Source organism: Patagioenas fasciata, chromosome 6 (assembly GCF_037038585.1).
Source record: "Patagioenas fasciata isolate bPatFas1 chromosome 6, bPatFas1.hap1, whole genome shotgun sequence".
Taxonomy (NCBI): domain Eukaryota; kingdom Metazoa; phylum Chordata; class Aves; order Columbiformes; family Columbidae; genus Patagioenas; species Patagioenas fasciata.
Genome location: NC_092525.1, coordinates 17,222,570 through 17,479,480, shown reverse-complemented (window position 1 = coordinate 17,479,480; position 256,911 = coordinate 17,222,570). Strand labels below are relative to the sequence as shown.

Genomic DNA, 256,911 nt, shown 5'->3' with positions numbered 1-256,911 from the left:
GTCACACCTGGAAGGCAGCAATGGGTTCACAGAAACAGCGTGGAACAGCGTGACTGCTCCTGGACCAGGGGTTAGTGGTTTTGTTTTGCTGCCATGGATGTTGTTGTCTGCAGTTGCTGTAAACTTATATAAAAAAATCCTTGCAATAAAATGGCTTAGGGAGAAAATTTGTCAATTATGAGGTCAGAAATTCCGTATTTAAGTACAAAATACATGAGGAACTTTGGAGATCTTTAGCACCTCCTAGCACCACAAGTGTTTCCCAGCACTATAATGTTACAGTTAATTAGTTTACACAATGTGCAGGATGAATTATGATGTGTTACAGCCTCGACAGAAAGCTCGTTTTTTACCAGTAGCACCAATAAGCAAACAGTCATGACCATCGATGGAAAATACATGGTGTCTTTTGTTCAGATTTGTAATAATGATTAAACACATGATTCACCTTAATGGGTGTCTTTCTTTGAAGTGCACAGAGATTAATTTTATGCCAAGCCTAAGCTTGCACGTTCGCTGTAAAATGTGCGGAACACAGAAGGAAGCGAATGTTAATGCATCAGAAATGATCTTTAACTTCAGTCATGTTTGAATGTTGGACGTTTATTGTCAGGCTAATGAGAGAGTCTGAGTGTTCTGTATCTATAACATATACGTCTCATTTTCAGGAGTGGGCAGCTATTACCTCTGTCAGTTGGCAGGCAGAGCACTTCGCTGCTGAGCTTTTGTATTGCCTGGCTGCTGTGCTGGGGATCCCTTCTGTACCCCTTGGACAGCAGGGCTGTAGCCCAAATCTTAGTCTTAATTCCTAATCTGTAGAGATGTTCATTATTTTCTGTGAGCAGTCAGTCTCTGGAAATTCTCTAAGATACCGTGGTCCAGCTGGTGGCTCGGCTCGCTGGGTGCTTTTTTTTCCTGTTTCTTCTGATCTGTCCCAAAAAAAGCCCAGCCAGACAGCCACTGCTTGCTTCTGACAAGCAATGCAGGTCCAAGCGAGCGTCCCCAGCAGCTTTTGGTTCTCTGGCTGCTTGGAGGTAATGAGATCTCAAAAAACCAGAGGTCTGGCTTCTAGAGCTGCACAAGTCAGTCCTTGCTCCAGACCTACCATCCTATTACCTCACAGGAGGAGCTTCCAGAGAAGTGTCAGTGTGGGACAGGGTGAATTTAAGCTGCAATCTTTTACGTTATTGTTATTTGTTGGGGGTCAAAGAAGTTGGTCTCTGCTTCTGGCTGTTGTGGGATAATCTGCATCTCGCAGGAGCACCTGGTGCCACTCACAGCTTGGCTTTTGCTGGTTTATGGGCCGGCAGACAGGATGGATCTTATGGAAAGTCCACTCACAGGGCAGTTACAGGCAACATTTTGTAAAGACTTGAGTTGTGTTATGGAGTGACTTATACAGGAGGTGATTTTTGGCATTTTTGCTTTTTGAGTAAACCAAGGAGAAAAAACCCAGGGAGAAAAGACTATGGAAACCTTTCTGTCACCTTATCTGTATTACAGGGAAGGCCATCTGTGTAGTAGCAGGATAGACTGTTCCTCTAATGAAGAGGGACTTCCAGAGGAAAGTTTAGAGCATTTGAAAGAGATTTCTGACCAATATGGTTTCAAAGAGAAATTTTAATGATTGAAAAACAATAAATGGTTTCTATTAATAGTACAAGAAGTCTTTCTTGCTGTTTACCAACTAAGTGGTATTGTTTAACTACTGTTAAATAGATAGAGCAGGACCAATTATATCATGTAAAGCATCAACCTGTAAAATAAAAAGAAAAAAAAGCTGTGTGGCACTGTAACTGCAATTAAAGAAAAGCAGTGATCCAAAATTCCTATTTACAAGCTGAGAGCAGAATTACTTTTGCACTGAGCATCCAGAACAGAGGCTAAGGTATTTTGCATCATGTTAGCTGATTCTTCCCTGAAATTCTGTTACTACTGCACTTCTTGGCAGGCCTGTTTGGGTTGCATTTGTAGCATCATACGTAGCAGCATGTAAACATATATCTTGTTTATAAAGGAGTTTAATTTTCAAGGTGATACACATGTGATAGCTGTACCTAGAAGATCACTTCTCTGTCTCTGAATTAATTCTCTCCAATTAGCGCTAGTTGTAGTACAGTCCCTCCTAAGCCTTGGACGTACCTAAGCCTAGGAAGACCTTGCTGTTATTGGAAAAAGGAGTGAAAGAAGTGGGTGGTGCTGGAAAGTGGGGTTCCCTCTGGCTGATGAGGGTCTGTGACTCAGTGACCAGTTAGGCCGCATGCCTGAAGTCTGTGAAATTAAGCACTGATATTAGAAGTTCTGCTCTGGTGACACACCCCGAAAATTATCCCTATGCTCTTGTTAACTGAAAAACTTATTATGCTCAGAGAACTTGGGCTGTGTTGTGGTAATTTGTAAGAAAAAAGGCCACAAATTTTATTTTGTAATTTTAACAACAATGGCCTCATTTCCAGTATTTAAGGGAAATATTTTTTTGCGTTGTGGTTTATGGCCCTTGGTAAATGAGAATGGTAATTGTCAGAATTTCTAAATGCAACACTGATAATTGTGAATTATTAATGATTAATACCCTAAGAATGAAGGTTAAATAAACATCAGCATTTTCGTTCTCTCCAAGTTTAGTGTTTTGTACCATGTAACTCAGAAGAGATATTAAAAGGTACCGATGCCACTTTACAAACTGGGAACCTGAGTCCAGTAAAGCTAAAGCTACTGGCTGTAAGTTGAAAGGCTGAAGGCAGCAGCACAGGGAGGGACCAGTGAGGTTTTGGTATAAATTGGCAGAGGTTTATGTAAAAGTGGGCAGAGGGGATTCACAGTTGAATTCAGTCAGCTCTTGCACTGCTGCTGATGCAGAGTCTGTGCAATGGGACAATTGAAAGGGAACCTGGTTGTAAGGCAACTCCACTTCTCACATGTGATCTAGGACAGAAGCCCTCGCTGACATAAATGGTGGCTTCTAAAGGAGTGAAGACAACACGGAGCCAAAGGGCTCGCGGGTTTGCTGACAACAGCAAAGCGAGACTATCTTGTTGATGGCCAGAAGAGGTCACGTCCTTCCTGCCTGCTCAGCATGTCAGGGCGTTCTGCAAATAGAGTCACCTGCAGGCTGTGTTTAGAGGAACCTCCACCTTCTTGTGCTTGCCCCAAGTGTCCCTCCTAAATCCAGCTGTGGAGAACCTCGGGTGAAGGCTCTGGAGAACAAATGTGATGGGAGCAGCTGAGGAACCTGGGGGGTTCAGCCTGGAGAACAGGAGCTGAGGGGACACCTTCTGATCTCTGAACTGCCTGAAAGGAGCTTGGAGCCAGGGCGGGTTGGGCTCTGCTCCCAAGGAACAAGTGCCAGGACCAGAGGAAATGGCCTCAGGTTGCGCCAGGGGAGGTTGAGGTTGGATGTTGGGAACAATTTCTTCCCCAAAGTGCTGTTGGGCATTGGAACAGGCTGCCCAGGGCAGTGGTGGAGTCACCATCCCTGGAGGGGTTGAACAGACGAGAGATGAGGTTCTCAGGGACATGGGGTAGAGGTGGACTTGGCAGTGTTGGGTTAACGGTTGGGCTCTATGATCTTAAAGGGCTTTTCCAACGTAAACGATTCTATGATTTGTGATCAAGTGACACCTCAAACTGAATGTTGACTTACCTGTTCCTGAAGTTTCTAGTGGTTTGGCATGCAGAAGAGCAGGAACCACCTCAGATTTTAATCTGGTTATGGAATTGTATCTAATTCCACCTATTTCAATATCTATTAGCCAGATCTTTAGCAGAAGCCCCTTTCTGAGGAATGAAGTACCAGACAAGCATGCAGGCCTTTGAGAACCGCCACATTTCCTGGTGGATCTTACCGCCTTACTGTTGGAAGCAGCCAGGTTTTGCAGCTCAAACACACTGACCTCTCCCTCGCTGTCTCCCACCAGGAGGCAGTCGGTGTTGGTAGCAAAGAGCACGGATGTGAACATCACTTGTGAGCCGGCAGGATGAGAGATCACGGGACTCAAGCTGCAACCCAGCAGAGGCAGGATTATTGATGACGTGGTTAAAACTGTATTTGCCTGGAGTGTAAATGTAGCAGTAATGCAGGCCTGATAAATGCTGCATGGTTTACTTTTTATGGCCTAGATTAACTCAAAACTAGGAAGTGAGGCAGTGTTGTTCTGGTCTCTATCAGAACAGAAATCCCAGCGGCTGTTAACTAAGGTATCCTGGTTGCCTAAAATCTGTCCTATTGCCTAATTTGGTGCTTAATATTTTTATTATACGAATAATTTGCAAGATTAGGTAGGCCTCCTACTCCACTGCTGGCTTCGTGCTGTCTTTAATACAAATAGTGCAGACCAGCATCACAAGGCCACAGATGAACTCAGTTGTGCATGAGATGTGCACCTGCTTTACAGCAGCAGGAAAACTGTGCGAGGTATCTGAACTTCTGACTATCTTATTTTTATAAAAGGACCAAAGTAGTTCAGTTTTGTTATTTTTTTCCTTTAAACTATGGCAGTGGCAGAATCTTATCATTTCTGCAGCAAAAAAAGCGCAGTTTTACCCTTATCAGTTCCATGAGTCATCCATCTCCTTGTCTTAAAATCACAATTCTCTGGAAACTACCCTCTGCTTTTACAGAATGAATATTTCAAAATGCAATATTTTCCATAACTAAGCAAGCAAATGGCATGGAGCTGTCATGAGTGATAACAGTTCTGACTAGGCAATAGTGTGTAGCCTTTGTGCCGTTAAGTTTCAGAATCTTCTTTGAGAAAAGTAATGACTTACGTGCTGACACTGAGATCCCAGACTTCTACTCTGCTTTCATTTGCTGCTGCAAATATGCAGGCTGACTTCGGAGACCACATAATGTCATGAACAAAAGCAGTGATGGAGCTGAGAGTTAAAATGGGCGCCTGGGAATCCTGGTGCCATAAATTAATGCTCCAGTCTGCGGAGCAGCTGAGGAATATGTCAGTGCTGAAGGGATTCCAGGCGACTTTGTACACAGGGCCCTGGGGAAGAAACAAAAAAGAACTTTGCTTTATTCAGAAACTGCGGGCTCACAGGGTGGTTTTTAATAGTGGTCTTTCATGGAAATCCCTTGCTGTTCTCTGACTTTAATAGCAAAACCAGCATTTTTTTATGTGTACCAATAAGAAATAAGGGCGCAGCAGATGTGATAAGACAGGAGAGATCTTGGGAATAATAAACCATTCAGCTGATTCTGTCCCTTCACAAGCTGTTAGGAGAAGCTGATGCTGAAAGGGCAGCTCCTTGGATGAAATGAAGACTATATAAGAAAAGAAGTTTAGGTTTCTTTTGTTGCAAATGTTTTGTTCAGTAATTATAAGCAAAGAAACCATGACATTTGTGAAGTTAGTTGAATGGTTTCTGCTGTCATTACTTCTATGTATCACTCACCTTATGGCCTCTGTATGTCTTTACAAACTGCTCATTAGATGAACAAGAACACTTGTGGATATGACCCTCGTCTGTTCCAGTAAGATAAAAATCAGTATCCTGAAAAAAAGGTAAAAGTAACCTAAGTGGGGTTAACCTGTTTGTCACTCATCCAGAAGTCTATAAAGGACTGGCTGAGTTTGGCAGTGACAGTTCTCTGAAGAACCTGGTTGCCAGGGTATTGTGTGTTGTATGTGCAGTGCCAGAATGGATCAGATTTGCTGCTCCTGTGCTCTGTCTGTGCAGAACACACACTGGGATTTTCGACTCCTGAAAATCCCAGACTTTCTGTGACCCACATGGACAAACATGTGAATTCTTCAAATGCTCTGAGGGTAACACATTCAGCTGGATAAAAAGGAGAAGCACAGCCAGCTCAGTCTGAGAATCAGGAGATGTTGAACAGTCAATTTCCCACTGATGTGACCCACACATGGGGGAAACCTGCCCTAGGATCTGACCCAAACCAAACGTGAGTAACGTGGCTGAAATGACAGAGCTGTTCATGCACAGGGATTACTTGCTTGGTTTACTATATCATCCACTGTTATTAGCTAAGAAGCAGTTTGTTTCAGAGCTAAATATGCTTTAAATAGCAGTGCCCAGTCCCAGGGAGTGCCAGGAAAGTTGCTCTAACTGAGGATCTCGCTCCTGCTGCACAGGTTCCCTGGATAATACTTCAGCCAGGATGGACTTTCCGACCTACCTTGGGATGGAAGTCAAAGCACATCCCAGCTGCCTGCTGAGATATCAGATCGCTACTTTTGCTTTCTTTCTCACTTGGTAATTTTTTCTTCTCGATTTTTGTTTGCTGTATTTTCATCAGATCTGTGCAAAGAGCGAGAGTTTTTTGTCAGACAGGTATGTGACAGTGCTATGAGTAACTTGTGCTTCTGTGGAATGCTCAACAGCTCTTAAATGTTTGGTGTGTGATAACTGGTATTAAAAGTGTCACCTGAAATAAAATGAAGCAATCGTGATTTCAGGTCTTATCCCTCTGCAGGGAAAATGCTTACCAGTGCAATCTAGTCTTTTCTGTAGAAACCACTCGGTTATTCGGCCATCTGCTGACATACAGATTAATCTCTCTCTTTTGCTGTCTTCTGTTTCACCACTGGCCTGTTCCACCCACCTCAGTTGCCATATAGGACCTGTATGTTTATTTAAAGACTGACTGGGACAAAAAACATGCTCATGATAAATCAATCATATATGAACAAAGACAAGATAATTACAAGATAATTTGGAAAATAATTAAACTTTCACTTTGTAATGAATGTCAGCTCTTCTGACAGAAATGTTTAGCTTTTCTTTAAAAAAAAAGGGGGGGGCAAAAAAAGAAGAAATCTACATATTGACTGTTTTCCCCAGGATTTTTTTTTTCAATCGAGCATACTTGATATTTAATTTCAGGGCATGGTTTAATGTACTGACATACCTTTCATTGATACCTGAATCGTGAAATCAATCTGCACCTTGGAGGAGCCTGCCTTAGATTTGGGGAGCTGCCCTCAAGGCAAATGTCTCCCTCATCATCCCTTCTCTCTCATGTTCTTCTTAATTCCTGCTTGTTCCTCACCTATGCTGATGTTCTTTCCTTTTTTGGCGAGTATAATGACTGAGAAAACACTAAAAGCTGCCACTGGTCTCCTGTAAGGATTTATTGTCCAGGGCAGGATTGTCCTAGGTAGTTAAAACATGGAGTATAAAATGATATTTGGTGGTAACTTGCTGCATTTCCTTAAAAAAATCAGGGCACAGTACTCATCTGTGTGACCTTTCCAACACGGAGAACTCGCTTTACATGCACAGCAGCAGCGCAGAGAGTTCCCTACCCCAAATAAGGACCAGTGGTGCTAAAGTAATGTGAGCATTTATCAGCAGAAATAAAGAAGAGATTGATGGCAGCATCTGAGGGTTTGACTGTACCGGTGTAAATAGGTGGGCGGGAAAAGTTCGGCTGGCCCTTCCAGGCATTTATGCATTACCGTAAATTTTTGTGTCTGCAATTTTGCTCCAGAGACTTCTAGGATTTGAGAGTATCGAGTGTTTCTGTAGGCTTTTCCAGTCAAAACTGGAAGATACTTACAAAAGTTGGAAATGAAAAAATTGTGCGACATCCCTGAGTATTCACAAGCCTTATCAAGAATGTTACTGTTCCCTCTCCTTCTCACCTGGGGATATTTTCAAATTTATTTGCTAAGACATGACCAAGGTGGAGGAGACAGGGAATTACAGCCTTACCTGCTGTCCATAATCGCAGCATCCTTACAACTCCGTACGTTGTAGATGACGACAGAACCATTGTACATTCCAACCGCTAAAAGATTTGGGCTTCTCAGAGAAAAATCCAAAGCAGTAACACCATGTTTACACTGGAAAATACGCTCTGGCCACTGACCAGTAGAGAAATACAAGAACGTTTTAAGTTAGTTTACTAATTTACCTCAGTCTTCTCAGCACTGGATACTAAATTTCCAGGCTCTGCTGGGAAATTCAAGTGCTGATAACCATCGTGACCACTTCTAGGCAGAAATTAGGTACTATATTCTAAATGGTTCAGTTTATTTCTTGCTGTAACTGATAAAATTAGGAAAAAATAAAGACTATGCAGAAATATGACACTGTAAAATAAGTTAGACGGGCTTACTCCAAACCAAATACCTAAACCTCAAATTCTCTAAGATTCAGCTGAGTACCATGTGGGGGGGTTGTTTGTTTGTTTGATTTTTGTTATTTTCAAAATGAACTTGGCATTTTGGTAAATTTCTCCAGTTGTTTTCTATCTTGTACTGTGAAAGTACCTTTCCAATTACAGAAACATAGCTGAAGATAAGATGCAATCTAATGTACTTCAGGGAATCTGTAAACCGCTAATTTCATGTCATTTCTCTGTGCAACCAAAGAACTGATCCAGCTCTGTTATAAGATTAAATCCTTAAAGTCACTGTGCCAAGCTCTTGAAATGGGAAATGGTAGAGTGGTAGTTTGCAAAAAAACTCCATTTCTATGTGCCTGCCAGACCTTAGTTTTTAATGTGAGGGCTGTGGTGACATCAGGGAATCACAGGAGTATTTGTTGTTGACATGATAAATACGCATCAAAGAAGTGACTCTGCGTGATTTAAATTAGTCTAATGCACAGTTTTGGGCAAGTGAAGTTTGTAGAACAAATAAAACTAAAGTTGTGTAATTTGATGGCACTTAGGTGATTTTTTTGACCATGTCACTTTGTAACTGAGATTTTTGTTTGTTTCTTTTTTAAATGGCTGCTTTAAAAAGGATCACTTTTCAGAGTTTTGGTTGTTGGGCATTGGAACAGGCTGCCCAGGGCAGTGGTGGAGTCACCATCCCTGGAGGGATTGAACAGACGGAGATGAGGTTCTCAGGGACATGGGGTAGTGCCAGGGGTGGGGTAATGATTGGACTTGATCACCTTAAAGCACTTTTCCAACTAGAGTAATTCTTATTCTGTTCCTTTGGGTCGAGATTCAAGCACTGGTTCTGCAGTCAGAATCAGTTTTCCAGAAATGTGTGATTTGGGGTAGCAAATTCAGCCTTACTGGCTAGGTCTTGCTTTTTGAAATGGAAAGAGGGAAGTCCATAAAGCAAAAATAGTATAGCAGAAAAATGCATTGAAGAAAAAAAAAAAACAACAAAAACAAGAAAACAAATTGGCTACTTGTTACCATGGGGTTCTTCAATGACCAACAGCAAACCAAGCCTTTCTTCTTTTTTTTGAAATCAAATGCTCCGTAACCAACAGCTAGAAGATCCTAAAAGCACAGATTAATAGATATATCTCAGTTACACTTGAATTTCAGCAGCACATTTCTAAAAGGCAACTTTCTATTAACAGTGAGTCTTGGTGCAAAGTCTGGAAAAATAGTTCTCCTGTCATATGCAAGTAGAATCACACACCAGAATTTCAGAATTTCTAGAATACTGAAAACTGGCTCAACTCAAAGTACATTTTTAGTCACTATCAGTTGTGTTTGCTATTCCCTCTCCCTGGCCATCATAAAAATGTCCTTTCCAGAGAGGAATATACATTGTTCTGTACCATATTTTAATGTGCAGTATTTAGTGGAATACATAATAATACTTATATTTTTCTCTCCCAGCATTGGCTGTGAAAGGAGCCTCAGTGACCACCTCAAACTTGGAGCTTTTAGGTCTCTACAGTGGGGTCCAATGAATTCTGTTCATTCCTTTCCATAAGCAGAAGTAAGGAACCACAGTAAAATTTTCGTTTTCGACAGCATTATTTTTTTTCCCTATACAAAACAATTCATACTAACACTTGAAAGTGTTTTCTTGCCCTATAATTCTTGGGCTGAAGTCTAGAAAACTGTCCAGCTGTAGAATATCTGGGATCTGGTGCACTAACATTATGAAATGGAAATGGTCTTTATTTTCTCTCTCTCTCTCTTTTTTATTATTTTTTTTTTACCTCTTGGGGCAATCTTACTGGTTTTATGTTTCGCATCCTGACCTGCTTTTTACTTTCCTCGCTGTCATTATTTTTGTTGTGGCCTTAAGAGAGGTCTGTTGGAAAAACCGAGCCTTACATTGCTCTGAAAGTGGAGATGTCGGAGTCGTTCTCGCCTCCACTGAAATGGAATTAAATACACTTGGGCCAGCTGCTCAGAAATCTGTGCCTGTTACTATGCATCTTATCCCCAAAGTTTGATGAGTGCTGCTTTCTTGGGAGATTACTGTCAGAAAGAAAGATGTGGTATCTAAACTGTCAGGAATAAACTCCATCGTGGTGATTAAGTTTAACAGTAGGGGTTTAAATTTCAATTTCCAACCTACCTGACTGTAGGGATGACTCCATCTCTTTGAGATCCCTCCCAGCAAAATACAGCAAAATCAGGCACTTTTTTAAACTAATTGCATATAGCGTTTTGTAACCAGCTCAGAAGCAGCGGTTTGTTAACTCACGGGGTTGACTTTGCTCCAGGCCATGCTGCTCACGCTGTGACCACGAGTCACGTCACAGAGATACGACCACAGATGCTCCAGGCTGGGAGGTACATGTTCTTCTGGGTTTTTTGTTAGGTCCAACAGAATTGATGCATCAATTAATGCCTCCCCCTGCTCTTCCTCATCCTTTTCTTCGTCAGGCGCTTCCTGTTGAGCTTCTTTCACGGCTGCTACTGCACCACTGGCATCTGATGTAATGTTGGAATCTAAAACGCACGCATATGGTGGAGTCTGAGTAGTAACATTTCACTTATCCAACTCCAATCATTCACATCAGAAGAAAAATTTGCCCTTTCAGCAAATATTTTACTGAAAAAAAAAGAAAAAGGTGAAGCTCTGAGGAATTAAGATACCCGAACTTCTACAACTGTGGCTACAATGTTCACAGGGCCATAGAAGGTGGCTGGATTGGGCTGTAGTGTGCCAGTTACACGCCAGGTGTTTGATGAATGGATTTAGCTACCCAGCAACAAGTTCTGAATTTATGTCCACCCCCAACCAAGAATGTTTCTGATCTCTAGTATTTAATTTTTTTTTTAAATGGGGATTTTTTTTTTCAAGTTAGATGGCAAATTTCAAAGAGCCACACTTACACATTGATGTTGTAACACCATAGCAAAGTTACTTGATGCTGTAATAAGTTGCTCATTACTGGGGAAAATTATGCATAGAGTATATTTTTAGACTGCATTTGATGAGTAGTTTTTTGTTTACTCACTCCTTTATTTTATGTAATGTGCAAATCAGAAACTGAGCTCAGATAACTGTAAATAAAATAAGAAACAAATAACTGCCATATTGTCAGAACAAAAGTCCAGCATTGTGCTCCAGCTGTAGCAGTTCTTGAAGAATGACGGAATATAACAAGTTAATTGCCTGAGAAACCGAAACTGTATGACACGGAGAGGTACCACACAGTAAAAACAGTGGGAATCTGCCTTTGTTTTTTGGTCCCTGTGTTAACTTGAAGCTCCTGTAAATGGTAAAATGTTACTTAGCACTTGGGTCCAGGTGATGCCTCCTACAGTCTGCAATAAGTGTACTTTATGTTAGACACTGAACATCGAAAACTTCTGGTTTAGGCTAAAACTTCCATTTACCATCAGTCTCCTTATAAAATAAATTTTTAAAAAATGTGAAAGACATTCCAATGCAAAATAAATGTTAGGAGAGTAGCAGAGTTAATCTGTATCTTAACTGTCAGGCAACAAGTTTGCCTGATATTTTGAGTAGGTCTCAGTTTGTGGTGCCAGCTCAGAACTCATGTATTCAGCTCTTCCAGCTAGGATGGTGGGGTGTCTGTCAAAGTGAGTGGAAAACTGCGGAGTCCATGCTGACATCTCATAAACTCTCCTTTCCTTTCTCTATTTTTAAATGACTTGTGGCCCATAAGGATGTTTAATGAAGGACATAACTCCATGACTTTAAATAGCATGGAAAACTTGCTGCAAACAGGAAACAAACCTAGAAGGATGGGAAACTGCCGATAAGCTGCAAGTTTGGGTTGAAAAATGTTCTCCATTAGAATCCTCTCCATGAAAAATAAGTCTCGCCGAAGGTTTTGGGATGTTAATACAGCTTCTGAATGGCATTCCTCCTCTTCGTGGCTTCTGGCAACAACAGCGATTTCTGAAATCGTCATAGAGGTTGTACTGCCTGACAACAGATGAGATAAAAACAGCTTTAGCATGATAATACTTTGCACATCAAAGTTCAGGGGATAAGAAGTCTCTTTCTAGACTTGCAATAAGCAGAGAAGAATCTATCGCAACCAAAAATACTTCCCCTATTGATTTTTTTCTTGCTTCAATTTTATTTTGTGTTGTTGCTCAAATACTCAGTATGATGAAATACTTATGGAATTTTTCACAATTGTTTTGCTACTAGCCTAAGTTAGTAACAGCAAACTTTGCCACTGACTAGTTATCTTTGTTTAAGATCATTTATGATGGCATTGTACAGAAAAGGTCTCAGTGCAGATTCTTTAGCAAACTGTCAAGTGCCAGACAGGAGACTAAGCATTTGCTTGAAAATGCATCAGAAATGTAAATGTGGAAAAATGTTACCTCCGTCAGAAGAGACAGACGTAGTCTGATGCTGCTCTTTGGTTGGATGAGATTTGCTGCTTTTCCCCGTTGTGGCTCTGCTACCTTCTGCTTTTGACGTAGGTTTTATTTCCAGTATGTTGAACGAATCGTACAAGTCCCAGGAAGTGACCACCACCCCTAGAAATGAGTTACGCTGTATTATACCAGTCTCGTTTTGGTGCATTATTATAAAGGGTACGTACAGCTGAGCAAAGATTTACTTTTCATACTATGCTTCCAAATTTTTGGCAGAGGGGCTTTGAAAGGGCCTGAGAGTCGGACGAGGCTGTAGCTGCAGTTGTGTGTTTGCAATGAGCCCTGCTGGTGCTCAAGGCACGCAAAAAAGGGGAAGATTATGTTTTCAAAACACATTAGTATCTATTTTTCTTCTCATTTTGGTATATATTTTTTTCCACTTGTTTTACATAGACTTATGAACACAAAGGAAAAATGCATGCAATAGCATTCCTCGTAGTTTTCTTTGGCCTCCTACACACACAAATGTGCATAGCAAGGCAAAGCTCAGCACGTGTATCTAAAATCTAGATATTCCTCTATAATTTTTTCAGAGCATTGAGGTTGAACATTTTGTATAATCACATCTATCCTGTGTGGCTGCCCAGATATTCTGCTTTCCCCAGGATTTTAAATCTCATAACAGAGGTTCTTTTCTTTGCATTATTGCAAACAGAAACCAGCAGCACTGAAAAGTTAAAGGGAAAAAAGGGAACTGTCTCCTCTTATGTTTCGAGTATTGAATGAAGTTCTGCCTCCTAATAAACCCAACAGCCAAGGGTACAGGGTAGTAAATGAGGGTCTGTTCTTATTAAATACTTTCTTATGCGATACTCTGAGAGTTCACCTTTATCTTCCATGATGATTTTGTCACATTGCACCTCCTTGTTCTTTGCAGCTCCGTTGATGGTTTGCATCGTTTTTTCTACAAAGCGATCATTACCAGGTCTATTTTTGCAAATGTCAGCATAAATCTTATTCCGCTCCCTTGAAAAAAAAAAGTACAGTGACTTTCTGAAAAACATTTGCATTCAATATCTCAGTATATTTAACCACAAGTTGAACAGGAGACGATGCTCCATGTCATAATTTATATAAGTTACAACTCCATGCCATAACTGCTTGGGTTTTTTTTGATTGCTAGATTTTATTTCATGCTACATATCATCTTTCAGCAGCTATTTCTGACCTTGTGATGCTGTTCCGAAACAGAAATGGCCTGTAGAGGTAGGCAAAAATCCCTACTCCAGCTACCTTTGAATTTGGTGGAATTCTAAGGAGTTCAGAAATACGTAGCTCTCATCACAGCGCATCCAAGAGACAAAAATGAAACTCTTAATAGTACATTTCTATTTCATCCAGCCCTCAGGTTCTGTAGGAACAGTCAGTGGGAAAAGAGAAACTTTTCCTATTATTTCAGTTTTAATATTCTAGCAGCAGACACAGATTACACCCATTTTCAGTCCACCACAGGTTGTTGTGCTTGGGAAGAGTCACTGTTCCTATGCAGTTGGCAATACGTGCTGTGCATACTAGCCGAGTCTGATTCATAGGATGCTCTTCCTCTTCCTTCTTCCCCAAAATCAGACCCGTGGGGGCTGGGATCCCACCATGAATTTGGTGTGTATACTAGCAGGAAAAACTGGCTTAGGTAAGTTGTTGGAGTTGCCAAGCACAGTACGCTGCAGCTCAGGCTTTGGGGCTTGCATCTACCAAAGCTGTGTGACAAGTGTGTCAGTCTGACATCCCTCACGGAGAGCACTTTGCTGCACTCTGTTCCTTTGAGCTTCTGAGAGTAAGCCAAAAAAATCTGTATTTTGGGTTAACTCCCTCCCACTGTTCATAGTAGTCCATGAAGGAGACTCAGCAGTGGAAACTGTGGGTGCAACTAAGGGGAGACACAATATTTTAATGGGCAAAGTCACTTGTGGTGGGGTGAGATTTCTTCTAGCCATAAGCTTCTAGGAAGCCAAAGCCTGCCTAGTTCGTTTAGATCTTTGTTACTAAGAAATTATGAGCTGCAAAGCTACACACAAGAATAATGCAGAGGTTTGCAATTTCTTAGAATTAAATCACGTAATTCATGTGTACCACACTCCTACATCTTCTCTTTCCCCCATCCCCCATGTGTTCTCCACCATCCCCTGCTTTTGCTAATCTGCCTCAATCTATCAGTGAAAGTTGATATGAATTTGATCAACTAAGTGGAGTTGTAAGGATTTTAGGCTGCCTTGTCAGAAGACTCAAGCCCAAATGGCTTTGAACAGAGGTGAAATGGCAAACTGTAGTAGTCAGATCGCTGACCCTGCGTGTGAGTAGCCTGTTCAGGGCTGTGCGATGAGCAGAAATGGGGCGTGTTGAGCTCTGTGCACACTGCCAATATACATACTGAACTCTTCCAGCATCTTCTGCTTCCACAGACACCATCACAGATGGCATATCAAATATCCAGAGAGTTTCTGTCTCTGTGAGGTAAATATCCACTCTCTTGTCTAAGTCTTCTTTTGTCAGTTCTTCTTTAATCTCCTCTGGCCTCACCTGCACATCTGAAAAATTAAATGAGCTTAACAAGTAAGACCTTTTCTGCTCTAAATTTAAAAGAAGGCTAATTAATTCTAGAACTATTTTAATGATCAGGAGCCACAACTAGTGAGGCACCGAGTTCCTCTGAAGCGCTGGGCGTCTCACGCCCACTGCCTGCAGTGTCCCACAGATCACTCCAAAGAACAGCTTGAATCTAAAATTATACCCTGTATGTTCTTTACCAGGTAAGTTCACAGCTGTGTCTTGTCGAGAGCCAGGTTCTACTATTTCATCCAGGATGCTCTCAGTCGTTGATGCATTTGATATCGTACTCCTGCTCCCGTATGTCCTGCAGCAACAAAGAAATCAGCAAAAATCCTGTGTGAGAGGCCAGATGTCAGTCAGCAAAGCACAACAGAAATATTATAGCAGTGGCGTTATCAGGATAAACCACCGAGGACTGTAACAGCACAGACAGGAATGCTGTAAAATAAGTCATAGAAGGCTCAGGAAAGAAAATAATGAAATGGTTTGAAAAGACTTAGAAAGAAAGAATTCCTCTGACGACATATCCTGAGGCATTAAATGGCTGATGGCAAAGCAGCTGTTGAGCTCTCAATTCGTCCTTAACATATAATAACATGGAGTGTTTGCTGCCTGCTGGGCGATAACACTCGCAGACAGCACTGCTCTCAACCAGAATTAGGTCCTCTGGTGCTTTGCATGTGCTGAAATGGCTTTGAAATGCACATGAAACTCATTTGAAGGGATTAGCTTGTTCAAAAAAAATAGGTAATGTTCATGGAGGAGGTAGCTGTGCTAACTAGAAGTAAAACTCAAACGTAGGTAGTGGGGTGGGGGGGGGGGTGTGAGTGGATTTTCTCTTCCTCAAAGGCAAAGTGTGAGCAATTGTAAATATACAAAAGGCATTTGAAAAAGGTAATTTTAAAGATTTGTATTTAAAACTAAAGTTAAAGAATTTTGGTTTGTCTTTTAAATGAAGAGTTCTTGTCTCCAAAAAGGATGCACTTGTTTTTCAGGAGATATTTTGTCTTTTTAATTCATTTTTTTGTGTATATTTACTCCTGGTTAATATCCCTACCTCTGAGATTACCCTTTATAATAGCCAGCCTGAGAAAAAAGACAAAAAGAGCAATCTCTTCTTCTCAGAAATCACAATGGCATTAATTTTCCAAAGAAAACAATAAATAATGCTTTTCTTTAACTTGGATTTTTTCCAGTGCTGACTTTACTAGTGTTTTAGTCCCTTTGACTAAATAAATCAGGTATCCTCTCCATACAATTTGAATGTGTATACACCACTGGATAAAGTGATGTGGCTCATTACTTTCATTTTAAACACAAACAGTTATTTATCATATTTTGCATGACTTAATTGAATTTGTCAGCCTGAAGATAAAACAGCTCAAGTCCATTGACTTTGTTTATTGCCTCTGTATGAAGGTTTGTAAATGAAAGGCAGTAACTAGTAAAACACGTAATTTAGCAGTTTTAACTCGTAAGTTTTTGTAGAAGGGCATTTTTTGAAATATATGCACATATGCCCACAAAGGTAACTTGCTTAAATTAATTTAAAAGAGGGGGTTCTTCTTATGTTAACAATATTTTGATATTTGAACTGAAAGAGTCAAGTTTTTTAAAAGGGTTGTCTGTACTGAATAAGTATCATTAAAACTGACAAAATGCTTTAAAAGAAATGTGTTAACTGTTCAGTGAAACCAGGGCATTTTTCTGTACTCACAGCTAAGCAGCTATAGATATACTCAATTTAAAAAAAAAAAACATGCGTGTGGAAGGCAGAGAGCATGTGAAGTAGCTAAAGGGAGTATTTACATTTCAGCAGTCGTTCTGACAGACTCAGTGACAACTACTGGCAAATTCCATTTATTCTGTTAGTTGCTATTCCTCAAATTTTAAATGACGAGCATGACAAGTGTCTGTATGTTTGGCAACACAATATAATTATTAGCCCTGCACAATTATCCCAGCCTCTCTGAAGAACAGGTACCCTGTGAGATGAGATTTCAGATGGACTCACCCTGAGAACGACCCCGAACTGGTATTCACTCCTGGTGCCTGATGCGTGGAAAAAGAAGAGAGAAAACCCAGTCCTGCGGGCCCAAGGTACAAGCTGAACGGCACGAGCTTGCTCTGCCTGCGGGCAGCAGCGCTTGGATCAGAATGGAAGAGCGGACGGGGTGTCACATCCTTTCCTTCGGCATCAAGAACCTGAAGAAGCATTTTGGTGACAGTAACAGCTTCACTGTGTTCCCGAAACAAGCAACAGTGATTTAATTTGCAACATTTAATCTCATCTGGAATACAAAGAAGACCCTGATCTAGGTGGGAACCTGACCCAACGACTTAGTCACCCCTGAGATACAGCAGGACAGGAGCTGAACCCTTTTAGGGTTCAGCCTGGAGAAGGTTGTCCCCTGGGCTTGGGACTTCTTTGGAACTCAGTTTGCAGAAATGGCTGCAAAATATCTGTTAAAACAATGTTCATCTCACTTTCGAACCCTCTTATCCTCCTTCATCAACCCTCATATGTTTTTCAAGTTACTTATTCTATAATGACCTCCTAGAGTGGCTTGACTGTAACCATTCCAACTGAATGAACAGGACAGCAAAAGCAATGAGATAAACAATTATCTGTATTTTTTTATTATACTGCTCAAAATACCTCATTGTAAGAAGGTATTCAGAAGGTCTTTAAATGACTCTCAGATTATGTTAGAGAAATCTGCTGTTTTTTACATAAAGACATACAAGTGTTACAGCCAACATATCTCACACAGGTTTGAAAGCATGCAGTTGGAGTGCTGTTACTCTAATTTTTTTTTATTATTATTATTCTTGCAGATTGTTTTTGAACACTGATCAGCTTCATTTCAGAATGAATTAAACTTTTGGATAATTTTCTTTCTCCACAGCCCTTCAACTTCAGAGATGCCTTTTCTTTCCTCCTCCTCTCCTATTTCCTTTCTGACAACTATTAACATCCCCAATAACTCACATTTAAAACACCTCAGTAATAAAGGGCTTCTCACCCGTATGGCACCCCTGTGACCCACGAGGGACGCCCTGTCCCCAGCTCTGCCATCCGAAGTCGTGGACTGGCTCCTGCAGCTTGCTGCTCTGTTAATGCAGTTGCCACTGAAGATACTTGTGCGTCTCAGGCTCACAGAACTTGCTTCTGATCCTTTCCTCAGCCTGAAATAGAATCATAGAATCATTTTGGTTGGAAGATACCCTCAAGATCATCGACTCCAGCTGTTCCCCCACCCCTGGCACTACCCCATGTCCCTGAGAACCTCATCTCCGTCTGTTCAACCCCTCCAGGGATGGTGGCTCCACCACTGCCCTGGGCAGCCTGTTCCAATGCCCAACAAGTTCTGTTTCAGTTGGCAAAATACAACAAACCACATACAAGCACAAAATTGATTTATCCCTTATCTTCCATGAATGGTTTAAGGGATTTAAACACTGCAAGATGATAATCCAGAAATAATCTCATTCCTTAAAAAAAAATCTCTGTTCAGGAGGCTTTTTTTCCGTGGTGGGCAGGGGTGGGGGCAACACCTGCAGTCAAATAAAACCCCGCAAGATACTTTACTGATACTTGGTTTTCTGGGGCTAAGCTCACACACGGGAACTGGTGTCACAATAAAGGGCTAAGAGATGCAGCCTGCGGGGCCGGTGGCAGCCAGGCTGTGGCCCAGGTCCATCGTGGGGGAGCTCTCCCGGCTGGCCTGCCCCGGCCCGCGGTGCCTGGAGCCGCCCGAGGGAAAAGCCCTTGCGGTGGACACAGGGCTGCCGGGAGCCCGGCACGGCCGCCACTCACGGGAGAGGCCGCCGGCCACCGGCGGGGCCCTGCATGGCGGCGATGCTCGGCCGGGGCAGCGCGTCTCTTGGTAACCATGGCAGCGCGCCCCAAGACGCGGCGCGGAGATTGGCTGGAAAGGACGGCGCCGCCGATAGGCCGGGCCGCGCTCTTCCCCCCGTCCGCCCGCCTGAGGAGGGACCCGGCGGGTCAGTGCCGGGCGAGGTTCCCCCGGCTCCGGGCCCCTCTCCGTGCCCGCCTCACCCCTTCGCCGCCCGCCCCCTGCCTAGCCCGGGACTCCTCCCCTGCCGCCAGGGCCGCAGCAGCTCCCGCTCCCCCTTTGTCACTGAAGCACAAAGGTCCTCGGCGGCCCGGGGAAACGGGAGCTCCCTCCGCCCCACCGTGCTGCTCGGTGGCGGGGATCGGGGCAGTTCTGGGCTTCTGAGGGGGAAGTGAGGGTTTGTTTCGTTTTTATTTTTCTCTCATTTGCTTGAGTCAGTAAAGTTGCATGCGTGGGTGCTTTCCTTTCAGCAGCGCCCCACCGTTCCTGAGGATTCCGTGGGGAAAACTGGTGGCCGAGGGGCAGCTCAGAGACCCGCAGGTTGTACGTGCCCCGGCACCGGGCCCGGCCCAGCCCCCGGGCAGGGGAGAGCAGCCGCAGGTTTTCCCCCAGAGAGGCTTTTCCAAAGTGTTGAACAGCCGATAGCGCCCTCGCTTTCTGAAGCGATCGCACCGCCCGGCTCAGGCGCTCTCCCCATTCACCGCGGGGCGGTGCGTGTCCCGGACACAGCCCAACCGGGGCAGGCGGGACACCCGGGCAGGGCTTGGGGGAAAACAGACAAGAATTAGGACCGGTTGCCTGGTTTTTATTTTACTTTTCTCCTCCTTTACGTAGGACCAACGTAGCGCTGTTGGTGTTATCCCACCCGAGTGGCACACGCAGCCGGAGCCCCGCTCAACAGCCGTTCCCCGAGAACCTCCCTGTGCGCTGCGCCGGCCGTGATACAGCTGCCGCGGTCCGCGTGAGTATGGCTGCCGGGTGGGGAGGGAGGGAGGGAAGGAGCGGCACCGACGCGTCAATGGCCGCGATCGCTCCCGGAGCCGTGAGGGGCCGGGGCCTCAGCGCTGACAGGGCCGGGGCGGGGCCTGCGCCTGAGTGACAGGCGAGGGGGTGGGGCCTGCGCCTGAGTGACAAGCGGGGGGGCGCGCTGCGCGCCGGGGCGGGGCGGCACGCGCCCAGCAGGCTTCCCGCGTCCGCGGGGAGCGCAGGGTGGGGGGGTGGAAAGAGCGGCCGGTGGCGGAGGAGCCGTGCGCGGTGACGTAGTGCGCAGCGTGCCCCCTCCCTCCGCCCGCCCCCTCCCGCCGCTCCCCGGCCCCCGCCGCGCAGACCGTGACCCGCCGGCGCCGCTTCCGCCGCCGCGGCGGCGATGTGACCCCCCTCCCCGCCCCTCCCCGACCCTCCCCGCGTCCCCCCGCGCCTCCCGCCGGCCTGGCCGCACAGCGAACATGGCGGAGGTGAGAGCGGCGCGGCGGGGCGGGGGCCGGCCCGGGAACTTGTTGCGCGGGGCCGCGGCCGGGCGGAGCGTCCCACAAGTTAGTTGTGGGGCCGGGGGGGCTCCGGGGTACCGCCCCGCGCCCGCAGCCCCGCCGCCCGCGCCCCTCCGGGGCCTATTGCCCCGGGACGGGGAGCCGCACCCCGGGGCGCCGGGCCCGGCTCGGCCGTGGGGCGCGGGCGGGCCGGGAGCTGCGAGCGGCGCCTCCCGCTCCAGGGCGGCATCGGGTGGGAGTCTGAGCCCCGAACGCGGGCCCGGGGGCCGGGGCTGGACCGCTCAGGGGGTGCTGGAGAGGAGCCCTGGCTGCTCAGGGGGCGGTGGGGCAGGGCCTGTGCCTTCCTTGGGACAGGGTTCGTCTTTGGGGGCGATGGGAGATGGGGGAGCATAATCCCCGTGAAGGGGAGCTGGATGTGCTCTCCAGCTCCCACAGGCTGTCTCTGTCCCACCCGGGCTTTGATCGGTGCACCGCTGCTGGGGCATAAAACACGTATTTGTTTTCTGTAAATAGCTTTATGTAGACGTTAAGGCAAAGGAGAATTGGGGGGAGAGCTGCTGAAAAAGGGAGAAAGACTCTTCAGGGGAGTCACAGGGAATGGGAAAAGGCTTATTGACCTTTTACGTGGAGACGGAGCAAGATACGTGCTTGATTGTTGAGGTGTGGACTTGTCCATCCCAATAGGAGCTGGAAGAGCAGCTCTTCTGCTGCTTAGGAGGCAAGTTAGGACAGATGTATAGATACTTCATTAAGTTTTCTTCAACTTATCGTAAGATTCCAATCTGTAGGTAATTTGCTGCTTGAACAGTGTTGACAAATGGATTGGAAATGCGTGTTTCAAAGGCGTTTCTTCCAGATAGACTTGGGGGGGGGGGCTGGAGGTATCTGGATTAGAATATTTTACAGATGAGGTTTCTTGTCTCTTCCCTTAAAATTCCTGAATGCGTGAGAATTTTTACTTAAATTTATTTTATCTTTCCCTCCAAAATGAAATCTGTAATGAAGCATTCTTCCTGTTATTGGTACGAAATGTACTAATCTAATTTTAGAAGTTAAAAGAATCTACCTGTCTGTTGTGTTGGTTTTTTTTTTTCTGTATCTTGAGTGGCACAGAATCACAGGTTTGATCCTTGAGTAATTTCTTGGCTGAAAAACTGTGGCTATTAAACTCTTGTCATCTGTACATTTGGGGAGACGTTGGGGCATCAGAGTGTTCAGGGTCTTTGTCTCAAGTTTCACCAATTGCTTGTGAGTTTTGTTAATTAAACGCAGCGTTATTGTGAAATATTCACGCCAGCTCTGTTCTGGGGGGAGCTGAAGTTCGCCATGTTGCTGAAGAGCCAGGGGCCGTGCGCTGAATTACTTCCTATTCTGTATTGTCACGTACTTATATTGATGGTACAGCAGGGAGAGCAGCTGAGAGTTGTAGGGGGTTCGTGCTGCTGAGAGCAATAAAAAGTCTGTGGGATTTGGAGGTCAGGCAGGTTTTGTTTTTCACTTTATGGACATTGTTCCAACATGTAAGGCTTTTATTACATGTTGGTCTTGATATTTTACTAAGAAAAGAAGAGTTGTGCTTTGTTTTTGGTTCCTCCCCACCTCAGCATTTTGCTTTTTTGAAGAAGGGCTAAGATGAATTCTTTGTCCTATTTTGGTCTCTTTATTTCAGGTTAAGAGGCAGGAGCAGCGTAAAGGGCTGTGCAAGCTTTGATCCACCTGTGGGCCGAGTTCAGCACTGGTGGCTTGGCCGACATTTGTTCACAGCCGCTGAATTGTGCAGACAACTGTTTCCACGGCTGCACTGTGTTCTGGATCAGGAGACAAGCAAAATTTAAAGAAATAATAATATTTTCTTTCAGAGATTTAAGCTCTCTTCCCCATCCCCTCCAGTGGAAAATCTTGTGCTGACTTTCAGGAAGGAATGCGCAGGAACTCATCCTTCACGTGTCCTAAAATGTTGCATTCTAGAGAATCAGCCAGGCTTTAATGATAGAAATATAAACCTCACAAAAAATAAACAATTTAAATATGAAACTTTTTTAATTTGTGAGGAAAGTGCCTGGTTAGTAAATAAATGGGTCCAGAAAGTGAAACTAAATTAACAAAAAAAATACTGTTTCACTTTTGTAGGAGCTTACCAGTTTGAACACAGAACAGACAAAAAAAAATATTTTAATATATATTAAACTGATTTTAGATTTGGGATTAATAACCCATGTTAGGATTCCATTTTACTTTGAAGCCTGGTCACGTGGCTGCTTTGAATCCTAATAATATTCCAACACATTAGGAGATCGTGCTACTCATAAATCAGAAAGAAAACGTCTCTAACTGAAGATGAGCTCAAGCTTTGTGAATATTACCATATCGTGCTTTAAGCTGCTTACTTAGTTTTGTGGTGAAGAGAATGCTGATATGTACATATTTTTTCCAAATACGAGTATTTTAATGCCTGTTGAGAAGAAAATATTTTTGACTGAAATGCTGGATTCATAGTTGCAAGAGCATTTTTTTTGTTTATTCAGCCATTACAGTATTTGGTAAGAATGTGGGAGTCAGATCTTCTGATTCCAAAAACCTGAAGAGCTGGGGTCAGACTTTGGTGTTGAAAAGATGGGTGGCTAGAAACCTGTGGTAGTTTCCAGAAGTGCTGAATTCCTGCTGTCGCTCCATTTTGTTCCACGATAGGAGGCACCAGTGAGGTTCCTACAGGCAGTTTCCAGGACACTAAACAAGCAGCACCAGTGGGGAAATGGTGAGCGCGGGGCAGCAGGACCAGGTACGGGAGGGTGGTGAATTCCTCCTGCCAACATTGTCAAGTTATGAGGTTCCTCCTTCCAAACTTGTCAAGCTACGAGGTTGACACAACTTCTTGACGTGTGCAGCTCTGAGCGTTTGCTGATGCTGGAAAACATGGTCCTGTTTCTCGCCCCTCAACTTTCTGACCCGCTGGAATGATAACTCAAGTTTTTCCTTCTGCAGAGTGAGTTTCTGGGGAGTTAAAAATTAGAACTGGTATCCCAGTGTGTCAGGCAAGGATGGGAAGCTGGAGCACGTGTGTCTGGGAGAGGAGCAGGAGCAATTCTGGGCTCAGAGGATGGTTAAACAGCCTGATTTCTTTGAGTGCACTTTAATGTTGTTTGGGTTTCTGAAAGCTTAGTTGCTTTTGAGCAGAAAATCAGTTTATTGATATTGTGTGGCAGTGCTTTAGTAAGTCGTCTTTAAATTAATAATGTCTGTTAAGATTTTCCTTCTTTCTGAATGTCATGCTGCTTTCAGTTGAAGAGTTTCAAACTTGGAGTGTAACTGAATTCTAGTTTTCATATGCAGCTTGGAACAACTTCAGGGCATAATGCGTAAGAAATATATGCTTTAATAACTGTTCCTAATAACCTTTTTGACATTCTTAATCTCTGTATTTTTATTAAGCTATGCAATTAGTTTAAGACAATATGCATAAATGTGTACTAACCTCCCCTGTAGGAAGCAGTTGTAAAGTTAACACGATTGCTGATGTGGTTGCAAATTGAGATGCTTGAACAGGGAGGGAGGATGGAGCTTTTGAGCAATGCCTGGATACAAAATAAGGTCAAAATAGATTAAATCAAGGTTTCCTGCTGACTGATCTAAATCATGATTAAAATTGATGGCTCACATCAATCCATTCTGTTGAGCAGTGGTTTTTTTTCCTTATTTGATCTTGGATTTAACGAATTGTCTTTTTTGTTTGTTTATTTCATTTTGGAGCAGGTTTTTGTAGAATAATTCACAGATGTATCTGTGAACTCAATGTGGATTTGGGAATTGAGTTTTCTCCCTCCTTTGGTGAGAGAGTAACCTCCAAAGTGGTTGGTTATCGTCACTGATTGTGTTCCCTCAGTTTTTCTGACAAGCTATTGAAAACAATGGTATTTAGAATTCTGCATTTGTAATCTTGGAAAATATGAGTGTGTTTTTCTGTTGTAATAGAAGAGTTTCATGGATTTTTTTTTTGTTTGTTTTTGATGGAATATTGGTGTTTGTGGACTTACTGCTTGGGACTTGGAGTTCTTTCTAGTACAGCGGATGGATTTTGGGTGGACAGTGGAACTGTTGAAAAATTCAGTTTCTTTTTGAGCCTTTTCCTGTCCAGAATCCCTAGTCTGTATTAATATTTCACTACTAATCCGTTTGTGTCACAAATTGAGCATAAGAATATTTTCTTTGTGATGCTTGGCATGTGACTGCATCTGGTTTCATCTGAAGTCCTATGGTGGGATATGATCACTCAGTTTCTACTTTCAATTTTTCTTAGGAAGACATTTCAGAATACTACAAGAAGTTGAGGCTGATGCTCTCCTTTGTAACAGAAATGAACAATGAATAGTTAGAAATGTCCAGTTGGAAGCTTGTGCTTTGGATAAGGCACAGATGGTGTTCTGTGCTTTGTAAGACTCCTTGAAAATGGAAGTTGTTGTTGTTTTAAGGTTTTGTGTTTGTTTGTGGCTTGTTGTTGTTAACCAAACCTGCAAAATCTCAAAACTACAGATGATGTGATAGTTTGGGGTGGCAGGGATGTCGGGATGTCTCTGGTCCAACGGCTCTGAGATCTAACCAGCTTGGTCTTGAAAACCTGCAAGGAAGGAGCCTGGGGAACCTGTTCCAATGCTTGGCCGTCCTCATGGGGGAAAACGTCGGCTTTAGAAACTCTGAAATGGAATCGGGACTAGGATGGGAATGGCCAAGTCAAGGGACGTTTGCTTAGATGTGCACATTTGAGATCTGCGAGTTGAAACATTGTGCTTGACCTTTGTGTTCTGAAAATACAATAATTTTCCCATTTAGCAACCAAACTGGGGAAAAAAAAAAGTAAACGTGCATATAAAGGCTTCCATTTCATGTACAAAAGGGCTTGGAGGTCACTGTAGTTTTGGCTATAACAGTGTTTACGTGTAAAACCGTTAAATGAGGGGCAGCAGTGTTATTATTATTTTTCTTCAATATGTTGCTGTTTTCTTCCCCAGGTGTGAAAAACAAAAAGCAAACCAACCAAACAAAACAGTACAAAACACTAAACCAGAACACCACCACCACGTGCCAAACCCCCTCCCCCCCCAAACCGTTCTCTGACATTTGGGTTGTTTTGCTGTATAACCCAGGGAGAGAGGGACAGGCTGGAACTCAAAGCTTTCCACTGGAATACCCGTTTATGACAAGGGACACGCGTTCCCTTGAGTAAAGGATGTTCTTCAACATTGTAACCGGCTGTTTTCTCCAGGCCATCGTGTAGCTTGGCTCACTGCAGTTTATTAAATGGCTGCCACAGTCACTTCCAAACTTCAACAACTCAGACGCGGGTCTTACAACATTTTTTTATTAGCTGCCACGCTGCTGTTCTCAATTGGAACTTCAGGGCTAGTGTCTGAACCATGTGTATTCAAAACTTCAGGGTTCACGCAGTCCTCATTATTCATGTAACTGTATATCTACATCTTGGGAATAAATGCGAGTTGTTACAAACAGAATGAGTATTATTGTGTGCAGATCTGTAATTTGCTTTTCAATAGTTTGCTTAGTGAAATGTAGCTTTAGTGATGTTGAAGCCGAATACATGTATAGTTGTGAGGTAATTACATGTCCCCTCTATGATGCTCATGCATCATTCTGTGTCATTACATAATACTTAACACTGCTACATTTATTTGGCAGTTAATATTAACATTTTCTGTGCCCCAAATGTTACTAAAGCAAGTCACTGCGACCCAGAAGTTAACTGGGGTATTTTCCTGTAGCAGTGTTGAAAAAGATGTGAGCATCTGCTTGATGAATTTGTCAGGGTTATTGCTATCAATATAGACCAAATTTAGTTTAAGTTTTTCACCATTTTATGTAACACTTGAAGAGCTATTAAAGATAACTGAGTAAACTTGAACAGAATGGATATTTGTCTTGTAGAGACTGCAGATACTGCTAATTTTTAGATGTTTTGTTATTGATTATATGATATTAAATAGCATGAAAGGTATTAACAATTAGGACTGTAGCTTTGTAGATAGAAGTGAAACTGCGTAGTGTCCTGCCAGGTCTGCTCAGGTGTTTCTTTGCAGGCTGTGAAAAGAGCAAACTCCAGTGCATTGCTTTCCCAGCTTTCACGTTTTGGAGTGTCACATTCCAGTCCAAGCAGCTCTGAAACGGTGGAATCAGACGCACGAGTCTCCTGCCAACCTGCAGAGTGGGCACTGCCTGGAGGGCTCAAAACCAGGCTGTGCGCAACCCATGTCTCCTGAAGGCTGTTTGCATTAAATACATTTGTCATGATGCCAATTTATTTTTACTTTTACCATTTAATTCCCATCACAACTTACACTAATGCATCCCAAAGTCCAGTGAGTTTTTGTAGTCATAACATGGTAGATCTGGGTATTCTTCCGTGTTTGCTGCGTTCATCACTTGGCAGTCCAAAGGTGTCTGGAGCAGTTCAGTTCCATTTATTCCCATATCCATACACCAGAGAATGTATTGGATATTATTTTTTTGGGCTTGGTTGTTGCTGCAAGTGTCAGTAACCTTCTGCAAATACCTACTCTGCATGTCTTTCCCAAGACTCCTAAAAATACTCATTAAATAAAACCAGTGGCAGATTCTTCTAGTGCCACCCAAACCTGATATTTTGTTGCTCGATGTCTTTTTGTTTTCCCTTTACCAGGAGGTTCATATTCTCCATATCTCTGAAGTGATATTTCCTTTAAATTGCTCATCTGGAGCATTAACAAATGTGCTCAATGGTGTCTCCATAGAGCAGGGCTCACTTGGTCACTTCAGTTTTCCCTGGTTGCCCATAAATTAAGGAGTTCATAAACGATTTTTCATTCTTTTGAACTCACAACAAATGTTCACTGCTATATTTTCTGATAGTGCTATGCATAGAACAGTTTGTGTGTGTCAACCCGTATATTGTAAGCATCCCATAGATTTTTCTCTGCTGGGCCTTGGGTACCATTATCTTTTTATAGGTAGCAGCTCTTGGTTCCCAATAGTGTCCTTGAGCCAAAAATGCTTTGTACTTCTCTGTGAATTGCTGCAGCAGAAAATGAAAAGCCACTGAAGAACAGGGTTGTCCTTTTTCACAGGAATTGCTGTTATATTGACACACCATAGCTTAGGACTTTAGATCCAGTGATACCAATGTAGATTTTTACTGCCAGGAAATTTTCGTAAGTGAATGCCCTCAAAGCCACCTGTTCTACCCTGGTTGGAGTCGTGATCACTTGGAGGCAAGGAAATAGGTTTCAGTAATCAAGAATTGCAGTAATTGTCTTGAGACAACTCTTTAATTATAGGATGCTCTTTCAGCTTATGTGTGATGCTAACAGGTTGTCACAGCAAGGGTTACTCCTCATCTCCTCCCACACATCCTTCTCCATGTGTTCAGCTTCAAACTTGTGCTCTGGGCTGTTTGCAAAGACCCAAGATGAAGTTCTTTGCTCACTGATAGGATAAAAGACCAGTGTTAGTTTCCTTTGAGGTGGCCTTGCTGAACCAGCACATGCTGGGCCTGGCCCAATTGACCGGAGCACATGGGGTCAGGCTGCTCCTTTGGGCAGCAGCTGGAGATGAGATGTAACATGACACTGCATCTAGCTAGGAATAGAAGGCAAAAAATGGTTGGCAGCGCATCACTTCCACCAGAAATGTGAAATGCATAGAGGATAATCTACGAACTAGGACAGACTAGGTAGGTGTGTTGGGTGAAGCTTAGAAGAAAGGAATAGAGATCCAGAGGCTGTTCTCCTAAAAGCTGCCTGTGCAGTCTGTGGCAAAGACTGAACTAGAACCTCTCGAGGGATGTTTGCACTCTGGGGGGTAGCCTGAAATGGACTGGACTGATGTTTCTGGAGGTGATTGGGTTTCTGCAGATTTTTCTGGTTGGGGTTTGTATTTTTTTCCTTCTATAGACTGCATGGTTGTATATTTTGGAGTTGTGTAAAAGTCATAGGGGTTGTTCTTTGCCACTTGTCGCAACCATTTCAGCTGGGCTGTTCAGTCAGTTTTCCATCCATGTAGAATAGTTTTGGTTGGAAGAGACCCCCAAGATCATCGAGTCCAACCATTACCCCACCCCTGGCACTGACCCATGTCCCTGAGAACCTCATCTCCAGGTCTGTTAACTCCTCCAGGGATGGTGACTCCACCACTGCCCTGGGCAACCTGTTCCAATGCCCGACAGCACTTTGGGAAAGAAATTGTTCCCAAGACTCAACCTCCCCTGGCGCAACTTGAGGCCATTTCCTGTCGTCCTGGCGCTTGTTCCTTGGGAGATCCGTGTTTGCCCAGGCTTACTTTTGATCACTTGGTGTGGGTGTTACGGAAGATGGCCTGGAAAGCCTTGCTGAAGTGAAGACAAGCAGCATCCCCTGTGCTCCCCTCGTCCACCACACCAGTCGTCTTATTGAGGAAAGCTCTTAGGCACAGGTATAATTTCTCTTTTGTAAGTCCATGCCCACTGCTTCCATCATGTTTGCTCTGCTACCTGCCCAGGAGTGGGGGTGAAACCATCTCTGTATCCTTGTTCTCTAAGATGCAAATTACACCTTTTCCATCCTGAAAACTTGTAAAGCATGATAGAAACTTCAAGTGGGACTGAACCAGCAGGCTCCAACATTTCTATATTTATATGTAAATCACATAAAAATCTGTACACGCACACGTATGTAGAGCCACGTGAGGTGTATATGAATCCGAAGGATGCTTCATGGCTGCAAGGCAAGGATTGGAGCAGACCCCGTTCTGCTTGTTGAGGATTTCAACGTGAGAAACCTGCTTTTCCAAACTGCTGTGGGAATTGGCTGTTCCCTTTTACCCAGGGCTCAGAAGCCCTACTCTACCTGATGGTGCTGTAAAGAAAGCAGAGTCTCAGCTATTCTTGCTTTCCTACAACTGGTCTCCTGCTTTGAGTCACAGTTACTTTTCCAGACACAAGCGCAATTACACCATGAGCCTCTTCTCACTGCCCATCCTGATTTAATCAGTTTTGGAGACATGACTCCTTGGCGCTTCTGTTATCCCCAGTTTATAAGCTCTTTTTTCTTCAGTCCTTTCCTTCCTGGGCTGGGGTGAAACAGATGCATTGGCGGGGGTGCTGGACCTGCCCCACGCGTGGGCCACTCAGAATTCCTTCCCTGGGGATTATCCCTGCAAAGGCGAGACCAGCACTACTGATCCATAAACACATCAGCTGTTTCCTGAGTGAGACCCATCCTGAAATGCCTCTTACAGCAAAAAATAACTGGCGAGGCAGGGGTTGATTATTTAGCCTTAACAGTTTTGTCAGTACTAGGTTAGAGAGAAACTGACCATGAGTAAGCACAGGTTTAGTCTTGGAAAAAGTTATTTTTTTGGCAGCAGGAGTGTTAGCTTGTGTAAAAGACTTCCAGTAACACTGTGGTTTAATGGTTAGGCAGAAAGAACAGTTTTAAGATGGCTTTTGCAGAATTTATAGTTTATTAAGTAACCTGTTCTGTCTCTCAGAATAGATTTATCCTCAGGGCTTTCTAGGACATAAGCTCAGCTCTGTCCCTAGGAAAGCTGTCATTGCTGGAATCATCTTTCCTCACAAGTCATAGGGATACTTCTTCCCTTCTTATCTCTACCAGCCCTGGTTGTACTTTCCTTTTTCCATCTCAGAGCAACTCGGTATTCAAGTCACTGGATTTTGGTGAGATCAGTTGTATGTTGTCACGATGAGTCATTATTGGAATGTTGCAGAGAGCTGGGTGCAAAATGGACTGGTACTTCAAAATATACCCATACTGCAAAATATGTGGTGGCCATCATCTGTATTTGCAATGCTCATTTATTTCATTTTTTTTTCTGAGAGAATTGCTAAAGCTTAGTCTTCATTTTAAAACTTTCAAAGATACTTAATAATACTTGTCTTTCACTTATTCTTCACTTGCTCTGAACACGCAGTATTTTCTGCCTTATTCGCATTGGCTGCCAGAAATAAACAGCGTTAGTTGGATTTCGCCCCTGTGATTGATGTGATGAGTATGCTGAGAATTCATTCATTCACACTAATACTGTGTATTACCTACTACAAATTACTCAGTTTATCAGACAAATAAAACACACCACCTAGAGATCAGGCATTGCTGATTTTGATACTCAGCTTGAGCTCAATATAACACCATACACTGGAATTTGTTAAGATATATTTGCAAAGAACAATTTTTAAACTGTAGTCGCTAGCATAACTTCCTGTGGCATTGTGCAACGTTTTGCAAAAATGGTTTTAGTGCTTACCCATTTGATGTGAGTTTCAATATCCTTAATTGTGCAGATATTTCTCTTGTTCTGCTTTGTTTTGTGCAGTACAGCCTTTTAGAGCTAATGCTGCCTGAAAAGCTGTTTCTTGCAAGTCAGTGGTGATAAAAAGTCTTCCTCACTTTGAAAATTCACTTTGTTAGGGCTGTTCCTGAAAATAGTTGAAACATCTGCTTGCATTTCCAAAACAAATGAGGTCTGCATGTCTGACATGCAAATTGCATCCCAAGAGGTTAAATACTGGTGAAATTATAAGCAAGGGAGAGCAGAATTTTATGAAAGAAGATACTTGTTCTGATTATACATGTAAGGTCACCAAATATGATAGGCCAAAGGATGCCTCTGTTACATAAAGATTGTGGAAGTCTCTTTTTTTTTTCTGTAATTCAAAAGATATATTAGTTGCGTAACCTGTGATCGTATTAATTTGTGTTATAAATGTACTTGAGAAGAAAGTCTGACTTGCAAAATAATTTGTGTTGGGTTTCTTTGTTTTATTTTCTCAACAGCTGGATTAGAGATTAAGATGAAATTATTTTTTCCTTTTGTTGTATGAGGAATCCTCGTTGTAATTCGTGCTTACCTTTTCAAAGTGGGTACCTTCATTTGAACAGAAACAGGGAATCTATATTGCATAGTGCACGGTTTCACATAGAAAGAATAATTTCTCTTGAACTGGCTTCCACTGCCAGTGTCATCTGGTTTATACCTTGGTTGCGGAAAAGGGGATTGAGTATGTGGAGTTAAATCAAAGCTGGATCTGTTCAGAACTAACCTGTCACTACTGTGAGTCTTCAGTTTTGTATCGGCGTAAGGGAAGAATGGGAAATGAGCAGATAGAGATGGAAAGAAAGTCGCATTGCCCCATCTGGCAATAGCACTGATTTCTGCCGTACTAAGCTGGTTTAGAATTATAATACTATTTTCAGAATGAGTTGCTTTGCTTTGTTTTATACCTTCATCAGCCCAATTATTGCAGTTCTTCCAATTATTCTTGCTGAAATAGTGCAGCAATATTGATATATAAATATATATATATATAAAGGAGAAAATGAATGCTATTTACCTCAAATGGCTTCAGCATGTTTCTGGTGCTTTATTTGTAACTATATTATTTGCAGTAACATGCTTTTATCAGATGAATTATTGAATTGCATTTGTACAGGTTCAACATCAAAAAAATAATCTCCTGTGTTTTCTTTTTCAGCCTTCTGTTGAGTCTTCAAGCCCAGGTAAATATTTTCAATATTTCCTAAACTTATGAGGCAAGAGGGCACCCTCTGAACATTTTTTTTGCTGGTCTCTTCCAGTTAGTTATCTAAGGATATAATTTGATGAGTACGTTGGTGGCAGTGTAAATTATTTATATCAGGGTGAGGGGGGGTGCGTTTGTTCGCTTTGGTACCACTGTACTTAGTGTTATTTATTTCCAAGGTTTCTGGCTCCCTGCTAGTGGAAAAGCTTTGCAGCAGTTACTGTAGCTGGACTGCCCCATCTTTTGAGCTCTTATTTCTGTAACACTTCAAATTACAAAATATATTCAAGACTTACAGTCAACCCCTCCCTCTTGCACCCTTAGTGTGTGTCCACTCTTCAAGCTGTGGAAAATTAAATTGTCCGTGGTGACAAGTGGAGAAATGTTAGCAAGGTTAGAATTAGAATTCAGGTATTACTGAATTACATAAAAATGCTGCATCTGCCAAACCATTCATCCATTCATTTATTTTTCATTGTCATAAAACATAACCAGACTTCTTTACAAAGAACGGTGAAACAACTGCATGGGGAAAAATAACTAAGGGTTCTGCATCATGAATAAAATCTGTGTAACTGTGAAGCTTCCTTTCCGTTTAAATTTTGGAAAAGTCATTAGACTGTCTTTGTAGTTGTGGCTTGCAAAGCGTCGAGGAAACAACTGCCCTGAGCTCCCAGTAGAGCTCTTGAGTCAGACAGGTTATGATTATTTAGGAATGAAGTCTTCAAAAACTGAGCATTTCACAAGCATTTAACTAGGGGCGCGATGTCCAGATAGGTATTAACAGTACTTTGAGAACTGTCTCTTTTTTTTCTGTGATCCCTTTTTCCCTGTCCTCTGAATTATGAGGTTGGCTTTCCCTAACATAACTGATTGAGGGATTTTGAAGTTATTTTAATTTCCCTGCATAACTTGAGTATTAAAATGTCACCAAAAAAACCAAACCAAAACAAAACAAAAAAACCCACCAAAACACCAAACTCTGTGAGGCCATGATCTAACTAAAAACATTCTTTAAAATGTTTTCCATCAGGAGGTTCAGCAACATCTGATGACCATGAATTTGATCCATCAGCTGATATGCTGGTGCATGACTTTGATGATGAACGGACATTAGAAGAGGAGGAAATGATGGAAGGAGAAACAAACTTCAGTTCTGAAATAGAGGATCTTAACAGGGTAGGTAGCCTTAAGTAGTCTTAAAACAACCACTGCCCACAGTCTCACACAAAACATACGCAGGTTTTTTCCCTTATATTCAGAATTAAAAAAAAAACCACAACACCTCTAAAACACTAATAGACAAATAATATAGATGGGGGAAAGGGGCTGAGCTAAATTTACAGTTCTCAAAATTGGGAAAGGGAAACTGGTACATAAGTACTTAATAATGTATGATGCTGTACTTGTTTAGTTTCTTTTTGCTGGTATAGGATTTGTATTTTAGAGCTAATATAAGTTAAAGTACGCTCTGACTAAACGTGTCTATTCCAGTGTTGTTATTTTCTAAAGCACTTGATTAGTGCATATAGATTTTGATTAAAAAATCCATAATTTTACATTTATTTTGCATTTTTATACACACATTTGTATAATCCTTTAGTGGAGCATGTAGAATATCTTCATTTTTAAGGTAGAGGGAACAGAGATGAAGATGAAATTATTGGCTCAAAGCAAAGAGTTGTCAGCAGAGCTGGGATCAGAACTCACAGTTACTGTTAATAGTGATAAATCTTAAAATGTGGATCTTCTGAAGTAATTGCATATAGGATTTGTTTGGCATTTTGAGGCTATGCTCTCACTTACATATTGTCTTAAATTACTTCTCAGGCAGGAATAATATTATTAAATTACAAACTAGGCCCATTATAAATGCAAAGTGATTTAGATACCGTCTGTGGCCTCATTGGCCAAAAAGGCTTCCAGAACAGGTCATTAATGATTCTCAGATGCATGTTTGATGTACAAATCCTATTTAATGTAAGTGATTATGCCGGTATGACTTCAAATTAATTCAGTGCATTTAAGCTACATTTTGATAATTTCTTTTTGGTAGTTTCAGGTCTGATATTAAATGGTAAACATAAAGATAAATAAATAGTTTGTGAATCTAAATATACTTCATCTAGATTAAATGAGAAATGGAGCTCCACGTGTATGTCATGTGGTTTTTAAGTTGAAAATATGTTCCCCCCCTCCATATTTTACAGAGTCAACATCTGGTTGTATAATTCTACCACCACATTACAACATTTCATTTCTCACTGTATTTCAGCCATCAGTTTATTCCCTCATACCTTGGTTGTCGGGGCTGCAAGTTATAATTTCTCCGTGTGTCAGCTCTTTTGTGATGGGGACGGTGAGCAATGGGGTAACGTAGACTCACATTGTGGTTGTGGATGATAGGCAAACTAAACCTCAGAGCTATCCTGTCTTTTTCTCTCCCCCAACATTTGCACCTATTATTTCAGATTTTCCCCAGGCTGAGAATGTGCCTGATTTACTAGTTCAGCTCCTTCGGGGACGAGATGATAGTCCGGTTTTACAGGAGCATTTTCAAACCTTAATGGTTTCACTCCAGACTGTCATAAAAATGACACCTTCCTCTGAGGGTAAGGATCTTTTCTCCTCACTGGTTAGAACTGGTGAATCTGTAGCGCGTTAGTCCTTGAGGTTGAGCAGCAGACTGTCCTTGATCGTACCCAGACAAGTAGTGGTGCGATTTTTGTATGTGGGCGCGTCTGTACCCAATGGGACCCAAGTCCTGGCTGAGCAGTGTCCTTTCTTCAGCAGCCAGAGACAGAGCCCAGGCAGCTTGTGCCTGGAGAACCACCCAGAAGGAGTTTGGAGCCAGGGGAGGTCGGGCTCTGCTCCTAAGGAACAAGCACCAGGACCAGATAAAATGGCCTCAGGTTGCACCAGGGGAGGATGAGGTTGGATCTAGGGAACAATTTCTTCCCCAAAGACCTGTCGGGCATTGGAACAGGCTGCCCAGGGCAGTGGTGGAGTCACCATCCCTGGAGGGGTTGAACAGACAGAGATGAGGTTCTTAGGGACATGGGGTAGTGCCAGGGGTGGGGTAATGGTTGGACTCGATGATCTTGAAGATCTTTTCCAACCAACATGATTCTGATTTCATGATCTCTGAGCGTCCTGAGCATCTACTGATGCTGCAGTTTTCCAAAACCCGGGAAACTCGGCAGCATAATTTTGGTAGCAGGACACTGCATTCACATTTGTCTTGGAAATAATAAATGACCAGGTCCCAGCAAGCTGCAGAAACTTGACGTGCGGCTGCTCCTAGCTAAGCTGAGTGTCCAGAGCATCCGCTGGAATGTGACGTGGAGGATTTGACATGTGTGTGGTGCCTCCCTGCATTACTTAAAGATTTTTAAGCTTTTGACTGCCTTTTTCCATTTGTTGTTCCATAGGATCACTTGGTTTCTCCTTTTGGGGACGCTCTTTTCAGGGAGGGCTCTTGGGTTTTCTTCAGGTTATGCACCAGCATCCTCTTGTCTTTAAAGGAGAAAACCACACACAGAAGCACACAGTATTTCTCCCAAATACTCTTCCAGCCTCTAGCAGGGTGCAGTTCAGGCACATATAGAAAAGATCTTCTCTCTTTGTCTGTAATGCCCGCCAGTCTTAATTTTCCTCCTCCCGTGGATTTGTCCGTTTTTATTTTTAACGTTTCTAAACCTGGCATCTGAGGCACGTGGCAGTGTTGTGCGGTTCATTTAGTGTGAGAAATGCATTTAGTTTTTCAGCTCTATTCCTTGTTCATTTCAGTGGTTGTCCCTCAGCTCTTCAATTACAAGAGTGTAAAGTCATTTGTATTTACCAACCCTGTGCTGCTTACCATATGGTTTTCTGTCATACCACTCCCCCTCACCTCTACTCCAGACTCCATTTCTTGTTATTAAACATCTTCCCTATAACAAATTTCTATGTCTTTGATAGGACTTGTTACTTTTTTAACCTTTCTTATTTTTGCAATATCCTGAACCAATAGAGAAATCATGATTTGTATTTTATCTTGGAGACCCTTAGGGCTTTTTTTGAGTTGTAACAGACTATTTGAAGTTAAGAGGCCCTACCTGAGAAAAATATTGTGAATACAATGCCACTTCCTTAAAAACTTTAAAAATCTGATGATTAGCCAAGATGTAAATTGCATACTAAGTAGAAATATTTAGAGCAGGCAGACACCTCCAAATAGGAAACGAAGGATTTGTTCTTGTCTGAGATTTTTTAAGTGCTCTCTGAAAGTTTCTGCTCTGAAAAATCTCATTAGGGATGCCGTGCCCTGCCCCTGAAGGCTGGAGACTGACCTATTAGTAGTCATAAAGTAAGTTATTTACAGACCTGGCAATTAATAATTTTTATTATTGATAAGAGCTTGGGAGCCACTAAATTTGAGAACCAACTGTGTCAGTTAAATGTCTCTTCAGCATGGACCAACATTCTAAATTTAAAAATTTTTAAATGTGCATATATTTTAGCAGATTTGCTTCCAAGCATGGGTGGTTTTGTAGACAATTAGCTAAAAATTAAAATGTATGTGAATCTGTAAGCATTACTGCTGTCTTTACCTGGATATCAGGTGATCCTGAATATAAGGTGATCCCTCACTCCCATCCAACCCCTCAGTTGTTGTTTTTTCCAGAAAGGGGAGAGACACAGAGGTGTGTTTTTGGTGTAATTTTTATTAAAACAAGGGTTGTAGAACTGGGTGGAAACGTCCCCGTAGCACATGTCCCCAGACAAAGATTAAACTCTGTGTTCAAACCAGATAATGCAAGTTCTGGTCCTTATTCTGCCGAATCCTTGGAGACACTGCAAAAATCACTGCCTTGCCCTAGGACAAATTTCACTCTGCACAAACTGTCCATATCTGTGGGAAGCACTTGCTGCTGACACACATTTTATCTCTTTTTTTCCACAAATATGTACAAAATACTATTTTTCAGGTAGTTTGGGGGCCGTAAAGGGAATACCAACGATAATTATTCCCCAAAGGAGCGTGTTCACTCTGTGTTCACTCTGTGTCCTGAGGGGTCTGATTGCAGTGCTTGTGTTTCCGTAAAATAGTAGTAGAGAAGTACCGAGGGAGGGATGGGGCATGCTGCCCTTTTAATGAGCGTATGGCTTATGGTGTTGGTATGTGAGGTCAGCTGTAAATATATAAAGGACCGGGAAATAAAGAGTTCCCTCGCATAAAAAACCACGCATTTTTCTTAGGAGCTGAAACTTCAAGTTTTGACTGTCTGTTCATTTTGGAGTGGCCGTTCTTAGTATCCGTGGTCATCATCTCTCTGGTTTTCCTGTCGTGTTTAAATGCACAATTTAAACTGTAGAGCAGATGTGAGATGTGAAATATTTTTGTTAAAATCTCAAACTTTGTTTGGATGTTTGTCAGGAAAGCAATATGCCGATCCAGGAGCTACTGAGCCGTTATGGCTACGATGGTACCATTCCACTCCAAGAAGATGATGATGATGAAGATGATGAAGAGGAAGAGGAGGAGGGAGAAGACGATGATGATGTTGATAATGATGACAACAGTGGCTGTAGTGGTGAAAACAAAGTAAGTGTCTGCGCTAATTTGAAACTGATTTTCATGCAGCTGTTCTGTGCTGGACAACCACTCGAGATGCCAGGCCATGGCAGAAGTAATTCATTATATAGTTGATTTCAGATGCTTTGTGTGCTGAACTCTAATGTTTATTCTTAATTACTCATCTGTATTTCATCTGTATCATTCCAAACTCTTGCTGAGGCAAATTACGGTGCATGTGCATGTATAGCATCATGTAATAAGGAATTGTAATTGTTCTTCAGAAATAGTCTTGGCTTCAAAACCAGAGTTTCAAATGCTGGGAGGCACATTTATAGATATGGCTGAATACTTGTTTCAAGATGAAAAACTGATCTACTGAAGCTGAACAGTGAAGTGTGGAATTGAATTAAATATCTCTCAGTATTGGAGATTGCTGCAAGTTTCCTAGCTTTGGCATTTTAAATTGTATTTGTTCAGCCTGGCCGCCCTGGTTGTACTTAAATTCTTAACTGAATCCAGTGCTTCAAAATACCTTTCCAAAATGTGTAGTTTTGAAATTAGTCTCTTTAAAATCTTGTTCTGTGTGCTCTTAAAATAAATTTTCTGATTTTAGAAGAGTTTTTTCTCCTTGCACATGTCATACATATTTGTAATAATCCCATCCTGCCCTGGGCACCACTGAAACTTCCCCATTACTGGTGGCATTCAGAGCTGCATCGTGAATTCCATTAAAATGTGAAATCCTTTGTATTGTCAGTAACAAAAAGCTTATGCACTAATGGAAATTGCATTACCTAATCTGGCTTTAAAAAGGATGCATTTTTGTTCTTTGATATCTTACCCATTTTCGAATCTCTGGAATGCAAGGCAGAGACAAGGAATGATAGATCTGATTCAGAAAATGAAGTTCTTAAGATGTACAAACTCCCTTGACAGATGCTGTAAGAGATGATTGCTATTTATATGGGTTGAATAGTTCAAAAAGAAGATGCGTAGCTATATACACCTGAAAAGGTTTGAGAAGCTGGAGAGAGGGAGAAGCTTACATAACATTAAGTATGCAAAATTGAGACAAAAGTTATTTATTTTGCTGTGCATGGTGGTATCCTCTTGTGTCTTAATGACATCCTGACCCAGCTTCCATCTTCCGTATTTGCTCAACCTCCTCTGTAGCTGATTTAAGATACTGCTCATCTTTTCTCTTCAACGGGTAAATCTCCGTGTCTGTGGGGGCTGTTGGCAGCCGGAGGAGCCGCCTCTGTCCCTGCCTGGGTCCCCAGCGCTGGGTGACGTCCTGCAGAACCACGCGCCTTCCTGCCCATCGCAGTAGCCCGTGGTTCAGCCTAATCGCAGACCTGGCACTGTGCTTGAGCTAAACGTATCTTTTCACCCATTTTACCCCAATTTTGGGGTGGTGGGGAGCGCTGGGAGCAGAGAGACCCAGCTCACCCTGTGTGCTGGTTTGCCTTGGGGTACGAGAGCTCCCAAACGCTTGTACGCTCTTAGCAGAGGCAGTAAAACACATCTGTGGGGGTGGAATGATTTTATAAATCATTCAGGCTTTCTCTGCAAGCGCTCTTCTTCCTACGGCTTATTTAGCTATACCGCACTTAGCTATTTTCTATTTTTAATCCGCTTTAAGCTGCACATGTGATATACTCTGCTGGGGAAGGTACATATTAACATGTGCTGTGCCTCATGCTTCTGTCTTAGACCCTCGAGTCATGAAACACAGAAAAAATATTGGTAACATGTACTGAAATAGAAAACACTAATATATTTTTTTAACCTTTATAATTTTAATTTTCTTTCATTTTAATAATGCCCACAATTGTTCCGGTTTATTTTCTAATAAAGAAACTAGTTCTAATTATTCATCTTTTAGTGACTTGATGTGCATACTCGAGTCTACTGATATGCTATTGCTGTGGGGTTGAACCATGTTGTTCACAGTAATTGTAATAGAAGGTACAATTTCTATGTGATTGAGGAAAGTATGGCCAGTAAATAATACCTCCCCTTTTTACTGAAAATTCACGCAGAAGGGTTTTAAAGACTGAAATAAAATTTTAAGTTAAATGAAATTAAATGAAAACCACAAGGATTTGCTTGACTAATTTAAAAAAAATGAGATGTGATATTTTATTGTGGTTCATATTTCTGATTTGTGTATTAGAGGTCGAGTGTTAAATTGATCTGCTTAAAATCCTAGTCAATAAACAATGTGTTCACACATTTGTTGTGGCTCAGTCTGGACAGGCCACAGTCCATACAGTCACTTCAAGTCAGATAAACGATATTTGCGTTTGATTTATTGACAAATTTGGAAAAAATATTGCCAAATAGTGTTTGTCACATACAAGAGAGAGCTGATTTCTTGCTTGTCTTTTTTATATTTAAGGAGGAGACCATAAAAGATTCGTCAGGCCAAGAAGACGAGACACAGTCATCTAATGACGACCCAGCACCATCTGTTGCTTCTCAAGATCCACAGGAGATAATTCGCCCTCGTCGATGTAAATATTTTGATACAAGTATGTACGGTTTAGTACTGAGCACAGTAATCTCAATATGATTGACTTTTAGTTAAGAACAGCTCTGTTTCTGAAATACGTATGTTGATACCTATAAACATTTGTCTGTTCTCATTAAAACACGGCTCTTGGTCATCATTCTGCTCAAAATAATAGGCAAGAGAAAGTCCTGGGTTTAGCTGAAGGCTAAATCTTCACCATGGATAAGGAGCTCTGTAGAAGGACAGTAGATAACCTCTATTCTTAAAAGAAGGGATTAAATTTGTGGAAAAATTTGAATTTCTACAGTTTGGAAAATGAGGCTGTCAGGCAGTGTAAACCCTTCCATGACTCTTCTCCGAGTGTTGTAACAATCCAGTTCGTGATGCTGCAAACTGGTTTGTGTGGATGTGCCCTTCAGAGACATTCTCTTGTAGTGGAGTCCAGGTGTGGTGAATGGCTGTTCAGGATGGTATGACCTTAGGGTTGGAGTTTCAGCTCCCAGTTTGCACTAAGGTCATAGGTACAAATACTGGCAAGAAGGAAACGCAGTGTTCCAGCTGGATAATCCCTGTACGGAACGTGATTACCGGGCCAGGGCCTGGGGACACCGCGTTGTGTGCTCGCTCAAAGAAGGTGAGAGTCCAAATGAAGGAAAAAATAAAAACTCAAATAGAAACAGAACCCCTTATTTCTTCAAAATCATTAATGTAGAAAACAAAAGCAATGAAATCTGAAAAAGGCCAATAGATTGTTAAGCCTGAAATAACAAAGGGGAAGATAACGATGGAGAAAATTCGCTTCAAGAATTCCACATGTGATACTGTTGCCAGCATTGTGGACTGATTATTTTCTCTTTTGTTTTCTTTAAAAATTAGGTTTGCATCCATTTGAGACTGTTGAGCTAGTGTTATGTAGCTGCACCTTTAGACAGCTCTCATTTCTGTGGCCATCTGATTTAATGGGTTGTGAACCTCAGTATCGATCTGTCCGCAGGGCCATTTGGACAACAGATATTTTACCTTTCTTTCATGGAAGTGACTGTCGCCAGTGTTTGAATTCCTCCTGTTCTGTGTTTTAACAAACAAAAGGTTTCTTACAATACCTTAAGCTTGATACTTACTAGCATTGTAAAAATGCCATTTTCTAACCTGTAGTTTATTTTAATCCAAAAATGCCAAGGAACCTCAGCACGTAGCTGTGCAGGGGATTGCAAATATCTTACAATGAACTCTGCTTTTTAAACGTAGCGTTAGTGTAATGCAAGCGTATTGTATTCAGTTTGGGGATTTTTACAATGTTCAGCTGTGTATAGAATGTAATTTCATGTACAAATAATTTTAGCACTGCTGTTATCACATGCTGTACATAAAGCAGATATTGCAGTTGCTTTCAGTACATTATGAAAGGCAACCAGCCTGTATATAAAGAGCTCAACATTTTTGTCAGTCCTTATCCAAAATAATCTATTTTTAATGCTGCTGTGCATCTCTGAGCAGTACATCCAAGCCTACTAAATCCCAGTAAGACTGAGAAAAGCGCATTTGCAGATTCCTCGCACCTTTTGCTGTAGTTTTACCTTAAATTCAGTGACAGCTGCTGCAAAAGAAAAAGAACAGTGAGCTGGGAGCTCCTGCAAATGGTGCTGGAACCCACATGTGGATGCTGAACATCCGCCTAAAAATACTTTTAGAAAGTAACTTTGTACTAAATTTGGATGTGAATCATCTCAACTGCTTTAAAGCTGGGTGAGGGAAAGTAAATATTAAACAAGTAGTATTAAAATTGATTTATTAATATATGTCTTAACTTCTCAGGACCTGTTGTGTATCTTAATCCACTCTAAATGCGAGCATTGGGTGGGTCATTTTTAAAATTGTCAACACTGAAATATTTAGTATTGTCCCTCAAACTGCCGTTGTGTGGTTCAGTGGGATGGTCCCCCCGTCACCCTTGATGTGATCCCCCATCACAGCTTATTTTGTGTAAATGTTTCAACAATTTCTTGCAGACAGTGAAATAGAAGAGGAATCTGAAGAGGATGAAGATTACATTCCCTCAGAAGACTGGAAAAAGGTAGATACTAAGGGTTGCTAAAAAAGACTCCATTTCATGGATAATGAGTTGATCTGTTACCTAGTAACTCTGAGCTCTATCGATCACCCAAATCCTCTCCAGTTTTTCCCCATAAATCTAGGAGTTTTGTTACTAAGAAGCATTCAAGACCTCCCCAAAGAGTCAAAAAACCATTACCACATAGTGCCTGTTAACTGTATTTTTAGATTTTGGACAATGAAAGTTGTAAGGGCTAAAAAAAGATGTGGTCGTTCTCTTGTTTGCTAACAAAAACCATCCCGGCTGTGGTTGCTTAACTTCTTGTTTCTGTTATTTTGAAACAGGAAATCATGGTGGGCTCTATGTTTCAAGCTGAAATTCCAGCTGGAATATGCAAATACAAAGAGAATGAAAAAGGTGAGGCTTAGCACTATTACCCTTATCACTGTGTTTGAGATTATTTTCTAATGGTGAGAAATAAAAGATTTGATTGATATCATCTCTCTTGCAAAATAAGAGCTCTTTCAAGTGAAAAAGTAACCATCATCTCAAACCATCATCTACAGATCATCCTGTATTTCACCATCAGAGCTTGAACCTTGTAAGGAGAAAGCAAAAATTATGTTGCTGGCCTATTGCCTGTTGAACACTTGTGTTCTAGTTTGGTAATGCAGTTTATGTTAACCTCTTCACTTAGTATATTAAGTTTAGATAAAACAAAATAGATAATAAATAAATAGTGTTGTCAGAATTGGATTAACATGTTAAGTTAGTTTTTAAACTAACCAGCACAAAACTCAATGCCTTCCTAGAGTCAGAGTACGTACTCAAATGGTAGCAGTTGTGTTGCCCTGAGTTCCAGGCTGGGATAGCTATCCTGTGGCCTAATCTAGCCAGAAACGGCCTAAAAAGGGCATCAGTCCTGCTGTTGACTTAGGCCAGGCTTACCCTGAAGCTGACACATTGTGCTGGAGAGATTGAAGAGAATGTGATGTAAAACTACACGAGGAGCTCCCATGAAAGACAGAAAACAGCAAATCAGAAAACATTTGCTTTTTAGCTGTGAAGAAGCTGCTCTTTGCACACTTTCCTGCTTCTGCATTAAAATAGAGCTTGAGCTGTCTATTTGCCTGAGATGGAGTAAATTCTGCTTTACTGGTCACCTGCTGTTCCTGGTATTTACGCAACTCTGAGTAGCTTTTGGCCTCCAATAATAAAAAAGATACGTGTGCTTTGTGCATTGCAGTCACCTGTATAAAACAGGTTTTCATAGTCTTGCGCACTGTTCTTTGCAGGACAGAGTACCTGCCTCATGGGCAGAAGCTGTTGAGGGGAAAAGTTCGATTTTCACTAATCATGCTAGGACTATTCCAGTTTTATGTACCAGTAGGGTTTTGTATCTTCTGCCACTTCTTTCCTTTCTGCTGTGCTTGGATGTAATCTTTGACACGACTCCAACTGGAATATTAAATGTCTGAGACACTGCATTCAGTACTTTCATGTACATATCCCGTCATGTTAGTTGTTCTCTAATGAAGGCGAAATTCTAGTTGTCAAATTCCCAAACACTAAAAAGGCTGGTCCTTTCATGTCCAGTCCCGTAAGCAAATGCACGAAAATGCTGGAACTCTTCAGAAAAACCACGCTGATTCTGGGAATGTGTTCCGACTTGCTGCTGTGAGGGGAGAGCGACCACGTAATCGTCACTAAACTAATTACAGTTCTCTGAGAAGTGTGCCTGGAGACCAAATTAGCTGCTATGAAACAACTTCAGGTTATGAAAAATCTACAAAATTATAAGATATGTTTTCAGAGGATCAACAATAGCTCTGAAAACCAAAAAGTGCTGAAGCCGCTTTGGGCCTGACCGGCCGTGGTCATTCACAAAGAGTGCAGTGCACTTAGCTTGGGTCGTTAACGGCACCTCAGAGCTAATTAGCAGTTACCTCCTGAAAAGAATTGTTGCTTCTGCTGAATTTTACATTATTTTGCTGTACTGGCATTTTAATCCTGTAGGTTCTTCCAAGTAAAAATGGGAGATAACTCAGAGGATGTGTCATTTGGCCATGTTCCTCCCATTAATTTCCATTTACTGTGGCTTCCCTGGTCTGAAACCTCATGTGAAAGCTCTGAAAAAATGGTAGAGATTTGGTAGTATTAAAATTCAGCCATCCTTACCTGAATGATTTTGTTTCAGAATGTATTTCTTGGAAGTAGCGGGAAGGTCTGAACAAAGTTCCCTTTCAGGAGCTTCAGGATTTCTGGCCTCTGGGTGACAGACACCTGGTTATGTTTTTAGCACCATTTTTGGTGCTGTGCATTTGGGATTTATCTGACTGATCCTAATTGTCTTGCAAGAAAACAGATATCATTAGTTTCTCTTCTGAAATAATTTTCCATGTCTACTGGCTGGGAAAAGGCAGGCTGACACTAGCTTTAGGAGAGAGAATAAACTTCTATATTGCTGTTTTAGCATAACTTTGTGGTTTTTTTTCCCCCTGTGGTTCATTCAGTGTATGAAAACGATGACCAGCTGCTGTGGAATCCTGACTTCTTACCCGAAGATCGAGTGATCGAGTTCCTCAATGAAGCATCAAGGCGTACGGGGGATGAGAAAGGCCTGGATGCGATTCCTGAGGGATCACATATTAAAGACAATGAGCAGGTATATAAGAATAATTAGGATTTGTAGTTTAATGATGCAGAATTAATTTTCCCTTTATTTTATTTTACTCCCAAGAACTAAAATTGCTTTTGAAACAGCTTTATTATTCCTTGTGGAAATAGAAATGTGATGTTTTTTTTCATTTCAACGAATATTAGGCTTAGCATTGCTTGATGTATCAGTGCATTACTTTATATATAATTAATTGTGTATAAATTAGTTCTGCTCTTTCAGTTACAGATTTTTTAAAGCTATACAAAGACATGCAGTGGATGAAAATATCAAAATACTTTACCTGGATATATACTTGGCTATGTAATTAGAAATTTTGAAATTTAAACAGGAATTATGTATTTGTACTGTCTTAATTATATTGCATTCATTTAAAGAGTTTGTTTTTAATCTTAATAGGTTATTAGTGTTTTACTAAGTATGCTTCTGTGGCACAACGTAAATTGAGTGGTATCCAGAATGTTAAGTGTCTTCTTATCTTTCCAGGCATTGTATGAACTAGTGAAGTGCAATTTTGATACTGAAGAATCATTACGAAGGTTGAGATTTAATGTAAAAGCAGCCAGAGGTGAGCACACCCTGAAAGTTCCATTTATATTGTCGAACTCTGATTGGATTTGTTCCACTGGTTTTGCTGTCAGCAGACTGAGCTTGACCGCGTGTGAGCCGTAGGTGTTAGTGCCCGTTTAAATGAATCTGTTCTTGTGCTGAAAGAGTGGAGTTAGCAGATGTAGGATCAAAAGGTTCACGCTCAAAGAGGGCGCGTAAAGTAACGTCCCGTCACTAGAGCTTGATACTTATATCTGTGACTTTAATAAGAAAAAAATTGAAATTACTTCTTAGGACCTTGGGCATTTTGTTCTTTGACCTTAATAGAACTTTCCAGTCATCCAAGTTAATGGAACAACCATGAAATATAAAATGAAATAATTCACAGTTCTAAATAAAGGAGAACAAGCATCTAAACTTTTTCCTTAACAAAGTATAACTAAGACAACCCTAGTTTTAAAGATTGCTTTTGGAGCCTTCAGCATTTCCTGCTTTGGTATTGATCTTTATACTCGAGGGAACAAGAAACGAAGAGAAGGCACAAGTTATTTTCCTTGCATATCGATCTGTTGCTTCTGCTTTCAAACCTGGGGCTTCTCCAGAGCTTACTGTGCAAATCACAAGACAGGAATGATCAAACTGAGAAGATTAGTTTGTCCTCCCACTATTTTAAACCTTATTTATTTGTGACCTTAAGAATCAATAAGGCCAAAATATATTAAGTTCTTAGAAGTGTGGCTGAAAGTTATTAGGGGTTTATTCTCGTTTCTGTGGGGCCAAGATTTCCCACCCACTGGTTAGAGTTTTTTGTTCTGCCTGACTGGAATGAGCAGCCTGTTGTCGCTGGCTCTTGCCAGCAGTAAAGTTCTCATTCCTCATTCCTTCTCCACAGCCAGATTTCCCACCTAGTTTACTAGAAAGATGAATTTTCATTTTTGTACCGGTAAGTGAAATTTCTAGAGGTGGTTCTCATTTAGGCAACAGACAGTGCAAGAAACTACAATACCACATTTATTTTCTGTCACTTGAGTTTTCTTTCACTGACCATATGCTTTTTTTTAAGTGTTTTCTTTATTGCATTTCCTTGCTATAGAAGAACTATCTGTGTGGACAGAAGAAGAATGTAGAAACTTTGAGCAAGGACTGAAAGTCTATGGCAAGGATTTCCATGTGATCCAGGCAAATAAGGTAAACAGTGAATTTAAATGTAATTCTCACATATTTTTAAAGCAATATAATTGTAAATAAATTCTTATCCTCTTGCCAAAAATGTATTTAAATTCACCAAAATTTACACGGCACTTCTTTCCTAGGTACGAACACGGTCAGTTGGTGAGTGTGTAGCGTTTTATTACATGTGGAAGAAATCGGAGCGTTATGATTTCTTTGCGCAGCAGACGCGATTCGGAAAGAAGAAATACAATCTTCATCCTGGTGTAACGTAAGATGTGCATTATTTTTCTGTTGGATCTAAAGCTTTATTTTATACTGCTCTAATCTGAAATGCATTGACAGCCTAGGGATTCCATAGTCCCAATTTGCAGCAGCAAAACAGCCAAGGTGTAAGAAAAGCTCACTAGTGCGTATAACAATTTCCAAAATACATCTATCTGAAATAGGGCCAAAAATTCGCATTGAACAGCTATTTAATTTAGTTTGTTTCTGTTGAAGTGTTTCACAAGTGCAACATTTCTGCAAATATGTGGATATTTTTGTAAGTGCTTCTTTTACTCTAAATACCTAGTTTATATCATATGAAGGCATCAGTTGTTGGTTTCAGATGGAATTTGTGGTACTTGCTGTGGTATAATCTTGAAATGTGTTGTTTAGCAAGAATTCTGGCTAACACGGGACCCTATACGAGGGCTTTTTTGGGTGGTTTTAGCTTCTTTTTCCCGCTCACGTCTCCGTAAGGCAAAGAGGGAAATGTCTGTGCATAACTCTGTGTTTTCCTCTCTCAAATCCAAGCAAATGAGCCAACATATTCTTCTGCCCTTCATTCCAGAGCTGTGATTTTAGTATCCCATTCCTTCTGCTGACATTCTCCAACTCTTTTCACTATTATTTGCTCTTCTCCTTTGTTCCTGGCTTCTCTGTTCAGCCTTCTTTTTAATATTATGGTTTCTTTATACATTTTAGAACCGTGTGTTGGACCACTAAGGGAACTTGCAGTGTGACATTCAGATTGTCTTATCTATTCTTGAATGATTTTGCAGATAGATGTGGGAATTTAGGGTGCAGTATCAGTTCTGGAATAATTATGTGTGAGGATCTACTGTTCATCTGGAGTTTATCCAGACTAATACCGCACGTCCAAGGGCTTTACCAACCAGCTTTGGTTGTTTAAATCTTTCACAAGAGATTTACTGTTAGTGACCTAAATTGTAGGACTGTAATAGATTTCAGATATGGCATTGAAGACTGAAGTTTTTAATTTGCTTTTAACTTTACCCCTTTTGAGGTTGTATGTGCGCAGAAGTTATTTTACTTAATGGTATGTTACGACTGCCGCAGGAAATTGTGGGAGCTTAGTATGAACCTGCCTGAGAGCGTCACTTTGGAAACACAGTCCCCAACATCACAGCTTCTGCTTATACATCATCTTATAGGACTTGGCAGAAGCACACACTGAATTTATATAAAACTGGCCAACAAATTGGTCAACAAATACGTAGTTGCTGTGGCCAAATGTGGGCAGATAGCACAGGAGATCTCAAAGTTGTTAACTTTGCAAGATAAATCTGTGCATTTCAGAAGCTGCAAACTGTGCATTGCTCACGCTTGCAGTACACGAGGTTAATATTTTTGCGCAAATATGAGTAACGCTGATCCAGAATGTGCCGTTTCTGTTGTCTAGAGATTACATGGACCGTCTGCTGGACGAGAGTGAGAGCGCAGCCTCCAGCAGAGCCCCGTCCCCCCCACCCACCGCCTCCAACAGCAGCACCAGCCACTCGGAGCGGGAGGACCACAACGGTGAGTCCCTGCGCTGCTCCTCCGCACCACGTGGCTGGCTTGCCTCTAAAAACGAGCCTGGTTTAGTGTTAAATACTTTCCAAGGTGTTAGTGAAACGAAGAAATAACCTTAGCAGCAGAGTCAATTATGCTGTTAAGCGGCATTCTTTATTTTATCAGCACTGGGGAGCTCAGGGGATCATCCTGCATCAGTGCTTCAAAGACTGGATGCTCCTGCGTTCCTTATATTCACATAGTTACTGCATATGCATTACCATTTTTGAAAATTTTGACATACAATATATCTATACTAAGAAATAATTGATGATGGTATAATTTAGTTTCTTACTTACAAAACATCTATTAATTATTAGTTAAATACACACTAAGCACTCTGCTTCTAAAGCATGTATTACTCAGTCTTCTGTCTCCCTCTTGTGCAGAAGGATCTAAAACTTGAGAAATATCTCCTGGTTTTGCAAGTGGTCAGAAAGCATTGATCATAGCAATCGGTTAATGATGGATACGTCTTTTGTAACTTAATCACAATATACATTAATTTAGCAGCTTCTCTTCATTAGCAGTTTAACTTAAAAGTCTTTTTTTTAAAAAAAAGCTACGTTTGCATTTAGCCAGTGGTCACATAAAGATTAATTACATTTAAAAGCAAGATTCTAAGAGATTTATCTGCTCTTTCCTGCGCTAGTGTACATGTGTAATGCTGACTTGGTGAGGAGTCCCGTGCAGGATATTTAGAACAGCGGCTTTTTTGAGCTGTCACAGATTGTCCTGTGCCTGTGCTTCTCTTCTCGTTCTTACTCTCTCTTTGTCTCTACGCTGCAGGAGTGTCCGCGAATGGGCCGGGTGAGATACCGAATAAAGACGAAGCGAAAATGGAAGGATTGCACGTAAACGGACCCACCAGCGGCAAGAAAACACCTCACACGGATCTGGATACAAATGGGTATGAAACTGAAAACCTTTCCATTGACCCCAAACTCGCTCATTCGGCAGCAAGAAACGAAAATGATTTTGAAGAGAAAAACGAAAGACCTCTAAAAAGAAGAAGAATTAACAGCAATGGAAAAGAGAGTCCGGGTTCTTCAGAGTTCTTCCAAGAAACAAACTCACATGGGAAGCTCGAAGAACTAGAAACTTTGGATGACTGAATACTAGGAGCTGATTTTATTCCTTGGAGTAAATTGTGGGTGTCTGAAATTTTCAGGGTTGATGGGTTACCTTACAAAATCCAGTTCCGTAAAACGATCTGCTGAGATTTTTTTTTTTCGAATACCTTCTAGTTGGCTCTTAAGATCTGATTATTTGTTGTTTTTCAGTGCTGAAAAGCAGTAGGAGAATATTCTCTTTCTCAGAGCTGGCAACTCCAAGGCTCTTAGAAATATTTGAGAAACAAATCAGTGAGTTTCTGCAAAAATAGTCCCAGCCTAGTACCTTAAAGAAACTTCTGTGTGTAATACACTATTTAAATATTGTACAAGTGAACAAACCCATCCTATTTGAAGCAGGGGGCTGGTTCAAATGTTGCAGGAGGTTAAAATGAAATACAAATGCCAGGACATGGATCCAGACTTCCACTCATGCTGGCGAGCGGAAAGTGTCACCCAGCGCTAAGGAACCCTCATGAATCCTGAAAGTTATGAGCACAACTATTTTTATATATAGAAGTTTTAAAAGGTAAATAAATAAACCAGGTCAGGTTTGTATATGTAAAATTGTTGACATCAATGATGTCTTTCCATATTCTTTATCTGGGCTAAAGAAATACATTCTGTATTTTTCCAGATTTCTTTGTAGCCTTTGAAAGATTTTTACAGTACTTATGATGTCTTGATTGAACTGTCCTTTCTTAAAACAAAAGCTTGTATAATTTTCTTAACTTGTACAGTTGGTAAACTTTTATGAGAGAATTGATATCCTGAGTCTAACGATGTCAGCTTCATTTTATTTTGCTGAAGTCTTTTCTAGAAAAAAGAAGAAAAAAAGAAAACCCCAAACCAATTGACTTAAAAAAAAAAAGCTTTTTAGTCACCAACACGTTATTTTCTCAGAAAACAACATCAAGAATGATTAGAAGTCATTTGACTTTTAAAAATAAGGTATTTTTTCTTTTGTTTCATGGCAAATAATGATGCTAAAAATTTGTTAAGCACGATGCTTGTGTTGCACAAATTTTCTTGCTTTTATTACACCTTTTTCTCATTTTATTTTGAGCTGAGATAAATTTCACCTCAGCCAAACGCTGGAGTTTACTAAACCTTATTCACCGTGATCAGGTGTTAGATTATCCTTGGATTTATTTTTCTGGTCCATCCGTCACCATCTGCATTTTACTGCCTGAATTTGGGAAAACAGGCGGATCTGCGCCGGGTGGGGATTTTGGAACCATCACACACACTCTTGGTCCAGCACAGACACGTAAATACATTTGATATATAGATCCACACAGGCAATAGAGTGACAAGAGGTACAGATCCCTATTTGAAGTGAGAGAAACAACTATTCTTTATACATGTGTGAAGGGGGTGATGCTCACCGTCCCGCTGGCACCATTGGAAAACTGTTGAAGTAGCATTTACATCTATGAAACAGAAAGGTTTTCTTAATACCAGTATTTGGGGTTTTTTTTTAATTTATTATTTTTCTTAAAGCCACAGCTACCATATTAAAAATAGGAAAAATTGTTCATTTGTATAATTGATAACCTTATCTCCTCCTCCTGTGGCTTGCAGGTGTGCTGTTAATTTTTAATGTGTTATTTTTTTACTTAATGATTATGAGTCTTTACAATTCCAGTTTTAAATGTACGGTCCCATGGTTTGAAACTGGTGTAAAACCCCAGCCACTGAGGGGTTTGTTCATTTCATTGTCTTCTCCAAATACGTGTAACTTGGACTTAATTATTGTCATTAATGAGCCAAACCCTGCGGATCCGACACGTTACTGGAGTGAATGAACCTGCTGGTCCCAGGAACGTGGTGAATTATCCGTCCTGCGCAGGAGGCGTCACCGGCCTCGCGTCACCACCCATCGCCTGCAGAGACCCAGCGCTGAGGTTCGTTGTTAATCAAGTAACTGATTGCTTTAGTAAGACGTTGCTGTTAATTTTTCAGTCTGGTTTATTAACAAACCCAAAGTCTCACGGCCTCAACTCAATGATGCTCTTGAGACAGTTTCAGACGGGGCTTCAAAGAGTCTTCACAACTTCAGTCCTATTTTCTGTTTTATTTTGATGCTTTTTTTTTTGTTTGCAAGTTGGAAATAATACTTCCAAAAACTTATAGGAAAGTTTATAAGTAAATTGTCTCAGGCTTGTGTGTGAAATACAGCACTGTGTATATTTTTTCAGGAATGTTGCTTTGGATTTTTTTTTTTTAAATCTTACCTTTTTTTTTGGTGATATGTAGAAGAGACCTGACATTCCATAATCAACAACTCTGTAATGCTCAGCTAGACTTTAAGAATATTTAATTATAATTTACATTTTGTTTTATGCTGGTGTTTTATACAATATTTGTTTGTGTTCTTCAACATGCAGCCACTAGAACTTGATAAGTCATTGCACTACTAAAGCTATTTAAAGATTCTAGAAATAGAGTAACTTGGATTTCATTTCCAAAGCGTTTGGTGCAGTGGGACCTGGTCCCAGACTGCGCTGAAAAGATCAATCATGACTCGCACGTGACACGGCCTGGTTTTCAAGCGCTATCGTGACAGGTGGCCTGGAGAATCAAAACCTTTGGGGGATTTTATAAAGGATTAAACGGGATATTTAAAAAAAAAAAAAAAAAACAAACAAAAAAACCAACAAAACCAACACCCACATACAAAATTTAAAATGAGTTTTATACGTTTTTCCACACATAGTATTTTGCACTGTTAGTAATTCCCTTCTCTTTATCCCCGCTCCCTGTCTGCAATTCTGAAAAAGCTTATTAAAATATTTTTTTTAAACAGACTGTCTGCATCACCAGTTCCTGAGGTTGTTTTTTTTAATCAAACCAGAGGATTTTTGCTCAGGGAGGAGGTGACTGCCCAATTCCACCATGACAGTGACTTGCAGGTACAGAACCACAGAATGTCAGGGCTTGGAAGGGACCTCAAAAGCTCATCCAGTCCAATCCCCCCCGCCGGAGCAGGAACACCCAGATGAGGTTCCACAGGAAGGTGTCCAGGTGGGTTTGAATGTCTGCAGAGAAGGAGACTCCACACCCCCCCAGGGCAGCCTGGTCCAGTGTCTGTCACCCTCACTGAGAGGAAATTTCTTCTCAAATTTAAGTGGAACCTCCTGTGTTACAGTTTGTACCCATTGCCCCTTGTCCTGTCACTGGTTGTCACCGAGAAGAGCCTGGCTCCATCCTCCTGACACTCACCCTTTATATATCTGTAAACACTAATGAGGTCACCCCTCAGTCTCCTCTTCTCCAAGCTAAAGAGCCCCAGCTCCCTCAGCCTTTCCTCACACGGGAGATGCTCCACTCCCTTCAGCATCTTTGTTGCTCTGTGCTGGACTCTCTCCAGCAGTTCCCTGTCCTTCTGGAACTGAGGGGCCCAGAACTGGACACAATATTCGTGATGTGGTCTCACCAGGGCAGAGTAGAGGGGCAGGAGAACCTCTTTCAACCTATGGACCACCCCCTTCTAATACACAAAATACCTTTTTCTGATGAAAATTTGAACCATTTCTTTCACTCCCCTTCTCCCTGAGGCCACACAGGGTCAGTTCTGGGGAGAAAGAAACAGCTGCGACGAGGAGGGAAGGACATCGGTTTATTTGAAGCTGGTACAAAAATACATAGGCACATAAAAATCTTTTTATTTTGCTATCAATCATCACTGACATATAAAGCCTGCCACACATTCAAATAAAAAGAGTTACCTTTTAAATCATTAAAATGGTCTTTTTTTTTGTAAATAGATTCTATATAGAAAACTTTTTAGTCGATTAATAGCATAGAAAATACTGTTGTAGGAACTCTCTTGGCTTTCCCAGTGTCTACAATACCATCCAGACTCCAGCACCCAAGTGTGCCCGCTTAAAATAAGCTTTACAAATATTTTACCCTTCAGACAATAAATCTAACCAGTAGATTCAAAAATAAAATAAAAATGGACAGAATCAACATCCTGACTAGAAACGCCTCAGTGCAGCCAAGTTACAGGCAAATAACATGGCAAAAAAGTGATTTGCGAATATTAAGTGAGACACGCAGGGGCCGGAGGGGCTTTGGTCCAGTAAAAACCAGTGAGCGCACACACTGGGGCTGGGGAGGCTGGGACTGGTGGCCCCAGTACTGCCCGGCTACTGGGAACCAGTGCAGGACCAGTAACCCATGTGCGAGCAGCTCTGGGGCTTAATTAATAGTTCTCATCTTTCCCTACAAAAATAAGCAGCTGGTTGCAAATCCCCAGTTTTACTGAAACTGAGGAAGCAATAAAAAAATAAAAGGGGGAATTTTATCCCAGCTCTGGCCAGAATGAATCCCAGGGATGGGATTTTTGCAGCACTCACAGGATTCCTCATCGCCTATAAAAAAACCTCCATGTTAAGCGCTCCCATCAGTGCTGCTTCGCCAAACAGCAGTTAGTTAGTTACATTTTTTAGCAAATATTTTCCAGAAACAAACCAGCCTACGGAAGCTGTTTGCCTGGTTACCAAAGGAAAGTATATTAAAAAACCTCATAAATAGAGTTTTACCAATTATTTTTTTTTAATTAAAGTTATAAACGATTCTTCTTAAACTAAAAGAAAATCCAAGGAGAGACCTAGAAAGAAGTGCTACGACAATATTTTAAAAAAATCACTTAACACTGGCTGACATAATAAAAATCCCATTTGTCTTTTTAACGGGTCACAGACCGAAGACGAGTGGTACATCAAACACCAGGCTGCGGGACGGGGCTGGGCACAGGACACACTGGATACAAAGCGTCCCTGTTTTCCAAAATCCGTGGGATTTGGACCAGGGGGCTGCCAAGCTCACAAGTGATGGGGAAAACCTGCCCGATGGGGATGTCCCTGAGTAACATGGACCTCAGGCAGAAGAGGATGTTTGCAGGGCTCTTGGAGGGGAAACCCAGCATGAAAAGTGGGTTAATAGAACAAAACAAAACCAAAAAAAGGCAACAAATGTGCTTCAGAGAGCTCTGAGCATTCAACACGGTGGCAACACCAGCGCTGACCTCGCTGCAACAGGGACAGGCGGTCCCTGCACCTTTGAGACGGGTCCCTGCCCTGGGGGGCAGATTCATCCCCAGCATCTGTCCCCACATCCATCCAGGTGGTGAATCCCCAAGGACGCTGGTGGCCCGGCCCGGGGGCTCAGGCTGTCCCGCACCGCTCCAACGCGCACGTCACTTTGCCAGTCTCCGCTGCCAGATCGCAGCGTGATTAGAAACCCATTAATTCCTCACGATCAGACTTAATTAGACATACTCCTCGCTACACAGCCAGTTATCTTCCCAATGATTCGTAAAGGCAGCAATCTAGATTGTGCAAATTAAGAGCGTTGCCATCACTCTGTGGCAGGCGCCTCGATTCCTTCCCGCATTCCAGCCGTGATTTGGCGTTTCCAAAAAATAAAACCACTTCCCTGGTCACACTGAGCTCTTCCCTTTAATATCCATCTTGAGGCCAGCTTCGGACTGCTTGCTCATCTGCTCCTCCGTGAAGGTGATGTAGGAATACACCAGGCTTCCAGCAATACTGCGGAACAGGGACGGGAGGGACACGTGTCACCCCTGCACGACACCACCCTGCCACCGGTGACCCCAGGGACACGCCGCCCTTCACACCAGCATCACACAACTCACACCGTATAAAAAAACCACCAGTTTATATAAACAATAAACTGCCCCAAGCAGCCACAAACCCATTGCCAAAGAAAAAAGTCAAAAACACAGGTGGGTCAATGGGTGAGGGTTTGCTGCAAGCATCAATTTGCAAGAAAAGATATGTTTTCCTCCTCAAATCAGGTATTTTGTTTAATTTCTACCCAAACACTTGCTAGCCTGAGTCCTGAGCCCATCACTGCTCCATCACCAAAGCAACGGAAGGGTAGGGGGGAACTGGGAAACTTCCCACCATACAAAAACAACCCAGAGCGGAAAAGAGACTTTTCCAAAAGCTGTGCTAAAATACCAGCTGAAGCAAACCCCAGTATATTTATTTTGCTACCTTAATTAAACAACTCAGATACACAACTCCAAGAACAACTTAAATTCGCTGCTACAATCTGAGTGTTCATCTCCTGGCTCTAAAACAACAACCTGCAGGGACCGAGCGGTGCTGACAGGAGCCAGTCAAACCATCTCAGTTCTGTGGCCATTTTCACCTGCAAATCGTAAGTAATAATGGTTCTCACCTGATATTCAGACCAATGAAGTTCATCCATGTAAAAATATAGTCTCCTCCAAAAAACATCCCAATATAGGTTATTAAAATATTCTGCAAAGGAAGAAGAACGTAAGTTTCTATACAGCCCAAGCCAAGTGTATGTTCTGTGCATTAAAGCAACGTGGAAATGGGAAATGCTGGATGCAGACAGCGTGAAATAGGAAAGTGCTGATAATAGTGCATTTAAAATGGGCCATTTTAGAGCTGCTGAGAAATGCTCCTGAGCAGAGGCTGCAACACTCGTCCTAATCTTGAGACCAGCACTGAGCCCACAATAACTGGGCCGAGGTGACCCAGGGGATGGCGGCTGGTTCTGGGCGTTCGTGCGTCATTAGCCCCGGGGAAGCCGAATGCACCGAGCGCAGCCAGCGCTACGCATGGCTGCTCGCTCTGTAAACACGCACACAGCACCTCTCTGCTCCAGACAGCAGCAAACAAAATAATTAATAAAAATAATAACCCCTTTGCAGCTGTAAAGAACACAGCAGAAGCCCCAGAGCCTCCGTCCTGGCCCCCATGCTGCGGCTGAGCAGACAAATCGCTTACCTTAATGCAGCCAACTATTGTAGTTGTAAGAGCAGAATTATACTGAGTGCAAAGAACCGTGGAGTACATCAAAATAAACCTGTGGGAGGAACAGGTGGCTTGTAAGGAACATGGGGACAGACTTTTGAGCAGGGCCTGTTGTGGTAGGACAAGGGGTGATGGTTCCAAACTAAAAGAGGGGAGATTCAGACTGGATATAAGAAGAAATTGTTGCCCTGAGGGTGGTGAGAGCCTGGCCCAGGTTCCCAGAGAGGTGGTGGATGAACCATCCCTGGAGACATCCCAGGCCAGGCTGGACGGGGCTCTGAGCAACCTGAGCTGGTGAAGATGTCCCTGCTCATGGCAGGGGTGGCACTGGGGGAGCTGGGAAGGGCCCATCAACCCAAACCCTTCTGTGATCCTAAGAGCCAACATGAGGCTCCAGGACACACTTTGGGCATCATCGCTCATCTCTCCTGCCCTTTTTCCAGAGCTGTATTTGTATCACTGCTTTTTTTTGGCTAAACCTGCACTGAAGCAGGGTAGGAAATAATCTGCAATCTGCACCTGCCACAGCTCTCAGAAATGGTGTCTCTATCAGGGCCAAAGATTTATATGCATATACATGTATTTTCTTTTAAGCCAGAAGAGCTCAGACCACCAGACCATGCTCCTGCAGGACCCCCCCAGCAGCACCCACCACAGTGTAAACACTCACCCCATGACGCACGAGAGCATGAACTGTGCGAGGAACAGCGTGTCCGCCCAGCCCGGGTACTCCATCGCCTGCAAGAAACACCCTGTGTCAGGGAATAAGCCACCTCAGCTGCCTCAATTACTGAATATTCTGCTTCTTGTAGAACTTGGTTAGAAACTCCCAGGGTAAAATTCTAATAGAATAACGTTTTGGACATTACCCAAAACTTACATTTCTCCAGCTGCAGGTGCAAACCAGCAACTGAAGGTCAGAACCTGACTTGCTAAAAATGAAGAGACCCAATGGAGAATGGGGGTATCCAGACTTTAATTTTGCAGTCAGTCCAGAGTGATGTGCAGGGGGTTGGGACTTGACTGGGGGGTTGAACTGCCCAGTTTTTTCCCGCTGGTGGTCCCTCTTCAAGAGGCACCGGCTTGAGCCGCTCCACACTGCACCTTGTGAATAAACTATTTATTTTAGAAGAATTTCTGGAATCCATGCCTGAGTCTCTGCTATGGGAAACATGGGGAAAAGGAATTTGCCCAACACCGACACTCAGAGGAGAAAATACAATAATTCACAGCAAAGTGAGAAACAAACCCCTGACAGTGGCTTTCACAGCACATCGGGAAAAGCCAAAATAAAACCAAACACAGCCCAGTGTGAAATCCCGGGGCTGCCCACAGCAGCATCACCTCCCACCTCGCCTGGAAATAGCACCAAATAACAGCTGTACAAGCAGGAGGAACCAGGAAATGGCATTTCCAGCCCCAAAATCACCCTCCCGGGAGCCCCATGCAACAGCTGCTGTCACCCACCTTTTGTGCATCCAGCAGAAAATTCACATATATATTTAGCAAACCCTGGGTGGAAGCTCAGAAAAGCCCCTGACAGGCACCACGATTAGCAGAGCAAACTGCAACACTAAGACAGAGCATCCCAGGGGAATTTAATGTGATTAAATGGCTAAAGAAAGTCCGAACTTCACGGTAGGGCTTTTTTAATTTTTTTTTTTTTTTTTTTGGGGGGGGGGGGGCTTGGTGCCTTTTTGTTTTTTAACTGTTTGGTTTGGGTTTGATTTTTTAGTTTTATTTCTTAAGATTACTTATTGTTTTGTTTACCTATATGAAGTTACGCTCCATGCAGCCCAGCCCCGGGTTTGCTCTGGGGACACCCGAGGCCAAAGCTCCAGCAGCAGGAGCTGGTTTGTCGGGGAACACGGGGAGGGGGACCAGGGGTTGGTGTTGCTGGCCAGGTTGGGGACACAGGTCAGGGTGGGGACAGGAGGAACCTCCTGCAGCAAAACAAGGAGAATCGAAAAGTCCTGGGGAGGAACAACGCCTGGGGACAGACTTTTTAGCAGGGACTGTTGCAACAGGACAAGGGCTGATGGTTTTAAACTAAAGAAGGGAGATTCAGGGTGGACATGAGGAAGAAATTGTTGCCCTGAGGGTGGTGAGAGCCTGTCCCAGGTTCCCAGAGAGGTGGTGGATGAACCATCCCTGGAGACATCCCAGGCCAGGCTGGACGGGGCTCTGAGCAACCTGAGCTGGTGAAGATGTCCCTGCTCATCCACAAGGCATCGTTACCTTTGACTCTTAATGAACTACAACCTTTACCACCGCCACGTGCACGAGCGCGGTGGGAGGTTTCCCCGTGCAGCCCTGTCCCCGTGCGGGACACGTTCGGCTGCACGTCCTGCACAAGAGGGTTTTTCTCCAGGCTGCACACACGGAGGTTCCTGGCAGAGCCCCCACAGAGCCCCCACAGAGCCCGTCTTTGTCCAGCCGCGCCTGCCAGGAGCGCCGACAGGGAAAAAGAAGTTTATTCAAGGGAAAAAAAAAAGGCAGTTTTTCTCCAGGCTGAACAGAGGCTGCACAGTGCAGCACAGAGCAACATTTTGCTCCCCGTGTGCCAGCTCCTGCTTATAAATAAGCACTTTATCCTTCATATATCCCACCGAGCCGCCCTTTATGAAGGGCAGGGTCTGAGCTTCCCTCACCCCCTGCAACCACCTCTCCTTGCTAATCACAACTCATTAGCTTAGCTTGTCAGCAGGGCATTAAGCTCCTAATGAGCAAAAAGCCAGCGGGCTGTCCCTGGCAGGGCTGGGGGGGACAGGGGTGTCACCCACCGGGGCCTGGGGAGCATCACCTCCAGCATTTGCCTTCCCTGCCCATGGAGAGGGATGCCCGTCCGTGCAGGCACGAAAAGTGAGCTCAGAAGACCCAATTAAATATGGAACTGCACATAAGTGAGTGTAATAATAATAATAAAATAACAATAATAAAACAATATAAAGTATACAGAACCGCCGGTAAATCAGATTGTGCCCTGACGGGTCAGCACAAGCAAACTGACCTCCAGAGTAATTCATCATAAACCCACCGAGAGGGAAGGATGGAAAGACTTTTCAAAAGACCCATTTACTTTAAAAATACTCAGCTTCTTTAAGCAATATTTGGTTTCAATTACTGCTCTCGTGCTTCCCCATTGCTTAAGCATTACAGAAACGCTTGAATGGAGCAACTCTGAGGATGTCAAGTCCAACATAAGACTTACAGTCACTTTCTTGCTTACGTGGCTTCCCTGTGTACCCCAAAACCTGCCCTCGCCCCACATGGTGCCCCAACCTCCTCCCTCAGATCCAAGTAGTTTGTATTTGCAAACTGGGGATAACCGAACTACTTTGCAGCCTCACATTTTGAGTGTTTCCTATTTTACGTAAGACGGCCAAACTACAGAAAAATGCATCATAACAAACAGTAAATTGTTTCCCTAAGCAACCCGTTTTGCCCAGTTATTGTACCAATAAAGATTTGGCTTTTGGGGGCAGGAATCCCACCTTCTGTGCATCTCCGGTGAAGTAGGCGATGGTCAGGGTGGGCAGGATCATAAACAGTGCGTTGTAATAGAGCAGACCGTATTTTCCCAGCTCCTAGAAATAAGGAACATCTGTGTGTACTCAAGTTGGTTCCAAACAGGAACATAAAACCTTATTCATTTTGCTACTGAAGGCTGGGTCTTGTCAGCTAAACCCGTGTGGGATTCTGAGACAGAAGAGCTCGACAGGTTTGTTAATATATATATATAAATACATATTTATAGTTTTACATATATTTTAAATATACAGTAATACATCTGTGTGTATATCTATCTATATACATAAAATAGACTGAAGTAATGAGCTTGCAACGAGCTTTATGGCCACCATCAATCAAAATGCCATTTATTTGCTGTTGCGTTTATTTGCTGCAACCAGCACAGGGACACGGCTCCAGCCACTGCTGTTTGGCGACGCTGGCACCGAGAGCAGCACAGGCGTGTTGCCAAACCCTCCGGATAGAGGATTTTGGGAGAGGGACGAGGTAGCACCGAGCAAACCCCCCCAGGTCCAAGCCACCCCCAAACCAAGCACAACGCTGCAAAGCCAAAGCTCAGCTTTACCTTGGAATCCAGCTTCTGTTTCACATAGGCACCGTTTGCAGCTGTTAAGGCATCGTTAATAAGGATAAAAATATATCCTTCCAAGTCGAATGCCAAGTCAGCACTGGGAAAGGGGAAAAAAAAAAAGCATTTAAAGTTTTAAGCTGCGCAGAGTGTAGCACTTGCAAGATTCCTTCCACCTGCTGTTTAGCCAGCAAGTTGTCAGAAAAAGTTAATCATGGGTCAGTAAAACATTCTTTCCTACTAGAGAGCATGTCTGAGGGTATAAAAAGTCAGCGTTTGCTCTGTCTCTTCTCAGGACACAGCACGGCACTTTATTGGCCTCAGCTGCGCTGGCTGGTCCTGTGGGGACGCCGCGGTGACAGGAGAGGGGATGGGGACCCGGAGCTCACCTGGCAGCTACGAACGCCCCAATGATCATGGCAAATACTGTCATCTGAACACTCCAGGAAAACTTCTTCCTGAAAAAGAGAGGCAGGAGGACACTGCTGTCACCCACCGGTCAGTCTTCACCGGGCGCTGTGGGGAACAGCGGAGAGAACATTTCCTTCCAGCACACAGGGAACGGGGGAAAAAAGCCCAAGAAACCAACCCATGCAAAGAGGCAAGTGAAAGCATGACGGTTTTAGATAATTATCTCTGTAATTTAAAAAAACCAACAAACAACTTGGCACTGATGGGGTGCAAGTTTATGCAGAGCTACAACTCTGTCTGTTGCAGAGAAGGGTCCTGCGTGGCACCGGGGGGACCAGCCCAGCACCAAAACCCAGCTCAGAGCCAAAAGCCCCGACCACCCGGATCTCCGGCACACACAGATTCACTGACACGCCGCACAGCAACCCAGCACCGGCAGACTTTCCTAATTCTAACCGGCACCCGCCACCAAGAGCCTGGCAGAGGAGGGGCTGGGGAGACTCACTTGAGTAAGAATCCTTCGGCAAACATTGTAAACAGGATGGAAAACCTCCGCAGGACGGTGAACATCGGCAGGCTGCAAGAGGAAGGGGAGCGGAGTGAACGGGCTTCTCCCCCCGCCCCGGCGCTGCCAAAACGCGGTTCTGTGGCCGCCCACGGAGCATCACCCTGAGACCAGGGCTCCAGAGAACGGAGCCCCCAGCCGGTTTCCCTATGGAAACTCCATCACTCCCACACCCCAACAACTATCGCTTACAGCAGCCCCCATCAGGGTGGGGGACCCCAGAGACAGCCCCAGCCCCTCACCCACGCTGGGCGACAGCCAGACCCACGTCCCTCCCTCTCCACCGTTTGCAAATGCGCACGTGGCTCGTTTTAGCATGGGCAGAGAAGGAACCACGTCGCCCCGAGCGGTTGCTGCCCCGCTCACCACAGCCCTGCAGAGCCGTGGGGCCCAGCAGCAGCTCCCCGTCAATGACAGACCCCCAGGGACCCCGCTGTCCACCCCCCATAGAGAAACGCCATCCTCACTTCAGTTTCTTTGTGCTGAACAGTCCTGTGATCTGGTTCCCGAAGTACAGAAGAGGTAGAGGAAACGTCTAGGAAGTTAAGAGGAGGGATAACATACAGTGTGAGCGGTCAGCACAAACCAGGGAGTCCCCCCAGCAGCACCCCCATTTTATAAATATACACGAACATTATTTCCACCCCACGATGGAAGTGTTCACACACGCACAGAGCGGGTCCTTGGCCGCAGGCTCCCGCGGCAGTGAGTACGAGCATCCCACTGCCAAAGAATCCCCTGTGGTACCCACCGCAGGTGAGAGGCTGGGGCAGAGATCACCCCCCAGCCTGGGCTGGGGGCTCAGTGCCTAGGGAGGGGGCTTGGTGCCCCAGGGAGGGTCTTACCCGCCGGGGAACGTGCCTGTCGAGGTCAGGGAACTTGACCACCCGCAGCGCCTTGCCCGCCCAGAGCACCGCAACAGTTGCCAGCATCTGCAAGAGAGCAGGGGGGTCAGCCCCACTGCCCCCCAATCCATGTGGCATCATGGGGGAGAGGGGGGACCCCACTCACCTGGCCCAGCCCCACGCACAGCGAGGAGGGGAACCTGCGGGCAGAGAGCAGACATCAGTGGGGGCACCCACACTGGGGGGCCAGCAGCCACGCACCCCACATTGTGTGCATAGGGAGGGGGGCAGCAGCCGCCTCCCAGCACCCAGAGCTGCAGAGCCCGCAACCATGGGGGGCACTGCCCAGCCGTGCGGGGGGTCCCTATGGGGGCAGGGACACCCACAAGGGACTGGGCTCCCGTGCATGGGGGGATGCCTAGCACCAGGGGACCCCAAAAGCTGGGGGGAGACATACACAAAGGGTGGCAAAATAGATGGGGCGAGCAGGGAGGGCAGTTACTGGGGGGCGGGGGGGGGGCATGCACAGGTGGGGGAGCACATGCACAGACTGGGGGGGGAACATGCACAGATCGGGGAGCATGCACAGATCGGGGGGCTTGCACGGGGTCGGGGGGGTGCATGCACAGTCCGGAGGGTACACGCACGGGGTGGGGGGCACGCAGAGGGGTCCCCGCTGGCACAGTGCACCCCAGGGCAGGGTGCACGCTGCGGGGCCGCGATTCAGAGACCCCCCCCGGGCAGCGGGGTGACGCCCAGGCCGTACCCGTAGGTGGTGAGGACGCTCTTGTTGACGACGACGATGAGGAAGGAGCTGAGCCCGTAGAAGGCCGCCGCCAGCAGCTTGAGGCACAGCGACAGCCCCGGCGCCGCCATGCCCTGCTCCGCATCGCCGGGCGCGGGGGCTCCCGCGGGGGCTCCCCCCTCGGCCCCGGCCAACGGGCGTCTGCGCGCAGCGGCCGACATGGCTGCGGGGGCGGGATCAAGGGTGGGGCGGAGCCAAGGGAAGGGGCGGGGCCAGAGGGCGGGGAGGGGCCAACGGCGAGGGGAGGGGCTGGAGCGGCACACGGGGGTCTGGTGGGGGGGACAAGGCACGAGGGGCGAAACATGGGGATTTGAAGGGGGGTGCACGGCATGGGGGGGCAGCACATGGGTCTGGTGTGAGGGGGTCCAAGGAGGCAAGACACAGGGTGTAGCACACAGGTCTGGAGTGGGAGGGGCAAGGCACGGGGGGCAAAACGCAGAGATCTGGGCAGGGGGTATTGCACAGGGGTCTGGTGGGGGGGTACGGTATGGGGTACTGCACATAGGTCTGGAGTGGCGGGGCAAGGTACGGAGGCAAAACACAGGTATTTGGGGGGGTGTTGCACAGGGGTCTGTTGGGGGGCACAGCATGGGTTGCAGCACACAGGGGTCTGGAGTGGGGGTGTCTGTGGGGGGCAAGACCCGGGGTGCAGCACACAGGGGTCTGGAGTTGGGGGAGTATCGCACAAGGTTCTGTTGGGGGCCACGGCGTGTTGGGCATCACCTGGGTCTGGAGTGGGGTGGTCAGTGGACGCAAGGCACAGGGTGTAGCACGCGGGTCTGGAGTTGGGGAGGGGGCAAGGCAGGGGCTCTGGCGGGGGAGGCATCGCACAGGGGTCGGGGGGGGGCAAGGCGTGGGGGCAAAACGCAGAGGTCTGAAGCAGTGGGCATCACACAGGGGTCCAGAGTGGGGGGGACATGGCGTAGTGTGCAGCACACGGGTTTGGAGTGGGGGGGGTCAGCATACAGGGGCTGGGGGAGGCAAGGCATGGGAACAGCACACAGGGGTCTGGAGTGGGGCAGCTAGGCAAGGGGGGTCTATTGAGGGGGAAAGGCACAGTGCCAAAACACAGAGATCTGGACAGGGGGTATTGCGCAGGGATCTGGTGGTGGGGCACGATATGGGGTGCAGCACATGCCTCTGGGATTGAGGGGGCAAGGCAGGAGGGGCAAAACTCGGGTCTGGTAAGCGGGGCACCGCATGGGGGTCTGGAGTGGGGGGGCAAGGCATGGGGGGCAGCACACAGGGATCTGGGGGGGTGGCACAGCAATGCATGGGGGTCTGGCATGGGGTTGCATTGCAGGGGGGGATCACACAGGGGTCTGGCAGGGGGACACTGGGCACAGAGGGTTCCCTGCCCCCCCTGCAGCAGCAGCACGGGGTGCAGCGCGGTGCAGACCCGTGCGGTCACTGCTGTCACTGCTGTCCCCAGCACGGCCGGGTGCCAGGACCCAGCACCCTGCAGGGGTTGCCCTTGGGTGACCCTGAGTGCAGGATTTTGGCACCAGGCCTTTCCGTTTCAGAGATTAAATCTTCCCCTCCGGGCTGTGTTCTGCCAAGTGGAAAAACCCCTAAAATAATGCAGCTTAGAGAAAAAAACACCACCCTACAGGTTACGCCAGAAAAAAAAGCCATTATAATATTTAGGATTTTGCTGGAAGACAAGAATGAACACACACCTGGAGCAGTCACGGCTCTGGTATCTGCTCCCCCGAGCAGCACCAGCTGCTGCAGCCCTGCGGGCAGGACCTGCCGCCCCAGCACACTCACCCTTGCCAGCCCTCCTTGCAGAGAAGCAAGCTTTTTTACTCAAAACTTGCTTTTTCCTGTGTCCCCGCTGCTGCAGGAGCCATTCCCCCGCAGTGCTCCCACCCAGCTGCAGGAAGGACAGACCAGTTTTAAAGCTCAGAAACAGCTTTCCCATATCTAGCCCGTCCTTTTAGCCTGGCCAAAAACCACACTAAAAGAAGCTTTCTCATGGGCATCGCCTTCCTTGTTCCTGCCCTAAGTCCTGTCCATCCTTATCAAGCTGCAGCGCGGACTTGGACCTGGGAATATTTACTTCTCTGACAGCCGAGAGGAGCCTCATCCTGCCCGGACGCCGGTGGCACCAGGATTGACGCAAATGGCCCCGATTCCCAGGGCTGCGGTGCCATCTCCCACAGCCATGTGCTCTGCGGCACACGGGGAACCCTGTGAACCCCACGGGGGGTGTGGGGAATCATAGAGTCATTCTGGTCGGAAGAGACGCTTAACATCATCAAGTCCAACAATAACCTAAATCTGGCACTAACCAGTGTCCCTAAGAGCCTCATAGAAGCCCTCATGGGTGCAGGCATCCGTCACCCCACCAGTGGCCGTGGCACAATTGTCACTGAGGTGGTTTTAAGGTCGAACACCAAACCTGCGGCAATGCGGGCATAGCAAGAAGGGGACGTGCCCAGTACCTGCCACAGGAACGAGTGCCTGTGTCCCCTGCGTCCCCGTGTCCCCCGTGCTGAGCACAGCTCTGGGTACGACACAAGCGCTTCGCTTTTGGCAGCCAAAGCCCATCCTGGCCCGACCTTTCCTTCCTGCTAAACTCGGCCTCTGACTCACCGCAGTAATTTGAGCATGCCCGGCCAGCAGTGTGCCCACCAAAGATAACAAATGTCAAATTAATCTGGTTTAATCTTAATCTCATTTGGCAACCAGCTCACCCTGAGTGTCTCCACAGTGCCAAACTGGCAATTACTCTGGGGGGGCGTGCACATCCCAGAGCCTGGTGCCCCCAGGATGTGGGCGGTGGGGGGCAGTGGGGCACAGAGAGGGCAGCAGGACCCGGCAGCACCCGGTGGCAATGGTGGGTGGGGGGCCGGGCAGGGCTGCTTTTTGGCAGCTGGTGAGGAAGTCTCTGTGAGATGCAATCACCTGCGCGGGGGCGGCCGCGCCGCTCAGGAAAATCACGCCAGAGCACGTTCCCTAGGCTCCCCCACGTGTTTTCTTGGCCCCTTGAATTCAGGGCTAGCAGGTGCCCCCCAAAACATGGGTGCTGCGGGGGAAAAGTGGTGAAAGTGCTCAATGTGACTGAGGCAGGCTGGGGGTGTGCTGGCACGGATGGGGGTAAACAACCCCAGCCCTGGGCTGGGCACAGCGAATATGCCACAGGGACAATTGGCCAGGCAAGTGCTTGGATGGAAAAAGGCTGGTGAGCACCCTAGGTCCCAAGGGAAACAGGGATCGTACCGGGGCTCACTGGGAGAAGTCTGCCGTGCTGTGCCGTGCTGTGCCATCACCATGTCGTGTCAGTCTCTGGAAGGACAACCTCTGCAGCAGCAAAGCCACCTGTGGACAAAGCGGTGATGGTTTTAAACTAAAGGAGGGAGATTCAGGCTGCACATGAGGAAGAAATTGTTGCTCTGAGGGTGGGGAGAGCCTGTCCCAGGTTGGCCAGAGAGGTGGTGGATGAACCATCCCTGGAGACATCCCAGGCCAGGCTGGACGGGGCTCTGAGCAACCTGGGCTGGTGAAGATGTCCCTGCTCATGGCAGGGGTGGCACTGGGGGAGCTGGGAAGGGCCCTTCAACACAAACCATTCCATGATTCTATGTTTTACTCTGCTCTCCCCTGCCAGAGGGCAATGAGCCCCAGCTTGCTGTGGCTGCTCGGGAAGAGATAAGAAGACATGAGTTAAATCAGCACCAGAAAGGTCTGATGGGCTCAGAAATATGGGAATCAGCAGCTCAGGGGGCGGTGACACCCATCCTGGGAAGGTGCCAAGGCTGGATGGGTGCTGGGGAGCAAGCCAGGGTGCAGCACAGCTGGAGCACACTGCACCGCAGCCAGATGCGCTATGCATGCTCCAGATGTGCTATGCTGGCTGCAAATGTGCTCTGCCAGCTCCAGATGTGTGTCCCACCTTGTTGCATTGGTTCCAGATGTGCTCTACTCTTGGCACTGTCCCGGCTCCAGATGCGCACGCCCACAGTGCCACCCCAGATCCAGATGCTGGGCCTGGATCCAGATCTACATGCTTGAAACCCCTTGAAAACACGTTTTTTGCTAGATCAATGCAAATCCTTTCATTACATAATGCATTAAATACACACATAATGCACAGAAACTAAAATCCCCACTAAAACCCTGCCCATCTTGGTGTATGTATAACTATACACACAGATGCATTATATATGTTACTATAACTACACATTACAGTTTCAGTCTACAGTGAGGCTTTTCTCCCACCCACCCTTCACTTTCACAAAAATTAAAACCCAACCATGGATCAGCCAAAACCCAGCTCAGCCAGGACTTGCTGCAGAGGAAGGATCTGCCTTGCCCTGGGGGGGCTGAGAATTATCTTCCCCCATGGGGTTATTTTGGGAGGGCCAAGGCAGGCAAGCAGTGCGGTATTTCCTGTGGTTGCAGTGTCTAATGAGGTTAACACTGTTTTTGAGGTTTAACTCTTCAATCGGCATGAAAAAGGGAGCCCTGGGCTCTGCAGCAGGGGGATGCAGCGATGGGATGGGGAGCACTGGGGCAGCCCAAATCCCCTGCGCCCTCCAGCCCTAGGGGTCCGCAGCCCAGAGCATCCCTGAGTGAGCTGGGGGCTGAAGGGTGGCACTTGGTCCCCATGAAAACAATCTCAGTCCTTGAGGGCTTTTTCATTGGAAGCGTCTGGGGTTAGGACACAAAGGTTTTTTTTGCTGGGGGAGCTCAGCCCAGCCCCCAGAACTCTCTGCTGTTGCTTCCCATGCAGCAATGTGACCACAAAAATCCATTCAGGCTGGATTTACATCCACCAGGGTGCCTCCAAATCCTGCCACGACTTGCAGACTGAAAAAGACAAGCCCCCCCGGAGGCTGCTCTGTTAAGGGATGCTGGGTTTTCCCATGGACTGACTCAGACTGGAAACTCAGTTGTTCTCACTGCAGAGATCTAGGTCAGGTTTGCTGACAGTTGCTGATGCTTCTCGCTGCGTTCAGCAGCCCCGGCTGCAGCAACGGACAGAGGGGGCCCAGCACCGCATGTCCTGAGGACTGGCAAGGTAAGGACTCCCCCAAACCTCTGCCCAGCTCCCACCCTCATTTAAACCAAAAAAACAAATGACCAAGCTCGTGTTTCTCAGCTGCTACTTACATGCCCGAGCCGCTCCTGGCACATGTTCGCATGGTTCGGGCTTGCACAGCCGGGAAGGGTTTTTCCTTCTTTATTTGCTTCGCGTTTCTTTAGCGCTAATGTACAAGGAGAATTTTCACTGGAGATGAGGTCAAAGACCAGGATCTCTTGACAAGGTGGATGGTCTCGTTATTCTTGGCTTTGGAGTTTGCAAATGCCTGTAAATTGAAATAAAAGTGCAAATGTCTTTCCTCACTGTGATCTCCTCTTACAGCTGGCAGACAGGCAGATTAATTATATTTTCAGCTCTTTTCATAGTCCACAGATGTTTTTTCTTTATTTTTTTTTAATTTGCAGAAGGTTTGCAAGCAAGTGGGAGGCCTTCAAGTTCTTTTAGTGGGTCAGGTAATAGAAAGGCACTTGAAATTTGACTCATTACGAAAACTTGAACAGCCCTTAAACCAAACCAGGTCAGCTCCCACGGCAGGAGAAACATGAAAGCATTAGCCTGGGAGCCTGCTTTGGGCTGAAAAACATCATTTTGAAGCTTATACAGTGGATTCTGGTTCAAGGGAAAACTTTGCATTTCTAACATCAGATTTTGTGCAGGCTCAAAAAGAAAGATGTGGAGGTGCGGGGCTTTGCTTGGTTTTCCGCCTGGTGCCTATGAGCAAGGTGTAATGCAACCCAGACACCCCAAAGATGGGAACAGGGTACAGGGGCTTGGGGGAGGCTGGCATCACCCCAAAATTTGGGGGAGCCCAGGTGGGCTGTGCTTCCAGGGGGATGCTTTTGATGGAAAAGAGCAATTTTCCACCAGGAGCTGTGTTTCTTTGCACACTGATGGTCTGTGCCCTGGCTGCTGCAAAGCTCTCCCAGCCGTGTACCTTGTACCCCGTACCCCCAAACCCTGTACCCTGAACACCACAGGGCTCGTGACACTGAGCTTCCCGTCTGGTGGGGGGGTTTGCGTGGGGGCGTTAAGCCGAAGAGGCTGGGGAATAAGGCAAAGCGAGCAGGCGAAAATTCAGGCAGGACTGCGGGATGCAGACACGGCTCCTTGGAGAGGGGCCAATGCCCTTGCCTGAGATTTGGGGACTGTCTCGAGGGGGGACACTGCCTGGAGGAGCCATTGCTTGGGTCAGGCAAGACCTGCCAAAGGAAGGGGTTGGGAAAGATTTTATGGAAACAGGAGAATTTTCTGTCCCATTAAACTGTGTCTGGTTGGGTCTGAGCATCTCCAGGGATGGCCCGGGAGATGCACAGAATCACAGAATGTTAGAGATTGGAGGGAACCTCAACAGATCATCTAGTCCGATACCCCTGCTGGAGCAGGAACACCTAAATGAGGTTAATGAGGCACAACGGAGTTGGACACTGGGCTTTGCCTACGGTGCGTCTGTCACCCGAAATGCTTGTCCCTCTGTGCTCCTGCTGCAGCACGACCTGATCTGACTCAAATGCCCAATAAAAGCCTCACCCTGCGTCCCCACTGCCACACTGGGGTGGTCCCTGAGCATCCCCACTGCCACCTTAGGGTGGTCCCTGAGCTCCCCCATTGTCACTTGCCCTGAGCACCTCATGGCAAGGACAGACGCAGCCTGTCGGGCAGTGGTGATGCCTGTGGGACGTCTCATCCATTTTCTCCCCGCAGACGATGCCCTGCGCAGGCAGCGGCCGCAGCCCAGGCCATGGCAGGGTCCAGCGAGGCTTTGGCGCTCCACGTCCTGCTCTGCTATCTGTGCGGAGGTAAGTGGCCACACAGCAGGGCATGGCCACCATGGCACCACCCTCACTGGCCACCACCTCAAACACCCCAGCCCTGATGGGGAATCGGAGCAGGAGGAGGAATATTATAGGGTTGCAGCTACGGATTTTATGGAGAGCGCTTCACTAGCGTTGTGGGGGGCTCCTGCGCACCCTCTCCTCCCTGCTTGCACCCCCAGAGCTGCAACCAGGCAGTTTGGAGCATTTCAGCAGCTGGGGCACGATGTGTGATCCTGCCTCCGCACACCGAACCCAGCACAGAGCTGCGCCCTTTCCAGGAAAGTCAGATCGAGCTGATAGCAGCTGCAAGCCGGGTTTACCGGCGCAGAGCCCCAATCTGATAGTGAGGAGCAGGGGTGCCTCTGCGCGGAGGCTGCTGCCCTAATCTCAGGGGATCAGAGCTCTTGAGACGATGGGTTATTTCCTTGCAGTCATTTAAGCATTAGAGCAAAAAGCTAAAATGGGTGAAACAAGCTGTTTGCGCTCTGAGGGGATGAGTCATGAGGTGCTGAAGGCAAGGGGGGTTTTTCCCTGTCCTGGGGGGCCAGGGGGCACTGGCAGACCTCCAACATGGGGTTTTGCCACGCTGCTGCCCACATCCCAGCAAAGCAGCTGCCCGTGCAGCCGCGGGCACCATCTCCTCCCACGGGTCACCCACCCGGAGCCACTGTTGGTGCAGGTGTCACAACCATCAAGTGCTTCGGGCACGTCTGGATCGAGCCCGCGCCGGTGGTGCCGATGGGCTCCAACATCTCCATCAACTGCCGCTCCACCCTTGGCTGTCCCGGGGCCAAGTTCCTCATCCTCCTCAACTACAGCCAGCCTGAGGGTCTCCTGCACCCCCTCAACAGCAGCACTGTCCAGCTGTGGCTGCACGACGTCCAGGTGCCCTTCAGGACCGTCATCTGCTTTGCGCGTTGTCCCGACAGCCAAAAGCACCAGCTGGTGTGCGGCACCCAACTCCTGGCCGGCTGTGAGTACCCCTCACGGTGATGGGGTGTCAGGGATTTTTGTTAAGCTGCCAGCACAAAGGAGGTCGGGGGGGATTTCGGGGGGGTGCCCATATGCTCTGCCTGACCTTGCCCCCGCAGACCCTCCAGACCCCCCCAGCAACCTGAGCTGCAGCATCCGTGAGCACTCGGGGGTCCTGGTGTGTACGTGGGACACGGGGCGGCCGACACACCTGCACACCAACTACAGCCTCCACCTGCGCAGGTAAGGGACAGGGGGATGTGACAAACCATAGAACCACTTTGCTTGGGAAAGGCCTTTAAGATCATCGAATCCAACTGTTAGCTATCTTGATACATATACAGCTGTTGGAAGGATCATGCCTGATCTCGACAGAAAATGGTGGCTTTTGTCTGGAAAGCTTTTAATAACATTCAACACAAATTGAGGTTCAATGCTGGCACATCCACTAGTTTGCAATTTTAGAGCCCCTGTTATGCAGAATATTTAAATTGCTTCTAACTTCACGATGCCAAGAACATTTAGAAACAAGTATATTCATTAATATGAACTTCAGCATAGGTGAAACTACTACGTTTATCCACATTCAAGTTGGAATTAAAGAAATCACTGAAAGAAAGGAAACTAATAGGGACTTCACATTAACAGTATAATACTGATACAGGGATTAAACTGGGGGGTTTCTTTATATTTTTATATTATTTTATGTATTTTTATATGTTATTTATATTATCCCGGTCCCTCTGGAGCCATGGGGGAGCACGGTAACCAGCAGAGCCAGCACATGGCATGTGGTTGGGACACAGCGGCCACAAAGCCGGGTGACAGCAGGGCTGCCGTGCCCTAGTTACGCTTTCTAAAGCTCACGTCTTCCAGGCCTCCTGTTTGCAAACCACACGTTAAACCGTGGGGTTGACTCTGCAGGACGGACCGTACACATTCAGTGCTATCGGTGGCCCAGCAAACGCTGCATCACGTTGCAAGGCGCTGCAGCTGTGCATTTTTTGCAGATGCATTGACTGCTTCAAGCTAAAGGCCACACAGAGGTGCAGCCAGCCCCTAATGCTGCCCAAACCCAAAACTCTAGCATGATACAGAAGCTTGAACCCAAAGCAGCCCTTCCTACTGGCCCGCGATGCTTTCCGCCACCTCTGACACCAGCCTGGCAGGCTCTCAGAGTCAGTCTGAGTCAGTTATTAAAGTAAACACACTAAATCCCATCATATGTAGGCTTTGTGAAGAGAAGTGATTAACCACCTGTCTTCATTTGCTTTGGTTCAAACTTTGAACCGTGCGGCCAGGAAGAGCTGAGAAAGTTCCCTTCCTGCAGCGAAAATGCAAATGCCTGACAGAAAGGTCAGGAGCCGAACACAATCACTTTCTAATTTGCTTTGGGAGTGTCACACTCTGCATTCGAAGGTGACTGTGCCCCAGTCATGAGCTGTGACTCCGCAAGAGCTGGGGTTGTCTTTCCAGTGGGTGCGTGAGGCTGGATGGGCTCTGAGCGGGACTTGAGGGTGGTGAGAGCCTGGCCCAGGTTCCCAGAGAGGTGGTGGATGGACCATCCCTGGAGACATCCCAGGCCAGGCTGGACGGGGCTCTGAGCAACCTGAGCTGGTGAAGATGTCCCTGCTCATGGCAGGGGTGGCATTGGGGGAGCTGGGAAGGTCCCTCCAACCCAAACTGTGATTTTATCATTCTCAGCATGGGGACAGCAGCAGCGGGGGATACTGAGGAGGAGGATGCTGTCTTCCCCGCGGGTTCACCAGTGCCGCTGAGCAAGCTGAGCAGTGGGAGCCGCTACTTGGTGTGGGTTCGAGCCAACAACACGCTGGGCGCTGCTTGCTCAGCCCCGCAGCACCTCAGTCTGCAGGAGCTCGGTACGTCTGTCCCTGCATTCGTCTGTCTGTCTATCCATGAGCTGCACCATGGCAGGGGCTGTGCACGGCTGTGTGCGCTGCCCTGAGATGCTGCGTTGGGAACATTCATGGGTGGTGGGACTCACACACAAGGCAGCCCCCTGAGGTGTGCCAGCCCCCACCTATGCTGTCCCGGCTCTCCCCACAGTGATCCCCGCTCTGCCCCTCGTCATTGGTGCCGAGACGACAGACACATCACCTCCCATCACCACCATCCGCTGGAGCAGGCAGACGCTGCTGGAGAACGTGCGCTGTGAGGAGCGACACAAAGCCACAGACGCCCCGGCATGGCATGTGAGACAGCACGGGACCCCTCAAAACCTCCATCCCCAAAACACAGACCCTGTGTGAGCTGGCCCCCATAAAGAAACATGCCAGTCCTGGTCCTGCTGGAGGCCCCTAATGAGCAATGTGAACTTCCGGGGTCGTTCAAAACCCACCCCAGCCATGGACAGCCCCCCACTTTTGGTGGGGCAGGACGGCTGATGTCCTCTGAGGAGGCAGACAGCCTTTTGGGTAGTGTTATCTCTGCTTTTTTAAGCAAAAGGACAAAATTCAAAATATTTCCAGACGTTATCTGGCTCAGCGAGGACAAGGCAAAAACAGTGTCTGGGGATGCTCAGTGCCCACGTGCTGCATCCATTGCCCCCGCATGCTTGCAGACACAACAGCGTGGGGCAGCTCCACCAGGGTGTCTTTTGGAAACCTCCCTAGCACCCCCAGAACCCCCAAATTACCGAGGTGTCAGAATCTCAGTGCGATGCTGGGCCGGGGCTCACTCTGCACCCCCCAGCTTCCCTGGTGCATTAGCACAGGGGACTGTGTGTGCACCAGGTCTTGCAACAGCATCAGTCTCAAACCCATGCTGGAACATCACGGGGGACATGGCAGGGATGGGGACCCCCTTGGCAGGATGCACCCTGAGGCTCAGTCAGCCCCATGGTTCAAGGAGGACTCTGCCTGTCCCCATCCCCTCAGATGGGGAAGGCAGAGACTCTGAGGGGGGTGGCTTGTCCTGCTCCCCCCAGCACCCCGGTCCCTTGCAGGTGGAGGTGTGGGACGATGCGGCGCAGCCCGAGCCCCTCTCGCGGCACAACCTGCAGAGTTACACCCGGTACGTGTTCCAGGTCCGGTGCCGGCTCAGCCCCCCCAACAGCCCCTGGAGCGCATGGAGCACCCCCTTTCTCTACAGCACCCCCGAGGCAGGTGAGCTCAGACCTCCATGCTGCTTTCAGCTGTGTTTGCCCGTGCATGTCCCTGAGAACCTCATGTCTTGTCTGTTCAACCCCTCCAGGGATGGTGACTCCACCACTGCCCTGGGCAGCCTGTTCCAATGCCCGACAGCCCTTTGGGGAAGAAATTGTTCCCAACATCCAACCTCAGGCTCCTCTGGCCAGATGCTGTGCCCCAGGAGGCAGCACTGCCGCCCCCATGCCACAGCCAAGCGCTGTCACAAGCTGGCAGCTCTTTTTCCTCATACCTAGCCTGAATTTCCCCTCCTTCAGTTTAAAGCCATCATCCCTTGTCCCATTAGCCACAAATCTGTGTCCTCTCAGGTCACATTTCCCCCTCTGCCCCCCGCTTACTAACACTGAGATGAGTTCAGGCACAGCCGGCTCAGTCACCCCATCCTGCAGTGGGATGAGACGCTGAGGAGCGATGCTCTTGCTCACGTCTCAGCTGCAGTGAGGAAGCCAAGGACATACTTGCCCTAAAAAAGCAGCTGTTTGCAGTCTGGCCGGTTTCCTGTCTGCAGCGGCAGAGCGGTGCAGCAGCCAGCCTGCCACCAGGCTTTGGTGCTGCCGTCTGCCCCATGGAACCAACCCCCTGCAAGCCTGCTGTGGGTGGGACCCCCAAGCATGAGTGGGAGCCGTGTTCATGTGTGGGAGCCCTGGCCGGTTCCCCTCCGGGAGCCCGTTCCCACTCCCACGCTTCCTCCCACAGCCCCAGCCGTGGCACCCGACGTCTGGCGACGCCTGGGCCCGGCGTTCCCCAACGGCAGCCACGAGGTGACGGTCTTGATCAAGGTAAAGGCTTTTTTTTTTTTTGGCAGCTCCTGTGAATTTTCATGTACTCTGCTCCTCACTGACTTGAGCACCCACCAAGAGGCAGCAGAAGGCAATGCACTTCTGAAAGAGCAAAGTGATGTGGGGAAGAGTCATAGAAGGGTTTGGGTTGAAGGGACCTTCCCAGCTCCCCCAGTGCCACCCCTGCCATGAGCAGGGACATCTTCACCAGCTCAGGTTGCTCAGAGCCCCGTCCAGCCTGGCCTGGGATGTCTCCAGGGATGGTTCATCCATCACCTCTCTGGCCAACCTGGGACAGGCTCTCACCATCCTCAGTGTTATAGAATCATTTCAGTTGGAAGAGACCTTGAGGATCATTGAGTCCAACCATAACCTAACCCTAGTACTAAACCATGTCCCTAAGAACCTCGTCTAAATGCCTTTTAAACCCCTCCAGGGATGGTGACTCCACCACTGCCCTGGGCAGCCTGTTCCAATGTCCTACAGCCCCTTCTGGGAAGAATTTTTTCCTAATATCCAATCTAAACCTCCCCTGGTGTCAAAAATTTCTTCCCCATGTCCATGTCTCACCTCCTTTAGTTTAAAACCATCACCCCTTTTCCTGTCGCATTGAGCCCTGCTGAAAACTCCGTCCCCGTCTTTCTTATTGGCCCGTTTTAAGTACAGAAAGGTTTAAGTACTGAAGGTGAGAGCCCAACATGTACTTGGGGCAAAACCTCTCCATCCTTGCAAACACCATCCATGTATCACCCAGCCAAGGGGACATTTACCCTGCACTGAGGTAGCTCAGTGTCAGACCCCACAGCTGTCCATCTTGACCTTCACAGCCCCTGTCACCCCAGGATGCCCGCGGGAGGATCCTGGGCTATGCTGTGGTCACCGAAAGCCCTGGGGGGACACAGCTCCTCTGCAACATGTCCAGCACAGCGTGCAGCCTCCTGCTGCCCCTGGGGACCCACACCCTCCGTGTCACTGCGCACAACACCCGGGGGGCTTCCAGCCCCGCCACCATCACCCTCGGCCAGGGTACCAGCAGCCAGGAAGGTAGGATGTTGCGTGCACCACCCACAACCTTAGAAATTGAATTTTATCAGGTTTGGAGGAAAAATATTCTAGCTTGTGCTACAGCAAGCAAAAAGCCCCAGCGTAGCTCTGCTCTCTCTGCCAAGGGAACACAACGTTCTCCAGACAAGGTCAGCATCCCCCAGAGATGCAGATGCTCCATGGCCATGTATCTCACTCAGCCCTTGGCCTCTGAACACTGCAGCAACAAGCTTAAAAATAAGTTTGTCCTACCTGCTGGCAGGGTTGTGCTGTGCAGTGGATGCTTCTCTGCTCCATGCTCCCCAAAAATATCTCCTGCTGCCTCTGCCAGGGAGGGAGACAGTGCCAGCTGTGAGCTGGGCCCCTGCAAATGGAAAAAGAGGAAAAAAAATCACTTTCTGGGCCACTTTAGTTTCCCTGTGCTGTAGGTTGTGGTTTTCCCCACAACCACACTTTCCTATTGTTGAAAAAAATGTCTCTTTTAATAAGCAAAGGAGGGGGAAAATCCCCTTCAGATGGCAGACAAATACATGAGTAAAAAGAAACTAAAGAGAAACAAGGTGGAAAAAATTATGTAATCTCTCGTACTTATCAGAATCACACACCTTTCTTGTAAGAAATGACAGGTAAAGCATTTCAGATGAGACATGACGAAGCTGAAGATGTGCTTTTGTGATATGTGTATGTGAACACAGATATATATAAAAATATAGATTTTGATAAATATTAGATATACATATATATATATATATATAAACACCTAACACATTCTAGAATTTCTTGTTCCCCCATCAGCCCTTAAACACTTTCAGGAAAGGCACCTTTGCCTGTTCTCAGCTGACCGTTCCCCGTCTCCTGCCTGTCCAGGATGACATTGGGTGACAGTCCCTTTGCCATCTCTCTCTGCAGAGTTCCCGGCGCCGGTGGCCGTGGAGGTCAAGCCCCAGAACTGGAGCGGGGTCTTGGTGACCTGGCAGCCCCCCCGGCACAGCAGGAGGTCCCCACTCTGGTTCATAGTGGAATGGGTTTCCACCTCCCAGTATAACCATGAGGAACAGTATTTTTGGAAGAAAGTCTCATCCCAGGAAACACACACAGATATCACAGGTGAGACAGTCCAGGAGCCCTTTTGCTATTTGGTGCAGTTCATCAGGATATTATAAAGCTAAATACAATATAAAGGCAGAGTTTCATTTGAAATTGAGCCCCTGCCCACTTGTTTTTGGGGAGTGGGATTATGCAGAGCCCTTCAGGTGCAAGGAGGAGTAAAGCGATAGGAGACGTGAGGGGAGTTGGAGTGATTTGGTCCCCCAGGAGAAGTCACAGGTCAAAAAAGGGCAGGGAAAGAGGATGAAGTGACAAGTGAACTGGCAGTCAGGGAACCCACGCTAGACCTCTTAGAATCACAGAACACTTTGGGCTGGAGGGACCTTCCCAGCTCCCCAGTGCCACCCCTGCCATGAGCAGGGACATCTTCACCAGCTCAGGTTGCTCAGAGCCCCGTCCAGCCTGGCCTGGGATGTCTCCAGGGATGGTTCATCCACCACCTCTCTGGCCAACCTTGGACAGGCTCTCACCACCCTCAGGGGCAACAATTTCTTCCTCATGTCCAGCATGAATCTCCCTCCTTTAGTTTTAAACCATCACCCCTTATCCTATCATAACCTGCAGACGCCTGTCCAAGTGCAGGAGATGAACATGGGTATTCAAAGGATGCAGAGAGAGAAGGGACAACACTTGATGCCTCAAGGCTTTAGCACCTCTCTTCCTGTCATGTCCAGAGACACAAGCCAAAAGGTCCTCACCAACACATCCTGAGCATCTCAGAACTCATCCCACCCCATTCTGCTTTTCACATTAATTCTGGTACTTACTCGGCTTTGGGTACTTCCTGACCTGACCAGACTTTTGCTCCTCCACATGTGTTTTTGGGACCAGCTCACGTAGTGGCTTTCTCATGGGAGGGAAGATGGATGGTGGTCTCAGAGCTGGGGAAGGCCCCACACCTCCATCCACTTCCACCACTCAACCCTTAAGCAAGCCTAAAGCTTTCACTGCATCTTACAAGCACATTTTAAAGGCAATTTAACTGCTTCTTTTCAGAAGAGGAGTTGGCAGGAGGTCACATCAATGTGTCAGTATACGCAGTGTACCCTGACGGAGTCAGCAAACCAAGCTCCAGCCAAGGTAAGCCCTGGTCACACAGTGGTCACATCATGAAGCCAGACCATGATCGAGGTTTAGGACCTCCAGAACTCCTCTAGTATAACCCAAGCCCAGGCTGAAGGCCCAGGGCTGAGCTTAAATAGAGCCGCTGGACAGGAGTGTGGTTGGAGGTCCCAGGTGAGGCTGGTCAGGGCTATTAAGAGCTGTTAGTGCCCTCGGTGCCCTGACAGAACTGGCTGTAGCTGCAGGCCATGGTAAGACCTGAGAATGTCATTCATTCACCATCCCACGCTGTGACACAATTTTAGATGGGTTATTTGAAGCTGCTCAGATACTTTCCCTATGAAGAACTGGCTCTGTGTTTCTATTTGGCACCCTCGTGGCTTTGAGAAGGGCAATTATTCCAATTTTTCCCAAGAAATGGAAACAAATTATTGGAACAGGCTGCCCAGGGCAGTGATGGAGTCACCATCCCTGGAGGGGTTGAACAGACAAGAGATGAGGTTCTCAGGGTCATGGGGTAGTGTTGCTGTTAGGTTAATGGTTGGACTTGATGATCTTGATGATCTCTTCCAACTAAAATGATTCTATGATATTATTAGAAAATTCGGTCATGGGGGTTCAGACACTCTGGGAAATAATCTGTAGGTGCTCATGAAAAACTATATACAGCTCCTCAGGAAGAGTAAATTCTTGTTTCAGGTGCCGAGGGGAGTGATGTACATGGAAGATGTTTTGTAATTGGTGTTACATGTTCATCAATGTCTCATTTAATTTGATCTCTGAGAACCAGGAGATTGTGTATAATCCAGCCAGAGCTGGAGCTACTAATTACTTCAGGGGGTTTATTTTTCTCATTATACCATTATTTATTTTTCTAAACAATCGTAACAAAATAAAAATAAGCCATAGCTTATTGACACAGATGTTACCTGCTGTGCTGTAAATGAAGTTATGGACATTTTTTGCCTCTCTCTGTTTAAGTCCCTGCAGAGGAGCCGCTCCTGGGCAGCACCTCCAGCCACATCTCCCATGGTAAGAAGATAGTAGCTCGGACTTGGTAAGCCAGACTTTCTCCTTGACCAGAAGTGGAAGTTTCAGCCCAAGCAGCGCCTGCAGCATCTGGTGATGGGGAAGCAAAAGCTCCTTGACACTTCGGAGAGGTCAGGGACAGAAAAGCAACTATTCCCTTGCATGGCAGACGAGCTGCGTGGCAGGACGGGCTGTAGTGCTCTCATGGTTCAATAGCACCCACGGAATGCATGTCTTGAGTTTTACTTTCTCCTGATACTTAAAATATAACATACATTACAGCAAGTAGGAGATAAGAAACCCAGGAAAATAGGAGATAATGTTAACATGCAGCAATAGACTGTTTCAGTCTTGCAATTTGAACCAGAGACTCGTTTGTAAGCATTTTTCTAACTTGGTTTCTGCTTCTGGTTTGCACATCTTCTGGTAAAGGTTACGTTCTGAACTTAAATCAAAAGCAAAACCAATGTAAGCTGAAGAATTCACTTCAGCATTTCTGGAAGGTAAAGCTGCGTAGGAGATGGTTAAACACCATTCTTCAAATGACGTGTCCCCCCCGCATGGGGACCAGCAATGCTCTGGTCACACAGATGGGACAGTGAGTTGGGTTTTGCTTTTGTTATGGCTTTGCTTCATTAATTGAGGAGCAAAAGGGCAAGTGAAATGCTGATGGCTGCTTTGTCAAAGATCTGCCCTTTGTATCAGAAATGGGCTGGAGCCAGGACACTCAAATGACTTTTTTCCTTTCTGTTCTTTTTCAGATGATGACATTGGAGTTTTCCTGGGACTGGGTGCCAGCATGGTCATATTATCAGTTGTTCTCATAATTCTGATGTTTAAAAAATCAGCCAGAAAAAGGTACTGCTTTCTTCAGTTTTTTCTTCATTTCCAACTCCCACCTTTCTTCCAAAACATTTAAAAATTAGCTACAGAAACCTGCTCTTACTAAGGACATGCTTTTCCATTAATCCGATTGCTATGTGAAAAGATATTTATGTGCACTGCAGTAAGGCAGAGACCCACAAAAATTCACTCCTTTGTCAAGGCCAGACCTGGTGCTTTTCAGTTTCTGAACCCAGCCTAATTCTTCTTCTCTCCATGTAATCGCAAAACATTAGTTTTTCAGCAAAAACAGGGACAGTGTATTTTCCCAGGAACACAGCAATGCACCAGCAAAGCTCAGTGAAATTAACATCTCTGGCAAATGATTTTCATTTCTGCAGCAGCTTTGGCTGCAGGAAAATCAACTTTCATTGCTGCTGTGTATTTGATTTCATCAGTTCGGGACACAAATGCCTCTTCTGGTTCATACACACAGCTTGGTTCTCCCCCCGCCCCCAGGTTAGCAGCATTTTCACATAGAGACAAGTTTTACATCAGGGATTTAACTAGAGTCATTAAGCTTCCAGAATCAAACCCAGAGGAATAAGGTGGAAAGATGAAGAACTTCAGTTCAAACAGGGAAACCCACTACATGGGGTAAACCTGGGGTTTCCAAGGTCCATCCTTCATGGTTGGACCTTGTGTGTCCCCTCCTGCAAGGGACAATTTCACCCAGCACAAAGCACTGACTAATACAATGGACTAACATTTTTGGGTTTATATTTTTCTTTTTGGTAAAGAATTAACGCCACCCTTGTGTCGCTCTTGCCCAAATGGCTGTTTGAAGACTTCCCCCGCATGGAAAACAGCAATGTGGTGAAGTCACTGCAGGTAATCGCACCATCATCTCCCAGCTTTTCTTTACCCCTGAGATTAAAGGTTGCTCCAGAGCTGTGAGAAACACAGGTGGGAAGAGGATTAAGCTCTAAGGGACCAGGAACTGATCAGGAATCATTTTATAGGATCATTTTGGTTGGAAGAAACCCTCAAGATCACTAAGCCCAACTGTTAATCCACCCCTGGCACTGACCCACATCCCTGAGAACCTCATCTCTCGTCTGTTCAACCCCTCCAGGGATGGTGACTCCGCCACTGCCCTGGGCAGCCTGTTCCAATGCCTGACAGCATTTTCTGGGAAGGAAATCTTGCCTCATATCCAGTTTAAAATTTCCCAGGCATGTGCAAGGCACACAGGAACCCAGCTTAGCTGAGGTCTTTCAACCTTACCTCAAGCTACACTTCATTTAGTGGCCACAGTTGACTCCAGCTGCCCTTGAAGCACATGCAGAAGCACAGAGACATGCCCAGCTGCTCCCACCTGCCCTCATCCACCTCTTTCACAGAGGGGGTCAAATAAAAGAGGTGGGAAAGACAATGAGATGAAGACAATAAGTCATTGCCCCATTTCTTCCTTGGGACACTCTAATGAGAGCTCTCCCGTTGCTAAAATTTGCCAGTTTGTCATTAGACTCTTTTTTTCTTTTTTCCCCTCCAGGAAAAGAGTGATTTCATGAGTCACAGTTTCCACGAGCCGCTTTTGGACACCAGTGACCCTGCCATTATGAAAATCGAGGAGGTGCCAGCTCATGAGGAGTACAAGAATGTGGCCACCAGAAGGAAACCCAGCAGAGAGGCCCCCAAGGATAGGGACCACCCCAGGGGCACAGCGCCCACCAGCATCACATCCCCTGAGCCCGTCAGTGACTACAAACCCCAGGTGTCCGATGGGAACCTGCTGGGGTACGTAGCTGCCAACTTTTACCAAACACAGCCCGTGGCAGCCCTCCCAGAACCAGAGATGAGCATCTTCTTCAGAGACTACACGAGCCCCGTTCCCCAGCTGTGGGACGGGGAGGAAGGAGGACACCAGGTCTGTCTGCTGGAGAAGATCAACCTCATTCTAAACAGCAGCCGGAGCGGGCAAAGCCAGGCCCTGGGCTCAGCCCCAGGGGGACAGGGGTCCCTCCTGGGGACCCAGTGGGGTCACACATTGGCCAGTGATGTCCAGGAGCAGACACTGGTCCCCGATGAGCTGGTCTCCTGCCTGAGAGCCATGAACAAGGAGTCGGTGGATATACAGTCTTGCTTTCCGCAGAACATTGAGAGGTTCTTTTGAAAGAAATCATTGCGATCGAAAAAACCTAAAGTGATGGCCATGGCACCTATCAGGTTTAAGACTGCAAACAGCAGAACTGGAGCAAAACTCCAGATCTGAAAATTACCCTCTTAATTGACTATAAATACTCGCAGCTGCCTGAAATGCTTTAGCCACTAAATCACAGTTTTAAACTTACCTCATATTGTCACAAGCATAAAAAATGTACAATTTTTATGCCCATAAGAACTGAAATACAGGAGAGGTGATTTTTGCAGGATGCAATTTGCTTCAGTTATTATTCAAAATCACTCTCCTGTTAAATATTTGGAGCATTTCATCCCTGGAGCTGATTGCAGTTAGGATGGATAAAACAATCCCTTAGACATCCTGATAGAAACACATAAAATATTTTGGGATGACTCCTAATGAAGACACACTATACCAAGGAGGATTTATATATCACACCGCATATCACAGGTACCAAGGACATGAAACTTTTTCTGTATGATAGAAGAACCCAATTGCATTTTTCTTCCTATTCAATAATAAAAAACCACATCAGGTAAGAACAAGGCTTCATGGTCTGCCAGGCTGATTTAAGAGTCTCTTCAAATTGGTCACTGGGCAGATTCTTCACTTTGGGTGAGGGATGTACCATCTCATAGCAGCCCCAGCCTTGCTGTGCAGAGCGCAATGCGGCGCAGTGAAACGGCATTTATTAGGCATGTGACATGGAATTTGGATTTTCTGACACCCAGAAAATGAAATACTGGAGCCTTCTTCCTGCAGAGCAGTTGTGACATCACTTACAAGTTTTCCCAGGATTTACAAAATGTTCACAAAGCAACCAGAAACTCCCTGGACACGGGAGAGGTTGGATTATGGATCTATTCCCTGATCCCTCACAACTTTTAAAAGAAGCACTCCGAACGCTTTTAAGGAATACAAGCATGAAAGAAGTTTACAATGTTCTGCAAAATACCTCTGCACACCATGCACACTGTGCACAGCTTGTTATGCTCGCACAAATCCCACCACACCCGCACAGAGCTTGGAGTCTCCATTTACAAGTAACACAAGGAATAAGAATGATATTAACACCACCACATTAAAAGCCAAAAGGATCCCCTGACTGTGTATCCCCAAACCCAAATCTGTAAAATAGCGAGAGCAAAACTTGACAAAGTTTTATAAGACTTAAAAGTTACAAACCTAATGTAAATGCTAACCTATACGTAATTACCTATTAGAGTTATCCACTTTATTATGATGAAATCACTTTTTGCAGTAGAACTGCTAAACCTGGAGATAATAGTCTTTCTTTCAATTTTTGCTAGGCACCACATGTGTTTCTCTAACTGCTGTTGCACAAATGGATCAGTTTTGCCATTGTTGTGTGCTGTATATGTATTTGTTTCCTTTTAACAACTCAAGAGATCTGTTGCTTAAATTTACAGAGCAGTAGTTACCTGGCAAGACAGGGTAAGATTCTCCTTTAGAAGCAGCAAGCTGTTTCCAAGTCCAAAATGTGACTTCTACATGTAAGCAAGTCTAAAATTAGTGATTGCTGCCTGTGCAGGAAGGAAATTGTAAAAGAACAGCCACATACTATCAGCAGCCCAAATGTGAGATGGGGAAGGTGTTTCTAATGCTATTTTTTTTCAATGTCCACATCCTGAGGCTCACATTGCCTGTATCACCTGAACTGCCAAACCCTACAGGTGAAAACATTTGTCTTGTTAGAAAACAAGGCTGAAAGCCTGGTCTGACATTTCAGGTACCTGCTGGATGAATTTCCAGCCCTGCTAATTCATTCCAGGACAGGTACCTGCAAATACCTCTGTGTCTGGAGGGAGCACAGCATTTACATGGGTGCATGGCTACAACTGGTGCATATTGACTGGTTGCCAGGGAAAACCAAAAGAGAAGTGCAGAAGTATATATGTGTGCACGCACACATATATATGTATATGTGTATTTTCCAGCTGGTCTGGGATGGGTACCTGTGATGTTCACCACTAGCAATGGGTACATCAGTGGGTAAATAGACCGGTGCATGAAAACAGCAGGAATTTCAATAATTGTTCAATACCCCGATGTCACATCATGTCCTCAGTGCCAGATTGTCACTTGTCAGATGTGCTCCTTGCTCTGCTGTTTGTTTTCGCCTGTTCTACCCTTGGAAAGCCCTTCGCATCCCGCCTGTGCCTTCTTTCCACCGAGTGCAGTATTTTGGGGTGTAAACCAACATCCTCAGCAATGGGGACCAAATTATACACATGCAAGCCCAGCCTATGGGAAACACTTGAATATATGGATAGCCTAATGTTTTGAATCAAATCATTAAGTCATTTTATTCTCCCTCAAATATTATGTGCTCTCTAATGTTTGTTATTAGTATTTTCTGTACTTTTTCTAAAGTTGGGTTCTATTCTTGGCAGCTGTACCTTGTGCCAGTTCTATACCTTGCAGGCACATAAAGGAAGTATACACTGAGTAGTATCTCTACCCACAGCCACCATGCACCCAAAAGCATTGATCTCTAACTCCCACCCAACCTGTATGAGATTGTAAACTCATCTGTACGTTATCCTGTAGGAGCGAAATGTAAACAAACAGCAAAGCAGAACGGCTGATGAGCCAGACACACACTGTGATGCTGGTCTTGTTGCTACTCACAGCTCTACCGCAACCTCAGTGAAAAGGATGGAGAGAAGAACTTAAATAAGAAATTGGGTGTAGACTCTTCAAAGGCTGGGAGAAGAGAAGAGCAGAGCCATCGCCACCTGTTCTTATTAATTATCTCCATCTGCCGCAGCAGCACAGGGTATATCAGGTGTGAGGATGAAACCTTACTCAGCCAGGGGAGTCACCAGCAGCAGATCAGCCAGGGACACCCTCCCCTTGGGAACTGTTCACCACTCTTCTTCCAAAAACGTGCTTGAAAATTAATTAAACACATAATCAAGAAATAAATTTCACACATAATAAATTATGCTTTAAAAATGCATCAGTAGCTACAATTTTAAATCATTACTATGCTTTCTGCAGGAGGACACAGCGTTCACTTGGTTTAGTGTTCAAAGCACAGGAGACCTGGGGTTCAGTCTCAGCTTAATCACCAACTGCCTGCATGACCTTCGCCAAGTCACTTTGCTTTTGTTTCTTATCCACAGAGCCTAGACAGTAACAATCACTACCTCTGGTAAAGCCTCAGGGTCTAAAGTCTGAAAGCACTATATAGCATTTGGTAAAAGGAACAGAACAACAAAACAAAGATAATAGAAACATTTTGTGACTAATCTTGTGCTGCTTGTTTTTATTCTGCATATGCATTTGCCAGACCACTCCATGATGAAAGTTTTATAAACATTTGCCTGTCAGTAAATTGTGGAAGAGATTTAGCCGCGGATAAATATGCTGCTGAGACTAAAACTGGATTAAAAACTTCAGCGTTTCTCAAAGCTAAATAACACTAGCAGACTCTGGGGGTTTCTGAATGCACAAAGATCAAAGGCCAGGTTATGACCAACACTTGTGACCAAAGCTGCACATAAACGCCCAGATCAGCAAAACCCACCTGAAAACCTGAAAACCTGGCAGCAGAAAATGGCAGAAGAAACAGCCATGCTGCAAAAATAGGAATATTCATTAAAAATTATGCTATTTGGTACAGCCTCTTGCATTCCTCAGCCTTCAGGAGGGTTAATTCTTTAAGAGGGAAGATGAGGAGTTATTCACAGGGTGGAAGGGCTGAGCACAGCAGCAGAGACTGAAACCAAACCTGCGTTTCGTAGAAGAGGATGTGAGAAGTGAGGCTGTGGTTTGTGTCTGATAGGCTTCACTGTGTGTCAGCCTCACCGAATGTCAAATCCCATTAAAATATCACTTGTAAAAGAGCAGAGAAAGGTTTGAATAAGCAATCAAAGCAAGAATTGAACACTAGGAATAGATAACAAACTATCAAAGTAATATATTAAAAGGAGATTTCAGGATTGCTGCTTACCAAACCAGCTGAGACTTTCCTTAACAGATGATAGGAATTATTCTCGCGACAAGAATATTAGAAAAAAACCACAATTCTTAACCTCTTAAAGGATACAGGGTGACTCTGTGCTCACATATCATTTATATGATTTTCTGGAGTGGCTCTGTGGGAGCCATGCTGTCCCCATTAATCCAGCCTTCCTTGGCTCAGTTATGTGTTCAAGAGGAGGCAGAGAAATTCCATTTACCAAGCTAAATAACCGTTTTCATCCTTCTGGGTTAGGGCAAATTCCATGAGAATCACTGACATACACAACGGATGCAAAACTAATGGAACCAGCGCACAGACCACCTGCAGTACTGAGCACAGGCAAACAAAGTGAATTAAGTTATTGTCCATTCTCCTGCTGTAGCAGTAACTTCAACATTGCTGCAGGGCCATGGACCAAACCTGTGCTGTCTGGGTTGAAAGGAACAAGACATCTGAGCAGTTGAAAGTCATTAAAGAAACTGAATCAGAGAATCCTTTTGGTTGGAAGAGACCCTTAAGATTATTGAGTCCAGACATAACCTAAATCTGGCACTACCCCATGTCCCCGAGAACCTCATCTCTGTTCAACCCCTCCAGGGATGGTGACTCCACCACTGCCCTGGGCAGCCTGTTCCAATGCCCGACAGCCCTTCGGGGAAGAAATTGTCCCCAACATCCAACCTCAACCTCCCCTGGCACAACTTGAGGCCGTTTCCTCTGGTCCTGGCGCTTGTTCCTCGGGAGCAGAGCCCGACTCCCCTGGTTCCCAGCTCCTCTCAGGCAGTTCAGAGATCAGAAGGTGTCCCCTCACCTCCTGTTCTCCAGCTGAACCCCCAGATCCCTCAGCAGGCTTCTACTGCGTAAGAGATGCCAGTCTGAAAGCAGTCTGTGAACTTCTGAGGTCTTCAAGCAGGTAGAAAGATTTGATTTTTTTAATAAACGTTGTCTTTGCTAACACGAGAAAGTGGAATGATGTTGAACACAAACTGAAGATAAAGAAATTATCACTTACCTTTGAAAAATCAGGGATGCAAACACCACCACAACAGCTCTTCCTAAGCTGGACTAGGCAATGTGGTAAAATCAAGAACCCCAGAAAATATTATGGAGGAAATACATTAAACAAACAGACACTGCTCCTTCCCAACCAAGCAGTGGTGACAGCTGCAGCAGGGTTTTTGGATGCACTCACATGCTCTTGCAGGGGTTTTTAAGCAGCTAGGAATTCCCTCCTAGTGGTCTGTCATTCTCATCATTTCAGTGCTGGTGACTCATCCCCATTCCTTCACAATTCTTCTTTCTCAGGGTAATTTCCAGACCTACAACTTGACAAAACCAGAGTATGTGAGGGTTGCACCTGCTGATTTCACTTGAGAGTTTGAATCGTGTTTCCTTCAGTCATATTTTTAACATTAGCACTTGCCTATATTCTGACTAGACTCCAGCCTTCTTCAATCATCAGCTTTAACTTTCTCTGACTCACATTAAAATAGTTAGAAAAGAAGCAGGTTTGCACCATTTGAAACTTCTTATGCTTGTAGATAACAATTTTTTTCCTTACAAAGCCTATGAACACAATGGCTGAATAAGCCATTCCCAGTCTTCTGGTTTGCTTTGCTTTAGAAGTTTCCTTTTACGTGCACTTTTGATTTCAGATGAATTACTTTGTTCGTTTCCAGAAACCAAGAAGAGATTACCACAATAATTTTCATTCAAATGTAATTCTATCACTTAGACCTGTTTTATTTTCACTATGTATAAGGAAAGTCCATATTCTTTACTCATTCTTTTACTTTATTCCATCACGTCTTATGCAATGAGGGTGTGCTGAAGCAGGGAACATCTTGACCTCAACACATTGAGGGCATCTACCAACTAAGGTTCCTTGCAGCTTTGTATCACAGGAAGCTCTGCAGAAATCAGCAGGTAACAGTGGTCACCTGCCCCTCGTGTCCCATGGGTGAGGGACCTCCCTTGCTGTAACCACCATCAGCTGCTGTTGGTAGCAAAAGTTTGTGATCCTTCTGCAAACAAGATCCACCTGAGACAGCTGACGCTCCCTGAAATCCACACTTAACAAGCTGCCATAGGTGTTATGTTTACATATACATTGGCATGTAGAATCACAGAACAGTTTGTGTTGAAGGGACCTTCCCAGCTGCCCCAGTGCCACCCCTGCCATGAGCAGGGACATCTTCACCAGCTCAGGTTGCTCAGAGCCCCGTCCAGCCTGGCCTGGGATGTCTCCAGGGATGGTTCATCCACCACCTCTCTGGCCAACCTGGGACAGGCTCTCACCACCCTCAGTGTAAAGAATTTCTTCCTTATGTCTGGTCTGAGTCTCCTCTCTCTCAGTTTAAAACCTTCACCCATTGTCCTGTCAACAGGACCTGGACCAGCACACTAGAACAGCAGACCTTCTGCTGGCACCATGCAGATGTGGATCTCAGATCTCAGCCAGCACAGCCTGGCTCAGGGTGCAAGGGATTACACTACAACCACTCACAGGTTTTCTTACAGCCTATTGCTTTGTGCTCTTCTGCTTTGCTCCTCAGGGACCGGCCACTGTCACCACCGAACATTACACATTCTGGCACCTACTGCTGGTGCTTTCCCCAGCTCTGTTTGCAGAATCGCAGACACCCCCTCCTCGCAGAGAACTGGTGACTCCGTTCTTTCCTTGGTATCACCCCTGGCTGGAGCAGCAGGGAGGGTGGCACCTTGTCCTTGGGCTCTTCTGCTGCAGCCAAGCATGGGGTGGAGGTGTTGGGGAGACGTTCAAGGAGCACATGGGTTTTTTTAGGATTATAAATACCATGTGCTTTCTCCTGGAGCTTTCTGCTCAGCACAAGGCAAAGAAGAAAGAGCTATATAAAAAAGCGAACTTTGGTGCTAAAAATTAAGCAAATCAAAAGAAAAAATTTAAAAAGCAACTGCATTTTATGAAGCATCAGTGATTTTCAGTTTAGCTTCCTGTCCCCACAACACAAAACTCCGATCACTCAGGCCACTCAACGGGGATCTTCCCTTAAACGTGTCATCAATGAGTAAAACACTGCTCAGTTCCGCTAATGCCAGTTGAGCACATCGTGTAACGGCTGCTGCCCGATTTTTTCCAAAGAGAAATAAATGCACCCAGTGAGGGGTAGTGACGCATGAGGCCTTGCTAAGAAACACGAGATAACATTCTGTATAAACTCCTAACAGCATCCTGCTTTAAAATTATATGAATCCTGCTTTTGCAGAGGGTAGATTGAGCCTGTGCTGGGAAGCAATACGGGTAGAAGTGAAAATGTAGTATGAACTAAAAGAAGACAGAGGGGAAACAAGATATATACTTAAAAAGAAACTGTTGATATTCAGAGTGTCATAGGTCACAGACTCGCACAGTTCACACACAACATTTTAATGAATTTTGTCAGCTCTCTAGAAAGAAGCACAAATGTTAGGCTGGGCTTTGGAAGAGAGACTAAGTGGACAGGAGGTTTGGATCCAAAATTCTGGACTCTTAGAGGCTGCAAATTTTGTGCTTTTTCCACTCCTTCGTTTGAACGCCTGCCCCCAAAAATACCTTCGCTACAATTTTTCAAGCTAGAAAAAGTTAATCACATCAGAGAGAATATTGTCAAGAAAACTGACTTTATGCTATAGATGTCCAGAGAAGGGAAGCAACAGCAGTAATGAGACTTCTTCAATAAAAGCTCTAAAAAAAAAAAGAAAGAAAAAAAAAGCAAGCAAGAATCACATTAAAGAGTCACATGAAAGAGCATCACAGTGGCTGTATCTCAGGACAAGCCCCTCTCTCCTCACCGGGGAGGCTGGGCTTTATTCTGATCGCACTTCTTGTTCTGTCCAGCTTAAGACGCATCGCACAGACATGTTACACTTGAAGTTTCACAAACTTTTTCTTTTTATTCCTGGTAATCTCCTCTTTTTCTCACACCGGGCTTTCTGCCGTTGAAGTTTCCTTCGCCTTCGGGTTCCTGGGCACAGCCCGTGCGGGGCGGGGGGAGCTGCCAGCCCTGCCCCCGCCGCTGCGCCGCTGCCGCTCCTGCAACCGGCGGAGAACCCGCCGGGCGGGAACAGCCCCCCCAGGAACTCCGGGGGCTGCGGGTGAGTAACCGCGGCTCGGGGGGCGGGGGAGCCCGGTCGGGACGTGGGGGTAAGGAGGGGGTGGCGAAAGCGGGGTGTCAGGGGAGGGCACCCCTCTCCTTCCCTGCCACATCGCGGGGTTTGGAGCCGGAGGAGCGATTTGCTGGGGGGACGGTGGGTTGGGCGCGTTGGGAAAGGCGGCATCCCGATGGGGGGCAACGTGGGGTGCTGCCTGTCCTGGAGTGCTGCCTGTTTTGGGATGCTGCTTGTCCTGGGGTGCTGCCTGTCCTGGAGTGCTGCCTGTTTTGGGATGCTGCTTGTCCTGGGATGCTGCTTGTCCTGGGGTGCTGCCTGTCCTGGAGTGCTGCCTGTTTTGGGATGCTGCTTGTCCTGGGGTGCTGCCTGTCCTGGGGTGCTGCCTGTCCTGGAGTGCTGCCTGGTTTGGGATGCTGCTTGTCCTGGGGTGCTGTCTGTCCTGGAGTGCTGCCTGTTTTGGGATGCTGCTTGTCCTGGGATGCTGCCTGTTTTGGGATGCTGCTTGTCCTGGGGTGCTGCCTGTCCTGGGGTGCTGCCTGTTTTGGGATGCTGCTTGTCCTGGGGTGCTGTCTGTCCTGGAGTGCTGCCTGTTTTGGGATGCTGCTTGTCCTGGGATGCTGCCTGTTTTGGGATGCTGCTTGTCCTGGGGTGCTGCCTGTCCTGGGGTGCTGCCTGTTTTGGGATGCTGCTTGTCCTGGGGTGCTGTCTGTCCTGGAGTGCTGCCTGTTTTGGGATGCTGCCTGGTTTGGGCTGCTGCCTGTCTTGGGATGCTGCCTGTCCTGGGATGCTCTCTGTCTCGGTATGCTCATTGCCCGCACCGGGATCTTGCTGTACCCTGGGATGAAGCCACCTAAGGGAGCACAGGGGTGAAGGGCCATCCTCTAAAATAGAAATAACGCCGTCCCTTTCCCCCCTATGGCAAGCTGTTATTAAATTCCTTGTGCTCAGTCACTGTGTTGAAGTGCCACTGATCTCGGGTGGGATGGCACTGGAGCTGCAGTTCTCTCACCGAGAGCACAGGGCGTCCCCCCCATCCTCACTGGGCCTGTGCTGCTGGAGCAGCCCCCACAAACCTGCCAACAGTGGCAAATTTCCCCAAAAATGTGGGGGACTACGGTGGGTCCATGGATTCCCTGACACAGTGAGAAATGTTCCTCTCCCTAGCAGCGCTTGGTTGGGTTGTTCCTGCGGGTTCCACATAACACCCTTTGAACAGACACTTGCTTTAGTGGAGCTGTTTTAGGGAGGAGTGGGGGAAAGGGTATAAAGAGTTGATTAAAAGCAAACTACAGAGCTTTAGTGCTTTACAAGTGATTTTGTTTAAGAACCTGGGCTGGTTGCTGTAAACAGCCGATGTCTTTATGGCAGATCCATAGGTAGACAAAACGTATGGTCTGCAGCCCTTCAGCTTTCAACTGAGATTTCACAGAGATAAGAATGCACAAACAGGCGAGATCTCACACTTTGTGAACATCTTATATCCTTCCTTTACCTTGTACTTCACGGGACAATGTCCTTTACATTTTCTTTAACCTACACACAATAAAACCATTTTCCATCATTGATGTGCAATCTGGAGATTTTTTTCTTCTTAACATATTTTTGCCATTTATCTTTATTGATGGTTATTTCTCACTCTTTTCTCATATTTTACTCTGACGACAGTTAACATGCTCTGCTGCACGCATATGATGCTGCACAAACTGTCTAGCACTTACCTAAGTGAACCACTAATTAAAAATATTTGAAGTGAGACTACTTTTGTCTGTTGAGTGGAGTATTTGTGGTACAGCTTTGCTGTCTGAAGGTTGTTTACACAGTCACTGGGCAATTTCAGTTTATTGGAAGGCAGAGCATTTACTTGAAGAACCTCGGTGCTGTGATTGCTCATCCTCGCAGTTACTAATCACCTACAGAAGGCACCGCATGAAGTGTCTCTGTAAAGCTCAGACACTGCAGCAAGGCTGAACATTTCAGGCTGAACAACATCTGTATTTAAATAAAACAAGGTGCTAATATGCATTTTGGCATATCTTTCATATTTCATATTCACCTCCAATATCGGTTCACTTAAAAAACATGCAATGGATCCCATCTCTTTACATAAAACCAACCTGAAATAACTTTTTTGTTGTTTTTATATTGATATACATGTAGCAAAGACTGCAATGCATCCCCATGGAAGGGCCTCTCCATCCAAGACAGCATGAAAAGCCATCACGGGTTAAAGTTTCACTTTGCAGTAGTTTGTTTCCAATATAGCCTCAAGTTTTTAAAATAGCTGCATCTCTGTGAGAGGTCAGAGTTACAGAAAGTGCTTGCTGGTGTATTCACTTCTGAAGTATTTGATATATTCTGACTGCTGCTGTAGTTCTGCAGGGGAAGGGTAGAAACAGTTGTTAATGTCGGTTACAAAATGTATGGGAAAATACTGAGCTTAGTTCAGCCTGACTTTGAATAATCTGTATAAAACATTCGTACTCACAATGTTCAGTACTGGAGGCTGGGTTTAATCTAGTAAGGCATAGTTTTGTACCTGAACAGAATTTTTGAGCAATCGTGTGGACTTTAAAACACTCCAAAAGCTGTTTTGTTTGGTTGTGTTGTTAACAGTGAGCATGTGTCTGTGGCTTTGTGCTTCAGGGTAGAGAAAAACAATTACAAATATGCTGTGTGTGAGGGCTTGCCTTTGGAAAGCAGTCTAAAGAAATGGCAAGATTGCTGGTTACCAAGGTCTCATCCAAAATTTCACGCGTGATACTCCGGTCTGAGAACCTTGAGAGTGTGTTGGTCACCGGGGATGGGATCAGTTCCCTCAGATTTGGGGTCAGGTGGACAAAGTCTTAGCTCAGATGTGCTGAGGAGCCCAGGAGGCTCCTCACAAGGCACAGAAACTCCATCTATATCTTGGGCAGAAACAGCATGAGAGGTCCTGCTGGTTTGTTCTTGTCCTTCACTAAAACATTTAGGGGGTCTTTGGGATGGGAGGGAGCAAATATTTATCTTTCTAAAGCACAGAGGTTTAAAGTACCCATAACTCTGCCATTCCTCTTTCTTGTGTGCTTGTCTCTAGGGAGAGCCATCTAAAAATCTCTTGCTACTTCAGACAGGGTCTCGAGAGTCACAGCTTCACAACATTAGCAGAGAATGTTAATTAAAAACGTCTCCTGAAAGAAGCACTTTGGATTTTTCTAAGTTGTAAAACATTGAAAAACAAATATCTGTAAATTATTTTCCTGGTTTTTAGGAACTGCTAAAAGGTCTCCATTTCCCCATAGGGAGCAAAATGCTATTTGCATGCGTTGTGCTTACAGCAGTTTGGTTGTTGGTGCACATCACAGCAGGTAAGAGATTTTTTTTCCTACATAGCAATTATCATTTAAAAGAAGCACTCAGACTAATTAGTTGGTTTTTGTTTGTTTGTTTGGTTTTTTTTCTGGCTTCTGCATGGTATGCTAGTAAACATTATTCTTATTGGAGAGAACAAGATTTGATGCTTGATTGGTTTATACAGTAATTTCTGGAAGAAGCCCCTGAGCCATTGCTGAGCATCCTCCCGTTCTCCCTGGCGATGCAGCTTGGCCCTGTCAGTCTGGGCAGGCTGCAGGCATGGTTATGCATAATTAGCAAATAGTTGCTAATAAGTGATGCTGGGAGGTTGGTTGATTTAGTTCAAGGTAGAGCTGTCGGTTACATGAGAAAACATCTGCACAGTTAACTTCCACAGACATTGTCAGAACTCATCAGGAAGGAGAAATGATGCATTTTCCAGTGTTTTCCCTCATCTTTTGCTGCTGCTCAGCTTGTTTGTCCAGAGCAAAGTGTCCCAGAGCCTGGCAGCACATGGGTGCTCCATACATGGGGTGCAGCATTGCTGGTCCTGTCCATGCACTGATGAGACAAGAACATGCAAGGGGAGGTCTCTGCAAGTCAAAGAAAATCTTATTTGTCTCTTCAGTAGAGACGCGCCTGCCACTGCTTCATGGAAACACAGATATTTCCTCAAAATGCAATGAAAAAAACAGAATCCTGATAGATTTTGCTTGGCGTTGTGCTTTTTTCCTGGCAGCTAGGCTGTGGTTTCTGACCCCAGTTAATTAGATCGGTGAAGACGGGGCACAACAAGATCCTACATAGAGGCGGGAATTCTCGCATTATAAATTTCGTAGAATCCCAGAATCCCAGACTGAAGGGACCTCAAGGATCATCTGGTCCAACCTTTCTTGGTACAAGCCTGGTCTAGACAAGCTGGCCCAGCACCCTGTCCAGCTGAATCTGAAAAGTGTCCAATGTTGGGGAATCCACCACTTCCCTGGGGAGATTATTCTAGTGGCTGATTGCTCTCATCACAAAAAAATGCCCCTGTGTCCAATTGGAATTTCCCTAGGAGTAAGTAATTTATACCATCACCCCTTGTCTTTTCTTGTGACTCCTCCTAAAAACTGAGTTTCCATCTACTGGAAGAACTTGGAGAGGCTCTTTTCCTCAAGCACAACATGTTGTACAATATAAGCAATATATCTGTGTTGAAGGTTTGTTTTCTCGTTCTCCTGCAGAAGGATGCGGCCGAGGCAACGCGCCTGCTAGCAAACCTCCCCACGGCGCTGCCGAAATCTGTGACAAAGGGAACATGACAATTAACACGAGTCCTCACGTCCAGCCTGGGACCAACATCATCCTCTCGTGCCAGCTGAACCGACACACTGAGCAGTGCAGGATTGCTATTTTCTTCAACAGCTTTGAACTAATTAACAATTACAGCAGTTCAGTAAGCACCGAGTTTCAAGTCCGTGCATACGGCAAACACATGTTCACGTGCAAAATAGTTTGTGAACACAAGAGAAAACTCGTTTGTGGAATTGATGTAGAATCTGGAAGTAAGGAGAATTTAATTATTCATTGTTCTTAAATGTTTCCTATAGTGCCTCTGAGACACGTGGTAGAAACTAGCAGTGGTGGCCTTTTCCAGAAAAGGTGCTGGTTTTTAGTGGCTCTTTGTATTTTAAATATTCCTGGATGGGACCGTGCAACTTCATTATTGATAAACATAGAGATGGTAAATAAAACTACCTGCTCAGGACAAATATCATCCTCCCTCATTTCTACCCCTGACACCCACCAGTCTCTCCAGGACACAAGGGACTCACAAGAAAATTTCTAATGAAATTTTAGATTTTCTTCCAGCCTGATGAGCTGATGCTCCTGCAGAGATCACAGAGTCAGCTGTTCTCACATACAAAAATTATTAGCCCAAATACTTTGTCTATAAATTCTTCCAAAAAAACCCCACACAATCAAAAAGTCCAACCTAGCATTTCTTAAAATATCTCCTACCAACACCTTCAAGGAAGAAACTGATAAGAGTGTCTGTTTAAGATCCTCCAGAGGAGCCAAGAAACGTGTCGTGTATCCAGTATGAGACAGACGGACACCCCACCTGTACCTGGGATAAAGGGAGGCTCACGTACATCAGCACTAAATATGTCCTACAGTAAGTAATGCAGGGCCATAGGATCTCTAATACCTATAATTGTACCTTAGAGTTATTTGTTGTGTGGGGTTTTTTTTCTTCACCTTCTTCTTCACTTGCTTCTGTTGGCCAAAGTAGCAGAAACTTTCTTAGTAGCTTGTAGAAAACTGTTGCTGCAGAAGAAAAATACACACGTGTTTTATATATATATATGTATATATATTTTCATATATAAAATATATGGGTAGGGAAGTGTGGATAACGAGTCCTGTAACGGTTGTAATGTAGAGATATAGCAGCGCTTGCTAGTAAGTTATTAAATATAAAATTACAAAAAAAGTTAATACATCTAAAATCACAAAACACAAAAGGTCAGCCTGAAGCAACATGATATAAACATCTCTGATTCAGGCAGAAGAAAACACACAGAGAAGCTAAGTGAGTTGCCCAAGGCAATGGGTCGAATGACAGATTGAGCATTAAAAGCTGTGCTTGAAGTCACACAGCCTGACTGTTAGACTGCAGATAAATTACGTTTTTAATCACTAACATATGAAAAAACAAACTGACACAACCAAAAAATCCTAATACATCATCCTCCCGAATTCTGTATACTGATACCTCTGCTCATTCATAGAGCAATATTAGGTAACCATTATAGTATTAGAAAGAACCTGCTCACATACTTGCAGCTCAGTGGAAATCCAGAAGTATTTATTTTTCTGCAGTTAACACCAAAAAGCTATACAACACCTTTACTACTGATTTAGCTAGAGGAATAATTACAACGCCTGCATTTAAGGAGACAAAGTAGATTTTTCAAGGGATGTGAGCCATGCTCTGATGCACTCAGGGTTTAGCTTTCTTGCTGTACAGGATGGCATTAACCAAGTGTTTCCTTCTGTTTCAGACTATCAAACGGGACAGACGTCTCATGTGTTTCAGAAGAAAGTCTGAATCAGAGGTTTGGCTCGCTGGCTCTGAGCAAGTTGAATTTTGACTCTACTTACACCCTTGTGGTCGCCGCGTCCAATGAGCTTGGAAGTGCTTTTTCACAGCCGCTCGCCTTCACGCTAATAGACATAGGTAAATGCTTCATTTACTGCCTTTCCGTTAGCCCCAGCTCTTTAGAAAGACGTGAAAATATTTTGAGCACTTTCTGGCTTGACCCTCCATGAAAAAGCATCCACCCAGCCTAAACCAATAATTCTATTTTCCATGTAAACCCCCCAAACCAATAATTCTAGTTTCCATGTAACCCCTCATTTTGAGCTGTGCTGTGTATCTGAGCCCTGTTTGCTTTTTTCTCTCATTGCCGCTAGTGAAACCACATCCTCCCAACTTTTCAGTGGAATTTGACAATTCTTCTACGAGCAGCTGCAGCTTTATTTGGCACAGTGATATGCGAGGGCGGCACTGCAGGCTGAGATACCGACCGCTCACCAGCCACACCTGGAGCATGGTAATCCCCTTCTGGATAAAATTGTGATCTTGGAGGTCGTTATAATTATTCTTTTGTCATTTTTTACTAGAATCAGCTTGTCCAAATTTGCTTCTCTCTGCTCTCTAGCATTATATTTAAGAAAAACTGTTGCTTACAGGTCAAAAACCATAATCAGTCTAAAACTGAATGAAGGTAAAACACTGATCCCATAAAAAAAAGGTGCGTGAATACTTCCCTTATGTCAAGTATCTGTATGAGGCACTGAAGCATCAGAGGTTCTGTCTGACCTACCAGTTCTTTGCAATATGGTCACATCTGCTTATTGTAGCTCACGGCTACAAATGTTTGTGCCTTCTCTCATGTTGACTGGAAGCCTTTACTTTTATTTTGAGTGGTAAAAGAAACATATTGCTTGAAGTTGAGTAAAAACACGTGAACAGAAAATTTGTTATCGTCACATAATTAAATGAGGCATTTTTCTGATGGAGAGCTGCGAGCCTGATGATTCATTGCAACATTCTTTGAGTTGTTAAAGTTGCCTCAGATCAGGGTTTCCCCATGGTATTTAAAGACGTGTTTTGGCTGTTTGGGCTTCCTTTAGGCATCATTATTTCAGCCTGTCACTGCCTTCAACCAGTATTTCCTTGCGAGTTCAACATTTTATGTCATTTATTGTCATTAAAGGTTGAAAGCTTAACCAGTGAGAAATGCAACCTTGGTGGGCTGGAGCCTCACACGACCTATGAGTTCCAGGTCAGCTGTAAAATGCACCCCGAGCGAGGGCTGTGGAGCAGCTGGCGTGGGTACCGAACCCAGACCCCAGAGGCAGGTAACACCCGACAGCATCTCCTGCACTAAACCCGAGAGGAAAATTCAGCTAACGGAGCCAAAACACTGCTGGGGTTCTGCTGGTTGGTTTGCAGCACCTCTGTAGATCCAAGTGCAGAACCAACAGGGAAGCCACTTCCGTAAGATAATTGGTTCGTTAATGAACAGACATTGAAATTATTTGAGTTTCTTGCAAAACAGGAATTTTAGGAGTTCACTGAGACAGTTTGAAGACTATAATTTTGATGCTGAAGGTTGGGGGAATTTTTCACACATTGTCCAGTGCGGTGGTCACCTGCCACATTGTGACACCTCCAAAAAGACAAAGACAGTTTGTGCAGCTCAGCCAGAGAAAGAGAAACCTTCTGTATTGGTTCATATCTAAGCATTTTACCAAATTCCTGCAAAACTCCCATATTTAGGTCAGGATGGCTGCAATGTCACCCTGTGGTGCTGATGACCCCACAGTTTGAGTGACATGCTCTGGGTCTTTGAGCTCACCGAACAATTTGCTGAGAAGCTGAGTGAATTGGCCAGGAAAGTGTCGTTCTGCTGACTCTGGCAGGTTTTAACAAAACAGTTGAATTTTCCCAAGTCATCTCTTTCCAACTTGAGGAATTATTTCCCACGGGGACCCCCCAGGTGACCCCTCCATGCAGCTGCTGGAGACCTGGTGGTTTCAGCAGAGCAGAACTTGGCCAGGCCTTGGGGACGGATCCCACCAGGAATTAGTTCCTGCTCTGGAGGATGGCACAGCAGCCTCCAGGGACACACAGCACCAATCTGAGGGCAATTCTACTAATTTCCATCAACTCAACTATTGGCTCCCTTGGCTGCATGAGCTCCCATGCTGCAAAACTCCCAGTTCTTATGAGAGAAGTGAAGCTTCTCAGAAGTTTGTGTTTCAACAAAGATATACTGACTGCTTTGGCATCCCCTCCTATCATCTACTTGGCTTTCATTGCTCTTTTTTTTTTCATTTTTTTGTGAATTGCTATAAGCTCTTGAGGCTTGTGCCATTATTACTCATGGTATTTACCACTACTGACAGCATCAGTTTCTGTAAGAGGCATTGATTGATGCAGAAGGTGTGAACTTTTCCTTCCCTCCCCCATCTTCCTCTCAACAGTTTTCTCAGCCTTCTTGACACACCCTGCCTTGCTATGGCATCTGTGGACATCCCCTCTCTCTTAGCCAACCGGTGCTATAAAACAATCATCTTTTCAGCTAATCAAGGAGTATTTTCTGTCCGCAGATTAAGTAACAGCAAGGGGAGGTTGCAGGCAAGAAGCTCTGGGTACATCATGGTTGTCCTTCTTTGGAGCAGCTGAAGTTCTGCACAAGAGTTTGGCCAAACACAGGAGTTTACCTTTTCAATGAGACCACTTTTTTTCCTCTAAGCCTGAGCTGCCACAAAATTGACTTTATGCAGGCACTGTTCATAAGTGAGCTTTTTTTTTTTCACAGTTAATTTGTGTGGTTCTTATATGAAATGAACTGTGAACTTTAAAATCTGTGCTGGAGTCCAACAGACTCAATTTGTTTGTTTGTTTTAATTCCTGCTTTGAGCTTGCCTCTTCCTCCCTGGCTCAAAGCAAATGTGCTCTGGTTTTATTTCTTCTGTCCACCCTGCTTTTTGTTTCTATTTCAGTCACTATTTGCAGTTAATACAGTACAAATAGCTCTTAACATTGCTGGCATTGCTGATTTTCTTTCTGTCTTGGAACACAGCAAATAGCTGGGTGTCCCATTCTAGCTGGGGTTGTGCAACAGCTGCCCACTGCTTAGGTTATTAGCAACAAGTATTAATTGAATTTGGTGAGTTTATGTTGGTCAGGGACCTTGAGGAACTGAGCTTTGTTATCTTTTGTCACATTGACTTTTTTAATGTGTCTGTCTCCGATTCTGAACTGATGGACTACGTTGTTCCCCAGTTTCTGCAGCCAGAAATTTGATTTAATGTTATTTCGGAAAGTTTTTTTCAAAACATCAAAGGTTTCCAGGCATTCTGTGAATATAAGGAGAACTGTGGAAAGAACAGGGGCATTAAGCTACCTCTGATGAGGTCCTACTCAGCTGTTAAAGACATTTATTACCTGGAGCCAGACAGCAAAATCCTGCAGATCCTACAAACCCTTTCACTTGGAGCTGCCTGTTGGTTTAGGATTGATATAGCCAGCCCCAAGGACCTTAATTAGCCTCAGCTTCTGTGGAAGATGAGCACTAACACTGTCATTTTGGTGTGCAGGCTTCCCCGGGAGCCATCCTGTTTACTGACCGCAGGGTAAACTCACCTGCAGAGCAAAACCCTCTCTTGGGTTTGTGGCTTGCTCTCTTCAGAAGAACCATCATCAGCACACATGGGCCATTACATACTGCAACATTTCAGAGACATTTTCAATCTTAAGTTTCAATGGTCTCAGGATTTTTGCCTCCTTTGCTTATTCAACATCTTGTTTGTTTTGCTTTAGCAGGGTGTGTTGAGATAGGACAAGGGGTGATGGTTTAAAACTAAAGGAGGGAGATTCAGGCTGGACATGAGGAAGAAATTGTTGCCCCTGAGGGTGGTGAGAGCCTGGCCCAGGTTGGCCACAGAGGTGGTGGATGAACCATCCCTGGAGACATCCCAGGCCAGGCTGGATGGGGCTCTGAGCAACCTGAGCTGGTGAAGATGACCCTGCTCATGGCAGGGGTGGCACTGGGGGAGCTGGGAAGATCACTTTGACACAAATTATTCTCTGAATCTATGAAAATACAGCCATTAATTCTGCTCACCCTTTTCCTTCCACATCAGCACCAACCGGGATCCTGGACATTTGGTATCGACAGCAGGACCTGGACTCCCAAAGGCAGAACATCTCTGTTTTCTGGAAGGTAAGCTGACCTGTGTCCCTGATGATATATCTAAAAGGACAGAATACAACCTCATAGGCTTCCTAATTTGTTTTCTAATTAACTTCTCCCTCTCCTCATTCTTTGCCTCATTGTTTGCTATGGTCGCCATATGTGGTCAGGAGAGGAGTTCTGGGAGGCCAGGAGGGCACCATGGCCCATATTCTCCATGTGTACACACCTTGTGTGTCTGCTCTTGGATATTTTTTATGTGAGGGTGGTGAGAGCCTGTCCCAGGTTGGCCACAGAGGTGGTGGATGAACCATCCCTGGAGACATCCCAGGCCAGGCTGGACGGGGCTCTGAGCAACCTGAGCTGGTGAAGATGTCCCTGCTCATGGCAGGGGTGGCACTGGGGGAGCTGGGAAGATCACTTTGACACAAATTATTCTCTGATTCCATGAGCTTCCCTCATTTTTGCTTATATGAAGGGAGGCAGAAGAGGCAATATATATTGTAATAGCCCTTTAAGGTGACCAAACTCTAAAAAATTTAAGAGCTGGATGTAGTTTGGGCAACAGGAGGGGTCCGGTCCATGTCACCGCTGTGTGGGTGGACGGTCAATAAAGGCTCTTGTCACACAGCAGCAATGGGAAGAAACTGGTTTTCTCTATGGGTGTGATGGGCAAACCCCATGCAAAAGGCTTTGCTAATAATAAGCTGCAGATCTGAAACTGGACAAACTCAGAGTCAAAAAAGTGGCTTGTTAGGGTCTGCTGAGCAACACCTCCTGTGAGCCAGGGACTGAGACCCAAAGGGCAGATTGCAAAAAGAATTCAGATTAAAATCCATCTGTAGGGAAGGAATTCCACATCACTGGTGCTGAGTTTCTCCAGTATTACCAGCCCAATCCTTAAAACCAGGTCCAAGGTGAAACTTTGGATTGTGGGGCATTTTTTCTGTAGTGGTTTTATTTCAAAGCCAGTAAGATTTTTTTTTTAAAGCATAAATTATCTTTGACTTCCAGTCTGCAATCTCTAGACAACCTGTTACATCTCCCCGCACCAGCGCACACTCAGCTGTAAGTGAAAGCAGAAATTCTCACTTGATTCTGTGACTCTGGCCGTTGCGGCTTGAAGACATTTAATTTTAAGACCTTTATCTCGCAGTAACGAGCTGGCGGCACTTTCTGTATCAGAGGAAACTTCCTGCAGCATCATTCATAAAGTGGGTGCAATACATTGCTTTTCTAGTTTTCACAACAGCTACAAAGCAAAAGACTCAGCACAACATACTACCGTTACATGCTTTCCTATCTTCACACTAACACCAAAAAAAAGGATCACCAATTTAAATTCTGCAGGCTTTCCAAGTGGCTTCAGCACTGCGTTTGTCCTGAGCCACTGCCAAAACAATTGTAAAACTACATTTTGACAAAAAAACAGCCAAAACTAACTCACTATACAGGAACTGCAGGAAACTGAAGCTGAGAATACAAGTGCAAATACCCAGAGTGGAAATACCAGCAAGAGGTGTTACATGGGGCAGTAGAGACTGACTTTTCAGAGATGGGTATTCTAAATGGTTGAACTTCAATAATTCTTTATCATGCCTTTAAGTAAAAATCTGGATTTTTCCCCAAATCAAAAACCGTTCATTTTTACAAATCCAGTTGCACAGCGTTTCGCTGTCCCCAGCTCTGCTGCTGCTTGGAAAATCAGCAGCTCACAGCAAAAGAGCTTCACTAAACTGGAATTAAACAGGAAAAATAAATAAGAATTTTTTAAAAATTATATGCAACCTTAAGAGAAACTCTTGGTTAAACACATGCTCTTGGCTGTACCATTGTAAGTAAACTCATTTCATGTGCTCAGATGCCATGGGCTCCCAAGAGCAGAGCAGTGACAGAGCTGGGAGAAGGTTTGGGAAGGGAGAACATGGGTCACAGTGCAGCAGCAAAATCCAAGGGAAAAATCATAATAAGCTGTTATGTGGTATAGGTTTTACACAAATGTGCCAAGTCATGAAAACTCTACAGCGAGGACACCAGCTTTCTTTGGAAAAAAGCCCCATATTTTAGGTTGGTACTGATGTGGAAACTATGATACCTTAAAAAAGCATTAGCTGTACTTCCTTAGGCTAGTTTAAGGAAAAAAAAGTATTACAGAAGAAAGCAGTCTCAACACATGAGTGAGCAATCTCTAGCACTGCTTGTTTCCTCCAGCTTTTAGCAGAAAAGAAAATAAAAACCGATAACTCGTTACCAAAGAGCATCAGTTGGTGCTTGCTACAGTCCAGAAGTTGCAGTAAATAAACTCTTTACTATTAGAAGAGAAAAGGAAGAGGAAAAAATTACCTTTGAGAGAAAGGTCTTCGCTTAAATGGGGCAGTTAGAGCTCTGGGCTGGGAGATGCTCTGGAGCCGTCCTGACAACAAGGGTCGCGCCACCCGTGGCTACTGCTCCACACAAATCCAGCCTGGGGGACAAGCTGTGGTCCCACATGTGGGCTTGCAGGTGTGACACAACTCATAGAATCATTTTGGTTGGAAGAGACTCTCAAAATCACCGTGTCCAACCATTAACCCACCCACCCCTGTCACTACCCCATGTCCCTAAGAACCTCATCTCTCGTCTGTTCAACCCCTCCAGGGATGGTGACTCCACCACTGCCCTGGGCAGCCTGTTCCAATGCCCAACAGCCCTTTGGGGAAGAAATTGTTCCCCAGATTCAATCTCAACCTCCCCTGGCGCAACTTGAGGCCGTTTCCTCTGGTCCTGGCGCTTGTTCCTTGGGAGCAGAGCCCGACCCCCCCTGGCTCCAAGCTCCTTTCAGGCAGTTCAGAGATCAGAAGGTGTCCCCTCAGCTCCTGTTCTCCAGGCTGAACCCCCCCGGTCTCTCAGCTACTCCCATCACACTTGTGCTCCAGCCCCTTCCCCAGCTCTGTTCCCTTCTCTCAACTCGCTCCAGCACCTCAAGGGCTTCCTTGTCCTGAGGGGCCCAAAACTGCTCCCAGGATTCAAGGTTTGGCCTCAGCAGTGCTCAGGACAGGGGATGGTCACTGCCTGAGTCCTGCTGGCCACACTGTTCTTGATACACACCAGGATGCTGTTGGCTCATTTTAGTGGCCATAAGTTCATTTAAAAGCAGGTGAAATGTTTGGTTCTCAGATGGTCAACACCACCTTCCTCCATGAGCAGGTCTGGAACATTTTCCCGTACAGCTTCCTACAGCCTTTGCTCATCATCAGAGTAACAAATTCACTTTCCTCACAGGCTCTGAGCGCATCGGAGGCGAGAGGCAGGATCCTGGGGTACACGGTGACCTTCGAAGCCCTGGGCCAGCGGAGTCCCCCAGCAGGAGAAGTCCATCTCACCACCCAAACCAGCTATGCCAGGGTCACACCAAGGGAGGGCTACAAGGTCACAGTCACCGCCGAGAACTCCAGGGGCAGGTCCCCCCCTACATCCATCATCACCAACCTGGGCACCCAGGGTAAGGCCTTCTGCTGGGTCTGGACCACCAGGAAGAGCACTGCTTGGTGCTACACACCATGGGAGCAAACAGGTCCCACCACCTGCTCCTCATCAAGGTCCATCTCAATGAATCTTCAGGGATCACCAGTTTTCAGTGCGGGCAGGGCGGCAGTTTCATGACATGTTAATTTGTCCTGCATCAGTATTGCTACAGCATCACCTCAACCCCTTCTGCTGGCAGAGTCACCAGGGACCTGATGCAGCAGAAAATCAACATGCACCAAAAAAACACCCCAAAAAATGAAAAAAAACCACAAAAAATAAATATTTTTTTCTTTTGCATGAGAGAGGCACAGGACCTAAGGGAGGTGTTGGTGAGGGGAAATCACACAAGCTTCATATCCTGGGAAGTTGCACTCTGATGCACCCGCACAGCAAAGTTAATGAGCGTTCTCTGAACTCACCTGGCCCCAAATTTCCTGTGTTGGTACCAGGCACGACGGAGCCTCTTGGTATCAATCAGGTGCTTTGTTCAAAGAGGCAATTCTCCATGTGCCTTCGTCCTGCATTGACATCAGTAAAACATGTAAGCCCTTTCATCAGGTAGAGATGGTGCAGAAATATCCCCAATATCTGATTATTTGGAGGCAGGTAGACGAGAATTTGTGGGTCCAATTCAATTGTATTTGGTAGAAAAAAACATTCAGAAAATATGTTGGCATTTTTATACTACCAATAAAAATTTGGTGACTTTCCCAACATTTTCTCCTGCACAAAAAAGTAACCTGGGCCGAGCTGTGAAAGCCAGAGCTTTGGTTTTGTGGAGATAGCATGTGTTTGTGGCTCTGTCGCAGGAGCAGGTGTTGGTACGTGCTGTGACAGAGGCTTCTCAGGGCTCAGGGATGGTATGAACAGGCACAGACGTGAATGTTAGGAACGTGGGATATTAGGAAATATTTCTTCCCCAAAGGGCTGTCGGGCATTAGAACAGGCTGCCCAAGGCAGTGGTGGAGTCACTATCCCTGGAGGAGTTGGACAGACGGTAGATGAGGTTCTCAGGGACATGGGGTACTGCCAGATTTAGGTTATTGCTGGACTCAATAATCTTAAGGGTCTCTTCCAACCAAAATGATTCCATGATTCTATGTTCAAACTGTTGCACCACCAGACGAGACAAGAACCTAGCTCTGTTCCTATCAGCACAGAGATCACCCTCCTATAAAACCCTTTCCTTGCAATGGCAGTTTGTACTTCACATGACGCCAAACTGGATAAAACATAGTAAAAATTATCATATCGAACTTACCGAGTGCACCTGAGGTTAAGGCAGGCTTGTGCTGAAGGTGTCTTTTTTTGTTTGCTCATCCTGTCCTCCTGGCAAGACCTCCCTCCTCCTCAGCAAGTCTCTGCCGTGGCCGCGGGGAACAGCAGCATCCTGGTGAGCTGGAAAGCGCCCGCCAGCCCCTCCGTGCCCATCGGTGGGTACGTGGTGGAGTGGGCTGAGATGCAGAGGGACCCGCGTCCAGCCTGGGTCCGGCTCCCAGCGTCCAACCTGTCCACAGTGATCACAGGTAACCACCACCTCCAGGCAGGACATCACCAAGGTACCTTTCTGTTTTGAAAGCTTTTTAAAGAATGAGTCAGATTCTAACTGTTACTAATTCAGCATAAGAAGTGATGGCGTTTAAAGTGTTCTGTATAGAAGGGGGAAAAAAAAATAAAAACCCATGACTGCTCTGGGCTCAGTTCTGTGGTCACTCTCAGGTGAGATTTATATCATCCAAGAAGTCAAATATCTCTGAAAAAAACCCAATCCCTCCAAAATGAAACAAGCTCGCTAGAGGTACACGAGATCAAAGGCTTAAGAAAAGACTACTTCCTTCCTACTAATGGTTGTTGCTACTCCCAGCCAGCGCTACGTGTCAGTGTTCTGCACATGGGACAGCTATGAGGTTACTACAGGGGTGACAGCAAGTGTTAGCCTCATTACTCTTTCCTGTGCTCTGTCCTGGTGCCATTTAAACAGCTAATGTAGACATCTCACCCACGACTGTCCATACTTTCACTAGTAACTATCCACTTCTTTTAACTTCTTTATGTAGAGCACATTAAAGACAACGTGTGCTATCAGATCAGCGTGTTTGCACTCTATCGGGACAGAGCCGGACAAGCAGCATCAGTCTGGGGATACTCAAGAGCAGAAGGTAAACTACAGCAACAATCTTCCAGATATTTTTAAGTCAGCTTAAACTCAGCTTTAATTGTCAGTTCTGTTTTGCAGCACCGTCAGCTGGGCCCCAGATGTATACAACACCACATGCAAACGGCATCTTTGCTTCCTGGGAAGCAATCGGTGCCCAGCAGCAAGCAGGCTGCACCCCTGGGTACCACATGTACCTGCAGAAAGGGGACGGGCAGGGACCCCCGGACATCTACGGTGGGTGAAAACCAACGTGATGTGTGTGTGCTGGGGGCGGGATGGAGAGATGCTCAGAGTCAGATCCTTCAAAGGTATTTTGAATGTGGAACTATCAGATTTCTCCCCAAAATATTTTATGAATGCAAACACTAGTTGTCCAACTTGAACTAGCATATTTAATTTTATTTACTTATTTATTTTTTAAATAAAGATGAATTATGCATGTTCTGTATTTCAGGTTCTGGGGACTGGATGGCTATTGTGCTCACCTGCAGCTTCTTCATCTTCTCAGCCTGTGTGTGTTCTGTCCCTCCAGCGAGAAAACTGTGAGTGGATCCAGCATTCCAGTAAAACACAGAACTGGTGATAGACGGGAAGGTCACATCCTTTTAGGACACCTTGGGGAACAGCAAGGATTGCTCTGAATGAAGGCTTCATAGTATATGAATAGTAATAAGAACACACATTGAGCTTAAAATACAGCCTTATTTTATATATATTATGAATTTTAGCCTAAAGTTTAAGGCCCTCTTTCACTGAAACAAAAACCTGCTTTTAATTGCACTTATTCCATCTGCAGGTTACACTCGCTCCTCTCTGCGGTTATGCCACAGTGGCAGAGCAAAGCCATCCCAGACCCAGCTAATGCTACGTGGGCTAAAAAGTACATCTCTGTGAAGGTAAATTGTATTTGTTTTTTCTTCTAATCCCACCACCTTCAGAACGAAAAGTGATTGGAGTCAGTAACTTAGTGCAGCAAATCCAGCAATCTCTGGTAGTGGATGAGCTCTGTCCTCATGTCATGGAATCACAGGTAGTTTGTGTTGAAGGGACCTTCCCAGCTCCCCCAGTGCCACCCCTGCCATGAGCAGGGACATCTTCACCAGCTCAGGTTGCTCAGAGCCCCGTCCAGCCTGGCCTGGGATGTCTCCAGGGATGGTTCATCCACCACCTCTCTGGACAACCTGGGACAGGCTCTCACCACCCTGAGGTGTGACAATTTCTTCCTCATGTCCAGCCTGAATCTCCCTCCTTTAGTTTAAAACCATCACCCCTTGTCCTATCACAACAGGCCCTGCTCAGAAGTCTGTCCCCATCTTTCTTATCAGCCTCTTTTAAGTACAGAAAGGCTGCAATAAGGTCTCATGTCAGACTGTAGGATGTATCAGGGAAATTAAATGCAAGAACAATGCAGAGATCTCTCATTTTTAACAGTATCAGCTGCTGTGTGAGGGGTGCCAGCATCGTGGGGGTGAGAGACCACAAGATATCAATCACATAATTAATTACCACTGTGTGGCATGTGCCTTTCTGCAGGCTGAGCTGAGCTTGTCCTCCAGCCTGTTCCTACCCAGTGTCAGCAGCTTTGAAGAGCCCGAAATAACACACGTAGAAGAAGCTTTTACCAAGACAGGCCCCCCGGCCCTTGGGGACAAGTTCTTTGGCACAGTTGGCACTGGTGACGGGTCACCAGCAGGTGGTGTGGGGCAGGAGGAGATGGGGTACGGGGCTGTCCCCAGTGCAGCAGATGGGGACGTTTCTGAGCAGCAGCTTCACGACCTCTACCAGCGGCTGGTGGAGGTGACAGAGGTGACGGAGGTGACAGAGCACACACAGCCTGTTTCTGACTACATCGCCAACCCCGTCACCAGCACAGCCCCCACGTACCCACTGGTCACTGAAGACCAGCCTGAAATTGAGTGCAATCTGCCCTCCATCTTCCCAACAACTTTTTTGACACCCATACATTCCTATGAAGGGAATCTTACTTTAGATACGGTGAAAATAAACTGCAGCTCTTTCCCAAGGTAGGCGCTCAGGATGAAATAAGCCTAGCCTGATTTTTTTTGCACTTAACTGAAGTATTTCAGTGTTTCGGTACAGCCAGTCCAGGAACTTGCACGCAACACCTTTACGTGATAAAAAACCTCAATGCACAAACCTTTCCAGCACTGCAAGTCACACTGTACTGCACAACACAGCACCTCATCCACCCAGCACGTTCCAGGAGAATTAAAGGCAGAAATGCCAGGGCTGCGTGACCCGGCTGTCGGGGAGCTTAATTAATTACTCACATGCCTTCATGCAGCGTGGGTGCCCCAGGCCCCTGTCCTACCGCCTGATGACGAGCGGCTTGGTCCACCCAGGAATCAGAGATGTGAAAACTCTCATTTCAACCATCACTCAACCCAGATGAACAGGGAGTTACGGCACAGCCAGACCTTAGCAACCCAGCTGGACCACTGTGCACAGCTGGGGAGTGACAGCACAGGAACATCTGTACCCACTGGTGCTCAATTTAATGCCCACCAGCCCAAAGGTGATTAGTCCTCATTGCAGCCCCAGGACTCGCACCAAGTCCCGTTGTCCCCGGTGTCACTGGCAGCTCCAGCCCATATGGTACCAGGGCCAGGCTGTCACAGGGCTCAGGTCAGGAGAGACCCTCACTAGAAATAAAAGCAACAGGCAGCGCAGGTACACAGGAAGTCAAGTGGACTGGTGCGAGGAATTTAAATCATTTATTGAAGTGTTCTAATTACAGGTTTGAAGTACGTGTTACACATCTAATGACTTTGTTGACTATGTGTGTGTGTGTGTGTGTATATATATATATATATAAATTAAAGTGTCGGAAACCTGAAATTTGTTACGCGTTGTTTCCTCCAGTCAAGCTCAAGTGCTATACTGCAGCTACACACAGGATAAAGTGTCTTTAAAAAGAAAGCTGATGCGTTGCTGCTAGAGATGAGGTGGTCCAGATCTCAACTTACCTGGAGCATCCTCCTCCTCTGCAGGGTCGGCCAGCTGTTCTCCATCTGCCGCTGGCTACACAACCTGCTGAGTAGCAGCATCATCCGCTGATGAAACCCTGGGGTGATACCACCACCCCGGAGCACCTCCACAACAGCTGTGATCCTGCATGGTTTCCTTCCACTACACCTGCACCACGCAGCTGGGACCTCAGCTCTTCCCACTGCTTTTCACTTGAAGCGAAAAGCAAAACCAATGTGGTGCACTATGAAGATCTGTTGGCTTTTCCTCCCAGTTTTCACTCCAGATGCGGCTGGTTTACCCTCTACAGGAGGCCTGCACACTCGGGCACTCCCAAGTTCAAGGGCACTGCAGGACAAGTCTGACTTAATCTCCAGACACACATCACCTGCCCAGCTGGTGCCAGACAGGCTGGGTTATTTGGGTTTGCTGAAGTCTGTACCTCCACCTGCCCTGTGAAAATATCTCTACAACAGGCATGAGTCTACAAAAACAGTTGTGTGCACATTAGCTTTAAGCTTTTTTCATTTTTTAGGAATGCGAAATTCAAGCCCTGGTACCAGCTCTCCTCATGTTCAGCTTTCAGGGATTTCTCACAGCGCTTCCTGCAGTGCCCAGATTCCCTTTGATCTGCACAAGCAGTCACAGCCACCCTGGCTCTTCTCACACCTCAGCTTTCCAGTCTTCTGCGTACTGGAAACAACATAAAGCCACCAGCAATGACTTGGCTGTTGTGAGCCCACAGCCATGCCTGGAAGGAGAGGTGTCCTGGGAAAGGCAGAGCAGCCAGAGCAGCTCATGGGACCCATCACACTGCTGCTCCCACTGGACACCCGCAAACCTCCAAACCCAGCCCAGACATACCCAGGAGCTGGAGCCCTGAGGAGGAGCAGCACACCTGGCAGCAGCTCTGCCATCCAGCCATCTCACCCAGTGCACTTGAGGGCTGCTCTGCAGCTGAGGCTGCTCCTGAGATGCACGTTCTTGCACTGGGAGCACATGGTGGCTGTTCCGTCACTGGCCCAGCACAGGGAGCGTGGTCCCTGCACCAACATGCAGCAGGATGATGCCCACGGCCTCTCCCAGACACGCCACAGGACTCTTCTCCTGCCAGGGGACCCTCCTCCTATCTCGGCTGCAGCAAAGCTCGTTCTTCTTGCCAGGTAACGCAGCAGTGGCTGCAGGATGAGAATACTCACGCAGCTCACCACATTCACAGCAGAAATTGTGCACTGAAGAAAAACAGTTCCCAGATATGCCAATAAACGCACATGACAGCTTCTCGCTCAAGAGAGGTACAGGTACTTGTTGAGACACACACACAGTACCAATGCAATGTTGTACACTCCCCCTTCCACCCACACTTCCCACAGTGGCATTAAAGCCAGCAGGATTTCTTATCTGCAGGCTCCCAATAAAACCACACGCAAAGAGGCTTTGCAGCAGCTCTGCAGTACAGCCCTACTCACGCCATTACCATAAACTTAGATTTAATTTGTGTTTTGGGACGGTATTTCAACGCAGGGACTCGTTTGCCTCCTCGCTGCCCCAGTCACGCTCAGGTGACAGCTGGGCCGTAGACAGATGCTCTTCCACATTAAAACAGCTCTTACCAGGGTTACTCAAGCTATCTACAGAGCAGCCACCCCTTTCAGCATCTTCATCCAAATCTGACAAATCACACAGCGGTTTGCCATTAAAAGGAACTGTTGCCCGAATAAACACCAAAGCTGCAATGGCCTTCTGGTCCTGACACACTTCCCTTCGGCCCTGCAAGGCCTAAGCCAGATTGACCTTCAAACGCTTTCCTAAGAACAGCAGCAAGTCTTCTCCTTGTCCACCATACAAGACAAAGGAAATCCTGCAGTTTGTCAAGTACAAATCCCAAACATGACCAAGCACGCCAGGCATGTGCCAATTCAAATTGCTCAATGGAAAGATTGCATGAAAAGCTACCCCAGGTCTGATTGACCTTCACTCCGCCCAGCAAAGAACACGAGTACAATAAAGCTCCCGCACCTCTCAGTGTTACCATGACCTTTGTAGCAACGCCTCTGACAGCACGAGCACATTTATGGATAATTACAGGCACACACAGCCCGGGGCAGCGAACAGACACCGACCACGGCAGCTCGGGCTGGCACCAAACCGTCCGTGGAGCAGCAGCCCAACTCAGCCCTCCGACAAACGCAGGGGGTCACTGCTCCCTGCAGCATGGGGGACACGGTGGTGGCTGCACGAACACTGCACATGTGTGACAGCCATGTGGCACACCAAGCCCTCACAGTTATTTTCTTATTTTGTAGTTGTAATCCTTGCTGAAATAAGAGGAAAAAGTAAACCCCTGTAAGCTCCTACTTTCTCTCTTCCAGGGAATGAGGCGGCAACACGCTCCAACTCATCTGTCAGTGCCATGGGTGATTCCGCACAATCCAGCTCCAGCCAAAGTGTGCCAGCCTCTGCAGCCCTAAAAGCTTCAGTCCTATAGAAGGAACCAGCCCAGAATCACAGAACGGTTTGTGTTGAAGGAAGCTTCTCAGCTCCCCCAGTGCCACCCCTGCCATGAGCAGGGACATCTTCACCAGCTCAGGTTGCTCACAGCCTCGTCCAGCCTGGCCTGGGATGTCTCCAGGGATGGTTCATCCACCACCTCTCTGGGAACCTGGGATAGGCTCTCACCACCCTCAGTGTAAAAAATTTCTTCCTTGTGTGTGGGCTCCAGCCACAGCCCAGCAGAGCGGGAGCAGCCACCACTGCACTGCCAGGAACAAACCCACTGCCACCTCAACAGTCATAGCGTCCTCTTGCACTGCCCTTCTCCACTGCTGTCAGGCATTGCACCTGTGAAAAGGAGACAAACTACACCCAGCACAGCCATGAAGTGCTGTTCCCCACCTCCCAACAAGGCCACTCAAGACCAGCTGTACAAAGCATGCAAGAAATTTTTTTTCTTTTTTGCAAAGCACCACTCTGTGATTTCACTTTTTGGGTCTAGCAGCCATGCCAAGGTTTGGTCTCCAGCCCGACATCTTCCATCTTCAGGACCAGCTCGGTGTCACTCAAAGGCAAACACGTGGCTCAGACATCCCAGCTCCATTTTCATACTTTCCTCACCCCATCTGGCAGCCACCCTGGCAAGAGGATCCTGGTTGGGCATCACAGACAGATCAGCACAAGTCAGCTGTGCACAACCAAACTGGATACCTATTACTACAGAAAGGTATTTTAAAAAAAAAAAAAAAAAAAAATCACTATTTTGTCAGTCACTTATTTGTGCACCTATTTGACCTTCAGCCTGGGGACAACAGAACACTAAAGCGCATTTTCTCCTCACTCTTTGATTCTCTGGGTAGATCACCACGTGGTACTTCACATAAAGTCATGCTCCAAGAGACAAATAGCATCACTAGTAGGACAACGATCAAACTTTTGTAACTCCTACCCAAGTCTCCCCATAAGGGCAAACAAGGCGTTTTCCCCACAGTCAGGTTACACCCCCCAGCACGAATATGACATTTGGCTTTTCTAGCACAGCACGAGATGAAGGTAACACGGCCCTTGCAATGGTTTAGGAAAGAAGCAGGTTAGCAAATGCTGGAAGCGTCAGCTTTAGGCAGATGTCCTGCGTTTATTAAAACAAGAGGCGTGACTACGCAGACCGATCTCCATGGGCAAAGAGTCATTACAGGTACGAGTGGTCTCAGCTCCTGGAACTGTAAACACCACATATTCACACTGACTTCTGATGTTTCAGAAGAAGTTACGTCCTTTCCCACAAAACTAACACTTGCATTTATTAATCAGTCTCATTTCCTCCCAGCATCAGCGCCATTCGCTCTGTAAGATGAACTTTCATGCTCAGACCTCGCCACCATTACATCCAAAAGCCAATTTGCACCACATGCTTCTGTTTCCAAATTTTTCTGCTGGCCATCTTTTCTGAATTTCTCAGATTTTTAAAAGGTCTAGTCCTCTGGATTTGGCGTGACAGCACAAGTAGCAAGCAAGAGGACAGAAAACATTACTAAAGAGCAAGCTCGTTAATTGTAAATAAGCTACTCAAGAGACATTTTCCCAAGGCCAAGTCCGCTCCTGGCAATGGAAATGCCTGGGCAGCGTCACCGCTGGACCCTTGGGGCACAACCTACATGAGATGCTATTAATTAACCTAAGTGGTTTCATCTCCATGTGTTTTCATGACATTTTTTAAGAGCATGAAAATAAACCTTTATTTCAGTTAACACCCACCAATATTAAAGATATATGTTCACAGTTTTAGTTCTTGACACAAACAGACTGAAAGAGGCAAATTTACATCTATCAGAACAGCAGACGGATCAGTTTTAAGTACAAGCTGTCTTGAAAAGAATCGTACGTGGCATGCCGTGTGGGAAACTGCTCTGTGCTCTACAGCAGAAGGGAAAAGCTGCTGACCGAGTCCAGCTAAGCAGGACCCCAAACCATGGGCTGGCTGGCCCAGGAGTCATCTGGAAAGAAAGCCGAGTGGCAACTGAAACAGTAAATATACAGGTTGGATACGGGGATGTTTATGTTACAAAGCTTTTCTGCAAGCATGTTTCTGCTTATCAAGGCATTTTGTTTAGTTGTATGACCCGAGGTGTCCCTAATGCTGAAACTGCAACACATTCTAGCAAAGCGCAAAGGGAGAGAAGAGGAAGAACTCTGTGCCGGAGCTGCCAGAGCCCCATGCCGAGCACCTGCATGAGATCTGCTTCAAGTTGGGAGAGATGAACCAAGAGATTCTACCATCCACTGCTGGAAAACTTGCCTCCTTCTCACAGCCCGGTACTTAAAATGAGAGGTGAGTGCACTAAAAAGTCTAATCTGATGATATTAACAGTGGTTTACAACAAAAAACTTCTGTAGAAAATAGTTCAGATAAAGCAAGCCAGCTAAACACCACAGCTAAGGAGTTTGGTATTTCATATTCAAAGGTCTCCGATACTTTTTTGCCTGTCCTGTACAGCTTTTAAAAAAATAGGGCATTACCTTTTCTTTTCTATCTACCTAGTTAAGAAACTACAAATATGTTATAAGCTGCCCAAAGTGTAACACATTAAATAAAATGAGAAACCTGTTTCTAATCTCCTAACAAATGCTGCAGATAAAAACCCTAAGAAACTCTCCTTATTAGTCATTCTCTCAACTCCTTTTGTGTCCTGAAGTGGTAATCCTGTTCACAGGGATTAAATTAAACCTATGGCAAATTTCTACCAGGGTAGAAGGGGTTTCTTAACAATGGTGCTCTGAAAAACATTCATTTGTCAGCCAACAAATCAAGACTTCAAACACTGCGCAATTCCAGAACAAAATTCTGATGGAGAGGTGAAGTGTTGGGGTTTCGTTTTGCATCTTTTTGTTATCGCGCACAGATTGCAACCTCCCCATCTGAAATGATAAACCAGAACTCCCTCCTGCCAACCCCCGCCAAGGCCTGTGTTGTTTTCCTTGGTTGGTGCCGCTGCGGAGCAGGGCTGGATATGCCAGTACCGATGGGTTGTGTCACTCTGCTCGGTTCCACCACCGCCCGCACCTCCCACAGCGGCAACGGTGGCTCCAACATCAGCGGATCCTCTCAAAGAAAAAACATCGGGAATTTAAAAACTCTCTCTTTTTTTTGCCAACAAAGCATCTTGTTCTGTTGAAGGGAGGAGGGGGGAATAAAGGTTAAGAGGGTGAGTGAAAGGTGTAATACATTAATTTTTTAAAAACTGTTTAGACCAATTATCCACACATCATTGCTGGATCAATACACAGGTACTTAACTAGAAACCAATGTGCTTTGAATCTTTTTCAAGTATCTGGTATCAATTTTGTATAAAGATCTTGAGTAAACAAACTACCAAACATAGATGAAAAATGACTGTTTTTCCAAGTCTGAAATTAAGCATTAGAACTAAAGTACTCCAGGAGTTAGTATTCCATACAGCACTAACAGTCTGCCAAATTAAAATGTCATATATTCCGAAAGACCATGGGCTGATAAAAATCTTCTTAACGGGAATTAAGGAAACGGAAATAGTGTGCAATACTTAAAACCCAGTTTGTAGTTTGGGGAAAATGTCTAAAATCCTGAATTAAAAAAAAAAACACAAATGAAGTGAAAGCTTTTAACTGGTACACACTGTTCACACCTATATTTCAAGTTTGGAAACGCATATTTTCAAGCAGCAATACAAAAAAGTATCCATGAAGAATGCATAATCTCTGAAAAAATTATGAAAACATCCCTGCTACCATTACATTTCTAAATACAAAACTGACTACCATATTGTTGCTTCTGTGTAGCGAGAGAAGTTCATTTTCAAAACAGATAAAATTCAGTCTTTAGGTGTGAATGGTATGAATGACAGTCTTTTTTTTTTTTTTTTTTTTAAATTTCTTAGTTGTTTAGGATCCTTAAGCATGCAAGCCTCGGAGAGGAGGGCCCGACGAGGGCAGGGCTGGCTTATGACATCCAGTTTAGGACAGAGCTGGGAAAGCCTCTGGGTCATCTACGTCAGGAGCAGAAGCACTTGACTGAAAGAGAAACATCAGAAAGTTATTATGTTCTGCGGCACCAGGTGCTGCCACCTTTTATTTCCTCACACGTCACCAAGTCCTTCTGTTCGCCGGGCAAACACGGCTCAGCTGCGGGCACAGGGACACGATTAAGCCTCTGTCCCCGCACAGCGACACTTTTGGGGACTCCCTGCAGCCCAGAAAAACAGGGCTGGGAATTCCTCATGTTTAAAACTACTTTAACCTGAACCCTCTTAAATACTGTGTTTCCAAGAGATACACACTGCAGTGGAATAAGCATCCTGGCACTGAACAAAGTACTACAAGAGCAACTTTCTTTCCCCGTGATAAGCAGCATCTTTTTTTTTTTAAATTCCAAGGACTAGAAAGTCCCCTATACTACTTTTGAATCCAAAGTACCTGAAGAGACATTATAGGCAAACAGACCATGTTGGCACATAATTATCACACGAGGCTGTAAGTACATCTCTCTCCATTCTCAAAGAGATCCCTACATGTGGACTTTATGCTATTCTACTAGCACATAACCATCAATTATTAATGAGGTACATGACTGAAGTGTTACAGAAAAGGCCTGTTTGTAGCAAAACCTAAGATGCACATGTTTAATCTTCCCCCCCCCACCCAGGTCAAACTGGCTGTGATTAAAAAAAAATTATGCTGACTTAGCCCTAAAAACTCATACACATCAACCAGGAATCTCCTCGGTACTTTCCTAACAGGTTCTGCATCACATGTAAAAACAGTGCTGCAATTAAATGCAGAAATTAGGTATTTTAGAATGATCCTCACTTTGTCCATGAGGGATGTGGAAGAAAAGGAAGAGCCAGGAGAGTGGCACTTCCTGTAAACATATTCATTTATCAAGAGAAATGCATTTAAACGACTCCAACAGAAGTTGTATCAACATCTACAGGTAAGACTAAGACACTGCAGAAGAACCCAGCCCACAAAATCTACTTAAAAAGTAATATAGCAGGGTTTCAAGCCTACAGCCTTAGTATGTCTAGTTGCTCATTACACAAAAGCAGAAAACCAGCCAAAAAAGCCCATCCACTGTGACAGCGGGGCCTTGTCCACAGGTAATGTGCGTGCCAGCAGAGATCACCAACCTGGTTGGGTGTGTGGATCACGTCAAACTCCTTCACCAACTGCAAGAAAATAATAATAATAATTACAAAATCAGTATAAAATAAGCTGCAGAAAGTTTTTAATTACTCGATGAGAGCATTCTTGAAGAAGCAAGATGCTGTTTTAGTGAAACAGAGCAAACATCACCACCAATACATTTCAATTACTTAAAACTTCCTTATATTGATATCAGGAGAGCATTTTCTAACTAATAAGCCTAAAACTTAAAGTGATCCAGTGTAAAACAGAAGGAGTCCATGTCCTACAAGAGACAAAAATGAGCAAGCCTGGTCTGTGTGAAAAAAGCCACACCACACCATTTTCTAGTGAGTAACAGTTTGACTAAATGCATTTACGCTGAATAAGTGATCCATATTAAATAAAATCTTTACTGTAGCTACACTGCAATACTTCAGCTTTTCATTTCTCTCCCCAACCTCCAATTCAGTATTTAGTCCTGATTTAGTTCTTTACGGCTTCAGGACTAGAGGAAGAAAAAAATTACTGACTATTAGAAAAACAGAAAAAACAGTAAGAGTTTATTTCCACATGAAAACCCCAAATCCTCAAGTTCAAGATGTAACGTGCAGCTCTAAAATCAGTCTTTCACCCCTGGCAGGTCACAACGCGGATACACAGTCCTGACTTTGGCTGAAAATAACCACTCTAGCACTTGTACATTCACATCTGTCCATACTGAGGAGTCATATTTTTGGGTTCAGACACAAAGTCCAAAAATTTACTCTTTTAATCCAATCTACTCACCATCCTCTCTTTTTTGGGGGGCTTTAATAACACTCCTGCTAAAATATTCCTCCTTTTGTCCTGACAGTAACCTAGTTTAAAGTGAACTTGTAAGAACAGACACAACACTTGGTTTTAAAATGCCATGTTTGTTGTCAGGGCAACTGCCCCAAAACTCAGACACCTAAAACTACCTGTACAAAAGCCCTGGTAACAACTGAAAGGACACTGTTGTAGCTCAAGCTGCAGGTACTCACCTTGTCAGTCCTGCCCCCACGGCTGGCCCTGCCACCACGGCCCCGGCCCCCCCGGCCCCCTCTGCCCCCGCGCCCGGGGCGGCCCAAGTCTCCAAAGTTGATCTCCAGCTGGGATGTGATATCGTTTGCGGGCTTGCGGAAGTGATGATCCATGACAGAGTCCTCAGCGTGAGCCTGAAACAAGCGTTTCTCCATCAGTAAGGAAAAAAAACACAAATCGCCAAAGAAACCTTTTCCTCTGCAGTTGCACCAAGCGCACTCCCAAACTGAGGACTCATTTTCTTGATCAATTCAAGTTAAAAGACAGTGCAGGAATTGCTAGGAATCAAGTTATACCACTTGTGTACACAATAAAACCATACTCAGGTGATCAAATAAGTGGATGAGCAAACAAAGGTATTTTGCATTTCTGAGATAATTCAGGGAAGCTCTGGAGCTCCTTCAGACATGTTTAGTCTTACTAAGACCAAACTGACTATCACAAGCCAGTACAAAACCTCATTTTCTAGCATTTCTCACTTCACATCCTGAGAAATCTTCAGGTCGTATCTATTTATTTCATTATTTTAGCATACTTACTTGGTAACCCATCTTTATTTTGCTCAATGAGTACTTTCTTCCAAGGGAGATGGTAAGAAATCCCGTATCGCTTTGCACTAGCCATAACAAACAGCAAATGAGGTATAAACACTTCAAACACAAAGTAACTCAAGTAGCCAAAACATTAATGCTAAAACAGAGAACCAATTACACTGAAAACCCACCACTTGGGCCACCTTTGCCAGAACACAACATTCTCCTACAGCTGGTTCTTTCCCAGCGCATTCACAGCAAGAAACCGGAGTCTCGAGAAGCAAGGTACGCAAAGAGCTGCATCTAACACCAGAAATGCCACTGTTCGGCACATCTGAATATTTTAAATTATTACACACCGAACACAAAAATAATCAAGTGTTATTTAAGTGACTATTTTTCCTATTTTGTACAAATGATTTTTCCATGTGGTAAGTCAGGTTTTGCACCTTTGACGATAAAACTGGTCACACTGCATCAGACCAAGGGTTTATGTAAGCCAGTACTACCTCTTACAAGGTTCACAACATTCAACACTTTTCCTATAAGTCCCTAATTTCTGGCAGGGTAATTTTGAGTTTGCTTGTTTTTTTCCTACAGAAGCACCACGTACAAGCTGAAGCCTCCTGACTCTTATTTCTGTTGTGGTGCAATCACACAATATGCTGACTTTCAAAGGCAACATATTGTGCAATTGAGCCCCATACCCTTTAATTACCATTTGTGCATCCTTCACAAGGCAGCCAATGGTACACAGAAGTCTGCAGTGTAAAGGCTGAAAGCTGCTTTCAGGGATTCCTTGAGTCAGCCACAAGCACCATAATGTACAGAGCCATCCCCATTAATTAATTAGCCCTTCCCAGCCCCACCCTTGGCCTCCACAGCGTCCTGCAGCGTTGGGCACTGCTATTTAATTAGGCACAATGAGAAACATCGCTCCACACTGCTTTATTTCAAACATACTTCACTGGAATGTCTTCCATGGAACAACTTGTCCCCCCTCATCTTGATTTTTCAGATCTGTAGACACTTCCCTCAGAGATCTCTTTCCCAAACTTAAGAAGTTATTTTGCAGAGAAAAGTCATTCCACATCTCAGCCTGACATGACAACACTCAAATGTAACTACAGCAACAATTTGTAAAACAGTGCACAATACCTTTTGTTATGGTTTTGATTCCTTTCCTACTACTTAATATTTTATTTACAGTTTTGATCGCTCAAGGGTACTGAGGTTATATTTTCAACTTATTTGTAGTTACATGACATTGTCTTCTGTGAGCGGTAGTATCAGTGGATTCGTACAGTAATTCTGTGCATTTCCTTCCCTACACTGTTATTGCTTAAAACAAGAAATACTACAGTCCATCAAAACCATTGTGTTTTCGTAACTTTGGTTTAATCATTAAACCAAGAAATAGCAAATTCTGTATGTAACCCAACGATTTCTTTATCCGAAGTAACTAAAGCTAATTTAAACCACCACTAAAAGATTGGCATATTCTCCTCCTCTTCTATCCCTTAGGTGACAACAGTGATAAGCACACCGTACAAATTGCTTGTTCTGAATCATCTTTGGAAGCATTTAATCTGTATGTATTGGCAACTCTCACCAGTGCTCTGATCTAATAATAACCAATAGCTTCTTGAAGGCATTGCTGCACTTATGGGTCTTGGGGAAGGCTGTCAAAAAATAGGAACAAGCTACTAACAGAAAGAGGGCCAAAAAAGACAGTGAAATATGGAAAAACAGCCAGCAACACCACCAAAAAAAAAAAAAAAACCAACCAACCATCAAAAACCAGACTCATGATAAAAGCATTTATGATGAGGTTTGAAGTTAGACAACAGGCATGGACAGAAGAGCTCAATATTGTATCTACTTGTGTTTTCTATTTTTTTGACTTTTTAATATCCAGCCCTTCCTTTCAGAAGAGGCTCATATCAAAACACAGGTATTGCCAGTTAGATAGAAAGGATCAGTACCTCATTTGACTCCAGCAGACTCCCCTGCATTTCTGTCATCGCCTTTGTCTGATGAAAGTTGCGTGTCCACACCAAAGTGACAAAAGGAACAAAGGGAGAAAACAAAGGGAAGAAATGAGACTCAACTACGTACAGGAACAACAGGTAATAAGGTCACATGAACCTGACGGATACAGATGTCACTGAGCACATGAAGCAGCAAAAGGATGAGAGCAACAGCTGCGCGAGCATCCAGAAAGAGCAGAGGGACAGACCACACCACAAGCGTGGAGACAAGAGAAATCACAGAGATCTCAGACTGATAGCAAAAAAGTAACACAGGCCGGTCTCCTGCACCTTCTCTTATCAGGCACACAGTGTACAGAACTGGATGGATAAGAGGGTGGAATGTTTAAAATTGCCGCTAATGACAAAAGCACAGCCTCGATCCAAGAGTCATTCTTCCAAATTTTGAGAAGATTAACTATTCTGAATCGTATTTCTCAGTCTCATATTGCAACCACCTCTAAGGAAGTGATTCGATTAGCAAGAAAGTCTGAAGGCAAAGGAAAGAGGTGCAGCAGATACAGAGGAGCTGATCTCCTGGTGTACCAATCTTTCCAGGAGACTTGCATCCAACTTCCTGAACAAATTTCAAGATCTTTCCACAACGCAACTCCTTCCCATTTTTTGTTCAGCCACACCAGCAGAACTTACAAGACTCAATCCACTAAACCAGCTGCAGAGAAGGAAAAAAAGAGGATCTCTATCTTACAGCATAACCCAAACTCCTGGAAAGTATCACAAGACTGGGGCTGCCAATACACACAGATTTCATAATAAACCAGTAAGAATCTCACACAGTATTAAGAGTTCATTTTATACCAAGTATTACTTTCTAGGAAAGAGAAACAGCAAACATGAAAAAGAGGGAAGAGCTCAGACGGGGTCAAGTGTTTCAGCCCTCAGTGAATGGCACAAGGAGGGGGATGATGAGGAAGAGTGAAGCTCTTTCACAAGACTCCAGCAGATCAATAGCACCAGTACCTCGGACTCCCTTTCCCCACAGATTCCTAGAACATTCTCAAGCTACAGGAATGGGGGTGGTCATCACAACACTACAAATTTCTGAGAAAATCTCTTGGGCCACCTTGCAATTTTGAGCTATAAAGATACAGAATATTTGGGACTGAAAACCAGAATTGCTTAGAAACCAAGTCTCTGCCACACACCAACTGCCTTCTTATAAATAAGCATCACAGAAACCTCACATCAGCCTTAATTTCATGACTCAAAAATATGTCCAAGAGGACAAACTGAAAAAGAACAGTTGGAGATTGGTAGGTTTTGTTCACAACTCCTAAATATTTCACCTTTTAAACCTGTTGAAGGCTTTCCTAACACCTGTATTATAGAGCTATTCTGCTATAATACTGCACAGGAAAAGCCCCACACTGCTGCCCAGGGCATCAGTGAACAACCAGTAAGTGAAATGAGGAGAGACGTACGCCCAACATACAATAAAAGCAGGCCAAAAGCATCTAGACATAAAGGCAATTTTGTTAAATCTCACTCCTGTGCTTATACAGCAAGGAGCTGTTAACTTCTATATGATAGTGTTAAATACCTGACTCATTTCTTTGAGAAGTTAAACGAATACACCTATCAAATAGAAAAATTCAACTATGCCAGTTCTTTCATGAAAGTAAATGGATGACTTATTCTCCTTGGTTTTGTTTGAGTTTTTCTGAGTTAACTACTCATTCATTTTTCAAATGCAAAATACAGTATGGATCTTTCTAGCTTCTAAATTACTCAAGAGTACTGCTATCTTACTACATGATCATACATGCAGATACGTTAGAAAAGACTGTTTTCAGCTGACAGAATGTCAAATAAATCTGCTTCATAGAGACTGGGGCCAAGGAGTGTTTTGTGACACACAGGACCACAGGTTTAGTAAATCTTGGTAAAGTACATAAATACTTGTTTAAACCAACTCTTCATATACAGCAGCATTCAGTCTAATTATTTCCCTTTTCTACACAAGCAAGAGAAAGTGGTATTTAATGAGCACTGCAAACACTGAACAAGTTAAAGTAAACAAAAAGATGTGCAATCATTTAAAGAACTGAACTACCTGACACAGCAAGAAAATAGTAAACCAAAAAAGGTTGCGACAGAGTCAATCCCATCCTGAGTTCAGCGAGATTAGAAAGTTTTCATTGCAAGTGCTGACTAGTGCCTCCCCATCTGTATTATATCCCCAGTTTAAAAGACAAAACTGACAAGGTGTGAAAAAGCAGAATTACATATTAGAAAACCAAACAGCACATTACATTATTATCTAGTTACTTGAAAGCGAGTCAGAACCATCTGGTATACAAAGCTGCAGACCACCCTTTAGCAGTGGCCCACTTAGAAGTGTTAAAACCAGAGATTAATGCAGCCCTGCATTTCAGCTCTCAGCACTTCCCTCCCCGCTCAAGTGAAAGAGTATGTCTCTCCACTTTTGCTATCTTGGAACAGAGTCATTAAAATTGTGCAATGACTGAAATCAGTATGCTGGAGAAACTAAAGTTTTAAAATCATCCTACAGCAACTATGTTGAGTATCACTGAAGCACACAAACGTATTTCATCTCCTTTCTCAAAAGCTTTGAGGATGCTTTTCTATATAACATTACAAAATGAGAAGATATCTATGTTACAAACGTAAGATACACAGTTTAGTCATTAAGGTGTCTGAGGTATGACCAGTATTTCTTTAATCTTGCATCATGTTTAGCCAGCACCATAAATTGATGTACTGTATAAAAAGCTAGGAAATACTTTTGCTATTGACCAACTTTTTCTAAAACGCTCACCAAGAGACAGTCCTTACAACATTACCTGCCCCGATTCACCAGTATTCAAGTCCCAACTCTAGATTACATCCCAGTATACACCAGCCTATGGGTACAGATTCACTGCCAGAATTAACCACAATGAAAACTGTATTTATGCTACTCCATAATTTCAGTGTTAGTAACTGAAATGTCGTTCTCACTTTTATCAATTTTTAGCTACAGCATCTCAAAGAATGGGGCTTCCTCTCCAAGGAGGGTGCATCGATACAAAAACCTATACAATAATCTGGATACAGACAAATATTGAAAATCACTTTACCTCCTCGCTCTTTGACTTGTGAAGAACAAATCCTTTTTTCCATTGCCCATCAGCACCCTCATTTGGTTTACGGATGTTGAACTCAACTTTTGCACGATCCTTACTTTGAATAGCTTTCCACTCGTCCAGGGTCATTTCCTTAGGACCTTCTTCCTTAACTTCTTCAACTTCATTCTCCCTGGAGTAAATTCACAGATATTATGATCATGACTTTGAACTCACATTCTAGATACAACAAATTCAAAATCAGTTGATAATCAGTAAACAGATTATAAAAAAAGTCTGTCAAGTATTCAGCAAGTAAGAGGTGTATATCACACCACCCAGAAACCAGACATGAAAATTCATCTCCTTTAGCCAGAGTGCCTAAAAACCCACCTCACAAACATACACCTTTAAGCAACTAAATGGTGAGCACAGCAAAATGTTCAAATCAGCATTGACCTGTGCCATCTATTCATCACATGAATGACAATTTTCTTTAAAAATATCAAAACCTAACTGCTGCAATAGACTTGTTTGGGGCTTTTTTCCCCCTTTGTAGATACCCCTCTCCCAAAGATTCCAGTTAAGGCAGTGAGAGAGAGCTGCTTCTTACCACAATTTCCAAGTTTGTTAGTTTTTTAAAAACGAGAAGTTAAACAGCTTTAGATAGTCTGCTTACTTTATTGAACCAAAGATGATAACTGAAACAAATTTTACTTTCAGCTAACTTGGAAAAAACAACAGCATACAACTCAGTGACTTGTACGATAGATCATCTCACTGTAAATCTTTGGTGCCTCTACCTTCTGCCAAAGAGCTATTTTTAAATAAAACACACAACCACTATGCTCAGTAACAGATGTTTTAACTACACAGGCAGTCAATTCTCCACTCAGTCTTCATAAAAATTTCCCATTTATAGAAAACGAGTGCCATGGATATGCAGCAAAAAGATCACAAAGGCCTCAACTTAAGAGAAAAGGTCTTTATTTTGTAGTCATTAATTTTGATGTAATAATGCAGATGTTTTACATCCAACTTACTGTATTTCAATTTTTCTTCACTCTGTAGTTCAGAGATATTTTTGACATAGTATATATCCAGAATCTTTTTTTTTTGTTCAAGGTAATGACATTCTGCACATTTTACTGCAGTAAAACATCCAACAGTTCTGCTGAAACCTTTTGGTTAAAGGTCCACATCAAACTAGTCAATGTGAAAACTAACCCACGTAAACATGCTTTTCTATAAAAATTGCTGGGGGATTACAACAGATGTGTTATGCTTGAAACTGAGAAAAGCACAGATTTGCTGCATATTTGAGGAAAAAGAAAAAAACATGAAAATAGCCTACAGAATTTTGCAGATAATTGATCTGCACATGGATGGGTCGGTGTCTGGTCAAGCGCCAGGACACTGCTACTAATAAATATCCAGGAAATACTGAAGACACAACAAATTTAATATATCCAGACTTTCAATACATATAATTTTAGTAAGGGCTGGCTAACTTGCATTTTTCTGACCAACGCTCAAGCTGTAATTCCTTAAAAATTCACGTACTACTTCTGCATACAAGACCCCAACCTTGGACCACCGTAACCCCAGAGAACAGCATTTCGTCTTTTTTTTTTTTTTTTTGTTAAACTAAATCAATTTCTTACTCTCTATGCAGTAATTGTACCCTCTTTACCACTAACCAAAATTATTGGTGAGGAAATTAAACTATAGCAAATTCCACATTAGAAAACTTGGGCAAACAAGTATTTCAAAATTCTATCTTGTCTGTCATTTTCTTTTGAATTCACCATAAAGTACATTACTCATTAAAATATTTTATTAAGCTATCCTACCATAAGTACTACTGCTCATTCTGCTTCTCTAGTTACTCTATTTCGTTCATCCAGTCACTGGTTTCTTCTGTAGCAGTGTCCAAGTGAAATGAGAAGCGATCAAGTTAACTTCTTTGAAAATACTCTGCATACACTGGAGAATGAAAAAGCAACCTTTCTTCTACAGGCTGGTCACACAGTTTCCAACAGCTGTTTTGAAAAACTAAGTCTAAAAAAAGTTGCCTTCCACTGGCAGAAGAACATTTTGTCCCTTTTCCCTGGTTGTACTACCTAGAGCAGAGATTATTTTGATTTGGTACTTTGGAGTTGCAACCCTGAGATTCTAAGCATATTAGAACTGATTATTAATAACTAAATCTGAAAGTGACCCAAGAGCCTGTATGACACCAAAGAACAGCTTCAAGGTAACAATTTTTAGACGTGCAGTATTTAAAGAGACAGCCTTTCACCACCATTGCAAACAATTTCATATCTACTGAAGAGAACAGATCTAAGTTGGGCAAAACACAAGTAGGGATAAATCCCAGGGGTTCAAGGAAAAGCAATTCTTCCTTTGAAGCAAAAAAGAGCATTAAGAGGGGTGGTACTCACTTATTTTCAGAATCAGCAGGTGGATGTTCCTCTCCCTCCGGCGTTTCCTCAGTTACAGCTGACTGATCCAATTCACTGCAATTACATAATGTTTGGAGGTTCGTTTTTTAAAAGTTCCTCCCTATTTAATGCTACATAAGGTTTCATTAAGAACTGGTGCTCTGTGCCTTTTAAATTCTATACTATCCACTTTCCACATAGTTTTCCCCAACACTTGCTAGGACCCATTTTGAAAGCCTCCCACTGTACTGTGAGACAGAGTTGATTTGGGTATTAAAAATTCTGTTTTCAATGTAATACCTATCAAAAATGCATGCTTAATCTGATCAAACTATTCTATTTTCAGTAAGAAAACTGTAAGACCTCCCACTCCAGACTTGCCCACAATTTTTGTTTTAACAGTGAAGCCATCTCTTGTGTCACAAGAAATTGCTAATTTTCTAAATTCCGCAAAGGCTGCTTTAAGAGTGTAGCAAAAATTATCAAAATTAAAGGCACAAAAGGCAGCTAAATATTTGCATTTTGCAAGCTGTAAGGATTAGGATTTATTGTTATTTCTGAGCAATTACAGATTACTAACGTGAGTTCGTCTTTGACGGTTCCCCAGTTGTGCGATCCGCTGCCACCACGCTTGTCCTCATGCTTTAGGCCACTGAAATGTGAATGTGAAACAGAACTAACAAAACTGAGTTAACATTATAGTGTCCAGATACAGAAATTCAAAGGCAAATTTTAAAATGTGTTTTAATTGTAAAGAATAGTTCAAAAAAAAAATAGAAAAAGGTAAAGACTTACGATCTATCGCTGCCACTATGTCTGTCAAATTCACGTTTGCCACGAGAGTCAAACCCGTCTCCTCTGCCCATTCCACGGCCACGGCCACGGCCTCTTCCGAGCCCACCACGGCCACGCATCGGTCGGTCAATAATGGGTCTGGCACAGAACAGTCAAACTTGAATATTTCACCTCCAAAAATCTACAGTGTGGTTTTTAAGGCTGCTTCTCTTTTAAGAATTTTATTTACTTACTTTTCCTCTGATAATTACTGTTTATAACTGTGTTGAGGCTCTAATTTCAATGTCAAATTATGACATTGAAAAAATCCAAATATAAAATACCTGCATTTTAGAATCTGGAATCAAATGCTCAGAAGGATTACCGTTCATCTGCATCTTCTGGCACTAAATCCCAAAATTTAGTACTTGTATTGTGTTATATCAGTAGCTGATACTACAATTTCAATTTAACTCACGTTCATTCAACTTACTTTTTAAAAGATTTAAACTTTGGCTAGTAAAATGTGAATATTTGAACAATACTTTCAGAACACTTGAACTCTGGATGGCACATGGTACTTGAGACACTTGAAAATTTGTCCAGACATAAAATGGTTTCACCAATTCCAGACCAAGAGTAGCTGCAGCCAAGGTGTAAACACCTACACGGACTTTTATGGGCTCAAAGTCAGCTGTACAAATTTAAGCAACAGCTGCATCAGCAAACAAATTTCATCCTGCAGGCAAGAGCTACACTCCGAGTTCCTTTCTTGACCCATCTGATATAGATTTACGGTGGGTATCTGATTTAAATCATGTTTTCAGTTAAACCAATGGAATTGTTCATGTTAGATCACTCTTGATCTATAACTTCAGCCAAGTTTGTAAACATCATGGAAAAGAGACATGTTAGATGCCACAAGATATATATTCTTCTTGTGACTGACAGAAATCTAATTCAATCAACCTAATTTTGATTGAATCAGCTTTTTTTTTCCTGTTTTAAACTTAGTAGAAGTTGGGACAGCCCCCTGCTATCAAAACTAAGGAAGTTGTCAGGGAAGACAAAATTCTTACTTATCAACAGAAAATTCTCCTCCTTCGCCTTTCTCCTCGGCAGGTTTGTCAAAGCGGCGCTCGCGGGGAGGTCGTCTCTCCGGTCTCCTGTCAATGGGTTTGCCTTCGCCCTGCTGTTGCTGCTGCTGCTGCTGATCAGGCCTCCTGCCAATACGTCTTATCCCTGAAACATTACACAAAACACATCAACGGAAGGCAGAGCTGCTCTGGGAGAGATACCGACTCTTGACACTGTAAAACAATATAGAAGGTAAGCTGGAATTGAAGTCTTTCTTCTAGCCTGGTGACTAAATAACCTGAGAAACTATACTTCTATTGAAAAGTCACTGTAGGTCATTTGAGTCTTATTCACACTTCTACGCAGCATTTCTATCAAACTGTATTTTGTACAAGTGTATGCTCTTAAAATACTGTAGGAAACAAAACCTGTCAGAGCACACAATGTATCAATAATCTGCATTAAAACAATAAGAATTAACTTTCAAAGAAGGATTGGGCTAAGCATTTTTTTTTTTTCTCTGTAAGGTGCTTTTCAGGTAAAACAAGTAGTTTTTATTTTGATGAGCACCAGCATCACCACACTGGACCCAAGCCTCTCTGCCAGCCACGCTGCTCCATCCCCTGTGCTCTCCTGGGCCACAGTTTTGGACAGCAGTGCTCCTGGGGCAGGGTGTGCTCTCCCCAACTGGTGCCACTTGCAGCCCCAGTACAGGAGCTACTGATCAGTGACCACATGGGATGTTCATCCACACCAGTCCTCCCAGTCCAACACATGCTCCCTGACAAACTCATCTCGATGTGCACTTAAAATATCTGTAGAATATACCCTGTGCCACTGAATCCACCAGCCTTCTGCTCTCCCTCTCTATGCCTTCTCCAAGTTGTTTTTTAAAATAATAACTCCCAATGGGCATTATCTGCTTCTCTAAGACATCTGAAGGATCTTAAACACAGGGACTTCTCTCACTCACATGAAAGGCCAGTTTACTCCTTAGAAAGCTCTGGGCAAACACATTACTCCTTTGTTATACTCTTTTCTTGCTAAAATATTTAGGGAAAAAACACTAAGCAAACCAACGGAGGCTGACTTAAGAATTGTCAACTACCTTTTAAATTAAAAGCTGCCAATATCTAATTTTTTTTTTTTTTTAAAGAACTAAGTTCCTGCCTAACAAGCAATGTCATATTTGGGTGGGGCTAAAGAAGTTACGGTTGTAATGATATCCAAGCCAACACACCCAAATGAACGTCTTCCTTACCTTACAAGCTGTATTTAACATGAAGTTTGCATGACAAACATTGCTTGCTAAGTAATCCTGATTCCCTGAGGACACACGAGGGTTAAATGCACCAGCACTTCCTTTGAAAAGGGCTCCCCAACTGAGGAGGACCAGCTCATTTGAAGAGGAAAGGGGCCAGGGGCACACGAGAGGTATGCCGCACAACTGGAATGAATAATCCACGGCTTTTGAATTTCAACGCCCTGTGCTCACAAAAACCTGGTTCCTGGTGAAGCCCAACCAAAAATACCAGTTCTAACCAAAAATACAAGTTACTACTTTTTCTCAGCATCACAAAGCTTTGAACTGCTAATTCACCAGTCAAACAATTTGCACCTTTACAGAGTAGTGGAATAGTTTTAAACTGCAATACATTTGTACAGGATACAAACCCTCATCAATACCATGGCACCAAACACCTTTTAATAACTACAGTCCCACACAAAAAATAGAACTTTTCAAACTGGAAGGTGACTTTTTTCCTACAGCGCTCCATACACACTGCTATAACAGCAGGCCTGACTTTCTCTCTTTAACTACCATAAGAAGCCACAAAATGCTTTTTTTTCATAGTGAGGTAACGCTCATTCTTGAAAATCAATGTGAAATCCAGGAGGTAAACTCGGCCTGCTAGCCCTACCCAAACCTTGTGCCGGCCCAAGAGACTGCCTGTGTTTCAGGTTCACCTCATGAGGGACAGCACCGTGATTCCATATCTGACTAGCATTTCCAGAGGATACTGGCTTAGCAAAACCACCAGTCAGGACAAATTACTGCATTCCTCACAGGGGAAAAAACTCTCAAGTGTTCAAGTGCAGAAAAACCCTAAGCAAAGAGTACTGTAACACAGTACCTGACTTCTGCTTCTCACAAGGTGTCTGCAAATAACATCTGAGAGGCCCAGAGAGTCATTTTACAACATGCACTGCAATAAACGCTGAAGTACGAGGATGCTTTCATGTAGCACTGCGTTCTTCTAAAATGGCCATGTTTCTGAAAAGATCGTTTAAACTGGCAAGTGATTTCCTCACCCACACCCCAACTGCTGTCACCATACTTTGATGCACTTGAAAGACCCCAATATATTCAGAATTCTGACCAAATCGACGTGCACTGAAGTTTGGGCGGGGTACAGCTGCCTGCCACAGGACCACACGTGCACAGAAAATCCATCCCTCTTCGTTGTCCGACTCAATACTTTGCACACAGCGTATTCATTTCACCTATTTGTGCTTTGATTTTTTTTTTTTCCAATAAAACAAATTATCCCGTGTGAGATGTCTTAAGGGTTTACACAGACATAGCTGAGAACTCATACAACTTATTATTAAAATATATACACGGCTCCTATCAATATCATTCCCAAAAAAATAACACAAGTGACTTTTGAGGAGCCCAGGGCCTGCCAGATCTCCTGTCAAAGCCGCCGGCCTACCCGAAGCACAATTAAAAAGCGCAGGATGCGTTGCTGGGCTTTTCTGCCCCACGTTCCCACAGGAGAACAGCTACTTGGGCAGCGAGGTGGCACCGGGCACCCCACACACCCACGACTCCATTTTGCGCGGGGACTCACCACGTGCGGCCGGGCAGCCCGGCGGGGACAGCGGCCGCTCCCCGCGCAGGTGCCCCGGGCGGCCCCGCCATGCGCTTCCCCACGTGGGGGCGAAGCCGACCCGGGCGACGGAGCCGCCGCCGCTCAGGGCTCGGCCCTGCCCGCGGCCCCCGCGCTCCGCCGCCTTCCCGCCGCCTCCTTTGTGCGCGGCGGGACGCGGCCCCCACGGGCCGAGAGGCGGCCCCTCGGCTCCCTCCCCCGCCGCAGCCCCCCGGCTCACCCTCCTTCCGCAGCGGAGCGCCGGGCTGGCCGCTGCCCTCCTCCCGCCGGTCACCCACGGCCCCGGCCGAGGCGGCGAAGGGCGGCAGCGGGTTCTTGCGCTCCTTCTGCGACTCCCTGCGCAGCTGCTTGGCCGCGCTGCCGACGCCGCCGCCAGCGCCCGCCTGGCCCGGGCCGCCGCCGCCGGCCCCGCCGGAGGAGTTGGTCTGAGCGCCCGCCGGGCCGCCGCGGGCCCCGCCGCCCCCCTGGCTCCCGCCGCCGCCGCCGCTCTCTTTCCTCCGGGTCTCGGCCGCCCGCAGCACCTCGAAGGGGTCGGACTCGTCATCAAAGAGCTGGTCGAAGCGGTTGGTGACGACGCAGCCGAAGCCCTCCTGCAGGTGTCCGGGCATGATGGGCCCCCGTCGGCGGGATCCTGCTCCGATGCTGCCGGGCCCCCCGCGCCCTGCTAGCTGCCGCACAAGATGGCCGGCCGCGAAGAGACCCGCTTCTCTTCCGGCGCCGGGCACATCCGGGCACCTCACCCCCGCGCGGGGCACGACGGGAACGGTAGGCGGCCCGCTCTCACCGCCTCCCGCGCCCGCCCGCCGGACTACAGCTCCCAGCGTGCCCCGCGCCACCATGGCCCGGGCGGGGCCGCGCTGGGCGGGAGCGGCGGCGGGAGCGGGCGATGCGGGGGCCGCGCGGCCCCTCACGGAGCACGGCCGCGACCCGGGGAGGGGGAGGGCCCGGGAAGGGCTTTGCCGGCAGCAGGGACATCGGCCCTGGCGCGATAGGCCGCTTTTTCAGGCGTTTTTTGGAGCTCGAGGCCTCTGGGCCCGGTGGTGGGCGCCGTTCCTCCGGGTGCAGGCCGCTCTCCTCAGGACACGGGCCCGAGGAGCCGCGGGGCCTCGGCCTGCGCTAGGAGGTGGAGAAACTGCTCACCTCAGGGTGTACTGAGGGAGAAAAGTGGGTAAAAAAAATAATCCATAGGCGGTTTAAGAAATTTAGCTGTTAAAGTGCAACAAGCTAGAAGGGTATAGGTGGGGCTTATTTAAGCGTTAAATAACCCAGGCTGGCTTCAACGAAGTTACAATGTTTAATTAGCTGTTAAAGACACTTTCAGAGCCTCCTGACAGGCCCGAGTGAAAGCATGACCCGGTCACAAATTCACGCTTTCGTACTTGTGTGTGTCTGAGTAAATGCGCTAATACATGGAGCTACTGAATATCTCGCTCCATCCTTCTTCTCTGTCTTGTTGCCTTGTAAAAGCAGGTTAAAAAGCCTGAATAGCGCGGGATCAGTGTCAGTTTGTGTTCCCCAGCACAAACCTCCGTGGGACAGACACCCCATCCGTCTGTCCCCGGGATGGTTGTCACCGGCTCCACCATCAGATCCAGCGCAGGCTGGGGGAGAAACACCCCTCAGTTGTGCGTGGAGGTTCAGAAGAGCGATCGTGCTGCAGCGTTTGATTTGAAAGCAAATCATTCTTGCATCAAGGTGGGGAAGATGGTTACCATGAGTGCTTGAACCACTGCACGTACAGAGGGTGGGCACAGTCCTCCTGTCGAGAGATGGAGTTAACACACAGACACCTTGCTCTGCTGAGGATAAAGAACGTTTTTTAATTAAAAATCTGTGAATCTGACGCTTCTCACTAGCATTAAATTGCTTTTTAAAGCGTGACACTGATATAAACGTGTGTGTCATTGAGGGCAACTGCAGCAACAGCGATTTAAGAGATTTGCTGCTATAACCAATTAAAATTACTGTTTCAAAACCTTGCAGATTTAGCTTGATCTTAGACATATGATAAAGTGTTCTAGTTTTGTTAACACTTATGCTCACCTAATTAGCAGATATACACAATTAGAAGACAATATCAAGTGAAGATGGTAAATATTTGCAATATTAATTAGTCTTTATAGTTCTAGTTATAGCCAGTGGGAGTTACATCAAGAGATTAAAACATTTAACTGGCACAGATTTGACATGTCTTTCTAAAACACTATTTCTTACACACAGAGTTTATATCTTTAAATAAATTATCAGAACCTTTTGGTACTTGGTAGTATAATTAACTTTATCCTCAGCAAGGATAATATTTCTAATATTTGCCTTGCCTACTCCGAGAAGTTAGACCACTTTAAATAATTGCTTTTCTTCAAGCAAGCCCTTTGCTTTTGGGATGAATCAAATGTCACCAGGCAACACATAATTAAAACCCTTTGTGTTTACATGGCAGATGTTCCTGGGAAAAGCCTTGAACCCCTCTCAGCCTCCTGTCCTGTCACACGCACCCAAGCTACGTTGCATCACAGGTGTTTTATGAACAAAAGCAAATGTTTCTCGGAGCCCCGATGCCTCCATGATTGCATGGATGGCTTCTTGTTTACAAGAGGGCGTTTGCTCACAGAAATGGACTTCTCAGTTGCCTGTCTTTGGGATTTTTCACCCAAAGGGAAGCCAGAGCATTTCTTTTTGGTTGCTTTTGCAAGGATTGTGCATATTCAGCTCCTTAGTACTATATCGTAAGCTGACATATATTCCATATCCAAATTTTCCAAGTGTGGACACAGCAACAGAGGTTTTGGGTCACACCTTGAGTTAAACGCACACAAAACAGTTTCAAAGTATTTTCACATAAACTTGGAAACTGATCACGATGTGACTACGATCACAACACCCAGACTCATTCTGTGTAGCGAGAGACGGGAGTCGCAGGGTGCGTGGTGCGAAGCTCCAGCTCCGCTCGGGCAGGCGCCGCGTGCTCTTGCATCCACATTTGCAACAACCAGGCTGACAATTAGCCACGCGGGTCAAAAGTCCAAATGACAATGTCATCTGATGAACATAATTGCCATTTTTCAGGCACTTCTGCCCACAAGACAACACTTCAATCCATAACATTAAAAAAAGGAAGTTTAAAATATTTAAACTAACAGGGAGCCTTTATGCTGAAGGAGAATTTGAGTGTGTTGTACTTCCCCCCATCATGCAAAGGACCAGCACAGTCAGGACAGGAGAAGTTACCTGGGTTTAAGGCTTATTTGAAAAGCAAGCTCATTAATTGTCACATTCAAATCGATAATTTTACCCTACCGGACAGGTGCAGCCCTGCAGGAATCCCAGCCCGACTGTGGCTGTGTCAGCCCTCTCATCCAGCCCACTCTTTGGCAGGACTGCAGCCTCTTGCTCTCTCTGAGGGAAAAGAGGAGAAAATGTTCAAGTCAAACCAGCAACTTCATGAGCAGCAGAGCCAAAAAGCCTGGGTCCTACTCCCGAGGAGCTCCAGGTGGGTCCCACTGGGTTCATCCATACCTTGCAGAGTCTGGAGGAGTGTTGCTGTTCCTAATACCTCGTTTGCCTTCTGGAGGAGCATTAGCAATCCCTGCCCTGCACCCACCCACCTCCTTCCACAGGGTTTACAAGAAGATAAGGCCTTTTTAGTCATTGTTGCTCTGTTAAATCTGCTCAACACTGGCCAACAAATTCAAAGGTGACTGGGGAGATGACCAACTTTGCACATGTTGCTTCCTTAGGAAGCTTGGCTGAAACATGTCTTCTAATGGGACCGTGTTTGTGACAGAGCCACGTTTAGGAAGGGCCACGGAAAAAAAAGGCATAACATATCTGACGTCCTGGTCCACGCTGGGTAAGGACAGAGATCAGCCGAGTGTAAGACAGGTGGCAAAGGCTGGGCTTTGCTACTCTCCAAACACTGGCAAAATTTCCTGCCAGAGAAACATTCATGCACACTCAGCGATGCTGAGCTGCAATCGGTCCTGAAGATCTGAGCCGCAAACAGCCAATGCCTGGGAACTAAATAGCCAAGGACTATTAACTCAGCACTTCTGCTTCTAATCAAGGACGTAACTTTTGGATTATGGCTTCCAAATCACTGAAATCCCGCACGTCAGTCTCAGGACAGTCATCTCGTTAGTGCTGCTTGCTGATACAGTTGTTAGACACCAGCAGACAGCGAGGGGATAATTCAGACACACAGAAGCCTTCCAGAAGCTGCCGTCAAAGGCTGGCCAGCCTGATGCCGTCCTCCTGCAGAGCGAAGAGTCATGTTATCTTTTCGCGCTGAAGTAAAACCAACATTTCCACCGCCCAAAGCTGCAGATCGCGGGTGCTATTTCTGGCTGGGACATGTAACGCTCCCTGGCCAGAGCTCGCTATAGATAACCCGCTCCTGCACAGCTTACCAAAAGCGGCACAGAGCGCTGCCCGACACACCGTGCTCTGAAGCTATTTTCAAGCTTTGCCAACAGCTGTCAGCTGCCTGCTTAGTAAGCAAGAATAGGAAATGCAGCAAGTTCAGAGCAGGGGGGAGAAAATTAATTTGGGTCCTTGCTCCTTTCCTAAGTGAAGTTTTTCCTCTTTTTTAACTTAAGAACCTTAATAAATCAGTTTTGCTGGTTTTCTCCAGATACATGTGTTACTTGGCTGTCAGAATGTACAACATACAGACAAGGAGGCTGCTGGTTTTTGCCCTTTTTTTTTTTTTTTGAGATTGATCTTTTCCTAGGCCATACAAAATGAGTGATTTCTTGTACAGAAAGCATTATGTTTGCTTCTGAATAAAGTCAAGTATGGCCATGACTTCTGACTGGTAAGAAAAACTTCAGATATCACATAAACCATTGTATGCCACAGAGAAACTGAGCAACTTCTTGTTCAGTTTGTTCTGGCAATTGTTTCAAAGAGATTTTTGATTTCCTGCACAAAGATACTCACCATTCAAACCAAGATGCTCGACATGGCTTCAGCAGAGATGGCTCAGAGTGATGTGTGACAGATGACCCATTCCTGGTGCTTTTTATTAATAAAGAAATTAATATAAATAAAGCATATCAGTGCCGGGAAGGATGAAGTAGCAGACAGAGGAAGATAGAAGCAGATGACCTAAAACTGGAACTTTTGCAATTACTTTGCATTACTAATATTAGAATAATATTTTTGCATTACTAATTATTATTGTATTACTAATATAATAATAAAGTACATTGCATTAGCTAAGCGGTACATAATGCTTGCCAGTGCTTGCTCATGGTGGTGAATGCAGCAGGTAGCACCAACACAGAGTGCTTGTTTCTGAGCTGTTTGCATCAGCGCATTCACAGTGTGTGGATCTCTTAGGAAAAGAACTCCTGGAATTAAGCAAAAGGACAGCAGGAATGACCAGGAGAACTCAGGCTGAGCTCACAAAAAGACACACGATCTGCACCACACAGCTTTATCCTCCCACATATCCTGCTCATTTCAGCACAGCACTAGATATTTTTTTTTCATAGCAGAAAAAACAGCAGTTTCCTTATGAGGAGGCCTGTAAATATGTGAATAGCAATAGTGCTTCTACGTTAAGTACGTGCGTTGAAAAATAAAAAAGCTCTGTGTGTTAAAATGTGCAGCAGACAAGTAAAGCAAATCACGCAGACACAGAACTGTGCTTGTAAATTAAGCCAGACTAATTGAGCTCAGCCTGAACTTTCTTCCCCTGAATCCTAAACAAACCTGCCAAGCAAGTGTTCTTCCTTAACAGCACTCAAGGTGGAAGGTATTTTTAGCCTAGAAAACCAGCACTGGAACTTCACAAAGCAGGTCGGGTATGCCGAACACTGGTTTTATTGCTTCTGTGGGGCTTATTTCTACAAGCTCTCCCCTACCCACCGCTTCCCCGGGGCTCCCCACGCCCTGACGCTGAGCAAAGTGGGGTGCCAGGAGGGGCTGGGGGATCCAACGGCTCCCTCGGGACCAACCCTGGAGGAGAGGGGGTTTTGCTGGAAGGCAGCTGAAAAGACGAAGAGCAGAAAAATGTTCTTCCTTCCTAAGAGGTTCAGCAGAGCCCAGGGGTGCCAGAGGGACCAAGAGGAACATCTGCACCCCACCACGGGTTAAATGACACAATTAGCAACGCTGCACCCAAAAGCTCAGCCCAAGCATGTGGCAGACATTCTGCTCAGCTCAGGCCCCATGCCCCCGAGCCCTCCTGCCCTTGCACTCACAGCAGCCCCCACCGAGCCACTCCAGCCGCAGCAGCAGTTCTTCCTAGGGTTATTACTGGGGGAAATCAGAGGGGAAAACCAGAGGCGCCTTAGCGACATGGCCAATGTCCGCAGTGGCACTGGGAAGACTGGCAGGCACCAAAGTGAAACCCACTGGGCTGGCCCATAACTGGGCAGAACCCTCCAGCTCCTCTCTGCTACATAAAACTGCCACCTGCTTTCAGCAGCAGGTTCCAACCTCAGCTGCAGCTGACACGGCCACTTTCTGCTTGATGTCACCTCCCATGTGCGGCCATCACTGTGCCAGCGCGCTGCCATCCAGCTGGATCAGGCCCCAATCTGACTGGAAAAAAGGCGCAAAGATGCTGGTTCTTTCCCCTGTGTTATTTTGTTTCAAGCTGGCTGTGTTCACGCCACAGCCCCATGGCTGGCAGGAAGTGGAACGCGTTAAACCGCGATTGCAGCCAAGCGTGGGGCAGCCCGTGGTTGCATCTTCCTGCACTTCCACCAGCAGCTCCAGTGTTGGGAGCTGTTTTTCCTTTGCATCTCCTGTGCTGCCTTCCATGGAGCAGCTCAGCCTTCTGCACTGGGCTTGCTGCTGACACTGACCCACAGCCACCCTGAAAGCCATTTGGGGACATCAGTGACAGCCGGGATTCCCACAGACACTAAAGGAGCCTGGGTACCTGTGATAACCTGCCTCTGTCTCCAGTGGCAGGGCTGGACTTGTGCTGGGTGCTGTGGTGCTGCACCACCCCTGCGAATGTCCCCTAAAAAACAACCCAAAGCAGCCTGCAACCCACATCACTTCAGAGAAAAGCCATTCAAGTGGTTTTCCATGCAGCAAACAAAGCCTGGTGCTGCATCCCTGCCCATGTCCTGCCTGTGAGCGCAGGCAGCTGGGGCTGCACTTGGCCCTGTGGGTTCAAACATCCTGAAGTTACAGGTTTGGCCAAAGTCCAACTCGAGAGCCACGCTGTGCAAACAGGCCGCGTCGCTGCAGCAAGCTGACTTGCCGCCCTGTATCCAAAACAGATGAATGATCAAAACTGGCACTGAAAACCCTCAGGGTACAACCAATAATGTGCCCCACACTGACACCTCTGCCAAGGCCGTTCAGAAGAACTCTGGGCAGTCCTGGTCCTGCTGGGGACGAAGCCACATTGGGCAGCACTGCCTCCAAGCCTCGCTGGCTGCCCAGGCAGTGCCAAGTGCAACTCCATGCCAAAAACCAGCCTGTCCTGTTTGTACGCCTCAATGGGAGCCGGACGGGCTGCGGGTGTGGAGGCGGCCACGGGAGAGCTGGGCTGGGCTGCTGAGCCGGCAGCTTGGCAGGGACACGGACACGGCGGGGCAGGAGCAGGCGAGGTGGTTCTGAGTCACCCCTGCCCGGTGCTGGGGCTGCAGGGAGGCAGTGCTCACCATCAGCATCCTCAACCTGTCCTCACCTTGCTGCCCAGACTTTCCTTCCCCTCCCCACTTCACACAGCCCAGATTTCAGCAGCCACACAAATGAAAAGAGGCCTTTTGTTTTATGGAGCGCAAGGCAGGGCAGTGCACAATCGTACAGTTATTTTAGAAAGACTTACAGCTTCCCACCTGGCAGCTGCAGGAGATCTGAGAGCCAGCGGCTTGGCCAAGCTCCCTGCCATGCCAGCAGAGCCCCCAGCCTCACCGACAGAGCCCCCAGCTGATCTGTCTTGAAGCACAGGATGCTCCTTCAAGGGTCCAAAGGAACCCCAGGCACATCCACTGCCTCCAGGCACTCATGGAAGCAGCAGTGCTTCTGGGTAACATGGAAATGCAGCAGTCTAGAAAAGGGAAATTTCCACTGTATCAGGGTACTATTAAAAAAAAGGCATTTTGCTGCATCTTGAGCTCTAATAACACTGCAGCTGGCTTGTTTGTGGTTAATCACGGTGCTGCAAACCTCAGCCCCCAAGAATTCACCAACTTAGTGGGTTAGAATCATAGACTAGGTTGTGATGGAGGGACCTTCCCAGCTCCCCCAGTGGCACCCCTGCCATGAGCAGGGACATCTTCACCAGCTCAGGTTGCTCAGAGCCCCGTCCAGCCTGGCCTGGGATGTCTCCAGGGATGGTTCATCCACCACCTCTCTGGCCAACCTGGGACAGGCTCTCACCACAAAGACTCACTACCCTGAACCCAGCTGTCCTGCACATCTGTCCTGCCACTCTCCCTCCCTCCACCAGCATGTAAACCAATTCAGGACCTCCATCCTGCTGCCTCGTGCAATCATTTGCTGGGTCTGTGGTGGCTCCAGTCCCCCCCAGCACATCCCAGGCCCTCCCACTTCCATCAACGTACAGGTCCCATGCACTCTCAGTCCACACGTGCTTGCCCATAGCTGCTGCGGCAGCAGGCTCAGCCAGCGAGGAAATACAAGAAGAGCGAGATCAAACACACCAAAAAACAGGTCACGGAATTGCCTCTGCTGCAGCTGGGCAAGACAACCACTCATTAGGGTGATTAAAGGCAGAGGAACTAACCTGGCTCTCTGCTAACGAGCAGCGTGGGCTGCCTGACCTGCAGGTCTCTGCAGCCCAAACAAGCCCCGGGGCTGTTGTTGCACGTTCAGCTCCGTTTTGCAGTTCCAGAGGTTTCCCTAGTGCTCCAGCTCGTCCCAGTCCCCTGCCCTGCACAGGGTCTCACCACACAGCTGGTGCGGGAGCCCCAAATCCTTGTGGTTGCAGCACTGAGCACCCTCGATGTGCCGAGGAGAGTGGGGTGCTCCCTCAGCATGAGCCCATCCCTGATGTACAGCCAGGGCAATTGGGGTGCAAAGACCACCCCAAGGATGGTGCAGGGGACAGGTAGAGAAGGGAACAGAGCTGGTGAGGGGCTGGAGCACAAGTGTGATGGGAGCAGCTGAGGAACGTGGGGGGTTCAGCCTGGAGAACAGGAGCTGAGGGGAGACCTTCTGATTTCTGAACTGCATGAAAGGAGCTTGGAGCCAGGGGGGTCGGGCTCTGCTCCCAAGGAACAAGCACCAGGACCAGAGGAAACGGCCTCAAGTTGCGCCAGGGGAGGTTGAGGTTGGATGTTGGGAACAATTTCTTCCCCAAAAGGCTGTCGGGCATTGGAACAGGCTGCCCAGGGCAGTGGTGGAGTCACCATCCCTGGAGGGGCTGAACGGACAGGGAGATGAGATTCTCAGGGACATGGGTCAGTGCCAGGGGTGGGTTAATGGTTGGACTCCATGATCTTGAGGGTCTTTTCCAACCAAAATGATTCTATGTTACTAAGAGGGACAAGGGTCAGGTTCTCCGCTGCACATGATCATTAAGGCATCATTCCCAAAAATGCCTAAGGGCGATGTGCAGCTGCTCAGGACATGTTTCTGAGAGATCCCAAGCATTCAACCTGCAGCCCTTCGCTGTCCACGTTTCATCACTCCCTGACTGCCCCAGCATTAGTGTCACACAGGGTTCCCCCAGCTGCTGCTTTAGATAAAGAGACAAATGAGCAGAGTCACAGGGCTGGTGGGGAAGTGTGTTCCCAGGTTGGAGGTGGAGGTCCTGTTCATGGTGGAGGTCTCGTTTGTGGTGAAAGTCCTGTTCCTGGTGAAGGTCCCATCCACAGCTGAGCCCCTGTTCATGGTGGAGGTCCCTTTCACGCTAGAGGTTCCATTTGCGGCAGGAGCAAGCAGAGGGTTGGGGGTCTAGTTCTCCATCACTGCCTGCTCTGATGATGGGGCTGCAGGTCTCCAGCACAGAGGGGACAACATGCCATGACACAGCTCCCATAACCACAAACATCACTAAAGCTCAGCTTGGGAGGACTGCAGGAAGAATCAGACCAAGACCAAGAATCAGACCAAGACCAAGAATCAGACCAAGACCTGTCTGAAAAAGCATAAAAAAGTATGTACCAAAAATGGCGACAGTTTGTGCAGCCTGCAGCGAGGAGCCAGACTTTGGTGACAAAAGGGCTGTGGAGCCACCTCGCTTGCTCGAGCCACCAGCCCTTCCCAAGCAGCATGGACCTGGCTGCACCGAGCACATCCCCATCCCCGCCGCACCCGCCTGTGCAAACGGAGGAAAAATGGGGTTTGCGTTATCCGTGGGCACGGTGCACACAGCAAGTGCTGCCCGTGCATCGCTCTGAGCGCCTCGGATGAAAGAACCCAAGAACAAAGTGTTATTTACCATACTGCCTGCAACACGGGTGGCTACGTGGGGAACGGCACCACTCGGTGCCAGCAGCTGCTGCCGAGCTCCTGCAGGCAGGGATCCTCCCACAGTCCTGCAACCCATTCCCTAAAGAAAATCTCTTTCTTTTCCATCTTCAGAGGAGCCCTTTTGTTCACAGCTCTCCCTCTTCCAGCAGTGCCAACCCAAGCCCCTGTCTCATCTCCTGAGCATCCTCTTCATCCCTGAGATGCCGTCCTGCAGTCACCCTGTGTCAACAGCTCCCCCGGTGTCCCTGCATCCTGGGACCGGCTGGGACTCAGAAAGGGCCAGACCCAAAACACCATATCCACAGAAAATGAGAAGCCACAGCCCAAGCTGCCACCCTGAAGTCACCTCCCACAGCCCTGGGGTGCCCCCACTGCAGGGACATGGTGTTCCATCAGAGCAGCTCTTCTTGGCCCAAAAACAAATGAAAAATTGTGAAAACTCAGTTTTTGCCCAGCTCCCAGCCCAGCTGCAAAGGAGGAGAGAGCTGCACAGTGCAAACACTAACACCAACGCTAGAAATCACTTTACTTGAACGTTCGTGAGTGGGATAATCATTACACAAGTAACTGCACAGCAGCCTGAGAAAACTGCTTCCTACCTAGAGACCGATCCTGAGCAGAAAAAGAGGCGAAAATCCTCAAGTTAATTAAAAAGTGCTGGCAACTCCCATAATAAATGAAAATAAAACTGGCACAGCTTGCTGGTACCACTCCGGACTGGCCTGTGCAAGCAGACCTGGCTCTCCCAGCCCCTGCAGAATGGGGCTGATCTGCCAGACTGCTTCAGGACAGGGGAATCTTCCAGTGCTGGGACCTAGAGCAGCAATAGATGATTTCCTTAGAAGTGTATATTCTTAAAAAAAATAAACCCTTTGCACCATTCGTTAAAAAAAAAAAAAAAAGCATATTTTAAATGGCTGTGCAGAACTGAATTAAAAAATAAGAATTACCTTTGTTGTAAGTTTTTGTTAGAGGGTTGGCCTGCAAGGTGCTGCTCCAGGCGCTCTGCCCTGTCCCTTTCCTGGGCTGTGACATGGCAGGGATGCTGCATGTCCCCTTCCCTGAGACCAGGTCATGAGTTGGGGTCATTCAATGTTTTCATTACAGGCCCTGGATGGAGGCGATAGTACAAGGATGGGCTTGACCTGGCCCCATAGGGAGAGTTGCTCAAGGAGTTTACCCCCACCACCCCCAAAAAAGCCAATTTCCTCACATCCTGCATCTTCTCACATCCCAGTTAACTGAGTTCTGCAATGTCAGTGACACTTATGCTTGATTAGCAATTGCTAATTTGCCATCATGCTGCAGCTGCCCTGTTTGCAAGCGCTCTGTCGGGGGGAGAGCATCCCAAGCCACCCCTGCTGCTCTCTGAGCGCTCATCACTGCCCACAGCTGGGAAACAGCCGCCCCTTCCCATCCAGGACCGGCGGGGACAGGTCCTCGTGTCCCCCATCACCTGTGCAGGAAGCGAGGGCAGGTCCCTGTCCCCGTTGCATTGGGGAGCAAGTGTCCCCAGTGACCCAGGAAGCCCCCAGTGCTGCTCCTGCCCCACAGGACACTGCTGCTCCAGGAGGCCAACCCAGAACCAGCTCATGGCAGATGCCCTGGAACACGTGTGGCTGCATTTTTCTGCTTGTTTCATCCCCTCTAATTTCCCCTAACGAGCTTCTGTGCTGGGGGGCAGAGAGGCCCTGGGGCCCTGCATCCCCCCCAGGGCTGCAGCTGTGCTGGGGCACAGGTTTGGTGGGGTGATGCCAGCAGGAGGGATGTCCCCACTCCCCTGCACAAGAAGGTTTCTCACCTTTTCTTTTCCCCTGGTTTTGCAGCCCGAGTCCCTCCCTGGCCAGCCAGTAGCTCCCAGCCTGCCAACATGTTGCACCTCAGGTATTTTTTTTCCTATAGCAAAATTACTTCTTAAAAAAATCAAAAAAAACCAGAAAAACAACAACCACCACCAAGCAACAACAACAACAACAACAAAAAAAACAACACACAAAACCCAAGCATTTTTTGCAGCGGTGCAAAGTGCCCGAAATTCCCTGGTTTAGGCTCCATCAGGATCCCTCAGGGCGGGCAGCGCAGAGGCCGCCAGGGGGCGCTGCGGAGACGGCGCCGCCTCCACCCGCGTCCGTGTCCGCGCAGGGACCGGCAGGCGCAGGCAGGGGTTTGCAGGCAGCTCAGCTCTCCGCTTCTCCAAGGAAACACCTGCTTTATTTTTCCCAAACGTGGGGTTTGCTCCTGTTTTTGGGGGGCTGCAGGGTGATGCTGCCAGCAACCACTGCCACCCCCCAAGCACTGCTGCTGGAAGAACTGGGATGTGGAGACCGTGCCAATCAGCTAATTGGCAGCCACAGGCACTATTAATCACCTGAGCAGCATTTTGGCAAAGAGCATGGCAGGACCACTGGCAGAAGGACTTTGCCTGCAAGGTGCTGGGCACTGTCACAGCATGAAGGTCTGTGCACCGGGGTGGGCAAAGGGGCTCCTGCCAGTGCAGGTCACAACTGTCCTTGAACACTTTGCCAGTGTCCTTGAAAACAAGATTCCTATATTTCTGACCATTATATATGTTTTAAAATATGCTTTCAGATGGTTTCATTTATATCTACTGCAACAGTTACTGAAACGACCATCAAACTCAGCTCTTCACTTCAAGGTGACTTCCCTCTTTACTTTAAACGGTCTCCCCATGCAGTGTTTTATATAAGACAAAAAACCCATGAAATTAACATAAACTCCGATCCTGTCCCCACATGACCTACCCGCTACTCACCACAGAGACGACTGTAACGACACAGGTGAACAAAACACGGTCACGGTTCCCATGTGCATACCCGCACAGCACCAGTGGTTGTTTTGGGGGCTTCAGCCCCAACGCTGCTCACACTGGGGCATTCCAGGAGGCACAGGACAAACCAAGCGCTCAGCAAACGGGAACTGTCCCACGGGAGGCAGGATGGGGCAGCGGGTGATGCCGGAGCAGCAGCAGTGGCACACAAGGCCGGTGTCCTCAGGAGAACGCGTGCAGGGCAGGACAGCGTTTACTCGTGCAAATGCTACTCATGGGTTGTTTTACAATTCCACGCAGCTATTATATTAAACAGGACAAAGTCTGTTTTGGCCTTTTACTGCGGGTTTATCTGGAGAGCAGCGCTGCAGGTGGTGAGGGGGTGTCCCGGCTCCCGGACTTCGCCCGGTGCTGCCCGGGCTGTGGCTCACGCAAGCACCCAGCACTCTTGCGTGTCCCCAGCCTGTGTCACCGCTGCCCAGGCCACTGGTTTGCTGGCACAGATGTGGCTTGTGGGGGCATCCATGAATCACAGGATGGTTTGTGTTGAAGGGCCCTTCCCAGCTCCCCCAGTGCCACCCCTGCCATGAGCAGGGACATCTTCACCAGCTCAGGTTGCTCAGAGCCCCGTCCAGCCTGGCCTGCAATATGTCCAGGAATGGTTCATCCACCACCTCTCTCGGAACCTGGGCCAGGCTCTCACCACCCTGAGGTGTGACAATTTCTTCCTCATGTCCAGCCTGAAGTGAGGAAGTCAGAGGAGCAACACAGTGGGAAAAATCCCCTCCTTGTCTAGAGAGCAGGGGTGCACCGAGGGTGAGAAACAGCAGCAGGCAGACATGGGCAGAGGGAAAATAACTATCAGGAGCAGCAACAGCCCTCTCTAGTTCCTTTAAAGCTTCACAGAGCAGCACCGGTTTCTGCTGCCCTGAATAATGGGTACCAGGGTCTGCTTGAGCCTGAACTCCCTGCAGCTGGCTGTGGGGCAGGGACTTGCTGAGGCAGCACAGCTGAGGAGGGAAAACACATTCAATCACCTACCCAGGGTGAAGCACCCCCAGGGCTCCCACTTGTGTTCCCCATTTGCAGGGTTCCCACTGTCCAGAAATCCTTGGGCCTCTCTGCAGGAAAAATTGAGGCCCAGGTGAATAAGCCACCCCAGCTCAAGGGGCACAGCCGGCAGTACCACCCCAGCTTTCGTAGTTTTCCCCAGCGCCTGCACCCTGTCCCAGCCCCGCACAGGCTGTTTGCAGCACCAACCAAAAGTGCTTCTTTTTTCTCGTGCCATGGAGCACAGCAGGAATGTGCTGAGCACCAGCAAACCGGGGTCAGATAAACACGTCCAGGATCCCTGCACCCCACAGGCCAGGATCCCGCGGTGCAGAGAGCAGCAAGACAGCGCCATCCTCAACGGGGTGTCCTGCACCCCCATTTTTCTGCTTCCGTGCACGTGGATGGGATACTGGGGGCACAGCCATTGTTTGTCCCTTCGTCGCTGTCCTCCCTCAAGTGTTCCACCTCAGCTGATGAAAGATGGAGGTACAACGGTTTGCTGGGCCAGGCTGCTCACCGTATCCCCCAGGAAAGGACAATGTCTCTGGGGAAGTCCCGTCCCTGCTCTGTGCCGCCTGCAAAGTGTCACTGAGCTGGACTCCGTGACCCGGTGGCTGGGACACCCGCTGGCCTGGTGCCACACCGGGGCAAACCCAGCCAAGGCCACGCTTCTGGGGTCTGGCCACAGTGACACCAACACCAGCAGGGCTGGCTCCAGCTGAACCCTGCTTCTGTTTCCATTGGGGATGGAGAAACTCCTTCAAAGAAAAGAGGGAAAATCATTTTTTGTCTTTTACTTCACCCCACTGCAAAGGTGGCTTCAGAGCCACTGTGCCCACATTCGAGGTACAGCCACCCACCTTTCACAGAGCCACACAGTAGTTTGTGTTGAAGGGACCTTCTCAGCTCCCCCAGTGCCACCCCTGCCATGAGCAGGGACATCTTCACCAGCTCAGGTTGCTCAGAGCCCCGTCCAGCCTGGCCTGGGATGTCTCCAGGGATGGTTCATCCACCACCTCTCTGGCCAACCTGGGACAGGCTCTCACCACCCTCAGGGCAACAATTTCTTCCTCATGTCCAGCCTGAATCTCCCTCCTTTAATTTTAAACCATCAATCCTTGTCCTGTTGCAACAGGCCCCGGTCAAAAGTCTGTGCCCATCTGGGGGGAACCGCCTGGGTTTACACAAAATCCAGGACCCGCTGCCCATCAGTGTGGGTGCTGCAAACAGCGAGGCCAGGCGGTGCTGGGGTCCCCACTGTCTGACTACAAACAGAAGGCAAACATAAGCACCTTGAACAACTATTTACATATTTTCAATGAAAACTGCTCTTACCTGTATATAGTCATACCATAGGGAATGGTCATAACATAATCGTGCCATACTTCTAAAGTATTATTTTTATATATAAATACAGGACTGGGTGCCGCTGGGAAAATGCAGGGACTGCTGGAGCAGAGGCCACCCCGGGAATGTGCAAGCTGGTGTTTGCTTCGCAGAGGCCATCGCTGTTATCCAGCTGAAATGCATGGGGAGCGAACACGCTCACCCAGAACGTGCGACCCCTCCACACGAGCATTGCTGGTTCTGCAACGCCGAGCAAAGCGCCAGAGCCGGGACCTTTGCACAGCAATGGGGCAGCTGGGAGGGCAGCAAAAGGTCCCAGGTGGGACAGCAGAAAGGCAGGGGACCGAGGGAGCGGATGGGGACGGGGCCACACGAGCGTGGGGACAGCACAGAGCAAGGGAAAGGGAGCTGGAAGGCCCCTGGCACTGTGGTGCAGAGTGGTGACTGTGGCTGGGACACAGGGCCTGGGGCAGCCCCCCTGCAGCACCTGGGACGGGACTTGGCAGGGATGGGGCTTAGTCACCTCTTACTGACACCATTTGGTGCTTAGTCTCGTTCCCATAAACTAAAAATAAACAACTTGGTGCTCTTAGGTGCAGGAAACACTGGCCGAGAACATCGTCCTGCACCACAGGTAGGACCCAAGAGGGCAGTTCCTAAATTAACCCAACGGTCTCCAAGCTGGCTTGGACCACCAAGCAGGTAAAACCCATGGCCCCAGGTGACATTTGGGGCTGGGGGTCTGCCAGGACAGGGGGACAAGCCAACCCTCCCAACCCAACACAGCCCCCATCTCTGTGATGCTGAACGCAGAGGGGATTGCAGGCATCAGCCCAGCGAATTATGAAAGTCAGGATTAAAGGGCAAAGCAGGGGGGAAAAAACACCCCAGACGCTTTTTTGGCAGGCAATGAAAAGAAGGTTTAGCAGCAGCTGCCAGCTGGGAGGAACAACTGTGGGTCCGACTCCATCCCGGCTCCCCGGGACGCAGCTGAGGGGCGTCCCCAGCGCAGCCGCCTGCTCCTCGCTGCAAACTGGAGGGACCCCGGTGCCCCCCGGGCACCTTCGCTGCTTCTCTGGGCAAAGGGAGGGGAGGAAAATTGCCCCCAGCTGGGAAATCCGCAGGAAAAATGCAGTTTTAGAGCATCGCTGGCCACCGTCACCAGCACGGATCAGGGAGCTGCTGCAGCTGAGGACGGAGGAAAGAGACTTCAGCTGCTGTTCAGTTGCCTTCGAGACAGAATTAGCTCTGCGGCCAGTCCCAGATGGGGCTGTGCAGCCAGACCGGCTGTGAGAGACAATCCCAGACCTCGCAGCGAAGCCGGGAGATTGTAGTTGCTAATAGAGACCCAGCAAATTAACCGCACTTAATGCGGAGGGTCACCACACAATGCTTCCACCTGTTTTGCTGTGGTCCTGCCATCTGCCACCCCTCTACCTGATGCAAAAAGAGCCTTTTTTCTCCCCTTTCTCCTGACGCCATGGGCTTCGTTAAGTCGTGTCACATCTCATCAGGGTGGCAGCGGCGGGACAATGGGCAGCGAGAGCCCGGCCGGGGGAACAGATGCAAACTTTTGGAAGCTTTCCTTGCCATGGCCGACAAAACCAAGGGGCTGCTTAATTGGTGTCTATATTCTGCTATGGAAAATGGTTTCATATTCAGAGCTCGTAGTCAGACATGAGGAAGAAATTGTTGCCCTGAGGGTGGTGAGAGCCTGTCCCAGGTTGGCCAGAGAGGTGGTGGATGCCCCATCCCTGGAGACATCCCAGGCCAGGCTGGACGGGGCTCTGAGCAACCTGAGCTGGTGAAGATGTCCCTGCTCATGGCAGGGGTGGCACTGGGGGAGCTGGGAAGGTCCCTTCAACACAAACCATCCTGTGATTATATGGAATGGATAATGAAGTGGTTCTGCAAGCACCGTATTGACACTGCTCTGCATCGCTCAGCTGCACCAGCAAACACTGCCATGGAAAACAGCGGCTCCTGTTTATGAGTCAAAAGAAAACGCCAGTGCAAGCAAACCCTGAAAGCCCATGTTGCCAAAAGCTCCACAAGGGACCACCGGGGGTCCCAGACGCAGCCCTGGTGCGGGAGCCACGGGGATGGAGTTGGGCAAGAGTTCTGGCACCGGCCATGGCTGCTGGCGTGGCAGCTGAGCAAGCGTGATCTCTGACCCAGCCCAGCAGCAGAAATCCTCCCTGAGTCTGAGACGGGCCAGATGGCAGCACAAGGAGCTCCTGGAGAAACCCCGAGTCCAACTCAGAAACCCTGCGGAGCGGCCAGCGAGGGCGAGATGCCGCAGAGTCTGACTGGGACTGCTGCTCAACATGTAAATGACAAAACCACACAATCCGTTTGGTTGGAAAAGACCTTTGAGATCATTGAGTCAAACCATTAACCCAACACTGTCAAGTCCACCTCTAAACCATGTCCCTGAGAACCTCATCTATAATGATGTGCTATCTTAAAAACAATACTCAGAAGTCACTGGAACTGATCCAAAAGACTGTTGCTATGTTACAAATGGGCAAAGAAAGTAAAATATAAGAGTGAAAAAAAAAAAAGAGCTGTCCATTGGCAAAAGCGCTCATCCTAGAGAAACATTAATTACAAAAATCATGCATTCATGTAACTAGCCAAAAATGTACAAAACACTAATCCAGTTCTCAGAGTACTCTAAGAGTGGCTAAAAATAATTTTGTATTCTTTCCTTGATGTGTATTAAGATGTTATGGGGCTTTTTGTTTATGTGGTGGTTTGCTTTTTTCCCCTCAAATAAAGCAGCCGTCTCAAAAGCAGCACACTATAGTCAGGGTTCCTAAATTGTATTGGTTTCATGTGTATTAATATTATAAATCTAACCTGTAAACCTCAGAAAGGAAAAAAAGCACCAGATTAAACTTTGCTAGGCTTCCTGAAATGACATTTAAAATGGGAGTGAACGTTGTACCACAAAAATACAGGGACACTTAGTATTGTGAATTTGTATGATTTAAGGCAGGATAATTGCAGGGGGAGCCCTTGCAAGGCTGTTTGGCACAGGCTGTGCCCCAGGTCAGCCCCCGGGCCGGAGCTGCACGGTCTGTGTGCTGGTGGCTTTGCCAAAACGCCACCGTCCCCACCGCCCATGCAGTCAGGATAACTCCGTGACTTTGGACTATTACAGGCTTCAGGTGTGCTCAGGAAAGGTATTTCTTGCAAATATTAGCACAGGCTGCAGTGCCGGTGAGTCACCGGGAAATTACAATGCAGCCCAGCAGAAAACAAACTGGAGAGCGAGACCAGATCGCTGCTGGCCGCAGAGGGATGCAGCCGGGCTGAGCTCACACCAGGAAAGGGGCTGGGTGCTGCTGGTGCGGGTGCTGCCCAGCCAGCCCCGGGTGCTGGCACTGTCCTGCAGCGCTGGTGTCACTGTCACCTGCACCCTGGCACGATCCCAATCGTGGTGCAGCCCTGGCGCCGCTCTGAGCCGCCAGCACACACTGTGCCAGCCCAGCTACCGCAGGAGCTGCCAAACTGCCTCCAAACTTGGGGTTTAACAGGCTGCCTTACCTTTCCCAGCCAGCAAGGCTGGAGTGAAACTACATCATTTACTACACCCACTGCATGTATTTTAAGAATCTGCTGCCTTATTTCCCTCCTTTGACCCAACACCAAAATGACACAAGAAGTACAAAAGGCAGTGGGGTGTCCTCTAAGGCTTGGGGTGACCCCCACCCTGGGCAAGGAGCTGGTGGAAACGTCTCCCCCAGTTTCTGACCTCCCCACGCAGTACAAGGAGCCGATTCAAACCCAACAAATATGTCACAGCACATGCAGGGGTCAGAAACCACATCCTGGGAGACACCACAGACGTGAAAGCCGGAGCCTGTGAGAAGGAACCCGTCGGTTCCTGGAAGGATGGTGACACAGGGGCAGCCTCCCCACGTTCGTGTCCCCAGCATTGCGGGTGCTCCCCAGGGCTGCGGGTTAAACCACATTGTGCAATTAGGAACTAGCGCTGTCTGCAGCCCCCGGGTCCCTCCCGCACCCCATTTACTCCTGGCACATCAGCGCAGCTGTGGCTGCAGAACACTCACAGCGTCAGGCCAAAGGATTGCTTTATCGCATTCCTGGCGAAAACTCCTGCGTCAAAATATTGTTTTGCTTTCACCACTGCTACAGCCTGTACCGAGGTATTTCACAATATCTTGTGCTGAGGTTTTGAAGAGCTGGTGAGGTTATTTCCCGAGCGTTCACTTGCAGGGGAACGGCAAGAGTGGTGTCTTTGTGGTTGCATGGCAGACGGACAATTTCATTGCAGGGAAGACGGCCACTCGTTGTAAATATAAGGAGAAACTTGTGGCCTTTGGAATACCGGCTGCACAGCCTGAGCGAGACACGTGGCTGCTGCGGGCAGAAGGTCCCTGAACAAACCCGCACCGGGGCTGCCGGTGCTGCCGCAGCTCCTCTCCGCGGCTCGGCCCCCGCTCCCGGTACCGCCATAAACCGGCACCGCCCGCCGCTGACTCAGGCAGTGAGGCCTCCGCCTGCACGGAGCCACCCGTACGGACCCCGAGGCCCCGGGCCTGGCCTAGCAAATCCGAACGTTTAACACGGTGCGTTGGCTCCGCTGCCCGTCGCACGGGACACGATCGTTCCCATTCCCGCGGGGTAAAGACCGTTTCCCGCGCTGTCCACACCCCCCGCCCCGCCTCCTCAGGCCACGCCCCTCCCTCCCCTCCCGCGGGCCAATCAGCAGCCGCCGCCCCGCCGGTTCCCGTGGCGGCCGGGCCGGTAGCGCGGCTCTGGCGCGGGGCGCAGCGCGGCCGCTCCGGGCGGCCAGGGGGAGGGGCCTCATTTGCATGAACCAATGGGAAGGCGTGTATGCAAATGAGACCGACGCGGGTTGGCTGGGCGCGGCGGGGATAACGCCCGCGGGGGCGCCTTTGTGCCGCAGAGGCGGCGGCGGCGCGGAGCGAGCGGAGGTTCCGGTAGCGGCAGCTCCCCTGCCCGTGGCCGCACTATGACTCTGGAGGAGCTGCCTGGGGACCACCGCACCGCCGGCAGGTACGGGCCGGGGGCGGGGCGGTAGGGCAGGCAGGGGTGTCGGGCCCCGGTGACGGCGGCAGCGGCCTGTCTGTGCTTGTCCCGGCGGCAGGATGGAGCAGGCGGGGGACGCGCTGGAGGAGGTGCTGAGCAAGGCGCTGAGCCAGCGGAGCCTCACCCTGGGTGTCTACGAGGCCGCCAAACTGCTCAACGTGTGAGTGACCCCTCGGTACCCCCACCCCCCCGCCACCCCGGTGTCTCCCCCATCCCCGCCGTTGACCGCCGCTGTCCCCGCAGGGACCCGGATAACGTGGTGCTGTGCCTGTTGGCGGCCGACGAGGAGGAGGCGGGAGACGCGGCCCTGCAGATCCACTTCACTCTCATCCAGGCTTTCTGCTGCGAGAACGACATCAACATCCTGCGGGTCAGCAACCCGGCGCGGCTGGCACAGCTGCTGCTGCCCGCCACCGGCCCCGAGCCGCCTGCCGACCTGCACTGCGTCCTGGTCACGGTGAGCGGGACCCGGCCCACCGAGCCCTGCGCCGGTGTCACCCCCTTGCCAGGGGACAGGGACCCGCTCACAGAGCCCTTCGGCCACCAGTTGCCACCATCTCCCGAGGGCCACGGGTGCTGCGGCCGTCTGGTGGTGAACAGAACTCATCTCTACAGTCAGCAGGGGTGAAGCTGCAGAACGCAGCGTTTATCCTGCAAAACCTGGAACCAAACGCAATTTCCAGATGTCATTTGGGTAAAACCGGAGCTGACGGTGCCTGGGCCACAGCCACAGGCCTCCTCGGCGCTCCAAGCCCTGGCTGGCATGGAGGATCCCACCAGACCTGCAAAGGCTGAAAGAAAACTTTTTTCCCCTCTTCTTTTTTCCTTTTTTATTTCCCTACTTTGCCCCGGAGTCCAAGGCTGCGAAACTCCTTGCGTGCTTCTGGGGTTGCTTTGTTTGTTTGCCTTGGTGGCAATTTAAGATGATTCACGCTCTTAGGTTTTTCTGCTCTGCTTTTTTTTTTCTTTTTCTGTGGGGTTGTTTTTGCTCCTCTATTGAAACACTCCCCCCGTTTCTCTTTCCAGAACCCCCATGCGTCGCAGTGGAAGGATCCAGCGCTGAGTCAGCTCATGTGTTTCTGCCGGGAGAGTCGGTACATGGATCAGTGGGTCCCGGTGATCAACCTCCCCGAGCGGTGACGGCGCCGGGCCCGGCGTGAACTGAACCCCATTGCACTGAAGTTTTGCAATACTTTAGCAGTTGCTCAGGAAGTAACTCCCTGCCCTGGCATGAGGATTACAGGGAGGGGGGGGGGGTTAAAAAAAAAAAAAAAAGACAAAAAAAAGACAAAAATAAGTGATGTCGGGGGGGTTAGACTGAAGTTGAGCTACATGGTGTGTGGGACTGAAGAGGAGTGACTCCAGAGCGATGGGATGAGTGTGGACGAGAAGGAAACGCAGAGAAATGAGCCCTGCCCGAGGTGTGGGGGGGCCCACAGCCGCCCCACAGCAAACACCCAACACGCCGCACGGTTCTTTAAAGTGCAACTTGCAGTTTCTGGTTTAAATACCTTAAAGAGCAAAGAAAAAAACAACAGTTAACCGAAACATTTTTGCAAACAATTTTATTGTACTTTTTGGGATGTTAATTCTCAAGTTTTTATGCTAAGATATATAATAAGTTATTTTATGATATTGATGAAAAAAATATTTATACTCAGAGGTTCGAGAACCAGAATGCCCTTAAGCAGTTGGTCTGCAACCACGTCTTTATCAGTTGGCTGTTATAAGCAGCTACATTAATATAATTGTTTGAAAGTGGATAGTGTTTTGGTTTTTTTGGGGTTTGGGATTTTTTTTTTTTTTGAAATAAAGTTTAAACTCCAGCCCTTTGTACTGGGTTTTATTTCCTCCCCCATGCATGAGTGTGCAGGCAGAGGCTCCTCCGGCAGCTGCTCCCTGCCCTGGCCGTGGTCCAGCTCCTCTGCCGGTTTATTCCTCACCCCTCCCACGCCATTAAATGAAAAAAGCAGCTGATGTGCTGCAGGAAATGTTGGAAATGTTATTTATTTTTTTCTTGAATGCTGCCACTTACCAGCACAGATCTAAAAAGAACAACAAAAAAAACCCACCACAGCAGGAGGAAACGTGATTTTTGCAGCTCTGATACGGCACAGCCTGAGTTTTCTTGGAAGTCAGGGAAACGCAATTCCTCACAGCAGGAAAACTTGACCTGATGTTTTCTTTCCAGGGAAGGCGTCTGTCCCGGTTGCACCACAGGGGCTGTAAACCCCTCTGGATTTGTTCCCTGTGCCCCCCCCAGCCCAGCCTGTGCCCCCGGGGGTAGGAGGTTTCTGTGCCAGGCTCTTTTAATTACATATATACACTGGCAGGCTCCTCTTTTAATTACATATATATGCTGGATGCAAAAAGCCGTGCTCCTCGTGGTAGAAATCTCTCTCCTGGCCCCAAAAGAGCAGGAAAACACCCCCTATCCCCCCATGCTGCTGCCAGCAAGACCCCTTGTCACCCAGGCTGCTGCTGCCTGGGGTGGAGACACTGTGACCCACATCGGAGCTTCCCTAATGTCACCTGTGCCCACCCCAGCACCCTGCAAAGCAGTGCCAGACCCCCTGGCCCTGGCAGGAGGGGGTCGCGGTGTCCACAGCCCCATCACTGCCTGTGGCGCTGCCAGCTCAAGCCAGACCAGTTCTCCCGCTCCCGGACAGCGCGAGGCTGCCTGTCACCGTCCCACGTGGTGCCGCAGGGACACGTCACCTGCCCCGGCCGGCACGTAGCACAGGAGCGGGCAGGTGGCCATGGCCCCGGGGTGACAGCGGGATGGTGCAGGAGCAGTGTCACCATCACAGAATCACACAATCACAGAATGTCAGGGGTTGGAAGGGACCTCGAAAGCTCATGCAGTCCAGTCCCCCTGCTGGAGCAGGAACACCCAGATGAGGTTACACAGGAAGGTGTCCAGGCGGGTTTGAATGTCTGCAGAGAAGGAGACTCCACAGCCTCCCTGGGCAGTCTGGGCCAGTGTCTGTCACCCTCACTGAGAAGAAGTTTCTTCTCAAATTTAAGTGGAATCTCCTATGTTCCAGTTATTACCCATTGCCCCTTGTCTTACCATTGGTTGTCACCGAGAAGAGCCTGGCTCCATCCTCATGACACTCACCCTTTATATATTTATAAACATTAACAAGATCACCCCTCAGTCTCCTCCAAGCTCAAGAGCCTCAGCTCCCTCAGCCTTTCCTCACACAGCAGATGCTCCACTCCATCACCTTGGTTGCCCTGCGCTGGACTCTCTCCAGCAGTCCTGTCCTTCTGGAACTGAGGGGCCCAGAACTGGACAGCGTGCTGGCTCCTCACACACACGGCTTGAACCTCAGTAAAACCCAGTGAGCCCCAGCAGCCCCACCAAGGAGGCCAGGTCAGGCGCCAACACGGTCACTGCACAAAATGGGAGTTTTCTGAACATCGTATTTTTAGTTCCATCACTATCAGCATTTCAAAAGCAAACCGCTGACCCACTGGCTGGTGCCTCCATTCACACGTATTTAAAACCCTTTTACTGCTGCATGTGATTTGAGCAGCACAAATGTCAGAGATTGAGGAAAAAAATTAAGCATATCTGACCGTAAACCCATGCAATACAACTTGGGGAATCTTCTGCCTTCCCTTGCTGCCGGACACCACATGCTCCATCGCTCTTTTTTAAGTGTGTAACAGAGGGCAGGTGGATCAATTAAAGTTAATTGGAGATATTTGCTATTTCACCAAGCTCAAGCTCAACACGCTGAGCTAAACAGACAAGGGATATGTCAGGATTATCTGGCAACGAAGAATGTGGAAAGACCAAGAGGAAGACCAAGAGGATCTCCACCCTCAACAGAACTAAGGCTTTACTAAGGGTTTTTAAAAATCTAAACTTTTTTTTTTTTTAATAGGGAACAGATCTTGCAAAATCTCTTTTTTTCCTCCCTTTCAGCCCCATGGGTTTGACATGAACAGGCCCTACCTGAGACGAGATTTAAACATGTTTGAGGGTCTTGGTAGGAGCACTCTGGTCATCCTACCTGGGGGCTGCAGAAGACCTGTCCCGCTGCCACCCAATGCTATGGGGACAGCCAGGTTCTTTTGGGGACCCTTGGCAGATTAGGAGGGGTCGGGGTACCGCTCACACCCACACCAGGACATCCCCATCCCAACCCCATCACCACCCTTCCCGTGGAGGAAACACCCAGCGAGTCCAACCTTGGCAGCTCTCCAGCCCCAGGAGGCCAAGGAAAATGATCAGTGATAAGCTGGGAGTGTAGAAAAAGCAGAAATACTTTAGCAAGGGGTTGTTTTGGCAAGAGTCAGGTCTCCAAGCCACCAACCAGCCCTTCTCCTTTTAATGCAACACAGAATTAAAGAGCCAAATTAGAAAATACAGAGGAAAACCACAATTAACAAGCTGGCTGCTTCATTTATGGGGAAAAAAAAAAAAGGAATAAATACCCATTCTGGAGACGCATTTGGTTCACTTGACACAGAAGAGAAGGCACCGCGGTGCCGCCTCCGTGGGTTCCCCCAGCAGCGGGGGACGCAGATGACCTCATTTCTCCTTTTTTTGTTCTACCAGAGCAGAGTCTGTATTTCCCCCAAATTTTACAATTCCTGTTCTTTCACGAGAGTATTTATAGCAAAGGAGCAAAGTGTAAATGGAATCACTCGAGCTTTGCTTGCCTGTATATATTGTATTTAAAAAAGAGAGTTTGCTGAGAATCTCTGTATTAAACACTGTCAGAAACAGGTACCAACTATGACCCACAGCTGGATCACCAGCCAGGACCTGCTGCGGCCTTTATTCAAAGGCAAAAAAGAAAGAAAAAAATTAAAGACACAAACATCATCTCTGCAGCTACCCAGGTGATCTTTTCCTTTTTTTGGGGGGGCTCTAAAAATATAGAAATGCAGATTATTCTGGGGACAACAGGTTGATGGGAGAACAACATCCAGGCAACAGCACAAGGTGACGTACACTCTGGGCACAGCTGGAATCCTCCCAGCACTTACAGCCTTGTATACCCAAACAAGGTTAATTACAAGTTTTAACAAGATGAGTTATAAAACGATAGGCACAAACATAGGAAAAGAAAAAAAAAGTGGGAATTGACATTATTTTTTTAAACTGTCACTAGAAAAATATTCTAATTATAAAAATAATTTGTATATAAGCACAGAATAAGCAGTATACTTTTCTGTCCATCTTGTATGTCGAGTTTTGAACTCTTTGTTAAAAAGGTTTGTTAAATATATAATTTCTCAGTATATAGCAATAGTGTGTATATAATTTAATATAGAAATGACAAATATGCAATGTAAGACAGTAAATTACAAGTGGTTAATAAATTCTGTAAATATCATGACAGAAATGCACAATTATGGCAAATTGCAACCTCAACCTCTGAACCACCAGCTACAGAGAAAGACATTTGTACCCAGCTGAACTCAGCATTATTTTCAATCTCTTCAAAGTTTTCTGTTAATATGCAATGTGTGTATAAATACACTACTAAAGTTTATATATATACATGCACACAGAGAAAGACTTTTTTATTATGTGTATATATAAAATCAGTTACTTGACGGAAAGGCCCTCTAATTATATCTGCATAACCCCCATCTGGATACAATTTGGCATTTTACCCCCTTTAAAAATGAATTTAAAAAAAAGAGCCAGATTCTGGCCCCCTGCACAGAATATACCCGGGACTTTGGGTGACAGAACCATGCCTGCAGCTCGGCACACAGTTTGCAGCCCTGCATTCTTCTGACTGGTTTTGTTGGGTTTTTTATATATATACTAACACAGATTTTTAATTAGAGAAGGTAATTAAAAGAAGCGGGATCAAAGCTGAAAAATTCTGCTTTTCCAACTCCTCTTAAAAGGCAGGAAAATAAATCTGCGGATTTCTAATTCTTGAGACTTCAGGTTTTACGCTTAAAAACCCCTGTGAGAGAGGCCAGCAGAAGGCAGGCTGCAGGCACGGCTCCCAGCCATTGCTACAGTCATTATTTCAAGGCAGCTTTTGCTCGATAATGCACTTCTGAACGTGTCTGTGCACAAACACACACACGGATGCTACTGACACAGGTACATCCCCCCCTCCCCGTATACATGATTCAAAAAAATGTAAACCCAGTGATGTTTCATCAGGTTTCTACACCTTTGCCTCCGCTCTGTCAGCGAAGCTCAGGCAACTTTGGTCTTATTTGTGTAACATAAAAAGTGAAACTGGGGCCCAGCGCTGCGGAGGATGAGACCCCATTCCCTTGGAGAAGAAAGAAGTTAATTCAGTTTGAAACCTCGCTTCCTAATAAAGATAGGGAAGAGAAGGAATGCTTTAGAAAGCCTAAGAAATCATTTATACACTTGGTAGAAGAATGGCTGCTCTTATGCAGTTAGTAGCTGGTACCTTACAGGGTATTTGCTGCATGCCCGCCGGCACTGGCTCTGCCTGGGGGGCTGCGAGGAGCTGCTCCCCTATAGCAAAATGCAGGTTTTCTTGTCCTTGAAAGGATTCTCGGAAGCGGGGATTCCCATTAGCAACGGATCCTTCTTGGCGTGTTCTTCACAGTAAAGCATCAGGTCCGCTGATGCTTTTGACACCTGCAGAAGACAGGGAGAAAAAAAAACAAACCAAAACCATAAAATGGTATTTCCCCATAGCCGGTGACACGTTGAAACACGCTGAGAGATGCTGATGGGTAAAAAGTCCCTGCGTGGGATGGGAGAGGTGCCCGGAGAGCAACGCGCTCTCTGGGGCCCCGCCTCCCGCTCCGGCTGCATCTGCTGCGGGAGGAAAGGACGGACCCCGCGGGGTTAGTTTGTGACACTGGGAAAAAGCACCGCACGGCTTCTGCAGAAGGCTAAAAATAAACAGGAGGGGGTTCAAAATAATACGGTAGGTTGGTAAGGAGGAACTTCTGGTCTGTAACGTTGGGGACGGTCAACAGAGGTGTCCTCGGGTGACCGGCCGCTTGGGGACAGCTGCGCAGGGTCGTCCCTCGCATGGGAACCTGGTTGGTTGTTCTGTGGCGTTGTAACGGGGCTGGGCAATGCAAGGAGCACGGCGAAACCCCAGGCAATATTCCTAGCGTGGCCAACATCTACCCCTGACAGCTGGAGAAAAAGTTTGGTTTCTTTCCTGCCTTCAGTTAAAGGAATCGAGGTTCTACTATCTTCTGTTTTTTTAAAAATGTCCCTACACATTCGCCTTCTTTGCAGACGTAGCACTCAGCCAGCTGAAGGATGGAACAAACCAACCAACCAACCCCAAATCACACAATACGCATGAAACTGGAAATGCGTACCTGCCTTCTGTTTTACGCGTTTGATTTGCACTTCATATTTCACTTTTGCTCTCCTAAGAGCCCACAAAGCACTGAGCTACCCAAGGATACTGCTGGTAAGCGGCCACAAAAATTACTTTTATTCAGATTTGTTAGGCTGAAATTTCAACGTCACATTTTGAGATGGGGAAAATACTGAACTGTGAGCACACACACACTCCCCCTTACCATATCACTCCACAGCTGGAAAGAGGGAAAAAATAGGAAAAAGAGGAGCAGTGAAGAAGGATGTGCTCTCACCTTTATTCTTTCTACTGAGGCTTCTATTCTCAACTGCTGGACAGTCCTTCGGGCCTGGACTATGTTGTTGGTCGTGCTAGCTGTTTTGCCAGACATTGTCAGCGAGCTCTGTTTTGAAAGACAGCACATTAGTTTTCCAGAAGGCAGCACAGCACATTAAACTGCTTTTACACAGACACACAATCATGACATCCTGCAAAAAAGTGCTTTTTAAAATATTCTTCTGCACAATGGAATGAACAGCTCAGCAAACTACGCTCTGCAACCAAAACGCCCTTCAGAAAATATGCACTGAGGTCTTGTGCATCTTACTGCTTCACTCTTGGCCGATTTGGAGGTCTTAACCTCACGGTGGTCCCGCAAAACCTCCGCTTCTTCACCTACAGGCAGCTCATGCAGCACACACTCAAGCCCACCTGGCTCATGGCACCCCATGAGCTGTCCCTGCGCAGCATCACATAAAAACCCCCAAAAGTATCCTTACAGGTACTGCAGCAGCGAAGAACTTACTGCTAAATTATTCGGGTACCCAGGAGCTCAAAGAGCAGCTGGTTGAGGACAGTGCTGCCCCATGAAGCTGTCCTTTCTGTGCCAACCCTCGCACACAATCTGTGCACAAACCCTGCCGGTCGCTTCCCACGGATCCACCAGAATAATTGGCTCTGTGGTGCTGCGCTTAAATAATTTATTGCATTACAGAGACTCGAGTGCAGCATAGCTGCTTGTGACCTTTCCAAGTGCTGCTGACAGTGTTTCCTCGTGGGCTTCGGGTTTCTCACAGCTCCAGGAGCGGCACTGGGTCTGCAGCCGCTGCTTGTGCCTGCCCGGCCAGCTGGGAACGGCAGCGTTTCGCACAGAGTTCCCGTTTCAGCGATCGACCAGCCACAAGTACCGCAAGTGCCGTGCTAACTGGTACTTCATGCTTTCTGCTGCTCTTCTAACATCCCTGCGGGGGGACAAACATGATCCAGGGAATGAGGACAGGCTGAGAGAGTTGGGGTGTTCAGTCTGGAGCCTGAAGCTCCGCGGAGACCTTATTGTGGCCCTTCCAGACTTAAAAGGGGCAGATAAGAAAGATGGGGATAGGACAAGGGGTGATGGTTTTAAACTGAAGGAGGGAGATTCAGGCTGGACACGAGGGATGATCCTGAGGGTCTCTTCCAACTGAAATGATTCTATGATTCTATGAAGGAATTGTTGCCCCTGAGAGTGGTGAGAGCCTGTCTCAGGTTCCCAGAGAGGTGGTGGATGAACCATCCCTGGAGACATCCCAGGCCAGGCTGGACAGGGCTCTGAGCAACCTGAGCTGGTGAAGATGTCCCTGCTCATGGCAGGGGTGGCACTGGGGGAGCTGGGAAAGGCCCTTCAACACAAACCCTTCTGTGATTCCTCTCACTGGCTTTGGGCAGAGCAATGCCCAGCAGCAGGTAACGCCTCCTGCTCAAGCACAATTAAGACAGACATTAATAACTGACATTAGGTATCATTAAAAACTTATTTCCTGGAACAAATATTAAAAATACACTCACGACTCTCTCTGATCTGCATGAATCTGGCCACACAGCAGCTCCCTGTCCTACTTTCCCAGGAACTCTTTGCATCCAAGAGCTGATGACAAGCACGAAACCCAGAACTAGTTTAAATGCTGCACATACTCCAAATGACTGATTTCAGGGCAAATCACAGAAGGTCTTTTACAATTTTAGAAGCGTTAAGCGTGTGCCAGTTTAGAGCTGACAGCTCCAGCAAGCAGCCCTGCAGTAGGTGAGGCCTCGGCCACGCCAGGTACACACCGCATCTGGATCATTTACCTCCCGCTCCTCTAGATATTCCCCCCAGGGTTTCTGTCTGCAGCCACCACGGGTGGCTGCAGCAAAGTGAGGCAAATTTGAGAAGAGGTCAGTGACACCGGGGCCAGTGACATGGGGTTGGCAGCACACGCTGCCGGCTGACTCACCCTGGCTGCGCACAACAGCCCATAAACCATGGTGGTGGCTTTACCTCCACAACAGCTGGGCAGCACCCGAACCTGGGGTTTTGACAGTCACCCACTGCCCCAGGTCCCCACGGGCCCCTCACCACCCCTACATTTCCACAAAGTTCCCATTATGCTCCAGACAGGTCACCTATAGATTGAGCTGCATATGATTCGCTGCTTAACACACACAAAAGGTAATTAATGCAAAATTTTAAAAAACCATCAGGACTTTTCCTCTGCAAATGGCTTCATTTTAACCGAGGACATGTGTACTCATCCTGCTGTGGCACCGACTGCCGCAGCTCCACGGAGCCGCATTCGGAGCACCACAAAGCGAACGAGCCAGAATGGCACAAAAGCGGCTCATCCTCCAGCCGTCATTTCATCCTCTCACAAAGACGCAAGAGGTGACAAATCCAAACCGTGAGTCAGCACGGGGCAGCTGTGACTGTGTGGCGCTGGGAGCGAGCCCACGGACCCCTCTCTCAGTACGGGCACTGGTGTGGTTGGAGTGGAGCTGCTGTCTCCCAGTGCCGTCGGCTCCTCACTCGGCATGGCCATGGGTACGGAGGTTTGGGAGCTTTGGCTGTGAGGAGGAGACCTAAGATGCATGGGGGTCTGAAATACTCTCTGTATCAACATCACACCACAAACGCTGTTACTAATCCAGATCCGCCCTCTAACAGTGGAGTTATTGCTGATCTCAGAGCTGCAACATCCCACGGCAAGTACACAGTGTATGTGTTCTGAATTACTAATATTTGTAGCACTCAAGTATTAAAATGCATCTTGACGGCACATTTAGTGATTCAATCTGCAAATTACTCAAGAGAAGAAGGAATGCTGACTGGCACAGCGCAAACACATTTGTCTGGAAACAGTCACAAACCCGTTCACAAAGGTTTAAGTCTGATGTTTTGCTTTATTGCTGGGAAAGGGCAAGCTGCTCAGTGCATGCTCCCTGCTGTAAGTGATGATGGGAGGTGTACATTGAACACGTGTCGTATTATTTATAAAACACCAAGTGGAAGCTCTCCAGGGTGCAAAGCAAAGGCCGTGGTGCATTAATTGCTCAGACAAGGGCTCTTCCAGTTGACACCAGTAATGGCCAACTCAACGAGCCGAGGCAGGAACACACCGTGTGCTTCACCACAGACACAGAATTCTATACAATCAGGAGAATCACCTCCCATACAGAGGAGTGGGCCATGTTTTAGCTGAAGACGGCAGGGTCAGGACCACATCCAGGGCTTGGTGGGCGCTGCCCACAGGGATGTGACCAAGCTGGAGCTCCCGAGACTCCCGCTGGCAGCACCCAAGCCCAGACACGAACAGAGTCTTCTGTTACTCAACTTTTGGGGCATCTAAGCTGATAATTTGGTGGATTTAATTATCGCAAAGCTAGCTGTTAAGCTAGAGTTCCTAGAAAGGAAGTTTAAAAGGACACAGATTTTGCAGCTTTTGTTCAATGCCTTGGCTGGCACAGGACGGCGGCTCTGCTGCCACAGCCCCTTCCAACACCCAAAACCAGCACCTGGGCCCCATTCTGCTCAAAGCTGCTAACACATTCCAGCCCAAGTTTTGAGACTCCTTCCCACTGAAAGCAATTGGTTGCAATGGGAAATGACCAGACCGAAGGTTTTGCTGAATGTGGGCTTCCTCGCCTAATCCTGGCGCTTGCTTAGGTTGCACAGTCCAACTGGGACTTCTGCTCAATATGTAAATCATCAAATCATAGAATAGTTTTGGTTGGAAAAGACCTTTAAGATCATTGAGTCCAACCGTTAATCCACCCCTGGCACTGACCCGTGTCTCTGAGAACCTCATCTCCGTCTGTCCAACCCCTCCAGGGATGGTGACTCCACCACTGCCCTGGGCAGCCTGTTCCAATGCCCAACAGCCCTGTGGCGAAGAAACTGTTCCCAACATTCAACCTAAATCTGCTGTATTCCCCCGGAACCCAACATGGGAGATGTACAAATACCAACCAGCAGCTTGGCGACACGGAACTGAAATGGCAGAAGAGGAATTTAAAAGGAATTTCTCATGTTTACATAATCTAACTAAGAAAATATAATAGATATAAGACTACTGGCTACCTTGGGAAATTTACTTTGCAAAAAATACAGTGAGAAATCAGAAGACCCCACCTTTTGGGGGTTTCGGTTTTGATCAGAATAAAACCACAGGAGCTGTTTCACACGGACGTGAAAACACAAGATCCACCACAAACCAAACCCAAACTGCCAGTCCAGACCCCGCAGTTTTTATTCACTATATTGAAAAACTATAGTGTGAGAAAAAAACAACGCAAAGCGAGTTATTTTTATAAAGTAATGCATGAAGTAAGACAGTTCAAAATCGCTGATCCCTTTAATTTTAATTGTAGTACAATTTTTTTTTTTTTTTTTAAGATAGAAGGTTAAAAACCAATTACTGCAAAATGCAAAGATAAACCATTCTCCTCTCATTTTGCTGGGGCAAGCCCAGGCTGCCTTTGCTCAGCCTTCCCTTCCCTATCCTAAGCCACAGCCCCAAAACCCCTTTTTGTGCCACTGGTGAAGTTTGAGTTTCTCTGGAGTTCCTTCCCATCCTACACCACTGACCTCGTTAGGAAAGTTTCAGTGCTTATTTTCCCAGCTGGTTAGCTTTGTTAATAAATTAATGTTTTAAAAAAACCAAAACAACACACCAACCCCAAAACCATAACATTTGAAAATTAAATTGCTGTGTTTCCTTGTCTTCAAACAAACATAAGCGGCGTTACTTTAATAGTCCTCCTAAGATTACAAAATCTCTTCTAGGGAGAGATTTACAAACAACTAGGTCATCACCCAATAATATTGTTTTCCCTCCCAGTCCCTGGCAACCTACTCTACGAACTGAGCTGCTGTGCCCATCTCAAGCCGCAGGATTTCTTGTAGAGTCCATTTGATTGCAGATAACAGCAACGAACTGCATAAAACTCGGCAGATTTATATCAGTGGTGTACACAGAACTTGGGGTTTCGTGCCCTCGGAGCCTGGGGCAGGGTTTTCTGGGACAGGGATGTCTCCAGGGATGTTTCCCAGGAGAATTAAGGCACTCTGGAAAGAAAAGACAATTTGGCTGGGGAGAGCACTGTCCCAATTTCTAGGAAACAAGCCAGAAGCAAAGACACCCCGAGAGCCCAACTCGCCCCATCACTTTTCTCAGCGGGATCTGTCACACCCCCCAGCACTCTCAGCCACAATTATTCTATTAAAACGGAGCAAACCCAAAGTTCCCACACATTTTTCAGTTCACCACTTCAGACAAACCATGGCTGGTGTGATCTGGGGCTGTCCCAAGCAGGAGTCGAGCTAGGGGTCCCCTGTTCCCAAACACACAGCAATGACAACCTCGGTCCCCACAAGTGACAACGCCGAAAAAGGGCTCATCAGACCCAAAGCTGACAGTGATAGAGATTCCCTGGCCCTGGAGCAGCTGCAACTCTCTGACTCACAACCTAAAAAGAGACAAAATAATCAGTCCCACCAACAGCCTTTGCCGGCCACCATGCCCAGGACAAAGCCTTTCTGCAGAACATGCTCTGAAAACATCGACAGCTCAGTTTGAAAGCAGATGGGGGGTGTTTTTCCCAGCTGTGCTGGCTGCTCTAATAACACCAGGAAGCTTTCGTGCCCATGGTTCACACCAGGTAGCAAGGGGTTGGTAGGTTTTCCTGCCATCTCCAGCTCCCCTCCAGCCACACAGCCACAGCTCAGCACGGCAGCGCTTGTGCAGCTGGTGTCACCTTGTCTTTACCACAGGATGGTTTGTGTTGAAGGGCCCTTCCCAGCTCCCCCAGTACCACCCCTGCCATGAGCAGGGACATCTTCACCAGCTCAGGTTGCTCAGAGCCCCATCCAGCCTGGCCTGGGATGTCTCCAGGGATGGTTCATCCACCACCTCTCTGGCCAACCTGGGACAGGCTCTCACCACCCTCAGGGGCAACAATTTCTTCCTCATGTCTATTTATTTTACTTCTTTTCAGTCCTGAGCACATCATGCAGTTTTGATTTGCCCCTTCTTAACACAGGAACAGAAAGAAGGGGTGAGATGGTCACCTGGAAGAGCAGTTTCCATCACAGCAGCCATCAACCCCACCAGCACCAGAGAGGACCCCTGTCCAGCCCACAAAACTCTCCAGCACATACTACCGGACACTTCTGGACACCTCTTGTCCTTTTTCACTCTTCATCCCTACCCCTGCTCTGTTTGGAGGTTGTCCGAAGTGAAAAGAATCCTTACGGGGAAGGCGGGAACAACAGAGGAGGAAGGAAAGCTGCTGGCCCTCCCCGGTACCGCAGCCTCGCCGAGGCCCACACTGCACCAATCTCTGTATTAACGGCAGAGACAACAGACGAATGGAGCAAACATGTCAGCGGGAAGGCTCAGCTCATCCTCTGGGGAAAATACCTTTTTCCACGGAAAACGAACGGTTTCAGTTTGTTTAACAGAGGATGCTCACCAGCTTCCCTTTGCCAGGGAAAGGTCCAAGCGCACTGCGCATATACCTGCATTTCTTTTCCTTTCTTATAAATAACAACAGACAACTACAAACAGGTGGAGCTACGCCTATTACCTAGAAAACCCCTATTTTTCAAGGCCTTGCCCTACTTCTTTCCAGAGGCTTTAGGTAAAGTGGTTACAACGCAGCAGCCTGGGCAGGTAGGCAGCTGGACATCAAACCGGAGCTCCAACCGGGATAATTAAACACCAATTTATCTTTTTTACTCTTTAAATCCAGGACTTAGGAACCACCTGTTGAGTGAAATGTAATTAAATCATCACTGCTGAAGTACACGCAGCAGCTCAGCCTCACAAACAGTTCCTGTTCTTTCTGGTTATGTAAAGTCAACTTATACTGCAGCTCCCAATCCCAGCCAGCAGCCGAATAAAGGTTCAAAACGCTATCTGGTTACTATTTCTTTTGAAGCAAACCAGCTTTCAAGTTGAGTAACTAAAAACTGTAGGGTGATAGAGCAGATTGAACAAAACACAAAATGACAACGCTAAAAACTATGGCGTCTAAAAGCACAGAAGATGTTCATGGCTTTAACACCCGCGGGTTTCCAGGGTGCCAGCCCGCAGCGAGGGGTTGGCACAAATCTAAAGTTACAGATAATTTGCAAATGTGGATTTCTAAAGCATCTCCTTTTTCCAAGCCATAGAAGCTGTGCTGAGGGTGACACGGGCTCCAGGAGGGGAAGACGCCCTCTGAGCAGGGGTGCAGGGAGAACATGGCACAGCAGGCTCCAAATTCAGCAGCTTTTTGGGAAATGGTGCACAAAGGAGCACAGGAGCAGACCCAAAACCAGAGAGCAACACTGGTCTTGCCGGTGAACCCCTGTAGCCCTGGCAGAGAGGATCCCTCCTTGCCAAGATGCTGAGTGACGTTAGGGCAGCATTTCTGGTCCCCAAAACAACATTACATGGGACCACGGGAACTCATCTTTACAGTTTTGGTGATTCCACAAGTGCTGCAGGTTTACAAATGCAACTGCCCCAGTCCTGCAACCTCCCCAGTTTTACTGAAACAAATTTAAGCTGTATCTGTTTTGCATCTCACCACTAAAACTAAAAACTCTGCCTGTCAAACTACACCAGCAGCTCCGCGCTGCTTCACAGCGCTGTCTGCAAAAAACATGTTGTGGTGATCGACCTTCCAACACCATCCTCCGTGCAGCCTTTCACCCGCTGCCTTCAACTGGGACCCTGCAAACGATTCAGGAATAATGCAGCATCCAACCCCAAATCCGGTTGTCTCCTCTCACCTACCGACACGCTCCAGAGCCAGCAGGAATAAAGAGCCAAGAGCCAACTCCTACCTCTGAAGTCAGCAGTTTTGCTTCTGAAAATACAGAGAACAGACTCGTTGGGTATGAAGGTGGCATTTTTATGGGTGCTCTTCTGTGCTCGCAAGTTTTGCTTTATGAAGATCCTTGCTCCCATGAATCTGGGACGGCACAGCGAGCTGACACCTCTTCAGCGGGGTGACCCCGCCATCGGCAGCGCTTTGCAGCCCTCCTGCTCCTGTGCAAGGACCCTGTTCTGCTCCAGACTCATTTAAGGTGGAAAACACCTTTAAAACCATCAAGTCCAAACATAAACCTGATGCTAAGTTAAGGTCAGCCCTCACGGGGAGCAAGCAAGAGCCGCAATGGCCCCAGAGGAGGTGATTTAAGGAGGGGGTGACACCAGAGTCACTCTCCAGCACCTGGGAGGACTGTGGGTGAGTGCACCAGGGTGTGGGGTGCTTCAGTGCCGTTTTCCATGGATTCTTGGGTGCTGCGAGTGCTTCTGCACGTGCCGCTTTCCCAGGCGCTGCCGTGGGAGCCCAAGGCCGGCAGCCGGTCAGGACTTGAATGCTGGTTGTTGGTTTTCCTACGGGGCAGACAGGGCTGCTCAGGAGCAGGTTTGTTATGACTTGCAGAACCTAAAAACTCTCCAAGTTCCGAGCCAAGAGGCCTGACGCTGGCATTAAAGGCCATAACTGGGTGCAAAAATAAACAACTCCATTCTGACTGTGCAGCATCGCATAACCAGGTATGCCAGCATACAGAAACATGGTTGCACGCAAGCGTCAGAAAGTCTCCATCGTCGTGGTATTTCACGGCCTTGGTTTTTTAATGTTGAGGTCCCCGAAGGGAAGAATCTGCTGGAGGAATCTCAAAGTGTCTGGCACCACCTTCAGCCAAACCGCTCGTGTCTTTGCGCTGGAGCAGATCTGGAGGGGAACAGCATTTGCTGTGAGTATTTTGAGTCCCTGCGAGTGCTGACACGTCCCCCCGGATCCAGCACGTCCCGGCATGCAGCGGCACCTCTCCACAAGCACCCGGCAACGGGGATGCCAGCTGGAAGACCATACTTTTATAATTTTATCATTTATAATTTATATAAGTTTATATAAACTTTATGTATTTTTATAATTTTATAATTGGGAAGTCAAGATGCGTCTCGAGCGTGGAAAAAGGGTGGAGGAGGGCGGGAAAAACGCAGGGTGCACAGCCCTGATCTGTCACGCCTGCCGGACACAGCCCGGCCCAGGCCCATTCCCGCCTGCTTATCTGCACAGTACCTCTCCGGGAACGCTCTTTATCACATCCACGCCTTCAAAGTACACACCACAAAAGTTACCCACGCTGATCTTCCAGAAACAGGGACCCGCTGTCCTAGATGCAACCCTAATTAGCGAGCACTGGGACGAGGAGGGCATGTTCCGCACTCCTGCTCCAACCGGTTGCTCTGCTCGGAGAAGGAAACGGTCCCTCCAGCAAAACAGCCCCTTCCCAGCTCACCCACCTCCGGCGCCTGCGCGATCCCGGCTTGGCAAAGCCGCACCTCGCTCGGGTTATGCGGTCAACCCAGTTTTTCCAGCGGCGGGGGCAGCCCTGGGGGAAGCCCGGGGCTGAGCTCCTGTGCCCGGCACAGGGCCGTGCTGACACCCAGTGGAAACCACGGCGAGACGCCGGCACAGGGAAACGCCGCAGCTGCAATCTCATCCTTCTGCTCTACTACTGAGCCGAACGGAAAATAAAACATGTAAGCAGGAAAACATCGGAGTCCTGCCCTCAGCATGAACGCAGAATTAAGTAGTAAAATGAAATAGAGATTAGAGATGCTACGAACTAGAGATACTAAACAAGGAAGAAATTTTTTACACTGAGGGCAGTGAGAGCCTGGCCCAGGCTGCCCAGAGGGATGGCGGATGAACCATCCCTGGAGACATCCCAGGCCAGGCTGGACAGGGCTCTGAGCAACCTGAGCTGGTGAAGATGTCCCTGCTCATGGCAGGGGTGGCACTGGGGCAGCTGGGGAGGTCTCTTCAACACAAACTATCCTGTGATTCTACTCTTTCTGCCCATTTTTCTCTGTGATGCTCATAGCACACTCGACAAAAGGAGAGACGAGGTTGTGCGACACATCAGAGCTCGGCAGGATGAAACACTTTGCAGTACCGAACGCAGCACGTGCCATGCAAACCTCCCAGGGAAAACCACCATGATTCGGGAAAAGTGGGGGCACTGCTCACAGCCCCCCTCCTTCGCCTCCCTCCGCACAGCCCCAGCCAAGCCCTGGGCAGTTTGCAGCTCCTGCTTTTGCAGCTCCCACAAACCAAACCATCAGCGCAGCAGTGACAGGGATGGCTAGCAGGTTCCTGGCAAGAGAGACTCTATTTTTAAACAGATATCGGGCAAGATTTACAATCACAGCACAAATATTTTATACACACTAGAGAAAGTTTGGGTTCGGTAAAAGAAAACAAGATCCTCCCCAAACAAAACCAACTCCTTTGCATATTCAAGGATCACACTATTGCCGTGCGCACAGAAAAGCTGAACCTGGCAGCTGCAATGCTCGCACCCCCCGGTTTTGGGGAAGGACTTGGGTGCTTTGGGCTGTACACCCTGCACAGCACCACAGCTGAAGAGATCTGGGAAACCAAGGCACCCCACAACACCCAGCTTGTGTTCTGATGGGCACAGAAGCTGCTGTTTTGCATAAAGTTGCTTGTTTTTTTATACAGTCTGCACAAGCACAGATCTTACATGTAATACGAGCTTGAAGCAAACACAGAGACAGGGTTTTACATGTTGGAGTTATAAAAGCAGGATTGCAAAACCACTTCTGCAGCAGGAAAGACAGAGTACAACAAACTCTGCCTCCATCTGTATCTCCTGCAGAAAGTGCTGTAACCAGGGCTGGGCTATGGGAAGTCTGGGCATGCAGTTACATCTGCTCGTCAGTGCAAATGGAGAATAAAAGGTCCTTAAAACACCAATTTGTCATGTTCGCTTCTGCAGAGAATTTACACTTGAAAATATTTAGAGATTTTAAAGTTGAAATCTTCTTTTAAATTACAAAGAACGCTGCCAGTGTCTTAATTAGTCTAAAATGCATAAAAATCCAAAACTGTGAAATGAAAGAAAACAGACAACTCCCAAAATCTTCAATTGGATTTAGCATGCTAAGTATTTAATTAAGGATGTGTTCCTGCATAACCTCCATTCCACAACTTATCCCAGCGCCACCCTGCTGATCAAAACCGGGCTACATTTGATTTTCAGTCAGGCTCCATACCTGCGCCTCTGTCAAACCCCATTTACTTATCCAGAAACAAGTAGTGGAAAAACCTGCTTTTATTTTCCTCCGTGTTTTTTTCTGACTTAACTTTTTATATCTTTAGTACAAATGAAAGCCATGAAAACTGACTTCTAGATCAAGGTTACTTCGAAAAACATCTGAGCAGTATTATTTTAAAGATATGGGCCTGAGGTCATTAGTAAAGACAACTTGTGCTCCCTAACGAGCTGTGGTGCAGTTTCCTTGCACAAGATAGCTGTTTCTCCCCACAGCATCCAGTTAACTCACACCAGAAAAGACAGACAAACTGCAAAGAGACCTTTGCAAAGAGATTTTAGCTGTATCGAAATCAGTTCATCTTACAGCACGTAAAGCAGGAGCGGTCCGTGGTTAAAGCACCAGACTGGGAGTCACGAGATCCAGCGTGGCCTCAGGTTACGTGACCTTCAGCAAATTCTTTCGTCTGGAAGAGAGATAAAGCGGAGGACACTGGTGGGAGATGCTCTGTGCGTCTGAGCTCAGAGCAACCAACAGGGCACAAAGTATTTCACAAGCTTCTCGGTTACACTAATTTATCAAAGTACTTATTTTAATGAAGGCACAAATACAGGAAGAGGAATTTGCATTCTGATATGGTCAAACAACACACGCATAACACAGCAAATACAGAAATCCATTAAGACTTCCGTGCTGCCCCTTGCTAACTGGTGTAGTAAAGGAGGAAAAGCCTAATTTCTGTGGGAGAAGTAGCCCATTAAAAACAGCATTTCTGCCCCCCAATATTCAAGGAGAAGGTGGTCAGGCAGCTAAATGGGAGGTGAATGAGTGTCCACAACCATTGATGCTAACACCTTCAAGGGCTGCCTGCCCAAGGCTGTCCTTGGGGCCTCCTCTGCAAAGCTGCCCACTAGTTTGTATTTTCCTACTCAAAAATAAAATTAAATCCCCAGGGTTTGGGATTTGTCACGCTGCTTCACATTTTGCATGAAAGAAAGGAAGAAGTGTGTACTGGAAACTCACCTACATAGGCAGCCTTGCTACCTGTCCAGCTTGCTTTGATTTTATCGGTGTAATGATCCTGAAACAGAGCAAAATAAAGACTGTAAGTACTTCACAGTGCAAGAAAGCCAAAGCTAAGAGGGGTGAGCACTTGTGGTTTACTTCCAGATACAAAGACTACAGTATCTTAAGATAGGTTTGAGGTAGATTTTTCAGTTAAACCATTCTTAGGGCCAGTTTCCCCATTTCCCTTCCCAAGGGCATGGCCAGGGAGGCCAGTTCCCTCTGCTCACCTCCCAAACCTGCACTAAATCAACAAGTTTTGTTTTCATAGCCTTTTTGCATCAGCTTCTGCAAGGCAGATCCCACCCAGACCGACGGCAGAGAGACTGAGACACAGCTCTTAGAAAAGCTACCGGCTTTAGAACAAGTTCAACTACTTCGAGTAAAGCCCCGAGCAGGTTTACATTGAGTGCCAGCGTAGACAGTGCTGAGTGCATGTATTACTCGCTCCCTCTAGCCTCCTCTGAGATGTGAGCCTTTTGTGACATATATAGCTATATAGATATATTCTAGCAGCTGTGCTTCAACAGAGGCTTCTACACATGCAGAAAAAAATCTGGGAATTTGATCAGTCCTAAAAAGTACAATTTCCTGCATCAGATGCTGTTCACCGTTGCAAGACTGGCACGCTGTATTTAACACCCTTCTTAAATTTTCATTGTATTAACTGCTGATTTTACACTAAAACTATACAGCAATGACAATACAGTGAGGACAGCAATTTTCTAAGAGTTTTGGTCATGAATGACAGTGGAATTGGGCACCTGATATGTACAGCTCTGCACCGCTAAGAACAGAAACCGGTGCCTGAAGAACACCAGGGTTGGTTTGTTTTAAAAACACCCATCTATAACACAAACACAAACCGAGCTGGCCACCCTGATGCTATGGGTAAAAGAGAAGGTGATAAAAACCACAAGGTGACATGCCTCTTTATTTACAAATAAAGTTGTTTTTCTTTTTATCTGCATTGCTTTGTTGCTGCATGGGGCCCAAGGGCACACACATTCAGTGCAAATACACGCCAAGTTCCAAAACCAGACTTTAATAATCTAACATTGACTGTGAATTGCTATGTTACCCTTTCCTGTAATTTATAATGCAGGTTTAAATACCTTTGTACCCCTACAGAGTCAAATACGGTGCAAAACACAGATTATATGCACTGGGCATTTATTAAATTGGCAAAGCAGCTGGGGCAGAGATAACTCATTAACCCAGGCACAGCGGGATCCAGAACTGCCATTGACACTTTTTGGACGAAAACCAAACGTCATCTGCCGATGAAGCCCTGGCACCGCTCTGCAACCGGTCAAGTAACGCAATTAGCTACGAGATTTACAGGCCCTGGAGAGCCAGTTCCCAGCAAACTAACCCCAAAGTGATGCACAAGGGCACAGAGGTGCTGCCTGCCCTGGGCTGGCATCACTTTAGAAATCACACACCGCTTCCCGTGCTGGAAACGGCATCAAAATGTTAACAGCTGCCATTAAAAATCCTGGTACGGAGTGGGAAAATAAATCGCATTTTAAAAAAGCAACTGGTGCGCTGCAGCCAGGCCTTGCGCCCGTGCCAAGCTTGTGCTTTTCACATACAGCAAAGAAATAAACATAAATGCAATGCGTAACCTTCCTTTACATACGTGTGACAGCTGCGCAAAACACGAGTTTTAACGGAAGACCTTCTGCTTCCCTTATCTGTGCAAGTTCTCGCCCCATTCACACACCCTGAAAATTATTAAGGAAAAGTAAGGGAAATTTTAATCTATTGACTTCTGCTTCCAGATGGAGATCAAAACACAGAGACAAAGTAATCTTTAAATGCATCTAAAAAACATGGTTCATAGGGGCTGCTTTCCACCCTAGGGCCATAAAGACTCTATATTCCTGCCTAATCAAAGCTCCTATCAGATTAGTCATAAAACCCTACGAACCCAACATTTCCAGTGTAGTTTGAGGCTGGTGTAATGCACCCCCCTCCAAAACCCTCCCCACACCGAGCCGCAGAGCTGGAGTGAGAACACTTGGAGGTCGGGGCATCCTCGGGATGAGGGATAAACCAGGGGAGAGGGACACAAGGGAATATTACAGCAGCCCCAGGATGAGCAGCCAGCGCAAGCATCCCCGGACAAACCCCTGCCAAGTTTTATACAGTAACACAAACCAGATTTGGCTGGAAAAAGGATGGTCCGTCTCCCAAGACCGTCAGTGACGCTTTCTGCTTATCCCAGCTCCAAGCTGAGACCCAAAACTCCGACTTTTTTTTTTTTTTGGCTTGAATCTAAAAACACAGCTGAAAGTGTATTTTGGGATCTCAATCTTATTCACAGCAATGACAAACAAACCGGAGCATTTCACTTATAACAGCACCAACTTTTACATTTTTAGGGCAGCGACCCCAGGGGTTTAACAGACGCTCCAGATGGCTGCAAAACTGAGCAACAGGAGAACAAAATATTTTTAATTCCACACCTTACAAGAGTGAGATGATGCAGGAAAACAAGAGTTTGGCTGAAAGATTAGGGCTTTTCATTCGCAAAAATAACAAGCTCTTTCAATTTAATCTCTAATTTCTGAGACTTTTTGTTGCACCGGATTAACTTCTTCCTCTGCAGCACAGACAGACCCTTTTCCCCGTGAATGAAGCTGGAGATTTAGATTCAGAACCAAAAGTTTCCCAGGCTTCTGCAGAACTGCAAATTCGCGTTTCACATCGGTTTACGTTCCCCTCGGGTATCTCCTTCCAGAGCAGACAACTTCTTGCCAGTTGTGCTGCTGCTGGTTAATAAGGACAACTGAGGAGCTGGATCAACAAGAGAGAGAGAGATCATCAGCAAAAGATTTTGAAAACACGTGGAAAACTGCACCGTACATAGGATCCTTCACAGCAACCTTGGTTTTTTAATGCAAACTATTATGAACTGCCCCAGGACAGAATTTCTTGCACTTGGTTGTGATATGGCCACACACGCAAAAAAAACCCAGCTTAAATGCCTCTGGTGCCTGCTTGATTTTATTTTTTAAAACAGAAAGGAAATTTTCTTCCGGAAACACTCCAGCTACTCATCGAGATGATTAACGACATGCCAAAGAACCTTTTTTTCCTTTATTAACTGCAGAAGTGTACACAGATACATCACGTACCTCAGAACTGCAGACTGCACCAAAATTTAAGGCCAAAGACCTAACAAGAGAAGACAGAAATCTAAACATATCCAATTAGGGACAGACAGCTCAGGAAAAGCCTTTCTAGAGACAGACTTCCTACGTGACAAGTTTAAACTAAAGCTTAAGTTGATAAGCAATTAGAACGCCTGTTCCTGACGAACAAGCCCTCTCCTCTGCAGGGCCGCCTCAGATGGAAACTGGGAGTTGTGAGGTTTTTTCTCTCCTCAGCTTAAATCACCGTAAAACCTTCTCTTTTCCCTGTGGTTAATCCTACACCATCCACTCCTGTGCACACTTAGTGTTGGCCTTTGAATTGCCCAGCTCTTGCCCCGGTAAGGGCAAGAAGTTATTCTGAATATCAGCGTCTAGCTGGGGTGGCTTTCGCACAAAGATTAACCATCACTGCACAAAAATAATCACCATTTAGAGAGCAAGGCGATGCAAAATCTCCCCATGAGCTCCAACTGCTTCTGCACAAGGGTACGAAGAGCAAAGGGGTGATTCAAAAGAGCATGGCCAGGGAACTGGGCTGTCCCCATCCCTACCGGGACAACGATCTGCTTTGCTACCCCAAAGTGCGGCAGAGGATCCTTACCTGCACGTACATCCAACCCCAAAATGTGCCAAACAGTGACTTGTGCCTGTGTGGCAGATTTGTAAATACCGGGGAGAATAGACAGGACGAAAAATGGTGTAAAGAAATGGAAGAGCAAGTCTGGTTCCTGCTTCCAGTTGAGCTGCTTAAGCAGTCGTTTGCTGCTGCAAAACAAATAATCCTTACAACACACTGTTGTTTTTTTTTTCCTCTGGAACTCCATCACATGCCAAGACGTTGATACGGATACAGGAAGCTGAATATAAACACGTTGCCTGCTTGAGTGACTATTGAAAGGAACACAACTAAAAACACCCAGTGGGGGTGTCCCTGAGCATCTCACAGGAACACATGGGAATGCTGGCTCCCCCCACACTGTGTGTCTGCCCAGGGGATGGACAGGCGTACACTCACCTCCCCAAGGGACGGACAGATGTACCCCCACCACTACCCCTTCTACCTAACCCAAAAAAACCCACGGAGAACCCTACCATAACTCGGTCACCATGAGGACTTTTGTCATTACCTCTGCTCCTTCTGCTACTTCTCATTAATCCTTGCAAAATACAGAGTGAAAACTTATTACTCACAACATTAATATTGTCTCTTCTCCTTGCCTTCTGCGTTCCTCTACAGGTTATTGCCAAGACCAGGAAAGATGCGATTTCAGCAGAGATCAGTGTTGAACGCAGAACGAACATTCAGGCACAGAAAAATGAGGTCTAGCTGGGTAATACTGCAAAATTCAGAAAATAGCTGCACGATCCCAGCAGTGATTAATGCAGAGCAAATCCCGAGAGTCACCAAACATCTGCAGCTTCGATTTCCCAAGAAATGGCCACTCCACAACTATTTTCAAGATCTGGGGAACTTGCTTTCTGCTTCCATTAAAACTAACAAAAGTTTCACTACCGATTCCTGCCTCTGTATGACGAGGACACTTCTGTGTTGGAACACGAGACCTGTGAGCCCCACTACCCATTCCAATAGTTTTTGGAGGCACAGATGAATTTGTAGCGATACAGCCATCCCAGAAATGCTGCTTCTTAGCTTGGCGAAGGCTGTGGTGGCTTCTCATGCCAACTATATGCTGCTTTAAAGTATTTTTTTCCCCAAGAAGCTGTAATCTCTGTTCTGGCACAGAGGACAAAGTGAAAGGGCTGAGGGTGGGGATTTATGAGGCCGTACCATGAAATTCTGCAGTAATTTGAATTTACTTTTGCAATAGAGCCTAATCAAAGGATGATGCATCAGGATCCGGGAAGCACGTTTCCACCCCAGCTGTCACGTTTCGCAGCTTCCACAAGACATTCAACACTTTAGCAACACCTGAAGGGATCATGCAGCCATCGCCGTGCTACTGCCTGCATCCCGAGAACCTGGCTCAAAAATACCGAGTCTTTTGTGGAACGGAGCCTAAGAAATTAAGAACTTTCAGTATTTGTTAAAGAGGAAGTTATTATATAGCCAAAGGGACATATATTTGAAACAGAAAGTATCTGAAACCGACAGTACAACTCAATATTTGCATTTAAGTGTAACGCCAGCGGTTCTGACCAGCACTGCCTGTGGTTTAGGAGCCCTCAGAAACTTCTCCAATTAGCACGAAAGCTTCGTTTTTAAATGAAGGTGACCCCATCAGCTGGGTGATTAGGAAAGCAAACCTGACCCCAGCACCAGGGCCCATCCACTGTTCTCCTGTGGGGTTTATTTGCTGCTTTAGCGCCTGATTAAAGATATCCCAAACAACCGCAACATGCTCAAAAGGGGATGAAACGTGGGATTGAGAAGTCATTAACTGCGCACTAATCCCTCAATCTCATTTAGCGCTACCAAAGTAGCATGAAATGCTCCTGCCGTCCACTACTCGCTGTTCACTCACAAAATTTTGTTTCCAAACCAATTTACAACCAAGACAAATGCAAACAAGCAACTCGTCACTGATACTATTAGCTTTATGTCAATAGAAATGCCGGTCGACGACCTGACAAATTACTGTGAATTCTACTTGATATGCCATAGTAATCAAATTGTTTCCTGACCATCAGAACTAACCAGGCCCAGCTCCGTCCGGAGGTCCCGCCTCCCAACAGCACCAGCCTAAAAATACAATTTATACTCCAGAGATTTTATTTTTGCCTCCCCCAAAAGTAAAGAATTTAAGCTTGGAATAGAATATTCCAATTTAGAAGTTGCCTAAGTAAACTCATTACTGCACCAGGGCGTGTAATCTTCTCGGTATCAACACGAAACCTCCTGGAATAATGACGCTCGCCGCTAATTAAACTCCTTCCCACACCAATCCCACAGCTCCTCGCACATGGGAAACTCACACCAGCCCAGGAAAACGGGTGGGAGCAGTAAAATAAATAAAGTTTAAATGATTTATCTGCAGGCTGCCCCTCCACAGCTTCGTCCATCTGGGGGGGATAAACTGTCGTAGTTTATGGATATATGTACTGAGCCTTTTGAGGAACAGAGGCTAAGAAAGTAAGAACTTTCAGTGTTCATTTTTAAAAAGTTATTATTGAGCCAAAGAGGCAGATATTTGAAACAAAAGAAGTATGTGAAACACACAGCACAACTCAATATTTGCATTTCAATAAAACGCCTCAGAGAAGGGCTGGACAGGCAGAGGCAGGCAGGGGAAGGCCGGCTGCTGCTGCTCTGACCCTGTCGCCAAGAGAAAGGCCTCATTTCTTTTCCTTTTTATTTTTTATACACAATTTAGGAGATTTCGCCCCTTTCTGGCGTCGCACGCAACTTGTTGAACCGCATCAAAGCGGCTCCATCCTGCGCGCTGCCTCTGGCCGGGACTGCAATAAACTACAATAAAACTACAATACCCCCCCCCCCCCCCCCCCCACACACATACAAAAAGCCACAAAACCAACCGAAAAACGACGCGGGAACCGCGCCCGTCGGGCCCAGCACCGCCAGCGGCCCAACCTGGGGGGGGTGCAGCCGATAACGGCGCCGAGCTGGAGCCTCCCGCTGTCGCTCCGAGGCCGTGCAGCCCTGCCCGGCCAGCAGAGCCCCCGGTACGGTGCCCCTCGCCCGCCCAGGCCCGGTACTCACCGCCCGCCGCTCCGTTCTCCGCCCGTCTCCACGGGCGACCGGAGCGGGCGGCCTTGGCTACGCCCCCCGCCCGCGCTGCCCCCGCCCCCCCGCTCCTGGCCCCGCCCCTTCCATTCGGGGCGGGGCGGGGGCCCGGGGAGTGGGCGGGGCCAGGGGCGGGGGGGGCGGGTCTCCCTATTCCCACTATAGAAAAGACTTTTTTTCCCCTTTTTTTTAAGGTCCAACCGTTAACCCAACCCGTGTCCCTGAGAATCTCATCTCCCTGTCCGTTCAACCCCTCCAGGGATGGTGACTCCACCACTGCCCTGGGCAGCCTGTTCCAATGCCCGACAGCCCTTTGGGGAAGAAATTGTTCCCCAGATCCAACCTCACCTCCCCTTCTTCCTCTCATCCTATCACAAGCATGAACATTTTTTAGATAGAGACTACTGATGTTTTAATTTCTTAACTTTAATTTGTTATTCCTGAGCCCAAGCACGTGCAGCCCAAGCGAGCAGAACAGGAGGGACAAACCCCGTTCCCAAACCCCATCACCCCCAAACCCCACAGAGATGTGCAGGAGGCTGATGTGCAAAATTAGAATCATGGAATCACAGGATGGTTTGAGTTGAAGGGACCTTCCCAGCTCCCCCAGTGCCACCCCTGCCATGAGCAGGGACATCTTCACCAGCTCAGGTTGCTCAGAGCCCCGTGCAGCCTGGCCTTGAAAGTTCCAGCTCGATGGGAGGTTGCACAATCAAATCCGGTCTCTCCTGCTCCAAAAGCCAGGTTCAGCCCCGCCGACGCGCTTTCCAAAGAGATTGCGATAGGAGCAGCGTGTTCCCCAGGGACTGGGGCAGACCCAGCCCGCAGGGTGCCATGGCAGAGCATCCCCACGTCCCCACAGCCGGGGACCAGCCGGGTGTCCTGTGGGGTTTGCGGGGGAGCGGGGGCAGCGTCTGCCCTGGGAGGAGCAGGTTTGGCATCTGCAGAGACTCGTCTGCTGCCCGAGCGGGCCCAACGTGCCTCTGCACGCGGGGCTGGGTGCTTTGATGCTGCAAAGTGCCCGGGAGCACGTTTGTCTTCAGCTGATTAACGCTTAAGTTCAGGTTGCTGCCCGGGAGCCCACAGGAGCGCTTGTTAGACCAGATTAAGTTGGGTCTGAGTCTTGTTTTAGTACCAGACTCCTTGCTGTTGAACCTCAGGAGGACACAGGAACATTTGGAGTGCGATGGTTCAATGGCATCACACTGGAGTGCAAAAATACGCCAAGACCAAAACTCTTAGGAAAACTGTCAAAAGAGAACAAGCTCCTGCAAAAGCGCAAGCCACTTTTCCCCAAGTGTCAGCCAGCCCGGGAAGCATCGCCCTCTCGTGGGCTAAAGCAGCAGCTCGCCACTCATCCAGTTCTAATCGTGAGCTTAATTAACCACCGTTAATTAACTACATGTTGCCTTGCAGCACAGACTTCCCAGGCGCACAGCCCTCAATCCACCGTGGGGCCATTGCCTGACCGAAAAAGCAGCTTTTGCTGGGGATCCTGTCGCCCCAGCCGGTTTGCATCAGCCCTCGGGGGCACCCTGGGGCAGGTACTGGGCAGACTGGACCCATCTCCACACCTCTGCCCTGCAGCAGCATCTCCCCTTCCAGGCACGATGGAATTTGTTGTTCCTGCTATCCTTTTGATGAGTAACAAGCTTCATTTCTTTTCCTCCACTTCCTCTTAAAAAGGTCATTTTTATCTGCCACTCACAACTATTTTTGCAACCGCCAAATAAATAGTGACCATATGTTGGAAAAATGCGGCTGCAGCTGGCAGAGGCTGCAGGGCTCCAGCCACCCTGCTCCCGTGCAGCCGATGGACACAAGAATATTTTGTAATATTACACAAGAATATTATATTTTTGCCTCTGCAGCACTCTGCACTCTTCAACACTTACATAAAAAAAAAGAGCGAGTTGCACCAAGTGACCACACATGGGACCAGCCTTGTCACTCCAACGGGACTGGAAAACATAAAGCAACTTTTAACTTCGTATTTTCTCTATTAAACTTTTATTTTTCTTTTCACCAGGGGCTGGATAAAGACCCAGCATGAAGAGATCTCTTGGCTTTCCCTCCTTTTTTCCTGTCCCAGAGATTAAACACAGGCTGTCTCGTCTCTGTCTGAAGTCAGGACTGATTTCTTCAGATCTGCAGTGACACAAGCACATTTTTTTTTATACAAGCAGTTTTTCCTTTCTCCTCCAAACATGAATACATAGATATTTATAAATGTTTGTTATTATTAGTGTGCATTAGAAGGGTGTATCAAGCCTAGATCAGAGATCTAGATGACTATTAAAGAGTCTTTGCTTCAAGAGCTTACCTGCTTCCCACCTTTTGTCCCTTCAGAACGACCAGGGGGGATATGGGAACCAAATGACTTCCCCAAGGACAGGACAGGGATCAGCGGCCAGAACTGGATCAAGAAAAACCATGAAAATCTTCTCTGGAGCCAGGCCAGGGGTCCAACACCCCCAGCCCCTCATCCTGCCTCAGCCTTGTTCTTACCCCCCTTCTGAGCACAGACACACAGAGGAAGGTGACACAAAGCAAATAGACTGTTTTTGCAGTTCACTTTTCACACCTTACACCTGTATTTCAACCAAGGCCACCCCAAAATGTTTTATGTTAGTGGATTGTTTTGTTTTGCTCCTCTTATCCCATAGCAAAGTGTGTGAACATTATTTTTGGACGTGGGGCATCAGCAGCAGCCCACGCCCGTGTGATTTGGTGCGGTACCCAGGCTGTAATCCCGTCCACCACACTCGTTCATCTTTGCTCAACTCTCATTATTTCCTGTGTTCCAAGGTTTAGAGTTCAGCCAAGGGACAGACTGCAGTAACATAAACCTGGAAAGACAGCAGGTCTGGTCTCAGCGTGCACTTTGGCCATGCTAAAGCAAAGCCGGATTTCTGCCACGTGTTCGACGCAGCGGTTCCTTTCTCATCCCCGGGATGGCTGAGAAGATGCTGCAGCTCTGACACATCCCCAGCCTCCTGCCCTGCCCTGCCCAGGGACATGGGTTTCACTGTAAGAGCTGGGGAATCTTCTCCATCCGAATTGTGGAGAAGCTCCATGCTGGAGAAGAACAGTCAAATCACTCCCAGTTTTGACTTGGTGGCTCTACTGAGCTTATTCTTAACTAGAACTGCAGATAAAAACGCTCCTGCAAACAGCAGAGAGCAGGCTAGAGCTTGCTCCTGGTGAGGTGCTGCTGCAGGGCAGAGGTGGATGTCAGGTCTTTCAGGAACAGGGTGGTCCCAGCTACCTGGTGGGTTTAGCTCACTGCGCACAGAGTCCAGAGTAATATTTACACAAGGTACTTCCTAACTAAAACAGACAGATGTGCACAGCCAGCAGTCCAGAAAGGGTTTCTCTAGAGCAGAAGAGTAATCAAATTCTGCATAGACACGTGGGGAAGGAGAACTGGAGGTACGAGAGACAGCACAATGTAATTTATGAGGCAGACATCCCTCATCGCTCCTCTGTGCAGGGGTCAGACCTGTGACCATGTTCCACATCCAAGAGTGGTCCCCAATCCCCCAGCACTGTCCCTGCCCTGTTAACAGCAAACAATCCCTGATGGTCCCTGTTCCTGGCCAGTGTTCCCTCCCATGCTGCCAGCAGCCCACTCCATTCCAGCCAGCCTGGCACTGCGGTTTCTTGCATCCCCAGAGGAAAAACATATAATAAAAAAAATCAGTATCTTGGCCATTTTGTTGAATAGACTCTGCTAAAGGAGAAAAAGCAGGAAACAAATATTGCAGTTCAGCTCTCCCAGCCAGCTTCAGTGCAGAAAAGGACAGGGGGTTAACCCACGGAGAGATCTCTGGGGAGAGGGGACACCAGCACCCACGATGCTCAGGGAAGGTGGTCAGAGAGGTCCCTCAGTCCTTCCCAGCAGCAGAAAATGGATAAAGGGACAAGATGCACCAGCCACAGTGTCATTGGAGAAGAACCCAGAGTCCGGGCTCCTCTGGATTTGCTGCCTCTGTCAACCCACTGGTGTTCCAAAGAGCCAAACCCAACAATATGGTCTGGATCCTCTCCGTGCTTGTTTTCCCTCACTATTTCCCGTGTATTTCTTCCACAAAAGGAGGAGTATCTCACTAAAATCCCCATCACCAGGCTGGTGGACCCAGCCTTCCTTGGAAAAGGCTGTCCAAAAGGAGCGTGTGTGATAAATGACCCTGTCCCACGAGAAAACCAGATGATTTTACACCATACACATTACAAAAGCAACTAGCACCATACCACGGACTGCAAATATACAGCAGCCAAAAACTGCCTGATGGGGCTGTAACCCAGGCAGCACCCTGGGCCATTCTAAGGCTGCTTTGAGCAGTAGTGAATGCAACAAAAAACCATTAAACACCAAATATCCTTCTGTTACGCATGACTCACATTATGGACAAACACCAGCCGCACTTCAGCATCCTCTTTCTTGCGTGTAAAGGCTATTTTTTCACCTAAAAAAAAGGAACAGAACAAATCGATGCCTAGAATTATGCCTGTGGGAAAGAGTCATTTCTTACAGCCAATAGAAATATTTTCCATTTTCGAGCACATTCTGCCTCATCTTTCCAGATAATCAAGAAATCAGCCAATCACCCCGTTTCAGCTTGGCCAGCCAGTAAGGCATCTGACAGCAGAAAGAGCTGAAACAATTTGAGCACAGATACCCCATTATTTACTCATTTTCATCCCCTTCCCTTTTGCAGGCTTTGCTTTGTGGAAATGACATGCCAGGACTGCACAGGGACACTCCCTGTCACACTCACACCTTTTGCTATGCTGTGATTAGTTTTAAGCTGCCTTTAGCGTTTCCATTAGCTCTTGGATGCTTTTGACATACTTAATTTACGCCACAGAAACCGTAGAAGATGGCAGACGATGATTAAGATGTCCTTTTACTCTTCTAGAGTGCACCACGTACCTTGTAGCTATGGACCACGCATATAAAGCAACACTGCTATTATTCAGAGCTGTTTGCTACATTAATCCTGTGCCTGCTTTGCTCTGGCAAGAGGAATTAGAAAATAGCAATATTCTGGCGGCTTGTTTTTAAAATACACGTGTGGGTGGACACTCCAGCTACTGCTCACATTTTCTCTTGCAAGGCACAGAGAGCTGTTCGTGATTCTCCTCCCTGGTGTTTTATTTTGACACTGATTTTGTCGGCCAGACTCAAGAAGGAAGCTGCCTTGGGCCAGTCAACAAGTGTTGCATGGAAATTTAAAGTATTACTGATTGAGAAATGTTTGAATTTCTGGACTGCAGAGAGGAAACCTTGGAACAGCTTTGAAATTAAAGGTGCCATAATAATTTTTCCTCCAGTAAAGAAACAGAAGGCCTGCAGCGCTGTTATCTTTGTCCATTAAACCTCTTCTGACATCTTCTAGTCTGAATGTTGCTTAACGTCCTCCAGAATGAACTGCAATGATGTTTCTGAAAAATTTTTAACAGCTCTGCAGTAGTAGAAAGCAAGGATCTGATAATTTAGAGCAAAATTTGAGCCAAGCTTTAGATTTTGAGCCACAGATTTAAGGAAAATCTGTCTTAATGCTCCACTCAGTCCATGTTGCTTCCAACTTAAAGCAGCTGATGGTTGAGAAACTCAAAGCCAGGATTAAATTAGTGCTGGAAATACATACCTGGTTAGCCAGAGTTTGGAATCGCCAGTCCTTGGTAGCTCTTGAGACAGAGGACAGGAGTAAATGCAGTGACTTTGCCCAAAAAGCGTCAGCCTTCATCCAGGTCTCACAATTCATTCAGGACGTTACACAGAGAGTTTTTACCGTCGACTGCGTTCACCTCATGATCCTGGAAAGACATCATGGAGGTGTTAAGAGCAACTCAATAAGTTCTGTCAGTGTCTTCCATGACCTTGTCTCACCACATCTGAAATCGTGAAGAACACTTCAGGAAAACAGCAGGTTCTGGGATTGAATGAAATTTGACTGAATGAGAAAAAAATAGAGAGAAACAACAAACTTGAGAAATAGCGAGTTACCACCCAACCCGACAGATGCGAACAGTGTGTCAAGGTGTCTCCAAGTTGTAGAGTTTACAGGATGCAGAAATAGCTCCATAAAGAAACCCACGTTGTCACCTGAATGTCTTTTATCAGAATATCTTTTTTAAAATAATGAAAACCAAACACAGTGGATTCGTTCACTTTTTAAAACTGCACTCATTCAAAAAAGGCCAAAGCATTTACTTCTAACATATACTCCTTACACTACAAAACCCTTAAATCCTTAAAGAAAAATGATTATTCCTTTAATTCAGCAAAATGCTCCTACATGAGAAATAAAACCTAAGCATGTGTGCAACAAACTCCTCAAACATCTGCATGAGACATGTATTGCTTCAAGTAGGGTTTTAGCAAAAACTTACCCATTGGTCCCTAAAAATGATGGATTTTCAGCTTTCAGGGATCTTCTCTCACTAGACTGAGGGCCATAAACCCAGAGCTACGTTGTCACTCCAGAATAATGATGTTATCCCAAGGCCACTGGCTGTAGGAGCACAGGAGGGACGATGCCACCGTCTGTCCCCACACACAGACCCACCAGATCTGGGTTACGAGGAAGCAGATCCAAATAAAAGTTTTACAAAGGAATGTTCATTTAACATGACCGCTGTTTTTCAAGAATTAATGAGCATCCCCAAGCAATATGGTATTTTTCACTCTTACTAACTATAGTCATTCTCTACATGGCTCCCTGGAATACTCTGAAGATACTGAAATAGATTTCCCTTCTTATAAGAATGATGGATTGCACACATACACAAGTCATACTAGTTCAGTTTGGCAACAAATAAAATCACACAATTTATTCATACAGTTTTAACTTACAACACAATTGATCTTGCACACACAAAACACCGATTATTCCCACCCCAGCATCTCTGTCACCCCTGTGGTCCCATGGGACCTTCTCTCGTTGAATGTGCCAGCGATTCTGCCTGGTGCAGGAGGTACTGAGCCTCTTTTGTTCACATTAGTTGTTCCTCTTGCTCTGCCGGACCCCAGTTCTCGGTGATTTCTGTACCACATCCAAAGCAAATACCGCAGCGCTAATGACAAGCTCCAGAACATCTCGGCTGGGTGAATAATCGCAGCTACACACCGCCCTGCCTTCACATAGGCAGTGGGAGTTGCAGAGACATTATTAGGCCTCCTGACATTTGGAAAAGGCTTAAATATAAAATGTCTTATAGGGGTTTCAAAGGCTGCAGTGGAACCGAAATAGTCTTTGCAATAATAATTGCCAGATGCTAGAAACGACCCACAGAGCAGCATTTCATAACTGCTTGGGAATGAGAGAACAGAGGGCTCAAAACTCATGCACAGAGTTAGGGAGGAAAACGCAAGAGTTATTGCCAAGAGAAGCCATCTCATGGCTGTTTCAGTCAGTACTGAACGCTCATGTAAAACTTGCTTGGGTTTCTGAAATCATAATGAGCAAGATTTTCTGATGGATCAAGTGAGCTGGAACTGGGGCAAACAGGGAGCCGACTGACCCCTTACGTGTGTGTGAAAACAGCCTGAGGAGGTTGGAAAAGTGGCTCACGGACAGAGAGGAGACAGCGGAGCATCAGGAGCCAGCACTGACTGTAAGGATTGTTAAAATACGTGAGGTATTAACACGGACACAAACTTCATGGCTTTCTGTATCAGTCTGCAATGCACAAATAACAGCGAAAAGGCCCTTCTCTAGCATCTTACATAGAAAACAGCAGTTATTAATAGACAATAATGCTTGCAAGGTAAGAAAGGGAATGTACTTTCCAGCATCTCCTGTTCCATATTTTGTTCAACAATAAAATTGCTTTGCTAGAAAAGTGCTATAAAAAGCAGCAATTCCCCTCTCCCATGTCTCTTGCGTCAAGACTGTGTTGTTGTGTAAAAATCAAACCTACAGTGCAACACTGAAGTCCTGACAGTCTTCTGCTGGGACTAATACATAAAGGACACTACAACATAGGCTGAGAGCAAATACTTGCACTTATTTTCTTGAAATCTTTCTTCACCATGCACTGCAGATGAGGTTTATCATGCCAAAAAAACCCCGAACAAACAGAGGAAGACAAGAGACAGACTAAGCCCATGTCTCCAGTCTGTTCAGTTGTGCGAACTGTCTGCGAAAAGTTTCCGTCAGAGAGGAGTTTCCTTTAAACATGCAGCTTGCAGGTGTAGATGTTTCTTCTTGAAGCAGTGTTACCTGAACTGAGTTGTTGTAAGTCTCAAAACCCAGGTAACGTGGATGAAATAAGGGAAAAAAAAAAAAATCTAGGAGAACTCCAGGCAAAAGTAGCTTCAGCCACATGCAAAACCAGACTGACAGTCGAGAAGGAAAAGGTGAATTTTGAGAAAGAACAATTGCCAAGATAAGCAGCTCCGACATCACCTGGTACTTACAGCACCCTGCTCACCTTCCCGAAGGAGGCGGCTCGTGGTTAAGGACACCGAGAACCACCCCAGTTTGGAGCCAGAGCACGTGGAACCTCCGGCCTCAGGGAACAGGGGAAGTCAGAGTAAAGGGGGTAAAAAAAATCAATCAGCTCGATTATACACAGATATAGCTGGAATCACACACAGATGTCTCAGGAACTGCACAGCACACAGGAAAACTTAAATTCTAACACACAAAAACTGTGTCTTTGGTAGGCAAGCCAGTCTGTCTGCCAAGTACGTAAGCACCTGGAGCAGCATCCATGTTCATTTGCAGTACAGATGCAGCTTTGTTAAAGATTTGCCCTGGTCAATAGATTCCTGAAAACAATTTTTGAGGTATACACATTATTATAGACACTGTGATTTCTTTTGAGCTAATAGACTGGGAATACTTAAAAACCATGATGTACTCACAGGAATGGAGATGTTTCTGACTGACATTTTTCTCTTCTGTAAACTTCTGGCATTAAAAACTTCCTGTCACATGTAATTGCTGACATTCAACATTTATTGTTTAAAAAAAAATAAACATGCAGAAAGCCATTATCTTTAAAACCAACACATCATATAATCCAGCAGAGATTTTTGGGAAAAGCAGCAGCCCTCTAAGGCACGGATTCCTCTGAAGCCTCCAGCAGAAATGTCTTTTCTGTGGGAGTCCCTGCTCCAATTACACCACGCACCGGTGCGAGTCCAGCAAAAGTCAATCACATAACAGAGCACTTGCCTTGCAGTTTATCTTTCTTTTTCTGCTGCTTGGATTTCTTCCCATCCACCTGGAGACTGACGGTCCTCCTCTTCTCCAGATTCAGGAGCTCCTGGAAGAGCTCCTGCACATTGTAGTTCATCTTGGCTGAGGTCTCCATAAAGGAGCACTTCCACTTGCTGGCTAACGCTTGCCCCTCGCTGGCATCCAGCTCCCGCTGCGTCTCGTCACTTTTGTTACCCACCAACATGATGGGGATTTTCTGGATGTCCCCTTTAATCTGGCAGATCTGGTCGAAGATGGGCTGAAGATCCTCCATGGACTGCCTGCTGGTGACAGAGTAGACCAAGATGAAAGCGTGCCCTTTGGATATCGACAGCCGCTGCATGGCAGGGAACTGGTGGCTTCCCGTGGTGTCTGTGATCTGGAGGGTACAGATGCTCTTATCGCAGCTGATCACTTGCCGGTACGTATCTTCAATCGTGGGGATATAGGTTTCCCTGAAAGTCCCCCTCACAAAACGGAGGACCAAGGAGCTTTTGCCAACCCCTGCTGCTCCGAACACAACCACCCTGTAGTCGTTGCTTTGTTCAGGCATGTTTGCTGTGCTGCTAGTGAAGATTTTCACCGAAAGAGCCTGAGTTCTTCAAGTTTATGCAGAGGTGGCCTGTGGAGAACGGGGAGGGAGGCAAAAGGGAAAGAGAGGAGCAGGGAGAAAGACAAAGAAATCGTTACACTATCTCGGTAATTTCAGGGCACGTTATTGAAATAAGCATTTAAATAAGCCACTCCCCCTCCCATCCTTTTTTCTTGCGTTAAAGAGAAATAAACCACAATCCCTCTAAGACACACACCCTACGCACAATTTAACGCTAGGAGAAGAGCAAATGCCTCCACCTGTAGCCATCCGCTCCCCCGGCCGGCGAGACGGGGCTGAAACCGCCTCCCAGCAGCAGGGAAACCGTGCCCGCCGCCTCTTCGCTCCTTCTCCGGCCCCGGAACGCCCCGCTCCGCACCTCGGGCGCTCCCGGGGCCGCTGGGTCGCTCTCCATCCATCCATGCATCCATCCATCCATCCATGCATCCATCCATCCCTCCCTCCCTCCCCGGGCTCCAGCTGGGCTGCCCCTCCCAGCCTCTGCCCCTCCTGCCTTGAAAGCACCATAAACCCCAACCTCCTCCTCCTCCTTCTCCTACTAAAAAAAAAAAAAAAATAAAAAAGAATCCTCGTAAATAAATAAGCAGTCAACAACCTGAAACTGGCGATAAAGCCCAGTTTTGGTGCTCCATCCCGCTAATTCCGTGCTAATTACTCCGTCGCGCCCAGCACCTCCTCTGGTCCCCCAGCGCTGACAGCCCTTGCCGGCTCGCTCCCAGCCTGCACGCTCCCCGGCTCACATCCAGGAATTATTTTATTTCAAAACTTAAAACACGGGTCAGCTTTCCACCCCCACTGCACTTAAAATCGGCAGGGATGACATGGGATCTTTGGGCCCTTAAAGGTCCTCTGATTTGGCAAATAAAGAGTTACATTTCACTATCACAAGTCGCACTTCTCGTTTACGAGGAATTTCCCCGAACGCCATCTCTCCGCACACTCTCTTCGAAGGCAGAGCCGGAGCCTGACAGAACGCGGACACGTCCCCGCTGCCACCCCTCCAGAACGGCCCGGGGCCCAGAGAACCCTCGGAGGCCGCTCCCCTCCTGCCCCGGCTTCTCCTCATCCCGCTCCGCCCGAGCCGCCGCCACGGCGGGCAGGAGAGGGCGCCCGGCTGCCGCTCACAGCCCCGCCGAGGCGCAGCCCCCGCCCGCCCTCCCGCCGCAAAATGGCCGCCGGCCGTGGACGAAGAGAGCTGGGGAGCGATAACACGCGGGCTCAGGGCTGCCAGTCCCAGTCAGACCCCAGACCTGCTTCTCCAGAGCCTCCCAGCGGCCCCATGCACCCAGAGAGGGGCTACACTGACCTCCACCTCAGAGACTGAGCCTGGCTCATTAATTAGCTGTTTAATGTAGACATCTTAATTAGCAGCTGATGATGACAAACCGCCCCAGGAGCCCCACAGTGCATGTCTCTCTGTGCCAGGCACACTGGCAGGGGTCAGCTCTCCTCCCCAGCCCCTGGCCCCGGAGGTTGGGAAGGCTTGAGGGCACCAGCCTGGCAGCAAAGTTTCAACATTTGTGTGGTTGACAAGTGCCACTTGTTGAGCCCCAGTTCTCTGGGGACAGCCTGTCTTAGCTTGTTCTGACAGCAACATCACCCAGCATGACCATTAAAACCATCCCTGTCTCTCACTGTGACTAGGATGATGCATTGCCTGGATGAGAATTATCCTAATTTTTCCTCTAGAATGCTGTGGGTTTTTTCCTGAGTGTTAACTCCATCTTGGACCAGAGCTTCCACTTTTCACAATGAGGGTGGTGAGAGCCTGTCCCAGGTTGGCCAGGGAGGTGGTGGATGAACCATCCCTGGAGACATCCCAGGCCAGGCTGGACAGGGCTCTGAGCAACCTGAGCTGGTGAAGATGTCCCTGCTCATGGCAGAAACCCTTTTGCAAATCTTCATGCTTTTCTTATTATTAAACCACAGCAGGACAAACTGCAGCTGAAGGACCAAGTACACCTGCCTGAGGACCTCCCTGTGCCACCAACCTCAAGAAGGAATGGTGCAGAGCTCTTTCCCCCTTTACAGAAGTTGTAACTGAAAACATGGTTAAAGATGGTCATGTAGATGTTTCCCCTGATTCTGTGGGCCACAGGGCCTGATTTAGGGAATAACAGCTTTAAAAGGGGCAAATAAAATACTTCTGAAAGTCTACAGGAACATGGTTGTCCTCGGCACCTCCTGCAGACCTTCTGTCCACCCCAACCACGCACTTCTGCATGTCCCTTTGGTGGCACATCTTGGACAGCAAGCTCGTCTGCCCTGTCCCCTGCTCCTCCTGCACTCCCCGTGCAGACTGGCGGTGACTGTCTCTTTCACAGTCTAAACTCTCTAAGAAATAATTGCTTGTCCCAACACATGGTGCTTAATAACCCATGGTTTCCAAAGCCATAATTACATCCTAGTCACAGAAGGGCGATGCTGCTGCTCGCGGTCTGGCATTGAGCACACAAGGTTCTGGCTGGGGCACACTCAAGTCTGTAAACTGAAGAGTTAAATCTCTTTTGGGGACATTTGTCACAGCCCTTCCTGGAGATCTTGAAGCCGGGGAAGTTAAGGATCACTCCCTGGTGGGACATTGCTTTGCCACAGTCACATGAATGGATCCAGAACAGCCGGGAGCAGCCATAAAAGCCAAGAGGAGGAGGTTAAAGTAGCCTGGATTTGAATCCTGCTGATGTCTTAGAGAGTAATTAAATTAATGCAGTAACTGAAAGAGGAAAGACACACATAGCCTATATACTGGGAATGCAATTGCATTAAAAGTTAAAAGCTCTATAAATCTCCTGCTTGCACTTGCACAGGAGCTGGAGAATGATGTGCTTTCAGGTGGTCTCAGACAAATCCTGGAACAGAGAGAATATATCCAAAGAGGAGAAAATGTTGACAAAAGCATGATTTTAATTGCTAAAGCTAGCTTTCCCCTATCCCAAAATCCAGTTTGTGCAAGTGTCCAATACACCTGACCTGCTGCGTTGCTCAGAGCCCCGTCCAGCCTGGCCTGGGGTGTCTCCAGGGATGGGGCATCCACCACCTCTCTTCTCTTGCAGAAACATGCTGGTGTCAGCTCACCCTTTTCTCGAGGCTTCTGAGTAGCTTTCGTTCTTCCTGATGCTGGAGAAAGCTTATGCCCACACCAGTGCCCGCCTTACTGGACAAGAGCCCATCTTTGTGCTGAGCAGCGACTCAGGCAGAGCAGATGTAGCTTTGCTTGAGGAGGTGGTTTGTTCCATCACACCTTCTCCGTCACTGCAGTGGCAGCTGCGATCCCCCCAGAGCTCAGTGCTGCCAGGAAACTAAAGAATAACTGAGAATCTGCAGATAAGACAGAGACACTGGTGTTGCTGCTAATTAGCCACCCACAGCAGGTCCCACATCACCATCAGGGTGGCGTCTGATGAGTCCAGAATCTGTCAGCACAGGCATGTCCTTGCGTCGGGTTCTGATACTGCCCCTCATGCATTAGCAGGTGAATTTCAGACAGCTGAAGACAATGCTTCCCTTTCCGGATAGTCTCTCCTTGCTTTGATGAAAATACAAACAAACTGGAAGGGTTCTGATGGTGTTGAGAAGTTTTTCTGCCTGTTTCTCCTGGCCTGTTTGTGCTCGTTGTGCTTCCTCATCTTCCTGCTGTCACATCTCTGCTCATTTTAACCTACTAAAAATTAATGCATTTCATGAACCATTTATGCTTGGGGTCGTACCTGGATTATATACAACCTGGTCACATCCTGACTTCTGGCAGCCCCAGGTCTTTCCCACTGCACAAGGACGCTTGGATAGAAACCCCCTGGCTGTCCCACCCCCAGCATCACAGCATCTGTGCCCAAACCTGCATCTGCTGCAGCGATATCGTTCCCATTTGTGTTTATAACTTAGTTAAGTGCTTAAGCAATTTCTGTCTGTAGCCAAATCTCCCTGTGGCAGGTACAGCAGCACCTGAAGCGTTAGTGAGCACCTGTCAACAGAACATTTCTCAGTCCTCCCCCAAGCTTATTCCTCCAAAACCATTTCTGTTTTTTCAGGTTATCATTTCTTATTTCTCTGATGCTGCCTCACCGACTCCATGGTATTCCCCCATCTATTTTGAATCCACTTCTATCCTTACCAAGCAGCCTCGTAACGCCTGCCTCTGATCCCAGGCTGGAAAAAAAAAAAGGATCCTTGGACCTGTTTCATACAGCCCTGGATTTTTTTGTCCAACACAAAAAGCCCAGAGGATTTTCTCAAGGAGCTTCAATCTTAACATGAAGCCCTGTCAAGTCCTGTCATCATTCACTGTGTTATTTACCAGGGGAAAATGAAAGCAGATGCTCAGCTACCGGGCCAGCTGTTTCAGGCGCAGAAGTGAGTTATCTCCAAGTCAGCTGCCCATTCTCAGCTCAGCTGCACAGTGCATAAGCAGAACACTCAACTTTTGCAAGGTACTCAGAAACACTGCAAATAACGAGAACGATAACTGAGACCTTAAAAAAAAGCAACAGGAAGGCGCCCAGTTGCTCTGAGCTACTTTGAAAGCTCCTGTCTGAAATAATAATAATGACATACTGCTACTAAAAATAATGAAGAAAATTAAAACAGGAGAATAAAACACATCTCTTTAACAGTACATTAAGCAACATTGCTTCATGCTTAATACAAAGGGACAGAAATAAGTTCTACTAGACTGCACTTCTCTTACATAGGATAACCATTAATGCTGTATTTGCATCTGCTCAATCACAACTATGTGAAGAGCTAATGCTATCCAGGAGATTTTATCCTGTTGTTAATTAGTCACGTGAAGCCCAGTAATCCAAATTAATGGTGGTGAAAGTAAGACCTGTCAGTGGGACCTGAACCAGCAATTAATGGAAACGCCTCAGTGACATGTCCCCGAGTGATGGCAGTGAACGGAGGGTCCCGGAGCAGATGCCATCGCAGCTGGGCTGGGACGAGCAGAGGACTTTCCTCTTACCCTTGTCAGAGATGGAGAGGCAGAACGTGCCAACAGCTGCAGCCATAATAAGGTCTTGTATTTTATTTAAAACTCTGGATCTAAAGCCTGAAGTTCGTATTGATTTCCTATAATACTCTCTGACAAGGGAAAAACGGAAAGAGCTGTTGGCTTTTGTACGGTGTAATGTCAGGTGCTAAACGGGAAAGCAGACCCGTGTCAAAGCCATGTGCCAGGCACAGGGCAAAAACCTTCCAAAAATAAATCTGTCGCTGTTATTCCTTATTTTACCCCAATAAAAATACACTGTGTCTCATCTTTCAGAGCAGGTGTGACAGTCATTTATAACAAGAACTGGAGCAGATGTGAGTCGCAGTCCCCAGCTCTGTACATCTCATCTCCTACGGTTCAGTCTCCTGCAATTCTTTCCCCAGCAATAGAGCCAATGCTCTATTTTCATCATAACGAAATCCCACACAATAGCCTTAAGCTACAGAATTTGTGGTGGGAGACGGGAACATGTTTCAGTGTCTCACAAAATATTAATTATCTGGGGACTGCTGGGAGTGGATTGAAAAGGACAAGAAGAAAACAGCAGCACTTCCATCTCACCAGTGTTCATCAGCACCATTGGAGACTGAGGACAGTCTCAGACCAGGAGACCAAACCCTGTCACAAGTTGCTTCTTCCATTTTTAAGCTGGGAAACATGAGCCAGATCCATCCCACAAGCCTTGCTGCCAGAGCCTGTGGCCAGCAGGGACAGAATCATGGGAGGGCTTGTGTTGAAGGGACCTTTCCAGCTCCCCCAGTGCCACCCCTGCCATGAGCAGGGACATCTTCACCAGCTCAGGTTGCTCAGAGCCCCATCCAGCCTGGCCTGGGATGTCTCCAGGAATGGGGCATCCACCACCTCTCTGGCCAACCTGGGACAGGCTCTCACCACCCTCAGGGCCAACAATGTGTTCCTCATGTCCACCCTGAATCTCCCTCCTTTAGTTTAAAACCATCACCCCTTGTCATGCATGCAGTGAGACACAGCCGCCTGACCTGCCATCATTTTTGTCACCCTTCCCTGAGCCTGTCCCAGAGCTAACGTACCCTGCCAGAGGGATGGGCATCCCCAGTACCTCCCCGAACATCACTGCAGAATCACAGCACAGACTTCTCGTGGCAGCTCCTTGCTTTGCTCTTCAGTCACAAACCAGCTTTAGAGAGGAGAAAAAAAAAAAAAACACAAACAACACGACTCTGGGCCCAGATCTCTAAGAAAATGCAGAAAGTGGTCCAATGAGAAAAACTTCTCCAACCAAAGACCCTTTGCTGACCTCAAAAACTGTGGTCCCCGGCTCACCCACAGAAATCTATTATAACCCATTTCCCTTCTGCTGAAGTCGGCAGCTCATGGCAGCACCATACAGCCTTCTAAAGAAACTCTCAGGTTTCTCCCATTCCTCTCCAGTCCTCACCATGTCCCTGCCCAGTGGCACAGACCCACAAAGCTCCTGGGACAGCTCTGACCCTGAGCAGCTCCTTGGAGCTGATAGGAACTTCTGCACATCAGCAAATTCCCACATTTTTAGAGGTAAGGGATTTATTTTGTATTTTCATGTCTGAAAGCCGTGTTCTGTGGCAGCAGAGGGCAGCCAAGCCCTGCCAGGGCAGAGCTCTCCCCAGCCAGCAAAAAGCCAGAACAAGTAACCTGGGAGGAGAAACCGTGTGGGCGGGTGGCAGTGGTTTTACACTTATTTAAAATTCATGAATTTGCTCTTTTGAAATTTGTTAGATCCAGAAAGTGCTGTACTGCTTCTAGTTCATCTTCAAGCAGCCCCCATTCCTCACTGGGGCAGAGAAGCTGCAGCAGAAATGGAGCCACGGGCTCTGCCTAAAACTTGACAGCCCAGTTTCCCTCATTATCTCATGTGCCATTGTATTGAGGCAGCCCCAATTGCAACGGGAACTTCAAGCTGTCGGTATCAAAATCAATCTGTTGTCATCAAATTTTCAATCATTTTCCCCAGCAACAAGTTGTGCAACTTGCAACCGCCCAAAGTAAGAGACCAAATAAAAGCAAACGAGATCACAGCACAAGAGCTACGGTTCTTCGGTCAGTGAAGCAGGCCAACCACAAATCCACAATATTGTATATTTTATTTAAATTAACAAAACTACACGTTTTCCAGGTTGCTTAAAGCATTCTGTAAAAACTGAACTCAACCTAAACAAAAAAAGGATATAGCTTAATAAGACCCAGGAACTACTTCTCAAACATATGAGTAGGGCTTAGGAATTAAGAAATAAAAAACCACACACACGCACGCACACATACATGCGTCCCGTAAACAAATGGTTAGTTTTGACACAAAATTTGGTTTTAAAGCTGCAGTTCCCCATCTGTAAGGAGCCTTTACAAAATGCAACGCTATACTAAGCTGTAAAAGAAACCACGGACACATCTATCGGAACAACATAAATATCACATAAGAACCCAATGTAAAAAGCACGTCAAAGTTGCAAAGTCGAGCACTCAGCCAGGAACATGCTGGCGTTATGATGATGTGCATTAATTTAATTCACTTTGTAATGGAACAACTACTACAAGTAGGAACACTGCTTTACCTACTAGTATTTGTTTTCCTTATGTTGACTGCTTACATGTTGAAGGTGCAGTCCCAGCGCTTATTCCACATACAGTAAGTGTGCACACTCCTTTTTCTCATTTTGCCTTTTTTTTTCCTTTTAAACTACATTTCCTTTCAGTACAGGGGCATTATCATCCCATTTTACAAAAACAAAACAAACTAAACTTATAAAAGATGATTAGTCTTCCAGTACAAGTATCCAAAAAAATCACCCAAAGCCGACTTCTTGAGTGGTGCTCAGCACTTTTTCTGTGCCACAGGGACTTTGCACGCTCAGACACAGCAGCACATGAGGGACATCACCGGGAGCGATGCGTTCAGTGTTCCTCAGCTCCGAAACCACATCCCAGTGGGGCTGAACAGAACAATGAACAGTATTATCTTATTTTAATAGTAGCTCCAATTAAAAACAGAGCACTTCAATCGGAGACCCATTTGATGGAGCACAAATTGGGGTTCCCAGCAACCAAAAGGATTCATGATTACCTACGGGGAAGGAAAAGTGAGAGGCAAAGCAAGTTGGTGCTGGATTTGGTTATGAACGTGTCTGCAGTGGTGCCGGGGGTGGCTGGAGCTGAGTGGAGCCGCAGCCCATGCACAGAGCGGGGTGGATGTGCAGGGTGCACAGGGCAGCACCAGGGACGAGCTGTTTGCTGGGAGGGGAATTGCGACAGACCAGCACTTACCGGTGCAAACTGGAGCCCGAACTCATACGCAAACCAGAACATGATGGCAAAGCCAGCATGCAATGGGCTTTAATTGACTGTCACAATCCATACATTGGCTAGAGATGGACTAAGGTTTCACAGGTGACCTCACTTCTGATATTTCCCAATTATACTTCCATTTTGCAGCCTTAGTACTCTAACAACTGATGTGAAGTTTTAAGAATCCAAGGATATAGTGTTCTCTTTCCCAGGACGGTGTTTCTACCAGTACCTGCGATGCCTGTCAGAGGCTTGGGAAGCTGCCCCTCTTCCCTCATCTGGAAGGGACCTCCAAAGATCATCTAATCACACTCTGTGATCCTGTGATCTCTCACCCTTCCTCAACAGACACCAGTAGCACATTCTTTATCTTTTAGGTACTAAACTGGGAAGTTATGTGTTAGGGGCAGTTAACAGACATTTAGTAGTGTCAGATGATGAGGCTCTCTGGATCCTCCAGGTTTCCCTTGGGCAGCAAAGACCCTTCTGGCCACGCTTCATTAACACTTCTCTTAACTGGTCCCCATCATGGTCCAGTTTACGCCTCCTTCCCATGTCAGTTCTCATTCCTCTTGCGCTGCCAGCAATCTCACAGCGTGGGGGCGAGCAACCTCACCGTCTGCTTTTGCTTCAAAAAGCAAATATCCACGTTAGTGCCAGGACAAGCAGATGTTTTCAAGCCTGATAATCCCTGGGAGGATCCAGCTCTGCCAAGCATTCCCCATCCCGGCAATGCAAGGAGCGGGACTGCCTGGGCACCGAGAACACAGTGTCCCTCCCACGGCCTTTCTGCTCTGCCCACGGCACGTGGGCAGCATGAAAATGAATGAGCCGTAACAAAAGGGTCAGACGGAGTAAGACAAGAGGGCGAGAGAGCCAAAGGGGCTGAGAATAGGTAGGATCTGGTTGCGGCATCGCCGGGACCTCGGGACAGGAGCATCCCTTTCCCCTGCAACGCGGCACCCAGATTTTTATTCCCTTACATTTAACATACAGCTGTAAAACACACTGACTAAGCACACTGCTGCTTTTACTAAAATCTTATATATTACAAACTGTCTACTCCCTTCCCCAGCTGTGCTTCATTCAAGTGACAGAGGTTTGCTGCAGGGCTGTACTAAAGACCTCAAACAAGGTTCAATACAGTTATAGATGGAATTAAATGATTTTACAATGAGGCTTTAGTTCCCATCTTAACCAACACCTTGCTTAAAGTTGCACACAAAAAAATGAGAAGTACTGAATATGTGCTCATGGGCTGAGCTTCCTGCACGGCCTTCATGCACAGGCACACGGCAGCCAAAGAAAGCCCGCCCCACACCAGCTCTGGCCCCTCCTGACCTCCCAATGGGCGACTTTGCAACCTTAACGCTTTTTTTCTAGCGGGTTTTTACGTGCTCAAGTGTAACACGATATACATATCCCTCCCCCCCCAGGAATAACTACACCATATTAAAGAGTTTACAAACGTTCTGCTTGGCGTCACCGCTCCATGACAATACTCGGGGTGCTGGAGGAGCGGGTGCGGTTGGCGAGGTCTCCTCCTGGGCAGCCTCGTGCTGTCCCCTGCTGTCACCCCACACCGGGTCCTGGCTGAGCCTCCTCCACGTCACTCCTGAGCCTCCTTGCGAGCCAGCTTGTAGACCTCAGTGGGGCCATCCACGTGGGTGATGGTGGTGGTCAGCTGCAGCTCTTCCCCGCTGTTGACTCCCAGGTCACCTGAGAAACAAAAGTGACATTGTCAAATATTCTATTGTGAGCCCAGGCTGACAATCAGAAAGCAAAAGACCGGTTTTATTCCCTCCAGGCTTTCAGGAGCTACCTGAGCCATGGACCACACAACATTTCTATGAATGCTTTACTTTAAAGTTATCTAAATCCAAACATACTGGCAAAGGATGATTTCTGTGCTACTGAAGGCTACAGAATCCAACAGCTCTGCCATTCTCCACATGCCCAGATTTCTATGTTCTCCCTTCCTTGTTCCTCCGTTCAAGCTACACACTTACAGCTGGGCAATGCTAAAAAGTACAAGAAACACCTAGAAGGTTTAAAACAGTCTTGGCTTAATACTCAAAGCTGTCTTAACCTAGTTAGCAATTTAAATGTCCACCAAGAAAAACAAACCATCCTTTGCATAACATTTCAAGGTTCTGAGCAACCTGAGCTGGTGAAGATGTCCCTGCTTATGGCAGAGGTGGCACTGGAGGAGCTGGGAAGGTCTTCCAACCCAAACCACCCTGTGATTCTATGATTCTATTCTATTAACACAGAATTTTGGAAAAAAATTTTTAAAAGGCACAAAAGGTATCACCCACTTTATACCACTTTCTTCCCATGACAGCCTCCAGCTCATTTAGAGGCATTTACCATTCGACTGGTCTTCCCCATAATTCTTGTGCGACGGTGCGTACAGGAACATCAGGGCAAAGACGTAGAGGTTCCACATGCCGTAGATGCCGGTGAAGAAGGCGCTGTTCACCTGGATTGTGATGTCCCCCCACTTCCAGTGGCCCTCAGTCACCTGCCCACGAGAAAGCAGACACGTGCAGGCCAGTCAGCAAGACCAAATTCTGTACAAATACATAAGTGACCCTCAAAGCACTGACTTAGAGTAAATCAATAAGAACAGTGTCAATTCAACAGGTTGGAGTAAATGGAGAACAACGGCTTCAGTGATGCGGTGAAGAAAGGCGAGGATTCTCCTCTTTAGTCTCGATCTCCAGGAAAAAATGGTCCTTACAAAATGATCGCACCAGGATTTCTTTAACTTTGATTCATCATTCTTAAACATGACAAAATCTCTCATCTTGTGCAATGTGTTGCTGCCGTAACTGATGTGTTCAGCAAAGATTGCGACATCAAGGGCAGTACCTAGGAGACAACTAGTTAATCTGAAAACAGACTTCTATAAATAGAGCTTTTATGGAAGGAAAACCAGCATGAATAATGCGAGGAGCTGATGTGCTGAATACCTGCTTGCTGCTTCTGCCTTACAAGAGGGGCCAAGGCTGACAGCATCGGCCTTAGACATGCAGATATTTGTCAAGATTTAAGAAAATATCATCAATATTAATATTACTTGAAGATAGCAGACAGATCGCACTGAAATGCCGTCTGTCTGTTAAAGAAAAAAACAAAGGGGAAAGGCAAAAGCTAAAGTAGCTTATAAGGAATAGCTGAACAAGATAATTTGCTTTATGCCCATACACAGTGATGGTCATTTAATGGCCAGTGATGAAATGAATTGCCAAGTGACATCCCTCAAATCAGCGCTTCAGGCTAACACATTTTTAAGAGCAAAAATCATCTGCTGCTGTATTTTGCATTGGGACCCAGCATGTATCCCAAAGCATAAGTGGTGCAGTGAGGGACAAACTGCTCCTGCACCCAAAATTAGGTAATATTGGGACTTGCTAGGCTGCACCCAGGGCTCTCCCAAAGCTATGAGCTGCCTCTGCTTAGGAACAACCAGAAATGACACATTTAAGTGGCGATATGAGCTCATTTGTACAGAGATTGCATCGGGGCTCACAATAAATAGGTACAGAGGCTGTTGGAAACAGCAGCATTGGAAAGTCAGCCCAGGGAGGATTGAATTCTGTTATTTCTCTGCGGGCGGATAAAGCCACCGGATTTTTTCAATGCGAACAGAACATTTTCCTCTCGCTGAGTTCTCAGAAATGACTAAAGTGTGTTGGCTGATATTTCAAACAGCAGAGCCCTAAACCTCACCCTGAGCCAAAGGCCTTTGTCAAGGCTTCAGCCTGAGCAATTTGATGGCAGTGCTTCAAATAAATGAAAACAACTTCTTGAAAAGCAACTTCTTATCTAATCTGCTTATAATGGGCATGTCTTATCTGAACAGCAAGATGTCAGTGGTGAGGGAACTGAGCCTCATCAAATGGCCTCAAGTTGCACCAGGGGAGGTTGAGGTTGAATCTGGGGAACAATTTCTTCCCCAAAAGGCTGCTGGGCATTGGAACAGGCTGCCCAGGGCAGTGGTGGAGTCACAGTCCCTGGAGGGGTTGAACAGAGAGAGATGAGGTTCTCAGAGACACGGGTCAGTGCCAGGGCTGGGAGAACAGGTGGACTTGATGATCTTGAGGGCCTGTTCCAATCAAAATTATTGTACGATTCTATGATCACTCACCTGGCTGACGATGAAGAAGATGACGGTCATTGCTGCACAAGCCAGGGTGATGAGCATCAGGAACTTGAACCTAAAAATCAGTCCCTGTTTAGACAGAAATGTCACTGGTCACACCAACTGAATCCACAAAACCCATTTGTTTTTTAGCATATACAGGACACAAGTATAAAAACAAAATTAAAGAAAAAAAAAGGCAAAGGAAAAAAAGGGGCCAACCCACGAAACCCCAAAGCAAAACAACCTCCACCCACTCCTGCCCCGTGTCTGCGACATATTCTCCGCTCCCCACACATCTGCGTCTCTCCGGGATGCTGCAGCGGGGTGGGCACGTCTGGACAGCTCTGCCTTTCCACTGCATCTGTTTTTGGGACCAATTTACCACCAGATAACATGGCAGAGGAGGCAGGTCGGTGTCAGCCGTGGGTTTCAGCCTGATTGCTCACAGCTGTTGTAAACCCACCATCTGTGAGGCTCATGGGGCTGAGCAGGACGAGTTGGCTTGTCCATAGAGCAGGCACCGGTACCAGCCTCATCCTCACCTCCTGGCTCTGTCTGCAAAATGCAGCAATTCCCAGCGCTCGTCAAAATCATGCTGGCTATCACAGAAAAATGTACATTATAAAACAAACTATAGCTCAAGCTCCCTTGGCTGGGAATCCGACCGCATACCATACTTGCTTTCACTAGTTTTACATTTTTACTTACAAATTCTTTTCGGTTTGTTTTGTGTGTGTTGTTTTTTTTAACCTGTTTCTGGAATTTTGGTGGAAATGTCAGTGTCTGCGTAATGACTGTGCCACACTGTGACAACAAATGACTATTAATTTAACTCTTCCAGACCAGATTCACGCTTGCCAGATGTTTGTGTGAAGAGCACGACCCCAGCAGCTCTGCAATACGAGCTGAAGTCCTGCGCCTGTTGCTAAAGTAAAATGTGGAAAAAAAATGCTCAATATTTTGTTCACATTCTCTCAAGTGTGATTTTCTAGTTTTATGCGCATTCCTGATGGGTGATACTGCACTTGTTCAAGTCAGAAGTGACCATCACTTAACAGAACAACATTAGCGATAAATATTTACACGTCCATGGAAACAACACTTGAAGCGAGCTCGTGTTTTGCAGCAGTTAAAGACGACTAAGACAGAAACGAGATAAAAAATTATGGGCTAAAAATTGAGATAATGGGCTGAACACGTCACATTTTGATCCTAGCAGGACAGTTTCCCTCCTCCAACTCGGTTAGGAAGAGACAACCCATAAATCTGAATTCACAACATGGAAAAACAGGATGGTCTTAAGAATACTTTCCATTAGAGACAATCATTAATAAGGAGAAACAGAGGCACAAGGAGGTGATGGGCTTACACCCCCACAGTAATTTAAATGGTAATTTGGCCATTTTCTTCTATCCTCCAATACTGTTCAGTAAGCTGGGAGATCACAACTACTGATCAGAAAGGAGAGGTTCCTTATATACCCTTCCGGCAGTTTAAAATAATTCAGAGGGACTAAAAACCCAATAAAGAAGAAACTTCATGACCAGCAAATAAAAAATCTTGAGGCGATCTGAGCAACACAAGAAAGCCAATAAAAATCAGATGTCCCAATTCAGGACCATATGGATAGAGAAGGTCTCAATATAGACTTTAAGGTCAAAAATGCATTTTAAAAATACAGAATCTGTGCAGCAAGGAGGGACGTTACCTCGTAATGAAGGCGGCGAGCCTTGCTCATGGCTGGGAGGCTTGACTGCTTCCCACTGATGTTTCTGAACACTTGGAAGACCATAAAACACAGGAAGAGAAAATAGAGACACAAGCAGATTCCTGCGACGATAATAAAGGCCATCTGGGCAGTGTAGGTTAAGAAAAAATGGTACGTGCTAAACAGAAATAACAGCGAACATTATCAAGGCAATTCACATATTTTAATATTGTCTTAAAGATCATAATTAAACTTGTAGCAGGCAGTGATGGCTCAGGACGGCAGCCTGCCCGGAAGCTCTGCACAGCACTGAGGAGGGACAACCCATCAAAATGCCTGCCCCTCCGAAATCTCCTGGGATTTGGGAAGACATTGCCAACCAGCAGTCTTCAGGGAGGCTCCTACACTGGAGCTTGATGCTGCCGAAGGTGAAATAATCGCATTAGCTTATCTCAGCCCGGTAATCCCAATTAATGGCAGTGAAAGTAAGACCTGCCAGTGGGACCTGAACCAGCAATCCATGGAAAGGCCTCAGCGACGTGTCCCCGAGTGATGGCAGTGAATGGAGAGTCCTGGAGTAGATGCCATTGCAACTGGGGCCAAGGGAGAAAGTTAAGTGGGTGCTGCTGGGACAGCACGGGCCCTGGGGCTACAGTGATGACACCCAGGACGTAAATCCCTCATGTTTTCCCCCAAATCTCAGACATCTTGTACAGAGGTTCAGTTCTCCAGTGACTTCCCAGGCACAGTCCCCAGCTCCAAACTGCCAGTGCTGCTTCCTCCAAACGACACCAGCAGCTCCCACAGCACCTGAGCCCCCCTCACAGCCCCCATCTGCCCAAAGGAGGAGGGTTCCGCACACCCTCCAGGTGTCTGCCAGGAGAAGTTGCCTCCTGCCCAGAGCTGTGTGGAAGGATACAGCCAGCTCTGTGCCGACTTCGGTGGTCCAGATGCTGTAGAAGGGGTTCTTCAGCTGCACCCCCCTGCAAAGAGGAGAGGAAACACCCAGCTGCATAGAAACCAAGGGGCTCAGAGAATCACAGAACAGTTTGTGTTGAAGGGACCTTCCCAGCTCCCCCAGTGTCACCCCTGTCATGAACAGGGACATCTTCACCAGCTCAGGTTGCTCAGAGCCCCGTCCAGCCTGGCCTGGGATGTCTCCAGGGATGGTTCATCCATCACCTCTCCGGCCAACCTGGGACAGGCTCTCACCAGCCTCAGGGGCAACAATTTCTTCCTCATATCCAGCCTGAATCTCCCTCTTTTATTTTAAAACCATCACACCTTGTCCTATCACAACAGGCCCTGCTCTAAAGTCTGTCCCCATCTTTCTTATCAGCCCCTTGTAAGTATGGAAAGGCTGCAGTAAGAGAGCCCCACATCTGCTCTGCAGCCTAGGAAGAGCTGCTTCCCTGTTCAGGCAAGGAGGAGATAACGTGAGACGTTTATTTACACCCTATGAGACAAGATGCTGCTGTGAGATGTTCCACGGCACTGACAGGAGCTTCTCCTCACTTCATGAGATGGAGCATCCAGCCATGGGGGTTAACCTGCCGGTCCCCACGGTGGGAGGTGGCCAGGGACAGTTGGCCCTGGGGAGCAGCACTGCACCTACCTCTCACACATGTCAAAGATGAAGAGGCAGAAGGAGCCAACAGCTATGGGTCCAACCTGCTTCCAGTACCCCGAGAGGCGATTCCGCTCATTCTGGTCCTAATTGGAGGGTCAAGAGATGGGGAGGAGGAGAAGAAAAAGGAAAAGCAAGCTACTGTGAAGTCCTCTCACCCAGAGGAAGTCCCCACAGCATTGTTTTCAACACTCAGTATGTACAAAGAAGCTGATGGTGGGCTGGAAACCACCTTTGCTTCTGTCGTACCCACCATCATGTGCTCTCCACAGAAGATGATCCAAAATGACAGAAGCATGGCATAGAAGATGCCTTGTCGAATATCTCCAAAGAGCAACATCCAAGTCCAGTCAAATCCGATGGAAAACCACTCCACAGGGATGTTAATGAACGTCATGGAAATTCCCAGAGCAAAGATGACCCTGGAGAGGCAGAAACACCATTTCTTTCCACTTTGCAAGGCCAGGACACAGAGCCCCAGAAGCCAAAGCTGTGCATGAAGAGCAACAGAAGAAAATCCAGCAGCATGTGGGCAGTGGCATGTCACCTCCTGGCAGCAAACCCTCTGGGACTGAGACCCTCTGAGCAGCTACAGGCAAATGCAGCTGCTTGTTCTCTGGGGGTTTAATGGGAAAGAAAAGAGAAGCTATGGGGGTTTCCTGCTCCCAGTGTGCCTGAGTGCAGGAAGGGGACAGAGAAGAGACACTCCTGTCTTCCCAAACACAAGCTCTGCCAGGGAGCAGTGACCACATTGGTCAATGTCCTCTTGCCTGAGGGTCACCTTGGCCAGCGCACGAGCCCCCACTCACTTCTCCAGCAGGACAGGAGCTCGTGTCATCAGTGTGATCCGTCTCCAGTACCAGATCATGATAATCAAAATGCTGGGGGTGAGGAAGGTCTTCATAGCAAACCACACTTTCGTAAAGCCTCCATTTTGATGGATACCCTATGGAAAACCAAGGTGGAATGTAACTGCTGTGCAGGTTTAACATCGTTACTCTGTGCTGCGCCTTACAGGAAAGACACGTATGTGGCATTACATGCAAGCACATAGAATCATAGAACAGTTTGTGTTGAAGGGACCTTCCCAGCTCCCCCAGTGCCACCCCTGCCATGAGCAGGGACATCTTCACCAGCTCAGGTTGCTCAGAGCCCCGTCCAGCCTGGCCTGGGATGTCTCCAGGGATGGTTCATCCACCACCTCTCTGGGAACCTGGGACAGGCTCTCACCATCCTAAAGGGCAACAATTTTTTCGCTATGTCTGGCATCAATCTCCCTCCCTTAGTTTGAAACCATCACCTCTTGTCCTGCTACAACAGACCCTGCTAAAAGTCTGTCACCATCTTTCTTATCAGCCCCTTTGAAGTACAGAAAGGTACAATAAGGTCTCCCCAGAGCTTCTTTCCTTGAGGCTGAACACCCCAACTCTCTCAGCCTGTCCCACAGAAGAGCTGTTCCAGCCTTGGATCATTTTTGCAGGTGTGACTAGTCTTTGAAAGACACTGTTTGCCCAACACAAGAAAGGGAGCAGGTGCCTATTCAGCACTCAGGCCCCAGCTTCAAACGTCCTGCAAAGAAACACCAAGACACACAGCTTCCCCTTCAAGGTGGAGAGCAGTCGAGAGTGGGGAACTGTGACAGAGCGTGGAAAACACAGGCAGAATTGCTCTCAGACAAGTAACAAGATACTCCTGAAGTGAAGTCACCACTGTTGGGAAACACATCAGCCAAATGAATGCATTTCTCCAGACACAGGCCCTCCCACCGCCGTCTGCAGCCACCGCAGCCAGCTGGCTCACTGCTCCTGTCCCGAGGGATGGCGGTGGGAGGTTCTCCAGCTGGGAGCACCCATGGCCACCAAACCTCAAGGGAGGGCAGGAGCAGGGACAGCTGACAGCCCCCCAAACATCTGCATCGCCATGGCCAGCTGCAAGACAGACCAGCTGCCCCCTGAACCCTGCTGTTCCGTTCCTCCTGAGCTCCCATCGTGAGAGGCTTCATCAAGCGGAGGACTTGGGGGGGTTCAGACAAGGACAAGAGCTGAGGGGAGACCTTCTGATCTCTGAACTGCCTGAAAGGAGGTTGGAGCCAAGGAGGGTTGGGCTCTGCTCCCAAGGCACAAGTGCCAGGATGAGAGGAAATGGCCTCAAGTTGCACCAGGGGAGGTTGAGGTTGGATCTTGGAACAATTTCTTCCCCAAAGGGCTGTCGGGCACTGGAACAGGCTGCCCAGGGCAGTGGTGGAGTCACCATCCCTGGAGGGGTTGAACGGATGCAGAGATGAGATTCTTAGGGACATGGTGTAGTGACAGGGGTGGGTTAATGGTTGGACCTGATGATCTTGAGGGCCTCTTCCAATCAAAATGATGCTGTGACTTTGCACCCCAGCCAGGATGTGGTGGGGAAAACACGGGGGGGCAGGTCTTGGAGCTGTGGGAAGAGCCCAACTCCAGAGGTGACACTGCGTGAGGACTGGGGAGGGCTCCTCAGAAGGGAGCTGTGGACGAGGGCATCCCCAGAGAAGACAGAAAGGCAATTTGCAGGCAGGAGCCATCTATGATGGAGAGAAGGAAGTGCTGTGGATCTAAGAGGAAATGAAGAAAAGAGCTGCAGCAGCCCCAGGGGAGATGCCCTCGCCAGCCACAGCACTGTGGGGCACAGCCGCTCTGCCAGGGGTTGGCAAGGACAGACAGCAGCCAGACAGACACTCACCACGAGGCGGATATCCTTGATTTCCCCGATACCCACGTTGATGCCCTTCCTCTCGTTCACGGGCAGGCGGATGTTGATGAGGTAGTATTTGTGGGCCACGCTGCCGATCTCCATGAAGGGAAGGAAGTCACAGTCATAGTGACGGCCTTCAGATTCCAGAGTCTGCAGAAAGGGTACAGAGCAGCAACATGGGACATTTTTGGTCAAATTTTTTATTGCTTGGGGTCATTGAGTCAATAGCATTTGATCTCAAACAGGTTCACATCTCCAGCTCTTGAATACACTTCAAGCCACAGGAGCCTTCTGAGATGAAAGGCTATTCTGGGATCCAAGGTCGCTCCCTCAGCAAGAACAGCTTGAGCCAAAACAAAATACGCACCCCAATCACGCATGCCTTGGTCTGGAGTTTCTTAAGCCCTGTTTTACCAGCAATACTACCCTCTGCACCTATTACATACTTATTACGCATACGTGGCTGTATGGAAGAGTACAGGAGTTACCAGAAATGTAAGTGGATTGCTGAAAGGGACGTGAAGTGGGAAGACGGGACGCAGAGCTTAAAAACATGGCATGGTCAAAAGACACCAGATTAATTTAAGCACAGGAATTGGTCTGCAGCACAAAAAGAAACATCTTTATTGAAAGAAGATGCTCTGTTCTCAAGTGCTAGCTGTATGCTCTGCCCCCAAGCTTTATAGCCTGAGGCACTAAGAAGTTATTTTAAGAAGCTCTTGCCCCACCTCTCTAGGTTCTCTGAGTGCTGCAGTGTCCCTGGTGGGATTTTCCTCACCACTCCTGAAGAACAAGGTTTTGTCCATCACAGAAGCATGAGATGGAAATTTCCAAGTTCTCTAGGATGGTTTGGGTTATACAGATCTCAAAGCATTTGAGTTCCAGACAACACCTCTGGAACACCTCACATCTTGTTCTTCCTTACGGTTTCAAACCTGTCTCCGACTTCATCCCCTTCTATCGCCAAATAGAACCAATTGCATACAGAGTTCATCAGATTTTGAAAGACTTTGAGTCAAGAAAAAGCTGACATGTTTGCAAGTTATGATTGAACAACCCAAAGCTTCTAAAAAGCACTATGAAGGAAAGGAAGACAACAACTCCCACCATCATCCCACACCTCCCACCTCCAGTGCCATCAGAACCCCTTACTTTTGGTGAACCAAAGGTGCATTTCAGCTTCCTGATCTCTATTGCATGAGCTATTTCTTCCCAATCATCAGACATGTCATCACGATACGCTAATGACACATCCAGGGTAATTTCTGCGTTTTCTTCTGCAAGAGCAAGAAGACATCAGGCTTGTTAGAGGGGAATGGTGCAGAACATCAGAAGAGCCTCTTAATTTTCAAAGGACCTCTGAGAGGCACACAGCTATGAGGGGAATTAAACATTTTGCATTCCAAACAATACAGATCAAATTACCTTTTTCCAAACATTTATCTCCCCTCTAGTAGAAAAGAAAGACTTTTTATTGGTCATAAAGGTCTGAAATCCTTCTAACACATGACTTACAGCTTGTGTTAGGGTTGTGGGTGAAAAGCATTATTTATTCATATAGCATTAGAAACAATAATTCATCTAAAACTGGAACCCAGACAGTGGCAGAGACAGACAGAAAACCAAAAAGCAACTGAGCAGCCTCTTCACGGTGGGTTGGCCGAGGGACAAGACAACAGGCTTGTAGTCGGACCTTCTGCAGGTAACGCAAGGCTGTGCGATGGGTCCTTCTGCTTCAGGAAATATCTATATTGCATCGTAGGATTTGCTTTCAATTGACATTGAAATAGCGTTTAGTTACAGAAAACCACAAAAAAGACGAAGCACACAACTGTATATGGTTAGGTGAACTGTATAAAGGAAAGACTGTGCCAATAATAGTACATTTTGTTCATTTAGACATGATGGCAGAATTCACCTATCAACGTAACTTCGGTTCCTTCTGACTGTAGGCTCACCATCCATAAGCACTGGAGCCAAAAAACTTGAATAAAAGGTCTAAAATACAGCCCTTAACAATAATGTTTTCTACTAGAGAGATTTTAAATGCAAGAAACAAAAAGGGAAAAGTCAAAATGCATCACCAAAAGTCCACATCACTTCACAACTGCCCACAGCTCAGATCATCTGCTCTGAAAAGATAAGCCAGGGTTCCCAGAGGAATGAGAACACACTACACAGAGTTCCTTTACAGGAAAACAAAACAAAACAACAACAAAAAAAGTTTAGTTATGCTGGCCTTGCTGGAAAAAGGGATCACAGAATCATAGAAAGGTTTGGGTTGGAAGGGACATTAAAGATCATCCAGTTCCAACCCCCTGTCCTGGGCAGAGGGGAAGCTGTTTGCTTCCACCAGACCAGGTTGCTCAGAGCCCCGTCCAGCCTGGCCTTGAACACTGCCAGGATGGCCTAGAATCTCAGAAATGAGGATGAAGTTGATGTTTTCTACATGTATTTTTTTAACTTAAGTCATTCTACACCAGACTTTAAGCCCTCCCCTCCACACACACACACCCCTCAGGAGCACTGACTTGCTCTGTCTATACAGATGCACCAGCTTGCACATCAGCAAATGCACACACAGAGTTTATATGCCCAGGTAAGGTCACATCAAATTTAAATGGAAAAAGTCAGTTCCTCCTCTCCTAGACATGTTTACAGTCAGAATACTGGGTGTAACTGCTTCTAAACCTGCTCTTGCTAGGGTATTGCCAAGAGGTGATCACTGCAAGGAAGAGATAGGCTAGAACAGGCTTGAGGTGCCAGAACTGAGCAAGTTCATGAAATACAGAGCTACAGCTGAAGCCTGCCAAGCAGCAGCACATAAACATCATCTAAAAACCTGAAGCAAGTCTGTACCAGCAATACCAGGCGTAAAATCCTCCTGTTTACCACACACAGCTCTGAAAGGAGAACACATTCTGCTGCAAGCATGTGCATGTTACAACCCAGCCTCTTGTCAGAGACCTCCAAACTCTGAGAGCCACAGATGCTGGAAAAGGGTTGGAAGACTGCTAGAGAACCACCTGCCATGGGGAAGCACTGGAAAATGGCTACAGAACCACCTGCCATGGGGAAGCACTAGAAAATGGCTACAGAATCAGCTGCCATGGGGAAGCACTGGAAAATGAAGCGTTGGAAGATGGCTACAGAACCATATATTGTACCAACATGGAAGCGGTGCCCTCTCACTGCAAACAGCTGCTGCTTGCAAGCTCCCTGGAAGACCATCATGGCACAGCCCTGAGCCCAGAAATGCCTCTGCAGATGGAAGCTGACACACACACAGATTCCATAAGAGCTGTGTCATGGCAGACACCGTACATGCTCCATCCTGCACGGCTGCGGAAGGCAGACACAATGCCAACACCCACAGCTTTCCACCAGGAGCCTTGCGTGTGAAAACGGGGCTCGCCCACCCTGGCCGCAGCAGCCACGCACGGGAACGGGCTGCAAAGACACATCAATATCTATGAGTTCAGCTCCAAAAAAAATCTGGTCTTCATAATTCTGAAAGGAGGGTGTTTAGACACGTAAGCGTGAGTCTTCCAAGCACTGTGTGTCCCATATATCTGTCATCTTTTCAGCTATATTTCTGTTGGGATTATGCGGTGGCTCACTCATCCAAAACGATAGGAAGGGGCGGGGATGGGATGTGCGGTTTAGACCTGCTATTTATACAGCATTTGGAGGTGGCTCTGTTATGCATCTGATGTGGACGCATCAAGATTTTTCTGAGCATTTTTTTTCTCCACACATGATGCACACCATCCAGATTGCTATCAAGTTCCTTTCCGCAGCAGCCATCAGTTGGGTTTTCATGAAACATGAATTTGCCATCTCAGATCCGCTATTTAGAAGACCAGCAAAACAGATAAATGGGAACATAAGGTTAAACTTGGCCCGCCTAAAAAGAACTGCAAACTTCATTTCAGAAGCCGTAAAACCAAACTGGAATGCTTGGGACTAAATCCAACAAAAACAGCTTTCAGCATTTCATCTTTGTCATCCAAATGTTGCTGCTGCCCTCAAGTATGAAAACCAGAAGGCAGGAGGTATCATGCTCGTGTGTGCCTTTCCAGACCCACGGATTAGAATCTCCCAAAATGTCAGATGGAGAATAGACAAATTGGGGCTGTGCTTTTTGTGCACAGTTTTAACACTGAATACCCTAAACACCCTGGGCAGGCTGCATGCCCGGGCAGGTATACACACAGAAAAGAGGGAGAGGAGCAGCAGCTGATGTTCCACCACACCTGGCTTCAAGATAAAAGAAAGGTGCTGTAAAACAGTGTTATTTGCCATCAAAACAGCAGATGGGAGGAGTGAGCAGGAGGCAAGAGACTGACAGCCAAGCCAGTTTTTGCTTCTGGAAGTGCTGAAAGTATTTTAATTATTCAAGGCTGAGGCACAGCAGAAGAGGATGAACACACGCAAGGAAGGAAAAAACTACTGCAAACCCGTGCTTAGCTTCCCAGATGTCAACATGTTTGAGGAAACCAATTATTTGGTTCCTCCATGCATGTTAATCAAGATTCTCCAGAATTTCCCAACAATAAAAGGTAGAAACAGGCACATCAAAATCTGTCTTATTCAATAGCAAGAGATGACATTGCTCATGCCAGGGAACTTCATCTCACAAGGACCATGTCAGAGCATCTCTTCACGGCACATTCCAGATCAACCTTGCCTTCACAGATCTTGTAAATAACATCTAGATAATCTGCAGCCTGGTAAATGACTTCTGATATTAGCTCAAGCACCGAGTGACAACCTCACTTGTGTCACAGGATTATGCTAAAAACCCCACAGAAATAAGACCAATTCCTTTAGATGATGATACGTTCCAGGGATAACCAATGAGAAGAAAATGCTCCTGCTGTGGTTCCCAGCTCAGAGCTCTGTCTCCATTCCCAGGGCTGTGAGATGCAGGTCAGAGCCATGACCCCCACAGCAAGGGGCTCCCCGCTACCCTCCAAGCACCCCCAATACATTTTCTCACATTGGCATTTCACTGCCAGATGCTCAGTGCCCAAGATCTTTTCCATTATTTATTTTGCACTGTAATATTAGCAGAATATATCGTCACTCACATTAAAATAATCTAAAAATAGAGAAGTTGTCCCAGAAAATGGCTCTGTGCCAGCTGCATACTAATACCACTGTCTGGGAAGGAGCATATGCAAACAGAAGAAACGCTACAATTATTTGCATTACACTTCCAGCTCTCTAAAATTACAAAACGTACCATAGGATTAATTTGAACAGAAGTCTGCAGTGCTCAGCCATGCACAATTGCTTTCCAACTGCAAGGAAACCAGAAGTTGTTCTTACTCACTGACATTTTAAGCCCACTAGACAAAGAAGAAAAGCTGTGTTTGTTTTTTTAATGAAAATTTATAAAGGCCTCTCCACACTGTTACACCATCTGATAAATCAAGGTGTCACTATCCACTGGCCAGCGCAGCTGTCACTTTGCACTCCTCAGGGACATTGCATTCCTAGGTGTCAATTCAATATTGCACAATTTGAGGTTTAATCTTCTCCAAGGTGAAACAGAGGCAGGAAAGCCAAGAGCTCAGCTCTGGGGGCTCCTGAAGCGGGTGGCAGTCAGGGATGAAGCAGGACTCTGCTCCACCTAAGGACAGACATGGAATTATTTCTTGACACGTAGAAGGTCGTGCTGCAAAGCAGCTCAGAGAGGGACTGATGTTCCCTGTTAAGAACACTACAGCTGGTAAATGCAAATGGCCCAGGCAAGTGTCAGCAGACCAGTCCAAAATATGAATCAGAAAAAGCAATGAAACCCCTTGAAGATGACAGCACACCCTCCCACCCTTCTGCAAGGTGTCCTGCCTACGAGGGCTCAGCCAGTGACATGTGCCAACAAACAACAACTAAAGCAAAGCAGGACTGTATTTTTAAAGTGAATCTGATGTGCATGGAACAGAGACAATCACTTAACATGCCAAGGAAAGGGGACTTGCACGCAAATCCCCATGGGGATGACCGCACCCTGGGAAGGAGAGGTGGCTTCAGGAGCAGGGACTGTCCTGAGCGCAGACGCTGTTTTGGAGAACGGTCCTCAATGAACTGAACAGCCTTTATCCCTCTCCTGAAAGCACCCAGTGTTCCTCAAATCCAGCGAGGCCAAGCAGACCTAATTGCACAGGAATGGAGCGACACTTTGGCTTCAAAAGAACCTTTTGTGCACAGGACATTTCTTACGGCTGGAAACCAAGAGATGGCTGCTGGTCCCCCAGGATGCTGCTGCAGGGACGGACAGCAGGGACAGACGGACAATCAGCAAGACACCATGTCAGTGCCAGAGGCCACTTAACACAGACCATTTGCTTCCCGCAGTCCCTGCAAACACGGCATTTTGCACCGTGGAAAGAGCCGGGTCCTGCTCGTATATGTCACCATCCTTGTGAGCAGCACTGAGATTTCCCATTGCAGCTTTTGCTGTGGTTTTGAGATAACTTCATCTCATTTCTCTGCCCATTGCCTTTCTCTGTCCTGGAAAGGGTCTTTTAATAATTGACTACACAATGCATCAAAAAAGGATACTGAGAACCTGGGTACTGAAGTAGTTTTTTCCTCAGAGAAGCAGCAAGTCTGAGTCTCTCCCAGCTTTCTGTGATGGTTAAAGAGGGAGATAGCTCAGCTTCTAAACATCCACATTTCAAAAAACACTTCTAAACATCTGGATTTTGAAAGTCCAGAGCAAGTTCCCAAGGTGAATGTGATTCAGGCTGGTGGAGTCATCATCCCTGGAGGGGCTGGACGGATGGTAGATGAGGTTCTCAGGGACATGGGTTAGAGGGGGACTTGGCAGTGCTGCGTTAATGGTTGGACTCGATGATCTTCAAGGTGTTTTCCAAACAAAACCATTCGGTGTCTCCTGGGCTGACGGGCACAGATCCCAGGGTCTTTCAGGATGCCCAGCCCCCTGAGCAAGCTCTCTCGCTCCCCACGTTTCAGATTTAAAGCTTGAGAGAAGAAACTCAAATTGATTTAAAAGAAGAAATGAGGTTATTTCACATCTGCAGGGTTGCCTCTTTTGATGAGCTAATTCCAGTTACCTGATCAATGAAGCTCTTCACACTAATGCAAAGTTAGCAGCAAGATACAGAGACACATATGGAATTATGTTGCCTTAACAAGATTTATTGGTTTTTAAATCTGTTACAATAGAATCTAGCAAGCAAGAAATGTGTTACTCACTAATTTCTTAGATTTTACACTTAATTTACATCTGCCTTCAGCTTGGCACAAAGCATAGGAAAGTAACGTTTTAAAATGCTTCCTTCAGCCAATAAAAGAAAATTTTCAAGATGTGCCATATAAGCTCCCTCCACAAGAAACATTCGTGTGCCTCATCTCCAAACGCTTCCTATAAGCAAAGAACAGTAGCAGCTACTGAACGGGTAATGACCAGGACCCGAGTGTTTCCCAGCTGGCCAGGCTCACCTCCAGACCTCGCTTTTGTGACCCAAAGGGTGGCCCAAGACAAGCTTTTCTGCTTTTAAATCTCAAAAAAAAGCCCCCACCCCTGAATGACCTGTTCACTGAGCAGCACAAAGAATGACTTGAAGACTCTGAGCTTGCAGGAGAAATACTGTGAAAAGCTTGTTTAGCATTTTAGCAACCTGTGTGCTCAGCCAGTTACTGAGTCCCACTCAGCAGTTCGACTTCAAATGCCTCAGAACAAAGTGTTATTTCTCTAAACGCAATCATCTATTGAAGTCTAAGCAGCTGAGGTTTTAATAAAGTTACAAAGCTACTGTTCATGTGTTTCAGAGATAATTACAGGGTTAAGCGTACGTATGTAGGCTTTACACAATCTCATTTTTAACTTATCTCAATGACGCTACATTAAGCGGTGAGGAAGGAACAGGTCCACACCAGGCAGGCGAGGCCGGAGGACATGGAAAGCTGCTGCAAAAGCTCCAGCAGATCCCAGTGACCTGCCCACAGCCCCCAGCACCCCTGCTTTCTGTTTTGTTTCTCACGTAGTTTATCTTCTTGAGGTACTGAGGGTGCATTCCAGTAACACAGCTTCTTCCACAGTTCCTGTACCTGTACAATTTTTGGACCACGGCACAGCTAAAAAGGCCACAAGGTATTTTCCATTTGCCTGTACCAAATACTAGCAAATAAAATGTATCTCGCAATGACTGACAGGAGGTAGGGCAACTATTTCAGTTCAAGCTGAAGAAGTCATTATTGTGACAAAGGCTCAGTAAATAAACATCAACTCCTCTGCAGCTGGTGCCCGAAGGAGAGTGCGTGTTTAAACACTCAGTCATGAGCTCCTCATGTAAACTTATGGATCAATAATTTCATTTACTAGCTGCTTTGGCTCACAGGCATCACACAGAAGTGTTTGGCAAACATGGAGAAAAATACAACAGCCTAAATTCTTCAGCACTGGGAAACCAGTTCAAGTCTTTGTATAAAGGATTTTTGGAGCAGAGACAGGCTGGGCAAGTGCGGAACCAGCACAAGGGATGGGACCATGTAGAAGAAGGAGGAAAGAGACAGCTGAAAGGGCTGGGCTGTATTATCAACTGTAAAACATTCCTGTGTGCACTCAGCATCCTGGAATATTTTGGAAAGCTATATGAAACCTGTGAATGTATGCTGTGGAAGAGAATCGCTGGGCTTAAACCAGTGTAGCTGCTGATGGTCTACAAACTTCAAAACCTGCTCACCATCTGCTTAGCTACTTGCTGGTTACACCACCAGCATCAACAGCTCTCTGTGCAAAGATTAAATGCCAAATTACCGATTCCCACCTTTAAAACGTGCTCTTGCTCACCTCACTGTGTGGAAACAGTGTACCAGTTAGCACACAGTGCAGGAGAAAAACAACTTTAAGAGATTAGACCCCAATCAGCATCTAATGAGTGATGCAGCGTGACTTACTGAGGTCGTTGTCCATCTTGTAGGCGATGTCCAGCTGCATGATGAACAGCATGAACTGGAACCAGGGGCTCATCTCCTTGCTGGGGAGGGGGACGTGCACGGCAAAGACGATGTCGTTGGCTTCGATCTGCCTGCTCACCGCCTCATCAAAGTCCTTGAGCTTCTCGCAGTGGTTGGGTCCCCAGGGCATCAGCCACTTGGTTTTGTGGTGGTTTTTTCTCACATCAATGCACTTCACTGACATGTAAGGAACAGCTGTGGTGGGGCTGGGAGCTGCAAATGGAAGAGAAGAACATTTTTAGGATCTTGGGTTACCTTATATAGTGTCTTCCCCATCAAATACGCAGGTCCCCACTCAACTATTCGAAAACAATTTAAAATTAATGCATCAAATGATTCTCCTTCACAGCTCCTTGAGCTTGCAGTTAAGCAGTTACGGTTATTACATCTACAGACATATTACTGACTTTGTAGTGGGATCAAATTAGGATTAGCTGAAGCAGTGGGAATCTGCCAGTCCAGTCTCAGATACCTCAGTTGCACCAAAATCACAAAGGCGCTCCTGGCATCTTTTTCTGTGCATACACTCTTGCAGTTTTCTCACTCGAGTAAATCCACTTGCAAAGCATGTGGCTATCACAAAGCCAAAGAGACAAACTGAGCCCAGACCTCGTGGTCCTGCAGAGCAGGACAAGGCTTCCTGCAGGGATCTGAACCACGTACGGCCACACGCTCCCTTGGGCTGCTCAATCATGCCATTATCTTTAAAAAACATTAGGGAAATAAAAAAACTGCCAGCACTGATACACTGGATATTGCTGTTAATCTTTCCCATATTTACTCTCAGGCCCAGCAGTGCTCGGCTCTGCCATATGTCAAGTGAAGATCCATAAAATCACAGGATGGTTTGTGTTGAAGGGACCTTCCCAGCTCCCCCAGTGCCACCCCTGCCATGAACAGGGACATCTTCACCAGCTCAGGTTGCTCAGGGCCCCATCCAGCCTGGTCTGGGATGTCTCCAGGGATGGTTCATCCACCAGCTCTCTGGGAACCTGGGCCAGGCTCTCACCACCCTCAGTGCCCTTCCCTGGGCCACAACTGTCTCATTTCCCACAGGGACAAGGAACCTCGCAGCAGGTGGCACGACTGCCGCTTCACCCCCTCTTTACCTGGAGGTCCATCCTCACCCCAACACAGCTCAAGTCAGTAAGGTCAGCAAAGCATCTTTGGAAAACCAAGCTGAATGCAAACGGGTTTCTCTCCTGCAAGGCTATCACCCCTGCGCTGGCCCCACCTCCATCACACAGCTGCTGCTCAAACAAGGATGTGAGTTATTCCAAATCCTTGCAAAGGGGGAATCTCACCCAGTCCAAGGCCATCGCCTACATCTGCTGGCTGCAAACATGCTGTGGGAGCCATCTCGCCCTACCCAAAACTCCCTACGTGGAAGGCATGGGGTAACTGGCCACCTCCACGATGCTCCAAAGGTCCTTCCTCAGCCACTGCTACTAATGGGAGAGAAACGTTCTGTGTGAAGGTACCTCTTCCTTCTGCTTTAAGTCAGGTGTGAACTAATGACTATCACAACAGAAGATTTCTCTGTTTTTTTTCCCCCTAGCCAATTTTTTTTTTAAGATCTTGGCTCTGAAGTGCTCCCCAAACTCTGCACTGGCCCCGTGCCCTCAGACAGTGACAAGGCTTGGTGCACGGGCACAAGACACTCATTTTCATTCTATCAATATAACCTATAACATCCCAGATCAGCCAGTTAAAACTATGGAGGATCCTATTCCTTGTGCTTTACATCAAACAGTCAGAAACTCTGAAGTACAAATAGGGATGAAAGCAGAAAGGAAATGCATTCCACCTTCAGCTAGAACTGCAGCAAACACCCTCAAATCTGAGAGAAAGGCTTTTTAAAACTCAAATATAATTCCAATGTAGCTCTTCCATGCAAAGAACTCTTATAACAGTGGTTCTGCCCTATTTTCAGTATCATGTGGGAAATAAATATTTTAATGCATCACAGAACTGGGGATGTTCCAGCTCCCCATCTCCCGTACGATCCGAGCGGCTTCCATGGGTCAGAAAGCAAAGTGACCGAGTCAATAATTCCCCTGTCCCTAAGAGACCTATTCCCCTTTTGTCACAGAAAGAAATATTTTTCTGCACAACAGCCAGCTCAACACATTTTAATGTCCAATACTTTTCACTGCAGTTAAACCAGCACTGTCCTATTTTCTGACTATTAGCAGGAAGGTACCACTGGACATGCTGTAACGAAATCTCTCCAGCTTCACAGGTATTGGGAAGCAGGTGGAGCAGGTTAACTCTTTCTTTTTAAGCTGTTAAAAGGTTTTACTTGATTTCTGTTGTCACTAGAACTTGAAGAAACTGAAGTTACGTAATGCACGTTTCTTGCGAAATGGCATTTATGAAAAACCCCAAACTATCCAGCCCTTTTCAAAAATGAAAATAGGGCTCGAAATTAAAAAAAAAAAATGTAAGCACAAATTTAACCTAATGACAGAATAAAGCAGTAACGCAATTGATAAGCATTGAAATGCTCCTTACTGTGAGTTAAAACAGAAGTGGCATATAGAATAGCAGATATGCAAGGATATAGAATAATAGAGAAGTCGAATGTTGAGGTTTCCAGGGAAAAGGCACCAGGGTGGCCACGTAAAATTGGGGACAAGCCAGTCAGCCCGCAGGCTCCTGCAGAAAGCTATTGTCACCATCCTCATTTTGACAGATGGTCCAGGGCTTCCCAAAGAGACCACCCCAAAACCTCCAGCAGGAAGGAACAACACCCAACCTACAAACTGCAAGTACTTCAATGGGAAAAGAAATAACTAAAATGGAGCAACACTCCCCCAGGCAGTACCGGCTCTCGGCACACCAACATCCCCAGCTGCACAGGGGATCCAGCCCCTGCTCCCAGGGGGTTTGGACACAGCAGTCCCACTGCTTTTTGGGATCCCAGCCAGGAGCTCTGCCTTGCATCTCCACTAACGTGCCGCCTCGTTAGGAAGATGAGATCGACACTCCATCCTACGGGCAGGGGAACGACTCAACCGGCAAGTCAGGAGGAAGTTGTTGTTTATAAACTGCATTTTTTCAATTTTTTTTTGATGGCAACAAGTTTCTTCTAGCTGAAAAGTAGCATTGCTGCTGGCATAACGGGATTTGCTGAAAGGAAAGGGATTTGCTCAAGCAGTAACACTCTCAGATCTGTACCTGCTCTTGCTGTCAATCCACAGCTCCAGCACAACCCGGACACGGAGCGGTGCTGCACCCTAAATCCCTGCTGCACCCCAAACAAACCCCTGCTGCACCCACAGCCCTCTGGGAACCACAGGCAACTCCCTAAAACCAACAAATCATTGATACGCCAGGAGCAGCAGAACAGCATAAAAATCAAACATTCAAAAAAACAAACAGGCAATCCAGCTGCAAGGCCAGGATGACTCTAAAGATGTGCTATAAGTGCATAAAATGGTGCAATATTCCTTCATCATGCCTCAATGCAGAACCTAGGAAGTGTGGCTAAAACTGCAACTGTAAATCAATATTAGGAATATTGTTGTGAAATAAGCCAGACATGCAGGCCAAGCAATCACAGCTTTGTAACTTTGACAGATCTTTGTGTGATTTAAAAGCAGGCATTTCTGAATTAAGAGACATTGTTACTTCTACATAGAGGATGAGCGTTTCTTGCTTTGATGCAACCCATTATAGCCATAAATACATGTTTTCATCACTGACTGATTATGATTTTAAAGACTTGGCACGCTAAATCAAGTGTCCCCTCTGCCAAAGTTAGAGCTTTGAGGAGTAAGAGACAATTACTATATGTATTCCTTTTCGGGATCTGCACACCAAACAAACGTCGGCACTTGGCTTCCATTACTTGTTTGGCTCCAGTCCCATTAAATTCAAGTGAGCGTTGAACCAAGTGGAAAAAAAATGCTTTGTGAAGCTGCAGCCAAGTCAAGTCGCAGTATTACAAAGTGCTATGCAAAACAAAGGCAGCGCCGAGGGATTTCAGGGAAAACGCGGTGCCAAGCAGGCTGCTCTCAGCCATTCCGCCTGTGGGCTGGTTCAGCTTCAGATATTAAATGATATATGTCAGCCTGTAAATAATTAAATAGCCGTTTGTGCATAACACAGTGGATAAGCCCAGCCTGCGCTCCAGTCAGGGAAGCGCTGTAGCAATGCAGGTGCCCTTAGGAGGGCTTAGCAAGAAAACCGAGGAGCCGGGCTTTACCAGGAGGGGTTTGCAGGAGCTGGTGCAGAGCACGGATCTCCAGGGGTCACCTCAAACAGGAGCCAGCCCCACGAGACTCCAGCAATCACCGAATCGCTCTGGTTAGAAGGGACCTCAGAAGATCATGTAGTCCAACCTGAGATTATCTAGCACCCTACCCAGTTGCATCTCGAAAACCTCCAGTGATGAGGACTCTACAATTGGTATCTATCAATTCACAAGACCTCTTTGATTGTTCAACTTCCAAAAAAGAAGAACTTGATCACCATTACAAGAGCCACGTTCTCACAGCCAGTCACATTTCATTTGCTTGTTCTCCTCCTGTGGACACACAGACAATCATAGTCTATTTTTCTGGTTTTGTTACACTGAAGTAGAAGGGTACACAGCTGAAGGAGCCCTGGCATGGGGCAGAGACCCCGTCGCTCCACGGGTGCTGGATGCTGACAGCCGTAGGCACGAGGCCAGCGGAGCTGCTGGCACTGTCGCTGGGTATGTCCAGCCTCCCTACTTAAGAGAATAAACTTCCCACAGACAAGTTAACAGACAGGATGATTCACAGCAAATGCTTTCAGGGCACCAGCCGTGATCTCCGATGAGCCGCCATGCCGGGACCCAGGCAGGGGTGACTGTCCCCACCAGAACCCTCCTCAGTTCCAATGGGACAAACCTTGGTTAAATCTTCCTTAAAAGCCCCAGGCAAGCACGGGCAGGAAAATACCAGCCATGTCTGAGCAACCTCTCTTTTGCAGTTCACTGCTTTTCATACTAGTTTGGGGAGGGAAAACAGTTTCCCCTCTTTGAAGCTTGTTTGCATTTATGCTATAAACACATTTGCTGTAAAGGTATGTGGTGACCAGCTGGTCCATACACTGCTGGGGAAGCCACCTGCTCCACCTCCTCCAGAAGAGGCTTTGGAGGCACCTGTCTCATTGCAAATACCCCAGGGTTACCTCAAATGATGTAGGTCACAGCAGACCCTGCCACGGACACGTGGCTCCTTGCCATGATTTTAGCCTGGGAGCACCTGCAGATGATTCCTCATGAGCCTTCGAAGCCATTTCAGCTGCATCCTACAGACTGAAGCAACTCTTGCATTTCAATCCCAGCAAGACTTTTCTCAAAAAAAAATTGAGAAGTTTTTCAATATGGTATTTAAAAATACCATATATCCAGTGATACCTTAGCTCAAGAATATAGATTTTCTCGAGCTTTGTCCCCAAGAAACAGCTGCAGTTAAAAGTAAGAGACACATTTAGTGCGGGAGGGACAGCCAGAAGTTGAATTGCTTTCAGTTTTTAATGATCCAAAACTACTCAGTCTTGTGCTGAACTGGTAGCAATGTTTCACCAGAAGATGACAGTGTTCTAGAACAGCTTCAAACAGATTTGCAGGAGACATCTCAGCATACCTTACATCTACAGAGAGGTCAGAGATGTGATGACCTGATTCAGCAGTTGTCATGAGCTGGTTGCTCAGCACTGGACACCATTCTCGTTGCCAAGAGAGAAGATTTCTCTCCTACATTTAAACTGGAATTGAAACTCTTTCAAGTCATGTAGACTAAACAAGAGTCTGAGTGGCAGCAAACAGTTGAAGTGATTTGTGGCATAGCTGGGACACCCAATGTGGCTTCTGCCCCATAATGAAACCTACAGCTGAAGAAATCGAGCATCCTGCCCCAAATACACCGCACCTTCAAATTTCTCAGAGGGGGAAAAAAAAAGTGAGTTAAAGTCATTAGGTCTTTAAGGAGAGAAGAAAGGAAAAGCCTCCTTTCTCCAAACAGCTATCAATCTTTAATAAACACCCTTTCACATCTCTGTGCCACAAGCGGAACTCGTTCCTACCCATCTCTTTGGCTGACATCTCCTGCAAAGTGTGTTAGCGATGGTCTGTGGGGACAGGCGAGGGCACATGGAACAGAGAAATGCCATTTAGACAAACTCCAGCACCATTCATAGCCCACTGGACTTACCCTGAAAGATGTCAGCAAATAGCACAGAGCGCTGTCAAACTCTTTATTTTTATTTATTTAATTCTCAAAGCCCTTGTTCAAGGCTTGTCAGCTTTAACATCTCTCTAGTAGAGCAATTAGTACCTTTCCTTTAGTTTCAGCTACACTGTCCTTGAATTGATCTATTTCTATTAACATGTAAGTATTCATCCACCCTTTTATCTTCTGAGAAAAAAAACAGCCAATAAGATCACACATGTAAAGGGGAGAACTCAGGAGCTATTCCTCCGAGAAACAACAAACACTATTCCTCTGTACTTAGACTTAATTTTACTGTGAGCTCGATTTCTCAATATTTTCATTTTACAATATTACATATGCTTAGAATTGCATGAGAGCCACCATCAGTTTATTAATTTCAATCAATTAAATAGATCTTCAAAAACCTCCTGCAGTAAACCTAGTTCTTTTCCGCTCCCACAGGAATATTACCTCTATGATATATATTTTGTACCTTTTCATCTCGAACACCTACAGCATTTCAAATTAACTACTGACCCTTGCTCTCGCACCATAAACAAGCCCTTTAGAAAATCTCAATTGCATTGTGTCTACATTGATTAAAGCTTGAATCCTACTGACCTCATGTGGTGTTAACTTCTCCCATGCACCAGGAATATTCTGCTTTTCTACTCAATTACCCCCTTCTGTGCGGAGCCATCACTGCCCCTGAGCACACACAATGGGCTTCTGCTTCATTACACTAACCAACAGCAGGACAGGAATAAACAAGCTAATTTATCATCGGACAGACTCAGCTTTTCCAACCAGGATGGTAAGAACCCGAATAACATTATCTATACTTATTATTTATAAATATATACTTATTGCAGCATGGAAGTTTTCTACCTTCTTTCCTGACCTCGATGCTAATGGTTTAATGTGTTAATGAGTGACCACTAACGCCATCTTTATATTACTATTTTTTATTACTAGTTACTATTCCATGAGCTACATGAAAGCTTTTTTCAAACACTGCAGCAGCTTTTATATGCAGAAGTACTATACATTGAAATAATCTAATTAATCTTAAAAAACAAACAATCACTACCAACTGGAAACCCACTCCCCCTGGAACAGGTATTTCTTTCTTATCACTTGACTTCAACCTTTATCAAGACCAGGGTCCTTTAAATCCCCACAACACCATTTCCATCCTTATTTACAGTGGGAGCTGCCAGATGTACTGTTGTAGCTGAAGACCCTTAATTCTCTTGTGTCCAACAGATTTATCAATACTATAGGTTTCTCTTATCTTGTTTGTTTCAGACCATAAGAACGAACCTGACCAAACCACCGAGCTTAGTTTGCATCACAGAATCCCAGGTTGGGATGGACCTCAAGGATCATCTGCCTCAACGTTTCCTGGCACAAGCCCAGTCTAGAAAAGCTGGCCCAGCGCCCTGTCCAGCCCAAGGTCAGGTTCTGCACACAGGTCTCCTGCTCCTACTGTGGTTTTGCAAAATTTCTACACTTTCTCAGCTTCTGATATCCATGCAGCAGCTAGAGATGTGTCTGCACATGTGTTGGTGGGTGGTTGTTTGTTGTTTTGGGGTTTTGTTTTTCCTCAAGGTTTGTTCTTCAATGCTGCATTTGCAGCTTTGGGCCTTCTCTCACAGATTATTCCTTGGCCCCAGCACACCACAAAGCAAGAAAACCTTAGAGGCAACAGAATACAAGTATTAATATATGAATATTTGCTGGATAACTGCACCAATGACCTCCACAGTCCACACAGAGATGCAACAGCAGCAACAAATGCAAAAAGCACTCGCAGTACGAGTTACATACATGCAGAAATACATATTGAAAAATCTTTTAATTAAAAGGGAAAAAAAAGATAAGGTAGAACTGATTTACTAATTGCCACAGTTTGATCTTCTTCAAGCTGTTCTTTGTCAACTTTTGACTCAGATGAAACATCCAGCCAAGATCTTAAATCCCTGCAGAGGTTGAAAATAGGGGTATGCCCTGATGTTATCCAGCAGCTTTCCCCCCCTGAGGGACAGCCTGAAACTCTAGAAATCCCACAGCACAGATAACAAGATACCTTGAAACCCCCAGTACTCAGATATGTAAAGAATTTCATCTGCATTTGAATGGGAGGGAGCAGATCCTGGGGCCCTTCCCTAGGCCGGGCCCTGGGACACCCTGTGCCCTTCAAAGCCTGTCTGAGCCCATCAGAGAGTTGTAACTTGACTTCAAAGACTGTAAATGTTATTTACTAAACAAAAAACTTCCTGCTGAAACTTGCAAAGCGCAGAGAGGCAGCGCGACCACGGCTTGGTGAGCGCTCAGGTCGTGTTTAAAACCAAGCCTGTTTACTTAGTACCGACACTAAAGGAAAGAGGAACAGCAAGAGGACTGTCCTCTTCACCTAAATTCTGACGCAGAGTTTCTCTGATGCATCTCTCCCAAGGTAACTGCAGTTTGGAAGTGATGAAAAAGCACAAAAACCTGAGCACCCCAGAGGATTTACAGCCTCCTCAGGCCCCCAGCATGGACGTTTCTGCCTGGGAACTCTCAATTTCTGGCACATTTGCCCATTCAGCTACAGTTACAGCTCTTAAAAAAAGAAGAATTGAGCAGACCTAAACTAAACAGACCTGACCTTTCGTGTCTGCTTTTTCATCAGCTCCCAGTGCTTCTGCCAAGGCTGCAGCGCTGCAGGAATGTGTCTATACAGAGGAGTTTATTGGCATTCACAGCCATGGTGCAGCGCTGACCTATTCAGCACAGCTTGCCCATCTTCTGGAGGGGCCAGCGATGAAAGAAAGTCAGGCTCAGAAAAATGGTCTTTGTCCGGGAGCCCACAGACACTCTTTCCTAGCAGGGCTGCATCCACATGCCTCAGAAATCAGAGCGTCTCTCCCGCCAAAAGATCAGTTCAGCCCTGAGAAGGTAATGAAATCCGAGGAAAGAAAATTAAATCCTGGGAACTCTCTGCTCAGGAGCCAAATCAGACATTTAGATAATGAACTGGAATTGTTGATAGCTGCTCAGCCATTTATACACATGACTCATTATCTCGCTGGGTGAGACACACAAGTAAGAGTTTTATTTGCTCCAGTCAAAACAATTCTGCTTTTTTTCAACCTTAAGCTAAGGCACAGGAGCAGTGAACCTGCACCTTCTTAAGTGCATCCTCCTCATCTGGAAGACTCATGTGCTAAATAAATACCTCCACTTTTCCAATCAGTTAAATTTGTAAAGTGTACGGGTGTGCACTGGACTTCCAGCACTTAACTGTGCATGTGCCTGCTCCTGGACTTTGTCTCCACTGCAGAGAGGTTCTCCTGCATTCAGTCGGCCCGTCTGAACTGAAACCAAGATAATCTGTGACTTGGGACAGAGTTGGAGGCTGCAGGTTTGTACATCTGCCCTACTTCTATGGTGATCCAGCAGCACAAAGTCCACAAAGATGCAGAGAACCCAGCCTGGGTACCAGAGCATTTTAAAAACTGCCTGACACTTTCGGACTTGATTAATACAAAATCTCCTACTATCTCCATGAACTCTAGACAGATTTGAGCAGTAAAATGTTGGGTTTTTTTTTCTTTTTTTAAATACTGTCTATATAAATGAATTCCAGGATGCACAGGAAATTATAAAGAGGGACACCATCAACAGCTTCCCCCGAGGTATACAGAGGAAGATAAGCATGAAGCCCACACTAGAATCATGTCAGATTTCCAGAGACACTAAATTTCCCTCACTGGATCAGCAGTCAGAAACAGAGGACACAAGGTATCCTGAGGCCCTAGAGCAGCTGCTGGGGTGATCTCCATGGGAACACCCTGCTCAAAACTCCCAGTTACAAGCTGGGCCAGGCAGATACTGTGGGGAGGTTTGTTCTCATGCCACATCCAAGGCCATCACCAGTTAACCCAGTTTCTCGTGCTGGTCAGCACAACACAAGGCCTGGTGGCATTGCTGGACAGCCAGGAGACCAGACACCTGCTCAACCCACACCATACATCTCTAAGGCAGCATATACACGTGCAGAGTACGCAAGGGCTCCCAGGAATGCTGGCACGACTGTAAATTAGCTGCAGCCTCATTTCTCGCAAACAGTAATGATGTCTTGAATGATAACAGAAAACATTCGTGTTTGATCCCATCCTCCTATATCTATGCTATCACTCAAAGCAGTATGGTGAAGATGACACTTTTTACAACTAATTTTATGGATCATGTTTTGTTGAATACTGGTATATCCTAAGAAAACATGTAACACACAATCCAGAAGCGTAACCTTCAAACAAGACATTTACCAGGGAACAGACACCAGAAAAGGGCCTGAAAACAGGTCGGTTTGAGGCAGCAACAATCCCAGTTCTCTGGAGCCAACAGTTCATTGCCACAGCACGACAAAGACACAGCTCAACAAAAGTCGCTTTTGAGGTGTTTTCTCACTCCCTTGCTTTGCAAAGCTGCCTTAGACCGCTCCTGGAGCTGCACCCCAGCAAGGAAATTACTCCCTTACATGTACATCTCATGCTTTGCCAACATACAGTTCTAAGCAAAATCCACGCGAGAGCTGAATAGAGCCCTGCTCCCAAATAAAAGAGCTGTTGGAAATCTGCAGGCCATATGAAAACTCAGACATCATTGCAGTTTACTGGTCAAAAACTAGCTAGAGAACCACCGCTGGCAGAAAACCTCAATTTCAGAAAAACGAAGCTTTGTTGTCGTATCAGGTACCAATGCGTTGCATTTGTGTGTTTTGGACCCGGACAAGTAATCTGTTAAAATAGAGCACTTAGTCATTGTTTTGAAACATGACCTAACTGACTGCTAAAGGAAAGGCTGGTTTAGCTTTGTAGCCCTGTTCCACTCGTGTACATATTTTGGTTTGTCTAGACCTGAATAAACTAAAATAACTAGATTCTCGTTGTCTCTTCGGCGCACTGGATCAAACCAGACCAGGAACGCTATTTCAGTGACACCTCAGCTCCCGTCCCACCTTGTGTCACACCTCACAGAAGGGCAGCCATCCCCTGTCACTGCTGCCAGAGCTACTGGCACTTGGAGCTTTCAATCGCATCGCTTTGCTCCCCACTTGCTGTCCCCAGCCACGCTGCAGTAAAACACCAGCCATTGACTCCTTTCTCACCAGATGCCTCTTAGAAAACACCACAAGCTAGGGACATGCTAAAAGGACAAGGATGCTGAGCTGTGAGCCCCAGCTGTGATCCAAGAAACTGGTCATAAGCCACCAGCTCAGAGCTTCCAGGGACATAGAGGCCCCAAAAACATGGCATTCCAGGGGGCTAATTCCCGGGAAGAGCTTCATGCAGACCCCTGGGCTGGGACACCCTGCTCCTGTGTGACGGGGCCAGATGTTGGGGACCACACATTGTTCACACATAAGAACAGCATCCTGGCGTGCATCAAGAACAGTGTGGCCAGCAGGCCCAGGGCAGTGAACGTCCCTGTGCTGGGCACTGGAGAGGCTAAACCTCAAATCCTGGGGGCAGTTTTGGGCTCCTCAGGACAAGGAAGCCCTTGAGGTGCTGGAGTGAATTGAGAAAAGGGAATGGAGCCGGGAAAGCGGTTGGAGCACAAGTGTGATGGGAGTACCTGAGGGACCTGGGGGGGTTCAGCTGGAGAACAGGAGCTGAGGGGAGACCTTCTGATCTCTGAACTGCCTGAAAGGAGCTTGGAGCCGGGGGAGTTGGGCTCTGCTCCCAAGGAACAAGCACCAGGACCAGAGGAAACGGCCCCAAGTTGCGCCAGGGGAGGTTGAGGTTGGATGTTGGGAACAATTTCTTCCCCAAAGGGCTGTCGGGCATTGGAACAGGCTGCCCAGGGCAGTGGTGGAGTCACCATCCCTGGAGGGGTTGGACAGACGGAGATGAAGTTCTCAGGGACATGGGATAGTGACAGGGGTGGGGTAATGGCTGGACTCGATGATCTTGGGGGTCTTTTCTAACCAAAATGACTCTAGGATTCTAACTTACAGCTGTGTCACAGGCTTCCAGCTCCCAGGAGTACTGGGGAGCCCATCAGTGCAGCTGTCCCACCACCACTGGAGTGTAAAGGGGATGAGCCTCTTAATGCATCCAAATGTGGTAAATGCATCCAATGTGGTAAATACTGCAGAGGAAAAACCAGTTTGGGTGATTGTTCAGTGCAGTTTTATCTGCTAAAAGATCAGAAGTGGGGGTTTCCAGCAATTAAGCCTGCCCACAACCCTCCCCCAGGACTTGCCCACAAAGCATCTAAGTTCCTCCATCTCCCAATCCCTAGGAACCTGAAGAGAAACATTTCTGTTTATTCCCTATAAAGCTAAACATAAACAGATCTGTTTATCATCTTTGTCCCCAAATGAAAACAGAACCGGGGCTTTCTGATCAACACTTTCCTTTCGCACAAGCAACTTACTTTTTTTAAAACTTAGAAGTGAGAAGCTACTAGAAAAAAAAAACGCTTTTAAGACAAACACCGAGTATGACTTCTCTGCACAACACAGGTCAAGACATTTACACTTTAATGAATCAGTGTTGGGTTCAGCATCTGCTCTAGAACCAGCTCTTAAAGGAAACAAAAAACAAACAAAAAAAAAGGAAAAAAGCCAATTCGGCTCATCTTCAGTGTTGGTTCAGGCCCGCAAGACTAGAAACAGTGCATTTTAATTCAATGTTTGCCACTGACTCCTTTGTGATTAAGCACAGATGAGAACCGAAGCAAGAGAACGAGGGAAACAAAAGTTTTTGAAAATTATGTTCAGCAAAATTCCTATGGCTCTTAAGAAGAGCTAATTAGTGAGGCTACAAATGCAAAGCACTGAAGCGCCTCAGGACACTGAACCTGCTTCCGCAGGAACGGCTGTCGATATTTCTTACATATCTCTCAAATAAAGATCCCTGCGAGAACAAGCCAGCTTTATTCCCCCAAATAAAAAGCGTGACTGATTTTCCCGCTTCCCTTGCAGAGCAATGGGACTTCAGTTCTGCACAGTCATTTGGGAAAAGCCCAACAGCCCCAAATCCCGGAGGAAGGGAGTGAATCCCCGGGCCAGCCCTTGGCCCGCGGCGGGGAGCGGGGAGGGTTCGGGCCGGGAATTCCTCTGCAGGGCAGCGCTGGGAGAGAGACACGACCATCAGGACAAGGAGCCGGCGCATAACTCAGCTGCTTTCTAGTAAAACAAAAACTATCCAGAGACTACCCCAAACCCTGCCCTCCTCCATCTTTCTCCTTCCCCAGGCAAAAAAAAAAAATCACACCCGCAACCCCCGGGGCCTGAGGATTCTGCAGAGCTCATAAATAAACACAATCGGGGCTTAAAAGTTTGAGACGAGGTTTTGCGTGAGAAAAGTCGGGCTGAGCCGCCGGCGTGGGGGGGGTTGGTGCCACCCGGGAAGCTGCAAAACGCGGGTGGGGGGACGCGCCCGTCCCGAAGGGTGTGGAACACCGAGGGGATGTGGGGTGGGTTTAAGGTCCCCCCTCAAAGCAGCCGTCCGGGTTTGCCGTGCACACAAACAAACCCCGGCCGACACGGGGGATTTGGAAGGGCCCCCCAGGAGAAAGAAGCCCGGACAAAGCGGGGGAACGGCTGCTGAGTGGGGGCCGGGCTGGCGGGCACCGAAATGCGCCTCCCCCCCGCACCCCGCCGGAGCAGCGCCCATTAATTTTCCTCCTTCCTTTTTTTTTTTTTTTTTTCCCTTTTCTTCTTTACATATATATATTTCAATTATCATTATCGCAAGGGGGAGGATTCCTCCCGCGGTCGGTTCGGAGGCCGAAAAACGGGGAGGGGCAGAGGTACGAAGAGACCGGAGGAATTTATTTTTTAATATTTTTTTTTTTTTAAAGCCAACTTTGCAATGCAAGGCTTGCCTGCGCGATCCGTCGCCATACTGAAGGTTTTCCCCCCTTTCTCTTTCTTTAAGTACAGACTAAAACCAGGCCAAAAAAAAAAAAACAAACCCAAAAACTTTTTCTCTGCCCCCTCTTTTCTTGCAGGCACTAGAGTGAAATGTGCACAAAGAGGCCCAGGGAGCCGTGTTTTCTTAACTACAATAGCCGGGCTAATTAGATCATAGGAGCGAGTCAGCGATACTGTAACAAGTAGCTAAACAACGCGAGCGAGGAGAGGAGGAGGAAGGAAAGTTTGCACCTTCGGCACTCACCGATCAGACCTCCCACCAGAAAGGCGATGACTTGGAAAACCAGCAAGATTCCCCCGACGATACACAGCTTTTTGGTGCTCATGTTCTCGATGATGGCCCCAGCCATCTTCGCCCGCTTCTAAGCCCCCCCCCGCTCCCCCACCCCGAGGCGGGGAAGGGGCCGGGGCCGCGGGGATGGGGCGGACGAGGCTCCGCACTGATTGCCCGGGCCAGCCCGGAGCCGGCTCCCCGCTCCCCACCGCTTCCAGCCGTGATTGTGGCCGCCGCTCGGCTGCATGTGGCCGCTTTAAAGGAGCTGGAGGCCGGTCACATGATGCCGCCTCCCCCCGCCCCTCCGCGCTCCCGCGGCCCCGCCGCCCGGCCCGGCCCCGCCGGGGTACCCGGGGTCCCAGCTGTGCTCCGGGGGTTCGCTCCAGGAAGGGGCCGGAGCCGCCCGGGCAGCCCCGGGAGGCAGCGGAGGGCGCAGCCGCTGTGGGCGCTGCAGGTGAACCCCCCGCTGCTCTGCACCTTCAACACCCGCGCAGCGCCCGCTGAGGAGTTTGTCTGAGGCACAAGGAGCGGACACCGCATCCCGCGGGGACGGACTTTCGAGCGGGGCCTGTTGGGATAGGAGAGGGGGTGATGGTTTTAAACTAAAGGAGGGAGATTCAGGATGAACATGAGGAAGAAATTGTTGCCCCTGAGGGTGGTGAGAGCCTGTCCCACGTTGGCCAGAGAGGTGGTGGATGAACCATCCCTGGAGACATCCCAGGCCAGGCTGGATGGGGCTCTGAGCAACCTGAGCTGGTGAAGATGTCCCTGCTCATGGCAGGGGAGGAGCTGGGAAGGTCCCTCCAGCCCAAATTATTCTATGATCCCCTCGACCATCAGCAGGCACGTGAAGCTCAATTTCAGCTGAAACAGGCTCTTACATTTTCTCCATTTTTCTCCCCAATGCTTTGTGCTTCCCTCAACATCGCTTTGATTAATCACAGCACAAAGCAGTTCTCTGAGTTTTGCTGCCCCTCGTTTGCCCCCAAATCCCAGCCGAGGGCAGGGACCCTCAAGATGAAAGATGAGTCAAATATTTAGAGGCACAAACCAATAACAATCTGAAACAAATAATAACAAGAAAAAAAAAGTTTAGAAGAAACAATTGCAAAAACGGAAATCACAGTAAGTTAGCAGAAGTGCAATGTGCTAGCCCTAGAGCTGAACCTTCCCGTAAGGTGTTGGGTTTGTTGGGGATACAGGCAGCGCCTGGTGCTTATTTGCCTTGCCTAGCCTAATGGGAGCTTTGTGCATCATGATGATATAGGCAGAAGCATAAAAAATTAATCTAGAAATTTCGGGAAGAACAGAGGGCACGGGGTTTGACTCCTAATGAAAGACTCTCAGAAAGGTTATCCAGACCTTGACCAAACAATGCAAGTAGGTGAGCGCAAGAACTGTATGTGCTTGGTGATTTGCCAATAGATGTTTAGGAAGAGGTCCCAGGCAGAAGGGAGATGTGCCCCTGCCCAAGATCAGGCCTCAGTCACCACCACTAACTCGCTTTCTCTGCACCCATTCCATGACCAGGAGAAGGACCATAGTGGGCAGCTCACATCTTTCCCAGCCGAGGAGGCAAATTCCCCTCCTCAGTCTAGAACCAGCCCTCCAGGCTCAGTGTGTTGAAAGGAGCATTTAATGTGCCTGTCATGGTCTAACCGCAGCCGGCAGCTCAGCCCCACGCAGCCACTCACTCACTCCCTCCGAGGGAATGGGGGAGAGAATCGGAAGGCAAAAGTGAGAAAGCTTGAGATAAAGACAGTTTAATAAGCAAAGCAAAAGCCACGCACACAAGCAAAGCAAAACAAGGGATTAATTCCCCACTTGCCATCAGCAGGCAGGTGTTCAGCCATCTCCAGGAGAGCCGTGCTCCATCACACACAAAGGATTGCAGCAGTGATCCCAAAACGTTTACGCTGCTGTTCTAGCATGAAGTCTTTGGCTTCCAAAGTTGGGCTTGAAAAACAAAATGAAATCAAGCTCATGTGCTATTGTGATGTTTTAGTTCAGTGATCTTTTCTTGACTTGCAGATCTAATTAATTCTTCTCTTCCTCCAATGCAAGCTGGAATATAGGTGTTAGCGATAACTTTAAACATTTTGTGACAGCAGGACAGTTTAATCTTCTAGCATATTGCAAGTTTAACTTTTCTTTTAGTTTAGTTTTAGCTTTACTTCTACATTACAGTTATGACTTCATTGTTTAAAAAAGCTCTTAATGGACAAGTCCTTTGTACCCTTATGAACCCACTAAGATTGTTCACACAGATGGGCATCCAAAAATCAAAGCCTGCTAGTGGTTTTTTGCAGATGTAAAATCTCAAATACTTCATACTGAAATTATAAATAAATAAATAAATAAATAAATAAATAGTGTGTGTGTGTATATATATGTGTGTATATATATATATAAAATAATTGCTATTAAAAAAAGCTTATTTTGAAATATCTAATCCTAATTTTTAGGATGCCTGTCTAACACTTGATGTTTATTCTGAGAGACAATTTTTGGTATTTTCTCTGTTGGAAATGGCACAAGCTGTTGAATTACAGTCTGTGATCACCACTGACTAGGAGAGAGTCTTACACTTCCAGGCTGCCCTTCAAGGTCCCACCGTTATCCAAATGCAAGGACTTCTATGACTAAACATCTTCGGAGCCACTAGATCCAATCTACCTTAGTGACTCTACAAAAGCTACGTGGTGCAATCTTTCATTAAATGTCCCATTTGTTACAAGCAATTTATTTCTGGGACAAAAATCGGAGAGATAGAGCTAAGATCCTGCTATAAGAAAAAAATCTTAAGTGAAAAAAGTAAAATAAGAAAAACATGGCAAACAATACCTCACATTTGTAAGACATTTTCCATCTCTACCACATTCCTACATCTTTAATACTGCAAAGTTTAGAGATTATAATCACATGTGACTTTTGACACATGTCCAAAGCACATATAGAGCAAATACCACAGTATTGGGACTTCTCTTTTGCCAGAAATTGACCACACACAAAATCACACGAGAGAGAAACTGGCCCAGAGCATATCAGAAAACACATCTCCAGCCATTGCTTGTCCTTTCCAGCTGTTTACAAAGCACAATTTCTATCTCGGCACAGTCTCCAGAATCAATAATCTGAGAACTCATCTACTCACTGCTTATTCCATTATTTTTTTCCTGCCCGCTTTGGGCTGTTTTGAAAGGCTCAGCTATTAAATCGCTCTCCTGCGGTCAGGCGATCCCGGGCGGGCGGAGGAGGCTTTGCACAGAGAACCCTTTGCAGAGTTGGGCTCTGAGCCCGGATTTTCAAAGGGGTTTAGCTGCCTAGAGATGTAGGTGAGTGCTCAGCAGGGTTTCCACAACCTGCTCGTTCCTGGGGCTGCGTGTCTGTGCCACAAGTTACTGCAAAAGTCTTGCGGAAACTTTTGGCTGCTCAGTTTGCGCAGGGGTGGAACTCTCTGAAAGTTTCAGTGTTTTTTCTACTCTGTTGTCTCATTTCAGCTGGACAGTTAATAGAAATATTTGGAAAAAAAAAAAGGCTACAATTTAGAGGTATTTTCCAAACGCAACTGTAAGAGAAGGACATTTGCTACAAATACAGCAGAAAGGCTCGACAGTGGAACATCTATGATCTGGATTAGGAAGTCAAATGACAAGATCATAGTAATAATTTCTAGTTTTAGAAAGCTAAAACAACAACAACACCCAAAAACAAACAAACCAACCAACCCCAAACCAAACAAAACACAAAACCACCCAAAAATCAAAACCCTCACCACAATTATTTGGACTTATGTTGCTGCATAAAAGCCCAGTATTGAGCTGCTTCATTTTTGCTTTACAGAGGCAAGTTTGTTGTTGTTTTTGTTTGTGTTTGTTTGGTTTTTTTTTAATATTAGTATTAATATTAATATTAGTAGCGTGGTTGTTTCTACCAGCACAACAGCAAACTCTGACCCCATATATAAAATACAAAGTACAGTAGTGGACAAAAAGCTGATTAAATCCTGGTCATTCACCACCAGATACAATCTTTTGAACGCTTGTTTGTACTGGGCTGCTTTACTACCTAACGCATTACAAAGTTACCCCCAGTAATAAATAACGTGTAGTTTGCTGCTTGGGGAAAAGCCGATTAAAAGTGTTGGAAAGCACTGCGTCCCTCTCAGTTCTCCTGCTGCTTTCATCGGTAACTTGCTGGTTTTGTTCTCTTACAAACACTAATAACATGGAAAATTTGCTCACAGAACAGGAAAAGGGCGTTTTATGTTATTTCTAGTGCCCAGATGGTGGGGAACATTTTAATCTTTGTGAGAAAAGCCTTTTTGATGGCTCGTACAGCTACTGAAATGCAAAACTTGGTGCGGCACACCCCAAAAAAAAGAGCGTGGGGGTTGAGATGAGTGAGTAAACAGATCTATGACTTGGGATTGCCAATTTAGATTAGGAAGAAAATCGACAGGCATGCAACATTTCATCTTAAGCAAGCCTCACTCTACAATGTAAATATTTTGAGTGGTTTCCAAGCCCCGTTGTATTTCAAGGTTAAACATTCATCCACTTGTTAGGAACCAGGAAAGCTGAACGTTGCCACTGTTTCTACACCTGGGAACTCCATGCTAGGCTTAATTTTTATTTTCTCCTGCATGACGCCTTTTACTTCAGTGCCACCCAGCCTGCTAGATCCGAGATCCCATCATGTTCTTCAGGCTCTACATGTGCAACCCAAAGCTCCATCTCTACAGGACTCATGGACTCCTCATATCATTTCTTTGCTGACAACATGGCAAGAAAGAAAAGGAAAGGAGCACACACTTAACAAGGGAATTACCCAGCCACCCACATTTTCACCTTAAAACACACAAGGATCACAAACACCTATACGATACACACCCAAACACCTGCTCCTTCAGACCCACTGTCCCCACTCAGCTGTCCCTCTGTCCTCCCTGTCCTCACCAAGTCCTGCTTGTCTGGGTAAGAACAGGGCAAAAAAAATCCATAATTAATTGAGCGTGGATCAGCATTTGGAGAACATGGAGACAACAGTCCCGGATAACTCTCCTGGTGGCTTCAATCAGATGACAAAGCCTTCCTCGCATTAGGATGAAGCTTCAATAGGAGCATCAAGGCTTCCGTTAAGTACCAGAGACAAAACCAAGCTGATAATTTGACAGTGAGCACATTTCAGCTCATCAGACTGAAAGTGCAGACTTGTGATATCCTGAAGGAGGGGCCAGTAACAGTGCATTAAGATCATATAATACTGTTTAAACTAGATTTTTGAATTTTATTTATAGTCTTGACAATCACCATGTGGCTAAAAGCCTCAAGCCCTCCAAAGCAAATGTGTGGAAAGTCTTTTATTTGTGTCTGCCAAGCTGCCTCTTTCAACCATTAATCCAATCATCAAGAGGAAAAGTTTCTGCAATGGGATATCTAACAAGTCTAGAGCAGATTCATCATCAGTCTATCACTAAATTTCCAAGTTCTTTCATCCAAACATCTTCCATAAGATAATGATCATCTGGCAGTAAGTACAGCTCTACTTGTATCCTTCATTTTTTGATTGATTGAGTAATCATCTGGAGGCCCAAAAGATTTCTCTCATCAAAAACACTCTCAACACCCCCACCCCCACATGGCTACCTCCTGCTCCTGCAAAATCCATCTCAAAAAAGCCACAGTTCAGAGGCCACACAGGTCACTCGGAAGATTTTGCTGATCCACAATATACCATGCTGACCTGATCTAGATTTGTTGTATCAATTCCAGTGCCACCCCTGATATTTTTGACAAGTGGAAGTTTGTGTGATCAGTGTGCAGTGATCACACATGATCAGCCAAAGTTGTGCTCAGCCTCTCACAACTTTCCCAAGGACCATTTTGCCAGTTCTTGCCTCTTCTCCATCCTCATGAAAATGCAAGCTCAGAGCTCTGCTCTTTTATTCTCTCTTAGGACTCTTCGACCATCCCTCAGTCTGAAATTTCCATCTCACAACAAATTTCTGCAATGGCTTTTACCATGGTGACTCCACCTCTCATAGGGCTTCTTGCCTTGTGTTGAACCTCCATTACAAACCCTATCCAAAACTTGCCACTTCCGGCATTTACCATGATATCCTGGCTTTCCTTTACAAAGACATCTCAGTCTGGCATTCCTCCACCTATGTGTCTACGTTTTCATCCACTCCAGTGATGGATACCGCTGATACCAGTTCAAACATGGTGCAGTTGGGTAAAAGACCTCCAAGGAATTGCATATCCAAGAAGGTACCACATGAAGGAGCAGTGAAACACAGAATTACACAGTTTGGGTTGGAGGGACCTCCCCAGCTCCCCCAGTGCCACCCCTGCCATGAGCAGGGGCATCTTCACCAGCTCACGTTGCTCAGAGCCCTGTCCAGCCTGGCCTGGGATGTCTCCAGGGATGGAGCCTCTACCGCTTCCCTGGGCACCCTGATCAGGATCTCACCACCCTCATGGGGAAGAATTTCTTCCTTACATCTAATCTAAATCTCCCCTCTATCTGTTTAAAGCCATTGCCCCTTGTCCTATTACTACATGCCCTTGTAAAAAGACCCTCTCTGGCTTTTTTTGTAAGTCCCCTTTTGATACAGAAAGGCCACAATAAGGTCTCCCCGGAGCTTCTCTTCTCCAGCTGAACACCCCAACTCTCTCAGCCTGTCCTCCCAGCAGAGCTGTTCCAGCCTCGGATCATTTCTGTGGCTCCTCTGGTCCCCCTCCAGCAGGTCCGTGTTCTTCCGTTGAGGCCCCAGAGCTGGGATGGCTTCAGCCATTCGTTCTTCCTGGAGACTGCATCTCCACGGGCTTGTCACCTCTGCAAAAGCAAGCGAAGGAAGTTGTATTACTAATAGATTTGGGCACTTTAATATTAAAAATCATGTCCATTATGCTATCTTAGGACAATAAGGTTAGCAAAAATAAATTCCTTCCACTAGCTGAATTGTACAATTGTTTATAGTAAAATCTTCATGGTTCAATCGTTCCTACCAGTGTTCAGAACACAAAGAATGAATTCCAGAGGGCTTTCTGACAGCCTCTTACCTTTTCTCTGTTGAGCCTTCACATTCCCATGATCAAATCCACTGGAGACCAAATTAGCAGATGCAGCTAAATTTAAACCCAAGCCATTTTTCATAGTCCCATGAGAAAGGAACGAATGCACATGGGCTAAGCGTTTGTCATGGTGGCAGCTGCTTCAGCACCAGAACACCAAGCAACACCCTTTAATTCAATTTTTGTAAAAGCTGATGTTAGTTAATTCAGATGGCAGAGGCATGAGAGATTTAATCAAGTTCCAGTAGTGACAGTCTTGTAACATGAGATGAAAAAGTTGACAAATATTAACTAGCTTTATCATTTTATTCTTCTTTTATCTTAAATAACATGCAGTCTCATGGTTTGGTTATATTGGTTATTGTAAAAAAGAATCTGTAATTCTCAGTGTTTGCACTACATGTACATGCTGAATTATCAGTTAATGCAATTTGAAGACTCGGAAGTCTTGAGAAATTAGAAATATAAAGTTAAACTAATGCAATATATGACCCAGTTAGTGTCCTTGTGAGACATTCTCAAAATATCAGCTAAAACCAAACATAAAGCATGTATTAGTTTTAAGTATCTCCTAGAAAGAGACATCTGTTTTGGAACAATCACAAAGGGCTATTGCCAAAACTATCCCGTAATAGTTATGAGCTGTAATTTGACATTTTAGATGCACATCCCTCTTGCCAAATAATATCATATTTTTACTCTTGGCAGAGAAATTAAAGAGAAGCATATATTCAAGATGAGTAATTTAGTACGATGTAATCAAGGCAAGCTGCCCCACAGACTAGGGACTGAATTAGAGTTAGCGAGAGAGGTTTTATTGTCCTCTTAAATAAAAGTGTGTGTATTATACAGGGAAAAAAACTTAGAAAGAAGAGTGGTTTTCTTGTTAATCTTATTTTCCACCTTTTAAAATTTTTTTTGTTCCAAGAGCAGATGATCAGAGGTGGGAGCTGTGGATACACATCCTCGTCAGGGAACCTTCTGCTCCTCAACCATCCCAGTTCCCAACCCAGCAGACTGGTGTGAGCTGGCACTGGTTTCCAGTTATACCACTATACTGGGCTGTCAATGGAGCTGGCCAAGGAGCACACACACATCCCAGACCTGCGAGGAGGTGATCCATGGCAGAAGAGGGCAGTTGGTGGTAGTATCTGCTTCCGTTGTCACAGATTAATCCACCCATAATGAAGAGTTACAGCTCCATGTCCCTGGGCAGGGACGTGCCTTGGAGCTGGAGCAGTAAATTGCTGTCCCTGTGTCACTGGCTATTCCAGCATTATTTAAATGAGCCAAGTCACAAAAGCATTTAACGCAGTCAAATGACTTCGTATTACTGAATCTTGCCATCCTCACTTTGCTCAGAGTCCGAAATAGTGAATGAAAGAGGGGAAAATAATCTCTCATCTCTAATCTTAATGCAGTGATTCACATTCGCGTCCAGCAACTTGGTTTATTAGTCACCCTGTGCCTTTCTGCTCCCAAATGCAGAGCTGGCAGAGTGACGGCATCTCTGCTCTGCATTTCTGTGCAAACCCACCTAAAGCAGCTGCAAGGCAAGTTCATGTTCCACTGCGATAAAGAGATTAGCTGGTGCTTGTCTCTCGCCGTTCTGCGAGTTCTCTGCTCTCGCTACATTAAGGAATGACCCAGATACTGTGTAATACCGGCTTTTCTCACTTTTAATTTTTTTAAAATTAGAATAATTTCCTTAGTTTGCTATCAGGCTTTTCTTTAAATTAAGAGTAACTGGTATTAAGCACGGATCATGAACCCTGACATGGATTTTGTACGTTATTTAAGTGCTCATTCAGTTTTCTGAGAACATATACCTTGTAGGGAACAAATGTATTTCTTAAACAGAATATTTTTAAAGAGGTCTTATGGTATATTAAAAACGCATCAATATAAGCAAAGGAAGCAGGTTACTAATGAAATGATACATTAAAATATTTAAATGTATCTTGTACTGCAGTTAAGCAACTATTTCCCAAATACTATAAGTTATGCTCATACACATCACTGTAATTATTTTACAATAGAATCACAGACATTTCAGCTGGAAAATACTAACTTGGTTAACATCTTGTGCACTGCTGCCACTGTAAAATTGTGTCAAAGTGTATTCACCAGTTCAAGCAATGGAAAGCAATGAGACGAAAGGGTGAAAAAAGTAAACTTTATTACTTAACTCTGGTGTTGCTCATGATTTAACAGAATCCATTAATTTCTAGAGAGACCTCTTCTCTCACAACAGCAAAAATGATGCCCTTCTTTTGTCAGGGACAGATGACAGGAATGGAAAAACAGGAAGAAAGTTGTAAGAACATATACTATTTACCAAAACCAACCAAACAAAAAGGTAGTATATATTCAGGACATCTGATTCTGTAACAGTAACAAACTCTGTCTAAAAGAATAATGCAAACCATGTAGAATGTGTCACGGTAAACCACGTTTCCTCTTAAGGCAAAACAGAAACTTGAAATCATTGTCCTGGAATGCACTGAAATCTCTTAGCACGAGCTCCTAAAATATTAATGAACATTAAGAAAACAGCAAACTTTTTGGAGAGCGTGCTATTTAGAGGTATCTTGCTACGTACATGGCATCCTCTAAGCTCTAAAAATATGAAAGGAAGGCTTTTTGCAGAAAGTAAAAGAAGAAACTGGGACTCAGGAATTTTATCTCCTGGCTGCCACACAATATTGATTACTCAATTACTCATCCTAACTGGGAAAATTCTTACGTGATGGGTATTTGCAAGTGTACATCAGTCGGCAGTTCAGAATTTTAAGACGAGAAGATGCACAAAATGTGTAAATTATTAATAGTAGGTGAAAGACCAATCTGTAATGCCCCAGCTAAATTTAGATTTAACATTAACTCTCCAAACTTCTGCATTTTTGTTACTTTTGAAAAGTTCAGCAACAGGCACCTTTTAAACCTCAAATTCTTCTGTTAACTATTGTAGAAAAGGAAGAAGGAGAAAAAAGAAGGAAAAATAGAAACAAGGAGATGTGAACTTTGGCGCAGCCATCCCTGTCACCACTTCCCATCACTTCTTTTGGTTTGTTTCTCGCATTATGGGGCCACGTGCCACTGGTTCTGTGAGTTGGGAGCTCACGCAGTGTAAATCAGCCATAGCAAAGGAGGTTTAGGACACTGCAACTCCACACCAAGTGCTGGAAATAAGGGCTAGAGAGACCACTGTTGAAATGTTTATGTATTTTGCAAAGGCAGAAATATTCAGAGAAAAGCAAAAGACACTGCACAGGCAGATAGAAAGCATTTTACCGCATTACTCAGCTCCAGAGGTTTCTGTTGGCAGCAGCATCAGCTCAGCAGCGTCTCCTCGCCCCAGCCCTGGGCACATGGATTAGCCCCACTCCATCCTGGTGAAGCCAAGCACAAAGACATGCTGCAGAGAGAGAAAGAGGTGGAGAGGAAATTGTTTCCAGGTGTAGCCACAGCATCTCACATTCAGAGGCCGGGTGGCTTAAGGTGTTAACTCACACGGGCGCCTTGTCCTGTCTCTGCATGGCACAGGCTGAGGAGCTGGTCTGGCTGGGAGATAATTTTCTTGTTGGAATGAGGATGTAGATTTTTGTTTTGCTGGATTGATTTCCCACCTGGTTCATTGAGAGGGTGTGCAAATTTTTCTACAAGCATTTTCGCGGGTTCAACTGGATGAGGAATTCATCCGTGTTAAAAATAAACAGGGGGGTGGTGGGTGTGAGTTATTTAGTGCTTCTAACCTAATTCACAGCATGGTTACACAAATAGTTTTACTGGTATCATGTTATGGCACAAGGAAAGCAGGAGGGCTGTGTAATCGCTCGCTGTTAGCACAGGCAATGGGCAATGGCAGCAGAGCCGCCCTGCACACCAGCTTGGCCACACTGTCCCAGGTCTCTCTTGTCCTGGTCACTTTGTACAGCTGATTTCAGACATGGAAAGCTACTGTGAAATCCTCTGCTTCTGCTTCCTGAAAAGTGTCTTTTGCCTCTGGCACTTACCCATCTCAAAGCCCCTTAGGTGGAGCTGGGCTTCCAAACCTGTTTTATCAGAGAATCATAGAACAGTTTGGGTTGAAGGGACCTTCCCAGCTCCCCCAGTGCCACCCCTGCCATGAGCAGGGACATCTTCACCAGCTCAGGTTGCTCAGAGCCCCATCCAGCCTGGCCTGGGATGTCTCCAGGGATGGTTCATCCACCACCTCTCTGGGAACCTGGGCCAGTGTTTTATGCCTGGTCCTTTCATACGATATAGGACATCAACTGAGCTGTGGCCAGGGCTGGCCCGCACCGTCAGAGCCAGCTACAAACCCCGTGGTTGAGTTCAAGGAGAGATTTGTGTCTGGAGGACCAGTTTGTTGATTTACAATAACCCCCCATGTCCTACGGAACACATATGCAGGCAAAGCTTCCCTCCTGTTTCTGATCTGCTCATTTATAGCTGCACAGATGTGAGTTTTCTTGGAATGAAAATATCACCTTGTAAGGCAAAGGCAGAGTTGAGGCTCAGTACCCTTCAGTGAGGACACGACACTGCTGTAAATCTAAGAATGTGCAGGATTTTTTTTTCTCCCTTGTGTCGAGTGGCTTTGATTCTTCGATATGTACTTGTGTTTAAAATCCAGTAGAAACTTCGCAGAATGGCTGTGGCATGACTGTCCGGAGCTAGCAGGAAGCAGATGCCATGCACATTAACCGTGGCATCGACTGTTTCTAGCAACACTTTCTCACAGATATTGACCATGAGTCTAATGTTGTGAATAATCTGGAGGTCTGTCTGAAACTGCCATTTTTATAGGTATAGCAACTTATTTTGGATTCAGTTATTTTTAAAAACAGTAGCCAAGTTTCCTAAACAGTGCTTAATAAAATAATGTTTATATATTAGAGTGTAATGTCCTTGTATTTTTTTTTTTTTCTGAGAGCATGTTACTGCCTCAGGGCATCAGGCTGATCAGAAATGCCCACGAATGCGCAATAAGGACTGCTGCTCACACAGCTGGAAGCAAGAATTGCTTATGAAACGGGACTCCAGACAATAGAAAGATAGGAAAGTCACAGAAATAAATATTCCTTCTTGTGCAATGATGTTTCTAATGAATTTTGCATTTCTGTCCAGGTATATTCAGTACTGGTGTATTGTATGGTTCAGCGGGGTGTCAGTTCATTAGATTTTCTCAGATCAAACTTAGCACTGATCTTTAACCCCAGCATCTCATTGTATACCACATTTGATGTGTGCAAAAGAAACCGGAATAAGGGTAATTCATTTCTTTACATGCATTTTTAATGGTTATGACCATTTAGCAACTGAAGGCTTCATCTTCTGAAACCGTCATCAATACCTGTCTCAGTCAGCAGGAAGAAGGAAAATTAATTTTTTGCAGTGGACACTCATGATATTTAAAGCAAAACTGTCATTAAGGTGGACCCCTGCCAAAATATCTGACATTTAGCATACTTAAGATACATGATTCACAAAGCTTGCGCAGTGAAATAGGCATAATAATCCAAAGGAGGTCTAGTTAGACAGACAAGGAGAAATAAGAACTCTCGCAGCCCATTTGCACCATCGGTGGTTGTTTTTATCTCGCTGTTCCTCTCACCCTGCACCACTGTCCTGGAGACTGCTGAACCTGTTGACTGTTCAAATTTGGAACATGGTGGGAGGTTCAGGGTGAAGTTACAGGAGACAGCTCTGTGCTCCTACCGGAGGAGGAACCGTTCCTGCTCCTCACAGCCGCGCATTCCTGAGGCTCATCATGTGCTGGCTCTGCTGCTTGTTGGGCCCCTCCAGCTGCTCACCAAGCAGAAAACACACTTCTTATCTCGCAAAGCTAATAGTTTCTTGCCAGATGGGGAGTTAAATCAGCTCACCAAAAGGTCTAATGAGTGCTACACTTTGAATAATAGGGTGGAAGCAGAACCATAAGGCTTGGACTAAAGGAAAGGTAGAAAAAAGAGGGAATAAAACCTCCTCCTTTGAGATTGCTCATCAGCTCACACACAAAGTCTTTGTATACCTGCGATCCGTAAAAAGAAAAATCCGTGAAAATTAACAACAAACAGTCCACAGTCCAACTGGCACAGCTATTCCGCCAACTGGGAGTACTCAGCACTGCAAGGAGATTAAAATGCCCTCAACCAAAATACTTTATAAACAGGGGTTCAAATCTTGATTTGTGTGCTTGGTGAGACAAAAGCAGCCACAGCTTGGGATGGGAACATGCTGCAAGCTGTCTTGACAAGGTTATGAGGAATTATCACAGAATCACAGAATGTCAGGGCGTGGAAGGGACCTCATCCAGTCCAATCCCTCCGCCGGAGCAGGAACACCCAGATGAGGTTACACAGGAGAACTGCTCCCGCATCAGAACAGATTTTGTTGAAATCTAAGCTACAGATTTTCAGCCCCTCTGTTCTTGTACTTTGGCAAAAAACAGGGATCATGACTTTGAAGTAGCTTTACGATTCCTATATGCTGTATGCTGTTGTTACACTGGAGCCACAGAAAACTGCAAGGTTTTCTGGATACCTCTCCTCCCATCACCTCGTACATCCCATGACTGAGTGCAAGACTGTTCAAATCCCTCACATGAGCTTTATTTGACCGAGAAAGCTTCTGGTACCACTGGTATCCTCCAGTGGTGGTTTCCACCCAATTCAAAAGGACCCATGCAGACCCAGATGGTTTGGATTACGAGACGCCTTGTTTGTGCCAGAGGCCTGAAGTCTCCGTCCTCCCTGGCCGTGAGAAGCTGGTGCCGAGGAGAAGGGCAGGCCCGAGCACAGCCATGGCGGGCAGGAGATCCGCACAGCTCCAGGCATCAAACAACGCGGAAAGAACCTTTAGAAGAAATGGAGGAGAAAGAAAAAGCGCAATAAGCATGGTCTCCGCTGCTGCATGGCTGCCCATGGCTGGAACAGTGCTGGGATCTCTGGCTGATCCCCGATACCCTCCCAAAGCAGATCCCATAACTCCTGCCAAGGGGTGACCTGACACCTCCTGACTGCAGACTGACCGAGCAGCCAAACCAACCCGCCCTGCGTTTGTTTTTCACCATTTCTTATCAAAATACTGACCTGATACAGGGAATATCTTACAAAACATCGTAATGTCTGCTGCTGCCAAGGAATGATTGCTCCTAGCTAACATTTATTTTTCCACAATTATATTCAGGGCTGTGGAGGGCTCGGTTGTCCTTTCGAGACAGCCCAGATGAAGGAGTGGTGCGCGCAGTACATCATCCAGGATAAACCCGGGGAGGCTCTATGACTCAGAACTGAGTCACTGCTCCTCCTCTGTGCCTTCCAGACTCTTGGGGGCGTACGAATTTATTGTCGGTCTGTATCTGCAGTAAATTATTACCCCCAGCTCAGCTCTCCTGCGGAGAAGGAGTTCAGACACGTCCTGCTTGTCCCCTGTCTCTCGGGAAGGGGAAGCAGCTGGGCAGGGGGCATCGAGACCCTCGGGCTTGGGAACTGCAGGGATCTAAGAGGAAAAGAGAGAAATGGGGGAGTTATTTTCTTCTTCCTTGAATGACACGCTGTCCAGGTTAATTATTTGGAACTAGGTTGTTCCCACCAAACCCCCAAAACCCCAATTACTAAACTAAGATTGACCTTTCAGAGAGTTAAACCTGGATAAAATAAGCGAGTATGACTCAAACAACAGGAGGAAAGTGTCTGCATCACAGTTAAGCCACACAAATTGCCTTTGCTGTCAGAATCAAGTATTCTAAAATAAACCCACCAAGAATGATTAATCATTTTTTTTTTCTCTTTAGCAATACAGATTGGAGTATCCCAGCGGAGCCAGACGGGAAGTCTTTAAACAATGCCTGCTTAGTCTCCAGCAAGTCTTCACTAGTAGGAATACAAGCTTTAGGTTGGAAAGGAAAGCAGTAACTAAAATAACAGATTTTTACATATGCATGTACAAGATATATCTATACCGAGAATCACAGAAAAGCACATAAAGGTACTGAATAGCAAATAGGCCTGTTCAGCTCTTCACATCCAAAATTCAGGAGCCTGAGGACACTGAGGATGCAGTAGAAATGCATAAAGTCATGATTTTTCCAGTGGCAATGCTGATTTAAGGATTTCTTCCCCCTGTGTCATTCATTTTCATCCCCATGCTCATTTTTCCACTTCCCTTGCCCCGGCTGCATTTCGTGGGAGTTTTCAGTGGCAGCACTGGCTTAAGGTACAACAGCCCCTTCCCCATCCCCACCAGCTTGTCCCCAGCCTTGTGTCACCCTGACACAACTGCCTGCATGGCCCAGCGGTAGATGCCCTGTTCTGCAAAGACAGGGGCTGAGCTGGGCCTGAAATGGCCTTTCACAACGAAGAAAGAAAGAAAAAATAGTTGCAGAATGGCAAACATCAATGAAAGGGAACTACGATTTTCAGAATTTTATATGTTAAGATGTAAACCAACCTTCAAATCCCAGATTTCTAAATAAAGACTTTGAACGTGAGTACGCTACTACTTAAAATCATATGTACTCACAGAGTTAATTAATAGTATTATAAATTATATTAAAAATATATTTATTCTCATATTCGTAACACATAGCACATTTGTTTTTGCCGCATTTCTGCTTAGTCTTGCCACAGGCTGGCCCTTAAACTTCAATTGTCTTAAAAGTAGCAGTTTTCAATTTTTTCCCCTTCCTGACCATGTTTCCCAGACTATCATTATTGCACAGAAAACGGCTGTGCTGGGCAGCCACAGGCTCTGCCTGCAATGGGGGGATTACAAGGGATCACTGTCTGATGAAGGAAACATGGAGGGACACGTTTCCAATCACACCACAGACCTAACGAGCACCTGGTTTCCTGGTCTGTGCCTCTGCTTCGTGCTGTGCTGGTCTAACGTTCATTTATCACAGTGTTTCTGGCATTGGTTTGGTGTTTGCAATGCAGTGGAGTGCTCTTCTGATAAACATTCTACAATAAACACCACGGGCTCCCACCCTGTGACTCCTGCGGGTGATCACAGCTATTCAACAGTACGGACTGACAGTGCTGGGGGGCCGGAGAACAGAAGGTGGTCAATAGATACAGCGGGATTCTGTGGGGAAAAAAAGGAAAAATTCAGAGCTATCAGTGAGTATTTTACCACTGTGGAGAGCTACAACAATAAGCTGTAACTGAGTGATGACACCCCAGAGAAAACAAAATTCTCTGTACAAAGCTCCTTAAGAATAGCTCCTCTGTTACATCAGAGAAACCTCATTTAGGAGATTTAAGATCAGAAAGAGAACTCTGAAGTGGCAAGAAGATGAGCTGTCAACTAATTCTCCCGTCCCCAGTTTCTGTGATGCTCTGGCGTAACATTCAAAAATACCTCCATTCTAATTTTTGTCCTAGAGAATTTGGTAACTGCTAAAACCAGCTTGAGAGCTGGAAGAGTGAGATGTGCTTGAACTTGGGGTCCTCCTGCGTCTACCCTGGCAGAGGGAGCTGGCACTGGAGCTCTGGGTTGGGGCCGGTCCATCCCTGGCATCCACGTCCACCTGGCAGCATTCCTGCCACCGGCAAAGCAGGAACGCGCGGGAATTCACAGCATTCCCCCTCCCATTAATTCCCAGCCATCCTGCTGTGCATGAATGAATTGGGCTCAGGATTCGTGGCTCTGCTGAGGGAGATCTGCTGGTTTCTCTGAGCCCCCCCAGGGGGAGGTGATAGAGAGAGCAAATAACCAGCGAGCAGTGGAGAAGTGATGTAATGGGCCAAGATACAAGAAAAGGCGTAAATGATGGTTAAGCCAAGGTTTTGGGAGCACAAAGGCAGCTTAGCTGCAAGCTGAGAGGGGTGATGAGGATGGACTGTCCAGCCCAGCCCTGGGCAGCCCCCCCAAGCCCTCTGCCCTGGCTCCCTCCTGCTCTTGAATTTTGGGGTTGTCCTGTGCAGGGACAGGAGTTGGACTTGATGGTCCTCATGGTCCCTTCCAGCTCTATGATTTTATGATTCTTCACAGGCTGGCCAATAATTAGATTTCAGATTAAAGTGTCTTTGTAAAAAAGAGACCTAACAGAGACAAAATGGTGGGATGCCATGTTCTGCTTCAGAAACCAACTCAAATCTTAGCAGAGTCACTCAGGATCCAGCTGATTAACCAGGTACCAAGGGACCCTGTGAAAACATGCGTGTGAATTCCAACTATACAGGTCTTGTTATAAAATGACATCGCTGTATCCTCCTGATGCTTGAGAAAACTGTAAGGTCTTGGATGCTCATAATAAAGATTAAAAGAGTCTCTAAGTACACACAAAGCTTCACATCTCTTTGTTTCCTCAAATAAGTTTCTCTGAAAGGGAAACCCATTTTCTTCCAGTGTGCCCTTCAGCCAGCTCCAGTTTCTGTTTTCAAGATCCAGAGGAAGGTGATCTGCTTTTCCCACCTGTGTGATCGACACATAGCAAGTAATCTCTGTCATTCATAAATCAGCAAATATTGCAAGATTTTGCAAGTTTTTTTTAACTCTAGTGTCGTTATTGTAAAGTGCCTGTTTCTAAATGTAGTATGATAACTCTGAGAATATTTGGATATTACATTTATATATAAAAATGTGATAAATACAATTAGTGAGTAATCATGAAAAAAACAGAAGGTGGCATCTGGATTATTTGGCCAGTTATAAATATGAAATACACAGTCCTGAATATTGCACTGAAAGAATTCACAGCAGATAACTTGCGATCACGTTGTACTAAGGAAACAAATGAAAATTCCTCATTGCACATACTGTTATAACTCAAATCTACGTAGAGACAAACAAAGCAAACTAACTGAGTAAGCCATCCTCTGAGGATTAATTACTCAGCCCAGCCAGCAGCTTGCAGTTTTGCCTCAGTCTTTGCTGTGAAGGGTGAAGGTGTTTTAGATTCAGATTACATAATATTTTTCACTATTCTTTTTTTTACCTTTTCGAACGTTGCTCCTGAGTTCTGAAGAACGAGAATTCTGCTGCAGTTCTGGTATAACAATCCGTGATGCGATAGCCGCTCCTGCGGCAGCTGATTGTTGTTCTGGCATTAATGAAACTGTTAAATACGCTGCTGCTGTTCTGCTGAGACCAGAGGATAATGGTCAGAGACCTAAAAATGAAAAAGTTGGGTTCTATTTTCAAAGCTAAAAACACTGCAACTGGAAATCTCTTTGGGGTTTTTGTGGAGAAATTCGCTCTGCTAACCGCGCATGGTTTCTTGGCTTTCTATAATATCCTCTCCATGAACATTGCAAAGTTCTCTGCAGCGAGTCTCAGTCTCAGAGCTCTTCCTCTGACAGTCCTGACTTTACAGTGTTGCCATAAATGTTGGATTAAAATAATCTGGCAAGAGCAAAATTTAAATTTCCTTCAATTTCTTTAGCACTGCTCATTCAGTTATCCAGAATAGTTTCTTAAAAGTACCAGGTTCCTTCTGATTTGAAAGCCTGTGTTCTCTTTTTTATTACTAGAGCCATCAGCTAAAACTGACTCTGTTAGAACTGAGAGCCCACTGCTAGGTGTTTTTTGTCACCTTAAATGGTTAAATTGTGGCCATGAAGGATGAGTGCTGAAAAAAGGATCTTGTCAGACAAAATGGGCGAAATCTGAAGAACTCCTTTATGCACCAGCGAGGCTGAGAGCTGCAAAGGAACCACAGGTGACCCTAGTTCAAAAAGATTTTGAATCAAAAGGCCTATGGAATGACTTGGAGGTTTCAAGAAGGCTTTATTATTTTTTTTGGGCTGCCTGCGGGGGTTCAATAAATGTTTCTCACACTACAGCTCAATTAAGTCAAGGATATGAGTGAGAAGATGATCCAAGTAATTCACTACCCGGTGTGGCAGGGGTAACCCACAGGAGGCTGGAGAATTCAAAACCCTTCCATCAATTTTTTAAAATGTACCTTAAGATTTTACAGGGTGTTTTGACCCTGATTTTTTAAAAATTACTTTCCCCGACGTGGTTACTTTTTCACTATATTTCACAATCAATGTCATAAACCATATACATAATTTGTAGTGCACCAAACCAAGCTAAACATGTCAACTGATAACTAAACCTATAACAAAGCAGTGTACCATGATATAATATTGCCAGGGAGTGCACTCAAAGCAAGTATAAAACAATTCCAGTCTGAAGACAACAACAGAATCTGCTGCAAAGATCTACAAAAACGTAAGCGTCGCATCAAAGGGTCTGTGATGACTATTAATTTTTCATCATGTTTCCATTTCAGTTGTGAATATTCAAATAGGTGGGTATCGGCAGGAGAAATGTCAGCTATTAGATGTGTAAGCCTTTATTTCTTAGAGATGGTGGGTTTCTAGCCCTGGCGCTTGCCATAGATTGAAATGCTAAAGCAACTTGTCAGAACACAACTTCTCATCCTCGCTTGTGCTCTCTGTTCTTCTGCAAAATGTTAATTCATGAGTTACCAGTTACTGGATCTTTGACAAAACAAGTAGCAGCAAGAAGAAACCCCTGTGGTTTTTATGATAATAGTAAGTAGAAGTCAAGAAAATGTTTCCTGCCAAGTGGATCAGGAAAGCAGTAAGTGGAGAGGGATTTTATGGTATCACCACAATTGTCTGGCAATATCTTATGTAATCTTCTATGTATTGTTGCTTAATATTCAGTTCCTTGCTGAAACTTTGCACCAGAACTCAAGACAGAGATATTCTACAAATCATGGACAAATTTGCAGGGTTCAAAGCTCAGACGTGAGTTTTTTGTCTTCAGAAAATGTCTTCCATGACCTGAGAACTACCCAGGTTTGCTGCAGACCGAGGACCCTGCCGTGGCAGAGCAGGACTGAGCATTTGGGATCTGGAAATTGTGAATTAGGTGCACATATGTGCATGAACACACATGAGGGGAAGACAAAATAAAGGGAAAAATTTTTTTGATCTATCTTTCTTCTGAACAAAGATTTTTCATTACAAATAACAAACACTGGGGGATTGGAGAAATCGAATTAGCATTGTGTATACATTGTGTATATATATATATATATGCGCATGCTTCTCATCTTACAACAGGGTGATCAAACATCTAATTTGTCTTGCAATTAGGCCTTTTTAATGGTTAAATCCTCGACAGTGTAAACAGGAACAAATAAAACCTTTACCTGTCTGTACACAAATGTTGCCATCGACCGTTCTGCCTCGGTTCCCGTTTCCTGGCAGCTCCATCTGCCAACAGAGGGACCTGGGGCTGCTGAATATTGGGGTGTCCCAGCCACAGCAGCCCCGAGCAGCGTAAAGCTCTTCAAGAAGATTTCGTGTATCCACCAACATCCTGCAAAAGTGCAAAAGAGAAGACAGAAAACTACTTGCAGAGCTTTTCTTTGTGATTTCGGTACTATAGCGCTCTGTCCTTTGTGTGGCATGCGAATCACAGCAAATGGTATTTTAATCCTTTCCTGTGTTGCATGGTTGCATAAATTGCCAACAGAAACTGCCAACATGCCCCACTAATAACTATAATGCTGTTTCACTGGCATAAATGTCTTTTTACATTAACACAGACCATCTACTTTGGGGACTTTCAATGACGCCAGCTACATTGACATTTACAGCAATGGAAACTTCTCTGGTGTGACCTCAGATGAGGGGATTGAATTCTAAGGGAATATGTAAAAAGAAGAGGGGTATGTTAAAAGCTGACAGCTGGTTAAGAGTCTAAACAGAGACGACATCTGCACCAGGAAGGTGTGGGTCTGCAGATTGGGAACTAGACATTTAGACTTGATTCGGCTTTCAAGTAACATTTTCCTTACAACAGAAAACAAATACGTCACATCTGCCACAAATGTGCTGTACGTAACAGCAGTTCCTACAGCATCGATATTATATTTACTTAGTGATTCATCCCCTTCCTCTGTATGTTTATCTAACTACCCTGACCACATCCAGTCACCGATTAGTAGCTAGAAATGGCCTTACAAAACCATGTTCAAGGGACTCTGAACAGCTGAACACAGGCTGAGGCTTTGGTGTCACCACTCATCGCCAAACGTCTGCACAGGAGAAAAAAGAAAATCAATCAGCACTTTCCTAGAATAAAATACCAGCAAGTAACGTAACGATGTGCAGCTGAATCTCCATCTCTCTAACCAGTAAAAAGCTTTCAGATGATTTCAGAAGACTCGATTAGGCCTTTAAAATGGAGAAAGCATCAGATCTTCACATAGCTGTTGCATATCAAAACTGTAAAACAGCTTCTCAGAAGCCATTCAGTGATTTCAAGAAAGGGCACAGGTAAAACCAACAGGTGATTTCCCAGCTTTGCCATTTCAACACACAAAAGTAAATTTATTTAATTTTTTTCTTCTGACTCGTTATCGCCACCAGTGACCTGGATTCTCAGAATCGAATTCTGTTCTCTTCAGCTCGTGTCAGTGCAATTCAGGACTCTGGTCCTGCAATGAGGAATTCTACGCACATCGGATTATGCCTTAAGCATAATCTGTCTCTTTTTGTTCTGTGCTTTTTTTGCAGGAGTAAGACAAATCAGAAACTCACATTTTTCGTTAACGTAAGCAAGTGGACACACTCCTTGTCTTATCCAAATGAGCTCTGTTTCCACAATTGTAATTATTATGTAATTATTCACCATTTTGTAAGCTCTTTGTGGCAAGAGACAAATGCCAAACCCAACTGCCACGGATCAGCCTGTCACTGTCATATCCCTCCCTCATCCCTTCTCATCTCTCCCAGCAGTTTGGTCTCCTAAAATTTCTAGAAGAGTCTGAGGCAAAAATTTGTTTTGAATCAATTTGATCTATTTTAGAATGATGTAAGCCCTGAAAAATGCTGGGGGACTGTCTGAGTCTGTTAGCACTTTTAAGGAAACAACCAAAACCTGCTTCAATTTAGACAAATTTCCAGGCCGCAATTGTCAGGACACCACTAAAAGCTCTTGGGTATTAAAAAACAAAATGGAAATAAGAAACAGAAGCTACATAAGGAGGAGGGCTCTGTGGGAACCTTCCTGCCTTTGGTCTGACAATCCAAAAAGTGTGTTCTGGTTTCCCCAGCATCCGGTGCACTCCAGCAAGTTTCTAAATTAAGTTGAGTAAAAACTTCACCCAAGGCTCCGGCGTTCCCTAAATGGCACAGCAGCCACATTAACATTTTTCCTAAATGCTACTCTATATATCCTAAATGCTCCGCTCAAAAGTCGCTAAAATAAGCACATAAAATAACAACTTCAAACACTTGCACAAGGCCGCGTCCATTCAGAAGTGCTATTTTTTCCTTACCTCACTGCATTTCCCCTCAGTGTTCATTAAACAAAGGATGCTCCGTGCCACGACAAGAGAAAAGGCTGGATTTCAGCCTGCGGACTAACATAAGTCAATTAGCATCTATTGGCTCCTAATTACAGGATTTGTTATTTATACCAGGCTGCCTCCCGGTACAAAAAAAGGATGACTGATGCCTTCTCTTCATGATAAACATTCACTCGGATACTTGTGAAGGCTGAAATGCAATGAAGAGTGTTTCTTTTTCCTTATTCTGAGCAAGCAGTGTTCAGCTTTCATGAGAATGTTTAATCCCCTCTTAAGCCAGAGTAAAAGCAGCCTGTACTACTTGCAGCATGTTCTGATTGTGAGCACAGATTCTACCTATCAGAAAACCTGTAAGATAGTACAAGCCAATACACTAACTGCCAAAGGTATTTAAAAAAACTTCTGCAAACTAAGATCACATAAAACGAAACTGCTATGCAACACCAGCAGTTTAGAGATAATGTCTCTTATGAAAGTCTAACACTTTGTTATGGAAAATTAAATAAGAAGCGTGGAAAGTATAATTGAACAGTAATCCCTCTGATACATTCCTAGAGCAGAGTACTAAAAAAAAATCTTATGACTCCAGGGAAACGATATACGGGTCCACTTAAAACATGAACAAACAAACAGGAAGCCCAAATCTCACTTTAAATACACATTAAAGCATTTGCACCAGCAATTGCTCCTTCAGCAAGCCGAGCACCAGCCTGTTCACTGTCATCACCACCTGTTGGAAGTTCAGACCTCCTCAAATGTATTCTCCTGCTTTACATCAGTTTCTGTCACCACTCTTTCCTTCCCCGTTGTCACCTGTACCACAGACAGCATAAAAATTCACATAAAATCCCACAGGAAATGCAAAAGATCTATGTAAAGCTGCAAAGCGTCTTCTGTCTCTCATCTTCAGCTCTTTACAAGTCTCTCAGACCGTTGGGAGAAGACAGTCCTGGTCACACCATGGAAGGAGAGAAAACACGAGCTGAAATCAGCAGCAGCCACCACCATGAATGCCCCAAACAGGCTGCAAACTTCATAAGGGATCAAACTGGGGGTTTTCTTTAATAGTTTGTTACCAGTAACAAATTCCCATCCCTTGCACCCACAGCTCCACCTGCACTGAGGTTCTTGGTACAAAGCAGCAGAGAATTAAAGACAGTTTTATCTGCCTTAAGTCTAAAAGGGAAAAAAAGGTATTATTTTAAATTAGTATAGCTCAGCAAATCTTAATTATCATTGTCAAGACTTTTAAATAACACACACAACTTACCTACAAATTCTTTCTCCTGACTATGCTGGATACTTACATTCACCAACGTATTAGTCATTGCTTAATTATCACTACGAAGCCTTATTAATATGTATGGTAAAGAGCTTTCTGGCAGGAATGCATTTTAATGAAGTCGCTGAAAGGCAACAAGCAGTAATTTCTAGAAGGTTATGGCATGACTAACAATAGTGAACTGAGTAAAGCAGCCCAGGGACAGGATGAGGCATGGAAGGGGGGACAAAATCATATCAGTTTTAATATTCTAATGATAAACTTAATTAGAAAGCATTTAGGCACTTCAACTGAGCCGTTAGTGCTTCAAATGGCTTACGACTATTATTGAAAGGAATGGCATGACCTTATAGATCATGTGTTTAAAATAAAATACAAGTTGGTGCTAAATGTGGTGGTAAAACAGTCAGCACCCGAACTGCAGAATCAGGCCGGAAAGGACATGGTTGGAATAGATGAACTTTGAAGGTCCCTTCCAACCCAAACAATCCTATGATTCTATGACATTTAGTAAGTAATAAAATACAGACAGTCTGCAAAAACTTCAGCTGTTTTAGAGGGACATATCCTGTCCGTGTATCGACGTGTGTTTGAAGAAAATGTAAGAACAGCGAGGCTGTTATTAAAAGACAATAAACTGGTTTTGTGGTGTTTTCAAAGTGTTGCTGCTTGTGAGATGATGTGAGAGTCACAGGCACTTTTAGGAACCTTTTAACATAGGAACAGTGCTAATTAAAAAGTCCACAGGAAAAAAAAAAAAAGGAGGGGGGATAAAAATTCCAGAGAGTAAAAAACCAAACCAAAGCAAACAAATAAACAATCCCCCCCCCAAAAAAAAAAACAAAACCCCCAACAAAAACAAACAAACAAAACCATTTTGAAGCTTAAACGCGTTTCCTTGCTGCTATTTTCTCGAGTAGTTTCTCCGCAGAGTGAATTTTGCAAGGATCAGCACTTAAATATTTCAGCCCCCACAGAAAATGTGCCTCAATGTTGAGTGAAATGCCTAAATCTGTATTTAAAATAGCGCCATGTGACATTGTTTTGCATATATTGCCAAGAAGCTTCTTGTCTAGGCCTCCATCAAATTCGTTTCGTGTTTGATTTTGAATGCAAAGACGTAAGTGGTGACTCACACATTCACAGATACCCCTGAAAGAGCAGGTGACAGTTGTTGCAATTAATTGTGATTCACCGATAAAAGCAGAAAAACATATTTTATATGCTGGTCCTTAAACATCAGATGGCAAAACGGCAAAGGCCTTTGTTCGGAGGAATGAGACATGAGCTGGGAGCAATGCTCTGCAAAACACGCTGTGCCCTCCTGTGGTGGCATTTACTACATTATTAAAAATCCTCAGCTTTTTTCTCCCGAGGTTTTTCAATCCCCTCAGTCTGCAGGAAGCCGCAGTAAGATAATGGAGTCACGTACAGAGTGGTGCACAAACAGTTGTGTCAACAGTATTTTTAGTTAAAGATGATTCATCTCAGTGAAAAATATTCTGCTTTAAATACATGAAGAACTTGGTTCATTTAAGACCAAAGTTTTTTGAAGTAGTGCGTTTGTTTACAGTTTATTTGATTCTTGATCTGTACTTGATGCTGCCCCAACAATATTTATTTAATGGCTTTCAGCTTGTTATTCCGGAGAATAGCTATAGATTTCCTCCCTGCGCGGTATTTGCGACTTAATTTGTGGCTTTTTGATATAATATTTGTGAAAGAACATCCTAGCTGTAATCTGCCCACCTTGTATTGTCCATGGTATTTTAGAGAGTCCTGACAAGTGTCTGTGGTACCGCTTGCAGGAATTGGCAAAATCTGCAGGGTCTGATGTGTCTTCATGACAAATGGTGCAAACATAAAAGGCGGAACTATTCATCCAGTTGAGGTGAAGAAACAACTAAAAGCTCAGGAAACCACTGTGCAGAACAGACTGTTACCTGTGTATTGATAGCAAGGGAGCGTTTCTGCCACTACAGGTAATATTGGAACCACTTCATAGAAGAAAATACCTACATTTATCTTAGTCACATTCATTTTTAGCAATAAACCTCAGGTTTATGTTGTGTTTTCTTGACTGGCTGACTTTCATTGCCTGTTAAACTGAGTCAGATTATTTGACATTTGTAACCATGGTGACCGCTTTGGTTAATCTCACATCTCATGCAAGTTCAGAAGCGGGAATATCAGTGCGGGGACAAAGTGCTGCCCAAGCGTGGGGATCCCTCAGAGTGCTGAAAGGCTCCTGTGCCTTTACCACATTAATACGTTGTTTGAGGTTTCTGTTTTCATCTTAAGAACCTATAAAATTACTCTATTTTATGGTAACGTTTGTGATGATAATGCAGGAACCCTGGCCTTTACAAATGTAGTTTTTTAAAATTCTTACTGTAAAAGGAGAATTTGCACAGGTTGCGTACCAGTGTTCAGAGGTCATATCACAGAGCCTACAGTTCTCCCTCCAGATCAAAAGCAAACACGTGGTGAAAGTTCTTACCTGACTTAAGGAATGGCATTAAAAACTAAGTCCGAAGGGAAACTGTGCTGAAGTCATTTCACAGATGAAGTACGAACATGAGCTTCCCCTTCTCCATGTTTACAGTCTCAATTTGCATAGAAACAATTGGTTTCACAAAAAATTACCAAACTTACCTCTGCTTTCGTAACACATGGGTATTTCTGTGGAATTGCACGGTGCCTAAAGGGAATAAACACCTCAGCGAATGCTGCATGTGGGAGTGTCGGGTGGGATTGTCGGTGGTGACCTCCCCAGAGCTGGGTGCAGCAGTTTTGTGAGAGAAGCAGCAGCGTTGGCTTTTGTAGTTAAGATTAAAACTCGCTTTGTCTTCTCTCTGTAATTTCAGAGCTGTCCCCTGACAAGTCACACGGTGGCAGAGTTTTCTACAATGAAGTGGTAATTTCAGCCGTGAGAATCCCCGTGGTCATTTGAGGTACATGTGTTATCTGTGATCAGCAGGGATCTGAAACAAGTTTTGTTCTAATACAGATTCTGGGAACAACTCCCAAACATGCAAAAAAAAATCCCTAAAGCTCAGCTTTTCTTTTTGGGAGAGACTGAAATCCTGTCTCACATAACAGAATGCTTGAGCCGTAAGGATCAGTGTTTAGTGACTATGATGTAAAAGCACCAAATCACTAGGTTATGGCAGAGTAAACAATGAATCCGCTCAAAATCAGCATCGTTGCTCATGCTGGTGTTTGTATCTCTGGTTCATTGTTTCCCAAGCTGCGATTTAGTCTCTTGCACGTTTCTAAAACAAAGGTGA

At 46.3% G+C, this 256,911-nt stretch overlaps 10 protein-coding genes and 3 long non-coding RNA genes across 39 annotated transcripts; 4 read left to right on the top strand and 9 right to left on the bottom strand.

The window, feature by feature from the left end:
- Positions 1-1,605: 1,605 nt before the first annotated feature.
- DNAI4 (dynein axonemal intermediate chain 4) lies at positions 1,606-19,000 on the bottom strand. 3 transcript variants are annotated; one of them, XM_071810059.1, is made up of 17 exons: positions 18,924-19,000; positions 18,130-18,292; positions 17,118-17,308; positions 15,301-15,407; positions 14,925-15,081; positions 13,383-13,522; positions 12,500-12,658; positions 11,898-12,089; positions 10,392-10,639; positions 9,134-9,220; positions 7,690-7,841; positions 6,462-6,619; positions 6,152-6,273; positions 5,407-5,505; positions 4,771-4,997; positions 3,846-3,999; positions 1,606-1,756 (listed from the first exon to the last, which is right to left on the bottom strand). In XM_071810059.1, the coding sequence occupies exons 1-17, from the start codon at positions 18,956-18,958 to the stop codon at positions 1,712-1,714; spliced, it is 2,436 nt and encodes an 811-aa protein (XP_071666160.1). In that variant the 5' UTR covers positions 18,959-19,000; the 3' UTR covers positions 1,606-1,711. The 3 variants fall into 3 exon arrangements, with proteins under 3 accessions (XP_071666160.1, XP_071666161.1, XP_065697997.2); XM_071810060.1 differs by having other exon boundaries at positions 3,894-3,999; XM_065841925.2 differs by lacking the exon at positions 1,606-1,756 and having other exon boundaries at positions 2,677-3,999.
- Positions 19,001-19,092: 92 nt separating this feature from the next.
- Positions 19,093-52,293, top strand: MIER1 (MIER1 transcriptional regulator). 4 transcript variants are annotated; one of them, XM_071810061.1, is made up of 14 exons: positions 19,093-19,354; positions 19,798-19,924; positions 31,960-31,984; positions 33,041-33,186; positions 37,427-37,594; positions 39,969-40,101; positions 42,092-42,156; positions 42,480-42,552; positions 44,649-44,800; positions 45,299-45,380; positions 46,455-46,549; positions 46,675-46,802; positions 48,219-48,337; positions 49,160-52,293. In XM_071810061.1, the coding sequence occupies exons 4-14, from the start codon at positions 33,088-33,090 to the stop codon at positions 49,483-49,485; spliced, it is 1,440 nt and encodes a 479-aa protein (XP_071666162.1). In that variant the 5' UTR covers positions 19,093-19,354; positions 19,798-19,924; positions 31,960-31,984; positions 33,041-33,087; the 3' UTR covers positions 49,486-52,293. The 4 variants fall into 4 exon arrangements, with proteins under 4 accessions (XP_071666162.1, XP_065697978.2, XP_065697977.2 ...); XM_065841906.2 differs by having other exon boundaries at positions 19,268-19,360; XM_065841905.2 differs by lacking the exons at positions 19,093-19,354; positions 19,798-19,924 and adding an exon at positions 20,208-20,417 and having other exon boundaries at positions 39,969-40,083.
- Positions 52,294-53,087: 794 nt separating this feature from the next.
- SLC35D1 (solute carrier family 35 member D1) lies at positions 53,088-63,196 on the bottom strand. The gene is made up of 12 exons (XM_065841907.2): positions 62,990-63,196; positions 62,390-62,423; positions 62,224-62,310; positions 61,846-61,913; positions 61,319-61,390; positions 60,792-60,860; positions 60,400-60,502; positions 59,798-59,890; positions 56,974-57,041; positions 56,277-56,355; positions 55,699-55,781; positions 53,088-55,040 (listed from the first exon to the last, which is right to left on the bottom strand). The coding sequence occupies exons 1-12, from the start codon at positions 63,187-63,189 to the stop codon at positions 54,932-54,934; spliced, it is 1,065 nt and encodes a 354-aa protein (XP_065697979.2). The 5' UTR covers positions 63,190-63,196; the 3' UTR covers positions 53,088-54,931.
- A 4,713-nt stretch (positions 63,197-67,909) lies between these two features.
- IL23R (interleukin 23 receptor) lies at positions 67,910-85,361 on the top strand. Its single transcript, XM_065842665.2, has 15 exons — positions 67,910-68,054; positions 69,780-69,874; positions 70,572-70,865; positions 70,984-71,107; positions 72,569-72,744; positions 72,932-73,077; positions 73,830-73,989; positions 74,728-74,810; positions 75,638-75,854; positions 76,764-76,961; positions 77,958-78,041; positions 79,005-79,055; positions 79,814-79,910; positions 80,675-80,765; positions 81,430-85,361. Exons 2-15 carry the CDS (start codon positions 69,817-69,819, stop codon positions 82,048-82,050), a joined length of 2,400 nt encoding a protein of 799 aa, XP_065698737.2. The 5' UTR covers positions 67,910-68,054; positions 69,780-69,816; the 3' UTR covers positions 82,051-85,361.
- Positions 85,362-89,984: 4,623 nt separating this feature from the next.
- Positions 89,985-109,273, top strand: IL12RB2 (interleukin 12 receptor subunit beta 2). 2 transcript variants are annotated; one of them, XM_065842645.2, is made up of 15 exons: positions 89,985-90,163; positions 93,457-93,522; positions 94,735-95,055; positions 95,555-95,669; positions 96,559-96,734; positions 96,971-97,110; positions 97,777-97,921; positions 100,715-100,794; positions 104,026-104,245; positions 105,609-105,797; positions 106,329-106,430; positions 106,508-106,663; positions 106,884-106,971; positions 107,226-107,325; positions 107,963-109,273. In XM_065842645.2, the coding sequence occupies exons 2-15, from the start codon at positions 93,465-93,467 to the stop codon at positions 108,455-108,457; spliced, it is 2,385 nt and encodes a 794-aa protein (XP_065698717.2). In that variant the 5' UTR covers positions 89,985-90,163; positions 93,457-93,464; the 3' UTR covers positions 108,458-109,273. The 2 variants fall into 2 exon arrangements, with proteins under 2 accessions (XP_065698717.2, XP_071666158.1); XM_071810057.1 differs by lacking the exon at positions 106,508-106,663 and having other exon boundaries at positions 90,102-90,163.
- Positions 109,274-115,546: 6,273 nt separating this feature from the next.
- Positions 115,547-131,698, bottom strand: SERBP1 (SERPINE1 mRNA binding protein 1). Of its 4 annotated transcripts, none has more exons than XM_065841662.2 (10): positions 131,191-131,698; positions 128,079-128,241; positions 127,021-127,158; positions 126,806-126,901; positions 126,226-126,300; positions 123,797-123,974; positions 120,651-120,698; positions 118,093-118,266; positions 117,073-117,111; positions 115,547-115,957 (listed from the first exon to the last, which is right to left on the bottom strand). In XM_065841662.2, exons 1-10 carry the CDS (start codon positions 131,576-131,578, stop codon positions 115,901-115,903), a joined length of 1,356 nt encoding a protein of 451 aa, XP_065697734.1. In that variant the 5' UTR covers positions 131,579-131,698; the 3' UTR covers positions 115,547-115,900. The 4 variants fall into 4 exon arrangements, with proteins under 4 accessions (XP_065697734.1, XP_065697735.1, XP_065697736.1 ...); XM_065841663.2 differs by having other exon boundaries at positions 126,806-126,877; XM_065841664.2 differs by lacking the exon at positions 120,651-120,698 and having other exon boundaries at positions 131,191-131,697.
- A 547-nt stretch (positions 131,699-132,245) lies between these two features.
- On the bottom strand, positions 132,246-144,615 carry LOC139828270 (uncharacterized). 6 transcript variants are annotated; one of them, XR_011739697.1, is made up of 6 exons: positions 144,140-144,615; positions 142,328-142,487; positions 135,909-135,986; positions 134,487-135,221; positions 134,268-134,366; positions 132,246-132,769 (listed from the first exon to the last, which is right to left on the bottom strand). It is a non-coding gene; the product is annotated as an uncharacterized lncRNA (long non-coding RNA). The 6 variants fall into 6 exon arrangements; XR_011739699.1 differs by having other exon boundaries at positions 144,151-144,615; XR_011739700.1 differs by lacking the exon at positions 142,328-142,487 and having other exon boundaries at positions 144,151-144,613.
- Positions 144,616-151,472: 6,857 nt separating this feature from the next.
- GADD45A (growth arrest and DNA damage inducible alpha) lies at positions 151,473-153,473 on the top strand. Of its 2 annotated transcripts, none has more exons than XM_071810053.1 (4): positions 151,473-151,614; positions 151,706-151,807; positions 151,891-152,017; positions 152,674-153,473. In XM_071810053.1, the coding sequence occupies exons 1-4, from the start codon at positions 151,571-151,573 to the stop codon at positions 152,785-152,787; spliced, it is 387 nt and encodes a 128-aa protein (XP_071666154.1). In that variant the 5' UTR covers positions 151,473-151,570; the 3' UTR covers positions 152,788-153,473. The 2 variants fall into 2 exon arrangements, with proteins under 2 accessions (XP_071666154.1, XP_065698457.1); XM_065842385.2 differs by having other exon boundaries at positions 151,474-151,614; positions 151,891-152,104.
- A 3,444-nt stretch (positions 153,474-156,917) lies between these two features.
- GNG12 (G protein subunit gamma 12) lies at positions 156,918-178,305 on the bottom strand. Of its 4 annotated transcripts, none has more exons than XM_065842330.2 (5): positions 178,223-178,305; positions 171,341-171,398; positions 170,684-170,783; positions 159,235-159,342; positions 156,918-158,251 (listed from the first exon to the last, which is right to left on the bottom strand). In XM_065842330.2, exons 4-5 carry the CDS (start codon positions 159,328-159,330, stop codon positions 158,126-158,128), a joined length of 222 nt encoding a protein of 73 aa, XP_065698402.1. In that variant the 5' UTR covers positions 159,331-159,342; positions 170,684-170,783; positions 171,341-171,398; positions 178,223-178,305; the 3' UTR covers positions 156,918-158,125. The 4 variants fall into 4 exon arrangements, with proteins under 4 accessions (XP_065698402.1, XP_065698403.1, XP_071666155.1 ...); XM_065842331.2 differs by lacking the exon at positions 178,223-178,305 and adding an exon at positions 178,039-178,182; XM_071810054.1 differs by lacking the exon at positions 178,223-178,305 and adding an exon at positions 173,025-173,097.
- Positions 178,306-178,816: 511 nt separating this feature from the next.
- On the bottom strand, positions 178,817-189,166 carry DIRAS3 (DIRAS family GTPase 3). 9 transcript variants are annotated; one of them, XR_011739691.1, is made up of 6 exons: positions 188,314-188,502; positions 187,125-188,083; positions 184,646-184,826; positions 183,901-184,069; positions 180,570-182,715; positions 178,817-180,394 (listed from the first exon to the last, which is right to left on the bottom strand). XR_011739691.1 is itself a non-coding variant. In XM_065842177.2 (2 exons), the coding sequence occupies exon 2, from the start codon at positions 188,012-188,014 to the stop codon at positions 187,418-187,420; it is 597 nt and encodes a 198-aa protein (XP_065698249.1). In that variant the 5' UTR covers positions 188,015-188,083; positions 188,314-188,502; the 3' UTR covers positions 185,055-187,417. The 9 variants fall into 9 exon arrangements, 1 of the variants encoding a protein (XP_065698249.1); XR_010651706.2 differs by having other exon boundaries at positions 178,817-180,662; positions 182,651-182,715; XR_011739692.1 differs by having other exon boundaries at positions 182,651-182,715.
- Positions 189,167-195,146: 5,980 nt separating this feature from the next.
- Positions 195,147-230,217, bottom strand: WLS (Wnt ligand secretion mediator). The gene is made up of 12 exons (XM_065841909.2): positions 229,924-230,217; positions 215,502-215,774; positions 207,723-207,847; positions 206,559-206,720; positions 204,656-204,792; positions 204,100-204,268; positions 203,835-203,932; positions 203,139-203,202; positions 202,220-202,363; positions 200,515-200,598; positions 198,732-198,885; positions 195,147-198,080 (listed from the first exon to the last, which is right to left on the bottom strand). The coding sequence occupies exons 1-12, from the start codon at positions 230,027-230,029 to the stop codon at positions 197,971-197,973; spliced, it is 1,626 nt and encodes a 541-aa protein (XP_065697981.1). The 5' UTR covers positions 230,030-230,217; the 3' UTR covers positions 195,147-197,970.
- Positions 230,218-231,143: 926 nt separating this feature from the next.
- On the bottom strand, positions 231,144-240,613 carry LOC139828269 (uncharacterized). Its single transcript, XR_011739687.1, has 3 exons — positions 240,546-240,613; positions 240,327-240,450; positions 231,144-236,793 (listed from the first exon to the last, which is right to left on the bottom strand). It is a non-coding gene; the product is annotated as an uncharacterized lncRNA (long non-coding RNA).
- A 1,785-nt stretch (positions 240,614-242,398) lies between these two features.
- Positions 242,399-251,419, bottom strand: LOC139828271 (uncharacterized). Its single transcript, XR_011739701.1, has 6 exons — positions 250,991-251,419; positions 250,174-250,343; positions 247,981-248,154; positions 245,872-247,457; positions 244,416-244,538; positions 242,399-243,893 (listed from the first exon to the last, which is right to left on the bottom strand). It is a non-coding gene; the product is annotated as an uncharacterized lncRNA (long non-coding RNA).
- Between the last annotated feature and the right edge of the window lie 5,492 nt (positions 251,420-256,911).

What these genes read in the sequence shown, in the direction of transcription:
- WLS (XM_065841909.2), bottom strand. Translation starts at nt 230,029, where the DNA reads ATGGCTGGGGCCATCATCGAGAACATGAGCACCAAAAAGCTGTGTATC. An exon ending in GCTCCTGTCCTGCTGGAGAA is followed by an intron (nt 204,269 to 204,655) that starts GTGAGTGGGGGC and finishes CTGCCTCTCCAG; the next exon opens with GGTCATCTTTGCTCTGGGAA. An exon ending in TCTGTGGAGAGCACATGATG is followed by an intron (nt 203,933 to 204,099) that starts GTGGGTACGACA and finishes CCCTCCAATTAG; the next exon opens with GACCAGAATGAGCGGAATCG.
- MIER1 (XM_065841904.2), top strand. An exon ending in ATGTAAATATTTTGATACAA is followed by an intron (nt 40,102 to 42,091) that starts GTATGTACGGTT and finishes AATTTCTTGCAG; the next exon opens with ACAGTGAAATAGAAGAGGAA. An exon ending in ATGTGATCCAGGCAAATAAG is followed by an intron (nt 46,550 to 46,674) that starts GTAAACAGTGAA and finishes CTTCTTTCCTAG; the next exon opens with GTACGAACACGGTCAGTTGG.
- DNAI4 (XM_065841925.2), bottom strand. Translation starts at nt 18,958, where the DNA reads ATGCAGGGCCCCGCCGGTGGCCGGCGGCCTCTCCC. An exon ending in AATCATCATGGAAGATAAAG is followed by an intron (nt 12,659 to 13,382) that starts GTGAACTCTCAG and finishes ACTCATTTCTAG; the next exon opens with GGGTGGTGGTCACTTCCTGG. An exon ending in GTCTGTCTCTTCTGACGGAG is followed by an intron (nt 12,090 to 12,499) that starts GTAACATTTTTC and finishes ATCTGTTGTCAG; the next exon opens with GCAGTACAACCTCTATGACG.
- GNG12 (XM_065842330.2), bottom strand. Translation starts at nt 159,330, where the DNA reads ATGTCTGGCAAAACAGCTAGCACGACCAACAACATAGTCCAGGCCCGA. An exon ending in CCTCAGTAGAAAGAATAAAG is followed by an intron (nt 158,252 to 159,234) that starts GTGAGAGCACAT and finishes TGTCTTCTGCAG; the next exon opens with GTGTCAAAAGCATCAGCGGA.
- SERBP1 (XM_065841662.2), bottom strand. Translation starts at nt 131,578, where the DNA reads ATGCCCGGACACCTGCAGGAGGGCTTCGGCTGCGTCGTCACCAACCGC. An exon ending in GGAGAATTTTCTGTTGATAA is followed by an intron (nt 127,159 to 128,078) that starts GTAAGAATTTTG and finishes GTTCTGTGCCAG; the next exon opens with ACCCATTATTGACCGACCGA. An exon ending in CCTGCTGATTCTGAAAATAA is followed by an intron (nt 123,975 to 126,225) that starts GTGAGTACCACC and finishes AATTTACTCCAG; the next exon opens with GGAGAATGAAGTTGAAGAAG.
- DIRAS3 (XM_065842177.2), bottom strand. Translation starts at nt 188,014, where the DNA reads ATGCCTGAACAAAGCAACGACTACAGGGTGGTTGTGTTCGGAGCAGCA.
- IL12RB2 (XM_065842645.2), top strand. Translation starts at nt 93,465, where the DNA reads ATGCTATTTGCATGCGTTGTGCTTACAGCAGTTTGGTTGTTGGTGCAC. An exon ending in CCAGCCACACCTGGAGCATG is followed by an intron (nt 97,111 to 97,776) that starts GTAATCCCCTTC and finishes TTGTCATTAAAG; the next exon opens with GTTGAAAGCTTAACCAGTGA. An exon ending in GTCCCTCCAGCGAGAAAACT is followed by an intron (nt 106,972 to 107,225) that starts GTGAGTGGATCC and finishes TTCCATCTGCAG; the next exon opens with GTTACACTCGCTCCTCTCTG.
- SLC35D1 (XM_065841907.2), bottom strand. Translation starts at nt 63,189, where the DNA reads ATGTCGGCCGCTGCGCGCAGACGCCCGTTGGCCGGGGCCGAGGGGGGA. An exon ending in TGTGCGTGGGGCTGGGCCAG is followed by an intron (nt 62,311 to 62,389) that starts GTGAGTGGGGTC and finishes GCTCTCTTGCAG; the next exon opens with ATGCTGGCAACTGTTGCGGT. An exon ending in GCCGAAGGATTCTTACTCAA is followed by an intron (nt 60,861 to 61,318) that starts GTGAGTCTCCCC and finishes TCTCTTTTTCAG; the next exon opens with GAAGAAGTTTTCCTGGAGTG.
- IL23R (XM_065842665.2), top strand. Translation starts at nt 69,817, where the DNA reads ATGGCAGGGTCCAGCGAGGCTTTGGCGCTCCACGTCCTGCTCTGCTAT. An exon ending in CACCCAACTCCTGGCCGGCT is followed by an intron (nt 70,866 to 70,983) that starts GTGAGTACCCCT and finishes TTGCCCCCGCAG; the next exon opens with ACCCTCCAGACCCCCCCAGC. An exon ending in AAAAAATCAGCCAGAAAAAG is followed by an intron (nt 79,911 to 80,674) that starts GTACTGCTTTCT and finishes TTTTTGGTAAAG; the next exon opens with AATTAACGCCACCCTTGTGT.
- GADD45A (XM_065842385.2), top strand. Translation starts at nt 151,571, where the DNA reads ATGACTCTGGAGGAGCTGCCTGGGGACCACCGCACCGCCGGCAG. An exon ending in GACCACCGCACCGCCGGCAG is followed by an intron (nt 151,615 to 151,705) that starts GTACGGGCCGGG and finishes TCCCGGCGGCAG; the next exon opens with GATGGAGCAGGCGGGGGACG. An exon ending in TGCACTGCGTCCTGGTCACG is followed by an intron (nt 152,105 to 152,673) that starts GTGAGCGGGACC and finishes TTCTCTTTCCAG; the next exon opens with AACCCCCATGCGTCGCAGTG.